This window comes from Salvelinus namaycush, chromosome 29 (genome assembly GCF_016432855.1).
Source record: "Salvelinus namaycush isolate Seneca chromosome 29, SaNama_1.0, whole genome shotgun sequence".
Lineage (NCBI taxonomy): Eukaryota > Metazoa > Chordata > Actinopteri > Salmoniformes > Salmonidae > Salvelinus > Salvelinus namaycush.
Genome location: NC_052335.1, coordinates 24,388,294 through 24,676,651, shown reverse-complemented (window position 1 = coordinate 24,676,651; position 288,358 = coordinate 24,388,294). Strand labels below are relative to the sequence as shown.

Sequence of the window (288,358 nt, the reverse complement as noted above, 5' to 3'; positions counted from 1 at the left end):
ATTTACGGAAACCCTCCAAATTTGTCATCTCCAGGATGTTTTCTTCAATGGCTGGTGTGATGAACATGTAGAATGTTGAGGCAATGTCCTGGGCATGGGCAACTACATGTCTTGTGGGCCCTGGGGTCATCCTTATGACATTTTGTGCTGCCATCCTGCCCTGGTTGTCATACGGTGACAAGGACCATGTTATTTTGCTGTTCTTTGACAAAAATGTCTCTCTTTCAGCTTGGGGTTTTCTTCTTCATCTGAAGATGATGCATAGTGCTCTGGGTTGTATTCTTCCCCATCTTCTTCTTCAGATACATTCTCCTCATCTAAATGATTGTTCTCTTGTTCCTCCTGGACATCTGGAAAAATCTGATCTACGACCTGTTGGGCACTGAAGCACCTTAATAGCCTCTGAATGCATTGTCCATTAGAAAACAATGCTTTCAAGAAATGTTTATTTTGTCTGAAATTTTGTGCATTTTGTCTGTGAACTTGAGTCGTATGGGGTCATGGAGGGGAGATGCTGCACATGCACAAGAAAGTTTTAGTTTTGTCTGAGTTCAATCAGTATCACACATAATCTAAATTTCTCATTGTGTGTGAGTGTGTGTGTGTGTGTGCGTGTGCGTGTGTCTTTGTGGTTTTTGTGGTGTGTCAATTATTTTATAACTGCCAGGTCTAAAATGACCCCAAGACAATCTTTGTACCCTGGTGGTGTACAGCTTTCATGGAAATAAGAACAAAGGCGATGTTTCACTTTTTCTAATGTTAGGGTCACTCTAGGAAAAGTCATAACATTTCAAGTTGAAAGAAAATCATTTAGGGGGTTTTCTCTGCTGTTAAACATAGTCATTTTTGACCCTTAAGTGTCACATCCGTTGTTGGAATAAGACCAAGGTGCAGCGTGGTAGGCGTATATTTTTCCTTTTTAATAAATGACACCGAAAAAATAAAATAAATACAAAACGAACGTAAAGCTACATGCAGTGCAGAAAAGCAACTACACACAAACAAGATCCCACAAACTAAAGGTGGAAAAAAGGCTGCTGTATGATCCCTAATCAGAGACAACGATAGACAGCTGCCTCTGATTGGGAACCATACCCGGCCAACAAAGAAATAGAAAAACTAGAATGCCCACCCAAATCACACCCCGACCTAACCAAATAGAGAAATAAAAAGGTTCTAAGGTCAGGGCGTGACATTAAGACAACACAAGGGTTAAGTAAATAAAAAATATGTTTGATTCTAAACATTATACACTTTTGTTTAATAATTAATTGATTACTAAAACTGATTCTACTTGATTTTGTAAGTTAAGACAATGTTATCGCTTGTAGTTATTATAACTTGCCATTTTTCATAAACACAACTAGGATCTTGTTTTAGTTTATTTGTTATTAGTTCTGATTTGAACGTTGACTGAGCAAATTGTTCTTTGCTAACTGAACTTCATTTTTTATTTTTACAGTTTTTGTTGAGTTGAAGTCAACTTAACTTAACGATTTGTCAAATCAACACATTTTGCACATTTTGTTGACTTGAATAGATTAAATAAGTTATTTTGACTTGATGAAAGTCTGGTTCATCCCTGGGAGCAATTTCCAAACGCCTGAAGGTACCACGCACATCTGTACAAACAATAGTTCGCAAGTATAAACACCCTGGGACCACGCAGCCATCATACCGCTCAGGAAGGAGAAGCGTTCTGTTTCCTAGAGATGTACGTACTTTGGTGCGAAAAGTGCAAATCAATCCCAGAACAACAGCAAAGGACCTTGTGAAGATGCTGGAGGACACAGGAACAAAAGTATCTATATCCACAGTAAAACAAGTCCTATATCAACATAACTTGAAGGGGCGCTCAGCAATGAAGAAGCCACTGGCATAAAAAAGCCAGACTACGGTTTGCAACTGCACATGGGGACAAAGATCGTACTTTTTGGAGAAATGTTCTCTGGTCTGATGAAACAAAAATAGAACTGTTTCTCCATAATGACCATTGTTATGTTAGGAGGAAAAATGGGGAGGCTTGCAAGCCGAAGAACATTTGTGGGCAGAACTGAAAAAGCGTGTGCGATCAAGGAGTCCTACAAACCTGATTCAGTTGCACCAGCTCTGTCAGGAGGAATGGGCCAAAATTCACCCAACTTATTGTGGGAAGCTTGTGGAAGGCTACCCAAAATGTTTGACCCAAGTTAAACAATTTAAAGGCAATGCTACCAAATACTAATTGAGTGTATTTAAACTTCTGACCCACTGGGAATGTGATTAAAGAAATAAAAGCTGAAATAAATCATTCTCTCTACTATTATTCTGACATTTCACATTCATAAAATAGAGTGGTGATCCTAACTGACCTAAGACAGGGAATTTTTACTAGGATTAAATGTCAGGAATTGTGAAAAACTGAGTTTAAATGTATTTGGCTAAGGTGTATGTAAACTTCCAACTTCAACTGTACATGACACTTCTAGGAACCAAGAGAAATCATCCCACTCTCGTCTCAAAGCACAATAAAGCTTACCCTCCTTTAGAGGGAGAGATGTCTCTGACGTGGACAATGGAGCAGAAACTCATTTGCCTTACATACACGGGGCTCTTATTTGTCACTCTGTGGCAGTCTGGTACGGTTTTCACAGTATACCCCCAGGTTTGTGTTGTGCTTTTCTGTCTGAGGGGAGCAAAAACACATTTCTTTGAGAAGCTCTTTGTATTTTCCAGTGTCTTGTACTCCTGATGACGATCTCACAAAGTAACACTGATGCCACTTCATTTAGTAATTTGAAGGTTGCTTTACTGATGCGCGATTGTATTGCGTTAAAATATTTCCTTTTCCTCCTCTTTAGTAGAGAGAACTTTTTTTATTTTTGGTTCACAGCTATATTTTTTCCTGCGTGTTGCCGGGTGTCATACAGAGGCCAGATATTTCAAGTAAAGAGAGATGGTTTCTGAAGGAGTGCTCAAGAGAGATGCCTGTGTAATTCCACCAGGCAGATGAATAGGATCTCTCAGTCTGCAGTGCTGTCAATCCAATAGCTTTGAAGTGTGCATACTTCACAAGAAAAACCCAACAAAAAGGGGGGAAAATGGATGAGGGTGGGGGAGATGGGGATAGGGAGGAGGAGAAAGTTGATGTCTGTATTCTACATGAGAACATGATGCGGCTTTTCCTTAAACTTTTCAACACCACTATACTGTATTTATGTGAAACATGGTCTCAGAGAATTTCGTATTATTATGTACATACATCCGAGCTACCCCCATTTCGTATGATATGTATACATTTGTGGATGTCCATGACCCATTTCGTATGATATGTGATGAATTACAATTCGTATTATATGTTACGAATTTGCAAAACGTATGATATGTTACGAATTCTAGGTGGCTAACGTTAGCTAGGCTAGGGGTTAGGGTTAAGGTGAGGGTTAGAGTTAGGGGAAGTGTTAGCTAAAAGGGTTAAGATTAGGGGGAGGGGAAGGGTTAGCAAACATGCTAAGTAGTTGCAAAGTAGCTAAAAAGTAGTAAGAGGTTGAAAAATGGCTAATTAGTCAAAATGCTAGAGTTGTCCACGATGAGATTCAAACTCGCAACCTTTGTGTTGCTAGACGTTCGTGTTATACGCCTACCTATCCACCCCGACCAACCACCCTACTTTTGTTTTTGCCTTAAGTTACCATCTGTCTTAGGTAACCATACCAAATGTAACATATCAAACTAATTTAAGTGTTCCAGATTTACCTTTAGTATGTTACGTCTAGTCTATGAGAGCAGGCTGTTATTGCTCTAATGAGTGCAACTGCAGTGCTGTGAGAAGAAGAAAAATGGTTCAAATGTTTCCATTGGTCTGTCACTGTGAAATTGCTGCAGAAGCAAAACGTTGTTATTTTAATTTGCATTGGTAGATATTCAGATGGTTGTTTTGGCCAACTCGTTGTAAGAGTGGATGCTGAAAGGAACATGAATTACTTACTGCACTGAAGGATGTGGACTTAAAGATTACACTCCCCTTCACCTCTTATGCACTCATGGTTTATGGCCTGCAGTTTATTAACAATGCCTAGTGGAACTACTGGAAAGTGAAGATGACAGATACTTCTAGCCAACCTCTGTGCATTTGAATATAATGCTTTAAAGCTGCAATGTGTAACTTTTTGGGCGACCGACCAAATTCACATAGAAATGTTAGTTATAGATTTGTCGTTCTCATTGAAAGCAAGTTTAAGAATCGGTAGATCTGCTATATGTGTGCTATTTCTATGCCTCCCATTCTTTAAGATTTTTTTTGCGTCTTTTAGTTTTGGTTTTTTACACCAGCTGAAAATACAATATTTTTTGGTTATGGGAAATACTGTATATTTCACAGCGGTTTAGAGGGTACAATGTTTCTCTACACTATAATTGCTTGTTTTGTCACAAACTGAAATCAGGTAAACTATTCAAATTTTTGCAAACAAGAAATGGCAAAGTGATTTCTGCATAGTGCATCTTTAAGCTTTTACCAAAGGAAGTACACTCTACTCAGTAGAAGACAAATGATGATGCAGAACTGACTCAAATTACCCTCCAAAAAAACAACGCCTTTATGCAACGGATGAATAAATAGACAATTAAAACTACATTTTTTTTTCAAGACAGTTTGCAAGTGATGAAGACCCTGTATAGAGTACAACGTTTGCAGCGCATGCTGGGTCTAATTGTCAAGATTTAAAACATCCTCATAATTTACAAGACATCCAGTTTTTATATGTCCAAACACACAGAGAAGGAATTAGTGATTAAGTACATAACATGCACTACCGTTCAAAGGTTTGGGGTCACTTAGAGATGTCCTTGTTTTTGAAAGAAAAGCAAATGTTTTGTCCATTAAAATAACATCCAATTGGTCAGATATACAGTGTAGACATTGTTAAAGTTGTAAATGACTATTGTAGCTGGAAACGGCACATTTTAAATGGAATATCTACATAGGCGTACAGAGGTCCATTATCAGCAACCATCACTAGGCAGAGTTGCAAAGAAAAAGCCATATCTCAGACTGGCCAATAAAAAGAAAAGATTAAGATGGGCAAAAGAACACAGACACTGGACAGAGGAACTCTGCCTAGAAGGTCAGCATCCCGTAGTCGCCTCTTCACTGTTGACGTTGAGACTGGTGTTGTGCGGGTACTATTTAATGAAGCTGCCAGTTGAGGACTTGAGCCAGTTTGCGCTGTTCTGTGAAGGGAGTAGTACACAGTGTTGTACGAGATCTTCAGTTTCTTGGCAATTTCTCACATGGAATAGCCTTCATTTCTCAGAACAAGAATAGACTGATGAGTTTCAGAAGAAAGGTATTTGTTTCTGGACATTTTGAGCCTGTAATCAAACCCACAAATGCTGATGCTCCAGATCCTCAACTAGTTTAAAGAAGGCCAGTTTTATTGCTTCTTTAATCAAGACAATAGTTTTCAGCTGTGCTAACATAATTGCAAAAGGGTTTTCTAGTGATCAATTAGCCTTTTAAAATTATGAACTTGGATTAACTAACACGACGTGCCATTGGAACACAGGAGTGATGATTGCTGATAATGGGCCTCTGTACTCCTATGTAGATATTCCATTAAAAATCAGCCATTTCCATCTACAATAGTCATTTACAACATTAACCATGTCTACACTGTATTTCTGATCAATTTGATGTTATTTTAATGGATAAAAAATGTGCTTTTCTTTCAAAAACAAGGACATTTCTAAGTGACCCCAAACTTTTGAACGGTAATATACATCAAAAGCTTTTAAAAGCTAGATAGATGAAGGCAGGATGGCTAGTGACTAAGACAAAATAATAATCTGTCTAAAGTAAAGCAGATATCACACCAGACAGCCCTGTCAATGCATTTTTAGCAGGAGAGGCCTGGTTGGCATTTAAAGTCCACGATTGACAGTAAGGTAGAGGGAGCACAATACACAGCTCCACAGCGTGGACATCTATTAATATATTACATTTTCCTTGTTGAAATAAACAATGTTTGTTTTGCTCTATCTTTCCTAGCTATGCTTCTCTGAAAATGATAGGTTACGAAACTATATTCTTGTACTGTAAATGCTAAGGTAAAGCACAAGGAATTGAAGAGTAATGCAAATTACAATATAATAGCATGAATTAATATGATTGACGATAGCCAACATTTTGATGAATAGGTCAATTCTGCAGAGATGGCCATCTTGTTTCTCAATCAACATGCAACCTGTCTGAGATCTGGCAGCAGTTTAGCACACCAGGTAGCTGCTTTCAATTTTCCCTCTAATGATTTTCCCCCAACTCATTAATTTCCCCTTTCCTCAAGCCAATTTTATGTCAATAACAGTAATCACTCTCAGTGATCTTGCCAATTCGTTGAGAAGAGAGCGTACTCCAGCAAGATTTGGGTCTTCTCTATCAAAACCATTGTGTAGCCTATAGCCTATGCTGAAATATAATTAAAATGAGGGTTCAGAATAACAGTACTACAGTAATTAGTTACAGTATTGTGCAGACACCTGAATATACTGAGATCTATACTGAACAAAAATATAAACACAACATCTAAAGTGTTGGTGCCATGTTTCATGAGGAGAAATAAAAGATTGCAGACATTTTCAATAGACACAAAAGCTTATTTCTCTCAAATGTTGTGTACAAATTTAATTAAATCCCTCTTAGTGAGCATTTCTTCTCTGCCAAGATAATGCTTCCACCTGACAGTTGTGGCATATCAAACCATAAGCCACCTCCAACGTCATTTTAGAGAATTTGGCAATAAGTCCAACCGGCCTCACAACTGCAGACCACATGTAATCACTCCAGGACCTCCTCACCCGGCTTCTTCTTCTGCGGGATGACAGATCTTTCATGACTTAAACACAGTCAGTGTAGTCAGCTCAGCTATCCCCATTGAGACCGTGTCTGTGCCTCGATCTAGGTTGGTCAAAACTAAACATGGCGGTGTTCGCCTTAGCAATCTCACTGGAATAAAGACCTCCTCCATTCCTGTCATTATTGAAAGAGATTGTGATATCTCACATCTCAAAATAGGGCTACTTAATGTTAAACCCCTCACTTCCAAGGCAGTTATAGTCAATTAACTAATCACTGATCATAATCTTGATGTGATTGGCCTGACTGAAACATGGCTTAAGCCTGATGAATTTAGAATTTACTGTGTTAAATGAGGCCTCTCCTCCTGGTTACACTAGTGACCATATCCCACGCGGATCCCGCAAAGGCGGAGGTGTTGCTAACATTTACGATAGAACATTTCTATTTCCAAAAACAGAATTACTGCATTTTCGTAAATTTCGGTGTTCCTCAAAATTCCGTTTTAGGACCACTATTGTTTTCACTATATATTTTACCTCTTGGCGATGTCATTCAGGAAACATAATGTTAACTTTCACTGCTATGAGGACGATATAAAGCTGTACATTTTGATGAAACATGGTGAAGCCCCAAAATTTCCCTCGCTGGAAGCCTATGTTTCAGACATAAGGAAGTGGATGGCGGCAAATGTTTCTACTTTTAAACTCGGACAAAACATATATGCTCGTTCTAGGTCCCAAGAAACAAAGAGATCTTCTGTTGGACCTGACAATTAATCTTGATGGTTGTACAGTCGTCTCAAATAAAACTGTGAAGGACCTCAGCGTTACTCTGGACCCTGATCTCTTTTGAAGAACATATCAAGACTGTTTCAAGGACAGCTTTTTTCCATCTACGTAACATTTCAAAAATCAGAAACTTTCTGTCCAAAAGGATGCAGAAAAATGAATCCATCCTCAGGAGTAAACTGACATTTACTTGCTCACCCTACAACCACTGTGATTATTATTATTTGACCCTGCTCGTCATCTATGAACGTTTGAACAGCTTGGCTATGTACTGTTATAATCTCCACCCGGCACAGCCAGATGAGGACTGGCCATCCCTCAGAGCATGGTTAATCTCTAAGTTTCTTCCTAGGTTCCTGCATTTTTAGGGAGTTTTTCCTAGCCACCGTGCTTCTACATCTGCTTGCTTGCTGTTTGGGGTTTTAGGCTGGGTTTCTGTATAGCACTTTGTGACATCGGCTGATGTAAAAAGGGCTTTATAAATACATTTGATTGATTGATTGATTAAACGTGTAGGAAAGTGTAGTAGTATGTACTGGTAATGTGCTGAACTAGATCAGTAATAGGACCTGAGGGGGTTCGGTCCCAGATGACATTGCACTCCACTCCAACTGTAGGAGTGCAAAATACACTGAACCAAAAATGTGTGTAGATTAATGAGGAAAAAAATATTGAATCCATTTTAGAATACGGCTGTAATGTAACAAATGTGGAAAAAAGTTAACTGGTCTGAATACTTTCCGAATGCACTGTAAGTGCTAGAAACCTCATTCTAGCACTGAATTATTGGGTAAACTACTGTATGGCAGCCATTTCATTAATCAGCTCATCATTTTCCATATTAGGTGTCTGTTATTTTAACAGTAATTACCCTTACAAACCAAAAAACTAAAAAGTCATGTGAAAAGAACACGTGAAAAACCACACGTGAACAGCATGTGAAAAATGTCACATAAAATTATGAATAAAAAATGTTCATGTGTTTTTCGGACACGTGACATTTCACATACATTTTTCCCAACTAAGGCACATGTGGTTTACTAACATTCCCACATGTGATATTAAACATTTCATGTGTACTTTTGTAACTGACAGGATTAGAAACCAAGTCTGCCACGGGAGATGCTAACGTCTTGACCATTCGACCAAGAGGGTCAACACTAATTTTGAAGTCGCAGGCGAGGCTACCTCATCACGTGACCATGCGTAACCATGACCGACTCATGTCCGCTACACTTTCACATGTGCATTTTGACAACTTAATGTCAAGTAGGGCTGTCAAAATATTTTTTTTTTTTTATGTAATCGAGGTTATTGCAGGATTTGCTGTGATTAATCAAGATGAATCGCAAATTCATAATTTTCTCATAATAATTTGGATGTTTTCAATGTATTTTGAACACTTTCATACAATGCGCAAAAAAAATGTGCTCTAAATTTAATAAAGTGAACTTGAGTAAACTGATTAACTCTGACATTGCTAATTATAACATGTTAAACAGGATAAATAAGGAGACACGGAACGCTAGCTTCTCTGTTCTTTTCACTGGGCTTCTTCCAACGGTCACTGACTAACATGCTCCTCCAGCAGTAACACTCCGAATGGATGGCTCAGAAATAATACATTATTAATTAGAATTATTATACTCAGGTAGGCTATGTTACCTTAAAAAAATGTAGAATTTGCAATTTCATATTTGGAAACATTGCTACTATAACATGTTAATATCACATGTGAACTTGCAATTCCACATGTGAAAGTGAGATTTTCATATGTGGAGTTTGTTACATGTGAAACTGCAAATAAGATGTTCACATGTGATGGTTTTTTACATGTGAAAATGTAATTCCACATGTGAACGTGAGATTTTCAGAAGAAAGTTTTTCATGTGTGAAACTGCATATCCGATTTTCAAATGTAAAACTTGAATTCACACGTGAGGTGAAAACTAGTTTTTCTTCTCCCAAGTGAAAAGGTGTTGTTAACATGTGAACTCATTGGAATACATGTGAAAATATGGTTTCACGTGAAATTTAAGCTCAACATGTGAAAACAGCGAATTCACACGTGGAACTGCAAATTTGACATGTGTTTTCTTGTAAGGATAGGTCAGTTATGATGACAGAAAGCGAGAACCTCCTTGGCAGCCTTGTGAACCTGTCAGCAGCCGTGTTGCTAGTACCTCGGTTGAGTGACAGTGTGGACTCTGGGTGACTCAGATGGCACCCTATTCATAGTGCACTAGGGCCTTGGTCAAAAGTAGCACACTATATAGGGAAAGGGTGCCTCCAGGGAAAGTTCATGGGTGTGTGATGTATGCGGTCAGCAGGAGGCAATGTGGTGAGGTGTGGGATCAGCCCCGGGGTTCAAATATCCCCCGGGGGTCACCAATCATAGCAAAGAGACCCTAAGTGGTCTGCATGTGAATGGACTGGAAACGTTTGCAAAACATCTTCTAACCCAAATAAAATAACAATAAAAAATATTGGATGGCCGCCATATCAATCGTAACAGGGAAAAATCTGTATTCTCAATATCAACAGCAATAAAATCCGGATTTAGTGTAGACTGTCCTGCAAGCACTCAGACTTCCTTGTTAAAATCTAAGATTGCGGCTTCAAAAAGGACATGTAGATAAGGTTCTCCTATTTCAGATGGTGTGGATATATGAAGTGGTAAGCTAAGATTTATTGGAGAATATGTCAGTTCTCCAGCACCGAGCTGTCAAACCATAAAAGGAACAAATACCTCCTCCTTTATCAGGATAAGGTAAGACCCAGATGCAGACCATGTCGAAGTAACAATGTTTATTACAGCAACAGAGGCAAAGGTACAGGACAGCAGGCAGGCTCAGGGTCAGGTCAGGCAGAGGTCGGAAATCCAGATAGGGGCAAAGGAACAGGACGGCAGGCAGGCTCAGGGTCAGGGGCAGGCAGATTGGTCAGGCGGGCGGGTTCAGGGTCAGGACAGGCAAGGGTCAAAAACCAGGAGGGTGAGAAAAAGATAGGCTGGGAAAAGACAGAAGCCGACAGGAACAAACGCTGGTAAGCTTGACAAACAAGACGAACTGGCAACAGACAAACAGAAAACAGGTATAAGTACACAGGGGATAATGAGGAAGACGGGCGACACCTGGAGGGGGATGGAGACAAGCACAAAGGCAGGTGAAACAGATCAGGGCGTGACATCCTTAATGGAACTGTACAAATCTTAGCCAGTCTGGTGTTGCATAACCTTACACATCACATCAGCCATGTGTGTCGTTGAAAAGCCTGATAAGATTAGCAGCCTCTCTCTGGTAACACCTAGCACAGAGGCTTCAGAAGGACAGGGCAGTGATGTGTTAGCTGTGATCACAGACACCACGTCTAACGTCACTGACAGACTTGTAAACATGTTACAGCCGTGGTCGAATTACTCGGCTGCCCAAGCCACTCTTGCCTGAAGAGGTGAAATGTGTTGATTCTCTACAAATACTGAGAGAGAGACAGTGTGTGTTGAGAATTGAGATTTGATGTGGGTCTGCCATAAAAACAATAGTTTGGCACTGTCAGGTTGGATGGGGAGCGTCGCTGCACAGCTATTTTCAGGTCTCTCCGGAGATGTTCAACCGGGTTCGAGTCCGGGCTCTGGCTGGGCCACTCAAGGACATTCAGAGACTTGTCCCGAAGTCTCTCCAGCATTGTCTTGGCTGTGTGCTTAGGGTCGTTGTCCTGTTGGAAGTTGAACCTTTGTCCCAGTCTGAGGTCCTGAGCACTCTGGAGCAGGTTTTCATCAAGCACCTCTCTGTACTTTGCTCCATTCATCTTTCCCTGAATCCTGACTAGTCTTTCAGTCCCTGCTGCTGAAAAACATCCCCACAGCATGATGCTGCCTCCACCATTTTTCACCGTAGGGATGGTGTCAGGTTTCCTCCAGATGTGATGCTTGGCATTCAGCCCAAAGAGTTCAATCTTGGTTCCATCAGACCAGAGAATCTTGTTTCTCATGGTCTGAGAGTCATTTAGGTGCCTTTTGGCAAACTTCAAGCGGGCTGTCATGTGCCTTTTACTGAGTAGTGGCTTCGTCTGGTCACTCTATCATAAAGGCCTGTTTTGTGGAGTGCTGCAGAGATGGTGGTCCTTCTGGAAGGTTCTCCTATCTCCACAGAGGAACTCTAGAGCTCTGTCAGTGTGACCATCCGGTTCTTTGTCACCTCCGTGATCAAGGCCCTTCTCCCCCGATTACTCAGTTTGGCCGGGTGGCCAGCTCTAGGAAGAGTCTTGGTGGTTCCAAACTTCTTCCACTTAAGAATGATGGTGGCCACTGTGTTCTTGGGGACCTTCAATGCTGCAGAAATGTTTTGGAACCCTTCCCTAGATCTGTGTCTTGACACAATCCTGTTTTGGAGCTCTACGGACATTTCCTTCGACAATTCCTTATGTAAATATTTTTTTTAATTCTTTTTTATACATTTGCAAAAATGGCTAATAACCTATTTTCGCTTTGTTATTATGGGGTATTGTGTGTAGAGTGATTAGAAAAAATGTTTATTTAGTACATTTCAGATTAAGGCTGTAATGTAACAATATGTGGAAAATGTCAAGGGGTCTGAATACTTTCCGAATGCACTGTATGTGGACACCTCTTCAAATTAGTGGATTCGGCTATTTCAGCCACACCCATTGCTGACAGGTGTATAAAACTGAGCACACAGCCATATAATCTCCATAGACAAACACTGGCAGTAGAATGCCCTTACTGAAGAGCTAAGTGACTTTCAAAGGGGCACTATCATAGGATGCTCCCTTTTCAACAAGTCGGTTCGTCAAATTTCTGCCCTGCTAGAGCTGACCCGGTCAACTGTAAGTGCTGTTATTGTGAAGTGGAAACGTCTAGCAGCAACAACGACTCAGCTGCAAAGTGGTAGGCCACACAAATTCACAGAATGGAACCGCCATGTGCTGAAGTTTGTAACTCGTAAAAATTGCCTGTCCTCGGTTGCAACACTCACTGCCAAGTTCCAAACTGCCTCTGGAAGCAACGTCAGCACAATAACTGTTAGTCGGGAGATTCACACACAATCCTAAAATCACCATGCGCAATGCCAAGCATCAGCTGGAGTGGTGTAGAGCTCGCTGCCATTGGACTTTGGAGCAGTAGAAACCCGTTATCTGGAGTGATGAATCACCCTTCCATCTGGCAGTCAAACGGACAAAACTGGGTTTGGTGGATGCCAGGAGAACGCTACCTGCCCCAATGCATAGTACCAATTGTAAAGTTTGGTGGAAGAGGAATCATGGTCTATGGCTGTTTTTCATGGTTTGGACTAGGCCAGTGAAGGGAAATCTAAACTCTACAGCATACAATGACATTCTAGATGATTCTGTGGTTCTAACTTTTGTGGCAACAGTTTGGGGAAGGCCCTTTCCTGTTTCAGCATGACAATGCCCCGTGTACACAAAACGAGGTCCGTACAGAAATGGTTTGTCGAGATCATTGTGGAAGAACTTGACTGGCCTGCACAGAGCCCTGACCTCAACCCCATCGAACACCTTTTGGATGAATTGGAACAATGACTGCGAGCCAGGCCTAATCGCCCAACATCAGTGCCGACCTCACTAATGCTCTTGTGGCTGAATGGAAGCAAGTCACCCAGCAATGTTCCAACATCTAGTGGAAAGCCTTCCCAGAAGAGTGGCGGCTATTTAAAAATATATATATTTAACCTTTATTTAACTAGGCAAGTTAGTTAAGAACAAATTCTTATTTACAATGACGGCCTACCCCGGCCAAACCCAGACGACGCTGGGTCAATTGTGCGCCGCGCTATGGGACTCCCAATCACGGCCAGATGTGATACAGCCTGGATTCGAACCAGGGACTGTAGTGATGCCTCTTGCACTGAGACGCAGCGCCTTAGATCACTTGGGAGCCCCTGTTACAGCAGCAAAGGGGGGACCAACTCACTACTAATGCCCATGATATTGGAATGAGATGTTCAACGAGCAGGTGTCCACATACTTTTGGTCATGTAGCATATCATTAGGGAGAATAATTTTACCTCTTTCTAAAATATTTTCATCTGGATACTTTCTGTTTACCTGAAATTTTTCCTTATTGTAGGCTACTTTACCACTTTTAGTCTTAACCTGTTTGGGCTGCAGGGGCAGTATTGAGTAGTCTGGATAAAAGGTGCCCATTTCAAACGGCCTCGTACTCAATTCTTGCTCGTACAATATGCATATTATTATTACTATTGGATAGAAAACACTCTCTAGTTTCTAAAACCATTTGAATTATATCTGTGAGTAAAACAGAACTCCTTTTGCAGCAAACTTCCTGACAGGAAGTGGAAAATCTGAAATCGATGCTCTCTTCTAGGGCCTGCCTATTAAAGTCCTTGATATTTATTTGTTTAGATGCACTTCATACGTCTTCCACTAGATGTCGACAAGCAGTGAGAGAAGAAATGGAGTGTGTAACTTGATCTGGGCTCGAATAAATGCTCTTTGTATGACGTGTCACCAGTTTCCTGTTTTCTGGAGAGCGCGTCAAGGGACCTGGATTTGCCTTCTGATAAGCTGTCGTTATGGACGACTAATATCTCCGGCTTTGATTTTATTTGATACATGTGACAATATCATCGTAAAGTATGTTTTTTCAATATAGTTTAATCAGATTATTGAAATTTTTCCAGGAGTTTTGCCGTGTTCCGTTCTCTGAGTTTGTTGACGATGGAGAGATTCGCGCCACTTGGCAAGTGTGCTTGCTAAATCGAGAGGGAAAGAGGCCGTTCTAAATCCAAACAACGATTGTTCCCGACAAAGGACCCCTTGTACAACATTCTGATGAAAGATCAGCAAAAGTAGGACCCATTTTATGATGCTATTTCCTATATCTGTCGAACATGTTGTGCTAGTCGTTTGCGCCCAGCTTTTGGGTACTCTCTCGCTATACCTAAGCTGGATGTCGTAATGAAGTTATTTTTAGAATTCTAACAGCGATTGCATTAAGAACTAGTGTATCTATCATTTCCTATACAACATGTATTTTTTAGTTATGTTTATGAATAGTTATTTGGTCAGAATATGTGTGTCAGAAAAAGTGTCAGAAAAATATCCGGACGTTGTGGGAAAAAGATGCTACGTTAGCACAATGTATAACCACTGATTTCAGCTCTAAATATGCACATTTTCGAACAAAACATAAGTGTATGTATAACCTGATGTTATAGGACTGTCATCTGATGAAGCTTATCAAGGTTAGTCAAAAATTATATATCTTTTGCTGGTTTGTTACGATCGCTAACTTTTGCTACTGGGGAATGGATTGTGTTTCTGGCTATTGTGGTAAGCTAATATAACGCTATATTGTGTTTTCGCTGTAAAACACTTAAGAAATCGGAAATATTGGCTGGATTCACAAGATGCTTGTCTTTCATTTGCTGTACACTATGTATTTTTCAGAAATGTTTTATGATGAGTATTTAGGTATTTGACGTTGGTGTCTGTAATTATTCTGGCTGCTTTCGGTGCAATTTCTGATTGTAGCTGCAATGTAAACTATGATTTATACCTGAAATATGCACATTTTTCGAACAAAACATAGATTTATTGAATAACATGTTATAAGACTGTCATCTGATGAAGTTGTTTGTTGGTTAGTTTGGTTGGTTCTTGGTTAGTTAGGTTGGCTTTGTGCATGCTACCTGTGCTGTGAAAAATGTCTGTCCTTTTTTGTATTTGGTGGTGAGCTAACATAAATATATGTGCTGTTTTCGCTGTAAAACATTTTAAAAATCGGACATGTTGGCTGGATTCACAAGATGTGTACCTTTCATTTGCTGTATTGGACTTGTTAATGTGTGAAAGTTAAATATTTCTAAAAAATATATTTTGAATTTCGCGCCCTGCACTTGAAGTGGCTGTTGTCATATTGTGGCCGGCCTCGGGCTTGCAGCCAGAAGAAGTTAATCTTTACTACACTACTTACTGTTTAGCACATGACTTCACATGTGAATCTTTGAAGAGATGGGTGGGGCTGGCTTAAGAGTGTGTGAACAATGCTGAATGGGTGAAGACAAAGGAGAGCTCTCCAGTAGGTACCAAAACATTCAAAGGCCATTTTCTCAAAAGTGAGTTTACACATTTGTCAACTTTCAAAGTAGAATTACTTTCCCATTGTTCCTCAGATGCCATGTATAATATACAGTTTTGTTGCTCTGAGTCTCTACTTTTATCCAATGTAAAAAACACAAATTCAAATGTTGTTACATAAGACCGATTTGAGCCGGTCGGTCACATGTTAAGTGTATCTAATATATACTGAACACAAATATAAATGCAACATGTAATGTTTTGGCCCATGATTCATGAGCTGAAATAAAAGATCCCAGAAATGTTCCATATGCACAAAAAACGTATTTCTCTCAAATGTTGTGTTGGAATGCTGACTGCAGGAATGTCCACCAGAGCTGTTGCCAGATAATTGAATGCTAATTTATCAACCATATTTGGCAGTATGTCCAACCAGCCTCACAACCGCAGACCATGTGTAACCACGCCAGCCCAGGATCTCCGCATTCGGATTCTTCACCTGGGGGATCGTCTGAAAGCAGCCAACCGGACAGCTGATAAAACTGTGGGTTTGCACAACTGAATAATTTCTGCACAAAAAAGTCCCAGACTTTATTGTGTGTTATCCTCCATGATTTTACAAATGTGCATGTATGGATTTTCAAGTTTTATGTGTGCTTTTTAATGGTTGAATTTACTATAACCAAACTAATTTGTGTATGGCGTCGTGTGGGCGAGCGGTTTGCTGATGTCAACGTTATGAACAGATTGCCCCGTGGTGGCGGTGAGGTTATGGTATGGGAAGGCATAAGCTACGGACAATGAACACAATTGCATTTTATCAATGGCAATTTGAATGCACAGAGATACCGTGATGAGATCCATGTTCCAGTTCCCGCCAATATCCAGCAACTTCACACAGCCGTTGAAGAGGAGTTGGACAACATTCCACAGACCACAATCAACAGCCTGATCAACAGCCTATACGAAGGAGATGTGTCTAGCTGCATCAGGCAGATAGTGGTCACACCAGATACTGACTGTTTTCTGATCGCGCCCCTATCTTTTTATTTAAGGTATCTGTGACCAACAGACCCATATCTGTATTCCCAGTCATGTGAAATCCATAGATTAGGGCCTAATGCATTTATTTAAATTGACTGATTTCCTTGCATGAACTGTAACTCAGTAAAATCTTCGAAATTGTTGCATGTTGCTTTTTTATATATTTTTTTGTGTATTACGCCCCTGATCGTTAGCATCGAAGCCAACAGGTGATACAATTTCCAGTCTATTGGCATTATCTAACTGGTCATCTGAACTTGTCAAGCAGTTTTCGAACTGTTTGGGTTAACTTTTATATTTCCTCCACACAGATGGAGTAGCTGAAATAAGAATTTGGGTGTACTCTACTTTTATCACTTCCTGTTCCCAGCAGCCCACTAATAGCACCAGGGTGTCAGGAGCCGGTGTTTGGGGTGCTGCTCTCTCACACAGAGAAATAAATGGACATACACTTCAACAGCTTTTTGGACATACAAAATTGGTAATAAACAACATGTGTTGATATTACAAAACATCCTATTTCTGTTTGTCCATTTTTTTATTCTAGATTCTGACAAACAACGCCATATAGCCACATCTTAGGTCACTATCACCTGTATGTTTAATGTTGTTTGTAAATAGATTAAGAAAAGCTTGGATTCAACAGATCTAATCCACATGCTTTGAATCATGGACTTATTTGCATACACAAAGAGAAAAAACTTCTCTAAGCATTTGTCCTGGTTTACCAACCAATACATATGCTTCTAATAGCTTTTGTTTACACAATCTGTGTTTTTTAGGTGATAATTGATTATATGGAGATGGGGTGGTCTTCCTTTCAGGGGCGGACTGGCTGGATGGGCTGGTCTATTTTTAGCGCTAGTGGGCCTGTCTAACTTGTGTTTTTTGCTCAAAATTATCATTATCTGGCTAATAATGACAACATGGGCTGGAGTGGGTGTCACGATCGTCAATGGGAGAGAGTGAGGACCAAAATGCAGCGTGTGGAAAGTACATCTTCTTTATTTTTAGAAAGAAGACGAAAACGAAACGAACACTATACAAACTAAACAAAACAACAAAACAGACGACCGTGAAGCTATTCAAACATAAGTGCTGACACTAAACACTTAGACATAGACATACCTAGAAACATTCACTCAACACAAACTCATACACTACACCCAACACCCCCTTTACCATATAACCACCCAAAACGACAAAACACAAACATTCCCCATGTCACACCCTGACCTAACTAAAATAATAAAGAAAACAAAGAATACTAAGGCCAGGGCGTGACAGTGGGGACCTCAAGGAAAAAAAATTGGCCAGTGTGGGGGCCTCAAGGAAAAGAAATGGGCCAGTGTGTTAGAAATACCAAAGCCGAATTTTGGTCCCAGTCCACCCATGCTTCCTTTTGCTGCTTTCATGTCCATTAGGGACAACAGGTTGATTAAACCAGTGTTTAGGTGATGCTGAGACAGTTATTATTTCCCTTTACAAGAAAGGTAAACAAACATCCCTTTTAACAACTACAATTGTTAGCCTGTTCCTAATACTAACTGTGGGATAGCGTTATTATCAGCAGAACCATGAATACCTGCTGGCCCAAACCCCATGAGTAGCTACCATCTTATCTGTATGGGTAATAAGGGAATGGGGATTAGGCTATTTCTGTCCCTTTTACCCAAGTGGGTCAGAGGTATGTGAGAATGAACCATTGTCATAGAGAGAGAGAGACAGCATCCCACTGTGGCCTAGATACTGAGCATGGTGGGACATCCGCTAGCCTTTCATCAGATCATTGTAATGATTTATAATGTGCTGGAGGACTAATCCCTTTATCAAATCTCTATATTTTAGTCTCTACCACTTCTAGGGCTCAAAGTTCATATGAATACCCTTACACTGTGCGATTAGATGTGGCATATCTCTTCTTGGGTGCGATGGACGTTTTTCCCGGCGCTGCAGTAGATCCCGCTGATCCTCTTGATTGACTTCTTGTTAGCACTTTAATGCAAGGCAACATGATGGAACTCCATTTCAAAGGGATTCATTATTGTAGCTTGGGATTCCACTCAAAGATGGCAGGCAGCAGACTTACTGGGAGGAGGGGGATATTTCAGGCAGTTTGCATTAAATCCCTTTAGACTGAGCCGTTTTGGGATTGACGTTAATTCAATTTGAAAAACAGATAAAGAGCCAAGATTGATAAACCCTGGATGGAATCCAACTCATTGGCATTAATGGCAGGTTTCGCAGGTATTATGCTGAAGACTGCATTTATACGTCATGTAATGACTCTTTAATAAAATTAAAGGGGAAATCTTTGATGGTTTACTAGAAATGAGTAGATGTTAAATTCAGATACAAAGGGAAAAAGTCTCTGAACAATCTTGAGATCATATCTCTACCTGTTTGGTGAATATCACATGTAAAAAGACCAATCTTTGATATGTTTTGAATAAGGGATTCTGTATTATAGGATCGATTTAAGTCATTTCTGCAAAGTCCCACTCTCCTCATGCAGAGCCACCTTTGTTCACTGTAGGAAAAACTTTTAGGCAATACATTTGGGAAGAAGAAAGCTCCCAAATCTCCCTGTTTCTCTCTCTGTATGGTGAGATTGAAATGTTATTTATTTGATTGTTTTTCCTGAAATAAAAACACTTCATCTGGAAAGCATCGAGCTCTGCAGATAGCCCCACGCTGGAGACAGCCCCCTATTGCGTCGTTGACAGAGGCTTTTGTGCCACACTGGGGATGTGCAACAGATTAATGCCACTGGCTCCGTCACCACACAGGCCATGCATTTCAAATTAAAATCACAACACCGGTCTCCCAAGGGTCAGGTGCATAGCTTCTCAGTTGTTTTGGTTGATTTGGTTTAGGATGGTAGATGAAGAATTTGTTTATATCAACACATATCCTCATTGCTGTGTTTTTGTTTTATTCTGACAGATGGGATAGGCATCAATGTAAACATGTACAATAGGTACTGGTGATCTTTGTATTTATTCTAAACTATATAACATGTACTAGAAAATGGTACAACTAACAAGACATGATCAGAAGAAACGTATTTCAAATCTGGATTCAGTCTGCATGTCTTCATTCAGTTCAGTATAAAAATGTTAATCTAACATGGTGTTTTGTTTTTCCCGTTAATTCAGGTTGTCTAAGCCCCATAAAAGGTTAGTAGCTACAAGCAGTGGGCCATACACTCTAGTTGGACAGAGGGAGACTGTCAAATTAATGAGTCTTTTACCGAGGTGAGTTGGCTAATTTTGCTGGCGTAAAGGTTGGTTGAAAAGAGATGTGTTTGTTAGTGAGCAGCCAGACAACTTGTTCTACTGATTAAGACTATATACCCTACAGTTCCTCTCCAGAGTCCTGAGTCCTGGGTCAGCCTTTCAGTCCTGTAATCCACTGGGAGCGTTTGTTTCTCTATTTAAGCAAGGTTCTGACAAGGGGATTACCCGTGTAGGATTAATCACTTTAAAAATATAACTTTTAATGAGTTTTTCCTCCCTCAGACAATTGGCATAGGATGGAATCTGTGTCACATTCTAAACATCAAAAGTGTTATTGCACATTTACTCCTGAAAAGAACAAGATTAAAATATATAATAATATAATAATTTATAAAACTTCTATAGCGCTTTTCCTAATAGAAATCTCAAAACGCTTCATGAGCAAAAAAACAAACAAGCAATAAATCATGACAGGTCAACCAAGTCTTTGAATGCTGCATCCTCTACAGATGGAGAGGGTCATGGGATAGCTGGGTGGGTGGATGGGTGGGTTTGGGGTTTCATTTTCTTGTGCTATGCATTGATGTCTACAACATATTTAATCTATGCTAGCCTCCCTCTTACTACATGGATAAATTAAACATGGATAAATGGCCTCTTACATGTAGGTCACTTGAAACATTATTGTTCTGATGTATAATATTTCAATGAGAGGATTGCTGATGCTGGATGATAAAAGTTTAATGATGGGAAACATAACTTCTGATCAACTTGAGGTGTTTTTGTATCTTTCGACGTCTTGTCAACCCCATTTGTGTGTCATTGTGTGACACTGTGTCTTTGTTGTTTAACCCTTAGTTGTTATGTATCAACACTGTAATGAAAATGATCACAAATTAATAAAGATATGCCAGTCCAATACTACTGACATAGTAATAGCCATTCAATAGTGGCACATAGTAATTCATTTTTATACCACATTGTTGTATACTCATTTCTGATTGGCTAGAAGGGCATTGTAGAATGGGCATTAAAACCAGATAACAGACAGGTGGAAAAGATATTGGGACACCTTGCAATGATGATGCAATATGCACCTACACATGCAGACCGTACTTGCTACAAAGTTACAGAAAGCTAAACCAACAACCAATGTTCCCTCTAAACTGTGTGTGCCCGTGCAGAATACATATCAGCCCACAGAGAGAAGCACGAGTTTGAACTTCACTCAACTTTCTAGAGCAGTGGTCACCAACCGGTCTTTCACAACCGACTGGTCGATCTCCAAGCCATTCCTAGTCGATCGCCAAACATTTCTGTAGAAAACCCAACGATAAAGCCTTGTGTTCCTATTTTCATTTTTTTTCATCTTGGGCTCTAATTGCCTTGCACAAAGTATCACAATATAAAATACTACACAGGACTCTTAAAGAATTTCATTTAAATGTTAATTGTATTTTTTGATCACAGAAACAATGAGAAAATATGGAAAAATAAATAATGAAATGTTAATTATATAAAGCAGCCCGTGTGATCATCTGGCAGAGAGTAGCCCAAATTGGCCCGAGCCCCAAGTAATACATGGGCCAGATAACTCTCACCGGAATCGGACCAAGACCCAAGTAATACATTTGGGCCAGATAACTCTCACCTAGCCATAAGTAATACTACCGAAGGCGGCTCAGACTCGGGCCACATGACGTCAGCCGGGTCTGACTCACAGACGAGTGCCCCGACTCTCAGCCGGAATCAGCCCAGATCCACTGTGCTAGCTGGGATACACTGCACCAGTAATGAATGAGTAGGAAAGTGTATTGATAGTCTTGCATTGCTGGTATTATTAGCAGATTGGGTCTTTTTTAATATTGAGAAACTTTCACTTTTCATAGGAGTAACACCATAAATTTGTGCATGAGGCAGAAATTATGCGGTGAGATTCGAGTTTCGCAATCAGCTCGAAGACAGTGTCCCTTTTTTGTCAATGTCAGTGGAGGAAAGAGAGAGGAGGGCTGTTGACAGGGACGGACCCTCAGTCTGCTGCTCTCTCCCTCCACTGAGACTGACCATCAGATGCAGGCACCATCACCCCAGTAAAATAAAAAATAAAAAGCGAATTAATTAAATGTATGCTCACTCAGCTGTGCCTCACAAGTAATACAACAACAGATCTATAGCCTACCTCAAAAATGTCCCGAACAACAATGCATTGGCAGGGCAATTCAAGCAAAGCCACTATGTGGTGATAATGTATTGGGCCTATAGCTTACTGGACAAACCTCATTGATACAGTACTGTTTTTAATTGGTTAATGTTGCATAGGCTTATGTTTTTTAGACATGTTAAAAAAAATATAAGCGGGAGATCTCGGCTTGCGTTTTGACTCAGAAAGTCATCTTTACTCAGAAAACGTTAGTGACCACTGTTCTAGAGTTTTCCCTGTTAACACTGTCAATGTTTCCCTTTACTGTGGGAATTGTAATCAAGTCAAAGCAATATTAGCCACGTTCAATACAACATACCGAAACAAAACTAACTATGCAAGAGATTTAGTTGTAGGCAGAATGCATCGGAGTAGGATTATATTGCATTGGCAAGCACGACTCAGCCCGTACTCTACACAGACTGGTGTGGCATCAACAATCAGAGCTGCAGTAGGCCGATATGTAAATAGACCATTGCCATATATGGATCTGTGCCATTGACTTTGAACTGGACTGTGTTTACAGCATGAGCGGTCGTGAGTAGATGTGCTTGTATTGAGATCAAAGTGAGAGCTGCATGTAGCCATGTGTGCAAATTTTGTTCATATCCTTTGCTAGTTAGTGAGTTATTACCCCAGTTATAGATCATTTGTAGTCAGCAATACGGGAGTGATTGCTTCCTACTAGAGCACAAAACGTGTACTTTTCTATCTTTGAAAAGTGAGTCAGGTAAAGAGCTTTTTTATCTTAAAAGGGCAGTGTTGTATTTTGAGACAGGCTGAATAAGCTATGTAACCAATAGGCAGAGGGTTGCATAATTTGTCTGATTCTCTGTAATAATAGTATGGGAATAATAATGCATTTTATTTTGTAAAGTGGTTTCTTGCATCAAACAACACAACAACATATTCAGTCACCTCCTTGCCTGAAGGACATGTGAATAAACAGGTTAACCTGTTAGTGTGTAGGGGGCGCTATTTTCACTTTGGGAAAAAATCGTGCCCAAATGAAACGGCCTTGTACTTTATTCTAGATCGTACAATATGCATATTATTATTACTATTGGATAGAAAACACTCTCAAGTTTCTAAAACTGTTTGAATTATATCTGTGAGTAAAACAGAACTCATTTTGCAGCAAACTTCCAGACAGAAAGTGAAAAATCTGAAATCGAGGCTCTGTTCCAGGGCCTGCCTATTCAACTGGCTTATATCTATCGATATACATTCACTTTATACGCCTTCCACTAGATGTCAACAGGCAGTGGGAGGTGAAATGGGGTGTCTAGCTTGATCTGAGGTCGAACAAGAGCTTTTGGAGTGACAGGTCTGGAAATTTCATTGTCTTCGAAGGCGCGAGAAGGAACCCCAGATTGCCTTCTGAAAAGCGTTCGGTATACACGGCTAATATCTCCGGCTCTGATTTTATTTGATACATGTGATAATATCATCGTAAAGTATGTTTTTTCAACCGAGTTTTATCAGATTATTCAACGTTTATCGGGACTTTTGGAGTTTTTCGTTGTTTGCGTCGAGAGAAGATGGACATGTTCGCGCCACTTGACTAGCTAAGGTTGCTAATTCGACAGGAGAAAAGGACATTCTAAAACCAAACAACGATTTATTCTAGACCAAGGACTCCTTGTACAAAATTCTGATGGAAGCTCAACAAAAGTAAGAACAATTTATGATGTTATTTCGTATTTTTGTGTGAAATGTTTAGTCCTATTCTCCGCCCTTTTAGCGGGCGCTGTCTCGCAATAACGCAAGCTGTATGTCGTACTAAAGTTATTTTTAAAAATCTAACACAGCGGTTGCATTAAGAACCAGTGTATCTTTCATTTGCCATACAACAAGTATTTTTATGTAAAGTTTATGATGAGTTCTTTGGTCAGATTAGGTGAGTGTCAGAAATATATCCGGACATTCTGGGAAAAAGTTGCTACATTTTCACAATGTATAACCACGGTTTTCAGCTCTAAATATGCACATTTTTGAACAAAACATAAATGTTTTGTGTAACATGATGTTATAAGACTGTCATCTGATGAAGTTGTCCAAAGGTTAGTGATTTATTTTATATTTATTGCTGGTTTTTGCTAAAGCTATCTTTGCGGTGAATAAATGCGGTTGTGTGTTTGGCTAATGTGGTAAGCTAATATATTTCTACATTGTGTTTTCGCTGTAAAACACTTAAAAAATCTGAAATATTGGCTGGATTCACAAGATGTTTATCTTTCATTTGCTGTACACCATGTATTTTTCATAAATGTTTTATGATGAGTATTTATCTATTTCACGTTGCTCTCTGTAATTATTCTGGCTGCTTCGGTGCTATTTGTGATTGTAGCTGCAATGTAAAACTATGATTTATACCTCAAATATGCACATTTTTCGAACAAAACATAAATGTATTGTGTAACATGTTATAAGACTGTCATCTGATGAAGTTGTTTCTTGGTTAGTGACTAATTATATCTATATTTTGTCGGTTTTTTGAAAGCTACCTATGCGGTGGATAAATAGCGTTGTGTGTTTGGCTATTGTGGTGAGCTAACATAAATATATATTGTGTTTTCGCTGTAAAACATTTAAAAAATCGGACATGTTGGCTGGATTCACAAGATGTTTATCTTTCATTTGCTGTATTGGACTTGTTAATGTGTGGAAGTTAAATATTAAAAAAAAAAAAAAAATTGAATTTCGCGCTCTGCGAAGGCAGCGGAATGTTGTGGGTGTTCCGCTAGCGGAACCCCGGGGCGAGAAAGGTTAATGTCAAGCCCTGTAAATTTTTTCAAAAGTCTCATGGAATGTAGGCCTGCATTGAACACCACACATTGGCTGCTACTGTAGGCTGAATGATAGAACAGCTATTTCCATGTTAAAATGTTATGGGATGCATTTCCTCCATTGTTTTTGATGATCGGACACTCTGGTAGGCCTACATTATGATCAAATAGCCACAGTGGTCTACTTGGGCGCTGTTAAAACTGTAACTTAAAACGTGTACAGCCTCAGTGTTCACAGTAAACACGCGCTGTAAGTTGCAAGTTCAAGTTTGAAGTCATCAGACCTGAAATTTGCTTATTGCCAAAAGAATTTGAGGGAACATTGCCAACAGCAACAACAAATCGTAATTGGTTACATCGTAAACGAAGGTCCAACAAGGAAACACTTAGCTGGCTAGCTAGCTAGCATTGATTTGCTTTAACAAAGACATCTTTTTTTGGAGCATCTGATGACCTAACGTGGTGAATGATTAACATGGATTTCTCCGGTCCCTAGTGTTGCAGTCATAACTCAAGTGGCACTATGCCCTATGTCAGCGTTCCCCAACTGGCGGCGGTGGTTTTATTTGGCACCCCAAGTCTAGAGAGCGAAAAGCATTACTATAATTGTTGGACATAAAAAAAACTGTAAAAACAATAGGAAGTCAGCTCCAAGTGATTTTAATTTAAGAAATCTGTTCCCAAGTATTCCTATGCATAATAGAGAGACCCATGATCATTTGCAAATGTTAGCAAGATTAGAAATGATTATGTTTTAGTCAAACATTATATATTTTTAGGCTTCTTGCAGTCAATTTGCAGTCTACAAATTATTTGTAACTATGTTACGGCCCACCGACCATCTGCTCAAGAAAAAATTGTCTCGTGGCTGAATCTAGGATCCTGGCCTGTCGAATCCTCCCACATGTGCATGCAGGCTAAGCTGTCCTCTGCAGTTTATCAGGCTCCCACTAGAGGGAACTAACTTGGCAACGCCACTCCACTATGGTAACGCCACTCGAAAGTGGCAACGCCACTCGAAAGGACCAATCTGTGCAGTCAAACGGCTCCTAAATAAGTAATGCGGAAGTCTTTACTCAAGGGGCCTCAGTGACTGCTCTTGTTCATCCTTTTAACTGATAAACAATTAATACTGTAAATACGGGGGACTAGGTGCTTTCTGTATTTTATTCGTCTATAAAGTAGTGCAAGCCATCATTTACCTTCCTACAACTACTGAATGTAAGAGATTAAATGTGCAAGATATGTCTTGCTGAGAAATGTAAAGCTTGATATCAGGATGCTACAATGATAATATGAGAAGGATTTGAGAATACAGTACATCTGTTTGATTATACTAGACAGTCTGAAATAGGGATGTCTGAAAATAATTCTGACAGCCTTATCAGTCGCTAGGTTAGAGCGAGAAAAAAATATAAAAGTTTGGCACACAGAACATCTCTCAGAGGTACCATCATCTCTTTTTCTGCCTTCCAGCCTCTGAAAGAAGATTGAATAAATATGTGATGGGAACTAGAGAAAAAAATCTAACAACTACCCCCTCCCCTGAAAATGTCCCTCCTCTGAAAATTCTACACCTCCAGAGAAAATGAAGTAGTTTAAAGATTTATGTAGGGTCCTACAAAGACTGAAATATGCATGCACATACTGTACATTCAACGCGTCAAAACTAATCTGTGTCTCTTATCTGATTCTGGAGTTATCTAACACATTTCAGAGTCTAGCATAATACAGATCCTGGCTCCTAGAACAGAAACCCATGCAGGAATCTCAAACCTTTCATTTTCCACCCAGATAGAGCCCAAGTAATTTCAGAATCAATTAGAGCTGGTGCCTGCACCATCCCATGTGTTAAGGGGATTAGCCGGTCACTTGCTCAGCTGCACTCCTCTCTGCCTGTTTTCTCAGCTTTACATGGCGAACAGGCTTATTTCATACAGCAAAGAGGCAATTGGAGGCACCGGCGGCAACAGCAGATGGCAAATAATGATGGTTAAAGCAAGCCCACTCCTCATCTCCTCCTCTCCTATTCTAGGCAACACAAACAAGCAGACACAAAGAAAGTCCCCATTAAAGATGCCAAGGACAGGGTTGTCTATCCAAGCTCTCTAAATGCGTACCTTTTTTACATCACGCATTTTATGTGAAGATAAATTCGTTGTGAAAAAGGATTAGGGGATTACAGCGCTGTGACACTCGTCTCCAAGACACAGGGGTCAGAAGTTCAGCGCTGCCCAGGGGTATCAGGCCTGCTCAGCCAGCTTCAAAGCCTGGGCTGTGATGCTGTGCCAGTGTGACTGGGTTGCCCACCAGCCTGCCAGAGTGAAGAGCTATGTGCATGGCAGAAGATAAAGACACCCTGCTGTCTGGCGATAATAGAAGTGGGTCCTGTCCTGGGCCTGACTGGGATGTCCAGACCCCCCAATACAACACCCACACACGTCCACATGGTCAGCTGAGGCCAGCATTAGCCCTCCCCCAAAACCCAAATGAGAACTTTTTGAATCTGTCAGACCTCCCATAGAGGTGAATCAAGGACATCAGTAAATGCCTCTCTCTGTTTGTGGTTTAGCGGCCTCATCAACACAGTCGGTTTACACTGGGCTAGTGACCTGCTGACCAACACAGCCCCCCCCCCCCAAAAAAAAAATATATAAGAAAAAGTAAATAAAGAAAATTAACTTCCTTGCCTTTCTTGCACTAATATTCCCACAAGACAGCTTTGCTGATAGCTACTTTATTGAGGACATTGTTGTTGCTTACTATGACTGTGATACGTGGTTGTCTCACCTAGCTATCTTAAGATGAATTCACTAACTGTAAATCACTCTGGATGAGAGTGCCTGCTAAATGACAAAACTGTTCAAATGTAAAATGTACATAATTTACAGCTCTTCAGACCTGGGCTTTTTCATTGGCAAACAGCAAGCCATTTTGGTAACTTATCATGTAAAGATGAGTCTTTGTATTGATCATATGTGATGTGGTGCTATAATTGGACAATGTAGGCATATTTCTACAGGAATTTGTTGTTGAATTTGTTGAATTTGTTTGTATGTATGCTGAGGGCAAAAATCTAAAATAAATCCACAAACCAAATATATGTTTTCAAAAGTCAGAGGCATCTGCAAGTTTCATGTATGACAAAATGTAGGTCGAGCACTGTGGTTGCCAACATCTGAAACACTTTCTGTTGAGAAAGATTTTAGGCTTTAGCTTTGTCTGCATAATTTTTTTTTTAATTTCAATTGAATTAGGCAAGTCAGTTAAGAAAAAGATCTTATTTACATTGACAGCCTACCAGGGAACAGTGTGTTAACAGCCTTGCTCAGGGGAAGAACAACAGATGTTTACCTTGTCAGCACAGGGATTTGATACAGAAACCTTTTGGTTACTGTCCCAATGCTCTAACCACTAGGCTACCTGCCGCCCCTCATGGTCAAAACTGGCATGGGATGTGTGCTACTTTAACTATGTGAACTCAAATGGCCAGGGGTTCTTTGAGCATGGGGCTATTGATATGGACACCATCACTCCAGATACGGATGGATTTTTCCTTATGCGTTGCTATTGACTGTTTCACATAGTAAATGGGTATTCTGAGGACAGAGGAGTTCACAGAATGGATGTGTCCTGTGAACACAGCATGGGATTGTTCAACACCCCGTCTATGACCCCACGTGGAAGCCCCTTTTAATCATGGATGTAAAACAGAACATCACTGTAGGCTACTGGGGGCTCTATTTTAAGATAATATTACCTGCATATTTGAGCAAACGAGGAAGTTATACATTGCTCTACATGAATATTGCCTGCTCCTTAAAGGCCCAGTGCAGTCAAAAACAAGATTTCCCTGTGTTTTATATATATTTCCACACTATGCCATACAACTCTCCTTCCGTGGCCTCCAACTGCTCTTAAACGCAAGTAAAACTAAATGCATGCTATTCAACCGATCACTGCCCGCACCTGCTCGCCCGTCCAGCATCACTACTCTGGACGGTTCTGACTTAGAATACGTGGACAACTACAAATACCTAGGTGTCTGGTTAGACTGTAAACTCTCCTTCCAGACTCACATTAACCATCTCCAATCCAAAATTAAATCTAGAATCGGCTTCCTATATCGCAACAAAGCATCCTTCACTCATGCTGCCAAACATACCCTCGTAAAACTGACCATCCTACCGATCCTCGACTTTGGTGATGTCATCTATAAAATAGCCTCCAACACTCTACTCAACAAACTGGATGCAGTCTATCACAGTGCCATCCGTTTTGTCACCAAAGCCCCATACACTACCCACCATTGCGACCTGTACGCTCACGTTGGTTGGCCCTCGCTTCATTCTCGTCGCCAAACCCACTGGCTACAGGTTATCTACAAGTCTCTGCTAGGTAAATCCCCGCCTTATCTCAGCTCACTGGTCACCATAGCAGCACCCACTCGTAGCCCGCGCTCCAGCAGGTATATCTCACTGGTCACCCCCAAAGCCAATTCTTCCTTTGGTCATCTTTCCTTCCAGTTCTTTGCTGCCAATGACTGGAACGAACTGCAAAAATCTCTGAAGCTGGAAACACTTATCTCCCTCACTACCTTTAAGCACCAGCTGTCAGAGCAGCTCACAGATTACTGCACATTACCTGTACATAGCCTATCTATAATTTAGCCCAAACAACTACCTCTTCCCCTACTGTATTTATTTATTTCTTTTGCTCCTTTGCACCCCATTATTTCTATTTCTACTTTGCACATTCTTCCACTGCAAATCTACCATTCCAGTGTTTTACTTGCTATATTGTATTTACCTCGCCACCATGACCTTTTTTTTGCCTTTACCTCCCTTATCTCACCTCATTTGCTCACATTGTATATAGACTTATTTTTCTACTGTATTATTGACTGTATGTTTTGTTTATTCCATGTGTAACTCTGTGTTGTTGTATGTGTCGAATTGCTATGCTTTATCTTGGCCAGGTCGCAGTTGCAAATGAGAACTTGTTCTCAACTAGCCTACCTGGTTAAATAAAGGTGAAATAAATAAATAAAAAAGATGTTGGGATGATACTGTGAAATTGTGAAAATTTTGATAATGCCATTTTAGTGTAAGAGCTGTTTGAAAAGACCGCCTGAAATTTCAGCCTGTTTTTTGGTGGGATAGAGTTTTGGCCTGCCTGGTGACATCAACAGGCGGTAAATTTGTTAATTATTTAATAAATTAGTTTATAAGAGAAAGAGTTCCAGACCTCTCTGCCAATAACAGCTAGTTTTCCCCTCCCCACTCAAACCACTCCCAGACAGTGCTAGCAAAGTTCTTGCTTGCGAAATTGCTCTTGCTAAGAAGCTATTTTTGTTTCTTTTTGACCAATTAAATTGAAAAAAAATCACAGTATGTTACTTAATTGTTACCCAGAAATATTGACATTGAGATAAAAACGGCTGTATTGGGCCTTTAATGTCACCACATTGTGTGATTAGGGTGAACTCATTCGTCTCTGGGAGCAGGTTTACTCAGTCTATTGAGTTTTTCTATCCTGATTGCACAAGGCGTGACCAAATTGCAACACCACTCGGAGTAGTCAATTAGCCGGCAGTATTTTGAGTCAGTCACCATGTTGCTGTGAGCTTCGTTACTGCATTGATCACTGCTCTGCCAGCTGTGCTCTGAACTTTCAGCAGGGCGGAGGACTCCCACTCCTCCACAGGCCACTAGTTGTAGAACGAACCACAGCACTGTAAAAGATGTTGCATTCCATTTGTCCATTTCCTCAAGGGAAATGTTCATGAATTCCCATATTGAAATATTATTTGATTTCCTAGCTGGGTTACACACACATGGTTATTTGAAAGAATATGTAAGCCTATATTTTGCTTGCTGTCCTTTCGGGAAAGTTGCGAGGGCCACCCTGTGCTTTAGATCTGAATGAAGCCGTGTGCTAGTATACTGGTAGCCACTCCATCCGTCCATTAAAAAGCAGCAGAAGCTGCTTACTATTCCTCTAGACACACTTAGGTTAAGTAGTTGTTTTGGCTCAAGGTTAAGCTCAAGCCCCAGAAAGCAGCAACCACCTGTAAGCCATTGTTACTCCCAGGCAGCCTGACACTTCAACTACACTACACGCGTTGCGTTGCGTCACCATCAGTATCGTGTCAATGTGACAATCTACCTGCTACACCAGAAACGAACAGAAATCTACTTTATTTCTCATTCTTTCAATTGACAAGATAGAATGAACGCCTGCATCAGCCATTGATAATTGAACCTCTGCGATTCTTGAGGTTGGACGCTACCATTGGACATGACACAACGTAGGCAGAAGAGCAGCTTTCATTAATTTCAAAGAAAGCATTCCCTCAATGGCTGATGGCAACACTGGACGCCCGGTGGCTGTAGTGTAGCAGAGCATTGAGGGAGCCATTTAAAATGCCATGCTGCCAATCAAAACGTGCCTCCACACAGCGAATCCAAACAATGACACAGGGATCAAGCCCATGACATTAAACCCTGCAAAGTAAATGGTAAGTGGTACAGTATCTTATTATCTACCTGCTGCTACTTCACACTGAGTAATACCACTTCCTTAATCTACTTATATCCAAGGGGAAATGTCTTGAGCTGCACAAGGTGAGAAAATTAAAGCTTTCCCATGATTTCCCAGTGTGTGTGTGATGCTCTGCTCCTATCCTTGGAGATCCCCGTGTAGATTAGTATCCAGACCTGTAAACGCCACCTCTCATTGGTGGAGGTCTCTTTCAATCTCACATCCAATTCAGTGTGTGAAGATCTACAGTTGGTGTGTTCCTGACTTTACTAAGTGGGTAGGAAGAAGACTGATCAAATTTGGTGACATATCTATTGTGACACCTGTACCATTCTTGTACTATAAGTCATATACCATACTATTAATGCATGAACATCCCTGCTAGATGTCGAATTACCTTTTCTCTCTGAACAACATTCATTGTCGGTTACAAGTTTGGGTGTCTGTGTGTGTAGGTCTAAAATGAAAGTTAATGGCCTCATGAGTCATTACACTTTACATTTTAGTAATTTATCAGACACTCTAATTCAGAGCGACTTAAATATTTATGCAGCCCATAGGCTTGGTACGGAGGGTGTGACGCAATTGCAGAGCCTCCAGAGATCTGCAGAGCCTCCAGAGATCTGCAGAGGCAAAATCAAGCTCGGATCGGCAATGTTGTGCACCTCCCAAATTTTGTAACAATGCGGAGGGCTCCGTATAGCTCCGCATTGACATGATTGGTTGACGGTAGGTGGGGGCGGTACGTGCAAGAAGTATCAATACTCAGACTTCTGCAGAGGCCACATCGCAGTAAATGCAGTATGGCCAATGCAGACGCCAGATTGACCATGTTGCTAGCTTTACAGCATTGCATACATTTTCTTACTTTTTTCATTAAACCTTTTTTACATTATAAGGCTGGCTGCCCATGTCACTGTCAATGTGAGTGTAATCCGCTGTCACCATGCACTGCAGCTTAGTAAACAGATTTGAGCTTCGACACATCAAGTCCAGGAAATGGTGGTGTCAATTCAATCTGATTGCCCCAACTTCAGTGGCCAACCATCCACTCAAGTTGTTTGTATCAGCTAATGGAATCGAGTAGCTGCCAATGTTTGAGATTATCTTCACATTATAGGGACATGTTGGCTGGGCCCCCTAGATAAGAATCCCTGTACTGGTATACACCATCTCAGTGAGACAGCATGGGAGATCACACTTAAGCCTCTTTCCTTAGATCCTAAAGTGGCAGATGGACGTGAAGTGCAACTTTTGTTAACCATGCATCTTTGAGATTCAACTTCTTCTGTCAGTGCATAGAAACTCAAGATCATCCAATTTTGGGTAATCAAAGCATTTATGATCTAGACCACCATCTAATGTCCCAATCCCTCTATTCCTCTCCAGGTATACAGTATTTAAGATCTAGTTACATTTATACATTTATAGGGTAGATCAAACATGTATAGGAAGGCCTAGGAGTCTATAAGTAAAATCAATACCACTGTTCACTCAGATTGACCAAGTTCAGGCTGGATCCCCAGCACTGTAATGTGAATATTAACTAAACTAATTGGATTTGGCTCTTAAGTCTCTTCTACAAGGGGACTGCCAAAAAGGCAGAGATATGGACCATATCTCTATCTCAGTCTGGCCATGGGAATACAAAGACGGGAAATTACAGTCATTTAATCCAAATTATATGTGTGAATCTTTCTGGGGAGAAAATGCCTGACTGTAACCTTGCATGAAAAACCTTGGTGTATATTTCAACAATAGAAGGCCAGTTAAGCTGTAATTGGACATTTGTGAACTGAAGTATCGATGATCAGAAGAAATTTGTGAAACTATGATTACTCGATGACAGAATGAATGAGGGTCATAACAAAAATGTCAGCTAGTGTGAGTTTTTCTTGTTAAGCGAAGCCAATAAGAAACTAAAGTTAGATCAAGTGTGGGTGTTGTGTTACATGCACTGATGTTATGCTGGCAGGGAATGCTTATCACACTTAATTATGACGGATACAGCGCTAAGGGCTTCAAATGTCAGTGAAAATAACTGGGTTTTTCACATAGCTGCATGGTAAACCCAGATGCTACGGGTTGACTGACACTAGGCTACACTCTCTGTAAGTGCATTGATTTTCATGCTGTATGTCCAACATATTTCCTACCCTGCTGTGAAACTTTAATTTAGAATTTGTACGAACAAAGCTGTTCAGCTCCATATCAATGTTACAGTAAGCTCCAAAAGTATTGGGACAGTGAAATTGTTTTGGTTGTTTTGGTTGTTTTGGCGCTGTACTCCAGAACTTTGGATTTGAAATTATACAATGACTATGAGTGCAGACTGTCAGCTTTAACTTAGAAGTATTTTCATCCAAATTCACTTATATATGTATTATAGTAGTAAAAAGTATTTGGTCCCATATTCATAGCACGCAATGACTGCAGCAAGCTTGTGACTACAAATATGTTGAATTCATTTGCTGTTTGTTTTGGTTGTGTTTGAGACTATTTTGTGCCCAATAGAAATTAATAATGTATTGTGTCACTTTTATTGTTACAGACACTCAAATATCATCCCCTCCACCAAATAAAGCTAACCTCCCCTGTTATTATAATCGTGAGAGGTTAGCCTGTCTTGGTGGTATGATATATGTCCGTCTGTAACTTTCTCACTCATCATTATTTTACGATTCATTAAGGATTATCTGTAATCATGATAGCATCCACATTAATGTAATATAATCACATTCTATTCTAATTTACAATTTTTTTTTAAAAACATACCTAACTTTGACTACTTTAAAACTTCTTCTCAATAGGGGGTGCTATTTGCACTTTGTAATAATTTCGTTCCCAAATTAAACTGCCTCGTACTCAATTCTTGCTCGTACAATATGCATATTATTATTACTATTGGATAGAAAACACTCGGTTTCTAAAACCGTTTGAATTATATCTGTGAGTGAAACAGAACAGGAGTTGGAGCACTTTTCCTATGAGGATGTGAGAATGCTGAAATCTGCAAGCTGTTTCCAGGTCAGTTTATTAATTTGCCTGTCTTCTATTGGTTGAGATGCACTGCATACGTCTTCCCCTGGGTGTCAGCGAATAGTGAGAGTTGAAATGGGGTTGCTAGGCAGAACTGAGAGGTTATAAATGGCCTGGGAAAAAAGTGTCCGGCCTTTGTTCACTTCGCTCTGACGCAGGAAGGACATCTGGCTGTGGCTCTAGAACGCTCCGGTTATAGGCCTTAGATATATCCGGTCATGTTTTTATTCGTTATAGGTGTTAAAGACATCATAAGGTAGTTAATTTAAACTGACTTATAGCAGTTTATATCAGTTTATTGCGATTTTCTGGAATTTCTTTGTCACACGCTATCACGAGTTGGACACCTCTCCGGCACATAGCTAGCGTTAGCTGCTAATTCTACAGGAGAAGAGGACATCTTTCAACCAAAAGACGATTGTTCTGGAGAAAGGACACCTTGCCCAAGATTCTGATGGAAGCTCGTCAAATAGTAAGAAGTCTTTATGCTGTTAATTCATATTTATGTTGAAAAATGTTAAACAATAATTCCGCCATTAATTTCGGTGCGGTCTCGCTTTAGCGCAAGCTGTATGTAGTAGTAACGTTAATTTTAAAAATCTAACACAGCGGTTGCATTAAGAACTAATGTATCTTTCATTTGCTGTCCAACCTGTATTTTTTAGTCAAGTTTATGATTAGTTATCGATTAGATTAGGTGCCTCTCCAAGATGGCGCCGGACAGATTGCTTGAAGTTTGCCTACTAATCACATTGTATAACCACGATTTGTGCCGCTACATATGCACATTTTCGAACAAACCCTATATGCATTGTGTAATATGATGTTACAGGACTGTCATCTGAAGAAGTTTATGAAGGTTAGTCAAAAATTATATATCTTTTGCTTGTTTGTTACGATCGCTAACCTTTGCTGCTGGTAAATGGCTTGTGTTTCTGGCTATTGTGGTAAGCTAATATAATGCTATATTGTGTTTTCGCTGTAAAACACTTACAAAATCTGAAATATTGGCTGGATTCACAAGATCTTGGTCTTTCATTTGCTGTAGGCTGTGTATTTTTAAGAAATGTTTTATGATGAGTATTTAGGTAATTCATGTTGCTCTCTGTAGTTATTCTAGTCGCTTTGGTGAGAGTTGTGATGGTGGCTGCAATGGTAAACTATGATTTATACCTGAAATATGCACATTTTTCTAACAAAACATATGCTATACAATAAATATGTTATCAGACTGTCATCTGATGAAGTTGTTTCTTGGTTAGTGGCTATTTATATCTTTATTTGGTCGAATTTGTGATAGCTACCTATGCAGGAAAAAAATGGTGGAGTAAAAAAAGTGGTGTCTTTTGCTAACGTGGTTAGCTAATAGATTTACATATTGTGTCTTCCCTGTAAAACATTTAAAAAATCAGAAATGATGGCTGGATTCACAAGATGTGTATCTTTCATCTGGTGTCTTACACTTGTGATTTAATGATATTTAGATGCTAGTATTTACTTGTGACGCTATGCTAGGCTATGCTAGTCAGCTTTTTTACTGATGGGGGTGCTCCCGGATCCGGGATTGGGAGGAATTAGAGGTTAATAGACATATAAGTGAATTTCTCACAATACTTTTGGTCCCCTAAAATGGGGAGACTATGTACAAAAAGTTCTGTAATTTCAAAACGGCTCACCCAATGTGGATGAAAATACCTTCAAATTAACAGTCTGCACTTTAACCTCATAGTCATTGTTTCATGTCAAATCCAAAGTGCTGGAGTACAGAGCCAAATACCTTTGGAGCTCGCTGTATATAAATGCTACCTGTGTTATGTTTGATAATAATATGCACTAAAAAGTTTACTTTTAAGCTAGCTAACATTTCTGTTGACTCAAGAGTTCACCTAAGATGAGGGAGTCAGGCAAAGTTGAGCCATCATATCTTTCTCCCACAGCTCAATTCTCAAGTCAATTTCATAGTGCCAGCCCGAGGGGGAAGTCATTCCTAAGAATATATAGCCACATGTTCAGTACAACTCCTCACATCAAAAGAGTCCTTAGAAAACATAAACTGTTTATCCAGAACATCTAGAGAACAACTTTCACCCTTTGACTGGACCTAGCTGTAGTGTCACATAGACAGAGTACAAATTAAAGTGTTATTAAACCTAGGCCTATCCTACCTCCTTGAGTTGGAAATAAGTCAGATCCTTCTCCCCGTAAGTCAGATCCTTCTCCCAGTAAGTCAGATCCTTCTCCCAGTAAGTCAGATCCTTCTCCCAGTAAGTCGGATCCCTCTCCCAGTAAGTCAGATCCTTCTCCCAGTAAGTCCGATCCTTCTCCCAGTAAGTCAGATCCTTCTCGCAGTAAGTCAGATCCTTCTCCCAGTAAGTCAGATCCTTCTCCCAGTGAAAGCCAATTTATGTTTGATCAGAAAAGGTTGTTGGAGGCTCCGTATGGAGGGTATGAAGCAATTAAAGAGTACGGAGGCATGCAGAGGCCAAATCCTAGCTAGTGTTAGGAGAATGAAATTGTAATTCGTGTTGTTTAACTTCTTATGGATAGGGGGCAGCATTTTCAAGTTTGGATGAAAAGCGTGCCCAGAGTAAACGGCCTGCTACTCAGTCCCAGTTGCTAATATATGCATATTATTAGTAGATTTGGATAGAAAACACTCTGACGTTTCTAAAACTGTTTGAATGATGTCTGTGAGTATAACAGAACTCACATGGCAGGCAAAAACCTGAAAAAAAATCCAACCAGGAAGTGAGAAATCTGAGGTTGGTCGTTTTTCAACTCATTCCCTATTGAAGATACAGTGGGAAATGGGTCATGTTGCACTTCCTAAGGCTTCCACTAGAAGTCAACAGTCTTTAGAACTTTGTTTGAGGCTTCTACTGTGAAGTGGGACCGAATGAGAGGGGAATGAGTCAGAGGTCTGCCAGCAGCCACGAGCTGGTCATGCGCATTCACATGAGAGGTAGCTCCTGTTCCATTTGCTTTTCTGAAGACAAAGGAATTCTCCGGTTGGAACATTATTGAAGATTTATGTTAAAAACATCCTAAAGATTGATTCTATACTTAGTTTGACATGTTTCTACGACCTGTAATATAACTTTTTGGACTTTTCGTCCGTACTTTCCGCTGGACTTGCACGCCCGTCGTGAGTTTGGATTTGTTTACCAAACGCGCTAAACAAAAGGAGGAATTTGAACATAAATGATGCACTTTATGGAACAAATCAAACATTTATTGTGGAACTGGGATTCCTGGGAGTGCATTCTGATGAAGATCATCAAAGGTAAGTGAATATTTATAATGCTATTTCTGACTTATGTTGACTCCAACATGGCGGATATCTTCTTGGGTTGTGTTGGTCTCTGAGCGCCGTACTCAGATTATTGCATGGTGTGCTTTTTCCGTAAAGTTTTTTTTAAATCTGACACAGCGGTTGCATTAAGGAGAAGCAAATTCACGGGATGTTTTGGAGGCAAAGCCAAATGTAAACTGAGGTTTTTGGATATAAATATGAACTTGATCGAACAAAACATACATGTATTGTGTAACATGTTGTCCCGGGAGTGTTATCTGATGAAGACTATCAAAGGTTAGTGATTCATTTTATCAATATTTCAGCTTTTTGTGACTCCTCTCTTTGGTTGGAAAATCGCTTTATGCTTTCTGTGACTAGTTGCTGACCTAACATAATGATATGTTCTGCTTTCACCGAAAAGCCTTTTTGAAATCGGACACTGTGGTTGGATTAACGAGAATTATATCGTTAAAATGGTGTCTAATACTTGTATGTTTGAGAAAATGTAATTATGAGATTTCTGTTGATTGAATTTGGCGCCCTGCAATTTCATTGGCTGTTGGCGAGGGGTTCCGCTAGCGGAACGGGGTTAATGTCCTAGACAGGTTAATGTTTTAGGGACTCCTGAGAAAACCAGTGTAACGGCTGTCGTCGGTGGAAGAAGGTGAGGACCAAGGTGCAGCGTGGTAAGTGTTCATGATATTTAATAATAACCAAAACTGAACACTGAATAACAAAACAACAAAGAAACAACCGAAACAGTTCTATCTGGTGCAGACACACAAAGACTGAAAATACCCACCCACAAAACCCAACAGAAAACAGGCTACCTAAATATGGTTCCCAATCAGGGACAACGATTGACAGCTGCCTCTGATTGAGAACCATATCAGGCCAAACACAGAAATAGAAAATCATAGAAAAACTAACATAGACAACCCACCCAACTCACGCCCTGACCATACTAAAACAAAAGACAAAACAAAGGAACTAAGGTCAGAACGTGACAACCAGCAAAACAGGCTTGCGTCTTGTGAAACAGTGGATGTTAAGAATCTAGTTAGCTAAAGCATTTACTGCAAATTGAATGTACAATTGTGTAAGCTTGCATTGAAATGCAGCTGAAGTAGCATAGCTCGCTAACTATTTACTTCAGCAGACACAAATTGCCTCAAAATAATAATACATGTTAAAACACTGCAATGGAATGTAGTTCAATGTTCAGGGTCTATGACAAGTTCATGATTCTACTGAAGTCGAGAAAATACTGGGGTGAGTTTCAGGCCAAGGGTAAATCTGTTGTTTGTCTGTGGGCTCACACTGCACTGTGGTAGCATCATAGCCACGCTACTCTACCACTTTCAAGCTCCATCTTGCTCCCTTGCAGTCCTTTTTCATAACTTAGTCAACATGCATATTTTGACAGCGAAACCTGCTGTGCTCTCCAACTTGGTTACCATGGACACCGTATAATTAGGGAGGGTTGCATGTTGTGCTATCTCCCTGCCATTTATCCTGTCGGAAAAGGATCTGACTTACGGAGAGAAGAATCTGACTTACGGAGAGAAGAATCTGACTTACTGGGAGAAGGATCTGACTTACAGAGAGAAGAATCTGACTTACCGGGAGAAGGATCTGACTTACGGTGAGAAGAATCTGACTTAAAGGATCTGCATGGTCTATCCGATATCTGCATTGGCCGAGCAGTATTTACAGTGATACAGCCTCAAGTCAGGGCATTCATACTTCTTGCACTTCGCGGTGCAGCACAGAGCTGTTGAGCAGAGCTGTTGTGAAGGAATTTGTTAAGGAAGTGAGTTTGTGTTTATACAGGACCTTCTCGCCCCCACCTACGGTCAACCAACCATGTCAATGCAGAGCTATACGGAGCCCACCACATTGTTAAAAGATTTGGGAGGCGCACGGCGATGCGGTACAGAGCTCAATTAGGCCTCTGCATGCCTCCGTAGGCTCTTTAATTGCTTCATACCCTCCATACGGATTCTCCAACGACATTTTCTGATCAAACATAAATTGGCTTTCACTGGGAGAAGGATCTGACTTACGGGGAGAAGGATCTGACTTACTGGGAGAAGGATCTGACTTACTGGGAGAGGGATCTGATTACGGGGAGAAGGATCTGACTTACTGAGAGAAGGATCTGACTTACTGGGAGAAGGATCTGACTTACTGGGAGAAGGATTTGACTTACTGGGAGAAGGATCTGACTTACGGGGAGAAGGATCTGACTTACTGGGAGAAGGATCTGACTTACTGGGAGAAGGATCTGACTTACTGGGAGAGGGATCTGATTACGGGGAGAAGGATCTGACTTACTGAGAGAAGGACTTGACTTACTGGGAGAAGGATTTGACTTACTGGGAGAAGGATTTAACTCACTGGGAGAAGGATCTGACTTACTGGGAGAAGGATTTGACTTACTGGGAGAAGGATCTGACTTACTGGGAGAGGGATCTGATTACGGGGAGAAGGATCTGACTTACTGAGAGAAGGACTTGACTTACTGGGAGAAGGATTTGACTTACTGGGAGAAGGATTTGACTTACTGGGAGAAGGATCTGACTTACTGAGAGAAGGACTTGACTTACTGGGAGAAGGATTTGACTTACTGGGAGAAGGATTTAACTCACTGGGAGAAGGATCTGACTTACTGGGAGAAGGATTTGACTTACTGGGAGACTGATCTGACTTACTGGGAGAGGGATCTGATTACGGGGAGAAGGATCTGACTTACTGAGAGAAGGACTTGACTTACTGGGAGAAGGATTTGACTTACTGGGAGAAGGATTTGACTTACTGGGAGAAGGATCTGACTTACTGGGAGAAGGATTTGACTTACTGGGAGAAGGATCTGAATTACTGGGAGAAGGATCTGATTTACTGGGAGAAGGATCTGACTTACTGGGAGAAGGATCTGATTTACTGGGAGAAGGATCTGACTTACTGGGAGAAGGATCGGACTTACGGGTGAGATGTTTTTGCCCTGCAACCTGTGTGGCTCCGCAGGGGAAGTGCCATATTGACTGAAAAACGCACTCCGAGCAGCACCTGGCTGGGAGACAAAACTGATTTAGAAGCAGCTACACAGCTGAGCCTCGCTTCACAGGTCACACAGAAACAAGCACACAGTATGACAGTTGACATCTTATCACATCACCTTTCCATCTCAACTAGGCACTTTTGATTTTAATGGTCCAATGCAACCATTTGTATCTCAATGTCAAATTATTTCTGGCTAACAATTAAGTACAATACTGTGATTTGTTTTCAATTAAAATAGTCAAAAATAAACAACAATAGCTTCTTAGTAAAGCTGTCTGGGAGTGGTGTGAGTGGGGAGGGGAAAACCAAAAATGTGCTGTTATTGGCAGAGAGGTTTGGAACTCTCTTTCCTATTGGTCTATTAACTAATTTACCAGGCCAAAACTGTGTCCCACCAAAACAGGCTGAAATTTCAGACAGTCTTTTCAAACAGCTCTTACACTAAAGGGGCATTATCATCACTGTCACAATTTCACAGTATTATTCCAACTTCATAGTGTGGAAATATATATAAAGCAAATCAAAATAAAGTATTTGACTGCATTGGGCCTTTAATGGTGCCTGGGGTTGGAAACTGAAAGCATTTTGAGAGTGGAGATTATAGAAATTAAAATATGTACCAGAGGAGGCTGCTGAAGGGAATAGCCTTCATTTCTCAGAACAAGAATAGACTGACAAGTTTCAGAAGAAAGGTCTTTGTTTCTGGCCATTATGAGCCTGTAATCGAACCCACAAATGCTGATGCTCCAGATACTCAACTAGCTTAAAGAAGGCCTGTTTTATTGCTTCTTTAATCAAGACAACAGTTTTCAGCTGTGCTAACATAATTGCAAAAGGGTTTTCTAATGATCAATTAGCCTTTTAAAATTATAAACTTGGATTAGCTAACACAACGTGCCATTGGAACACAGGAGTGATGGTTGCTGATAATGGGCCACTGTACACCTATGTAGATATTCCATAAAACATCTGCTGTTTCCAGCTACAATAGTCATTTACAACATTAACAATGTCTACACTGTATTTCTGATCAATTTTATGTTATTTTAATGGACAACAAAAATTGGTTTTCTTTCAAAAACAAGGACATTTCTAAGTGACCCCAATCTTTTGAATGGTAGTGTATTTGATACCATGCCACTGATTCCGCTCCAGCCATTACCACGAGCCCGTCCTCCCCAATTAAGGTGCCACCTACCTCCGGTGGTATGTACAGTATGAATTCTGCTATGACAACTGATCCTCTTACTCTCCTGTCAATTCACACTTTTATACTGTTGTTGTGACACATCTTTTAAAGGAATTAAAATGGATAGAATTAACTTTCTTTGAATTAGATGATTTTATCCTCATGACAGTCTTTCAACACTTTACGATCTTTATTGCATGCTTGGAGATTAATGCTTTAATCCAATTTTTCCAGAAAAATCCTGGTTCATTAATGTTTACCACCGCCACTTTCCCAAGTAAAAAAATATTTTCTCATTCGACAATGCAACATCATTTTACATGTATTGCTACCTTGCTGAATGCCCTTGCAGTAAACTTAATCCAACAGGAAATGCTGCATATTGTAGCCAATTTCCAAGGATTTTATGTGGAGACCTTTTTTAGGATTGAATCATGACGTATTGAAACGAAGTCATCTGGAATAGGTTGCATGGCATGTAACGAATGCTAATTCACTTCATATGTTGATTGATAGGGTAAAACACTTTAATTAATATCAGAAAGAGAAAGGAAGGGAGACATTAGAATGGACATTGAAATATGGAACAGAACAGCGATGATGATTATAGAGTTAAAGGTTCTGCCATGGCTCTGAATAATCAAAAACTGAAACAATGCTAACAATTTGACTACAGTGCCTTTATGTCCACTTCGTGAATGACAGAACTGTGTGTTGTTTGTAATAGGTTAGATCAGGGTTTCCCAAACTCAGTCCTGCCCCCCTCCTGGGTGTTTTTGCCTTAGCAATACACAACTGATTCAGATAATTAACGCTTGAGGATGAGTTGATTATTTGAATCAGCTGTGTAATGCTAGGACCGAGTTTGGGACACCCTGGGCTAGATGACCTTCGACCTGTAAACAGAAAGCATGCTCACTACTACATGCATAAGTAATGTGAGTATTTTGTATTATCATCTAGGCCTGTTAGTTACACAGACCACATAGAAACGACCTCTTGACTAGCCTACTCTCTACAAGGCGCATCAGAGGATTTAGACATTCTGTATAGGAAATCTACTTTTCAGTGCCTTCTATCCCAGTCTTCTCCTGAATTCTCCTTACATTTTCCTGACCCCGATTTCTTAGTTTGCAGCTAAGATTAGGATCCCCAGAGGAATTGGCTCTGATGCAGTCTGCAGCAGGGCCAACAAGGCTGGGGGTTTTCTGCACTACTTGGAGGCTACGGATCCCTCTGGATGTGGAAATAGATGTCAGTCAGAGACTGGCTCTAATTGTAGCTGCTCAATGTCCTGCCCATGTCGTGGCACATTTCTCTCAAATTGTTCACCAACGACAGAAAAGGACTAGAACAATCCAGAACACTCATAAAGGAATTCCATCCGTTCTGATATCTCAATTCTTGACTTCTACTCTTTTTTTCTACTCTTTGGTGGTTTAGAGTTACAAAACTATAGTCACTGGCTCCTTTTTTTTCAGCCTGAAATTACTATATGATGGCAGGCATTGAGAACTAATTAGCAGTTTTAATATTTAAAGAGAATATTGTCTGCCCAATTTTCCCCCTTTAACTTTTCAAGGAGATTGTTTGTGCTATATTCACCATAATTCACAGCAGGGGTCATTTAAACTATATACCTAGACCTCTAAACTATAAAAAGACTGCATGAAACATCCTTCAGTTGGCCGTGATGAATGACTGTTTCCGATTTCCATTTCCCATTTCCGCTTACCATTTCTTTTTGTAGGTTAATTATTTTTCTAATATTATAGGCATAAATTAAAGCCTTGTTTGTTTTGTTCACATCCCTGGAATAGGGAGAAAAAAAGACCCCATGGATATGGAAATTTGATTTAGATCCAGGTGATTTGAATCTTTAAGTAGTCCCCGAGTCAGGTGAGTAGTGGAAGATATGCTACTGGCTCTTATTCTTGATGAACATGATCAGTTCATGAGGTAGGATCTGAGAGAGAATGGGCACAAGTTATAATTAATCCTTAATTTCTTTCATATTGGAGGGCTTCCATCTAAAACAAGTCTCTCCATCACTTCACTATGCACTGCCATGTGCGGCAGTACATTTTAAAACACAGCCAAATGGCTGTTGAGTTTGTACACCTTAGCAACAAATGACCAGAAGCAGTTGTTTATCATGCAGGTAATAAGGCCATTACAAATGACAGAGCTGTTGATAAACCTGGGCTTCTGTTCCTGACTGTGTACTCACTGGCACACCTGGGGCCACGCAGCTGTAAAAACACTGAAAAAACAGAGGAGAAATCAATACTATATTAACTAAATTAAACTTGCACAACCACTGGTCCCTGAGCCCAAGGTGTTGAGAGAGCGAGTCTGAGAGACACAGAGCAGCCAGCAGGCTACATGTTGGGCTACTGATGACCTAATAATGAGGGTGTAGAGCAGGGGTCTCCAACCCTGTTCTTGGAGAGCTACCCTCCTGTAGGTTTTCACTCCAACCCTGTTCCTGGAGAACTACCCTCCTGTAGGTTTTCACTCCAACCCTGTTCCTGGAGAGCTACCCTCCTGTAGGTTTTCACTCCAACCCTGTTCCTGGAGAGCTACCCTCCTGTAGGTTTTCACTCCAACCCTGTTCTTGGAGAGCTACCCTCCTGTAGGTTTTCACTCCAACCCTGTTCCTGGAGAGCTACCCTCCTGTAGGTTTTCACTCCAACCCTGTTCTTGGAGAGCTACCCTCCTGTAGGTTTTCACTCCAACCCTGTTCTTGGAGAGCTACCCTCCTGTAGGTTTTCACTCCAACCCTGTTCCTGGAGAACTACCCTCCTGTAGGTTTTCACTCCAACCCTGTTCCTGGAGAGCTACCCTCCTGTAGGTTTTCACTCCAACCCTGTTCTTGGAGAACTACCCTCCTGTAGGTTCACTCCAACCACAGTTGTAACTAACCTGATTCACTTAATCAACCACTATATTATTAGAATCAGGTGCGCTAGATTAGGGTTAGAGAGAACAGGGTTGAAGAGCCCTGGTATAGAGCCTCTATAATTTGTCATTATATTGTTACTCAAAATAAAGCAAAAAACATTTACAAGACTATTTGTGAATTATTAGCTATTGTGCCCTTCATGGATAAGATATTTGTGCATGTCAATGTTTCAAGGAATGAATGATAACATACCATGATGTATTTAATGTAATTCATCATGTTTAACTGAATGTTTGGTTTCATGCATATTTAAATTAAGAGGCGGCAGATGGGATAGCTCAAAATAGAAGAAAAACAAAGGATGTTGTTTACTCTCCAGTCTATAGGGAGAAACAGAATGGTGGACGTTGATCATACAATTCTAATGACAGAAGATAATTTTGGCTACTCCGTTTTTGATCAGTATGACATGCCTAAAATATCCCCAAAAATTGTCCATTTCTTTTGTATTTTCATCAAAATATCAGCTTAAAATCATAACATTTTTCAATTACCCCTAATTTTTACCATTGAATATCGTGTTACAATAACCTTGCAGCCTGTTACTACTAACCCTGTGAGAAATACAAGAGGGACCTTTTACTTCCTCCACTTCCGGTTGAATTGTACACAACTTGTACGTCCTAGAAACTCCTTTACAGTCTGTAATGGCAGATAAGATACTGCATGTACTGTATGTTGTTTATAGAAAAAAATGATGAATCTCAAATATTATTTTCATACTAAGCAAAAGCCTAAAACAGTTACTTTGTTCCCCGGTCTCCCCTACTTCTGATTTCTTCTGTACTGAGATTTGAACCCCCAGCCCTCTCCTCACAATCAAACATTCATTACTGAAATAATAAAAGCTAAGCATACACTGTAGATAATGTAAATACAGTCAAGTATATCCCCTTTCTTGCACCACACTTACCCAATGATAATTCATCAATATCAATAAGGAAACGCTAGTTATGTTCGCTTTGATTTTATTCATGAGAAATTTCCAAGGCACAACTATTTTTCAAAATATACATTCATTAGTAATGGGTTCTACCTCATTCTAACTTTTTTCCTGATATTTGTCCATTTGAAAACATTGTCCAACCTACATTGGAACTTGATAAATGACTAATTTAATGTAATGACAAATGGTGCAGAAACTGCTTTGGTTAGGAACACATGGGAGGTATTGCTTTTTAATTTGATTTATTACATTTTTCTCTGAGCATATGTGAGAACCAAAATTATACAAATGTGCGAGCGAGTTCCCACCCCACACACACACCACACGCAGAGGCAACACATACAACACATACGTTCCCACCCCGCACACACACACAGAAAGACAGATTTGTGTTATTCATCCATGTGAAAAGGATGAAATGCTTCAGTCATGATTCCAATCCCTTCAAAAATCTTTACCATATGCAGAGATGACCACCTTCTACCACAATCAAGAAACCAGGAGACTTCAGAGGAGGAGATAAAACAAAGTGAATCACTCTGCCCCTCAGACCTGATGCCTAGGCAGAAACACCACTACAGCACTTTTCCCTCTGTTGTGTAGACCAGCATCCAGGTGTGTGCCTTGGCCTATGAAAACATTTCCCCCAACACACTTGCTCTCATGCCGCACTTTAAGTATAAATACTAGTCAGCTTAATTTTCTCCAGAGAGATAAGGAATTGGTTGGCCAATTGAATAGCTATTTGAAAGACAGTCTCTGTCAAGCCTGAAAGCATGAGGAACTGACAAGCTGACCAATGGAAAAAAGGAGAGAAAATGTGACAGGAGCTGACAGAAAACACTCACATTCAACACACAGGCGTACACATACACAGCCACACAACTCCCTCTTCTCCCTGCTTTCCTGTGCCTTTAATAGGGAGGCACTAGAAAACAGTGAGGGGGCTTGAAACAAGCTGCACAGTAATATTTTTAAAAGAGCACCCGTTAATTTTGATCTGCAGACCTTTATGCAAATGAGCTAGTAGATACAGGTCCCAGCAGAGAATGTGTTGCTTTATTCTTTGTTCTGTTTTTTGTTGTTGTTGCTGTTGATAAATCTAAATGAACTTTTCACACTCCCTCTGCAACCCTGCTGCAGAAAAGGATAGTTAAACCCCTCCGCCTCCAGCAGAGTGTGTGTTTGTGTGTGTGTGTGTGTGTGTGTGTGTGTGTGTGTGTGTGTGTGTGTGTGTGTGTGTGTGTGTGTGTGTGTGTGTGTGTGTGTGTGTATGCGCTTGCAGATAAACAGCTGGCCATAGTGAAAAGCCTGTACCACTGACAAGGGAGTCACTCTACATAATGACCCTGAAAAAGAATTCAACATAATGTGTGAGTCTCAAAAATGTCACAGAATACTGCCTCTCTACCAGTTAGTTGAACACTGACTATACAGTATAGCATGATTTGGCATTACAGTGTGACAGTGAGCTGAATGCAATTATCGGCTACTCTGAACATAGTTAGCCTCCCCCCATTATTACACAATTCATTTCCAAAACCATGCACTTCACCTAGTCGCTAGATTCTAGCTCCCAATGTGAAATAAACTGCTGTATTTCAGGATAAAAGGTGACTCTATCTTCCGCCCCCCGATGTGAGGTAACAGCTATGAAAAATGTAGATATCTGCAGTACGAGTGGACAAAGATAATGGGTTTAATGTGGATCAGGTGTACTTCTCGACATTCATTTAGCTCAACATTCCTTTTAGGTTCACTGCTTCCCCTCAATCCTTCCGGAAAAGACGGCCAAGAATCTATTTAGAGGCATTTCAACCACAAACTTCTTGTACTGTGAAAAAATAAAGATCTTAGCTTTGCTGAGACCTAGCCTTGCATAAACTCTCAAACTGGTGCCACATTTTAACCTATTGTTATTCAGTTTATGAAGAAAAATGTGCATTTCAGAGAGTCAATCCAGTTTATGTTGGTTAATACAGTACATCTGAAATGTCAAACATTTGAAATGTAAATGTGAACAAAAGTCCCAATGTAAATGTGTTCTTTTCATGATTGGTTGAGGGAGTTTAGGCCCTTTAAGAATAATACCCTTCCCACTCATATTGAATTTTAAGACTTATGTATGTATTTATGTAAGTGTACGGTTCATATGTCACCCTATCGAATAATCAGTTGGAGAAACTATGTGGAACATAACAACCATATTAAAGATCACCATGCTGAACAACAGTGATTATGCATTTTTACAGCTTTTTCTAAGTTCACTGAAAACCTGAGCGTGCAATACTTGTGAGCACATGGGTAATTGTGACCCATAACCACTCATAATTTCCCTACGTAATTTGGTAATATTCTGTGGGGTTTAGTAATCCCCATTTCATCTGGTAGAAAATAAGGAAAGTATTTTTTTTCAAACGTGTGTGCGTGTGTGGAGGGGGGATACTGTAATAGATGGACGAAAATGCACGAGGCAAAGGAGGGGCGGTGACTACAGGCTTTAATGCAGTCCCCATCAGAGGGAGAGATTGTGACCCAGACTAAAATGGTTTTCTATTAAGTCTGTGTCAGAGTTCATTTTCTCCTCAGTATGTTTAACACCAGAATGCAAATGATTCACATTCACTATATGCAGTAACCTCTACATTTGTGCGCGTGTGTGTGCGTGCGTGTGTGTGTGTGTGTGTGTGTGTGTGTGTGTGTGTGTGTGTGTGTGTGTGTGTGTGTGTGTGTGTGTGTGTGTGTGTCAGTGGAGGCTCCTCAGAGGAGGATGGGGATGACCATCTTCCTCAGTGAACTTCATAAAAATAAAAATGGTAAAACGTTGAAAAAGTTATCCTTTTTAGATAAAGCTATACAAAATATATTCACGTCACCAAATATTTGATTAAAACACACTGTTTTACAATGAAGGTCTACAGTAGCCTCAACAGCACTCTGTAGGGTAGCACCATATGGTGTAGCTGGAGGACAGCTAACTTCCGTCCTCCTCTTGGTACATTGACTTCAATACAAAACCTAGGAGGCTCTTGGTTCTCACCCCCTTCCATAGACTTACACAGTAATTATGAGGACGTACTCCAACCTATCAGAGCTCTCATGAACTGACATGTTGTCCACCCAATCAAAGGATCAGAGAATTAATCTAGTACTGAAAGCATAAGCTACAGCTAGCTAGCACTGCAGTGCATAACATGTGGTGAGTAGATGACTTAGAGACAAAGACAATAGTTTAACAGTGTTCAACAAATTAAAAGAAGCAAGAGAGAGAGAAATACATTTTTTTATTTTTTATTTTCAGTTTCGTTTACTGAGCTAGCCAATGCAGCTTTCTAGTTTAGCTACTCAAACACACGGCTCAAACAGAGGGATGCTATGTTAGCTAGCTGGCTATGACAATCCAACACAACACTAGAACTATTCCAAGTCAAGGTAAGCTTTTGGTTTTATTCATTTATTGCCACGGGGCCCACCGGTGTAACTGCTTACTGACTATACACTGTAACATTACTGCATGATTGTAGCAGGTTTACTAATGCATTAGTTCTATTAGCTATGTTGACTAGGATGTTACTTTAGCTAATATGGGGACAATGAGGTAGGCTGTGTCTAGCAGTTATGACATGATTTGGCTTGGAAAGGTTTTTTCAGATGTTCACATACACCTGATGTGTTGTTCATTGAAGTCCACAAACGAAGGGAAAAGGTGAGAGGAAGCAAACAAAACGGGGATAAAAATACGTAAATTAATATAAACTCTCATTTGCAACTGTTGGACTAATGATTACACTTTAGATAAGCTAGATGCAGGCAAGAGTGTGCAAGGCATTATTGAATGTGTCACTGTCTGTCCATATGTTACTGCCTGTCATCTCAAATTATTGTCTCGTCCTGTGTGCACCTGCGTTGTAAACTTTCACTCGTTGGCTAGGTTGTAGCAACCTCATGATAGGTATAGGGAACATTTGAGTATCATGTAGTAGCCTAAACCTATTGATGTTACATTGAACTGGGTGAATGGAATATGAATAGTCATCCAACATGCTGTAATAGAAATAAGGCCATGCTCATGAACAAAAAAAATGTCCTCCCTCATCATAAACGGCACTGACCACCACGTGTGTGTGTGTGTGTGTGTGTGTGTAGGTCTAAACTGTATGTACATTGTAGCCACCTAAGTATACATAGCCTAGCTATATCCTAAAGGAGAGCAGAAATGACTGCTAAAATGACTGTTAAAATTAAAGATTACCTCTGGGACTAATACATACAGTATATTTGATTCCACAGTAAAATATGACCCTGTTTATTTTGTGTATTGGGTATAGTGATGATGAAGCCAGGTCACCCGTGACACAAGTCACTATTCGACATCCATCCATGTCTAAGGAATGTTTGGAGATGATGTTGAAACCAGCCACTGGGGGCAGCAGTGAGCGCTGTTACCTTCAAGTCGGTTTCGGTTGTGCTGGGGTGTTGAGGATGGGGAAGGCATTTTCCTCTGGTGCTGACGGTTGAATGTTTGAATCCAGTGATAAAACGTGGTTTTGGAGATTTTGGTTTTAAGCCTATCCAAACCTTAACCCTTACCTTAACTATTCGGAGTTAATGCCTAAACTTAACCCTAACCTTAATTACAGGATCAGTGGGTCCTCAACGAGACGGTTGAGCTAACGTAGGCTAATGCGATTAACATGAGGTTGTAAGTAAGAAGAACATTTTCCAGGACATAGACATATCTGATATTGGCAGAAAGCTTAAATTCTTGTTAATCTAACTGCACTGTCCAATTTACAGTAGCTTTACAGTAGCTACAGTGAAAGAATACCATGCTATTGTTTGAGGAGAGTGCATAGTTATGAACTTGAAAAGTTATTAATAAATTAGTTAGGCACATTTGGGCAGTCTTGATACAAAATGCAATGGTTCATTGGATCAGTCTAAAACTTTGCACATATATTGCTGCCATCTAGTGGCCAAAATCTAAACTGCACCTGGGCTGGAATAATACATTGTGGCCTTTGTCTTGCATTTCAAACATGATGGTACAAAAAAAATACAAAAAGCACATGGTTTTTTCTTTGCATTATCTTTTACCAGATCTAATGTGTTATATTCCTTTCACATTTCCACAAACTTCAAAGTGTTTCCTTCAAAATCGTATCAAGAATATGCATATCCTTGCTTCAGGTCCTGAGCTACAGGCAGTTAGATTTGGGTATGTCATTTTCGGCAAATATTGAAAAAAAGGGGCGGATCCTTAAAAGCATCCTTCAAAAAAAGATCCTTAAAAATGTGGAGTTAATGCCTAAAATCAACCACTTCAAAATGGTATGTTTGGAACAACTTTGAAGTTTGTTGGTTGAGGAACAGATGAACGTCTAATTCTGCCGTGAGATCGTGAGAGCTTGTTGGGTGGTAGTTACGTTAAGGAGCGTGCACAGACACTTCCATATACAGTATAGCGTTCACGCCCCATAGGTGTGGAAGTTCACAGTCATTGCCAGCACCATGAAGTAAATAGCCAAACTTACCTTTCTGCCTCCTCGTTATTGTCTTGTGCTTTCACCATGACACAAACATAATAGTTTAATTCCTCATCTTTTCATCATATTCCTATCTAAATGTTTATCATTGAGTTAGTGACAAAGCTAAACACTAAGTCAGAATGAATCCATCGGGTGCTATTTCAGACTATTCTATTCTAGTGTAGACGTGCCAAACCTCTACCACAACATAAATTCAGATTTTTTTTTACAATCCTTCTCTCCTTTTGGATGTTGATACATTTCAATGACAAAACCAATACTTCAGTTAAACTTTCTGACTGGCAGTCAGCCATTTACAAAGCATCCATTTCATACACCCTTTCACCAAAAAACTATTTTTGTCAGCGACTCCTGTTGTATTTCAATACAAATCTGTTCTCAGTGAAACCAAGGACATGTACAGCTCCATATAACCAGGTTTCGGCTTAGGAAAAATAAGGATATCTGTCAATCTACTGGATGTGGACAGAACATGTTTTTAGGTATCCAGATGGCCAGTCAAGGGGATCTCCCAGCTGAGCCCTCAGGAATGACAATGACATGCTGAGAGACTGACAGCCAATGTTACCAGCACCAGATCCAGGATGCCACAAGAACATGGACAAGGTCCTGTTCCGGCTGAAATTAAAGACACTGACAATAATTACGCAAAAGTTGCACTAACTACAGACCTACACTTTCTTTCAAGTTATGTTTTCTGATATTTATAAATCACAAATACTCACAAAAGATAGTCAATATGAACACATCTTGTGAATGCATGGGTGAGAACAGGACACTGTCATGACATGTATATAAGGACATTTGCATCAGTCAGATCACAGCAGGTAGGTGACCGCCATGCCATCTTCGGGTTATTATGACCCTTTAGTATGACAACCTTTCACAAACGCATTTCCACCCCTGTGACTGGATCAGGGCAGATCTCAGGTGAGCATCACAGTGCTAGGCTATACACTGTCAGGTGAGGCTCCACCTTGCCACTTGCTGAACACCAGCTGTCCCCCAGAGGATGGAGTGTTTGTTGAGGGGTGATACCAGGGTTATATCTGGGACCATGGGGCTTTTTCTCCTGTCAGGTAATGAAAAGATAAGCGCCAAACCAAGGCCTCTGCTGTGGGCAATACAATCCCTTTGTGAATTCACCCAGCACTTCTGCTGCATGATAGATAGGCAGCTCACCCAGGAGAGAAAAAATATATAGAAATAAAAATGTCTACCCACCCTCACTGAACATGTTGGTCTCAATAGAGACCGCTGGTGTAGTTGACTATATACCCCTGAAAGGAGTATTGGCTACTGTGTTCACACCCCCAAGCATCTCCAACTACTACATGAGAGTGGCTGCTGTGTACATGACCCAAACCTCTCCAACTACTGCAGAAGACTTGGACAGCTGAAGATCTCTCCCCCTCCACCCACCCCCTCTGTTCTACCCTTCATGTGGCCAGCTGAACAGCCATCATACACAATGTCCAGTTGGCTTCTGCATAATTAGTAAGACCCGTTTCAATCAAGAGGAATTCACTTTTACAGAGACAAAACTGAAATGTCTGAATTTTAATAGCTTGTTATATCTATCATTAGTGGAGCATTTAAATGCTGGCCAAAGCTGGATTAAGAGGAATACTGGACAAAACACTCCTACACTGTCATGCTTGTTAAGCTAGATGTTAACAAGAAATTCATGTTAATCATTTATTCATAACCATAACATGCAATCACGATCTGCATTCACTCAGACAGCAAAGACCAAATAAAAAACATGTAATGATTTCCAACAGTCAGGCCTGCATGAATGCTACCCATAGGATGATATAGCAGTGTTCAATCTAAGAGAGCATCCCAGAGAGAGAGACATTACTGTGAAGGTACGTATTGTGCTCTCACACCGGCACTACTCTGTTATTTTCCTGTCTTTATCATGTTTCATTTCCTTCTCTGCTTAACACCTAACAGGCTAGGAGATGTGTCTCGTTACAAATGATAGTTTGGACAGGCAGAATTGCTACTTACAAGGCCTTTCAGGATGTTCTATTATACCTGTTAGAGAGCCAAATGTCAAGTAAGCACATCGGCATTGTTCCTTTTTCCTTCCTGATGGGGACAGAAGGGAGACTAGACTACACAAGAGCCCTACTCATGAGACTCTTAAGCTTAGATAAAAGTGCTACAACATTTTCACACACCCAATACTCCAGAAAATAAATAACCCATAATCAATCCAAAAGTGTTGAACTAATAGTTGAACAAATGGGCTCATTGCTTTTTTCAGCATGCTTTACTGTTGCATATCAATTGGATCAATGTCTTTCATGACAATAAGACGACACACATTAGCACTTGTGACCTAACTCTTCAGAGACGGAATAAGAAGAGGGACAAACCGTGTAATGAGGTAATGTAACACAAGCTGTTAAAAGTCTACAGGGCTATTTGAGTACAATTCTGAACAGAGCTGTGAAACATGCCCCATGAACATGTTTCTGCTGTTACACAAGAAAGCAAACAAATGAAGACATCGTACAGCAGCTTTTCCCACAGTAACCAAGTGGCAGCGTTAGTGACCCCAATTTCTTTGCATAATGATTCGAAAGCTCCTTCTCTGTGGGAGGTTTTACTGCAATAAATGGTTGCTTGTCCTGAATAACGTATCTTCCTCCTACATTCCACTACCTACAACAGAGCAGTCATAGGAACACTTTCACTCTCTTCCTTTCAAGGAATCGGAAGAAGATCACCACCAGGGTTGTCAACACTTTTGGAAGGTTGTGTGGATTTGTGGAATCACCTTTCTCTGCAACCCCTGTCTCAGTCCTAGTGGATCTGAATGGGCCCTGGTCATCAGACCATAACACAGGTGACAACCTGATGACACCTCTGATATGTCACGGCAACACCTGGTTAAAACCGTAGGTCACACTTTATTTGGATAGTCTGGATGGTCCATGTGTAGATGCTCTACAGATGGTCATACTATCAACAAACTATCTGATGATAAGCACCTGCTTGCTAAGGTTACGGTTAGGGTTAGGGTTAGGTTTTGAATAAGGGTTAGGCTAAGACTTAAGATTAGGTTTAGGGTTAGGGAAAGATTTAAGATTAGGTCTAGGGTTAGGGTAAGGGTTAGTAGATAGTTAGTTGAAATGTTACTGTAGATAGTCTGTAGAGCATCTACAGATGGACTATCCAAATAAAGTGTTAACAAACCGTATTGCTAAAGAATATAATGTTACTTACCGACTTAGTCTTCTTCGTCCCGGGTGGGACACACGGCTGGAACGATCTAATACCATCAGCTTGCATAAGAGAGGAGAGGATGCCTTTGAAGTATACAGTTAGATTGGAAAACTCTTGTCCCTCCTTTGGTGTGTGTGTGGGGGGGGGCTTATCATTGACAAACCACTTCGCTGGTCTTAACACACTTTTAACAGAAGGTTTACAAAAAATATCAAAGAACATTCTCGACCGCATTTTCAGCTTTCTTCATGTGAAAGTGTGTGCAGCATGTAGTCTAGTCTGTCCTTCAACTGTATCCTGTCATTACAATCAACATAGTACATGTAGAATATGAATTATAACAGGCAACTAACTGCGTTTTGGGAAGTGGTGCAAATTGTTCCCAGTCATCCGGACTGTTGCTATGGTACAATAGTGAAGTGTATGCTACACGGGTGCAGGATGAGCCCAACTTGAATGAGTACACTTCTAATTGTAGTCCAATTCACCACAACCTGTAGGTGCTCAGTGCCACATAAGGTCAAACACATCTATTTTTGGAATTCTATTAAATTCGACTTTTAAGGCAGAGAAAATGTGGTATCTCACATTTGCTGGAATAGAGTCATACTGTGTGAACTAAATAGAGTATTATGCTCTCCTGCTGAAAATGCAAAAAAAGGCATCTCCATACAGATGGCATATCACATTGCAGAAGGTTGTAGCATTCTCCCACAAAATAAACAAAGCAATAATACTATGTGTACTCATTGACATACAAAAGAAAATGTATTACAACGACGGAATGTTTCCCCTGTTTTCCTCTAAGGTCAGTCCTATTTTATTCTAAACATATGAGAGTGGTCTTACACAAAGAGGAAATAGCCACCTGCAGCCCCTATCTAAATCGACCCCTTTAACCTGCACCCTCCACTCGTTGCTACAGTAATGTGCCTTGACGATTTAGATCAAATGCAAAGGAGGTGCACTAGTTGTTTGTGTAATGCAAACAGAGCTCCATTCTGTGGTGGGAGAAAAGACCATGCACTTTGCTTTTGTAAATCCTATATGTAAATTAGATGCACAGTCGAGCATACATATGAGTACTTAAGAGTTATCCGATCTCTCTGTAGGCTCCAATGGAGTCCATTTTGAAGTAGAAAAAAAAATCCCTGTGAAAATAAATTGCTCCGTCTGAGGATGGAACTGGCTGACACTGGGCACAGCAGGGCCCACAGGTTAATCAGGAGAGCAGGGCGAGAGGGCGAGAGGGCGAGAGGGCGAGAGAGAGAGAGAGAGAGAGAGAGAGAGAGAGAGAGAGAGAGAGAGAGAGAGAGAGAGAGAGAGAGAGAGAGAGAGAGAGAGAGAGAGAGATATCTCAGAGTGGCTACAAGGACAGAGGCATTTTCCTGCTGCTGCTTTCCCATTCAACCGAAATCCTCTCAAATGTCAAAGCCATGCTTATCTTCAAGGGGGATTTCGCAGAAATTAAGACTATTAGTTGGTCCATAACCATTACATAAAATAAGACAATAATTGGTTTCCAACACAGTGACACTTAATGTGTAAAAACAGTTTATAAGAATGTCTGTGTGTCTGTTACATACCTGTACTTACTAGCCTAGACAACTGAGACTTGTTATAGTGGCTTCCTATTCAGAGCTTAATCTTGGGCTTCCATGACAGTGCTGTGACTGGTTTAATGCTACCTCACGCCATCTGCAGACATCAATGAAAAGACATTACTTGTATTTTACTGCCCTCCAGAGTCTGTACTTGGAAACTACAAGTTCATCTAAACGGGGTAAAATCTCAACACAGTTCATTAACTTGAACTCTTTATAGAGCTAGACGGGAGAGTCTATAGACCAGGGCCCATATCCACAAAGCCTCTCAGAGTATGAATGCAGATCGCCTTTTAGATCATAACGAATAAGACTATATGGACAGATGGGGACCTGATCCTAGATCAGCACTCTTACTCTGAGACGCTTTGTGGATACAGGCCGAGGGCAGTGTTTCCCAAACCATGGATCTGAACGCATTAGCAAGATGCACTTGCAGCATATTCCTTTTGGGTCATATTCAGACTGGATTGTATCTACAGAAGAAACATAGTTTCATTCATTTTAGTGGGTCAAGAAATGTAAAAAGGTTTTAGGTGGGCCACAGAACAAAAAGCAACCACTAATGGCCCAATACAGCATATTATCCTGTAATATCAATCAATCAATCAATGAAATGTATTTAAAAATACTTTTTTACAATACCAGAAAGTGGCAGCAATGGCCAGTTCTCTCCCACAGTGACAGGTGGGTTGACTCCAAACACCTCTAAAATGTGTTTTGTGCAAGTTTGTCTCTATTCTAAATAGAAAAAATAATGATAATATGTAATGGCAACACATTGTCTAAGGTTATGATATTGGGAGACACGACTATTGGCACGAGTGCATCGTCCATGCATCACCGCTATTCAATATTTTCATCATTGGGTGAGTTGGTACGTGCCACTGGGAATGTTTTTTTAGGACTATACATAGAATTGCATGAAAGGCATTTATAAAATGCCATTTTTTCCCCGGACCCTACAAAAGAATTTGCCTCATATGCCTAAATCCTACAAATACTGTACCTCTAATCTACTCTATTCTACTACGCAAATGCGATGATAGTTCATGTAAAAGAACAAATGCCAGAGTCTGGTAGATTAATCATGTCATTCATTTAGAAGTGTTTGTCTTTTTGTTCAGGGAAGCAAACGCTGGTCGCTGACTTGAAAGGCAAACATCCTACCCATCGCAGCAACAGGGTTAAAACCTCTACAGGATCGGTGTCCCCCCCGTGCGACGGTTGAGCTAACGTAGGCTAATGTGATTAGCATGAGGTTGTAAGCAACAACAAAAAATCGCACAACATAGACATATCTGATATGGGCAGTTAATCTAACTACACTGTCCAATTTACAGTAGCTATTACAGTGAAAGAATACCATGCTATTGTTTGAGGGGAGTGCACAATTATGAACTTCAAAATGTATTAATAAACCAATTAGGAACATTTGGGCAGTCTTGATACAACATTTTGAACAGATATACAATGGTTCATTGGATCAGTCTAAAACTTTGCACATACACTGCTGCCAGCTACTGGCCAAAATCTAAATTGCGCCTGGGCTGGAATAATACATTATGGCCTTTCTCTTGCATTTCAAAGCTGATGGTTACAACAAAATAAAATAAAACATTTTTTTTTTCTTTGTATTTTCTTTTACCAGATCTAATGTGTATTATTCGCCTACATTAATTTCACATTTCCACAAACTTCAAAGTGTGTCCTTTCAAATGGTATCAAGAATATGCATATCCTTGCTTCAGGTCCTGAGCTACAGGCAGTTAGATGTCATTTTAGGTGAAAATGGAAAAAAAGACTCCAATCCTTAAGTTAACCTACTTGGTGGGAATTATAACATGGCTCATATAGCGAGGATTGCTACAATATTGTTTAATGTGTTTACTGTTCGCCAGTGATGTTAAATGAGCCACAGTGTTGCCTTTAAAGTGTAGGCCATAGAGGGGTTCATTGTCATTTTGAAAATATAGCCTACCTGTTTTAGGTTTGTGCCGGTAAGGGCAGGTCGTTGTAGGATGCCCGTTCTGCTCATTGTAGAAGAGCTATTGCATGTAGAGGTAACATGTAGCCTAGTTACGCCTCTGCCAGTTATAGCCTACTCCGATGCATGAGTTCATGGGTGTTTTGACCTGTGTTTGAAGGGCTTTAGCCCTAATTGTCCTAGGCTAGTATTGTTATTGGCCATGTTCATTTTCTTAAGTAAAACTGAACTTCTATGTGTTGGTGCAGCATGAACTACTGACAGTTGAAGGGGCAGGAGAGTGAGCCATGGCACTCATGTGGAGGAGATTCACCTGACCGAGACTGTTATTCATGGGCAGCTAGTACATCCCTTGCAGGCAAACTGTGAGATTTACAGACATGTAGCCACATTATTACGCATAATCTATTGCTTAAGTATCCTAGTTTGATATGAAAAGAGATTGCTTAAGTATCCTAGTTTGATATGAACAGAGACGGTAGAGAAAGCGAGACACCCCTCTCCCTAACCTTTTCTGATCGGGGCGGGGCCATTCTGGTCTACCTACTGCCCCAGGGGGTGTCCCAGTGCAAGACATCTCACTGGCAATTTTTTTCTGGTCGGGCGTGTGGAGCGAGTGGGGCAAGTGGGAGGGGACAATAACTAGACCAGAAACAGCTGTTCCCTCTCTCCCATGAGTGTGACAGATATTATGGAGGAATCAGCTCACACGGGAAATACATGCTCACATGGGAAAAGCAGGCTCGTGTAAGAGAGGAAACGCCCACCTACACAGACAGGAACCTTGACCATTTTTTTGAATGGTAAACGGTTAGAGTAAACTCTCTTATTTATCCACCATCTTTGATATTAAAATAACATGATTTTGTTTGCAAATCGTTATGCTCGATTGGTCAACATCAAACAGGAAGCCTAATTCACAGTGCGCTTTCCTCCTCAAATGTGATTAATAGATGTTGAATGAATGGGATGCGCATGGTTTGTAAATTGCCTTTTTAAACGTAAAAGCAACAGTAGTACTGTATAATGAATCAACAGCCTATACGATTTGATTATCCTCTGAGTTTCTCTGACCAGTAAATCTTCTCATTTGTTAGTAATGTATGAAATTAGTTGGTTTATAGGTTATTATTCAATCATGATCAACCTACAGTATGAGCTTCTTAGGCTATTTGATCATCTTTTCCTATGCATCGATTGTGATCTTGCTATGTAAGCTAAAATAAGTAGACATGTTCCTATGTTAGACATCTGTGATTAGATAGTGTCAGATTTTTGTGATATAAAGGCTATAAGGTAAACAATGCATAATCACCGGAGAAAATATACACACCGAAACAAAACCAATGCATTTACTGCATTGTTACATTATTAAACCACCAAATAACTTGCAAGACCCATTGAATCATCAAAATTACCAATTCAGAAGGAAGAACATCTTGACGATATTACAAAGGAGGTTAATAATAAGACCATAGTTTTAATAAGGCTGTGGCCTTCTGGTCATTCCGATGATTTGGACACATGCAGCTGTTCCCTCTCTCCCATGAGTGTGACAGATATTATGGAGAAATCAGCTTCAATATTGATGGCTGTTTTTTAACAGCTGACTGAGACCTATACAATAAGTCAAATGTGGTCATCATCCATCACAGAGACACAAAAAGTGATTTCTCAAATCTACCACCATTGCAGCAGTGCCCACCTTTCCAAAAATGGGTGTGGAGGAATCTAGAGTCCCCGTCCCACACTTATAAAAAGCCAGGTCTTGGAAATATTTTCAATTTGACTTTGAATTATAGGCAAGATGCAGATATTGAAGTGCCTTATGGGTCAGTTGTATTCAGCCAAGAGGAGGGGGAAGCTTTCGTATTGCCAATTAAAACTAAATTGGTCTGCTGGATTGTGAGCAACTGGAACCCTGACCATGCCAGGGCGAGGTATGAATTGGTAAAACACATCGATAAACACACCTATGGAAAAACCTTTAGAGAACACATCAATGATCAATACTTCCTAAATACAATTTCCAGTTGTAAATTCTATCTGTCTATTCTATTCTATTGAGAACTCAATTCACAAATTACATCACTGAAAAGCTGTACAACCCACTAGCTGCTGGATCTGAGCCAATTGCTCTTAAGCCAATGAGAACTCTGTGCCTAGAGATGCCTTTATACATGTGGATAATTTCCTCTCCCCCAAAGAGCTAGCTAACCAACTCACACTGTTACATTCAGACGAAGAAATGTATCTGCAGTATTTTGACTGGCGCAGACATTTAAATGTAAAGAGGTCCCATTTCTGGGCGAACACACACGTCGTGCCTACGATTACATTAAAAGGAACAAGGAATATAACGTTTGTAATAACCTTGACCCTTGGTTTTAGGGTTGATAGCTCATTTTCTTCTGTAATGTTGTGGTTCAACCAATGTTATGGTAGCTCATGAAACATAGCCTGATCTCTTGTCTGATAACCAGGACACCTAATTTTGGAGTATAATGTATATAAGGAGACTGCCAACATGTTTTGCTGCAGAATTTCCCTCCTTGTAATTTCTGTAGGCTACAGCATTGCATATTAGGATGAAATCATACAATTTCATATTTTTCAATAAGCCAATTTGTTTGTAGGCTGATTTCCAGTGAGTAATTTACAACAATGGATACTCAAACCATTTGTAGCTAGCTTGCATTTCCTGCTCTCAAGCAGTTTTTATGAAATTAGGCTATTATAATAATAACAGGCTAATAAAATGTGTGAATCAGTGAAATTGTACAAACGTGATTTGTGTGTGACTGTATAATAAGGTGTGTTTGTTCGATGTTTTCCCAAAGATGTGACGTGCAGGTGCCAGCTGATGATTAATTTAATTATGTGACGTCACACGCGAGGAAGGAGGAGGGGTTACGGGAAAAATGGGTGGGGGAATTCTGGTGCTTTTTGGACTCTAGGGCTTTCCGTATTACGTTACTGTTATGTTGACGTGTGAATTTGTGAATCACTACTAGCTAACGTTATTGTACTTTGCACAACATGGTTTAGCTAGTAGCAAGAAATATAGCCATAGAGTTGAAGATTAATGCCCATGCAAACCTGTAGTTGAATCGTTTAAGAAACCAACAAATACGATGGCAGCCGCCTGGGAAGAAATCAGACGTCTGGCAGCGGATTTCCAGAGAGCACAGTTTGCTGACACAGTGCAGAGGTAGCGAAAGCCAGCTGGCTATTCCAAAATAGCTAACGATACTCGCGTCGTTAGCTAGCTTCTCTGAACTTTATAGTCAGATGTAACTACTAAGTTAGCTAGCTAGATAACTGACTTGTTGATTGTTTATGTCTGGGCAGTCATAGAACTAACGTTACAGTCCGAGTTGGCTAACTGGAGCGAACGTGTGGTGGGCTGAACCAGCAGGACAGCTATCGTTAGCCAGCTAACTATCTGTGCCTACGTACATTTTTTTGTGTGTAACAAATACAACATACTTAAAAATAAACTGTGCCTACGGGCTTCCTGCAGAAGTTTTTAGCGGGACTAATATTGTATTACCTAGCTGTTAACTAGAGTCTGTTAGGTAATGTTAACAGAACCCCTGGCCTTCTATAGGAAACAGCTGCTAAATCTAGCCATTTCAGATACAATTTGATTTGTAACGTTACATAGTAAACGTTATGTCACATGCACCGAATACAGCTGGTGTAGACTTTACCGTGAAATGCTTGCATACAACTCCTTCCCGACGATAAAGTTACAAATAAAATAGTAACACGATACAAGAATGGAGCTATACAGGGCGTACTAGTACGAGATCAATTTGCAGAGTTACTAGGTATGATGTAGACACTAATGTACTTGTCCTCTTGCTCAGTTGTGCCTCAGGGCCTCCCACTCCTCTTTCTATTTTGGTTAGAGCCAGGTTGCGCTGTTCTGTGAAGGGAGTAGTACACAGCGTTGTACGAGATCTTCAGTTTCTTGGCAATTTTTCGCATGGAATAGCCTTCATTTCTCAGAAAAAGAATAGACTGACAAGTTTCAGAAGAAAGTTTAATGCTGATGCTCCAGATACTCAACTAGTCTAAAGGCCAGTTTTGTTGCATCTTTAATCAAGACAACAGTTTTCAGCTGTGCTAACATAATTGCAAAAGGGTTTTCTAATGATCAGTTAGCTAATCCAAGTTTATCATTTTAAAGGCTAACACAACGTGCCATTGGAACACAGGAGAGATGGTTGCTGATAATGGGCCTATGTAGATATTCCATAAAAAATCTGCTGTTTCCAGCTACGATAGTCATTTACAACATTAACAATGTCTGCACTGTATTTCTGATCAATTTGATGTTATTTTAATGGACAAAATCTTCCAAAAACAAGGACATTTCTAAGTGACCCCAAACTTTTGAATGGTGTGTACATAAGTATTCAGACCTTTTGCTATGAGACTCGAAATTGAGCTCAGGTTTATCCTGTTTTCATTGATCATCCTTGAGATCCACCTGTGGTAAATTCAGTTGATTGGACATGATTTGGAAAGGCACACACCAGTCTATATAAGGTCCAACAGTTGACAGTGCATGTCAGAGCAAAAACCAAGCCATGAGGTCGAAGGAATTGTCCGTAGAGCTCTGAGACAGGATTGTGTCTCAAGGCACAGATCTGGGGAATGGTACCAAAACATTTCTGCAGCATTGAAGGTCCCTAAGAACACAGTGGCCTCCATCATTCTTAATTGGAAGAAGTTTGGAACCACCAAGACTTTTTGTAGAGCTGGCCACCCGGCCGAACTGAGCAATCAGGGGAGAAGGGCCTTGGTCAGGGAGGTGAACAAGAACCCGATGGTCACTCTGACAGAGCTCCAGAGTTCCTCTGTGGAGATGGGAGGACCTCCCAGAAATGGAAAGGTGGGATACCTAGTCAGTTGTACAACTGAATGCCTTCAACTGAAATAGAAGGACAACCATCTCTGCAGCGCGCTACCAATCAGGCTTTTATGGTAGAGTGGCCAGACGGAAGCCACTCCTCAGTAAAATGCATATAATAGCCCGCTTGGAGTTTGCCAAAAGGCACCTAAAAGACTCTCAGATCATGAGAAACAATATTATCTGGTCTGATGAAACCAGATTGAAGTCTTTGGGCTAAATGCCAAGCATCACGTCTGGAGGAAACCAGGCACCATCCCTACGGTGAAGCATGCTGTTGGCAGCATCATGCTGGGGGGATGTTTTTTAGCTTCAGGGCCTGGGAGACTAGTCTTGATCGAGGGAAAAATGAACGGATCAAAGGACAGAGATCCTTGATGAAAACCTACTCCAGAGCGTCCGGAACTCAGACTGGGGCGAAGGTTCACCTTCCAACAGGACAATGACCCTAAGTACACAGCCAAGACAGAGTAGTAGTGGCTTCAGGACAAGTCTCAATCTACTTGAGTGTCCCAGCCAGAGCCCGGACCCGATCGAACATCTCTGGAGACCTGGCAATAGCTGTGCAGCGACTCTCCCCATCCAACCTGACAGAGCTTGAGAAGATTTGCAGAGAAAAATGTGAGAAACTCCCCAAATACAGGTGTGCCAAGCTTGGAGCATCATACCCAAGAAGACTCAAGGTTGTAATTGCTGCCAAAGGTGCTTCAGCAAAGTACTGAGCAAAGGATCTGAATACTTATGTAAATGTATTTTCATTTTATTTTTATTGCAAAAATGTCTAAACCTTTTTTAGCTTTGTAATTATGGGGTATTGTGTGTAGATTGGGGGGGGGGCGACTATGTAATCCATTTTAGAATAAAGCTGTAACATAACAAAATGTGGAAAAAGTCAAGGGGTCTGAATACTTTCCAAATGCACTGTATAGTGAGTGTGCGTAGGGTCAGTGCAAGATGAGGTCATTTGAGCAGATAGTTCGGGTACCATTAATTGACTTTTTTTAGCAGTCTAATGCATTGGGGGTAGAAGCTGTCTCGAAGCCTGTTTGTCCCAGAGCTGACGCTCCGGTGCCGTTTGCCAGATGGTAGCAGAGGGAATAGTCTATGGCTTGGGTGGCTGAAGTTTTTGGCAATTTTTGGGGCCTTTCTCTGACACTAACTGATCTTGAGGTCTTGGATGGCAGGGAGCTTGGCCCCAATGATGTACTGGGATGTCCGCAGCACTATCTCTAGCGCTTTGGTCGAGGGCGGTGCATTTGCCATACCAAGTGGTGATGCAGCCAGTCAAGATGCTCTCTCGATGGTGCAGCAGTAGAACTTTTTGAGATCTGAGGGCCCATGCCAAATCTTTGCAGCTTCCTGAGGGGGAAGAGGCGCTGCCATGCCCTCTTCACGATTGTGTGGGTGTGTGTGGACCATGTGTCCTTAGTGATGTGGATGCCAAGGAACTTGAAGCTATCGAGCCGCTCCATTACAGCCCTCTTGATCCAATCCACTATAGTGAGTACAGGAGGGGACTAAGCACACACCCCTAAGGGGGCCCCGTGTTGCGGTTCAGTGTGGCTGAGGTGTTGTTGCCTACTCTCACCACCTGGGGCCAGCCCATCAGGAAGTCCAGGATCCAGTTGCAGAGGGAGGGGTTCAGTCCCAGGCTCTCTAGCTTGGTGATGAGCATGGAGGGGACTATGGTGTTGAATGCTGAGCTGTAGTCTATGAACTGCATTCTCACATAGTTATTTCTCCTCTTGTCCAGGTGGGAGGGGGCAGTGTGAAGTGCAATTGAGATTGCATCATCTGTGGACCTGTTAGGGCGGTATGCGAATTGGTGTGGGTCTAGGGTGTCATGGATGATGGTGTTGATGTGTGTCATGACCAGCCTTTCAAAGTACTTCATAATTAAAGATGTGAGTCCTACAGGGCAGGGTAGTCATTTAGGCAGGTTACCTTGGTGCTCTTGGGAACAGAGACAATGGTGATCACCTTGAAACATGTTGGGATTACAGACTGGGACAAGGAGAGATTGAAAATATATTTTACACTTGCCAGCTGGTCTGCACATGCAGGTATTCCACTTTGTGATTGTTAACCTGTTTAAACGGTTGCTCACATCGGCCACGGAGAGCGAGATCACAGTCATCCGGAAACACAAGCATAAAAGGCATTTAGCTTGTTTGGGAGTTCTGCATCACTGGGCAACTCATGACTGGGTTTCCCTGTGTAATCCGTTATCGTCTGCAACCCCTGCCAAATAAAACAAGTGTCGGAACCAGTGTAATAGGATTCCACCTTCCTCCTAAATTGTCCTTTTCCATGTTTGGTGTCTCGTCGGAGTTCGTAGTGGGCTTTCTTGTATGCATCCATGTCTGTTACCCGTTCCTTGTAAGAGGTAGTTCTAGCCCAGTAGGGATACTGCTTGTAATCCATGGTTTGTGGTTGGATACATTCTTAAGGTCACTGTGGGGAAAACATCCTCTATGAACTTATTGTTGAAGCCCGTGACTGTAAACTCCTCAATGCTATTGGATGAATCCCAGAACATCCCACGGGAAAGAAAGGCCTTTTTACTAAATGCATAGAATTTCATATAGAACTACATTCTAGGATCTTTGTGTCTAAATACCCCTTCTACTGTAAATCCATCCCAGGTTGTCGGAGAGGAACTGCATTGAAATCGTTGCCAAGCTGGTTGAAGAGAAGAAGTTGGATGTGGTACACACACTTGATGGCAAAGAGTACATAACCCCATCCCAAATCAGTAGAGAGATACGGGATGAGCTCTACGTCCATGGAGGTCAGTTGGCTAGGCAATCTTCTTCTGATTCCAATACCTTTGTCGTCAAGGAAAAAAGTGTTGCACTCATTCATCTCAGATCATGGTTGCGTAGATGTTCAAGGTTTAACATACACCTACTTTTATTGACATGGAAAAAAAGGTTATGTAAAAGACCATCCTCTGTAGTTCAGTTAGTTGGTAGAGCTTGGTGCTTGCAACGCCGGGGTAGTAGTTTCTTTTCCCAGGACAACCCTTATGTAAAATATACGCACGCATGACTAAGTCGCTTTGGATAAAAGCGTCTGCTAAATTGCCTACATAGCTCCCGAGTGGCGCAGCGGTCTAAGGCACTGCATCTCAGTGCTAGAGGCTTCACTACAGACACCCTGGTTCGATTCCAGGCTGTATCACAACCGGCCGTGATTGGGAGCCCCATAGGGCGGAGCACAATTGGCCCAGCATCGTCTGGGTTTGGCCGGTGTAGGCCGTCATTGTAAATAAGAATTTGTTCTTAACTGACTTGCCTAGTTTAAATTTTAAATATATATATATACACACACACACAGTTGAAGTCGGAAGTTTACATACACCTTAGCCAAATACATTTAAACTCAGTTTTTCACAATTCCTGACATTTAATCCTAGTAAAAATTCACTGGTAGGATCACCACTCTATTTTAAGAATGTGAAATGTCAGAATAATAGTAGAGAGAATGATTTATTTCAGCTTTTATTTCTTTCATCACATTCCCAGTGGGTCAGAAGTTTAGATGCACTCAATTAGTATTTGGTAGCATTGCCTTTAAATTTTTTAACTTGGGTCAAACATTTTGGGTAGCCTTCCACAAGCTTCCCGCAATAAGTTGGGTGAATTTTGGCCCATTCCTCCTGACAGAGCTGGTGTAACTGAGTCAGGTTTGTATGCCTCCTTGCTCACACATGTTTTTTCAGTTCTGCCCACAAATTTTCTTTAGGATTGAGGTCAGGGCTTTGTGATGGCCACTCCAATACCTTGACTTTGTTGTCCTTAAGCCATTTTGCCGCAACTTTGGAAGTATGCTTGTGGTCATTGTCGATTTGGAAGACCCATTTGCGACCAAGATTTAACTTCCTGACTGATGTCTTGATGTCCTTTCTATATATCCACATAATTTACCTTCCTCGTGATGCCATCTATTTTGTGAAGTGCACCAGACCCTCCTGCAGCAAAGCACCTCCACAACATGATGCTGCCACCCCGTGCTTCACGATTGGGATGGTGTTCTTCGGCTTGCAAGTCTCCCCCTTTTTCCTCCAAACATAACGATGGTCATTATGGCCAAACAGTTATATTTTTTGTTTCATCAGACCAGAGGACATTTCTCCAAAAAGTATGATCTTTGTCCCCATGTGCAGTTGCAAACCGTAGTCTGCCTTTTTTTATGGTGGCTTTGAAGCAGTGGCTTCTTCCTTGCTGAGCGCCCTTTCAGGTTATGTCGATATAGGACTCAATTTACTGTGGATATAGATACCTTTGTACCTGTTTCCTCCAGCATCTTGACAAGGTCCTTTGCTGCTGTCTGTAAACAATTGTTGGAAAAATTACTTGTCATGCACAAAGTTGATGTCCTAACCGACTTGCCAAAACTATAGTTTGTTGTCAAGAAATTTGTGGAGTGGTTGAAAAACGAGTTTTAATGACTCCAACCTAAGTGTATGTAAACTTCCGACTTCAACTATACATATATAATATTATTATGGTGACGTAGATTATTATTTATTTTTTTAAATCTTGTTTCTGCTTTCCAAAGGTCGGGTCAACATTGTGGACCTACAGAAGGTGTGTGTCATTCTGCAGTACTACTAATTCCTCTTCCTAGTTTGTAGCACTGTTGTTAAATGTTTCTGACAATAATGCTTTTTTATTATTGTTTACAGGTTATCAACGTTGATTGGGTTCATGTTGAGGCCAGAGCAAATGACATTGCAAGATCTGATAAAAGCGTTCAACTGGTGCTGGGGCAGCTTATCGATGAGTGAGTAGGACTTTTCACACAACACATTTTTTCATTGTAGTGCTGTCAGCTACTGGGCTATTAGATTTGTTCTGAATTCCCCCTGTCTTCTAGAAACTACCTGAATCGAGTTTCTGAGGAGGTGAATGATAAACTACAAGAGGCAGGCTTTGTGAACATCCCAGAACTATGTAAAAACTATGACCTTCCAGGGGACTTCCTGACTGAGGTGAGGCAAGGGGAAAAAAGTCTAAACGTGGTCCTTGGGATGTCCCAACTCTGACGTCACCCCATTTAAGTTGAAATTCAAAATGCCTAAGGTAAGGGTTAGTGTTTAGGGTAGGGACGTCCCAAGGATACCGGATAGCACTAACCGTGAGTCACCTCTGTCTCCTTGTCAATACCATCACCTCTTCTATATTTGAGGTGATGCTTACAGAAAATATCTGTTTTTTATCATGTTTATACTTTGATATCAATAGTCTTTTGAAAGTTAAGTATCTGTGTGCTTTGTCGGTAGCTTGAGTTTCAGCTTGAGGTGCATGTATGGACCTGTACACACAGTTATCTGAAATGTTAACCACTTTGTCTGATTGTGTGCTATGCTGTGTCTCGTAGGAGCTGTCGAAGCGCCTTGGGAAAGTCATCCAAGGCCAGATGGATGAGTACAACAGGGGAGTCTTATTTACCCCTGCATTTGTCTCTCGCCATGGAGCTCGCATCCGTGGGCTTTTCAGTGCAGTGACTCGGTATGTTCCATACCAATCCCTACCTGTCTTGCTTTTTTAACCAACACAATCTTAGTTTTTTTCCCCGCCCTGCTCCTAATACTTAATTCCTTTGAGTTCCTTTTGTAGGCCAACACCAGTTGGTAATGTGATTGGCGTCTATGGTTTTCAGGAACATCTTCTCTACTGTAAGTAGCTGTTCCTTCTGTTGTTTTAAAATTCAGACCAAGCTGAATTTTCAGTACTGTACTGTGTTTTGGGTGTATAATGATTTTATCTGTGTGTTCTGTACAAACAATGTTTTGAGTATGCCTAATCAATCAAATACTTGTATGTCATGCTATTGTTGTATGTCATGCTATTGTTCAGCTAACTTTTGGTCCCCAGCTGTTTTGGAGGAGCTGGTGAATACTGGCCGTCTGAAAGGCACTGTGGTGGGGGGCCGGCAGGACAAAGCTGTCTACATCCCTGACATCTACTCCAAAACACAGAATGCCTGGGTGGACTCCTTCCTCAAGCAGAATGGCTATTTAGGTACTCCCACCTTTGATTATTTAGGGGATATACTAAGCTTATTGGTTGCAATATTTCTTTTTCATAATTTCCATACTGGAAATCTGCCTAAAACCTGATTTGTACCCTCATATGTCCTCTGTTCTCTCCACACAGAGTTTGATTCTTTGATCAGACTTGGCATCCCTGACCCAGTGAGCTACATCAAGAAACGTTTCAAGTCCAGCAAGCTGCTGTTTCTCAGGGCAGCCTGTATAGGCCAGGCCCTGGTAGACCAGGTGGAGGCTTCTGTGGAGGAGGCTGTCAACTCTGCCACATGGGCCGATGTGCAGGTCCATACCAACCTGCTTTATCAATCATTCTCTGCCAAATCACAAAAATTATTTATAGCATAATTTGTTGATTTTGCTCAGTAACTAACCTGTCACGTTTAAAATATACAGTGCCTTCGGAAAGTATTCAGACCCCTTGACTTTTTCCACATTGTTACGTTACAGCCTTATTCTAAAATGTATTAAATCGTTTTTTCCCTCATCAATCTACACACACTGCCCCGTAATGACAAAGCAAAAACATTTTTGCCAATTTATATAAAAAAATACAACTGAAATATGTCGAAGGAATTGTCGGTAGAGCTCCGAGACAGGATTGTGTCGAGACAACGATCTGGGGAAGGGTACCAAAACATTTCTGCAGTGTTGAAGGTCCCAAAGAACACAGTGGCCTCCGTCATTCTTAAATGGAAGAAGTTTGGAACCACCAAGACTTCCTAGAGCTGACCGCCCGGCCAAACTGAACAATCGGGGGAGAAGGGCCTTGGTCAGGCAGGTGACCAAGAACCCGATGGTCACTCTGAAAGAGCTCTAGAGTTTCTCTGTGGAGATGGGAGAACATTCCAGAAGGACAACCATCTCTGCAGCACTCCACCAATCAGGCCTTTATGGTAAGGTGGCCAGACGGAAGCCACTGATCAGTAAAAGGTACATAACAGCCTGCTTGGAGTTTGCCAAAAAGCACCTTAAGGACTCTCAGACCATGAGAAACAAAATTCTCTGGTCTGATGAACCCCAGATTGAACTCTTTGGCCTGAATGCCAAGCGTCACGTCTGGAGGAAACCAGGCACCATCCCTACGGTGAAGCATGGTGGTGACAGCATCATGCTGTGGGGACGTTCTTCAGGGGCAGAGACTGGGAGACTACCGGTAGTCAGGATTGAGGGAAAAATGAAAGGAGCAAAGTACAGAGAGATCCTTGATGAAAACCTGCTCCAGAGCAACTGGGGCGAAGGTTCATCTTCGCCCCAGTTGCTTCGGGACAAGTCTCTGAATGTCCTTGAGTTGCCCAGCCAGAGTCCGGACTTGAACCCGATCGAACATCTCTGGAGAGACCTGAAAATAGCTGTGCTGCGACACTACCCATCCAAACTAACCAAGCTTGAGAGGATCTGCAGAGAATGGGAGAAACTTCCAAAATACAGGTGTGCCAAGCTTGTAGCGTCATACCCAAGAAGACTCGAGGCTGTAATCGCTGCCAAAGGTGCTTCAACAAAGTACTGAGTAAAGGGTCTGAATACTTATGTAAATGTGATATTTATGTTTTCTGTTTTTTTATTATTCTAAAACCTTGTTTTTGCTTTGTCGTTATGGGGTAATACATTTTAGAATAAGGCTGTAACATAACAAATTGTGGGAAAAGTCAAAGGGTCTGAATACTTTCTGAATGCACTGTATATAAAATCATCTCATTTTCTTGAGTCACTTACAGTGTCACATGTGCTCCCCCTGCTTTTGACATGTAGCCCATTCTGCCCAGCTGTCTGTCCATGGAGGATGTTGGCATCATAATCAACGAGGCCATGAGAACGACCAATGTGCAGTCGACTGCCAGGGTCCTGGGAGACACCGTGGTGGTCAGCGAGAAGTTCATCAGCAACTGTCTTTGTCTCTTTGAGGAAACCATGCAGCATAAAGCTCAGAAGGTATATCACACCTGTCATGAAGTTACCTGATGGGCAGATTGTCATTGTCTTTTGAGATGGAGATACACTTATTGTACAAAACATTAAGAACACCTGCTTTCTCCATGAGACTGACCAGGTGAATCCATGTAAAAGCTATTATACCTTATATATGTCACCTGTTAAATCCACTTCAATCAGTGTAGATGAAGGGGAGGAGATAGGATAAAGAAGGATTTTTAAGCCTTGAGACATGGATTGTGTGTGTGCCATTCAGAGGGTGAATGGACAAGACAAAATATTGAATTGCCTTTGAACGTGGTATTATAGTATGTGCCAGGCGCACCGGTTTGTTTCAAGACCTGCGACACTGCTGGGTTTTTCACGCTTAACAGTTACCTTTGTGTATCAAGAATGGTACACCACCCAAAGGACATCCAGCCAACTTGACGCAACTGTGGGAAGCATTAGGGTCAACATGGGCCAGCATCCCTGTGGAATGCTTTCGACACCTTATGGAGTCCATGCCCTGACGAATTGAGGCTGTTCTGATGGTAAAGGGGGTGGAGGTGCAAGTTTTTGAATAATAAAAGTTATACATTTGCTCTATGAGTAGTGAGTGATCCTAGGGTGGCAACACATACATTCTAAGTGAGTCTTTCTCCATTCTGACTGTTTTATACTGTTCAATTCAAACTTCAACCAAAACTAATTTCAGTACTTTTATAATTTCTGCATTTCCTGTCCTCAGTTGCAGTGGTGGAAAAAGTACCCAATTGCCATACTTGAGTAAAAGTAAAGATATGTTAATAGAAAATTACTCAAGTTCAAGTCACCCAGTAAAATACTACATGAGTAAAAGTCTAAAAGTATTTGTTTTTAAATATACTTAAGTATCAAAAGTACATGTAATTGATCAAATGTACTTAAGTATCAAAAGTAAAAGTATAAATAATTTCAAATTCCTTATATGAAGCAAACCAAATGTCACCCTTTTCTTGTTATTTTTTACATTTATGGATAGCCAGGGGCACACTCCAACACTCAGACATCATTTACAAACAAAGCATTTGTGTTTAGTGAGTCCTCCAGATCAGAGGTAGTAGATGACCAGGGATGTTCTCTGGACAATTGTGTGAATTGGACCATTTTCCTGTCCTGCTAAGCATTCAAAATGTACTTTTAGGTGTCAGGGAAAATGTATGGAGTAAAAAGTACAGTATTTTCTTTAGGAATATAGTGAAGTAAAAGTTGTCAAAAATAGTCAAGTAAAGCACAGAAACCCCCAAAAATTACTTAAGTAGTACTTTAAAGTATTTTTACTTACCACTGCTCAATTGAGAGAATTTCCACATGTAGGGCTGCACGATATGGGCAAATAATCTAGGACTTATTTTAAACCTAATGTTGCAATTGCGTTTTGACTTGTGAATTAGAGAAACTGTTGGAATCATGGAAATAGAATGACTATTCTAATTCTATAGTTAGAATATAATAGTAGGCACTTTGAATAGAGTGTTTGAGATGACAATGAATTAAAATGCCAGGGAGAAGTTATTGTGACAGGGTAGGAAATAAAGTGTTGATAATTGTTTCCTAGGGGACTCTATAAGCTTCGGCTACATTGCATGTTTTTTTTTTAGCAACTTCATGTAGCTAACATATTCTTGCTTTGCGTATTCCTCTTTGATTTAGAAGATACTGTTGCACAAACAACATGCTGATTTAGGTCTACACAATCACTGGTATTATCAGGCTGTATTAGCTAGCTACGTTTGCTCTTACTCAGTACATTTATTAGCTAGCATTAGCGGCTAACAATTAGCGTCTCACAAGATTTAGGGCAACTTGCTAAGAAAAGACAAACTAGCTGTTTGCTGATTTAAGAAACACAAACTAATAGTGTCATTATAGAACGCTAGTGGATTTATATTAAGAAGCAAAGTGAAAACCGCATTGTTGTCATCAACATTGTTGCATGTGCTGCATTGACCAAGCAGACTGAACGCAAGTGTCTCGTGGTTGAGGAACATCAAATGCGCTCCTTGAGTGACGGGGCGTGGCTAGGTCTGTGGAAAGTGGCACGGAGAGAAAGTGGAGAGAGATGACTCAAGTAGCAAAGTAAACTATACAAATTGATATTACACATGGCATCACATTTAACAAACCAAACATTCAAATACCGGTATAGAAGGTAAAGGTAAAACCCAAACCGGTCCCTGCATCAATACCGGTATACGGTATATCATAAAATACAGTATACCACCAGGCCTACCCCACAGCATGAAAAACAGAACTAGACAATAATTTGTGCCAGGTGTGATATCCCTCATAAATAGCTCGAGCTAATGTTCCTATCGACCCAGTAAGGCCAGCAGGCGAGTCTCTTTTTATTGGTATGTAACTGTTGTGAAAGTTGTTTTGTCAATTTGGTTTGTATTTAAACACGACTTTAAACGTGTACATGACACTGTAACAAAATGTCCCCATGGCGACAGTAAAGTCAGTAAATTAAAGTGTCTCCTTTCCACTTCATCAATTCCATGCTGTTCTCTTTCAGGAAGCCAAGAACAACCCTGTTTTCCTGATAACTGAAGATGATCTCAAGCAAGGCGCTATGATGACAGAAAATACAGCCCCCTCCAAAAAGGAGAAGAGGGAGACGGAGAGGAGGAAAAAGACTACAGGTAGTACAGGACAGGTCTCATTCTAATCCCTCTAGAAAATGATCAACTAGACATGATAAACTCTTCTAAGCCCAGGTATTTTCTGCTGGGTAGTTGGTGAGCTTTGACTCCTGGTCAATTCCCCGTTATTCATTAATTAACCTAACGTAGCAGGTGTAAAAAGACGCCTGAGTGGAGACCCCACATCCGTTTTTCAGGAAAAATGGAAGTTAGGTTAAAAATACTGCAACCCTGAACCTGACACATCTGCTTTCTGCAGACCCTGCAGAGAGTGTTAATTAATTGTTTGACTCTGATATTGTTTTGCTTCCTAGAGGGCAGTGGCAGTAAAGGAGGTGGTGGAGGATGCAATGCCAGAGAGGTCAGGATACGCAAAACCAAGAAGAAGGGCAGGAGGGACGATGACAGTGACGAGGAGACAGCAGTCACCCCACAAAGTATGACTACAGTCATTATGTTGCCTGGGTTCCACAATGAATTCACTATGTAGCACTGGTCCCGTTTGGATCACAGGCTGAAGTTATTGTGGGTGTGCACAATAAAACCCTATGTCAATTAATGTACAGTATTACATTGTTTGTTCAGTGAGGTAGTCCTCTGTAATGAGATCTTAACAGTTGTGTTGGAGGAGATTGCTCCCCTGGGTGATTAAGCCTGTTAGTGTAAGACCAAGGTAACTGTAGTACCCCCATATATTTTGCAGATCGTAACAAGCAGACTGAAGTCCCCTTCATGGCCCTGGAGGAGATCACTGCTGTCCTAGAAGAGAGAGTGTGTGACTGCCCCGAAGAAATCCTCTCTGAGTTGGCGGAGCATTTAGTAAGGTAGGGATTCCTGTCACACTCAACGATCAGTCACAATCACTTTCAAGCACAATGTTTTAACCCCTTTACTCAACACACAAAATAAATACTGTGCATCAATGCGCCAGTTTTAACATGCAAGAGTCTTGCTCTGTCTGCAGGCCTTTGACTAAGACCTACCAGGAGGTGGTTCGGACTGTGTTCATGTCTTCCACTAGCTCCACGACCGGGGTGACAAAGAAGAGAAGCGTGAAAGACTTCCAGGAGGAGCTCTCCAACCTGTACAACAACATCAGGCTCTTTGAGAAAGGGACCAAGCTCTTCTCTGGTAAACCGCTTTATTTAACTCCTACAGAAGTACAGGTAATCCTCATTGAATGAAAAACCTAGTAATGCAGCATAAACATCAACTGATCCATCATTATTTGAGTCCACAGATGAGACCCAGGTCCACATTGCCAAGTACGTCCTGAAGACAGTGTGCACGGACGTCACCAACATCCTGGTGAATTTCATGGCAGCTGAACTCATGATGTCAGCAGAGAATCCCAACTCTATCACCAATGAGGTTAGCTCTCCTCTCAGCTTGTCATTCCAAGCCTGTTCAATCCTGTTGGTCGAGAACTTTAGTGAGGCTTCATCCATGTACTGCACATTCCCAAATGTCACAATGCATGTCAATATATCTCCCTTTAGGTCAGAGTGAAGATATTAGGAATGTTTCCAGTGGAAACCAAAGGGCCTCTTATGAAAGTGCACAACAGTCTGAATGGAAAGGTAAGTTATGTTCATTCAGTTGATGGAGGTTTACTACTTATCATTGCAGATGTTATAAAACAAAGAAAAGTACTTTGAGATTGCTCTCTCATATATGTATCATGTGCATGGAAAGCTTTTCTGACACTATTGATATTTTATTTTTATTTTCAGACAATTGAAGATTTTTTAACCAATATAGAAATGGCAGTTGAGGTGTGTGGATTCATGCTGAAGAAGGGAGACAAGAAAAGAGAAAGGTAAAGGGGGAAAATTTAAGTCCAAGCATATTCCTTGTCTATAATCATGGACCTGGGTCATTGTCTGAGGTGCTACACATTGTTGGCTGACTGGGCAGTGTGTGTTGTTCTGGTTCCTATAGACAGGCCCTGTTCCTGCACCGCCAGGCTCTGATAGAGCAGCTGAAGGAGACTGAGGACCCAGCCCTGATTCTCCACCTGACCAGTGTATTGCTCTTCCAGGCCAGCACCCACTGCATGCTGCACGCCCCCGGACGCTGTGTCCCCCAGATCATAGGGACTCTGGTGGGCCGCGTCTCTGAGGTACTGCTCCTTTTCTCCTTGGTTCTCATTGATTATACATTATACTAAATTGCTAGTGTTATTATACCAGTAATAGTTATAATGGTGTATATTTGCAGCCTTTTATGTTATTGGGATGTTTTTGATTAGCTCTATGGGGGACCTATGGTGATCTGTTTCTGCAACACTTACATTGTAACCTGTTTACAATTGACACCATTTTTAAGATGACGTCATACTGAAGCTTTTGGACGGGTGTGGTTGTTCCAGGAGCAGCACAGGCTGCTGACGGGCTACCAGGGTCTGGTGGTTAAGAGGTTGGTGATCCAGAGCCAGGGGAAAAAGCAGGGGGAGGGAGAGAACCCAGAGGAGGGGGACGAGGCAGAGGCCATCCGGAAGGAACTGGTCTCCCTAACCAGCGAGGTAAAGGATCTGGTCCTCTCTCAGAAGAAGACGTCTGGGACTGAAGAGTGAATGGGCTTGTGCTACATCGACTGCGTTGCAGTTGGAAACTGCCAGCTGACTGATCTGATCTACAAATCACCTAACTACTCATTATTATTTGTAGATCAGCCTGTTAGTACCGATTTACCCACAATCCATTGCGGATGTATTGCTCGCCAAAGCGGCCAATGAATGTCTCGAGATCTAGAAAAAATCATAAATTAAAAATGAAATTCTGTAGATCAGCTGCCCCAAACACAATTGTCTTACAAAGTGATTTCTCAACAGTCATACCCATTTAGACTAAGAAATATCTGATACCCACCTAGTGTAGTAGCGTTGTGAATGGTCCTGTTATTTCAAATGATTTGCAGAAAATTCCTTTGTGGGGTGTCATTTGAATTAACATTCCAATTAAGTCCTCAGTGAGGTAATGTAATAAATAATTCATGGTTTAATTAAAAAACACTTAGCCTCTCTTGGAATGTAACTTAGTTTGTGTCTTTTGGGTTTATATTCAACGTGATAATTCAGAGGTGGTAACTATTTTATTCATGTCACTTCAAATTTCACAGAAGCTAGATATGTATCCATAGTAGTCCTAAATCACTGCCTCATCCAGGCTACTGTATCTTCAGTATCTTCTTCATTCTACTGAAATGAAAGATACACAGACCACTGGCGCCCTCCATTGATAACACACACTGGGAACAACTGCACATGAAACTTGTATTAGGGACCGATCGAAATTTACTGGGGAGGGGGCTAGTCCAACTAAAGGTGTCATAAAATAAATTGAAGACCCTCCCCCTCATACAATGAAAAACAATAACTGTAGCGACCCTGTGTTTATAAACTTGGATATCAACTTTGCCACTTGTGTGGCACATGCCACCACAGACGAGCTCCCTCTCCCTCTACACTGCGATCTGAGTTAGCTGCAGACAATGATCAGCTAGGGGGAAATCAGATGTTCTACATTTTGATGGCATATTTATAATAATATAAAATATATGTAACAAATGTCAATGCACCATACAAACAATAAACAAAGCATACTGACTTTGGGCACTTTAATATTATGGTTTGGGTTTTCAACACCACAATAAATAGACTGTCAAGCTTAACAAACAGAAAATACATCCCTCCCTACCTTGTAGGCTTACCCAGTATTGAAGGCTTGGCTCAACAATCTCAGAATGTCATTCAACTTTTTGGTGTTTTGTAACAGATGTCTCTTTCCATTCATCAATTGGCTGCGGCACAGTTTGGATTGGTTGATTTTTATTTGTCAGTAAAAAAAATACATCCAGTGCATTCGGGAAAGAATTCAGACCCTTGACATTTTCGACACTTTGTTATGTTTACAGCCTTATTCAAAAATGTATTTAAAAAACTATCCCTCATCATTCTACAAACAATACCCCATAAAGACAAAGCAAAAAGACTATCACATTTACATAAGTATTCAGACCCTTTACTCAGTACTTTGGTGAAGCACCTTTGGCAGTGATTGGCAAACTCCAGGTGGGCTGTCATGTGCCTTTTACTGTGGAGTGTCTTCCATCTGGCCACCTTATTGGCCTGATTGGTGGAGTGCTGCAGAGATGGTTGTCCTTCTGGAAGCTTCTCCCATCTCCACAGAGGAACTCTGGAGCTCTGTCAGAGGGACCATCGGGTTCTTGGTCACCTCCCTGACCAAGGCCCTTCTCCCTCGATTGCTCAGTTTGGCTGGACGGCCAGCTCTAGGAAGAGTCTTGGTGGTTCCAAACTTCTTCCATTTAAGAATGATGGAGGCCAATGTGTTCTTGGACCTTCAATGCTGCAGAATTTTTTTGGTACTCTTCCCCAGTTCTGTGCCTCGACACAATCCCATCTCGGAACTCTATGCTCCAAAGCGCTCAGGACTTCAGACTGGGGTCAAGGTTCACCTTCTAACTTATGTAAATGTATATTTTTTTCATTTTTTATTTTAAATAAATGTGCAAAAATATCAGAAAAATATTTTTGCTTTGTCATTATGGAGTATTGTGTGTAGATTGAGGGGAAAAAACAATTTCATTTATTTTAGAATAATGCTGTAACAAAATGTGGAAAAAGTGAAGGGGTCTGAATACTTTCCTAACGCCAGAGAGAGATGTCGGTGGCATGCTACGACACAGATATAGACGTGCAGATGGAGGGTAATTTGTAAATTTTTGGGCTGAATATTTTGTATAAAGAGAAGCATATTCTTAGATTATAGGAGTAACTCTGGTAGGCCTGAACAAGTCTTCCTCACCTCAAGTTCAACTGTCGAAGTCAGTTGTAGCGCCGTGGCACACTGCCTTCATATCATAGGCCTGCAGTAGCTAAAGCCATACCAAACCTTCACAAACGTTTCTAAACTTTTTTAGTGTAATGTCAAGCCATTGTTTAGAGGGAAAATACGAGCAGAAGCATATACAACCCTCCCCAAAGCAAAAAAAAAATGTTTGATAACCCTCCACTATTTTGGACCACCCCTCCCCCAGTAAATTTCGATCTGTCTCTTACGTTTTTGCCTCATGACTTCCTAATGCACAATATTATAATCATCACCACCGTGAGAGGGGAGTATTCCCTAATATTGAACAGCAAAATAGACTGAAATCTGTAAAAGATTTTCTCTTTAGACTATGCCAGAAGTAAATGAAATCATTTTTATCCCCCCATCATGGTACCATGTGAACGGTTGAGTGAGTGGCTTGGATAATATTACATTATCTGGATTGTGTGTGCCAGATGGAACGAGATTTGCTGCTTTCAAAGGGGAATGCCAAAGCGGATATTTAACTGGAAGGTAGTAATCAACGTTCTACACATATAGATTGCTGAATGATACATTTTTAGATGGAACCGAATGTAGACCGCTGTAATAGAAGAAACATGATTATAAAATGCTTTTCTTCATGGGTTTTAGGAAGGTCAGTGTCTAGACCTGCTTCATTTTCTACCATGTGGTAGTTGTCTGTCAGCTGATCTTTAGTAAAGCCCATGGCAGCATACTGTAGAGATGGTGGGTGCAACTCAATATTGTATAGTGTCTTCTTTTCCTTCTACACTGATCTGATGATTAAGGATGGATGCAAGCAATGTAACAGAACCTACAGGTTCTAGCTGCATAGTAATTATTTCTGATCACTGCAGATCATCTGTGATGCAGTCTAACACCTGACTGCTATAGGTCTACTTGACTGACAGTATGCCACCACAGAGATGAGGGAGTCTGTCTTGGGTGGTTTTCACATAGACCCGCCTGAGGAGGGACATATGCCTTACACAAGTCTATCCACAGGCATGTGCCTCCGATTTGCCATGGAAACAATCAAGAGCTCAAGCTGGATGAGCTATGTGCATGAAGTAGAGCCTGGGCCCAAGCACGAAAGTTAACTGTCATTTTTTGTTTTTCCAGTCCAAGGTTTCAGTGGGTTTTGTATCTTTAGCCCCTACTCTAGTAATCAAGTCAGTGGACCGCCCTTCATCTCTGTTCGAAGGCCGTCCATCTCCTTTCTCTTGTTGCTCGCCATCGCTTTTCATCAGCCATCCATCTCCTTTCTCTTGTCGCTTGCCATCTCTTTTCATAGGCCGTCCATCTCCTTTCTCTTGTCGCTCACCATCTAGTTTCAGTTGCAAGAACAAGATATTTGATCAAACAAACGTGACAATTGCTGAATATTTTTGTTTACAACTCTTATATTTTTGTTAGCATTTTGGGGGTTTTGATCTCAACACACATTTCTTCATTTGCTTACAATTATTATTTCCGTTTACGGTTTTTATTAGTTTGAAGTAAAATCATTAAGTCCTCAAATTGACTGCATAGAATACACCTGTACACAAGAAGAGCTTCAGGCTCATTACCTGAGAGCTGACCTGATGACTCAAGGGTGCATGGGCAATGTGTTTCCAGAAGAGAAAAAAAATACGTATCTTGCTAGTAGACAGTCCACAAGAGCAACTGCAACATCATAGAATAATCAGGTCATGGCACACATCACATACCATTTATTGCCCATATAATTGGATATCATTCGTGTTATGTTCAACACATTCTATAATGCATGTTATTTAAACACAAGGCTCCTTAAGAGGAAGAAAACAACACCTTTTACTGAACAATACTAGATCCACCTTCTCTTGAGACACCCCCAAGTAGCTGTTGCTTAGTAATAGTGCTCGGAGCTATGATTCATAGTGAGCTTGAAAGCCCTTAGCACACTCATTAGTCACTGCTGGCAGAATAATGAATTCCAGAGAGGAAGCCGATTTAAGAACACTATCTCTTATATTCTTCAAGCTGAAAAGAATTGCCTTGGTCCAACTCTATGTTCTTTTGAATTTATCTTTATCTAAATTCACCTGGCCCAGCTACAAAGGGTTGCAGAGGCCAACGTCTCTTTGAGGCTAAATGTCCACATTGGAAATCAACCCGTTGACCTTTCAGAGTCTGGCATCCGTTTTAGACTATAATGCCTGGGACCATGACCCAAATGTGTCTGCAGAGATGACCTTTGCTTTTGTCATTTAAGTTCGTATTAACAGAAATGAGCTGTTTACCTATTACTATCTATCCCAGTTGAATGTTAAATACATCAGGAGAATTCCACTAAAACCTGTTAGCAGATCAAACAGAACCTTGTGCATAAACACCTTCAAATAGTCCAGGCATCAGACATGACTGACTGGTAATATACCATTACCATATTCAACATTGTTTTATAAGCGGTGTGACCAATGCAACATTGAAGTGTGTAGCTAATATCAATAGCCAAGACGAAGGCGGATTTATGGAAATAAGTGTATGGTGAGATCATGCGTAAATGCACTGTGGAAACGTTTCACGTGTGTAGCTACTCGGTGGAGGGGCTGACAGGAAAGAGACACCACTGGGTGATGCAGAGATGTGCCGTGGGCCAATTATTTTATTGAGCGGATGATCAGGGAGCCGGAAAATAATTACAAATCATTTGTAGACTGCAAATTGACCACACGCACATATAATATTTGACTAAAACATCATTTCTAACCTTGCACACATTAGTATTCAATCACGCCATGCGTGGGAATACTTACGAACAGATATCCAAAATTAAAATCTCTTGGAGCTGATTTTCTGAGGTTCTTAGTCTTTTTTTGCACAACAATGAAATGATTAAAGAATTTAAGAAGATTTGGGGGGCCAAATAAAACTGCCCGCAGGCCACCAATTGGCAAACCCTGGTGTAATGCGTCTCTAGAGTGCATGGTACATTAAACACAAATAGGATTCAAGGCCATGTTGAGTCAATCTAAACAAATAGACTGCAGCAACAAAAAAAAATGTAATACAAAAATTAGTGGGTTGCTAAGAAACGTTTTTTAAAAAATTGCCTTTTTTTATGGCGTGTGTGAACCATAGTATAATTGCAGAAGTACAGTATAAGTCAAAAATCTAACATGAGATATAAAGAAGTAAACCAAACCAGAAGTAAATGCCAAAGACCGTATTAACATGGTAAGAAATGTAAATGTTTTATTACATTCAAGAGAGGCCTAAGTGCAGTACACTGAAATAGCACATTTTCAGCAGATGTAGCAGCATTCTGACTGGCATAGACTAATTAATAGGCACAAAACAATCAAACAGAAATATCAATGAAAAAAATGTAATAGCCTGGCTGCCTTTCACCATAATCAAAACCACAGAAGCAGTTAATTTACATGCTTTGTAAACAAGTTCAACACAGCTAAAATATACTGTCCTTGTCGAAACAGCAATCCCAACTCCTCATGAATTTGACTGGTGAGAGCAAATTGGATAAATGGTCGAACAAAACCTACATGGCAGTGAAGTCCGTGTCCTCCAAGTCAGACCACAGAGCGATGCTCCCCACACACGTACACAGCGCTGGGTCGAATACGCCGCTTCGTGTGGCCGGGCAGCTGAGGGAGAAACTTGAAGTACTTGGGCATCAGGTCAAGGCATGCATCGCGGAACTTCTTGATCCGCCAGTAGTAAATGAGAGGGTTGAGGGCCGACTTGAGGTAGCACAACCAAAGGAGCCAGGTGCTGACTTCAAAGAAGTTGGCCTTGTGGTAGAAGGGGCTGCTGAAGGTGGAAACCAGGCTGTAGGCGGTGAACGGCGCCCAGCACATGGTGAACACCGAGAAGAGGATGAGGATGGTGGTGAAGGCACGCGTCTTGAAGCTCATGTCTATGTTCATCTGGAAGGGCCTCTGCAGGCTCATGAGGCCCAGCTTGCTGGCCTGACTAAGGCAGATGCTGTCCGGGTGGCTGTGGATGCGCACAGCGTTGTGCCGGATGGTGTTCAGGATCCCCATGAAAGTGTACAACATGACCATGAAGGGGATGAAGAAGGAGGCCATCATGAGGAGCAACACGTAGGCGTGGTACCCCGGCTCGCTGGTGTAGCCAAACACACACTGTGGAGCTCTAGAGGGGATCTGGAGAGAAGGGTGACCTGTGGCTAGTGGGAAAGAGAAACAGAGGGAGAGAGTCCAAGTGATGACTATGAACACTTTGGCTCTATGGGGACTCAACCTGTCCTGTTTCTGGACTATGATCAGGAACCGATCTATGCTTATTATAAGCAGGATAGCCATGCCCTCTATGACAAAGAGCCAGAAGAACATTGCCGACACTCGGCAGAAAACATCCCCGAAAATCCAGCGTGTGGTCACCACAGTAACCAGGGCGAAGGGCATGTTGAGGACAGCCAGCATCATGTCTGCGAAGGCCAGGCTGGCCAATAGGATGTTGATGGCGGATCGCATGGCAGCACGCTGGTAGACCATCAGAACCACCACCACGTTCCCCAGGAAGGCCACCAGCAGGATGGAGACCATGGCCATGCAGAAGAAAACCTGGAGGGGCAGGCTGACGCCCTGCACACTATCCTGGGCCTCAGATGTTGGCGTGACTGTGCCCAGGTCCAGAGGTGACCAGGAGATGCCATTGGAGCTGTTTTGCATGGACATGTCTTCCATGTCAGGCTGGCCCTGGAGGAGGTGGTCAGAGAGGTTCAGCAGCCTCATGACGAGGCAGCAGAGGCTGGCGTTGCTGAACTCCCCTGCCTCCACAGGGGGAACAACAGTGGAGTAAACCATTCTTCCCCAAGGGGTGCAGGCTTGGGTTTAGGCATTGTTACTGGAGCTCTTCTCTCGCCAAACATGATACCTCGGATGCATTTCTTAGTCCTGAAGAAGCCAGCATCTTAGCATGGAGGAGAGATCCTGGGGAGACAGAGAGGGAAATGGAGGCAACACAGAAACATAAATGTCTAAATAGCTTTGTCTGTTTTTACATAATAATAATACATTTAAAATGGGTATTCTTTGTTTTAAAATGTTGCAATCCTCAAAAGACAATATTATGTATAAAATTAAATGACTTCATATACACATTGATCTGCACGTAATTCACTGTCTCCATGATTAGGCACTTTGAAAGGAGATCAACAGAGATTGAGATAACATCCTTTCCCTCCAAATCCCCTCAGTGTTACAGTGAATGAGACACCTAAAGCCTCTAATCCATTCAGTGTTGGACGGGAGGGAAGGCCCTTGTGGGGAAAAGTCAGTCAGCAAAATCCTACCCTGACACTGCACACAGCGCACAGAGAAGACAATAAAACCGCCAAAAGCTACCAACTTCATATGGGACTGGCAAGGATCTTCCCTGCACTTGCCATACTCCTCTCCATCCTCACTTCCCTTCAAACAACATGGCCTTCCCAACACTAACATAACAGTTGTTGTTTCTCATTTTTAGGTTTCCATTTGGAGATAACTCCACTTTAACTCTGCCAATCAGCTGGTGGAACTGGTGTACAGAATGACTTTAAAGATTTAATGAGATATTTTTTGTGTAGTTATGTATCCCCTTAATGCCACAGGTAATTTATCTTCCCAGAAGAAGTGTGTTTTACAGATGTTAGAATGCCTAGCCTACATGGGGGAGAGGGGTAAATTGAGTGTTTTATATTCAGAATCACTCCGTCAAGGGAAATATATTATTCTTTCTAACAAAGAATATATACAGAATATACAAAGAAAAATATCTACATACACTACCGTTCAAAAGCTTGGGGTCACTGAGAAATGTTCTTGTTTTGTAAAGAAGAGCAAATTTAAAATAACATCAAATTGATCAGAAATACAGTGTAGACATTGTTAATGTTGTAAATGACTATTGTAGCTGGAAACGGCAGATTTTTTGTATTTTTATGGAATATCTACATAGGCGTATAGAGGTTCATTATCAGCAACCATCACTCCTGTGTTCTAATGGCACGTTGTGTTAGCTAATCCAAGTTTATCATTTTAAAAGGCTAATTGATCATTAGAAAACCCTTTTGCAATTATGTTAGCACAGCTGAAAACTGTTGTCTTGATTAAAGAAGCAATAAAACTGGCCTTCTTTAGACTAGTTTAGTATCTGGAGCATCAGCAAATAACTTTCTTCTGAAACTCGTCAGTCTATTCTTGTTCTGAGAAATGAAGGCTATTCCATGCGAGAAATTGCCAAGAAACTGAAGATCTCATACAACGCTGTGTACTACTCCCTTCACAGAACAGAGCAAACTGGCGCTAACCAGAATAGAAAGAGGAGTGGGAGGCCCCGGTGCACAACTGAGCAAGAGGACAAGTACATTAGTGTCTAGTTTGAGAAACAGATGCCTCACGTGTCCTCAACTGGCAGCTTCATTAAATAGTACCTGCCTCAACGTCAACAGTGAAGAGGCAACTCCGGGATGCTGGCCTTTCTGATCACCAACAACAATGAGACAGCCTATAGGGAGAAGGTCAGAGACCTGACCGTGTGGTGCAAGGACAACAACCTCTCCCTCAAAGTGATCATGACAAAGTAGATGATTGTGGACTACAGGAAAAGGAGGACCAAGCACGCCCCCATTCTCATCGACGGGACTGTAGTGGATCAGGTTGAGAGCTTCAAGTTCCTTGGCGTCCACATCACCAACAAACTAGCATGGTCCAAGCACACCAAGACAGTCGTGAAGAGGGCACAACAAAACCTATTCCCCCTCAGGAGACTGAAAAGATTTGGCATGGGTCCTCAGATCCTCAAAACGTTTTACAGCTGCACCATCAAGAGCATCCTGCAGAGGGTAGTGCGTACGGCCCATTACATCACCGGGGCCAAGCTTCCTGCCATCCAGGACCTCTACCCCAGGCGGTGTCAGAGGAAGGTCCTGAAAATTGTCAAATACTCCAGCCACCCTATTCATAGACTGTTCTCTCTGCTACCGCACGGCAAGTGGTTCCGGAGCGCCAGGTCTAGGTCCAAGAGGCTTCTAAACAGCTTCTACCCCCAAGCCATAAGACTCTCCTGCACATTGACTCTGTACCGGTACCCCCTGTATATAGCCCCGCTATTGTTATTTAACTGCTGCTCTTTAATAATTTTTTATTATTCCCCTACCTTTTTTTAGGTATTTTCTTAAAACGGCATTGTTGGTTAAGGGCTTGTAAGTAAGCATTTCACTATAAGGTCTACCTACACCTGTTGTATTTGGCGCATGTGACAAATAAAATTTGATTTGACCTCGTATTCCTGCGATTAATGCCTTGCATTACACCTGGGAAGAAAACACTTACATTTGGTCAACTTGCCATATCCTCAACTTACCCCATGGCCATTGGCTCAACTTACCCCAAGGCAAACATTTTGACTATATTAGCCCACACAGCTACAAGGATGCACTTTAGGATCTAGGTTTAGGATCTCATATTTAAGCCTATAGAGACCCCGAATTATGTATAGAACAATATTTAAATGATCTACTTTGGTTTAAATAAAAGCATCATGAAACCTCTAACACAATAAATTCATTTGACTTGGTTAAAATCTGTTTTTTGGACCTAACTTGCTTACCACTTTTTCCATGTGGTTTATTCCTTCAGACTCCATGAAATTATGACCTCTTCCTAAATATTTGGTATACTTTCCTAGAAACATGGGTGGCACATCATACCTATTTGGTTCAACTTACCCCACTCTCCCGTACTTTATTTAGATAAGGCTAAGACTATTTGTTGGTACTTTCTCTGGCATATGGTTTATATCCAGAACTTGTATTGTAAGGGCTAAAAGGACTTCAGTCCTTGGAGTTTAGCTATTTAGATGTAAGCCCGGTTACTACACTATTATAAGCAGGCCAAACAACTAATTTACCACTGCTCTCCATCTCCAAAATGTCATAGCAATTTCATGCATTAATTAAACCGTGCCAGGGAGCGATTTCTCAAACCATGTCACTGACCAAGTCAATGTTTTTATGGGGACAACTCAAGACTGCAATAAAAAAGGCTTATCGCTTATATAAACATTGGATACTGTTATTTTAGACAGGCTGGTATCATTTAGAATGGCTCCACGGCAAACCTCAAACAGAAAATGTTGTAACTGCCAAACTATAAGCAGTTCCATCCATAGAGCTCGCCAGCTTGTAGTACTAAAAAATGTAAATGAAACCTCTGGTTCATTCAGCCATTCATATGAGGGGAGTTATTTGTGAAAGAATGGGGTTTTGGGATAAACGCCGAAAATAAGGTCTGAGGTTAACACAGATTCTGGAGATCTTTACGTGTTTAAAAACAAGAATGTATGAGATATTTCAGGTTGACGTTTATTGTCATGAGTCTTGTCCTGGAGGCAGAACTGCACGGTTTGGCCAGCTGCAAAGTCTAAATTGGCCATATTGTAAAAATGTATGAAAACAAAAATATGCTTTTTGGTCTTCATTTAAGGTTAGGGTTAGGTACTAAGGTTAGCAGTGTGGTTTTGATTATATATATGCTTTAAAATTCATAAAAAGTGTCATTAGCAGATGAATATGATCTCATAGAAGAAAACATAAGATCTCCTAAGCATGTGTTTACCACAGACCATATTTTAGGCGTTTATCCAAAAACCCTAAAAAAAAAAAACATTAATTGTCAACGAGCCATGGCGGAGTAACACCTCGACCACACCAACAGTGTCATTGAATTTTGGTACACCAAAAGTACATTAATTTCCAATGGAACTTTGTGTTTGCCTTGCAGCATTGCATTACAGAGGCAGTTGCAGTGCGTTCTGTGTGGTGTATACGTTGGATTTATTGAACGCATGCATCAAACTGTATGCGTAGACGGCTTGACAGAAATGGTAGCAGAATGTGAATGTTGAACTTTTGTTGCACACATCCAGATGATGCTGTGTACCATTTTGCGCAATAACGCTGTAGGTGTGATCGAGGCATAAGCCTCTGTTAGTGCCTACAACAAGGCGCCATTACTATTTCTCTAAGTGTGATTTTCTAACATTCCTGCAGCACTTTCAAATGTGCTCTCTCTCATTTCTATTTTTAGTCATTCCATGTGGGTTGAACACACAAAGTGATACATTCAAACTGATAAAGCGGATTCAAGGCCTATTAAATATCTTGCAGTAAAATGTAAATTGGCCTGCTTTTTTTCTACATTAACATTAATTTGTACACTGCACGGAGGACATGATTGTGTGATGGCTGTTGCTAGACTGAAACCTTGAGGCAAATTCTATCTATTTACCATTATGCATCAATAGAATTGTCAGTCACCTCACCACACCAAGGGAGAGAGTAAAATGGTTAATTGATGAAATCAACTGGCTAGCCAGAATAGAACAGGAACAAATGTATTATTAGGCGATAATACAATGATTGTTGGGTTGTGTGCTCCTCCTCTTACCTTGACAACAGGGTTAGAATACGCATGGCTATATTCTGTTTAAGACCGAAAGGATGTGTGCAAACAAACCTCAGACTGAAATCCAGGTCTGCCTCCTATCACTGACACTGATTGATCATAATGCTCTGCTCTACTCTCATGAGGATACTATTGCAGGCATTGTTGATAGATACAGTCGCACCAATTCTGCACTGTGTAGCAGACTTGTATTCTAATTCCCACTGGGCACAGACATCAATTCAACATCTATTCCACGTTATTTCATTGAAGTGACGTGGAAACAATGTTGTTTCTACATAATTCCTGATACAAATTATACAAATAGCGAGGGAAATGGAGGATATGGGCCATTCCGTCATTACAGAGGTTTTCAGTAATCCAAAAAACAATTATTTGAGCTAAATGTCAGGGAAAATCATGGCCTACAGTATCTGTCCCCTTTTCATACAGAATGACCCAAAAGCCATTTGGCAGCTATGCACACACGGCTGACCCATAAAAGCAACCTTTTATCTTACCACTTTCAAATAGAATAAACATGAATTGGTGGTTAGGCCAGTATTCTTCCATTTTCAGATATTCAGCAGAATACAGTCATTTAAAGCATGTGATGGTAGAGCTAGAAAGAGATTAGAGTACATGTACTGTATCAGTCAAAAGTTTGGACACACCTATTCATTCAAGGGTTTTTCTTTATTTTTAATATTTTCTACATTGTAGAATAAGACTGTTTCAGGATGCAGCTGATGCAACTGTCAAAACTATGAAATAAAACATATGGAATCATGTAACCAAAAAAGTGTTATACAAATCAAAATAGATTTTAGATTTTAGATTCTTCAAAGTAGCCACTCTTTGCCTTGATGACAGCTTTGCACACTTGTGGCATTTTCTCAGCCAGCTTCATGAGGAATACTTTCCAACAGTCTTGAAGGAGTTCCCACATATGCTGAGCACTTGTTAGCTGCTTTTCCTTCACTCTGCAGTCCAACTCATCTCAAACCATCTCAATTGGGTTGAGGTCAGGTGATTGTGGAGGCCAGGTCATCTGATGCAGCACTCCATCACTCTCCTTCTTGGTCAAATAGTGCTTACGCAGTCTGGAGGTGTATTTTTGGTCATTGTCCTGTTGAAAAACAAATGATAGTCCCACTAAGCGCAAACCAGATCAGATGGCGTATCGCTGCAGAATGCTGTGGTAGCCATGCTGGTTAAGTATGCCTTGTCACCAGCGAAGCACCATCACACCTCCTCCTCCATGCTTTACACGGAGACCATCCGTTCACCTACTCTGCGTCTCACAAAGATACGGTGGTTGGAACCAAAAATGTCACATTTGGACTCATCAGACCAAAGGACATAATTCCCCTGGTCTAATGTCCATTGCTCATGTTTCTTGGCCAAAGCAAGTCTCTTCTTCTTATTGGTGTCCTTTAGTAGTGGTTTCTTTGCAGCAATTCGACCATGAAGGCCTGATTCACGCAGTCTCCTCTGTTATTACTGTTATTTCTCTCTGCTTATTTGAGCGGTTCTTGCCATAATATGGACTTGGTCTTTTACCAAATAGGGCTATCTTTTGTATACCATCCCTACCTTGTCACAACACAACTTATTGTCTCAAATGCATTAAGGAAAGACATTCTACAAATTAACTTTTAACAAGGCACACCTGTTAATTGAAATGCATTCCAGGTGACTACCTCATGAAGCTGGTTGAGAGAATGCCAAGAGTGTGCAAAGCTGTCATCGCGGCAAAGGGTGGCTACTTTGAAGAATCTCAAATATAAAATATATCCTGATTTGTTTAACACTTTTTTGGTTACTACATGATTCCATATGTGTTATTTCATAGTTTTGGTGTCTTCATTATTATTCTACAATGTAGAAAATAGTAAAAATAAAGAAAAATCCTGGAATGGTGTGTCCAAACCTTTGACTGGTACTGTACATATCCACAGAAACCATAGTAACTGGTAAGAAGGAACTGCCTGGTACCTTGCAAGTGAATGATAACACTGCATGTTGAGTAGTTGTGGAACCTAGCAACAGGGACCTGCTGCCAGCCACTAGGCCTACCTATCTGAATGCTTTGGATCTCTTTCAAAACGATGTTGAGCTTTTCATTAACCACTGCAAATGATCATGTTGATGTATCATATGGTCCTTAAAGCCTTAGATGATTCTAAGAGACGCAAAAGTTATGCTGCTAAATTGAAAGGGTTACCATACATTTAATGGAAATTGCGTGTGTGGAGTGTCTTTTGGAGTGTCTAAATAGGAATTTGAATTACACATTTGTTACTGAGCTGGATAATGTTGTTCAGTTATCAAATGGGGAAATAAAACATAATAAAGCCGAGTAATTCGTACAGTTGTAAAGTTACAAATAATAGTAGTCCACTTTAACATGGTAAGAGGTGTAGAAATTAGTGATTAAACGACATGACTACAGTGATCAAAATGTATAAACGTTCCTTTTGATGCATTTTCTGCAATTATAGCCTACAGTCAGCCATTATGTGCCGGCCTATTTAAAGAGTATCTCATCACAGGATATTATTGATTGTGAGGCTATATAATTTCATAGCCTATACATTCTGCGATATACAGACACTGAAACAAACCCATACAAATTCAAATTATAAGCCTATTTGGATATTTTTGATAACAGTGTTATTATTATTATGCTTGTTTGATGATAGCCTAATATTAATTTAATAAAACAGAATTGTTTTTAAATGTTTGCATTGTATTAACTGAAATCACTTTTCAGTAAGTATTTATTTCGATTATATTATCCTCGGTCTAGAAAAGTTAAATTACCTTTTTCCTTCCAAAGTCTCAGGTTGACCAATATCGTTATTGGGTTTCAGTTAAGACAGACCTTTCACGCTGCTTGTTTCATATAGTCTTTCTGTTGATCCATCTCGCTGTCCAGATGCTTTTTGTAATTCCTCGAAGTCAGACGTCACAACTACATATTCGAGGTGTATTCATCTCTCATTGCACGCTAATTAACAAGTCTAATCAAATAATATTGTTTACAGAGCGAGAAACGGCGAATGCCACCTACACAATTCAACAAAAGCAGTGAAGTAAAATATAGCTCCTCCGCGTATCGTTATAGCTTTGTTTAGCAGGGAATTGATTTCGCAGCAACAAAAAAAAACCTGCTGGATTGGCCTAATGGCCTACAAGACAAAATCATGACTCAAAACGGGCTTTAAACAAGTTGATTGTCTGTCATTTGATATTCTTTCCTATAGCTCTACCCTAATCTTTCTGTTATCCTGAGAACGATAATTTTGATTTCCACTGTCAGGGTCCACCGTAGGCTCTAATATTGCGTCACTAAAATCTCTGTCGGTATCCCGGTTAACTGACAGTCCCATCATCCAGTAGTATGGACAGGATTGGGTACGGTCCTCCGTTAAGGCACACCCATTATCTCGAGCTCCAATTGAAATGGATAATGGCCGTAAAGAGGCGTAAATATTTGGTTGCATGACTAGGCCTACAGGGCACGTGCGATAGGCGTTGTATTGTTACATTGTATACAATCATCATCAAACACTCTCAGAAAAACAAAATGTTACAAGATTCCATTCAGTGTATGTTTGGTCATTAGATGTTTGTTCCACTAATAATAGCTACTTACAGCTGTTTACAACTGCTTATTACACATCTCACTACCCCATTTTCAAATCAGGCAACCCCACATGGTGTCTCGACCCCTAATTTGGGAAAATCTGTGCAAGTTACACTATATTTTTTTAAGTCAGCGCTAAATGGATAATAGCAAGGTCAGTGCCTCCGTATTAGCAGTGCTCTATTCTCTGCCATCATCTCAGAAACTACACTTAGTAATGGTGAGAGGAGCGATGAGAGAACTCAGCAGTATCCAAGAAGCTGTTAAGTGTGAATAACTCAATCCAAGCATGTCATTCACACATTCAAGCTTTGGAAAGACTTATATCATAAATACAGTGCACGTAATAGATCGCATACATCCCTTCTAGTTACATCCGGTTGTAAAATGGGAACACACATTGGAACAGGAAGACTGATAACTGCTGAGGAACATTCTGGAATTTCCTTGCCATAAAAAAGGCCTACATTAAAACAACTTTTAAAAACAATGTCCTTTATTTTGCAAAAAATGTGCATTTGCAGCAAGCTGTGAAAACTGAGACCATTAAACCAAAGTAACCTCACAAAATTGCTACTGAATCAACAAAGAACCCACTACTCATATCTCATGAATAAATAAGAGTTTATAACTTAATCACAATGTGGAGTAGGCCACAGAACATGACACTGTTAGCCATGTCAAAGTATGAACACTACAATACTTTTTTTATTACATGGGCACCCCCTTCCACAATAAATCCATTTATTTACACATTAATTACATTTCAAATGTATTAAATGTCTCTCAAACATCCCTTTAATTCACATCTTCATCAACATTAGTGACAAGTAAATAATGGCATCCTGATTATTCACTCTTTCATGAAATGGCCCAGCAATGCATTTATATATAAACTATAGAAGTTCTTGCCAGGATATCCCCACGCCGAACACAGAGATACATTCACTGGTCATTGCAAACTGCAGTCCTCACTTGATACACACTGGAGGTTTACATATCATGACACATTGGGGGCACACATGGAAGACAAAAACAAGTCAAATATATTAAATGATTTCCACTCTTGTAACAGGATTGACAAACATACAGAACATTTGTTTATATAAATGTCAAATTAAAGAGAAGAGTAGCTTGATACTTGCAGAGAGATGCACAACTGCTAAGTGACAACTTACTAGCATCTAGAACCAGTTTTGTAACTGGGATCCATTTACCACGGGGTCAGTTGTATGTGAACATGTAGCCTTATGACTCAACATACAGGGATGAAGCCCTTAAATAAAAGTACTTTGTCAATAATCATTCATTCATTTGCAGGCCAAATATCATAGCTATCAGTCATAACTATATAATATAGGCCTAAATGGTTAAAGCAGGAATCCTTAATGGGGAAACAGCCACGTCCATTTGCGATATTACAACAAAGTTACTGCAAACAACAAACACCGTTTTCTCCCCTCAGACATCATTGCACACGCGATAGAGGAGCACAATATGTCGATTTATTTTTTTACTATGCTGATGCTCCGCAGTTTGGCAAAAACGATAACAATGATGGTGGGGTGGCCAGTGGTGCCATTTCCCCCTTCTGCAGATTTCATCTTTAATGTGATTAGTAAATGTGTATTGAAAGATGTCACAAATTATATGATTGTTTTATTATTACAACCTTGGTGTTTATAACACTGATTACCACCTCCACAAGGGCGCCATATTTTTGGAGCAGTGGTAACATGTCTAGCTCTGGACCCTAGGGTACTGGGTTCAAATTGCAGGTTATCATTTATTGTCATGAATCTTGCCCTGGAGGCAGCTCTGCAGAGTGGTCACTAGCTGGCACAGCCAGAAAATCTGATTTAAACCTAACCTTAACCAAATATCCAATTGTCTTAATTAATATATAGCCAATTTTGACATCTAGCGGAAATCACATCTTGCCTCCAGGACAAGATTCATGACAATAAACGTCAACATGCATTCAAATCATGCCTCAAAACCTCATGCTTCTCCCTCATTTCATTACAGTATGTAGAACTCCAAATATTGCAGTTTCATTTGGACGAGGACAACAAACATAAATAATTAATACACTTGGCTGTTGTGTTTAAAGACCAGGAATAATGCATCTTCGTCCTAGATATCTTTGATCTTCTTTGCATCCTCTGTCTTTGGTGGTATGATCTTAACCTCGAAGGGGATGAAATGCTCCAGAAGTGCTTTAGTATCTTTCAAGTCAAGAGAGTACTCCAGGGCGACCTTGTCCAATGTCCATGTTTGGGGAGCATTCTTATGATTGTTGAGAGCTTGGAGGGCCTCAATAATAGACAGTTTGCCTTTAGGGACATCAATGATCTCAACAATACCATAGGGGTCCCCAGGTAGGCTGAAAATTAGAGGCCTGCGCTCCTCTTTCTCCTCAGTCACCTCCTTTGGAGCCTGTTAGGATCAAACAGAGTAGGGTTATAATCAAGCACATAGATAAAGGTCTAGCTATCAAATAATCCATCACTGAAATTTAAATTGAATAGTCATTATTTAGGCTCACCTCTGTAGGATCCTTTGATTCCACATAAACCGACTTCAGGAACCCCAGTAGAGGGTCGTTTCTCTTGTGGATGGCATCAGAGATCTCGGTAACTGAAGGAAACAGAATCAGCCCGAGCATGGAGGTAGAGGGTGAACCCTAGTGTTGAATGGGTCATTTGCCCACTGCCACACTAGGAATCTTTGCTGCTAACTAGGTAACGTTAAATAGCTAGCTATCTTTGTGCTTGCTACAAAATTGGAAAACTGATAGTCACCACACATTCATCCACACTTAAACCTTGGTTTCAAATTAGTTAACTAAGCTGTACGAAACACCACCCAGTACAGAGTAAGCTTTACTAGCTACCTAACGTTACTTGCTAGCCTGGCAGGCGTACCTGACTTTGATGACCCTCCGATTTGAGTTAGCTAAGTACTGTCTGTAGCTAGTCAACAGTACTTCAATGCAATGACATAAAGTCCTATGTATGTACTCACCCTGTGTACTCTGAACAGGATCAATGTGGGTCTGATGTCGAGGTGCCGCTTCAGGTTTTGCCTTCCCGATCTCACGATGTACCCGGTTTTCTAAGTTAAAGTTCCTAAACAACCGTGCAACGCGTGCCCCCATGTTTGACATAATCAACTCTGGGAACGGTGAAGTTCGTCCAACAATTTTAACGGAGAGCGAGAAAGTTCTATCATGGTAGCTGGAAATTCCACAGCGAGCCCGTGTGGCCCGGAGAACATCAAGCATCTGGTTCCACCAGTCTGGGTTCCACATTCATTATTTCGCTGGGGACACACTTACCAGCAGGTGGTAGCAGATCCTTGGAGTCTATTCAGTACAGTAGCCTACAGTGTAGGTAGGCAGGCAGGCAGGCAGAGAGGGTGGAAACCGTATGATGCCTCTGGAAAAGGCTATAAGGACACGCAGGCGCCTGACGCCCAAACCGATATTTAATTTATAAAGCATTAGGTTAAGGTTAGGGTCAGGATTATGGGTTTGGTTAAGGTTAGGGCCGTTTTAGGTTTTTGCTAGTTGGTTTACGTGCCAGCTGTGTCCTTATAGTCTCCCAGCCTCTTTGGTGTAGGCGGGCTTATAGTTCAGTGTTGTTTGTTCTAATATTAGTGAGTGTGAGTGACACTTCTGGAGGCACTGTAGGCCTATGACCAAAGAGGACTGGTTATTGTAGTAAGGTAATGCTAGAGTCATACAGGTTTCTAGTCTTTTTACTTAGTAGAAAAACATATATTGCAGGTTTTACCTTCATAAATGCAATAAATATAACATCTGTATTTGTTAGTTTATGTATAGGTTAAGTTTGAGTGAGTCTGACTTGGGTTTGAGTTATATGGGAGCCAGGAAGGTGTTGTATATCTCTTGAATAGTTTGACCAACCAAGTCACCTTTACATATGTGAACACTACAGAGCAAATCTGGCAAGGACAAATACCACATTTCAAAATACCATAGCCTACAGTATTAGAAACACAAACATTCTATTGCTGAAATGTCATTGACTTGGGCGCCACTACTCACATTCATAGGAACTGTCAGGTGAAGTAGCATTTGAGCAACGTTGGAAATGTTTCAAAGGTCATGGTTTACCTAAAATATGATTTTGGCCTGGCTGTCACACTACCGAGGTCATGTTTCTGACAGTCTGATCACCTCTGAATGCAGGCATTGAGATTAATGATGGACTCATCGTCCTGTAACTCAAATTATTATCTAAGTAACTCAATTCAAGTTTATTACACATCATCACAACATTTGAGACAGAAGAGACACATTTGAGATCTTGCGTAAAACTCTTTATTGAAAAAATTGGTGAAAATGTGTTATTTAATGAGATGGCAAAACAATGAATTCTGATTGTTGCTTGTTGCGTGCAATCCCTGACCAAAAGCTGCTACTTGATTGTCATAAGTGCTTTCATAATCTCGGCATCCAGAGACAAATCTCTGCGCTGTCACAAAAGGCTAGGGCTTCCATTACTCATAGTTTAGTTAAATTCATTGGCAAGATACAGCACGATTAGGAAATAGTGGTATAGTGTATTGAGCACCACACTCACCTAATCAAACTGAATTCAACTAGTGGCAACACTGTCATGGGTTGTAGCTCCTCCCACTTGCAGGCTGAGGAGTCATGTGTCTAGATTCTAGACCAGGGTTCCGCTACTGGCAGCCCACAGGTGGTTTTATTTGGTCCCCCAAGTCTTCTGAGCAACATTTTCATTGTTGGACATAAAAAACGGTAAAAACACCAGGAAATCAGCTCCAAGTGATTTAAATTTGGGAAATCTATCCACAAGTATTTCCACGTATAATAGAGAGACACGTGATCATATACAAATGTAAGCAAGGTTTGAAATTATACTTTTTTTGTAAAATATTATGTATATTTGGGCTTCTTGCGGTCAATTTACAGTCTACAAATTATTTGTAATTGTGTTCTGGCCCCCCGACCATCCACTCAAGAAACAATCGGCCCGCGGCTGAATCTAGTTGATGATCCCTGCTCTAGGCCATAATATTGACTTGCACATGTTCAGAAGACACGTCTGGGAATGTGTCTATCTTACAGAGAGAGAGAAAGACTCCAACATAGATAGTTGGACAGAGCCCACCCTCACATGTGCAAAACACGTCAAAGGAACTAAAGACTTGTTTGCATGTCTCTCCTTGTTATCTGTGTGACTGAGCAACAGTGAGTAAATATTGATAGCTGCATCATCTTCCTACAACCAACCTCCTGATCTGAGGAAAACTTGATCATACACACACTAAATTGAGGACAGATACGGGTAACTGCCAAAATAAAGGAAACACCAACATAAAGTGTCTTAATAGGGCATTAGGCCAACACGAGACAGAACAGCTTCAATGCACATTGGCATAGATTCTACAAGTGTCTGGAACTATTTTGGAGGGATGTGATGCCATTCTTCCAAAAGAAATTCAATCATTTGGTGTTTTGTTGATGATGGTGGTGGAAAACGCTGTCTCAGACGCCGCTCCACAATCTCCCATAAGTGTTCAATTGGGTTGAGATCTGGTGACTAAGACGGCCATGGCATATGGTTTACATCGTTTCATGCTCATCAAACCATTCAGTGACCACCCGTGCCCTGTGGATGGGAGCACTGTTACCCTACGGGGGTATAGCCATGGTAACCAAAATATTGGCCCGCCAAGCATTTTTATACATGACCCTGAGCATTATGGGATGTTAATTGCTTAATTAACTCAGGAACCACACCTGTGTGGAAGCACCTGCTTTCAATATAATTTGTATCCCTCATTTACTCAAGTGCTTCCATTATTTTGGTAGTTACCTGTATGTCTGTATACATACAGTATGTACAGGTTCAGGACTATTTACATATTTCCCGAAAATCTCCTCCACCAATGCCCACCAAAAATCTACCCCTCTCCTAGCATTTAGTTCTCCCTTCCCTAACAATCCCATAATTATCAGAGTAGCGGTTTCCTCCTTACCAAGGTACATATCCCATCAAAGTAACACAAAAATCCTCATCCCTGTTATGCCGCCTGTAGACCCATTAGAATAGTCAGTAACAACAATAAACATGGGCAGTGATGACAAATGTTTCAAAATAATGCCACATTATAAAATCGGGAGGTGCAAGTGTGTAATTATTTTGGGTGGGTTTTGTGATGGAAAATAAAATGAATCAACGCTAGCATAATGGAATGGCCTTCACCAACATACTGTTGACAAGCAGTTGAGAGCATGAAAGTAAATCTATTACAGAGCAAAATTAATATTCAAAAGTGTATTAATCTAAATGGAATTACATGGACCATGACAGCTATAGAACAATATCACAAGACTTAAATGGGGATAACAATGTTTTCTGTTATGCAGTTAAGCCAATTTGGTTGAATGCAATAGTATCATGCTGCAGTTATAAACATATTTCTACTGTTTTATATCTGCAAAGTCCCCTCATCCATCAGACAAAAGCAAATACACAATGACAATAACATTGCACATCTATGCATATTGTTCCTTTTTCATTACAAAGAGTAGATTAATAACACAAAAATATATCTTGTTTGAACATACAGTACCAGTCAAAAGTTTGGACACACCTACTCATTCCAGGGTTTTTCTTTATTTTTACTATTTTCGACATTGTAGAATAATAGTGAAGACATCAAAACGATGAAATAACACATATGGAATCATGTAGTAACCAAAAAAGTGTTAAACAAATCAAAATACATTTTATATTTGAGATTCTTCAAAGTAGCCAGCCTTTGCCTTGATGACAGCTTTGCACACTCTTGGCATTCTCTCAACCAGCTTCATGAGGTAGTCACCTGGAATGCATTTCAATTAACAGGTGTGCCTTGTTAACTTGTTATGGATAGGGGGCAGCATTTTCACGTTTGGATGAAAAGCGTGCCCAGAGTAAACTGCCTGCTACTCAGTTACAGTTGCTAATACATGCATAGTATTAGTAGATTTGGATAGAAAACACTCTGATGTTTGTAAAACTGTTTGAATGATGTCTGTGAGTATAACAGAACTCATATGGCAAGCAAAAACCTGAGAAAAAATCCAACCAGGAAGTGGGAAATCTGAGGTTGGTTGTTTTTCAACTCATTCCCTATTGAGGATACAGTGGGATATGGGTCATGTTGCACTTCCTAAGGCTTCCACTAGATGTCAACAGTCTTTAGAACCTTGTCTAATGCTTCTACTGTGAAGTGGGGCCGAATGAGAGGGGAATGAGTCAGAGGTCTGGCAGAATGCTTTGAGCTTGTGACGCTCGTTCACGTGAGAGCGAGCTCTGTTCCATTTGCTTTTCTACAGACAAAGGAATTCTCAGGTTGGAACATTATTGAAGATTTATGTTAAAAACATCCTAAAGAATGATTCTATACTTCGTTTGACATGTTTCTACGGACTGTAATATGACTTTTCGTCTGAACTTTTGTCTGGACCTGCCCGCGCGTCGTGAGTTTAGATTGTGTACTGAACGCGCGAACAACAAGGAGGAATTTGAACATAAATGATGGACTTTATGGAACAAATCAAAAATTTATTGTGGAACTGGGATTCCTGGGAGTGCATTCTGACAAAGATCATCAAAGGTAAGTGAATATTTATAATGCTATTTCTGACTTATGTTGACTCCAACATGGCGGATATCTTCTTGGGTTGTGTTGGTCTCTGAGCGCCGTACTCAGATTATTGCATGGTGTGCTTTTTCCGTAACGTTTAAAAAAAAATCTGACACAGCGGTTGCATTAAGGAGAAGTATATCTTTAAATCTGTGAATAACACTTGTATCTTTTATTAATGTTTATTATGAGTATTTCTGTGATTTGATGTGGCTCTGTGCAAATTCACAAGATGTTTTTGAGGCAAAGCCAAATATGAACTTGATCGAACAAAACATACATGTATTGTGTAATATGTTGTCCCGAGAGTGTAATCTGATGAAGAATATCAAAGGTTAGTGATTCATTTTATCAATATTTCAGCTTTTTGTGACTCCTCTCTTTGGTTGGAAAATCGCTGTATGCTTTCTGTGACTAGTTGCTGACCTAACATAATGATATGTTCTGCTTTCGCCGAAAAGCTTTTTTGAAAATCGGACACTGTGGTTGGATTAACGAGAATTTTATCTTTAACATGCTGTCTAATACTTGTATGTTTGAGAAAATGTAATTATGAGATTTCTGTTGATTGAATTTGTCGCCCTGCAATTTCATTGGCTGTTGGCGAGGGGTTCCCCCGTCCTAGACAGGTTAAAAGTTAATTTGTGGAATTTCTTTCCTTCTTAATGCGTTTGAGCCAATCAGTTGTGTTGTGACAAGGTAGGGGTGATATACAGAAGATAGCCCTATTTGGTAAAAGACCAAGTCCATATTATGGCAAGAACAGCTCAAATAAGCAAAGAGAAACGACAGTCCATCATTACTTTAAGACATGAAGGTCAGTCAATACGGAAAATTTCAAGAACTTTAAAAGTTTCTTCAAGTGCAGTCACAAAAACCATCAAGCGCTATCATGAAACTGTCTCTCATGAGGACCGCCACAGGAAAGGAAGACCCAGAGTTACCTCTGCTGCAGAGGATAAGTTCATTAGAGTTAACTGCACGCCAAATTGCAGCCCTAATAAATGCTTCACAGAGTTCAAGTAACAGTCACATCTCAACATCAACTGTTCAGAGGAGACTACGTGAATCAGGCCTTCATGGTCGAATTGCTGCGAAGAAACCACTACTAAAGGACACCAATAAGAAGAAGAGACTTGCTTTGGCCAAGAAACACGAGCAATGGACATTAGACCAGTGGAAATCTGTCTTTTCGTCTGACGAGATCAAATTTGAGATTTTTGGTTCCAACCGCAGTGTCTTTGTGAGACACAGTACATTAGGTGAATGGATGATCTCCGCATGTGTGGTTCCCACCGTGAAGCATGGAGGAGGAGGTTTGATAGTGTGGGGGTGCATTGCTGGTGAAACTGTCTGTGATTTCTTTAGAATTCAAGGCACACTTAACCAGCATGGCTCCCACAGCATTCTGCAGCGATACGCCATCCCATCTTGTTTGCGCTTAGTGGGACTATCAGTTGTTTTTCAACAGGACAATGACCCAAAACACACCTCCAGGCTGTGTAAGGGCTATTTGACCAAGGAGAGTGATGGAGTGCTGCATCAGATGACCTGGCCTCCACAATCACCCGACCTTTCCATATTCTTTATGACTTAGACTGCATGTCAAAACGTACGCAGAGAGAGGCAGAGATATCTGCATTTTAGTGGCTAGCCTTGGAGATCTTTGATATGAGTCAGGGGGTCTAATCTAAAAACTGTACATGACAAAGTTTATATAGACTCCATTCCCAAGCTCCACAGAAGCTTAGGATCTCCGAGGTGGTCGGGCTTAATATCGTTAAGTCTATCAATTCCTATTTGGAATTAATTATTTCCTGGACACCCATCAGGTAGATTTGGCTCAGACTGAGGTGTATGGTGCATTTTATTAACCCATGGCGAACTACAATAGTTCAATAGGTCTGTCTGTACATTGACATTCCCCGTCGTTGCACAGTGATGATGTCAACACTGTGCGCGAGAGCAGGAAGAGTAGAGGCAGAGTAAGATGAAGCTGTCGATGAGGAGAATGCCATAGAAACACCTTTGGGTGTGTAGACTTCTGCCTCTCTGGAAGCGTGTCAATAACACAGCCAGTAGCAGGAAGAAGGTGGCTATGTTTAAGATTAGGAATAGTCTGATATAAGAGGCTGCGTTTGACAGACTGTCACTCTTGGCTGTCGCTGACATGTGGACCTCCTTGAACTTGCGACCCTTCACAAAGCCACCCTTCCTGCCTTTATTTGAGTCTCCATAATCCATAAACGCCCTGGAGTCTCCATCTTCCTCTGAGCTCTCCTCAATAATTCGCTTTGTGCTCTTCGATCTCTCCTTCTTCTCACTCACCTCGATCTGTGCAAAGATGTCAGGCAGGCTCTCTGAGAGCTCTTTCCCAAGGTTCCCCAAGGCTTTCTTGGCCCCCTTCCCTTTGCCCTGTTTCTTAGTCAGAGCAAACATTTTCTCGATGGCCTCCTCTGTCTTCTTCTTGTCTGAGAACTGTAGGAGGCGCTCAGCTGTCTTGCGGAAGCTGGCCGTGTTGAGTACCCTGCCCAGGATGTGTCTCTCCAGCTGCTGGAAAACAGGCTTGGCATGCTGGAGGTTGTCCTCTACTACGTTGACATACTCCTCCACCTCCTCTGGCGTGTCGTTCAGCACTCCTGCTGCTTTCTCAAACACAATCTTCTTCTGGTCCACCAGTACCATGGCGAACAGAGGCTTGTTGGTCACCTCTCCTGTCAGAAGGTAGATGGTGTAGGTGTGCTCGTTGGTGGCCAGGTAAATATCCACCCTATTAGCATCAGCACGCAGGCTAAAGCTCTGCACGTCCACCCCCGGCCCAAAGAAGATATAGGCTACCCTGGTGTGTGGGTACCTCAGTGGCATTGTCACATTCACATAGTTAGAGCCATTATAGGGGTAACCACGTGGATAGTTCCAGTACCCCAAGACCCCTTTCTCACTGAAGCCCCTGTCATCCATCCAGAACATTTTATACGGGTCTTCACCGTGTCTGACAAAGGCTCCGTGCACACCATCTATTTTGGCTTCCTGAAAGGACAGGTCCGTGTTGTGGAAGAAGGCACTCATGGCCCTGGTTGGGCTGTCTGTCTCCAGATGGATATGATCCACTAGGACCAGCAGCTGGGGGTGCAGGAGCAGCAGGTTCCTCTGGAAGCTCCTGATCTTCAGGTCAGGGTTGTAGGCCGACTGGCCCTCCCCACGGATGAACACCATCCCCTGCCTCTCCAGAGCCGCCTCCACCCTGCCCTGGGCGTCCGCCGCCAGCCCCACCTTGTACTTCAGCCACTTAGAGTCACAGGCCTCGGTGACCTGACCTTCCCATGGCTTGAAGCAGCTCCTTGAGACAGCTGGGGAGAACAGCACTGCGTTGTTGAGGAAGGTATACTTGGGCCCGTACAGAGCCTCCGTGATAAAAGGAACACCATTAGGGGCGAACGTAAAGGTGTTCTGGTCAGGGTGCTCATGTCCAGCGTTAAAGTTCCGCCACCCTTTGATCCAGTCTTTGTACTTGTTCCTGTGAACGATGTCAAATATGGCCTGTCCACCCAGCTTCCCCGACTTGAAAGAGAGGAAGGTGTGGTTGGTGTCTGCGGGTAAAGCACTTCCATACGTGACGACCCCCCAGTCCTCAAAGTAGTGGAGTTGGGATGTACCGAAGTCTGCAGGAGCCCTGGGAGTCAGACTTGGATCATACCTGCAGAATTGAAAAACAACATATTAATTTCATACATACAAATTAAGCTGCTCAAAATGCTATTTAACATTCAGAATGGAGTAAATTATTTAATTATCAGTATGATAATAAACTGTAGGTCTAAATCCATACAATACAGCACATTTAACAGTACAACTAAACCAACAGACAAGAGCGAAAGAGAGAGAGTGACTCAGTCTCACCAGATGAACTCTGTGTGCAGTGTGCACCATCTCTGTCCCTTCCCGGCCTGTCCTGGCCCCTCCAACACCCGGTTCTGATGGATCAGTTCAGCCAGCCAGTTCCCGCTGCCGTTCCTCATCACGTATCGGTCCAGGAACACCAACTGGCTCTCAGGCCCGTAGAACCAATTGTAGTTGGAATCTGCTACGGCTACAGTCCTCTGGAACCCTGGTGAGATGGAACAGGCCAGGGCCAAGATCCATATGGATTATTTTACAGTTAAAATATAGGAGGAGGCAACTGCAATAGTGACTTTTCATAGTGGTTTGTTAGAGAAATATTGAATGTTATTATCATAAAACTCTTACAAATTTGAAGTGACCGCTACATACTGATCAGTCCAAGGTCCAGTTTGGTTGTACAAACAATATACCTTCTTATGATTCAATCTTGAGTAGTCTACAAAATGTAAGTAATATGGTACATGTTGTATAGATATATAGTGCATTCAGAAAGTATTCATACCCTTTGACTTTTTCACCAATCACCAATGACAGTGATAACAGCTGAGTCTTTCTGGTTAAGTCTCTAAGAGCTTTCCACACCTGGTTTGTACAATATTTGCACATTATTATTTAAAAAATTCTTCAAACTGTGAAAACAGACATTTTCAAGTCTTGCCATATATTTTCAAGCCGATTTAAGTCAAAACTGGAACTAGGCTACTCAGGAACGTTCAATGTCGTCTTGCTAAGCAACTCCAGTGTATATTTAAGCAATAAGGCCCGAGGTGGTGTGGTATATGGCCAATATACCACGGCTAAGAGCTGTTCTTAGGCACGTAGCAACGTGGAGTTCCTGGACACAGCCCTTAGTCGTGGTATATTGGCCATATATCACAAACCCCTGAGGTGCCTTATTGCTATTATAAACTGGTTACCAATGTAATTAGAGCAGTAAAAATAAATGTTTTATCATACCCATGGTATACCCGTGATATACCACGGCTGTCAGCCAATCAGCATACAGGGCTCGAACCACCCATTTTATAATTGGTCTTGTGTTTTAGGTTATTGTCCTACTAAAAGGTGAATTTCATCTCCAAGTGTCTGGTGTCTGGTGGAAAGCAGACTGAACAATATTTTCCTCTAGGATTTTGCCTGTGCTTAGCTCCATTCTGTTTATTTTTATCTTGGAAAACTCCCCAGTCCTTAACGATTACAAGCATACCCATAACATGATGCAGCCACCACTATGCAAAAAAATGTGGAGAGTGGTACTCAGTAATGTGTTGTATTGGATTTGCTCCAAACATAACACATTGTATTCAGGACAAAAAGTAAATTGCTTTGCCACATTTGTTTCAGTATTACTTTAGTGCCTTGTTGCAAACAGGATGCATGTTTTGGAATATTGTTTATTTTGTACAGTTTTCCTTCTTTTCGCTCTATCAATTAGGTTAGTATTGTGGAGTAACTACAGCATTGTTGATCCATCCTCAGTTTTCTCCTATCACAGTCATTAAACTCTGTAACTGTTTTAAAGTCACCATTGGCCTCATGGTGAAATCACTGAGCGGTTTCCTTCCTCTCCGGCAACTGAGTTAGGAAGGACGCCTGCATCTTTGTATTGACTGGGTGTATTGATACACCATCCAAAGTGTCATTAATTACTTCACCATGCTCAAAGGGATATTCAATGTCTGCTTTTTTACCCATCTACAAACAGGTGCCCTTCTTTACTAGGCACTGGAAAACCTCCCTGGTCTTTGTGGATAAATCTGGGTTTGAAATTCACTGCTCGACTAAGCGACCTTACAGATAATTGTATGTGTGTGGTACAGAGATCAGGTAGTTCTTCAAAAATCATGTTAAACACTATTATTGCTAAACGTTTACTCCTAAACTTATTTAGGCTTGCCATTACAAATTATGTTTTTAGAAATGTTTACAAATTAATAAAAAATGAAGCTGAAATGTCTTGAGTCGATTAGTATTCATACTTATTGTGTAAAGACAGACTACAGGGAGTGAACGTTTAATAAATAATGTACATGAAACAAAACCCGGACAGCGTCTGGACAGGGGAAACATAATGACATTAATGCTGACACTGGGATCAAACTGAGAAACAGACAGATATAGGAGGGGCAATCAACAAAGTAATGGAGTCCAGGTGAGTCCAAATACGCGCTGGTGCGCGTAACGATGGTGACAGGTGTGCGTAAGGATGGGCAGCCTGGCGCCCCTGAGCACCAGGGAGGGGGAGCAGGCATGACATATTGACTGAAGACATTTCAGCTTTGAATTTTTTATTAATTTGTAAACATTTATAAAAACATTATTCCACTTTGACATTATGGGTTATTATGTGTAGGCCAGTGACACAAAATTTCAATTTAATAACATTTTTATTCAGACTGTAACACAACAAAATGTCAAAAAAAGTCAAGGGTTTTGAATACCTTCTGAAGGCATTGTAGAATCTTAATTTAAGACAGTTTGCTACAGCAGGAAAATAATCCTGCAGCAACAGGAAATGTGAATTATTATGTGGATTATAATTAATGGAAATTTTTTATACATTTGTATAAAAACATAGAAGCCTTTGTTAAACCTCAAATACACTATAAATCTTACATATGTAGCTTCAACAGAATTTTTCCATTTTTAACACAAATGTCAAAAATGCATGGCATGCCATGTCCTAAAAGGGAAAGAGAAACTACAGGCCCTGTTGAAATTAGCATCTCCCTAGCTTTATTGCTGAAGCCATTTCCCCAAAACACACGGTTCCCATACATTTAGCTTACTCTCAGGATCTAAGAAGAATGGCAGTTTGGCTTGAAAAGGTATCTTAAAACCTAGCAACCAGTAGTAAATATTTAACCACAATAAATTGTTTATAAGCCAAAAACAACAACAGCAATAACCAAAATCAGACAGTGCACTGTCACACCCTGATCTGTTTCACCTGTCTTGTGCTTGTCTCCACCCCCTACCAGGTGTCTCCCAGTTGTCCCAGTTATCTCCTGTGTATTTATACCTTTGTTTTCTGTTTGTCTGTGCCAGTTTGTATTGTCTTGTCAGGTCTACCAGCGTGTTTCCTGGTTCGCCTGCTCTCAATTTTGTTTTTCTAGTCTTGCCGGATCTGACCTATCTGCCTGTCCTGAGCCTGCCTGCCGTTCTGTCCCTGTTTGACCCTGCCTTGTATTACGAACCTCAACCTGCCCTTTGCCTGCCCCTTTGTAAAATACTTTGGTGTAAAGTACTTAAAGTTGAAGTCGGAAGTTTACATACACTTAGGTTGGAGTCATTAAACTCATTTTTCAACCACTCCACAAATTTATTGTGAACAAACTATAGTTTTGGCAAGTCGGTTAGGACATCTACTTTGTGCATGACACAAGTAATCTTTTCAACAATTGTTTACAGACAAATTATTTCACTTATCTGTATCACAATTCCAGTAGGTCAGAAGTTTACATACACTAAGTTGTCTGTGCCTTTAAACAGCTTGGAAAATTCCAGAAAATGCTTTAGAAACTTCTGATAGGCTAATTGACATCATTTGAGTCAATTGGAGGTTTACCTGTGGATGTATTGCAAGGCCTACCTTCAAACTCGGTGCCTCTTTGCTTGACATCATGGGAAAATTTTAATAAATCAGCCAAGACCTTAGAAATAAATTGTAGACCTCCACAAATCTGGTTCATCCTTGGGAGCAATTTCCAAACGCCTGAAGGTACCACGTTCATCTGTACAAACAATAGTATGCAAGTATTAACACCATGGGACCACGCAGCCGTCAAACCGCACAGGAAGGAGACGCATTCTGTCTCCTAGAGATGAATGTATGTTGCGAAAAGTGCAAATCAATGTGCGAATCAAATCAATGTGCGAAAAGTGCAAATCAATACCAGAACAACAGCAAAGGACCTTGTGAAGATGCTGGAGGAAACAGGTACAAAAGTATCTATATCCACAGTAAAACAAGTCCTATATCAACATAACTTGAAAGGCCGCTCAGCAAGGAAGAATCCACTGCTCCAAAACCACCATAAAAAAGACAGACTACGGTTTGCAACTACACATGGAGACAAAGATCGTACTTTTTGGAGAAATGTCCTCTGGTCTGATGAAACAGAAATAGAACTGTTTGGCCATAATGACCATCGTTATGTTTGGAGGAAAAAGGGGGAGGCTTGCAAACTGAATAACACCATCCCAACCGTGAAGCACGGGGGTGGCAGCATCATGTTGTGGGGGTGCTTTGCTGCAGGAGGGACTGGTGCACTTCACAAAATAGATGGCATCATGAGGTTGGAAAATTTTGTGGATATATTGAAGCAACATCTCAAGACATCAGTCAGGAAGTTAAAGCTTGGTTGTAAATGGGCCTTCCAAATGGACAATGACCCCAAGCATACTTCCAAAGTTGTGGCAAAATGGCTTAAGGACAACAAAGTCAAGGTTTCAGAGTGGCCATCATAAAGCCCTGACCTCAATCCCATAGAAAATTTGTGGGCAGAACTGAAAAAGTGTGTGCGAGCAAGGAGGCCTACAAACCTGATTCAGTTACACCAGCTCTGTCAGGAGGAATGTGCCAAAATTCACCCAACTAATTGTGGGAAGGTTGTGGAAGGCTATTTGAAACATTTGACCCAAGTTAAACAATTTAAAGGCTATGCTACCAAATACTAATTGAGTGTATGTAAACGTCTGACCCATTGGGAATGTGATGAAAGAAATAAAATGTCAAATAAATAATGCTCTCTACTATTATTCTGACATAAGATGGTAGACGGAACTTAGGCGTAACAAACACAAGTCCAACATTTATCGGAAACTGTTAAACTACCTGTTCACTACCCTCCTGCTCTCCGGGGATGTGCAACTCAATTCTGGGCCTAACATCACCGAGCCAGCGATACTCACCGGAGTGGAAAGCAGTGGATGGCCTTTGTCCAAGATGGACAAAGGGGGCGTTGTTGGGGCTGTGTTTCTGGACCTAAGGAAGGCTTTTGATACTGTTAACCATGAGGTTTTCATCACAAAATTGTCCAAGTTCAACTTTTCCCCCGATGCCTTGAGATGGATGAAATCATACCTTGAAGGCAGAACTCAGTGTGTCAGAGTGAGCAATGAGCTGTCGCCCACTCTTAGTTATGATGTGGGCGTGCCCCAAGGGTCAGTACTGGGGTCCCTCCTATTCAGCCTGTACATTGATGATCTGCCTTCTGTCTGTACTGGGTCTGAAGTTCAAATGTATGCAGATGATACAGTGATATCGGCGCATGCAAAGAGCAAACAACAAGCTGCACAAGAACTCACTACTGTAATGGTCCAGGTTACAAAGTGGCTCAGTGACTCGTGTTTGCATCTCAATGTGAAAAAAACTGTCTGCATGTTCTTCACAAAGAGGGCAACCGTTGCTACTGAGCCAGATGTCTATGTGTCAGGGGATAAGCTCCAGGTGGTATCTGATTTTAAGTACCTTGGCATCATACTTGATTCCAACCTCTCTTTTAAAAAGCAGGTGAAAACGGTAATTCAAATAACCAAATTCAACCTAGCTAACAAACAGGCTCTCAAAGTGCTTGATGGAAAGCCCAAAAGCCATCATCACTGTTACATCCTCAGAAAGCATGAGCTCCTGAGTTGGGAAAATCTTGTGCAATACACCGACGCATGTCTTGTATTCAAGATCCTAAATGGCCTGGCTCCCCCTCCACTCAGTATTTTTGTTAAACAGAAAACCCAAACATATGGCAGCAGATCCACAAGGTCTGCCATGAGAGGTGACTGTATATTTCCCTTAAGGAAAAGCACCTTTAGTCAATCTGCTTTCTCTGTGAGAGCTTCCCATGTCTGGAATACACTGCCATCAGACACACATAACTGCACCACCTATCACACTTTCACAAAAAACATGCAGACAGGGCTAAAGGCCAATCCGATTTGTGAACATAATCCCTAGCTGTGTATATGTCTGTAGCTTGTGAGGTGTGGAAACACTTTGTTGCTTTTATGGATTTTGTCTTGTTGCTTTTTGTGCTATGTTGTTCTGTCTGCATGCTATGTCTTGCTTGTCCTATGTTGCTCTGCGTGTGCTCACTGCTCATTGATTGTCTGTATTGTAATTGTTTTAATAACCTGCCCAGAGACTGCGGTTGAAAATTAGCTGGCTGGCTAAAACCGGCTCTTTAACTGAAACATTGATTAATGTGCACTGTCCCTGTAAAAATAAAATCAACTCAAACTCAAACATTTCACATTCTTAAAATAAAGTGGTGATCCTAACTGACCTAAGACAGGGAATTTATAATTACTAGGATTAAATGTCAAGAATTGTGAAAAACTGAGTTTAAATGTATTTGGCTAAGGTGTATGTAAACTTCCGACTTCAACTGTAAGTACAAATACTTTAAAGTATAACTTAAGTCGTTTTTTGAGGTATCTTTACTTTACTTTACTATTTCTATTTTTAACAACTTTTACTTTTACTCCACTACATTCCTAAAGAAAATTATTACTTTTTACTCCTTACATTTTCCCTGACACCCAAAAGTACTCGTTACATTTTGAATGCTTAACAGGACAGAAAAGGTTCAATTCACACACTTATCAAGAGAACATCCCTGGTCATCCCTACTGCCTCTGATTTGGCGGACTCACTTAACACAAATGCTTCATTTGTAAATTATGTCTGATTGTTGGAGTGTGCCCCTGACTATCCGTAATTTAAAAAAACTAGACAATTGTGCTGTCTGGTTTGCCATATACAAGGAATTTTACTTTTGATACTTAAGTATATTTTTGAAGTTCCATTTACTTTTGATACTTAAGTATATTTAAAATCAAATACCTTTAGACTTTTACTCAAGTAGTATTTTACTGGGTGACTTTCACTTTTACTTAAGGTATCTATACTTTTACTCAAGTATGACAATTGGGTATTTTTTCCACCACTGGTAAAATAAATATTCTGAGTATGAAACTATCCGCCTTCTGTGTCTGCATCTGGGTCACATCCTGAGCTGTGATAGTGCACAAGCGGTGTGATACTAGGTGTGTGTGTTTCCCATTCTGAAAGATCGTCTGTTTACAACACTCCTGCCGTGATGCAAAGCTAGATCTTGGACAAACAAATGCCCCATGTCAAATATTGTGGGAGTCCAAAACTAGATCTCCTAGAGCTGCTCAGCCCCAGTCACAATACAAAGTGTTGGGAGGGGGCCCTTCCTCCAGCACTGCCCTCCCCCTGACTTTCAGACAGTCAGCCAGAAAAGGAGAGGAGAGCAGAGGAGAGGGATCAGCACAGCTCTGACAGACCTCCAGGAAGCTATTAAGTGCACGCATGCATATCCCATATCAGGACAAATGAGTAGTTACACTCTCTAACATGGTGGTAATGCACTCAGGGGGTTTCATACATAATCTACTTAGAACTTGGAAAACATTGCCAAGAAGGACGCTGGCTGGATGCAGGGCCAGGACGGGTGCCTCAGCAGTTCACTAAAGCATTTATGAACACTTATTCACAGATTGTTGACTGGCACTGTATTTCCTTTAGAAAATGGTCTTGCTCCTTATACAATATCCATATGACCTTTTAATATATCACGTGATATCTAGACTAAATGCACAGTTAGAGGTAAAAAGTCGATCGAACCAAGCAACTTCTGCAAAGGGAAACATGAATTATGTTCTATGCAATTGAATGGCAGAGCAGAGCAGAGTATACAACATCAATTATTGTATTACCTGGCAGGATGGTCCTGTACATGAATGCAAAGTGTTTGTGGAGCCAGGGGTGGTCGAAGTGGCTGATGGAGAAGTGTCTCTGCACGAGGAACATATACTGGAATAGAGAGCGGGTGGTATAGGTACCGTAGGCCACGCCCTCGTACAGTGAGCCGTCCGTCACGTCCTGGAGGAGCACCATAGACTTCTCCATGATGGCCAGAACCTGCTTAGTCCACAGGTAGGCCTCCTGCAGATAACCTGGAACAGAACAGAGGAGAAACCAGGGTCAGCTTAGTGGGTGTGAGATAGATTGCTGTCAGCCACCTAAAGTGTTTGTTGTCATGACTTTAACTAAGTAACTAGGTGTAATATGTGGTCTCAACTGAGGTACTGTAGTTGTAAATGCAGTTAAAGCTACTCAGTTAGTCAAAATTCAGATTTCTTAATTTCCAGGAACTTCATACAGGAGCCTTAACTCACGTTATATGGAAAGCATGATACTATCATACCAGACTAATGTATAGCGTCTCTCTCTCTCTCTCTCTGGATCACACACAGAGTTTACTATGAGAAGAAGTGACCACATAAACACTCCAGCCACACTTCATTGAGGAATCCCAGTCCTTCACTGGTGCCTGGCAGCTACCTAGTGGACTGGCTCCAGCCACCCACTCACCGGTGCCCACAGCCCAGCCCCTGAGCCGGCGTCCACCCCTGTGTTTAGTTTGGGCTAGCAGATCAGTGGCCTACACAGAGCAGGTATTTACCATTAAACAGGAACTGCTGGCACACAAAGACCACATTTACACAAACAGCATCTCACTACACGAATGCCCACAGTCCGGTTCCATACTCCCAAGTCCACACACTGTTTGGACAGTTCTGCATTTTCCATTATTAGACAAGGGCATCATGTAGGAATTAATGAACCAACATTTTTTATATAATTACAATAGAATATAAAAAAATACATAGAATTAAATCAAGTCAGGGGAATATCCAAACTAATCTGATTAATTTTATAAAGTCAAAAGATCCAATAATCTTAATGACCAGTAAGAAATTCTACCACCCATGGCTCAATCACATCACGTACAGTAACACTGTGCTCTAGCCATGAACTCCACAATCGATCTGGAGCCTAATGATGTGCCTCAGTTTACCTAATGACTGGCTGAGTGGATAATGCTGCTGTCATGCTGGGGCCTTATCTATGGCTTCTCTTCAGCCATGCTGTTAGTGATGTTACTGGCTCTGGAGCCCTCATCAGTACACATTAGTTGCCCACACCATGACGCTGTGGTTCGCAGGAATGTGGGAGGTCAAGGGATTTACTATTTATATGGTGCCATTTGACTTGCCTTCTACTCCTTTGAGTTTTTTTTTATTAATTATGATTTGATGAGCCATTAAAAGAGAAGTTCTCTTTTTTACAACCAAATCTCTATTTTTGATTTCAATGGCATGTTCTAGAAGGGTCCAAACACCTCTTTTGTGATTTGACATGTTTTAGAGAAACTTACCCCAAACAGCAAATCACTTCCTCATCCTCATTGTGTAGTATGGGGGCCCTAAAAAACATGAACAAAATAAAAAATAAAACACCTCAAAACATCCTTTTAGAAACAGAAAAGCTCTCAGTATTGTGATGCAGGTCTTTAGATGTTGTACACATGAAGTTGTGTCATTCTGAACTTTATCCACAACGTTATATGCCCTTTCCCGCAACTCGAGCCGTCTCGAGCGGTTCCATTTTCTGTGTAGCCTGCTGCTATAGGTAACTGCCGAAATAAAGGAAACACCAACATATAGTGTCTTAATAGGGTGTTGGGCCACGACATGCCAGAACAGCTTCAATGCACCTTGGCAAAGATTCTACAAGTGTCTGGAACTTCCTGTGTGGAAGTACCCCATGCTTTCAATATACTTTGTATCACTCGTTTACTCAAGTGTTTCTTTACTTTTGGCAGTTACCTGTAAAATGGACGGAGATGTATCGCTCGAGACACAACAAAATAGAAAATAACGTTGCGGATAAAGTTCAGAATTACACAATTTAATGTGTACAACATCTAAAGACCTACATCACAATAGTGAGAGCTTTGCCGTTTCTAAAAGGATGTATTTGGGTGTTTTCTTGGAGCCTTTGTTCATGTCTTTTGGGGATTTGCTGTTCGGGGAAAGTTTCTCTAAATTTGTGAAATCACAAAAAAGGTGTCTGGACCCAGTTGAGGAAAATTCCTGAAGCCTCTTATTTCATTTCCAAGAATGAACAAAGAATGATTTCTAAGAATGAAATAACCAAATATGACATAGGTTAAATACAATGATAGTGGGCTGACAAGAGTTTCTGCTTCATTTATTGACATGATGCCAATCAAGTGGGTTTAGATTATACAAGGCGGGAGAAGGAACAAGTCTAGACAATTGCTTAAAGCTGAGAGTATTGGCAAAATCATTTTCCATACTGTACCCACCGGGCAAAGACGTCAGATCTACAGTACCAGTCAAAAGTTTGGACACACCTACTAATTCATGGGTTTTTCTTTATTTTTACTATTTTATACATTGTAGAATAATAGTGAAGACATCATAACTATGAAATAACACATATGGAATCATGTAGTAACCAAAAAAGTGTTTAACGAATCAAAATATATTTCAGATTTTAGACACTTCAAAGTAGCCAGCCTTTGTCTTGATGAAAGCCATGCTGGTTAAGTGTACCTTGAATTCTAAATAAATCACAGACAGTGTCACCAGCAAAGCACCCCCACACCATCACATCTCCTCCTCCATGTTTCACGGTGGAAACAACACATCCGGAGATCATCTGTTCACCTACCCTGCATCTCACAAAGACACAGCGGTTTGAACCAAAAATCTGAAATTTGGACTCATCAGACCAAAGGACAGATTTCCACCAGTCTAATGTCCATTGCTTGTGTTTCTTGGCCCAAGCAAGTCTCTTCTTCTTATTGGTGTCCTGGTGTAGTGGTTTCTTTGCAGCAATTCGACCATTAAGACCTGATTCACGCAGTCTCCTCTGAACAGTTGATGTTGAGATGTGGCTGTTACTTGAACTCCATGAAGAATTTATTTGGGCTGCAGTTATTTGAACTATGTGAAGCATTTATTTGTGCTGCAATTTTTGAGGCTGGTAACTCTAATGAACTTATCCTCTGCAGCAGAGGTAACTCTGGGTCTTCCTTTCCTGTGGCTGTCTTCTTGAGAGCCAGTTTCATCATAGCGCTTGATGGTTTTTAAGACTGCAGTTGAAGAAACTTTCAAAGTTCTTGACATTTTCTGGATTGACTGACCTTCATGTCTTAAAGTTTGATGGACTGTCATTTCTCTTCACTTATTTGAGCTGTTCTTGCCATAATATGGACTTGGTATTTTTCCAAATAGGGCTATCTTCTGTATACCAACACTACCTTGTCACAACACAACTGATTGGCTCAAACTCATTGAGAAATTCCACAAATTAACTTTTAACAAGGCACACCTGTTAATTGAAATGCATTCCAGGTGACTACCTCATGAAGCTGGTTGAGAGAATGCCAAGAGTGTGCAAAGCTGTCATCAAGGCAAAGGCTGGCTACTTTGAAGAATCTCAAATATAAAATATATTTTGATTTTGATTTGTTTAACACTTTTTGGTTACTACATGATTCCATATGTGTTATTTCATTGTTTTGATGTATTCACTACTATTCTACAATGTAGAAAATAGTAAAAATAAAGAAAAACCCTTGAATGAGTAGTTGTGTCCAACCTTTTGACTGGTACTTTACATACAATTTTATTTGACATCTGATAAAGTTCTCAACAAACTGTCAAAATGTAAACCAAACGTGTTGTTAATTCGTGTTTGAATATGATGTAAATTACATTGAAATAACGAGGGAACTAGGTCGACTCAACCCATTTTGCCCATAGGTTATACAGTATGTGTAAAATAGACACTTTTTCACAAATCAATCAAGTGTTCATGTATAACAGCTTTTGTTTAAGGAAGCAACACAATGTAGTCTGACTGTGGCTATGACTTTGAATGTCTCCCAGAGTCCCAACATTCGACACTAAATAATACAACTTGAGCACCTAGTGGTCGTAGCAGACAGGTGGATGATTCAGGTCTTAGGGTGAAATCCTGATGGTTAAGGACTGATGAACCCATGGTAAACTACTGCACACATGGCTGTCCAATTAGGATCCCACCACGGCAGACCAGCCGCCAAGCGTCAACATGCGGACACCGGAATGCACTGATCCCATATCAGATGCTGTCCTGCGATCTAGTCATCTGGTCCACTCTCTCCCCGTGACTCACCCTTTGGATAGAGCCCATACAATATCCCTTCTGATGATAAGACCATAATGTACACAGTAGCTATATGCTGAGATTAACTTTCTCATAGAGGTCTTAAGAGGTTTTATGCTTTGGACAGATATGTCTTCCTTTATTTTCAACAGATGGAGCCTATCCCATTCTTATAAATAAATGCTTCAAATGGGCTTTTTATGTCCCCTATAAAATAATACACATATTTTAAAGAGAGGTGCTGTATTCTTCCATAAATCTCAGTACTATAGACATGTGCAATACAATGGCTCTGAATTAAATGTGACATGAAGCCAATGTTTGCTAGGATTGATTTCTGGCAGAACCTTAGTGGCAAAGTTCCATTTCTTCACTGGGTTCTTGATAGAATAATATTTTCCTGTTATGTCATACTTTTGCACAGGGTATGAATGATAAATTCATGACAAAGGAATGCAGGAAGTGAATATGCACACAGTAAAATAATTATGCCAGAGTTCGGCCCCTAAATAAACTGGTCCAAGAATGAGCAAAGTAACGGTTATCTGCCTTTTCTCAATCTGCTATACCCTAAGCAAAAACTGTTAGTTAGTTAATTATGGCTGCAAGCCCGAGGTCGGTACACCTATGACAACATCCCCCACCCCCCCCACACTGATTAGCATCGCTAGCATAGCGTCACAATTAAATAGTAGCATCTAAATATCATTAAATCACAAGTCCAAGACACCAAATGAAAGATACAGATCTTGTGAATAAAGCCACCATTTCAGATTTTTAAAATGTTTTACAGGGAAGACAAAATATGTAAATCTATTAGCTAACCACGTTAGCAAAAGACACCATTTTTCTTTGTCCACCATTTTTTCTCTCCACCAGTAGCTATCACCAATTCGGCCAAATAAAGATATTGATAGCCACTAACCAAGAAAAAACCTCATCAGATGACAGTCTGATAACATATTTATTGTATAGGATAGGTTTTGTTAGAAAAATGTGCATATTTCAGGTATAAATCATAGTTTACAATTGCACCCACCATCACAACTCGACTAGAATAAATACACAGAGCAACGTGTATTACCTAATTACTAATCATAAAACATTTCTTAAAAATACACAGCTCACAGCAATGGAAAGACACAGATCTTGTGAATTCAGACAATATTTCAGATGTTCTAAGTGTTTTACAGCGAAAACACAATAAATCGTTATATTAGCATACCACATGTGCAAACGTTACCAGAGCATTGATTCTAGCCAAAGAGAGCGATAACGTAATCATCGCCAAAATATATTAATTTTTTCACTAACCTTCTCAGAATTCTTCCGATGACACTCCTGTAACATCATATTACAACATACATATAGAGTTTGTTCGAAAATGTGCATATTTAGCCACAAAAAACCGTGGTTATACAATGACAAAACTAGCAAAACTAGCCTGAAAATGTCGGGCGCCATATTTGACAGTGATCTTGTCTCATGATTAACTATTCATAAACTTGACTAAAAAAATATAAGTTGGACAGCTATCGAAAGACAAATTAGTTCTTAATGCAATCGCTGAATTACATTTCTAAAATTATCCTTACTGTGCAATACAGGGTTCGCCAAGCGAAGCTATACCAAAGAAAATGGCGGAATATGCGTTTAAAATTTTTCGACAGAACAACGATTTATCATCTTAAATATTTCTTACTATGAGGTGATCTTCCATCAGAATCTTGGGCAATGTATCCTTTCTTGGGTCTAATCTTCTTTTGGTCGAAAGATGTCCTCTTGTCCGTCGAAATGCCCACTAACGTTCGACCGGTACTGGAAACGTGCCCAAAGCTTCAAAGTGCATCACTAAGAATTGCCTCAAAATCGCACTAAACGGATATAAATTGCTATAAAACGGTTTAAATTAACTACCTTATGATGTCTTTAACACCTATAACGAGTAAAAACATGACCGGCGAAATATTACTGGCTAAACCCAAGCTTGGAAAGAGAGCAGGTCCAACGTCCATCGTGCGTCAGGCGCAGCAGGAAAAGAACGGTACATCCGGTCTTTGGCGTTTTATACAGGCCCTGATTGCGCAATCGACTCCATTCAAATTGTCACCTCTTACTGACATCTAGAGGAAGGCGTGGGCAGTGTTTGTATCCTCATAGGATTTACAGGGACTTTAAAACTGACCTGGGACCAGAGGCCAACATTTCTGAAATCTCACTCCATATCAGGAAAAGTGCTGTAGAATGAGTTCTGTTCCACTCAGAGACATAATTCAAACGGCTATAGAAACTAGAGAGTGTTTTCTATCCAATAATAACAATAATATGCATATTGTACGAGCAAGAATTGAGTACGAGGCCGTTTGAAATGGGCACCTTAAACAGAGCTACTCAATACTGCCCCTGCAGCCATAAAAAGTTAAGCTACCTTTTAACAATTTGCAGCTGTTCAAAAACATACAAGTGCAAAGTCAGCTTTAAACATTTATACAGTCAGTACATAGACCCCAGGCCATGACCAAATTATGTTTATTTCCAAGGTAACAGAAGAGTTAACAACCAAAGCTGCTGGACCAAACTCGGTTTTTCCTGGACTTGAAACAAAAAAGCTGATTCAAAACAAAAGGGGTACTATAATTCTCCAGTCTGCACCCCCCCCTCTCCTGCCCCCCCCCCCCCCCCCCCCCCTTTTCAACCCTCTGCTCAGTATCATAAACCAGACTCCAAGAAAAACCACGATGACCACAGTAATCTCCATAAGCCTGCTGTCATTTAGTTTGCATGACTCTCATTCTTTCTGTACCAGAAACACTTCCCTTGTAAACAAACCAAGATATACCATAGCACTGCTGGGGACAACAAGAACAACTTCACCTTCCTTTGGCCTCTCTGCCTCTCCGACTGAAACATCCAATAAAATACAACCAGGAAATTGAAAGCAAAACAATAGAAGGAACAGTTTTGAAATGAGCAGGAAATAATAAGGCCCTTTTTCAGACTTATGTTCCTTTCTTAAGTCTCTACTAAGAGAAACACTGGGAAAAGGTCAATCCAGAATGTTATGGAATTGTGTGGAGAGTCTCCGCTGGAGAAACAATTATGAGGGATTAAGTGCAGCTATGGAGAATAAACCGGGCTCACTGAATGGAAATTCCAGCCCAGAATGTTTGTCTACTCAGGGGCAGAGGGGGCTGCCTGGGAAGCCTCCACTGGATGAAACAATCTTACTCAAGTCATATGAAGCTGGACTGCAGCCATCCATTTAAGGCAAATGTGATTTCAAGTAACTCAGGAAGGATGTGACACAAGTTAACAAGAAGAGGCCACAGTATTCCAGGAACATGAATAGACTAAGTAGAAACTGACCAATCTACTGGATCTACACTGAGTGTACAACACATGCTCTTTCCATAGACTGACCAGGTGAATCCAGATGAAAGCTATGATCCCTTAATGATGTCACTTGCTATATCCTCTCCAATCAGTTTAGATGAAGGGGAGGAGACAGGTTAATTAAGTATTTTTAAGCCTTGAGACAATTGAGACATGGATTTAAGTGCCTTTGAACGGGGTATTGTAGTAGGTGCCAGAAACATTGGTTTGAATGGGTCAAGAACTGCATTGCTGCTGTTTTTTCACACTCACACCTGTGTGTATCAAGAATGGTCCACCACCAAAATGACATGATCTAGGTTACAGAGTAAAAACTGTAGGAACCCTCTGAAAGCTGATGATGTAATAATAAATGTGTTTGTGTTTAGCTGCACACACACACACACACACACACACACACACACACACACACACACACACACACACACACACACACACACACACACACACACACACACACACACACACACACACACACACACACACACACACACACACACACACACACACACACACACGTTCACAGTGCATGGACCAGATGTATTCACCCTGGGCCATGTAGACCAGGCTGCCAGTGAGGAGAGCCACACAGTTGGTGGGCTGGTGGTTGTGCAGGTACTGGAAGCCCCAGCCGCGGATGTAGGACTTCTCATACATGAAGCGCGTAGCATTACCGATCACCCGCAGGAAGCGCTCCTGCTGCACCTTGCTCAGGTACTCATACAGGAAGTCATAGGCTGTAGCGAAGCCAACCAGAGAGTGGGCTAGAGGAACCTCATCCCAAGGAGCATCTTTAACCAACCTGCAACACACAAAATGATTGATGAGTATAGTCCTCTGTGATAAATACGGATTTATATTGTGCCATTTCCTAACTTTGAAAGACTTAATACAATATGTAGTATCCTTACAAATAGTTTTGAATTAATTGAAATTCCTTTTTCACTCTAGCCCAAGCAAGGCAGGTGGAGCTTTCTCTTTGTCAACGCTTCAATAAGTGGTGAGTGCAGGAGTCAGGCGCAGAGAGCAGGGTAGTTCCAAAAGATGTGGATTTTTAATATTCCAAATACAACCAGAGAGACGGTCACGCCACACACACAAGGGCGCGTAAAGTCCCAGTCCAACAAACAGGACGAAACTGAGCAGGAACAGACACCACAAGAATAAACGAACACCACAAACAGAAAAACAAGCCCGCACAAAAGCCGGCGGGCCAACTGGGTTTAAATAGCCCACAACCAAACCTAAACATGAAACAGGTGCAACAAATCAGACACAACTAAATGAAACAGAAAAGGGGATCGGTGGCAGCTAGTAGGCCGGCGACGACGACCGCCGAGCGCCGCCCGAACAGGAAGAGGCACCATCTTCGGCAGGATTCGTGACACTCTTTTTATAAAACAACTAATTGACCGACATTTGTTCAATTATTTGAATTTCCATTTCGTTCATTTTTTTTCTGTGAGCGCAATGAGCAGTTTCTCTGGAGATAAATCAGATCAAGCTCGAACTGAGCAATGTAGTAGGCTTTCCAAAAGGCCAATATTCTACAAAGTTTAGTGTAGGACACATTAATTAACTAATGTGGAGTTTCTTGTCCCTATTATCCATTGTGCACCTACTTGTCTGAGCTAAGACTGATATTTAGTATTCAGCAGTCATAAAAGTATGCCTTATTTACTTTGAAAAACTGCTAAAATAGTGACTTTGTCAGACAGCAGCTCTATAGAGATGATGACTTGGAATTAAATAATAAAGTCATCAAATAGGCCTGAAATGTTTTTATATACACAAGAACTGAAATATTTTATTAAAGTGTGAATAAAGGATGGTTAATAAGTGATAAGCAGTAATGTGCAGTCACTACCATCATGGGATATTAACTTTTTTATTATCTGTTGTTACAGCATTCAACTCACATAAAGCATAGTGCATTTAATGTCTAAAAACATTATCAAAACCAAAATCGAAAACAGTGATTATTTTTTCATCGAACCAAAACCAAACTGATCTCAAAACAAACGATTCGCTCAGTACTATAAGCTCCAATAAAAACAGAAAAGTTTAACTACATATTCTTGAAAGTTAAATGTCATCAAAAGTGTAGACTTTAACTTATCTTTCTCAGGCCCATTTTCTGATTTGGCAAAGATCTAAATAGCTTTCAGTTCTTTTACCAAAAACATGCAAAACAGCATCTTCACTCATGCTTTAAAGTCCAACAACATATACTGCCTTTTAAAGTGATATATAGTACACTATGTGCAATTTCAAAAGTAGCTGGCACCTCATACATTTTGAATGCTGACTGAATTGTGTTTTTAAGAGCTACTAATTGTGAAATTGGCAAATTAGTCCTTACCCATGCGTTAATGTCATATAACACCTACGAAGTGTTCTTGAAAAGCTCTCTCTGTGTAATTATAGTAAAAATGACAGTAAAATGTGGCAGTAAAATAAAAATCCAAGAAGGAAATTGTATTTTGAGCAGTTACCATTAAAGTGCATGCCATGTAAATACATTTTCATTCCCATCTTGACAATCATTCTTCTCAGAACATATAAAAGAAATAGTAGAAATCTGTTCCACTCATCACATGGACCCATACACTTTACTCCGTGCCAAATATCAAAGAAGCTGCCATACTTTAAAATTTGATTTTTTATTCCAGCTCGGATGTGGCAGGGCTTGCAAACTATTACAGACTACAAAGGGAAACCCAGCCGCGAGATGCCCAGCGAGGCGATCCTACCAGACGGGCTAAAGGCCTTTTGTGCTCGCTTTGAGGCACGCAACACTGAAGCATGCATGAGAGCACCAGCTGTTCTGGACGACTGTGTGATCACTCTCTCCGTAGCCAATGTGAGCAAGACCTTTAAACAGGTCAACATTCACAAGGCCGCGGGGCCAGACATATTAACAGGACGTGTACTCAGAGCATGTGCGGACCAACTGACAAGTGTCTTAAACTGACATTTTCAACCTCTCCCTCACCAAGTCTGTAATACCTACATGTTTCAAACAGACCACCATAGTTCCTGTGCCCAAGAAAGCGAAGTTAACCTGCCTAAATGATTACCGCCCTGTAGCACTCACTTCGGTAGCCATGAAGTGCTTTGAAAGACGGGTCATGGCTCACATCAACACCATCATCCCGGAAACCCTAGACCCACTACAATTCACATCCCACCCCAACAGAACCACAGATGATGCAATCTCAATCGCACTCCACACTACCTTTCCCACCTGGACAAAAGGAGCACCTACGTGAGAATGCCTTTCATTGACTACAGCTCAGCGTTCAACACCATAGTACCCACAAAGCTAAGGACTCTGGGATTAAACACCTCCCTCTTCAACTGGATCCTGGACTTCCTGAGAGGGTAAGCAACAACACATTTGCCACGCTGATCCTCAAAACGGGGGCCTGTCAGAGCTACCCTCCTGTATTCCCTGTTCACCCACGACTGTGTGGCCAAGCCTGATCACCGACAACGATGAGACAGCCCATAGGGAGGAGGTCAGAGACCTGGCAGTGTGGTACCAGTACAACAACCTCTCCCTCAACGTGAGTAAGACAAAGGAGCTGATCGTGGACTACAGGAAAAGGAAGGCCTAACACGCCCCAATTACATCGATGGGGCTGTAGTGGAGCAGGTTGAGAGATTCAAGTTCCTTGGTGTCCACATCACCAACAAACTATCATGGTCCAAACACACCAAGACAGTCGTGAAGAGGGCACGACAATGCCTATTCTCCCTCAGTAGACTGAAAAGATTTGGCATGGGTCCCCAGATCCTCAAAAAGTTATACAGCTTCACCATCGAGACCATCCTGACCGGTTGCATCACTGCCTGGTATGGCAACTGCTCAGCATCCGACCGTAAGGCGCTACAGAGGGTAGTGCGTACGGCCCAGTACATCACAGCCATCCAGGACCTATTTACTAGGCGGGGTCCCAGGAAGGCCCAAAAAATTGTCAAAGACTCCAGTCACCCAAGTCATACACTGTTCTCTCTGCTACCGCATGGCAAGCGGTAGCAGAGAAATTACCTCGACTGACCTGTACCCCCTCACATTACCTCAGTACCGGTACCCCCTGTATTATTTTATTTTATAGTTATTTTATTGTGTCACTTTTTATAATTGTTTAAACTTTATTTAGTAAATATTTTCTTAACTCTATTTCTTGAACTGCATTGTTGGTTAAGGGCTTGTAAGTAAGCATTTTGCGGTAAATTTCAACTGTTGTATTCAGCGCATGTGACAAATACAATTTTATTTTATTTTATTCACACATATCAAAGATATGCAGCTACCCTCTGGCAGCATTTCTTCCATTTTATGTAACTAATACATTATTTCCATCTGTCAACGACTAGTTAAAATGTTTTTTTGATGACAGTCTTTGGTTCACAAACCAAGTTTAATGCACTGTTAAAGTATTTAGAATGAGTACTGCTGTACTGTACTGTATATTACATTACACCAAAGCACACAAGACATCTCTTCTGTGTGTTTACACATGGACTGCCTTAAAACAAACCAGGGACCAGAGTACGTCACAAGCTGGAGTTTACCGGTCGGAATATGGTTCTCCTCGACAAGTTGTCGGAGCCACTTTTATGGATCCCTGTGAGATTCAGAATTCAGAAACTATAGTAAATGTGTGGCTGAGGAGAGAACTCACATTGTATGTTGTTAAACTGGGAAAATGTGCTCAGTGGGTTATCATTTCTTAACTTGTGCCACGGACAAATTTTGTGAGAAGTATTGGCAAATTTGGACTAATCCTTCTGGTCAGTACCCATAAGAAAACCTTGTCTCTCCCTCTGAACGGGGTGGCTAGACGCAGCAGCTAAAGACTAAGTAGAGGATTTAAACAATGAGGCTGAGGTAATGCTTTTTTCTGAAAAAGGATTGAGAGATAAGGAGAAGGTGAAACTGGAAAAGGGAAGCCCTCTGACCATGAAGCTAAAAGCAAAGACGTTCTGAGAACGCAGGCACCATGACTCCAAAATTGGTTGCGACAGTGAAATGACTTGCCTCATATGTCAGAGACCCCTCCTTAACACTGAATTCCTTGGCTTGCGACGTGCAGAGAAAGCTTGTTATGAAGGACTTTATAAACTGTACTGTTAGTGAAAATATTAAAACCACAGAAGTTTCACAATCACAACCCTCACAGGAGGTCGGGGGTCATCTGAAGTACAGTACTGTAAGGGTTGGTTAAAATACAGAAACAACATGCTATCTCATAGGTGCCCTTGTCTTAGCCTATGATTTTTGTGCAACATAATGTGAACAAGTCTGCATGATAGCCTAGTACGGTTAAATAAATATCATATACTTTTGATTCAAATATAACATCATTCAGACTTTAAGCGATTCCCTTCTGATTCTGTAGACTGGGACCGCATTAGCACATCCTTTTGGTTGGGGGTGAACAATGTGAGATGCAGATGAGATTTCCCATGTAACCACTCAGAGTACCCCAGTCAAATGACTATCTCAGTCTCTGACCTCTAATCCAGAGCAGTAGTAGAGGCTGAAACCCTAGTCCTCCCATCCCACTGCACAAGGCCAGGCAGCTCAACATCGGAACATTTAATTTCCTTTCAACGGGGGCATGTTCAGCAATGAATTCGAACAGCTGCTAAACATATTTCCTGGACCACAGGCCCATCGGACCACAATGCATCTCTACTTGCAGGTCTGGCCATAAAGAAGGGGAGTAGGATTTGTCATGTATCCCCAGTGGGCACATGGTGATGTACAGAGGACAAATACATTGATTAAGCTGCATCTGTGCATTCTCCAAATATATCAGTATTGGTCATTGTAATGAGAAAAACATGTGAGAGTTTTTCTTACTGCAAAGGGTAGGCTAAGCATAAAACAATAGAGATCCCAAGGGAAGAACGGCTCAGTTTTCTGCAATTGAGAAGCAAGCAATTCACTCAGGGATTGAATTTGAGAATCTACTGTACACAGTAACTGTTCCCACGGGGGCTGAATTTGAGTAACTACTCAGAAACTGTTTCCACAGATTGTATCTCATATTTATTTTCCCTATAAGTAGGGATGATGTTCACAGACAATTGATTGCATTTAGGTTTGCTTTCTGCAGCAATATCTCGGATAAGAAGATGTACACAAAAATTTGGGAAAAACAAAGATAGAAAATATACCAACTAGGCTGAGCTGCCATCCTCTCCATGTAATCCTTGGCCAGGTCAAGGGCCCCGGCCCTGTGTGGGTAGAGCAGACAGAACATAGACAACACTCCCAGGTTGTTTCCATACACCTCGTTCCAGCGGGCGCTGAACTCTGCCGGGCTCCAGGAGGGCAGGTATTCCTCAGGGTGCTCCAGCATGGCCTCCCCCGCCTCGCGGATCCTTGCAGCCATCTCCTGGTGAGTCCCAGCCGCTGCTGCCTGCAACTCCTCCACCTCACCCTGGCCGAAAAACAGCATGGGGTGTCCATCGTAGTTCCCTCCCATGAAGGGTATCCCTCCAGTGGGGTCCGTCTCCTCTCCCATCCCCACCACTGGGGACACCAGGGGCCACAGTAGACTTATGAAGAACGCTGTGGGGGCCCCTCTGGTGTAGGTCCTCATCCTCACATCAGAGAGGGCACCGTGGCATTTCCAACAGAGCTCAGCTGAGGAGGAAAGGAAAGGGGAGAAGAAAATACTTTGAGAAAGCTAGCCAGCCATATTCTCTCTCTCGACTCCCCAGCCTTTTCATACAAAGGGTGCATTCCTTGAATAATTGGATACAGCTGCATTCCTGATCATTCTGGCTATCCTCTACTGTTTTGAAAGGTTATTAAACACTACAAAACCATAGCACTTGCTGTAGACTGTCACAATTGAAAGGAAAATTGAGCTCTCTGTTGTAAAAATGCAACTCTTATCTTTATGAGTAATCATAACAGACCCCCCCCTCCTCCTCCCCCATGTGTATCTTGAGAAGAGGTAGCAGTAATGTGTAAAGTGTGCTATGACATCTATTGTCGAGATGTGTGTTCATCGCTATGAATCCTGAGGCCTAGTTCATTCTTGTATTGACAGTATCTCAGGCAAGTCTAGCCATGTACACCCACATAGTCAGACACGCTGTCCTCAACACTCTAAAGGTCATAGAGTCCCCGATTGGTATTCTTATTCATCAGTTCTACTGGTTTGACTTAACCGATGACTAAGATGACATAGGTCAATTTGACACTATGGTAGTGCTAGTCATCTCTTCTCAGGAACATGGACGTACATTCCAGGACCTTACTCTTGGCACTTGTCAAACAGAAAACCATTTGGTGGTGATTTGAAGGTTGTCTAGAGAGTCTAGACACTGGCATGAATTGTCTGTTGTGTATTATGCTACACTATTTAGTGTTGCCTAGCAGTGTTCTGTTCGAGACCACCTTAAGTGAGACTGATTCAAGACCAAGACCGGAGCGAATTGAGTCTGAGACCGAGTCAAGACCGAGACCGGGAGGGGGACAAGAGGTTCGAGACTGAGCCAAGACCGAGACCAGAAAAATGTGAGTCCAATTCAAGACCATGACTGTAATTTTGTAAAATCGTCACCATGACAAGAGTTCAAAATGTCCAGTAGAACATATGGATTCTTTAGACAGAGAAAGACTAAGGATTTATAAAATAATACAAATAATAATTGTTATATTATTTTCAATGATGTTCTGATTAAATCTATTCCGTTTTTGTTAGAAAGGAAAGGGTTAACACTGTAGAGAAAAAAAGATCCAATCAGGATTTTTCTATGGTGGTCTCTGGAGAGATAAATCAGCCATTGGCTAGGCCATCAGAAGCTTGATAGAAGGCATCTGACATTCAATTGTATTTGGGCAACTTTTTTGAGTGACAGTGGAATCAACCAATCACATTGACCTGTAATGGGTTGGACCATTTTTACAAAAATGCATGGAATCGTATGCCTTCTCGAAGGCCAACAGGTCGCTGTGCAATAGCGAGCAACGGTTTAACTACCTAGCTTTTGTTGTAGGCTATTGTAGGCTAGTTTGCAGTGGCTGCAGCAGGTGTTATCGAAGAGGATGTTGATGCTAATTTGTTAGCATCTCCCTTTTAAACAATAACTTTCAACAAGAAGTTAAGTTTCAAATGATCATCATCAGGTGAGTGGAACTGTGTTTTTTATTGCAGCTCGCATGCTGTTGTTAGCCATCTCTTTGAAAATAACTTCACCTACATGACCAAAAGTATGTGGACGCTTGCTCATCGAACATCTCATTCCAAAATCATGGGCATCAACATGGAGTTGGTCCCCCCTTTGTTGCTATAACAGCCTCCACTCTTCTGGGAAGGCTTTCCACTAGATGTTGGAACATTGCTGCGGGGACATGCTTCCATTCAGCCACAAGAGCATTAGTTACAGTAGGTCGGGGACTGATGTTTGGCTCGCAGTCGGCGTTCCAATTTATCCCAAAGGTGGGGTTGATGGGGTTGAGGTCTGGGCTCTGTGCAGGACAGTCAAGTTCTTCCACACTGATCTCGACAAACCATTTCTGTATGGACCTCACTTTATGCACCGGGGCATTGTCATGAAATAGGAAAGGGCCTTCCCCTAACTGTTGCCACAAAGTTTAAAACACAGAATCGTCTAGAATATCATTCTAAGCGTTACGATTTCCCTTCACTGGAACTAAGGGGCCTAGCCCGAACCATGAAAAACAGCCCCATACCATTATTCCTATTCAGCCAAACTTTACAGTTGGCACTATGCATTTAGGCAGGTAGCGTTCCATTTCATGAAGCTCCCAATAAACAGTTATTGTGCTGACGTTACTTCCAGAGGCAGTTTGAAACTCTGTAGTGAGTGTTGCAGACTATTTTTAGTGCTACACGCTTCAGCAATCTCGTTCTGTGAGCTTGTGTGGCCTACCACTTAGTGGCTGTGCCGTTGGTGCTCCTAGACGTGTCCACTTCACAATAACAGTCCTTACAGTTGACAGGGGCAGCTCTAGCAGGGCAGAAATTTGATGAACTGACTTGTAATTACTGTAGAATAATGTGTCAATAATGTATTTTGGAAAGTATTCTATACTGCTCCATCACTAGAAAGTAATACAACAAACCCTAAACTCGTGTTTATATTTACAATGGCAATATTTATTAGGCAGCTCCACAGATCTTTCTTTACTTGGCTGTTCTCACCTCCTTACCTTGGATAGCCACTTTCAGGGCGCCAGCGTCTTAACTTGATACTTATATTAAAATACACCTTTGCCAAAGTGTCCCAGCTTTTTCATATTAGTAGTTTTCATAGGACATATAATTATATATTTTTATACCTAAACACACCTCTGAGAACATCCTACACATTTCCATTTGGTAGGCTATCGAATGTCATCAATCGAGTAACGTTACTATCCTTGTACGTGACTTTTGTCATCAGTGTCATATTAAGAAAACTATTGAGTTAATTATTTCGTTTTATATGTACATCTACTTAAATAAATAGTACTTTTCTTAGGTTTAATTAATTATTATTCTCACATTGGAAAAACGTTACACCTACTAGTACCACACCACATAATCTCAAAATAGGATTACGCGCAGATTGCGCACTGAAATGGACATTTTCCGATCAGTGAAGCCTTGGTGTAAAGAATGGTACACTGATTAAGATTAGCCTACCTGTCAAAACCAGTTGTTGTAAAATTGTAGTCCAGATTTGATACTCCTACCAGTCACTTCATAATAGAATCCCCGCGACATTCATCGATGCTTTGAATCTTTCAAGTGGTGAAAAAAAATTACCATTCTGCGTAAGGGGAGAAATTGCTGTTTTGAAGAGAACGTCATAAATTCTGTTGTATGAGGGGCAGTATGGGTAAGTGCCTAGAGAAGTGGGACGTGGGAGGGAGACCGAAAGTAATGATTGTACACACAAACAACCAGGTAGGCAGAACAGATTTATAGAATTGAAGGCAGGCAGCCAATAGTCTCAAATAGGTTTGAAACAGTCTATTCCAATTTGGTAATGATCTCTGACTGACACATTTTCAGAAATGTTTTATTTTTACTGTCAAGAAAACACACAAAGCACGAGAAAAGGCAGTGTAACAAAATTGTAGAACATTTTTTTTATTTCATAGACAGTACATTAAACACTTTCCCTGTATCTTCTCTAGAACACAAGAGCACTAATGAATTGAACATAAGGCAAAGGGGCTTATAAAAGTTTGCAAATCACATGAAAAAAAGTAAATGGATCACTAAAGCTGCATTGTGTTTTACACCAACACACATTTATAACAAATAATAACCCACTTTGGCTTCCCAATTAAAGTCTCCTGTCCTCTCTTATCAACTAATACAGTACTTACTCTTAAAAGCATATTAAGACTTTGTTTCTTATCAATATAATACAACTAGTCTATATGCAGTCCACCAACACATGTAACCATTCAGGAGTCAGTTAAAGCATCTCTTCAGATTGGTACTGCATATGAAGCCTAAGTATAACACATTTTTACACAGTCACCCCAACAGCACTATAGTTTACTGCTGCACCAAGATAATACATAGAGTACACAGAGCATAGTATTAACCACCCAGTATTACAGTTATTATTAATTTTTTTCCACAGAAAGGTAACACCAAGGACAGATTGTGCCATTTCTTCAAGAACAATGCTCTTACACAAAATCAATACAGGGGAAATGTTTTACCTTTAAGGGCATCTAAAGTTACTGTTATTCAAATGCATACAGCGAAACAAAACCAAACTGAATGTTTTATGTATTATACACACACTAATACCATGAATACTTGACATAATGGATTATTCGGAATTTCTCTCGGGAGACAAACACTGCTGGGACTGTTCAACGTTGCATTTCAGATCAGATTTGAGGTAAGGACACACAAAAACAAAATGTAGGACATTATTTGTGGGGCTTGAAAGGTTTGTTACTACTCTAAAGAGTTATTAACTTACATTGAATGATGCACTTACAGTATAGGGGGTTCAACTGGAACACCAATTACCTATCTATCTACATAAAAAAATAGTGGTCTTCACATAAAACAATATGAATGTGCTTTAAATCAGCACTGTATGCTGACAGATACCTACACAATTGGCAAGTCACATTTTCCACACACATGTACAATAATCCACGTACAGAACAACGTTCAAATGTAGCCAAGTTACTTACAGAGAGATACTGTGCTTTTACATTCCCATGGTTTCTATCAATGTGAGCGTGATTTCCTGTGCTCTAGGGATGATTGGCGTGGTTCAGGTGTGGAACTACAGGTAAGATGGAGGCACATTCCTCCCCATTAGGCTGAGGAGGGTGAGGGGCGACTCTGGGAAGAAGGACTCTTTAAGACGACTGACTCTGGCATTTCTTCAGCAGGGAATCTGGAGGTCTGGGGTAGTAGCCGGTGGTGCAGGGTTTGTTGGGAGAGAACCTGGGGAACTTGTAGTCCAGAGGGAGATCTATGGAGGGTTGAAAAAATGTGTGAATAATACGACGTCACATCAACCAGTTTGGCCTGCTTAGCTGAGACAGTAGCTTTGCTAAAACCAACCTTCACAAAAAGGTACAGAAAATATTCCAGAGACACTTCTCAACAAGAATAAGGAATGGGTAGTAGAGGATATCTGGGGTCAAATGCCTCTTCAAACGAACAAAGCACGCCTCTCTCAAGACAAGACGCTACAGTAGTTAGGTAGGCCATTACGCAACACAAGAGTCCCCATAGCTCTCTCCTCCCTGTACCTGCAATAGACTCCACACTGGGGATGGCCATTGTGCTGTATTTGTGGATGCTATGGCAGCACCAGGTGAGTTTCTGGCTCTCCTCATCCCCTCCAGGAGTCTTGTGTGCGTCCACAAAGTAGGACCCCCACTGTTCGGATGGCGCAGAGGGAGCCTTCATGCCCTGGTCCTGAAAGCACATCACACGTGCTAATGAGGGAGTGATTCTCTGACCAGACAGAGGGAATGAATCCTACTAGGAGGGAAATTCATGAGTAATGATGGATCCACTGTTTTTTAACTGGAATTTCAAAATAAAAAGCTGTGTGGAGTTAGTCTAAAGTTTTCATGTCACCTGCACAAGTAGGGAAAATGCCTTTCTTGCAAGCTCTAAACCCAACAATGCAAACAATGTAATGAATAACAATGTAATACTACAAATAACAAGGTAGAACAGAAACACATAAGAAATGAAAATAAGAAGAAAACGATAAAGTAAGAAGTTATATACAGGGCCAGTTCCAATACCATATTTACAATGTGCAGGAATACTGGAGTGATAGAGTTAGATATGCATGTACTGTACCGTATGTATGTACTGTAAGGTGACTAGGCATCAGGAGATATGATAAACAGAGTAGCAGCAGTGTATATTATGATTGTATGTGAGTGGGTGTGCGTGTGTGTACAGTCAGTATAAATGCATGTGTGTGTGAGCAAATGATGAAGTTTTCAGTGTGTGTGTGTGTTGGAATAAAAAATAAAATATAAGGGTCAACTCAGATAGTCCATTTAGCCATTTTGCAAACTATTTAGCAGTCTTATGGCTTGGGGATAGAAGCTGTTCAGGAACCCGCTGGTGTCAAACTTGATGCACCACTTTGGTTTCAGAGAAATCAAATAAAATTGTATTTGTCACATGCGCCGAATACAACAGGTACAGATAGACCTTACCGTGAAATGCTTACATACAAGCCCTTAACCAACAACGCAGTTCAAGAAATGGAGTTAAGAAAATATTTACTAAATAAACTAAAGTTAAAATAAATACAATAAAAAGAAAGTAAAACAAGAAAATGATATAACGAGGCTATATACAGGGGGTACCAGTACCGAGTCAATGTGTGAAGGTACAGGTTAGTCGAGGTAATTTGTACATGTAGGTAGGGGTAAAGTGACTATGCATAGATAATAAACAGCGAGTAGCAACAGTGTGAAAACAAGGTAGGGTCGGGGCGGCAATGTAAATAGTCCGGGTGGCCATTTGATTAATTGTCCACCAGTCTTATGGCTTGGGGGTAAAAGCTGTTAAAGAACCTTTTGGACCTAGACTTGGCGCTCCGGTACCACTTGCCATGCGGCAGCAGAGAGAACAGTCTTTAACTTGGGTGACTGGAGTCTTTGACAATTTTTAGAACCTTCCTCTGACACCGCCTAGTATATAGGTCCTGGATGGCAGGAAGCTTGGCCCCAGCTTGGCTACCCTCTGTAGCGCCTTACGGTCAGATGCCGAGCAGTTGCCACACCAGGCGGTGATGCAACCGGTCAGGATGCGCTTGATGGTGCAGCTGTAGAACTTTTTGAGGATCTGAGGACCCATGCCAAATCTTTTCAGTCTCCTGAGGGGGAAAAGTTGTTGTCGTGCCCTCTTCACTACTGTCATGGTGTGTTTGGACCATGATTGTTTGTGATGTGGACACCAAGGAACTTGAATCTCTCGACCCGCTCCACTACAGCCCCGTTGATGTTAATGGGGGCCTGTTAAGCACTCCTTTTCCAATAGTCCACGATCAGCTCATTTGTCTTGCTCATATTGAGGGAGAGGTTGTTGTTCTGGCACCACACTGCAAGGTCTCTGAGCTCCTCCCTATAGGCCGTCTCATCATTGTGGGTGATCAGGCGACACTGTTGTGTCGTCAGCAAACTTAAGGATGGTGTTGGAGTCGTGTTTGGCCACGCAGTCGTGGGTGAACAGGAAGTACAGGAGGGGACTAAGCACGCACCACTGAGGGGCCCCAGTATTGAGGATCAGAGTGGCAAATGTGTTGTTGCCTACCCTTACCATCAGGAAGTCCAGCATCCAGTTGCAGAGGGAGGTGTTTAGTCCCATAGCTTAGTAATGAGCTTTGTGGGCACTATGGTGTTGAACGCTGAGCTGTTGCCGATGAACAGCCTTCTCACATAGGTGTTCCTTTTGTCCAGGTGGGAAAAGGCAGTGTGGAGTGCGATTGAGATTGTGTCATCTGTTGGGGTGGTATGCGAATTGGAGTTGGTCTAGGGTTTCCGGCATGATGGTGTTGTGAGCCATGACCAGCCTTTCAAAGCACTTCATGGCTACCGACGTGAGTGCTACAGGGGGGGTAATCATATAGGCAGGTTACCTTCGCTTTCTTTGGCACAGGGACTATGGTGGTCTGTTTATAACATGTAGGTATTACATAATTGGTCAGGGAGAGGTTGAAAATGTCAGTGAAGACACTGGCCAGTTGGTCCGCATATGCTTTGAGTCCACGTCCTGATAATCCGTCTGTTGGCCAATAATACGGAGGGTAGTGGTGGTTTATCTACTCGCCGGCAAATTCTCACAAGGCACCCCGCCCTTCTCCCCCTTTATCTCCGTCTTTTCTTCACGTGGATGACAGGGATTTGGGCCTGGTCTCGAGAGAGCAGTATATCCTTCGTGTCTGACTCGTTAAAGAAAAGATCTTCGTCCAGTTTGATGTGTGTAATCACTGCTCTGATGTCCAGAAGGTCTTTTACGTCATAAGAGACTGTAGCAGCAACAGTATGAACAAAATCTGTTACAAACAATGTGAAAAAACTAACAAAATAGCACAGTTGCTTAGGAGCCTGTAAAACGGCAGCCAACCCCTCCGACACCATTATTATTCCCCCCCCCCCCCCTTCTTACTCATCCTTATCAGTGCCATTTGTCGGTCCAACATGTTCATCTCTAAAAAGTGCTGAAAGGCAGAACATGCCTTAAAAACAGGATGTGGTTAACAAGTACAGACTGTTATCAGATCAAACTAGAGGTAGCAGAAGACACGTATGCATCTAAATTACTCAACTCTTACAGATACTTCCTTGAAATGTGATTCAGTTCATCTGGGAGAAAGGGCATTGCGTAAAAAAAAAAAACTGTTGCTACTTTGTCCCTCTCTTGGTGAAAAGTGTGATGGAAGACATTCTTCTGAATAATGACGCTTTTTTACTTCCAACCAGACTTGGAGACAGAGTTGAATGCTGAGAAGATCTGTTTATGTTAGAAGTCATTCATAAGATTAAATGAATCCACGATTTTTTACGTTAAAAGAACGTAGATAAAAGATCAGCTCCGAACTCTGAGCCATGGAAACATTCTGGCTACTTCTGCACTAACTACTTCTCCCTCTTCTCTAGTTTATATCTTCTCTACACTGACCCTCCTAATATATCATTAATAAGAGGCAACGTGATGCACAACATTACATACAATAGCCTACTCATGTGGAAATTTTTACCAGATATTGAGGGACAAATTGTAACCAAAAGGAATCTTGGAGAAACATGTCATTCCAGGCAGTTATCTTAAGAGTGTTACATACACTCTGGCTGCAGCAGAGCAAAAGAGAGATGGAGACCAACTGGAGCTTCCAGGAATATCTATTAAATGAGGCAAATGGGGAAATACGTTTTAGAAAGGAAAGGGAAGTGGAGAGAGAGAGGCTGGGTGGGATATAAAAAAAGGAGAGTGAAGTGAGTGAAGGGGTGAGACCGAGAGAGAGAATAAGAGGGAGAGATGGGGGGGAGAGAGAGAAAATGGGGTGGGGGGGACAAAAAGAGAGGGAGAAGGGACAGAGAGAGAGACAGAGAGAAGAGGGTGGAGGGGGAGACAAAGAGAGAGGGAGAAGGTAAAAAGAGAGAGAGAGGTGGAGGTGTGAGTCTAGGCGGAGACAATTTGTCCATCTACAAGGCCCAGTGCTCCAACGTGGCACAACCTCCTCAGTCAGTCCCTTCAGATGAAGGAGTCATCTATCCTAGTGGTGTTTTAGCCAAACAAGGACATTCCTCTCATTGCTCCTGGCAACAGATATGCTGACTCATCTAACTTCTCTACTGTCTGGAACAAAACATCCTCCATGGCCTGGTCAGTGAGGGAGAGGGCAGCACTGGGTGATATTGCATCCTGGTCGTACGGATTACTTCATAGTTTCCTTCCTAATAGTACGTCAGCTTCCCTAAAATGTTTATTTTCTGACTTTACTGTACTCACACTAGGCTTATTCTGAGAAATACAGACTCACAAACTTGTTTTACAGGTTCCTCCTTTAGATGTGAAACTGTAATAATATGAAACCGCCACGGTATACTTACAACAATGCAATTGCAGAACGTCTTTTGATAATGCTACAAAATGAACACACGTACATTCTCAGACACACATGCTACATTGGGTATATTTTGGCACTGAGCCAATGGATTGGGGGTTGGGAGAATATGTCTTTTAGGTAGCAGGGGCAAGGTGGGCGAGCACATTAAACGGAAACAACTGCTGGTGTGAACTTACCTCAAACTTTCCCTTCTTCTCCTGAGGCTCCACTTGGGCCTCGTTGGTCTCTGCTGCGTCGCTCCTCGGGACGCCCTCTCCCTCCATTTCCTCCACGATCATCACAGTCTCCCACTTCCCAAACGTGCTAGCAGGGAACATGTCCGATCGCATGCTATCCCCAAAGTACACCACCTATAGAGGGTAGGAGACAGGACATAGACAAAGAATGAGGCCATTATCTGAGCAGCTGCTCTGTAAATTAAGTAGACGTTTCATAGAGTAACTACTTCTTTATGTGATTTGTAAAGGTTCAGTTGTAAAGTGCTGATAAAATAGCAATTTGGCTGGATTTGTTTCAAAGGGGGCATTCAGTCATAGTCAAATTCAATAACGCTGACATGTCTTACTGCCCCTAGGGCAAACTAGACCAGACACGATGTGGCTGCAAAACTCATCATGTCTCTTTTGTACTTTTGCTATGGCTGGAAAGAAAAACACGTTAAGACAGGCTTAGCTGAACGGCATACCTAAACTGACTGGCAACCCCTTTCCTGACATTCAAAACCCATTGCAACAAATGTATATAGTTGTATGCTTTGCAACTCCAATGGAACCTAAGGGTTAAGAAGAGTGTCAGAGGGATTAGAGAACCACTAGGAAAAACAAACAAGAATTCTGCCATAATGGAATCAGCTTCAGCACATCATCAAACCCTGACTTCTTGAGGGGTTATTTTAAGGAGAGAATAAAGGTTATTACACCAGGCCAGTGTTCTATAAGGATGATACTATTTTGGTGCTTAAGACACACACTTAAAGAGTCCTTCACACAGCTATCTGTGTGGAATGCAGAGTGGTGTGTATGTGTTTGTTTTGGAGGCAGGCAGACACCCACTAAGAGAAGGTGGTGAGGGAGGAGTGGAGGGTCTCTGTGTTCATGTGGGCTGCTGGACTCACTCCGCAAACCCCCTCCTCTTCTCAGGCCCTTTACAGTGTCTGTGACCAGGTCTTGCAGTTACATGCATAAATAAATAGGACAGCCAGCTGGGGCCTAGGCTGTGGAGCTGTGAGCTGGGCCTGTGGATCTCTGGAGCTGGGCATAGGTATCAAGTTTTCAGAGAAACTGGCCACAGAGAGCGAGAGAGAGAGCGAGAGAGAGAGGGCACTGCTGCGGAGTACACCAATCGTTTTTCATCTCCCCACTGCAGGCAGAGGCATCGGATCAGTACGATAAATATTTACAGGCCAATTCCAACACAGCGGCAAAACATTATAGAGAGACTTTCATGGGGCTCGCTAGATGCAAAACACAGTTTCATAAGGCTGGGACGAAAAACGCAACATAATTCAGGTTTCAGCTACAACAAGACTGCTCTTCTGAGGACTCTTTCCCCTGAAGATATAACTTGCTACAGTCTGCAGCTCCCTCCTTCTCCCTAGGAGAAAATTAATGTCAGCCTGACAGCATGGCCTTTCCCCTGGGGAGGAAACAGGGTGACCAGAGCCCATTGTGCTCCACTGTGTGGTGCCTGGCTGGGACAGACAGAGCCTCCCAAATGCCACCTTGTTCCTTATGTAGTGCACTACTTTTGACCACGGCCCTTAGGGGTGCCATTTGGGACGCAGACAGACAGAGAGGAGGGAAGGGGAGATCACATATCTGACATGAGAGGGCCAGGGATATAAGGACTATATCCATGTTACTTAGTCCCCAATCCGATCATTACAGCAGCTTTGCTCATACAAGAAATTGTAACGACACAACAGAACTTTTAGAATGGTTAAATGTGTCTGGGGGGAGGAAAAGGTCTGAGATTCCAGATAGAGAGAAGTGAGTGGAGTACGCTTACTACAACAAAATGACTCACAGAGGAAAATGAGTGCCATTTGAATCATTGACTCATTGAGTCTGTATGAGCAGGGCAGCTCAGTGTCTAAGCTTTGATCCTCCATGTCGCAGCCAGACCTGTGCTCACTGCTACATGGGACTTTAATCTGCCCTGAATGCCTCCCATTCAGCCGGCCGGCATTAAGTTCTGTCAGGTGAAAGTGAGGAGAATCCAAATCAGACTGCCTCAGATCACGGTTAGTGCTATCCGGGATGTTTGGGACATCCCTACCCTGAACCCTAACCGGAACCGGAACCGTAACCCCTACCCATAAACCCCAACCTAACCCTTACCATAACCATTTTAAATCTCAACTTCAATGGGGGTATGGACATCCCAAGGATCCCGGATAGCAATTACCCTCTGGTTACCCCAGAGGGGCTGCCTTAAAGCTGTCATAAGTGCAGGTTGTGGAGGTTGACACTGCATTCCTCGAGCGCTTTCTCCACGTGGCCCGAGAACAGAGGGGGCATTGAGCACTCCTGGCCGGGTGGGAGGGGTGGAGGAGGGGGAGAGGGAGGGGAGGCTGAGGACGTGGATGATGGGCGTCCCTGGGTGCACAAGTCCGTGAGCCGGAGCCTTTCCTTAAAGCTGAGAGAGGGCTCAAACAGGGTCTCAGAGTGAGAAGAGCTGGCTGCCTGCTTGTTAGAAATCGTATAGGCTGTGTACTCTACAGTAAGGGCCTGTTTATCACAGACCCTCTCAGCAGGACAGGGAGCTCTCTGGGCTGGCACTCTAGCCCTGTTGACACTTATGCCAAGGTGTGCGCGGCCATGTTTCCCTCTCCTTCACACCGGTGTGAATAACCCCGAGCTGATTTATAGAGGACGTCAGATCTCTGTGCGTCTGCCAGGAATGGAAGCTCAAAGCAAACCTACACTGCTTTGTGGATAAACATTTTGACCCAAATCCCAGGATAATATGGAAGTGATGTGGTTACTTGGATATATACTGAACAAAAATACAAACACAACATGTAAAGTGTTGGTCATGTTTCATGAGCTGAAATAAAAGATCCCAGAAATGTTCCATATGCACAAAGTGTATTTCTCTCAAATTGTGTGCACAAATTTGTTTACATCCCTGTTAGTGAGCATTTCTCCTTTACCAAGATAATCCATCCACCTGACAGGTATAGCATATCAATAACTTGATTAAACAGCATGATAATTACACAGATGCACCTTGTGCTGGGGACAATAAAAGGCTCCTTTAAAATGTGCAGTTTTGAAACAACACAATGCAAGAGTCTCAAGTTTTGAGGGAGTGTGCAATTGGTATGCTGACTGCAATAATGTCCACCAGAGCTGTTGCCAGATAATTTAATGTTAATTTCTCTATCATAAGCCGCCTCCAACATAATTTTAGAGAATTTGGCAGTATGTCCAACCGGCCTCACAACTGCAGACCACGTGTAAATGAGCCAGCCCAGGACCTCCACATCCAGCTTCTTCACCTGTGGGATTGTTAGGGACCAGCCACCCGACACAGCTGATAACTGGGTTTGCACAACCAAAGAATTTCTGCACAAACTGTCAGAAACCATCTCTGGGAAGCTCATCTGCATGCTCTTCATCCTCACCAGGGTCTTGACCTGACTGCAGTTCGGCGTCGTAACCGACTTCAGTGGGCAAATGCTCACCTTCGATGGCCACTGTAATGCTGGAGAAGTGTGCACTTCACGGATGAATCCCGGTTTCAACTGTACCGGACAGATTGCGTCGTGTGGGTGAGCGGTTTGCTGATGTCAATGTTGTGAACAGAGTGCCCCATGGTGGCGGTGGGGTTATGGTATGGGCAGGCTTAAGCTAAGGACAACAAACACAATTGCATTATATCGATGGCGAGATACCATGACGAGATCCTGAGGCCCATTGTCGTGCCATTCATCCACCACCATCACCTCATGTTTCAGCATGATAACGCACGGCCCCATGTCACAAGGATATGTACACAATTTCTGGAAGATGAAAATGTCCCAGTTCCTTCACGTCCAGCATACTCACCAGACATGTCACCCATTGAGCATGTTTGGGATGCTCTGGATCGACGTGTATGACAGTGTGTTCCAGTTCCCGCCAGCAACTTCGCACAGCCATTAACTTCTTATGGCTGGGGGCAGTATTGAGTATATTGGATGAATAAGGTGCCCAGAGTAAACTGCCCGCTACTCAGGCCCAGAAGCTAAGATATGCATATTATTATAGTAGATTTGGATAGAAAACACTCTGAAGTTTCTAAAACTGTTTGAATGATGTCTGTGAGTATAACAGAACTCATATGGCAGGCAAAAACCTGAGAAAAAATCCAACCAGGAAGTGGGAAATCTGAGGTTTGTAGGTTTGCCTATCCAATATACAGTGTCTATGGGGTCATATTGCACTTCCTAAGGCTTTCACTAGATGTCAACAGTCTTTAGAACCTTGTTTCAGGCTTCTACTGTGAAGGATGAGGGAATGAGAGCTGTTTCAACCAGGTGTCTGGCAGAGTGACATGAGCTCACTCAAGCGCGCCCCCGTGAGAGGTAGCTGCGTTCCTTTTCGTTTCTAAGGAATTCTCCGGTTGAAACATTATTGAAGATTTATGTTAAAAACATCCTAAAGATTGATTCTATACATCGTTTGACATGTTTCTATGAACTGTAATGGAATTTTTTGACTTTTCGTCTGGCCTGCGCCTCGTGAATTTGGATTTTTGAACTAAACGCGCTAACAAAAAGAAGGTATTTGGACATAAATTATGGACTTTATCGAACAAAACAAGCAGTTATTGTGGAACTGGGATTCCTGGGAGTGCATTCTGACAAAGATCATCAAAGGTAAGTGAATATTTATAATGCTATTTCTGACTTCTGTTGACTCCACAACATGGCGGATACCTGTATGGCTTGTTTTTGTGTCTGAGCGCCGTACTCAGATTATGGCATGGTGTGCTTTTTCCGTAAAGTTTTATTGAAATCTGACACAGCTGTTGCATTAAGGAGAAGTTTATCTAAAGTTCCATGTAAAACACTTTTATCTTTTATCAATGTTTATTATGAGTATTACTGTAAATTGATGTGGCTCTCTGCAAAATCACCGGATGTTTTGGAGGCTGAACATAACGCGCCAATGTAAACTAAGATTTTTGGATATAAATATGAACTTTATCGAACAAAACATACATGTATTGTGTAACATGAAGTCCTATGAGTGTCATCTGATGAAGATCATCAAAGGTTAGTGATTAATTTTATCTCTATTTCTGCTTTTTGTGACTCCTCTCTTTGGCTGGAAAAATGGCTGTGTTTTTCTGTGACTAGGTACTGACCTAACATAATCAGATGCTGTGCTTTCGTCGTAAAAGCCTTTTTGAAATCGGACAATGTGGTGGGATTAACAACAAGTTTATCTATAAAATGGTGTAAAATACTTGTGTGATTGAGGATTTTAATTATGAGATTTCTGTTTTGCATTTGGCACCCTGCACTTTGACTGGCTGTTGTCAAGTCGATCCCGTTAACGGAATCTCAGCCGTAAGAAGTTCAAGAGGAGTTGGACAACATTCCACAGGCCACAATCAGCAGCATGATTAATTCTATGCGAAGGACATGTCTCACGCTGCATGAGGCAAATTATGGTCACACCAAATACTGACTGGTTTTCTGATCCCAGCTCCTACCTTACCTTTTTTTAAAGGTATCTGTGACCAACAGATGCATATCTCTATTCCCAGTCATATGAATCCATAGATTAGGGGCGAATTAATTCATTTCAATTGACTGATTTCCTTATATGAACTGTAATTCAGTAGAATCTTAGAAATTGTTACATGTTGCATTTACACACATCAGTGTATTTATTACACAGCTTGTTAGTTATTTCAAAACATGATCAGTAGAATTTCCTCTTGAAGGATAAGAAAAGATTAAACCAACTAACCAATCTATCAATCTTACCTTGGGCTCAGGATTGCCAGTCATGGTCTTGAGCAGCTGGTGGAGGTGGGGCCAGTTGCCTTGAGAGTACCAGCCAGGCTTGTCCAGGGATGGCAGCCCTTCGCTCTCCTCCACATCATTCACTACAGCCAGGAAAAAGACAACCACAAAGTCACCACACAGATCGACTACACCGTTCAACGACATGAACATACACGACCACACCGCTTAGCACACAACTACAACACCTCTCTACCTCTCCACCACATAACTCAACACTGGGCCCACAAGCAAATGTGACTCACTTCAGGAACTAGGCGTATGTCGCGTGTCCCTACTTCACAGGAGAGGCATTTGTACGTAAACTTTTTTTTAATCAAATGCATTTTTGGGGGGGCAGAAATGCATTCTGGAACATTTCATGCGCCTTAACAACAAACGTGTATGCCATCTGTAAATATGAATAAAATGGTGAAATTACAAGCCTAGTTGGTTTAGCCACGGAAAAAGGCAGGAACCTTTCCACTAGCCATGACTGGCTGAGATATTGGATGGGCTGGACATGCCGAGAGATTAGTTCGGATTTGTCTACCATGTAGCACACTTCTGTCTATAACATGAGCTGGTCAGTATGTGTAGGTAATCTTTTATAACGCAGATTTTTTGAAAGATATAATGTAGAACTGCAAAAGTGTTGTTCTCCACTTTCTGGAGGACCGAGTTTTGAAATCAGTGGAATGCCCGGTGGAATTAGAGTACGATAGCTAAGGAAATTGAGAAAATTCTGTTGTTTGATTGCAAATACGCAGAGGGAGTTGAAAAAAGAACACACAGAAGGCTGTTGTATAAAACACCTGTATCCAGATTACATCTTCAAACTAAGGGGAACCATGGCATCCGTGACAGATAGGGAGAAGCGTCCATCCATGTATATGGGTAAAATAGTCTAGCTAGCTACATTTTCAGATGTTATACGTTTCTAGTTTTGGTAGTTTAGATTTCAAGTTAAAGCGTACTGTTAGCTGGCTGGCTCGCTAGCTAACGTTACGTGTATGATCTGTGTAGTAATATTATAAGTATCTCAGAGCCATTTGCATTGCTAGTTATAGCCTAATGTTAGCTAGCTAGCTAACATTGAACCTGGTTGGTTAGCTACCTGCAGATTCATGCATAGTAGTAACGTTAGGAGTTGGGATTATGGTTCTTTGTTTAGCTAGCTAGCTACATGTCTAAACAAAATACTCTACTATGCAAGTAACCATTTCACTACACCTTCTGTATCCTGTGCATGTGACAAATTAACTTAGATTTTATTTGATATAGTATGTGTTTACCAGAGATGGTAATGAGACCTGCACCAAAGTCAAATTAGGATATAACGTTAGGCCACTGAGACAGTGTCCACATTCTAAGATTTCTTTGGTAGAATGCCTTGCTTATATTTCGACACACTTACAACCATAAGCTATTTTCTGTAATTGGCTCGCCATTACCTTGCAAATAATGATCTTGTTGTGAGTTTATTTTCCTGTAATAATGAAGACCTTGTCAAGCTATATGATATGGTCATTATTTGAACTGGCTAGCCAGCTAACTTAACATTAGATAGCTAGCTAACAAGCTAGAAACGAACCAAAACATTGTTTAGAAAGTAGCTTTTAGGTGCCTAGTTTGCTTGATTGACATATCCTAAATTCATTTTTAAAATGGGTGGATTTATTGACTATTTTGGTCCACGAGGCCGCTGATGTCATGCAGCCTGTACTTTTTGTGTTTAGTACATGGCCTCACATGTGAATCCTTAAAGAGATGGGTGGGGCTAAGGCTTAAGAGAGTGTGTACGGTGCTAAATGGGTGTAGACTAAGATGAGCTCTCCAGTAGGTTTACCAAAACATTCAAGGGCCATTCTCAAAAGTGAGGTTACAAGTTTATCAACTTTCAAAGCAGAATTACTTTCCAATTGTTACTCAACTGTAGTGTATGATATACCATTTTCGAGCTCAGTCTTTACTTTTCCAATGTAAAAAACACAATTTCAAATTTTGCTACATAAGACCGAATTGAGCCAGTCGGTAAAAAATATGGATTCTAATAATATATGGATACTTTCATATACATAATTTGTGAGGGATAAAAGTAACTAATTTAAAATAGATTTTTCACAGGTGCCTAATTGGAGCTACTGTACTTCCATGACTATGTTTACTAAACAGATATAGTGCACTACTTTTGAACAGGGCATATAGGGCTCTGGTTAAAAGAAGTACACTATGTAGGGAATAGGGTGCCATTTGGGACAGACCCATGGAGGCTCGTCTACTTCCTCCTTTTTCAGGCACTCACAGAAGTCACACATTATACAGGAAAGTGTGTCAATGACCTCATGGAAGCATTTACAGTTCATAAATAACACCCAATGATCTTTCCAGACTTCAGGAACAACGTGGTTTATGTCTTATTGCTCAACAACAGCCAAGTACTTTTCACTAAGAGAAAAAGTCTGTATCTATAGTCATTCCTGATTGACTGGAGGGGTTTTTGGCTCCTTGATTGTGCTGCTGCTGGTTAGCAATAACCACAGTCTGTTTCAGTTTGTGCAAGGGGGTAGTGGAGCATAGCCAATATAAGATACAGAGAAGCTGGAATCTAAACTGCACCACACAATTCTCACAGCATTACTCACACAATAGTAACTGCTGGGAGGGAGGCCCCAGAAAGTTCCTTGAAAACAAATGGAATGTTTAGCTGAACTCAGTAAAAGAGCTTAGGCCTACCGGGAATCTCCATTGAGTTAATATAACTGTATAAACTTTGTTATTCATATTGTGTTTCATCTTCAAAGTCTTTGTGCCTGGCTTAACTGATTGGTGCTTAAGACAAGCAGCAGGAAAACCTCTACTTTCATTTGTTAAAACCACAGCCCTTGACAAAGTGGGCTGCAGGTTCAAATCAAATCAGACTTTTTTGTCACATGCGCTGAATTCAACAAGTGTAGACTTTACTGTGAAATGCTTACTTACAAGCCCTTAACCAACAGTGCAGTTCAAGAAGAAGAAAATATTTACCAAGTAGACTAAAATAAATAGTAACACTATATACTGGGGGCACCGGTACCGAGTCAGTGTGCGGGGGTACAGGCTAGTTGAGGTAATCTGTACATCTAGGTGGGGGCGAAGTGACTATGCATTGGCAACAAACAAACAGCGAGTAGCAGCAGTGTACAAAAGGGGGGGGGGGGGTCAATGTAAATTGTCCGGTGGCGATTAAAAAAATTGTTCAGCAGTCTAATGGCTTGGGGGTAAAAGCTGTTGAGGAGCCTTTTGGTCCTAGACTTGGCGCTCCGGTACCGCTTGCCGTGCGGTAGCAGAGAAAATAGTCTATAACCTGGAGTCTCTGACCATTTTATGGTCTTTCCTCTGACACGCCTATTATATTAGGTCCTGGATGGCAGCTTGGCCCCAGTGATGTACTGGGCCGGACGCACCACCCTCTGTAGCGCCTTACGGTCAGATGCCGAGCAGTTTCCATACCAGGTGGTGATGCAACCAGTCAGGATGCTCTCGATGGTGCAGCTGTAGAACTTTTTGAGGATCTGGGGACCCATGCCAAATCTTTTCAGTCTCCTGAGGGGGAAAAGTTGTTATCGTGCCCTCTTCACTACTGTCTTGGTGTGTTTGGACCATGATAGTTTGTTTGTGATGTGGACACCAAGGAACTTGAAACTCTCGACCCGCTCCACTACAGCCCCGTTGATGTTAATGGGGGCCTGTTCGGCTCGCCTTTTCCTGTAGTCCACGATCAGCTCCTTTGTCTTGCTCACATTGAGGGAGAGGCAGTTGTCCTGGCACCACACTGCCAGTTCTCTGACCTCCTCCCTGTAGGCCGTCTCATCGTTGTCGGTGATCAGGCCTACAACTGTTTTGTCGTCAGCAAACTTAATGATGGTGTTGGAATTGGAATCGTGTTTGGCCACACAGTCGTAGGTGAACAGGGAATATACGAGGGGACTAAATACACACACCTGAGGGGCCCCAGTGTTAAGGATCAGCGTAGCAGACGTGTTGTTGCCTACTCTTACCACCTGGGGGCGGCCCGTCAGGAAGTCCAGGATCCAGTTACAGAGGGAGGTGTTAAGTCCCAGAGTCCTTAGCTTATTGATGAGCTTTGAGGGTACTATGGTGTTGTAGTCAATGAACAGCATTCTCACATAGGTGTTCCTTTTGTCCAGGTGAGAAAGGGCAGTGTGGAGTGCGATTGAGATTGCATCATCTGTGGATCTGTTGGGGCGGTATGCGAACTGGAGTGGGTCTAGGGTGTCCGGGAGGATGCTGTTGATGTGAGCCATGACCAGCCTTTTAAAGCACTTCATGTCTACCGACGTGAGTGCCACGGGGCGGTAATCATTTAGGCAGGTTATCTTCGCTTCCTTGGGCACAGGGACTATGGTGGTCTGCTTGAAACATGTAGGTATTACAGACTCGGTCAGGGAGAGGTTGAAAATGTCAGTGAAGACACTTCACAGTTGGTCCACGCATGCTTTGAGTACACGTCCTGGTAATTCATCTGGCCCAGCAGCTTTGTGAATGTTGACCTGTTTAAAAGGTTTTGTTCACATCGACTACCAAGAGCGTTATCACACAGTCATCAGGAACAGCTGGTTCTCTCGTGCATGATTCAGTGTTGCTTGCCTCGAAGCGAGCATAAAAGGCATTAAGCTCGTCTGGTAGGCTCGCGTCACTGGGCAGCTGGTGTCTGGGTTTCCCTTTGTAGTCCGTAATAGTTTTCAAGCCCTGCCACATCTGACGAGCAGCAGAGCCGGTGTAGTAGGATTCAATCTTAATCCTGTATTGACGCTTTGCTTGTTTGATGGTTTGTCTGAGGGCATAGCGGGATTTCCTATAAGCGTCCGGATTAGTCTCCCGCTCCTTGAAAGCGGCAGCTCTAGCCTTTAGCTTTATGCAGATGTTGCCTGTAATCCATGGCTTCTGCTTGGGATATGTACTTACAGTCACTGTGGGGACAACGTCATCGATGCACTTATTGATGAAGCCGATGACTGAGGTGGTGTATTCCTCAATGCCATTGGATGAATCCCGGAACATTTTCCAGTCTGTGCTAGCAAAACAGTTCTGTAGCGTAGCATCCGCGTCATCTGACCACTTCCGTATTGAGAGATTCACTGGTACTTCCTGCTTTAGTTTTTTATTGTAAGCAGGAATCAGGAGGATAGAATTATGGTCAGATTTGCCAAATGGAGGGCGGGGTAGAGCTTTGTATGCATCTCTGTGTGTGAAGTAAAGGTGGTCTATGATATTTTCCCCCTGGCTGCACATGTGATATGCTGGTAACAATTTGGTAACACTGATTTAAATTTGCCTGCATTAAAGTCCCCGGCCACTGGGAGCGTCGCTTCTGGGTGAGCATTTTCTTCTTTGCTTATGGCCTGATAGATTTGGTTGAGAGCGGTCTTAGTGCCAGCTTTGTTTTGTGGTGGTAAATAGACAGCTATGAATAATACAGATGAGAACTCTTGGTAGATAGTGTGGTCTACAGCTTATCATAAGGTACTCTACCTCAAGCGAGCAATACCTCGAGACTTCTTTAATATTAGACATCACGCACCAGCTGTTATTGACAAAAAGACACACACAGCCACACCTCGTCTTACCAGAGGTAGTGTCTCTGTTCTGCCGGTGCATGGAAAATCCCGCTAGCTCCATATTGTCTGTATCTTCGTTCAGCCACGTCTCGTTGAAACATAAGATGTCACAGTTTTTTTAATGTCCCGTTGGTAGGATAATCTTAAGTCATCAATTTTATTTTCCAATGATTGCACATTAGCAAGAAGAATGGAAGGCAGTGGGAGTTTACTCGCTCGCCTCCGGATTCTCAGGATGTCGATCTGCGGCCCCTTTTCCGGCATCTTTTATTCACGCAAAAGGCGTGGATCTTGGCCTGTTCCAGTCAAAGCAGGATATACTTCTCGTCAGATTCGTTAAAGGAAAACGTTTCCTCCAGTCCACGGTAGAGGTCGACCGATTAATCAGGGCCAATTTCAAGTTTTCATAACAATCGGTAATCGGCATTTTTGGACACCGACTGTGGTCGATTACATTGCACTCCACGAGGAGACTGCGTGGCAGGCTGACTACCTGTTATGCGAGTGTAGCAAGAAGCCAAGGTAAGTTGCTAGCTAGCATTAAACTTATCTTATAAAAAACAATCAATCAATCTTAACATAATCACTAGTTAAACTAGTAATATCGTCAACCATGTGTAGTTAACTAGTTTGTCCTGCATTGCATATAATCGATGCAGTGCCTGTTAATTTATCATCGAATCACAGCCTACTTCGCCAAATGAGTGATGATTTAACAAGCGCATTCGCGAAAAAAAAACACTGTCGTTGCACCAATGTGTACCTAACTGTAAACATCAACGCCTTTCTTAAAATCAATACACAAGTATATATTTTTAAACATGCATATTAAGTTAATATTGCCTGCTAACATGAATTTATTTTAACTAGGGAAATTGTGTCACTTCTCTTGCATTCTGTGCAAACAGAGTCAGGGTATATGCAGCAGTTTGGGCCGCCTGGCTCGTTGCTAACTGTGTGAAGACCATTTCTTCCTAACAAAGACCGTAATTAATTTGCCAGAATTGTACATAATTATGACATAACATTGAAGGTTGTGCAATGTAACAGGAATATTTAGACTTAGGGATGCCACCCGTTAGATAAAATACGGAACGGTTCCGTATTTCACTGAAAGAATAAACGTTTTGTTTTCGAAATGATAGTTTCCGGATTTGACCATATTAATGACCTAAGGCTCGTATTTCTGTGTGTTATGTTATAATTAAGTCTATGATTTGATATTTGATAGAGTAGTCTGACTGAACGGTGTAGGCAGCAGCAGGCTCGTAAGCATTCATTCAAACAGCACTTTCGTGCATTTGCCAGCAGCTCTTCAAGCATTGAGCTGCTTATGACTTCAAGCCTATCAACTCCCGAGATGAGACTGGTGTAACCGATGTGAAATGGCTAGCTAGTTAGTGGGGTGCGCGCTATAATAGCGTTTCAATCGGTGACGTCACTCGCACTGAGACCTTGAAGTAGTTGTTCCCCTTGCTCCGCAAGGGCCACGGCTTTTGTGGAGCGATGGGTAATGATGCTTCGAGGGTGGCTGTTGTCGATGTGTCCCTGGTTTGGGGCAAGGAGAGGGACGGAAGCTATTCTGTTACACTGGCAATACTATAGTACCTATAAGAACATCCAATAGTCAAAGGTATATGAAATACAAATGGTATAGAGAGAAATAGTCCTATAATTCCTATAATAACTACAACCTAAAACTTCTTACCTGGGAATATTGAAGACAAGGAACCACCAGCTTTAAAAGGAACCACCAGCTTTCATATGTTCTCATGTTCTGAGCAAGGAACTTAAACGTTAGCTTTTTTACATGGCACATATTGCACTTTTACTTTCTTCTCCAACACTTTGTTTTTGCATTATTTAAACCAAATTGAACATGTTTCATTATTTATTTGAGGCTAAATTGATTTTATTGATGTATTATATTAAGTTAAAATAAAAGTGTTCATTCAGTATTGTTGTAATTGTCATTATTACAAATAAATAAATAGGCCGATTAATCGGTATCAGCTTTTTTTGGTCCTCCAATAACCGGTATCGGTATTGGCGTTGAAAAATCATGACTGGTCGACCTCTAGTCCACGGTGAGTAATAGCTTTTCTGATGTACAGAATTTATTTTCGGTCATAAGAGACGGTAGCAGCAACATTATGTACACAATAAGTTAAAAAATAATTTACACAAAAAGCAAAAGAATTACAAAATAGCACAATTGGTTGGGAGAATGTAAAACGTCAGCCATGTTCTTCGGCACCATCTTTTAGACACTGTTGTTGATACGTTCAATGTGATATAAATAGTGGCAGAAGATAGAAAGAAGAGACTTGGGGGTGCGGACTCTGTCGCTCGCACGCACACACACACAGCTGTGAGGACGTAAGGACCTTGACAGAAGATGGAATGAGAAGTATGTGGTCTCTGGAAGACCACAACTGAGCACAAAAACACACACATTTCTATCTCTGAGCCCCCCTCCCCATATTAGAATGTGAAATCCGGTGGCATTTTCACTGTAACCAAAGTGAGGCTGTATGCACAAGGCAAATATTTAGAGAGACCTGGCCTGGCTGACATCCTTTGGACAAATGACCGCTGAAGGAAGGTCATGCTTAATACGAGACGGGGAGGAGTCTGACACCAGCAGCCAAAGTAAAGGATCGTTCCTGGCAGGAACTGGGCTCTTCTTAACTTCTTATGGCTGCAGGGGCAGTATTGAGTAGCTTGGATGAAAGGTGCACAGAGGAGCCCAGAGTAAACAACCTGCTCCTCAGTAATAGTTGTATATATATGCATATTATTATTAGTATTGGATAGAAAACACTCTGAAGTTTCTAAAACTGTTTGAATTACGTCTGAGTATAACAGAACTCATATGGCAGGCAAAAACCTGAGAAAAAATCCAAACAGGAAGTGGAAATTCTGAGGCTGGAGGATTTTCAACCACGCTCCCATTGAAATCCCAGCGAGATATGGATGAGTTTTCACTTCCTACGGCTTCCACTAGATGTCAACAGTCTGTAGAACTTTGTCTGATGACTCTACTGTGAAGGGGGGCCGGATGAGAGGAGAATTAGTCACCACTGCCATGAGGTGACCATTCTTTGACCATGCGCGTTCACATAAGAGGGAGCTCCGTTCCATCGCTCATCTGAAGTCAATGTAATTCTCCGGTTGGAACGTTATTCAAGATTTATGTTAACAGCATTCTAAAGATTGATTCAATACATCGTTTGACATGTTTCTACTGACTGTTATGGAACTTTTGGACATTTCGTCACGTTTTAGTGAACGCGCTTTGTGACTTTGGAATTGTTTACCAAACGCACTAACCAAAGTAGCTAATTGGACATAAATAACGGACATTATCGAACAAATCAAGCATTTATTGTGGACCTGGGATTCCTGGGAGTGCATTCTGATGAAGATCATCAAAGGGAATATTTATCATGTAATTTCTGGTTTCTGTTGATTCCAACATGGTGGCTAATTTGACTATAGTTCTGAGCACCGTCTCAGATTATTGCATGGTTTGCTTTTTCCGTGAAGTTTTTTTGAAATCTGACACAGCGGTTGCATTAATAACCTTTTCTCAATAGGGGGGCGCTGTTTTCACTTTGTAAAAAATCGTGCCCAAATGAAACTGCCTCGTACTCTATTCTAGCTCGTACAATATGCATATTATTATTACTATTGGATAGAAAACACTCAAGTTTCTAAAACCGTTTGAATTATATCTGTGAGTAAAACAGAACTCATTTTGCAGCAAACTTCCTGACAGGAAGTGAAAAATCTGAAATCGAGGCTCTGTTCCAGGGCCTTCCTATTAATTTGCTTGAAATCTATGGATATACATGCACTTCATACGCCTTCCACTAGATGTCAACAGGCAGTGGGAGGTGGAATGGGGTGTCTAGCTTGATCTGAGGCCGAACAAGAGCTTTTGGAATGACGTGACTGGAAATTTCATTGTCTTCGAAGGCGCGAGAAGGAACCCCAGATTGCCTTCTGAAAAGCTTTCGGTATACACGGTAGATATCTCCGGCTCTGATTTTATTTGATAGATGTGATAAAAACATCATAAAGTAGTTTTTTTCAACCGAGTTGTATCAGTTTATTGAACGTTAATTGCGAGTTTTGGAATTTTCTTTTCTTTGCGTGAGGTGGTTGGGCACGTTTGCGCCACATGGCTAGCCATGGTTGCTAATTCGACAGGCGAAGAGGACATTCTAAAACCAAACAACGATTTATTCTGGACAAAGGACTCCTTGTACAAGATTCTGATGGAAGCTCAGCAAAAGTAGGAACCATTTATGATGTTATTTCGTATTTCTGTGGAAAAGGTTTAGTTCTATTTTCCGCCCTCATTGCAGGCGCTGTCTCGCTATAACGTAAGCTGTATGTCGTACTAAAGTTATTTTAAAAAATCTAACACGGCGATTGCATTAAGAACTAGTGTATCTTTCATTTGCTGTACAACATGTATTTTTTAGTAAAGTTTATGATGAGTTCTTTGATTAGATTAGGTGACTGTCCAAAATATCTCCGGACAATTTTGTGCAGTTTGGCTACGTATTCACATTGTAAAACCAGGATTTGTAGCTCTAAATATGCACATTTTCGAACAAAACATATATGTATTGTGTAACATGATGTTATAGGACTGTCATCTGATGAAGTTTGTCAAGGTTAGTGAATAATTTAATATCTTTTGCTGGTTTTTGCAATCGCTACATTTTGCTGCTGATAAATGCGTTTGTGTGGTTGGCTATTGTGGTAAGCTAATATAATGCTATATTGTGTTTTCGCTGTAAAACACTTAAAAAATCTGAAATATTGGCTGGATTCACAAGATGTTTATCTTTCATTTGTTGTACGCCATGTATTTTTCATAAATGTTTTATGATGAGTATTTAGGTATTTCACGTTGCTCTCTGTAATTATTCCGGCTGCTTTGGTGATATTTTTGTGGTAGCTGCAATGTAAAACTATGATTTATACCTCAAATATGCACATTTTCGAACAAAACATAGATTTATTGTATAACATGTTATAAGACTGTCATCTGATGAAGTTGTTTCTTGGTTAGTGACTAATTATATCTCTATTTGGTCGGTTTTGTGATAGCTACCTATGCGGTAAAAAAATGGTGAAAATATGCGGTTGAGTCTTTTGCTATTGTGTAACATGAAGTCCTATGAGTGTCATCTGATAATGATCATCAAAGGTTAGTGATTAATTGTATCTCTATTTGTGCTTTTTGTGACTGCTATCTTTGGCTGGGAAAACGGCTGTGCCTATTCTGTGGCTTGGTGGTGACCTAACATAATCGTTTGTGGTGCTTCGCTGAAAAGCATATTTGAAATCGGACACTTTGGTGGGATTAACAACAAGATTACCTTTAAAACGGTATAAGACACATGTCTGAGGAATTTTAATTATGAGATTTCTGTTGTTTTGAATTTGGCGCCCTGCACTTTCACTGGCTGTTGTCATATCATCCCGTTACCGGGATTGCAGCCATAAGAAGTTTGTAATGAGTAGATAATGTTATTATGTCCTGTATAAGACTAGAGCCCATTGACTTACAGTATGTGACCCAGTCCATCAACTTGAAGCTCATGTTGAAAAAAATCTAAAATGGGGTTTTACATTTTTTCGGTAAGTACAGAATTAGTGAGATTTGAATTATCGATAACTTGTTGAATATTGATGGACATAAAACTGCACACACAAAACTGTTGTGCTGACATGATAGCAACCTGCTGATAGTCAACTAGCTTAGCTTTGAGCTGAACTTGTCAGTTCTTTATCTGATCAACTTGACAGGCAAATACAGCAACATCATTAGAACATAATAACTGAGGTGAAATAAGTGACAGTGATGCTGTATCCAAAAAAGCCCCAAGGCATACAGTATCTCTGCTACATTATGGAATAAGATCTCCCAATATCTCTGCTATAGTATGGAATAGCAGCAGTCACTGACTGTGGCTATATCTGCCAACGTGGCGAGGGCTGGAGGAGGTATGAATATTTGAGTGACTGGGTCATTGTTTCATACATACCGCATCCATTCCTGGCAGGAACGCAGTCCAGATGGGGGAGCATTCCAGAGTTTGTGCACACCTTTAGGAACCGACCGTGATTAAATATCAGCTGCCTGAGCAGGAAAACTACGATCACGTGTGGATAACAGATCAAATTAGAAATACTGACAGCTAATATGAACCTAGTTTAAACCCTACTATGTCTGCAAGTAGAGGTGGTGTGATGGTCACCACCTGTCTTGATGCTAGTTTATCTTACTGGTTTCAGAAGAGATTTGATTTGACGCTTGGGTTTTATCTTCTGGAAGACAACTCCACTAGTAGTGCTTTTCTCATCCTAAAAAAGGAAATAATTTGCAGTAATCACCATCATGAGATTCCACTAGGCTATAAAGTCCACAGCCCTGTAATGTTCTTTTTGATGTTGGCAGAAAGCTGATCTACAGTGCTTACTGTTGGTGGAGTGTACTGTACGTAGGGTACTGATGGTTTTCTGGGAAGTGGGATCCTGTATGGACAGGCAGACATACAGACAGGCAGGGAAGCAGGTACTCACCCAGGGTCCTGAAGGGCCTCTGTTGGGGCACCAGTGAGAAGAACCCAGGCTTCAAGGCGTTGGTTATGATGATGTCAAACAGCTCCTCCCAGTCCTTCCTGCAACAGCCAGTGAGAAACAAACCCCTGATTATGAAAATACATCAGCAAATACTGTGAGATCAAAACCTGGCCGCCATCCAACTGGATTTGTGTTGCACACAAAAACACTTACTTGAACTAAACATTGGTGAGTTGATGAAAAACATGAACCATAAACAGTGTATTTATGAAAAGAGCATGAGGAAAATGTTAAGGAACCTCTTAAGGATCGGACCCTTTTTTTCCAATTTTCGCCTAAAATGACATACCCAAATCTAACTGCCTGTAGCTCAGGACCTGAAGCAAGAATATGCATATTTTTGATACCATTTGAAAGGAAACACTTTGAAGTTTGTGGAAATGTGAAATGCATGTAGGACAATACAAAGAAAAAAACGTGTTTTTTTGTACCATCATCTTTGAAATGCAAGAGAAAAGCCATAATGTATTATTCCAGCCCAGGCACAATTTAGATTTTGGTCACTAGATGGCAGCAGTGTATGTGCAATGTTTTAGACTGATCCAATGAACCATTGTATTTCTGTTCAAAATATTGTATCAAGACTGCCCAAATGTGCCTAATTGGTTAAATAACTATTAATAAAATTAATAACTGTGCACTCTCCTCAAACAATAGCATGGTATTCTTTCACTGTAATAGCTACTGTAAATTGGACAGTGCAGTTAGATTAACAAGAATTTAAGCTTTCTGCCAATATCAGATATGTCTATGTCCTGGAAATGTTCTTGTTACTTACAACCTCATGCTAATTGCATGAGCCTACGTTAGCTCAACTGTCCTGAGTGGGACCCATCAATCTTGTAGCGGTTAAGGAACAATAAACATTTTTTGAGAGAAACAAACTCAGGCCAAAAAAGACATACAACAGCCAAAAAAGACATATACACATACACCCATGGTAATTATTAACACTGGCTTAGTGTTAGCATCATGCTCCAAGCACTAGCAGACATTCAGACCAGGGTTGCATCCTGTCTCCAGGAGTTTACCTGGACCTCCTCTCCAGAGCAGAGCCATGTGGGTGGGTGGACTGGTGTTTGCTGTTCTCTGACCTGGCTAGAGCTGACTGGGATTACACTATGAGAGAGACCTCTAACTGCAGCCCTACGTGGGCAGATACAGTACCAACCCTGAGTGGAGGCCCAGGATCATTCAGAGCACTGCCTTTTGATATAAAACTCACAATTCTAAAGCTAGGTCATGGGCATGTAGGACCTCATCCGTCTCAGAGTCATACACCCTGGCAGCTTCATTAAATAGTACCCGCAAAACACCAGTCTCAATGTCAATAGTGAAGAGGCGACTCCATGATGCTGGGCTTATAGGCAGAGTTGCAAAGAAAAAGCCATACCTCAAACTGGCCAATAAAAATAAAATATTAAGATGGGCAAAAGAACACAGACACTGGACAGAGGAACTCTGCCTTGAAGGCCAGCATCCAGGAGTCGCCTCTTCACTGTTGACGTTGAGACTGGTGTTTTGCGGGTACTATTTAATGAAGCTGCCAGTTGAGGACTTGTGAGGTGTCTGTGTTGTACAAGATCTTCAGTTTCTTGGCAATTTCTCGCATGGAATAGCCTTTATTTCTCAGAACAAGAACAGACTGACGATTTTCAGAAGAAAGTACTTTGTTTCTGGCCATTTTGAGCCTGTAATCGAACCCACAAATGCTGATGCTCCAGATACTCAACTCGTCTAAAGAAGACCAGTTGTATTGCTTCTTTAAATCAGGACAACAGTTTTCAGCTGTGTTAACATAATTGCAAAATGGTTTACTAATACTCAATTAGCCTTTTAAAATGATAAACTTAGATTAGCTAACACAACCTGCCATTGGAACACAGGAGTGATGGTTGTTGATAATGGGCCTATGTACGTCTATGTAGATATTCCATTAAAAATCTGCCGTTTCCAGCTATAATAGTACTTTACAACATTAACAATGTCTACACTGTATTTCTGATCAATTTGATGGTATTTTAAAATGGACAAATAATGTGCTTTTCTTTCAAAAACAAGGACATTTCTAAGTGACCCCAAACTTTTGAACAGCAGTGTACATGCATACATATACACACTTTCTTTAGAATATACAGTGGCTCGTGAAAGTATTCAACCCACTTGACATTTTTCCTGTTTTGTTGCCTTACAACCTGGAATTAAAATGATTTTTTGGGGGGATTGTATCATTTGATTTACACAACATTGCACTTTGAAGATGCAAAATATTTTTTATTGTGAAACAAACAAGAAATAAGACAAAAAAACTGAAAACTTGACCGTGCATAATTATTCACCCCCCCAAAGTCAATACTTTGTAGAGCCACCTTCTGCAGCAATTACAGCTGCAAGTCTCTATAAGCTTGGCACATCTCGCCACTGGGATTTTGCCCTTTCTTCAAGGCAAAACAGCTCCAGCTCCTTCAAGTTGGATGGGTTCCGCTGGTGTACAGCAATCTTTAAGTCATACCACAGATTCTCAATAAGATTGAGGTCTGGGCTTTGACTAGGCTATTCCAAGACATTTAAATGTTTCCCTTTAAACCACTCGATTGTTGCTTTAGCAGTATGCTTAGGGTCATTGTACTGCTGGAAGGTGAACCTCCGTCCCAGTCTCAAATCTCTGGAAGACAAACAGGTTTCCCTCAATTATTTCTCTGTATTCAGCGCCATCCAGCATTCCTTCAATTCTGACCAGTTTCCCAGTCCCTGCCGATTAAAAACATCACCATGCTTCACTGTGGGGATGGTGTTCTTGGGGTGATGAGAGGTGTTGGGTTTGCGCCAGACATAGCGTTTTCCTTGATGGCCAAAAAGCTACATTTTAGTCTCATCTGACCAGAGTACCTTCTTCCATATGTTTGGTGACTATCCCACATGACTTTTGGTGAACACTTTAAGCAATGGCATTTTTCTGGCCACTTCTGTGAAGCCCAGATCTGTGGAGTGTATGGCTTAAAGTGGTCCTATGGACAGATACTCCAATCTCTGCTGTGGAGTTTTGCAGCTCCTTCAGGCTTATCTTTGGTCTCTTTGTTGCCTCTCTGATTAATGCCCTCCTGGCCTGGTCCGTGAGTTTTGGTGTGCGGCCCTCTCGTCAGGTTTGTTGTGGTGCCATATTCTTTCCATTTTTTAATAATGGATTTAAATGGTGCTCCGTGGGATGTTCAAAGTTTCTGATATTTTTTTTATAACCCAACCCTGATCTGTACTTCTCCACAACTTTGTCCCTGACCTGTTTGGAGAGCTCCTTTGTCTTCATGGTGCCGCTTGCTTAGTGGTGTTACAGACTCTGGGGCCTTTCAGAACAGGTGTATATATACTGAGATCATGTGACAGATCATGTGACACTTAGATTGCACACAGGTGGACTTTAATAAACTAAATATGTGATTTCTGAAGGTAATTGGTTGCACCAGATCTTATTTAGGGGCTTCATAGCAAAGAGGGTGAATACATATCAAATCAAAGTTTATTTGTCACGTGCGCCGAATACAACATGTGTAGACCTTACAGTGAAATGCTTACTTACAGGCTCTAACCAATAGTGCAAAAAAAGGTATTAGGTGAACAATAGGTAAGTAAAGAAATAAAACAACAGTAAAAAGACAGTGAAAAATAACAGTAGCGAGGCTATATACAGCAGCGAGGCTATATACAGACACCGGTTAGTCAGGCTGATTGAGGTAGTATGTACATGTAGATATGGTTCAAGTGTTTATGCATTTATGATGAACAGAGAGTAGCAGTAGCGTAAAAGAGGGGTTGGCGGGTGGTGGGTGGCGGGACACAATGCAGATAGCCCGGTTAGACAATGTGCGGGAGCACTGGTTGGTCGGCCCAATTGAGGTAGTATGTACATGAATGTATAGTTAAAGTGACTATGCATATATGATAAACAGAGAGTAGCAGCAGCGTAAAAGAGGGGTTGGACACACAATGCAAATAGTCCGGGTAGCCATTTGATTACCTGTTCAGGAGTCTTATGGCTTGGGGGTAAAAACTGTTGAGAAGCCTTTTTGTCCTAGACTTGGCACTCCGGTACCGCTTGCCATGTGGTAGTAGAGATAACAGTCTATGACTGGGGTGGCTGGGGTCTTTGGCCATTTTTAGGGCCTTCCTCTGACACCGCCTGGTGTAGAGGTCCTGGATGGCAGGCAGCTTAGCCCCAGTGATATACTGGGCCGTACGCACTACCCTCTGTAGTGCCTTGCGGTCGGAGGCCGAGCAATTGCCGTACCAGGCAGTGATGCAAAGGGTCAGGATGCTCTCGATGTTGCAGCTGTAGAACCTTTTGAGGATCTCAGGACCCATGCCAAATCTTTTTAGTTTCCTGGGGGGGGAATAGGCTTTGTCGTGCCCTCTTCACGACTGTCTTGGTGTGTTTGGACCATTCTAGTTTGTTGTTGATGTGGACACCAAGGAACTTGAAGCTCTCAACCTGCTCCATTACAGCCCCGTCAATGAGAATGGGGGCGTGCTCGGTCCTCCTTTTCCTGTAGTCCACAATCATCTCCTTAGTCTTGGTTACGTTGAGGGATAGGTTGTTATTATGGCACCACCTGGCCAGGTCTCTGACCTCCTCCCTATAGGAAGTCTCGTCGTTGTCGGTGATCAGGCCTACCACTGTGTGTCGTCTACAAACTTAATGATGGTGTTGGAGTCGTGCCTGGCCATGCAGTCGTGGGTGAACAGCGAGTACAGGAGGGGACTGAGCACGCACCCCTGGAAGCTCCAGTGTTGAGGATCAGCATGGCAGATGTGTTGCTACCTACCCTCACCACCTGGGTGCGGCCCATCAGGAAGTCCAGGATCCAGTTGCAGAGGGAGGTGTTAAGTCCCAGGTTCCTTAGCTTAGTGATGAGCTTTGAGGGTACTATGGTGTTGAACGCTGAGCTGTAGTCAATGAATAGCATTCTCACATAGGTGTTCCTTTTGTTCAGACAGGAAAGGGCAGTGTGGAGTGCAATAGAGATTGGATCATCTGTGGATCTGTTTGGGGGGTATGCAAATTGGAGTGGTCTAGGGTTTCTGGGATAATGGTGTTGATGTGAGCCATTAACAGCCTTTCAAAGCACTTCATGGCTACGGACGTGAGTGCTACAGGTCTGTAGTCATTTAGGCAGGTTGCCTTTGTGTTCTTGGACATAGGGACTATGGTGGTCTGCTTGAAACATGTTGGTATAACAGACTCAATCAGGGACATGTTGATAATGTCAGTGAAGACACCTGCCAGTTGGTCAGCACATGCCCGGAGCACACGTCCTGGTAATCCGTCTGGCCCCGCAGCCTTGTGTATGTTGACCTGTTTAAAGGTCTTACTCACGTCGGCTACGGAGAGCGTGATCACACAGTCGTCCGGAACAGCTGATGCTCTCATGTATGACTCAGTGTTGCTTGCCTCGAAGCGAGCAGAGAAGTGATTTAGCTGGTCTGGTAGGCTCGTGTCACTGGGCAGCTCGCGGCTGTGCTTCCCTTTGTAGTCTGTAATAGTTTGCAAGCCCTGCCACATAAGACGAGCGTCAGAGCCGGTGTAGTATGATTCAATCTTAGCCCTGTATTGATGCTTTGCCTGTTTGATAGTTTGTCGCAGAGCATAGCAGGATTTCTTGTAATCTTCCGGGTTAGAGTCCCGCACCTTGAAAGCGGCAGCTCTACCCTTTAGCTCAGTGCGAATGTTGCCTGTAATCCATGGCTTCTGGTTGGGGTATGTACGTACAGTCACTGTGGGGACGACATCCTTGATGCACTTATATGCACGCACCACTTTTCTGTTTTTAATATATATATATTTTTAAACAAGTTATTTTTTTCCATTTCACTTCACCAATTTGGACTATTTTGTGTATGTCCATTACATGAAATCCAAATAAAAATCAATTTAAATTACAGGTAGTAATGCAACAAAATAGAAAAAACGCCAAGGGGGATGAATACTTTTGCAAGGCACTGTACCTTTATTATTCCCCGCAAACCCTACCACCCCTCCCCCAATTGGAGTAAACTAATAAACCATAACACTTAGGCTTCTACCTTCAGTTTATACATACTATACACATTTTAAAGACAATCTATTTTACAATAGTTAGATTTCGTTTATTTATTATTTTTTTTATTTTTTTGGGGGGGTGGATCAGCTTAATATTGAGGAAAGAATGTTGCTTCCAATGTAATTGTCTGCATCATTTCCAATCCCCCATATTTTTTTGGGTAAATATATATATCCATTCACGTATGCATACATATACACATATATACATACACATACCTACATAGACATACATACTTTTTTTAAAGAGTATACCTTTATTATTATTCCCCGCAAACCCTACCACCGATCCCCCAATTGGAGTAAACTGATAAACATTTCTGTTTTTACCTTCAATTTATACATCTTATACACATTTTACAGACACAGTCTACTTTATAATAGTTCTCTCTTGTTTGTTCTTAGTCCTTCCTCTATTTCTGTTGTCCATCCAGTTTGATTTCCACTTGTAACTGTGCTATTTCACAATAGCTCCGCACCTATACACATTTCACAGATCCCGTATGCCCTACATTATCTTGTTATTAGTCCCACCCTTCAGCTCCACTCAACCTTTCCCATCTATCTTCCAACATCATCCATTTCGGATTTTTATTTGCCATATATTTTTCAACTGTGCTGTGATGCTTCACAAAAGATTTGAATCTTCCTATTCTCATAGCTTCCACGGATTGTAAATTAAAAATAAACATTTTTGCTAAAATAATTATTATATTATTGATTGATTGACTATGGCTTTTCAAATCCCCCAGTATTGCTATCTGTAGCGTTAGTTCTACGCAAATGTTGCAATTCTTCAACCATTCCTGGACCTGTGACCAAAAACAAGCTACATGCGGACAATACCAAAATAAATGGTCTAATGACTCTGCCTCCTCACAGCAGAATCTACAGAGCTGGGAAGATTGTATCCCCCATATATATAACATTCTATTAGTTGCAAGAATTTTGTACAATAATTTAAATTGAAAAATTCGAAGTTTTGAATCCGGCGTTGTTTTGCGTATCAATTCATAAACCATGTGCCATGGAATGGGTACATCGAAAATCTCTTCCCAACTATTTTGCAATTTATATGGCACAGCTGTAAGTTTTTTGGTCCTTAAATGAAATTGGTATATGTTTTTATTTATCACACTTTTCTTTAACCATTTATGTTCTTTAATATAAGGCCGACATACAAGTTCCTTACTTTTATCCCCTTCCACCTGCCTCTTCCATTTTTGTGGTAATGCTGCAATTAATTGGTTGTAATTTTTGGTAGAGCAGACATTTCCTAATGTCTGTGTTAGCTGCATGTGTGACATAACTCCATCGGTCCTATTTATGATATCACTTACAAAAATGAAACCTTTTTTTAAAATGTTAATCAAAAAATCAGTTTTTTTAATCAATTAGTATATTTGAGTTTAACCACAATATTTGTTGTATTATTTGTTCTGTCTTTTCAGGTGGATTAAACTGAAATTGCAACCAACTTTCTTAGGCTTGTTTAACTTCTCTAGGATAGGGGGCAGCAATTTCACGTTTGGATGAAAAGCATACCAAAATTCAACTGCCAGCTACTCATCCCCAGAAGATAAGATATGCATATTATTAGTAGATTTGGATAGAAAACACTCTGAAGTTTCTAAAAAACTGTTTGAATCATGTCTGTGAGTATAACAGAACTTATTTAGCAGGCGAAACCCCGAGGACAAACCATTCAGATTTTTTTATTTTTTAGACGTCACTCTTTTCAATGGGTTTTCATTGGGAATCCAGATTTCTAAGGGACCTTCTTGCAGTTCCTACCGCTTCCACTGGATGTCAGTCTTTAGAAATTGGTTGAGGTTTTTTCCTTTGTGTAATGAAGAAGTACGGCCATATTGAACGAGGGTCACTTGAAGTGTACTGTTTGTTAGAGGCGCGTGACCAGAAAGCTAGCTACAGTTTGTTTTAATCCTGTATTGAACACAGATCATCCAGTCTTCAATTTTATCGATTATTTACATAAAAAAATACCTAAAGTTGTATTACAAAAGTAGTTTGAAATGTTTTGGCAAAGTTTACAGGTAACTTTTGAGATAATTTGTAGTCACATTGCACAAGTTGGAACCGGTGTTTTTCTGGATCAAACGCGCCAAATAAATGGACATTTTGGATATATATCGACGGAATTAATCGAACAAAAGGACCATTTGTGATGTTTATGGGACATATTGGAGTGCCAACAACAGAAGCTCGTCAAAGGTAAGGCATGAATTATATTTTTATTTCTGCGTTTTGTGTCGCGCCTGCAGGGTTGAAATATGCTTGTTTACTCTGTTGCTATCCTCAGATAATAGATTCGTTTGCTTTCGCCGAAAAGCCTATTTTGACATGTTGGCTGGATTCACAACAAGTGTAGCTTTAATTTGGTATCTTTCATGTGTGATTTCATGAAAGTTAGATTTTTATAGTAATTTATTTGAATTTGGCGCTCTGCATTTTCTCTGGCTTTTGGCCAAGTGAGACAGTAGCGTCCCGCCTAAACTCAGATTTTTCGATCTAAATATGAACTTTACTGAACAAAACATACATGTATTGTGTAACATGAAGTTCTATGAGTGTCATCTGTTAAAGATCATCAAAGGTTAGTGATTCATTTTATCTCTATTTCTGCTTTTTGTTACTGCTCTCTTTGGCCGGAAAAATTGCTGTCTTTTTCTGTGACTTACTGGCTTTTGGCCAAGTGGGACGTTAGCGTCTGCTGTTTCCTGAAGTCCACGATCATCTCCTTTGTTTTGTTGACGTTGAGTAAGAGGTTATTTTCCTGACACCACACTCCGAGGGCTATCACCTCCTCCCTGTAGACCGTCTCGTCGTTGTTGGTAATTAAGCCTACCACTGTAGTGTCGTCTGCAAACTTGATGATTAACTTGGAAGCGTGCATGGCCACACAGTCATGGGTGAACAGGGAGTACAGGAGAGGGCTGAGAACGCACCCTTGTGGGGCCCCAGTGCTGAGGATCAGCGGGGTGGAGATGTTGTTTCCTACCTTCCCCACCTGGGAGCGTCCTGTCAGAAAGTTCAGGACTCAGTTGCACAGGGCGGGGTCGAGACTAGAGGTCGACCGATTATGATTTTTCCGATACCGATTATTGAAGGACCCAAAAAATCTGATACCGATTAATCGCCTGATTTTTATATATATATATTTGTAATAATGACAATTACAACAATACTGAATGATCACTTTTATTTTAACTTAATATAATACATCAACATAATCAATTTAGTCTCAAATAAATAATGAAACATGTTCAATTTGGTTTAAATAATGCAAAAACAAAGTGTTGGAGAAGAAAGTAAAAGTGCAATATGTGCCATGTAAGAGAGCTAACGTTTAAGTTCCTTGCTCAGAACATGAGAACATATGAAAGCTGGTGGTTCCTTTTAACATGAGTCTTTAATTTTCCCAGGTAAGAAGTTTTAGGTTGTAGTTATTATAGGAATTATAGGACTATTTCTCTCTATACCATTTGTATTTCATTTACCTTTGACTATTGGATGTTCTTATAGGCACTATAGTATTGCCAGCCTAATCTCGGGAGTTGATAGGCTTGAAGTCATAAACAGCACAATGCTTGAAGCACAGCGAAGAGCTGCTGGCAAACGCATGAAAGTGCTGTTTGAATGAATGCTACGAGCCTGCTGCTGCCTACCACCGCTCAGTCAGACTGCTCTATCAAATATCAAATCATAGACTTAATTATAATAGCACACAGAAATACGAGCCTTAGATCGTTAATACGGTCAAATCCGGAAACTATCATTTCGAAAACAAAACGTTTATTCTTTCAGTGAAATACGGAACCGTTCTGTATTTTATCTAATGGGTGGCATCCCTAAGACTAAATACTGCTGTTACATTGCACAACCTTCAATGTTATGTCATAATTATGTACAATTCTGGCAAATTAATTACGGTCTTTGTTAGGAAGAAATGGTCTTCACACAGTTCGCTACGAGCCAGGCGGCCCAAACTGCTGCATATACCCTGACTCTGCTTGCACAGAATGCAAGAGAAGTGACAATTTCCCAAGTTAAAATAAATTCATGTTAGCAGGCAATATTAACTTAATATGCAGGTTTAAAAATATATACACATGTGTATTGATTTTAATTAAGAAAGGCATTGATGTTTATGGTTAGGTACACATTGGTGCAACGACAGTGCTTTTTTCATGAACTTGCTTGTTAAATCATCACCCGTTAAGTAGGCTGTGATTCGATGATAAATGAACAGGCACCGCATCGATTATATGCATCGCAGGACAAGCTAGATAAACTAGTAATATCATCAACCATGTGTAGTTAACTAGTGATTGTTAAGATTGATTGTTTTTTCTAAGATAAGTTTAATGTGTCCAAAAATGCCGATTATCGATTGTTATGAAAACTTGAAATTGGCCCTAATTAAAATCGGCCATTCCGATTAATCGGTCGACCTCTAGTCGAGACCCAGGGTCTCGAGCTTAATGACGAGTTTGGAGGGTACTATGGTGTTAAATGCTGAGCTCTAGTCAATGAACAGCATTCTTACATAGGTATTCCTCTTGTCCAGATGGGATAGGGCAGTGTGCAGGCGATTGCATCGCCAGTGACCTATTGGGAAGGTAAGCAAATTGAAGTGGGTCTAGGGTATCAGGTAGGTGGAGGTGATATGATCTTTGACTAGTCTCTCAAAGCACTTCATGATGACAGAAGTGAGTGCTACGGGGCGATAGTCATTTAGTTCAGTTACCTTAGCTTTCTTGGGAACAGGAACAATGGTGGCCATCTTGAAGCATGTGGGGACAGCAGACTGGGATTGATTGAATATGTCTGTAAACACACCAGCCAGCTGGTCTGCGCATGCTCTGAGGACGCGGCTATTAATGCCGTCTGGGCCGGCAGCCTTGCGAGGGTTAACACGTTTGAATGTTTTACTCACGTTGGCCACGGAGAAGGAGAGCCCACAGGCTTTGGTAGCGGGCTGTGTCAGTGGCACTGTATTATCCTCAAAGTGAGCAAAGAAGTTGTTTAATTTGTCTGGGAGCAGGACGTCGATGTCCACGACGGGGCTGGTTTTCTTTTTGTAATCCGTGATTGACTGTAGACCCTGCCACATGCGTCTTGTGTTTGAGCAGTTGAATTGTGACTCTACTTTGTCTCTATACTGACGCTTTGCTTGTTTGATTGCCTTGCGAAAGGAATAGCTGCACTGTTTGTATTCGGTTATGTTTCCAGTTGCCTTGCCATAATTAAAGGCGGTGGTTCGCACTTTCAGTTTTGCGTAAATGCTGCCATCAATCCACAGTTTCTGGTTAGGAAAGGTTTTAATAGTCACAGTGGGTACTACATCTCCGATGAACTTGCTAATAAACTCGCTCACCGAGTCAGCGTATACATCAATGTTATTGTCTGAGGCTATCCGGAACATATCCCAGTCCACGTGATCGAAGCAATCTTGAAGCGTGGTCAGCCCATCGTTGGATAGACCTGAGCACTGGCATTTCCTGTTTTAGTTTCTGTCTATAAGCTGGGAGCAACAAAATGGAGTCATGGTCAGATTTGCCGAAGGCAGGGCATGAGGGGGGCTTGGGGGGGCTTTGTATGCATTGCAGAAGTTAGAGTAGCAATGATCCAGAATGCTACCTGCTCGTGTCATGCATTCGATATGCTGATAGAATTTAGGAAGTCTTGTTCTCAGGTTAGCTTTGATAAAATCCCCAGCTACAATAAATGCAGCCTCAGGATGTATGTTTCCAGTTAGTCCAGTGAAGTTCTTTCAGGGCCGACGAGGTATCTGCTTGTGGGGCGGGGTATACATGGCTGTGATTATAATCAAAGAGAATTCTCTTGGAAGATAATGCAGTCGGCATTTGATTGTAAGGTTTTGTAGGTCAGGTGAACAAAATGACTTGAGTTCCTCTATGTTGTTGTGATTACACCATGAGTCGTTAATCATAAAGGCATACACCCCCACCCTTCTTCTTACCAGAGATGTTTGTTTCAGTCGGCGCGATGCATGAAGAAACCGGGTGGCTGTACCGACTCTGACAACATATCCCGAGTGAGCCATGTTTCCGTGAAACAGAGACTGTTACAATCTCTGATGTCTCTCTGGAAGGCAACTCGTGCCCTAACTTCGTCCACCTTGTTATCTAGAGATTGGATATTGGCGAGTAATATGCTCGGAAGCGGTGGATGGTGAGCTAGCCTTCTGAGTCTGACCAGTAGGCCGCTCCGTCTGCCTCTCCTGCGGCGACCGCGTTGTTTTGGGTTGGCCTCTGGCATAAGATCCCATGTCCAGGGTGGAGGTCTGAACAAAGAATCCACTTCGGGAAAGACGTATTCCTGTTCGTAATGATGGTAAGTTGACATCGCTTTTATATCCAATAGTTCTTCCCTGCTGTATGTAATAACACTTGAGATATGCTGGGGTGACAATTTAAAAATAATACTTAAAAACAAATAACTGCAGTTATTTAAAACTTTCTGAGATGTAACCATTATTTAGTATTTTACACCTAGGGTTACTGTACATAACTTTAACCCATTTTATAAGAGATTCTCCAAAATGGAAATATTCTAGGCATTTATATGTAAACTCCAGTCGTACTTTATCAAAAGCCTTTTCAAAATCAGCCATGAAAACCAGGCCTGGTTTCCACGATATTTCATAGTATTCTATTGTTTCCAGTACTTGTCTTATATTATCGCCAATGTAAAAAACCTGTCTGATTAGGATGAATAATATCTGACAATACCTTTTCAATTCTATGCGCCAAACATTTAGCTAGAAATTTGCATCACAACACTGAAGTGTAAGAGGCCTCCAGTTTTTTTTAAATGGACTGGATCTTTATATATACCACTTTGGATCCTGTTTCAGTAATAATGAAATCAGACCTTGTTGCGTTTCCGATAATCTACTGTTTATAAAGGAGTGTTTAAAACATGCTAATAATGGTCCTCTGAGTATATAAAAAAAGTTTGGTATACTTTCACTGGTATGACATCCAGCCCTGGAGTTCCCCCAGACTTAAAGGCTTTAATTGCATCAAGTTCCTCCTCTGTAATTTGGCCTTCACATGAGTCTTTCTGTAGATGTAAATGTTTCATTATTAATAGGGAAAAAATCCATACAATTAGCTTCAGTTAGTGGAGATGGAGGAGACTGAAATGAAAACATATTCTTAAAGAACTTTACTTCCTCTTTCAAAATATTGTCCGGTGAATCATGCGTGACTCCATCATTTGTAACAAGTTTCAAAACATTTTTATGTTGAAGATTGAAAAATAATTTTCAACAATGTAGAAAATAGTAAAAATACAGAAAAACCCTTGAATGAGTAGGTGTGTACAAACTTTTGACATGTACTGTACACAAAAGTTTTAGAACACCTAATCATTCAAAGGTTTTTCTTTATTTTTACTATTTTCTACGTTGAAGAATAATAGTAAAGACATTAAAACTATGAAATAACACCTATGGAATCATGTAGTAACCACAAAAGTGTTAAATCAAAATATATTTCATATTTGAGATTCTTCAAACAGCCACCCTTTGCCTTGATGACAGCTTTGCACACTCTTGTCATTCTCTCAACCAGCTTAATGAGGTAGTCACCTGGAATGCATTTCAATTAACAGGTGTGCCTTCAAAGTTAATTTGTGGAATTTCTTTCCTCAATGCGTTTGAGCCAATCAGTTGTGTTGTGACAGACAGCCCTATTTGGTAAAAGACCAAGTCCATATTATGGCAAGAACAGCTCAAATAAGCAAATAGAAATGACAGCCAATCATTAATTTAAGACATGTAGGTCAGTCAATAAGGAACATTTCAAGAACCTTGAAAGTTTAAGTGCAGTCGCAAAAACCATCAAGTGCTGTGATGAAACTGGCTCTCATGAGGACTACCACAGGAATGGAAGACCCAGAGTTACCTCTGCTACAGAGGATAAGTTCATTAGAGTTACCAGCCTCAGAAATTGCATCACAAATAATGATGTGATCTGTGATTTATTTAGAATTCAAGGCACACTAAACCAGCATGGTTACCGCAGCATTATGCAGCGATACGCCATCCCATCTGGTTTTGGCTTAGTGGGACTATCATTTGTTTTTCAACAGGAAAATAACCTAACACACCTACAGGCTATGTAAGGGCGATTTTACGAAGGAGAGTGATTGAATGCTGCATCAGATGACCTGGCCTCCACAATCCCCCGACCTCAACCAAATTGAGATGGTTTGGGATGAGTCGGGCGGGGAGTGAAGGAAAAGCAGCTGACAAGTGCTCAGCATATGTGGGACAAGCATTCCAGGTGACGCTGGTTGAGAGAATGCCAAGTGTGTGCAAAGCTGTCAAGGCAAAGGGTGGCTATTTGAAGAATCTCAAATATATTTTGATTTGTTTAACAGTTTTTTGGTTACTACATGTTTCCATGTGTGTTATTTCATAGTTTTGATGTCTTCACTATTATTCTACAATGTGGAAAATAGTAAAAATTAAGAAAAACTCTTGAATGAGTAGGTGTCCAAACTTTTGACTGGTACTGTGTACACACACACACTATGAAATATAGCTCTCTTTCACTGCTCCTTAATTTTGGAAGAAATTAATTTGTTCTACTATTGTCTTTCTCTTTGAGTCAACTACTCACCACATGTTATGCACTGCAGTGCTTTCAGTACTAGAATCATTCTCTGATAGGTTGGAGGACGTCCTCCGGAAGTTGTCATAATTACTGTGTAAGTCTATGGAGGGGGGTAAGAACCATGAGCCTCCTAGGTTTTGTATTTAAGACAATGTACCCAGTGGATGACACAAGCTAGCTGTCCTCTGGCTACACCACTGTGCTACCATACAGTGCTGCTGGGCCTTCATTGCAAAACAGTATGTTTTAATTATTTGGTAAAGTGAATATATTTAGTTTTATCTAAAAAGGATAACTTTTAAAATGTTTCAATATTAAACATTTTCTGAAATTCACTGAGGAGGATGGTCCTCCATATCCTCCTCTGAGGAGCATCCACTGGTGAAAATCCACATTCTACAGACTTAGGAACTAGTCAAATATATTCCTGACATAACATTATAGATACATCCATTTCTAGCCAGCAAAAAGTATTACAGGGAGGTCTAAAAATACTAGTCGGAGCAAACATACTCACTGTCCAGTTTATTGGGTACACCCATCTAGTACGGGGTAAGACCCCCCTTTGCCTCCAGAACAGCCATAATTATTCGGGGTATTGATTTTACAAGGTGTCGGAAACCTTTGTTGCTCAATTGGTATCAAGGGATCTAACGTGTGACAGGAAAACATTCCCCACACCATTACACCACCGCCACTAGCCTGTACCATTGACACCAGGCAGGATGGTGCCATGGACTGCTAACGCCAAATCCTGACTCTGCCATCAGCATGATGCAACAGCATTTGTCGGACAAGGCAACGTTTTTTCCGCTCCTCAATTGTCCAGTGTTGGTGATTGAGTGCCCAATGGAGCGGCATCTTCAATTTAGTGTATGGGGTGTTGTAACTAATAAACTCCCCGGTGAGTGTATAAATGAAGCTGTAATGTAGACTGCTATGGTTTCATCTTGCTGTGTCCAACAGCAGGAGAGGCCAGGAGACACCTAGCTACACTTGGCACGTAGGGGCCTGTCTGGCATCCCTGGTCTTGTTGTGCGACTTCTGACAGCTGTCTGTCCCTGGTCCACAGCCTGCACGCCTCTGTGGTGTTCCTGAGAGAAGCATGGGCTTTAAAAAGAGGTGACATTATTTCTTCCCAACAGAAACCAAAGTCAGATCACGAGGGGGCATTCTTCACTGGGGAGTGTCTATGCATTAGAGAGGTGTTGAAATGCATATTGTTTATAGACTCCAGACTGGAACTAATCTGAGTTTCTTGTGGAGCCAAATGTTGCCTCACACAGGAGGTTCACATGCAGGCCAACCCGTACAGCAGAACAAAGCAAAGCTTATCCCTGAGCCACCACACGGACAAGACACAGCCTGCATAATTTCCTGGCTTCAGTTATCTGTGGGGAAAGCCTGGGCCACAGAGGTCCCTGAAGACCTAGCAGGCATCCAGAACAAACGGTTCACTTTCAGCCGCTCTCCCCTAAGTCTGACTGTCCATCATAACGGCCAGCTACACTAGCAGAGTGGGACAGAAGAATAGATTATCTGGATGTGTGGTTGGTTACTTACCAGATGAGCATCAAACGTTACTGTAGCTAGGCTATGGCATTGGTTGGATTAAATCTCACGACCAAGTTCTCCACTGTGAAGTAATACTGGTGATGTGTGATTGTGTCTGTTTAGATAATGTGCAGAGACACTTCACGAAGGCATTCTATTAAACACACTTTGCCACCAGCAAGACCAGCCACAGCACCAGTCCGCAAGACTTCCCCTTGTTGCCTGACCGAATGTGTAAGAGGTTTTAGGCTAGAATAATAACCCTAGACCACATAGTGTACACTGGAGAGAGAGAGAGAACAGTGATACTGACACAGTCCAGTCCCCTGGTCTAGGTCAGTCCACAGCTGCAGCTGGCTAGTAATAATGAGTCTATGGAGAGTCTGCTAGCACGAACAGCACCACTACATAATGGTCAGGCTCAGCCTTCTGTTATATTTCTGCTGGGCTGAGTGGGAATGAGAGCTGACAGTGCACGGTGTTGAGAGGGGGTGATGAGCTTGGAGGGCACTATGGTGTTGAATGCTGAAATATAGTCAAAAGAAAAGCATTCTCACATAGGTGTTTCTCTAGTCCAGGTGGGAGAGGGCAGTGTGGAGTGCAATAGACATTGCCTCATCTGTGGATCTGTTTGGTTGGTATGCGAATTGGAGTGGGTCCAGGGTGTCTGGGATGACGGCATTGATGAGAGCCATGACCAGCCTTTCAAGCATTTCATGGCTACATATGTGAGTGCTACGGGGCGGTAATCATTTAGACAGGTTACCTTGGCATTCTTGGGCACAGGGACGATGGTGGTCTGCTTGAAACATGTAGGTATTACAGACTGGGTCAGGGAGAGTTTGAAAATATCAGTGAAGACACTTGCTAGCTGGTCAGCAGATGCTCTGGTGACTGAAGGAATGAGGTGTAATGGCATGTGAGAGCTGTACGCAATGTGGGTTGGGAGAGATGAGCCAGTAGGGCAGGGCTATTCAACTCTGGTCCTGTGTTTATACCTGGTAGTTAATTGCACTCACCTGGTGTCCCAGGTCTAAAACGGTCCCTTATTTGAAGGAGAGGAAGAAAACCAGAAGTGTTAGACCCTCCTGGACTGGAGTTAAGTAGCCCTGCATTAGTGGCTCATCATAAAACCATAAAATAAATATTGACTTTAGCCCGACTGGTTCTGCTCTCCCATCTCACATACTGGGGCTAAACCAATATGGTTAGTGCCTGGCCCCTATCAGGTGTGTTTTATGGTCTGCGTCCCAAATGACATATTGTGCACTACTAACTCACCCCAGGATTTGGTCACAGATGAGCCTGCAGTAGTCGCTGTGGGAGCTGGTGATGAGCAGGAGGACCTTCCCTGCACTCTTCATGCTCCTCAGCCAGGTCTTGACAGACTCAGAGCAGGGCTGCAGGTAACGACCAGGGTCCCTCTTCACACTGGGAAAGTACCACCCAGCATCCTCTGAGGGGCAGACAAACAAAACACCCATTACTAAACTTAGGAGACCCATAACTTGCATAGTAGCTAATATTTGAGATGTAGAATACAGAAGTAGGATCTTCATTTGATCATGCTGTTGCATGAAATGCAAACGTGTAGCCTATTCAAGGTTTAAAAAAGGTTACCACTTTAAAATATCAGACTTGATTTGCCCTAACTAAAAATGTATCAACCCCTGGAAAAATGTCCATTAATTATAGTCCACAGAATAACTAACATTTCCTGTTGCTACAGGATTATTTTCCTCCTGTGAGAAATTGATAAAATTATGATCCTAGCTGCACCTGTAGATACACAAAAGTATGTGGACACCCCATCAAATCTGTGGATTAGGCTATTTCAGCCCCAGCCGTTGCTGACAGGTGTATACAATCAAGCACACAGCCACGTAATCTCGATAGACAAACATTGGCAGTAGAATGGCCTTAATGAAGAGCTCAGTGACTTTCAAAGTGGCACAGTCATAGGATAACACCTTTCCAAAAAGTCAGTTCATCAAATTTCTGCCCTCCTAGGAGGTCCCCTGGTCAATTGTAAATACTTTTATCGTGAAGTGGAAAGGTCTAGGAGCAACAACGGCTCAGCCGCAAAGTGGTAGGCCACACAAGCTCACAGAACGGGACCGCCGAGCGCTGAAGCGTGTAAAAATCATCTGTCATCGATTGCAGCACTCACTGCCGAGTTCCAAACTGCCTCTGGAAGCAACGTCAGCACAATAACTTTATTTAACTAGGCAAAGCTAGTTAAACTAGGTAAAGCTCGAACAAACTCCATATTAAATGCCCATGATTTTGGAATGTTCGACGAGCAGTTGTCCACATACTTCTGGTCATGTAGTGTACTTTATTTTCCATTTGCAAAACAAATATGTCTTCAGCCCAACTCAACCCCCCCAAATATAAATAAATATATATATATACACACATACACACACAGGGTAACTATCCCTGGATGGAGAACAAAGCAATTTCATTACAAGAATTCCATGATGACCACACTCCTCTCTCTTTCCAAAAACCTGTTCCTGTCAAAGAAGTATAGCCTTGTCCTATACACGAAGAGTTGTAATGGATTTGAGAGACAATCATGGGACACAGAACATCTATTTTCTCATTAACGTGTGAGTCAGTAAGCTTAGCCAAGGATGATCTTCTGGTCGTTCTATTTTCCATGTACAGTTGGCGTATTACAAATGTCATCTGGCAGACAGCCCTAACCAAGTGGATGAATACTATTCAATACGGCTGTGTGCCATCCTGGCAGGCCAGGTCAGAAGACAGGCACAACTCCCCTTCTAAACCAGTGGACTGTCTGTTTGAAGTTAGAAGGCTCTCAACCAGTATATGGTTTTCATTAGAGGATAATGAGGGAATAGAGTGGCATTTGGGATGCATCCTCAGTCTGGCCAGGATGATGAGATGGTGCCCTGTGACACTGACTGGACTGGAGGACAAGACTGACTTATGTAGAATTAACCACAGAGTGGACAGCTCACTCCCTGAGCTATATCACAGGAAAAAGCAGGAGGTTAGAGGGATGAATGGGTCACGTCCCACCCCCACTCAGACAGCAGTACGGGCAGCCTGTTCTTCAAAGACCCACTGGCTGCTCCAAGGCACCTCCAGCCGGGCTAAATTTGGTACAATCCTCTGATCTCTGTTATAAAAACAGGCAGTCAAAATATCCCACTTAACCTGCTGTACTGAAAACAGCCTGCTAAAATGCAGCATCAAAAGCAATATGAATGCATTATAATGGGAGGGAGTCATTTGCAGCAGCAACACATGCTTTTCTACTACTTGTTTTTTTTAAAGAGGAAACCAGGGAAAATATTGCATAGTACCATACCCTCACTGGAATGCAATTGATATGCTTGTCATATAAACAGGAGACAAAGGCCAAATTTAAAATGAACAATAACACATTAGCAAGCTTATTAAAACAGGACTTATTAAAAACAGGACTTGTAGAGTTGTATTTGCACTGGAGCAAAAGAACGTGACCAATATGTGAAAAAAAGCAGCGCCACTTCTGACGAGTAAGAGAAAAGAAGGCATAGGGAAACATCCCGGGTGCAAATGAGTGGAGTGTATTCATCAGGCCAGGTGTTTATCCTGGCACAGAGAGAGGGGAGGAGAGGAGCTCTCAGGGAGGGAGCATCACAGTGCACACACTACAGATAGCAGGGAGAGGAGAAGACACTCACCCTTCTATTCTACTTTTCCACTCCTTCTCTCAAGGCAACAACCCAGAGTCCTTACCTCAACAAAGGTAATAAGCTACAGACACCAGAAGTTGCATGGGTAAATGATAAATAGCTAGCTAGCTGCATAGCATGGGAGTAGGGCGAAGTCGCCCCATGACATTTCCCCCACTAATGGTTGAGGTTAGGATTGGGGGAGAGAAAGCTGATCCTAGATCTGATCCTAGGCAGTTCACAAGCTCCAGACACCAGAGGCCCATGTGCAAATGATAAATAGCTATATAGCGTTCCGTGTATGCAATGGGAATGTCTTCTGTAGCTAGCAAAGGGCTAAACACAAACATTGACTCACATCTACGTAGCCTACTATGTAGGAGTTGCAAGTGCTTCCATATGCAACATGTATATAAGGGTGACATGATAAAGGACATCTGTTACAGCTCCAACATACTGTAAAGAAAATAAACCTTATTTCAACCGCCACTAAGGACCCTCTACTTTCAAACTAAACAGGACTTTCTAGAGGCTGTAAAAGATTTGAGCATACTGCCATCATGTGGTACAAAAGCAACATTGCATTTACCAAGAACAAGTCCAACCCTATTCATACACCTCAGCAGAAGAGGGGAGACTGATACCAGATGAGAATCTCTTGAATATTTCAGCAATGACAAGCTATGCATTGCAAAGAAAATAATCTATTTAGTAAAGCAAAAGTCATTTTTGTTATTTTAATTTGAAATACAGATTTGTACTGGAAGTTTTATTCATCATGTTATCCATCATGCTAACATTCTTAAACAGATTGAACGGGATCTTAACCACCTACAAATTCAAAACATATTGTATGAATTGGAATTCAGGACCAGTTTTGGATCATAAGCGCTATTTTCAAAACTAGCATCACTTTAACAGCAGAGGTCAGCATTGGACGACAAACAAACTGATTCAGAAAAGCACCCATCAGTCTCACAACCAACTCCCCAGTGTGACATGATAATGTGTCCTAATGAAAGGTTACATAACCTAAACATTAGGCAAAAACTGATTAACTTTGTTTCTCTTTTTGAAATATCAGTAGTTTTAGGAAAAAAACAAATATCTGGCTGTGATCTCCAGCCCTGCTGTCGCCTCCACTGTTGTTCTAACACTTCATTTCATCTCTAGATAAACAGAACAGCCTGGCCAGAGTAACAGAGTGGCTGCCTGGCCTGCCTGACAACCTATGGGTGGACCGAGGGCCAAGGACCCGGTTGTCCCTCTGGATGTCACCCTGCTATAGTAAGACACCCAGCCTGCATCCTAAATGAGACCATATTACCTATGTAGTGCACTACTTTTGACCAGGGCCCTTAGGGCTCTCAGTGTTTCCCCTACATTAATAATGGTCACTAAACCCAACACCACTAATAGAAGAATATGGGAGGGCACGCATGTCATGAAAGGAAGATGTGTATTTCACAAATAAAGCAGATTGCATAGAAAATTCAACTAGTGAAAAAAATCTAACCAAAGACTCAATGTTCCTGACGTAAATGCTTGAAAATCTATGGAAAGACCTGAAAATGGTTGTCTCGCAATGATCAAGAACCAATTTGACAGAGCTTGAAGTATTCTGAAAATAATAAAAGGGCAAATGTTTCACAATCCAGGTGTGCAAAGCTCTTAGAGACTTACCTAGAAAGACTCACAGCTGTAATCGCTGCCAAAGGTGATTCTAACATGTATTGACTCAGGGGGTTGAATACTTATCTAATCAAGATGTTTTTTTAATATACATTTATCTTCCACTTTGACAGAGTATTTTGTGTAGATGGTTTACAAAAACAAATTAAATCCATTTGAATCCCACTTTGTAACACAACAAAATGTGGAAGAAGTCAAGGGGTATGAATACTTTCTGAGCGCACTGTATATCATCAGGGAAACTAGGCGTTCAAACATTTCCTATTCACCAAACATTTTCTCCAACCAACATGCACTCAAAATGCCCCCCCCCCCCTTACATCCTGACACACACACGTCCTATATCACCTTAAACCAGGAAGTGACAATGGGTGTCAAGCCTATACACATATCAAGAACCGTGTGGGTTACATATACTGTACACCCCCTTCAAACGAGGCTCAGAGGGGCGGAAATACAGTTAAGTTTTGAACATGATACACATCACTGAATCTTGGCTGGGCCTTTCCACTTAGGAGCTAGTTTGGCCATGAAACCAGCATCAGCTTTGGACAGTGGGTGGGCTCTGATCCACACCAGATCAGTGTTGTGCTGGTCCTTAGCAAAGGATGTGATTATGGTCTTCAGCGTGCAATTGATATGTTCTGTCAGAATTGTTTGTGGATGGCATGCTGTAGTGAGCTTTTGTACACCACTCCATTGCTGGCAAATCTGATTGAGAAGGGAGGTGAACTGAGCTCCTCTGTACGAGACAGGCTGTTGTTCCCTTTCTGGTGAATACGATCTTTGGGGTCTTCGCCTCTCTCATGAGGAACAATTCAACCCACTTGCTTCAGTAGTCAACGACCACTAGGAGGTACTGATGTTGCCTTCTGCTCCTAGATTGTAGTAGACTGTAGATGACCCGACAGCTTAGTCAGTTGAGGCTTGTTCTTCTGAAAAGTAATGCACCTCTTGGTGTATTCCTAATACATCCTTCCTCACATCTGGCCAGTAGGTAACTTCCAGCACCTTCAGTAGGGTTTTTAGCTGTCCACCAAGTGGACTGTCGTGGAAGTGTCTCAAGAACTGCTCTCTCATCCCCTGTGGCACAAACAGTTGAAACTTCTATACATCCCTTGTCCAACAGGGACGACCCGGAACAGATACCTATTTTCAATGGCCTAATTGATGCTTCCATGTCTTGGTATCTCGCCCTGGACTTCCGTCATTATGGTCTGCACCTCGGGGTCGTACTGTTGGGATGAAGGTATTTCAGACTACTCCACGGGAGTGGACATTTGTGACTGCTGGAAGCTTGGCTGACGCAGACCGTGGATTGCTTCTGTATCTCAACCGGGGCACAGGAGAGAGCATCCGGGACAATGTTGCACTGTAATTTTCTGTAGGTGATATTGAAGGAAAACTCCTGTAGTCTGATCATCCATTTTACCAGTCTTGAATTGGGCTTTGGATGGTTGAACACCTAGACCAGGGCTGAGTGGTCAGTAATGACCTCGAACTTCCTACCTTCAAGGAAAGGCTGACACTTTTTCACTGCCTAAATGCCTGCTAGGCACTCTTGCTCAGAGACACCGTAGTTCTTCTCAGCAGAGTTCAGCAGTCTTGATCCATAGGTGATAACTCACTCACCGCCAATCTCGTGTCAAAACAGCAACAAGACCGATGTCACAGGCATCTGCTTTTATTTTGAAGGATAGTTAGATGTCAGGGGAGAGGAGCACTGGTGCTTTGGTTAGGGCTTACTTCAAGTCCTAGAAAGCCCTCTGGCATTCTGATGTTCAAGCCCAAGACACATCCTACCTCTTCAGAGCATTGAGAGGAGCAGAGCGGTCTGCATAGTGAGGGATAAAGCGATGATACCATCCTGCCATACTGAGAAATCTCTCCACATTCTTGACTGACTGAAGCGTTGGAAAAAAACTTGACAGCCTCAACCTTCTTTGCCTGTGTCACGATGCCCACAGTCGACACCACATGCCCAGAGACAGAAATGCTCCTCTGGAACAGGCTACACTTCTTCAGGTTCACCATGAGCCCGGCTTTGTGCAACCTGCTGAACACAGCTCTCAGGTCTCCCAGGTGTTGCTCTGAGCGGGAGAACACTGCATGTCGTCAATGTTTACAAAGAAACACTTCCCCTTCACATCTTCAAGGGCTATTTCGATGAGCATGGAATGATGCTCCAGCATTTTTCAAACAAAAGGGAAGAACGAAAACCTCAAATAAGCCCACCGGAGTAACAAATGCCGTATTCTGGATGCTGTCAGGGTCCATGCCCACCTGCTCAAAATTCTGAATACTGTAAGGACTCCAGTATTTCCTGAATTTGAGGCATGGAGATGGCGTCAAGAGGGGTCTTCACATTGATGCCTCTACAATTAACACAGGGCCTTGTTCCTTCATCCCTTTTCTTCACATGCACTAGAGGTGAGGCCGAGGGGGATGTTGATCGTCTGATCTTGCCGTCGCTCAAAATGTCCTTGACGTGTCTGTCGATAAACTCCTGCTTCTGCAAAGACACTCGGTAGGCCTTCTTATTTATTGGGACCTCATCAGTTGTTATGTTGCGGTGAGAGACAACAGTAGTGCGTCCAACAGAATTTGTGCAAACAGTGGGCCACTCATGCAAAAGACTGTCAAGCTGCGGGCTGGTGTCCATCCCACTAACTAGCTGCTGTATTAGGGCTTCAGATTACTCACTGGTTGACGTGGAGACATTGGCCTCCTTCTCTCGATCTCTTGAGAGCCTTAGCTACGCTACCCAGTGGTGTTGGGATGGCTAGACACTGTGGTCTGTGGGTTGCCGGCTGTTGACCCCTGCTGGTAAAAAGGGAAGTAGGAAAGTCCTGGGACTACTGGTAGACCATAACATGAGTTCTTGATGTCAAGACTGAGGCCAGTCATGGACAGAAAATCTAGCCCAACAATAACAGGAAAGGCCAGGTGATCATCCCTCATGACATACAGTTGAAGTCGGAAGTTTACATACACTTAGGTTGGAGTCATTAAAACTCGTTTTTCAACCACTCTACAAATTTCTTGTTAACAAACTATAGTTTTGGCAAGTCGGTTAGGACATGTACATTGTGCATGACACAAGTAATTTTTCCAACAATTGTTTACAGACAGATTATTTCACTGTATCACAATTCAGAAGATTACATACACTAAGTTGACTGTGCCTTTAAACAGCTTGGAGACTCTGAGACTATCGATACTGACAGAATAAGAACAAATCTTTGATACTAATTACTAGTCTGCAGCTAGGAATTATGTACCCGTAAACGCGAAGTCCGACAACTGCCGAAACATCTATCTATAACAAAAAAAATAAAAAATCCAACCACGGCAGAGAGAGAGAGGGCGGACAAACTCTCCAACAGAAACAAACTTTCCAACAGAGATCACGATGACACACTGAGCGTAAATAAATATATTGATTGCAATTATTCCCGAATGAGTGAGTCGACAAGTGCAAAGGATTAGCATTTCAATTGTTATAATTATCAACTTTGTAGTGTCTTATCTTTCGCGCCCTTCTCAGTGCCTTTGTCTAACAAGCCGGCATGCCGGTTTAGCCCACTAGGGCACATTCCCCTATAATTTCCTTGTAACCATATCTACTTGTTTGTTTGTGTGTGCATTTCTGTGATGATTTGGTTAGTTAATAAATAAATGATTGAGACAATTGATGTATGGTTGACTCATAATGAAGACTGGGTTCGTGCAGATAACCAACAATTTATGACGTTTGGAATGAGACTAATGTGAGGTAAAGAATAATTCATTAATTAGAAGACTAATTGATCAGATATTAAAATATCTGAAAGTTATATTAGGAAAATTATAACTTTGAAATCTGAATATTTTCCTTGGTGCCCCGACTTCCTAGTTAATTACATCTACCTGATTAGTTAACTTCTCTAGGGTATGTGGGACGGTAGCGTCCCACCTCGTCAACAGCCAGTGAAACTGCAGGGCGCCAAATTCAAAACAACAGAAATCCCATAATTTAAATTCCTCAAACATACAAGTATTTTACACCATTTTAAAGCTACACTTGTTGTAAATCCAGCCAAAAGTGTCCGATTTCAAAAACGACGAAAGCACACCAAACGATTATGTTAGGTATGAGCCAAGTCACAGAAAAAGACAGCCATTTTTCCAGCCAAAGAGAGCAGTAACAAAAAGCAGAGATAGAGATAAAATTAATCACTAACCTTTGATGATCTTCATCAGATGACACTCATAGGACTTCATGTTACACAATACATGTATGTTTTGTTCAGTAAAGTTCATATTTATATCCAAAAATCTGAGTTTAGGCAGGACGCTACTGTCTCACTTGGCAAAAAGCCTGAGAAAATGCAGAGCGCCATATTCAAATTAATTACTATGAAAATTACTATAAAATCAAACTTTCACTTTCATTAAATCTTTCATTAAACTTTCATTAAATCACACATGAAATATACATGAAAGATACCAAATTAAAGCTACACTGGTTGTGAATCCAGCCAACATGTCAGAATTCAAATAGGCTTTTCGGCGAAAGCATACGATGCTATTATCTGAGTATAGCAGAAATAAAAATATTATTCATGCCTTACCTTTGACGAGCTTCTGTTGTTGGCACTCCAATATGTCCCATAAACATCACAAATGGTCCTTTTGTTCGATTAATTCTGTCGATATATATCCAAAATGTCCATTTATTTGGCGCGTTTGATCCAGAAAAACACAGGTTCCAACTTGCTCAAAAGTGACGACAAAATATCTCAAAGGTTACCTGTAAACTTTGCCCAAAAATTTCAAACTACTATTGTAATACAACTTTAGGTATATTTTAACGTTAATAATCGCTAAAATTGAAGACGGGATTATCTGTGTTCAATACAGGATTAAAACCAAATGTAGCATGCCTTCTGGTCATGTGCTTCAATCAAACAGGACACCTAGAGTAACTCGACTTCAATATGGCCGTATTCTTCATTACACAAAGGAATAACCTCAACCAATTTCTCAGGACTGTTGACATCCAGTGGAAGCCGTAGGAACAGCAAGCAATTCGCTTAGAAATCTGGTTTCCCAATGAAACCTCATTGAAAAGAGAGTGACCTCAAAAACAAAAAAATCTGAATGGTTTGTCCTCGGTTTCGCATGCTAAATAAGTTCTGTTATACTCACAGACATGATTCAAACAGTTTTAGAAACGTCAGAGTGTTTTCTATCCATATCTTATCTTCTGGGGATGAGTAGCTGGCAGTTGAATTTGGGTATGCTTTTCATCCAAACGTGAAAATGCTGCCCCCTACCCTAGAGAAGTTAATCACGTAATAATAATTACAGAGAATTGATTTGATAAACTAAACAGTCTTCAGTTTAATGATGCCAAAGACACGACAATACCGTTTGCAACTGCACATGGGGACAAAGATCATACTTTTTGGAGAAATGTCCTCTGGTCTGATGAAACAAAAATAGAACTGTTTTGCCATAATGACCATTGTTATGTTTGGAGGAAAAAGGGGGAGGCTTGCAAGCCGAAGAACACCATCCCAACCGTGAAGCACTGGGGTGGCAGCATCATGTTGTGGGGCTGCTTTGCTGCAGGAGGGACTGGTGCACTTCACAAAATAGATGGCATCATGAGGTGGGAAAATTATGTGGATATATTGAAGCAACATCTCAAGACATCAGTCAGGAAGTTAAAGCTTGGTCGCAAATGGGTCTTCCAAATGGACAATGATCCCAAGCATACTTCCAAAGTTGTGGCAACATGGCTTAAGGACAACAAAGCCCTGACGTCAATCCTATAGAAAATGTGTGGGCAGAACTGAAAAGCGTGTGCGAGCAAGGAGGCCTACAAACCTGACTCAGTTACACCAGCTCTATCAGGAAGAAGGGGCCAAAATTCACCCAACTTATTGTGGGAAGCTCGTGGAAGGCTACCTGAAACGTTTGACCCAAGTTAAACACTTTGAAGGCAATGCTACCATATACAAATTGAGTGTATGTAAACTTCTGACCCACTGGGAATGTGATGAAAGAAATAAAAGCTGAAATAAAATCAGTCTCTCTTCAATTGTTCTGACATTTCACATTCTTAAAATAAAGTGGTGATCCTAACTGACGTAAGACAGGGAACATTTACTAGGATTAAATGTGAGGAATTGTGAAAAACTGAGCTTAAAATGTATTTGGCTAAGGTGTATGTAAACTTCTGACTTCAACTGTAGACACATGGCTTGGTTGGCTTGGCCATTCGCTAAGACAAAAGAACAGTCATGGCATGGTTTCAACTCCTCTTTGGGCTCTCTCACCCACCACCCCAATGATTCCTGTACAAGGGTGTATGTGCATCCAGTATCAAGAAGAGCATGGCATGGAATGACCTCAACAGTAACAGCATGTTATGAATTTTATGAATAATGACTAAACAATGTATACATTTAACTATAACTATATGAATTCTACCCTGTTTTTACTTTAGTGATTAATAATGTTAGTTCATGAGAAATAGGTTATGTAGCATGGACAAGGGGTAATTAAAAATGATAACCATTGTGGAAGAAAGGAATGTATGTGTGTGCCGAAAGAAAGCAAAGAGACTCGTTAACCTATGTTTGAACCGACCCAGCTATAACTCTGTGGAGATAAAATAAGACAGCGAGAGCCCCTCCAGGTTTTACGTATCTGGGGGGGACTGGAACTGTCAGCTAAGTGGTAATAAACTGTGGTGAGACTTCAGGAGATAATCCAAATATAGTGTGTAATGTACGTGCGTTAGTTTAAGAGAAGGGATAAAAAGAACTGTTGTGTATATGCACGGGAGCTCTCGAGAATAAACGCTATTGATTAATTTGGTGGCTGGTCTTTGTCTATTTTATGCAAATAAGAACCTTACAAATTCTTAGAAACGGACAGAGTGTTTGCTTTGTTATAATTGAATTGGTTAACGAACACATAGGAAACTAATTCCTCTAACACAGCAGCATGATTTGATTGGAGAGTGCAGTCCCTTCATTGGCAGGCTGAAAGATGCTAATGTTCCCTGGAGGTTTCCTTCCTCCAAAATGAGGGAAAGAGGGAGGTTTGGAGTTCTTCTGCTGCTCACTGTCGTATTGACTTGGGACCCGTATGTATTGGAGGCCTGCAAGTCCCTTTCTATGAGAGTTCCCACTCTGACCAGCTCCTCTGCTGAATGTAACCATTCCCCTAAGATGGCATGCCAGCCTTGGGTTGCAAATTCACTGCCTTCTAACCCTATATACACACTGAGTGTACAAACCATTATGGACACCTGCTCTTTCCATGACACAGACTTACCAGGTGAATACAGGTGAAAGCTATGATCCGTCATTGATGTCACTTGTTAAATCCACTTCAAAATCAGTGTAGATGAAGGGAAGGAGACAGGCTAAATACGTATTTTTAAGCCTTAATACATTTTAGGCATGGATTGTGTATGTGTGCAATTTAGAGGGTGAATGGGCAAGACAAAAAAAGTAAGTGCCTTCGAGCAGGATATGGTAGTAGATGCCAGGTGTCAAGAACTGCAATGATGCTGGGATTTTCATGCTCAACAGTTTCCCGTGTGTACCAAGAATGGTCCACCACCCAAAGAACATCCAGACAACTTGACACAACTGTGGGAAGCATTGGAGTTAACATGGGCCAGCATTCCTGTGGAACACTTGACACCTTGTAGAGTCCATGCCCTGACGAATTGAGGCTGTTCTGGGGGCAAACGGGGTGGGGGGGTGCAACTAAATATTAGGAAGGTGTTCTTAAATTGTTTTGTACACTCATTCTATATACCACTATCCCTGGCAGGCTGGAAATTCTCTCAAAACCCCTTGTAGTTCTTCTGCACTAAAATCTCTGATAACCAAAAATGTCTCTGCTGCTGCTACTACCAATTCAATCTCCTGAGATTTCCTTTCCATCTGTGGGTTTCAAATGAATGATCCTTGCAATAAACAGCAAGAAGCCAACCTTACTAAAGCAAACAGTTGGGGTCACTCTGTACTGGCCTGATCCTCTCAGGCTCCCTCACTCTTTGTCCACCATCCTCTACTTTCCTCACTGCCTCAGCATATGACCCTTTCTGCCCTGCTCTCATCCTGGAAACTTCAACCTGTATCACTCGCATAGGACATGTCTTATCCCCAGCAACAATGCCAACCTCCACAATTAAAACCCTCCACTTTTTCCACCGAAACTACACACTTTTTTCTCCCATGCCCTCCTGCACACTTTTCACACCTTGGAATCTCCCTCCTACATACTGCTGCAACATGACCAAACTACTTGGCACCTGAAACACCATAATGGGTTCGGAACAAAAGCTCTCACAGGATAATTAACTAGCATGACTTTATTCTGCAAACACGCTGCACCAAAACTCAAAAGAACAGACAGTGTCTCCTCAGTCTCGCACTCAACACCGGGTCTGCTTCGCATCAAACGGCATGCATCACAGACACCGGGGATCCCCAACTTCAGTTGATCCACCTTAACACTCAACCCCACCCCAGTTATCACTCTTTCAGTGGCGCTCTGCTCCGGAGAGCAAAGCCGCTTTCGCCCCGAGTCTCAAAACGTGCAGCGCCCTCTCCCTCTGAGCAGCACACACAAAAAAAAAATCAACACAAGTCCCCCTCTGGATACTTTGATCGAAATGACTGAACCCAACCTGATACCACAAGGCATGGATCCACTTTCTCCATGAATCGTACTCACACTGGGCCAGTGTCATCGAGCATTTCTGATCATTGGGGTGAGGCTTGGAAAGCCTTCATATCACCTGACGACACAGGTTCTTTCTCCTTACTTTTATCAGGATGAAAAGTTCACTATCTGTCGACTATTCAAGGCCTTCAGGGCCGTAACGTGCATTTCTCTCTCCTGTATTTGACCCCAACAAGAAAGTACTCAGCTTGTATTTTGCAGTCGGTTCGGGTTTGCACCTCGTGCCCTTCTTTCTGCCTCGCTTCTTCTCACAATCCGCCCTTTTCCTCGCCCGGTCCTCCGACATGACGACTCAATATTGAGCCGCCCGGTGCTGCCATGCTCCCTCAAGGTTCATCAGCCATTCCCTTCTAAAAACCACATCGGCCCCCTATATCCTGACACGCCACTTCCTATATCACCGTAAACCTGGAAGTGACAATGGGTGTGTAGGGAGTGACCAGGGGCGGAGCCCACAGCCTATACACATATCAAGAAACTATGGAACCGTGTGAGTTACAAATTTAGCAGCAGAGGTGCACAGAAAAGAGGACACTTTGGACTATCTGTGTGTGTATGTGTGGCATACATATGTGTGTCTGTATGTGTGCGTGTGTACGTGGCTTTAAAGTGAATATGTGGGGTGCTACTACAGCTCCTACACGTTGGCACAGTAACAGGAGGGGGCAGGGCCTGACTGGAGCACTGCCCAGCATCTGTTGTGAGGCGAGAACCACGTCCGACAGGCCAACTCTCTCCTCACATCAAAGAGTGGCGACAGGATGCACAAATCAACAGAATGAAAATTAGGGCAGAGCACAGCACAAGTTCACAAACAGCTGCATCATAAGTGAAGGGAAAGGAGCTTAAGTCAAACAAACATTTTCCTTATCATCTACAGAATCAACAGGGAGGGAAGATATAGGTTATGGAAATGAAAATAAACTGTGCATTTATGTAGTCCTAATTGAAGTTGATAGATAACTACATGGCCAAGTATAAATAAATAATATGGAGCGCTATCTATTTTGAGGAAAGCTATAATCTAGGAAAACATGTTGTTTTCTTTTCTCTGCAGATACAAAACAGAGTAACCTTACATAGCATGGGGATATTTTTGCCTGCACCTGCGTGAACCCTGGGAAAATATTTGCACAGCCACCAGCGGCCGAGCATGGGCCATTTTTAGACGAATGACCACAAATTGCTGCATTGGATCACCTATGATGATTTTTTCTATCTTTTTGAGGTCAGTGAAAAGACAAGGGGCGTCTTAATTTGTGACCCATGGTAACAATAGTGGCATGGTTCAACAAAGCCAAAGCCACAGACTCTTATGTTATCTGTTTGTCCTACTGAATGGACACAAATATTTGTAAGATGGTTCAACACATATTTGCGTCTTCAGGATTGGGTGCAGTCTGTCATCAGCAGAGAGTATCCTTTAGTGTCTGGGTTAAGAAAGATGCTGCGAAACGGTCCTCTACATGTGATTAAGACCCCAAGAGAGCATGGGAAAACTGAAGACCTCGGGCTGATGTCTGCCACCTGTTACCACTAGCATCATGATGGCTACAGAGATAAAATCCCCAGCGAAAAACTATTTTCAAAAGGACACTGACCAGCTCACCAAGTCTCTCCTGATGATATATTGACATGTTTCAAAAAAAGAAAGAGACAGACAGTGATACACAAAGAACAATGGATGGCAATTCAGATGAATGGGATGGTGGTTTTGGGACACCAATGTGCAGTTAACTCTGGGGACACTGACGCCAGTTACATAGTCACTCTCCCCTAAAAGGAAAAGTGTGGACATTGAAATCTGTCATTATATAAAACCAAAGTTATATTTAGCATGGACATCTTAGGAAAATAAAAGTTGGGTGGAATTGTATTTCAGGATCTGATCTTCAGTCAAGTGAAGCCTCATCTTAAATTCCCCATCATCAGGGAGAAAAATCTCCATTATTGTGTCATTACATAGCCCAACATTGCAAAAGATAACCCTAATTGTCTAATATTAGGCTATTGAGTGGGAATACAGGGGGAAAGGAGAAAAAACAGACAGACAGAAAGTGAAAAATCCCAGCAAGCAGCAAGTCTAGCCCGGTTCTGTTTTAACGATAGAGGATTATTACACTAATGGAGATGAATGATCCCCTCCTGTCTAAAGGTACAATCCCCATAAACAATGCATTCAGACCTGCTGCTGGGCACGTTATAGCCCCAAAACAGACAGTTATTTATAGCTACAGTAGTGCTAGACACTATAAGTGGGATTTATGAGATTCATCTTCATTTCATCATCTGATTTATGGCAACATCAAGGTGCTACAGTACACCACAACAGGGGAAGGGTTGGTAACATTCACATTGAATACTTCTGAATGATGCTTCAATGGGTTAAGATACACCTGAAGATGTGAGATTCAACATTAGGTTACATATGTTCAATAGACAGTTTGAAAACTGTGCTCTAGTGTGTTGTATTCTAATGGAAAACTGACCATTGTACGCATATATGTAGACCTAGAGGGCAACCAACTCATGTCATTCAAATCTAAGCATAGTTCTGAACACACCCACATTTGCCACTACTGGGGAAGGTCTATTCAAATCTCATAATGAAGCTAAGAACCCCAACCACAGTTCGAGACACGAAACTCTGCAGTGAAAATATTAACACATTATCTAATTTCTGCCATCAATCTTTCATCCCACTCCAAATGTCACAAATATTACACATCAGTAACGCATAGTTCATTATCAGTTTTAATGTGGTTCAGAGACGCGATATCTGCTCATAAACTACAGGGAGAGACGATTGTTTTTCTAATTAAGGAATAGTACAAAATGTTGACCAAAACAAGTCAAATCTAATATGATATATGCCATTTAGCAGATGCTTATATCCAAAGTGACTCTATATTAGTGTGGTAAAATACATATAGTTTATGCCAATAGGCTATCTCATTCTATGAGAGGGGGTCACTTGTTGAAAAGCGTGTTTGACTATCTGGTGTTTTCTGTGGCTGACATATATCACTTTGACATTTCACACCCCTAAAAAGGCCACATAATGGTTGCATGTCAGTGTAACATTGAGTCTTGATGACTAAAATACACTTTCTGATCAAAGAAACGTGGCGTCCCTCACACCCTCTGCAAACAAACCTGTCAACATTTTAGAAGTACACTATATATATATATATATGTGGACAGCCCTTCAAATTAAAGGATTTGGCTATTTCAGCCACACCCGTTGCTGAGAGTAGGGCTGGAGATATGGCCAAAATCTCATATCCCGATATAGGTAATTTCATATCCTAATAACGATACATATCAAGACATAGCAAGTTTTCTGTAAATTAAATGTATAAATAGTTTATATACAGTTGAAGTCAGAAGATTACATACACCTTAGTCAAACACATTTAAACTCAGTTTTTCACAATTCCTGACATTTAATCCTACTAAAAAAATCCCTGTCTTATGTCAGTTGGGATCAGCACTTTATTTTAAGAATGTGAAATGTCAGAACAATTGAAAAGTGAATGATTGATTTCAGCTTTTATTTCTTTCATCACATTCCCAGTAGGTCAGAAGTTTACATACACTCAGTTAGTATTTGGTAGCATTTACTTTAAATTGTTTACCTTGGGTCAAACATTTTGGGTAGCCTTCCACAAGCTTCCCACAATAAGTTGGGTGAATTTTGGCCCATTCCTCCTGACAGAGCTGGTGTAACTGAGTCAGGTTTGTAGGCCTCCTTGCTTGCACAGGCCTCCTTGCCCACACATTTTCTATAGGATTGAGGTCAGAGCTTTGTGATGGCCACTCCAATATCTTGCCTTTGTTGTTCTTAAGCCATTTTGCCACAACTTTGGAAGTATGCTTGGGGTCATTGTCCATTTGGAAGACCCATTTGCGACCAAGCTTTAACTTCCTGACTGATGTCTTAAGATGTTGCTTCAATATATCCACATAATTTCCCCACCTCATGATGCCATCTATTTTGTGAAGTGCACCAGTCCTTCCTGCAGCAAAGCACCCCCAAAACATGATGCTGCCACCCCCGTGTTTCACGGTTGGGATGGTGTTCTTCGGCTTGCAAGCCTCCCCCTTTTTCCTCCAAACATAACGATGGTCATTATGGCAAAACAGTTCTATTTTTGTTTCATCAGACCAGAGGACATTTCTCCAAAAAGTATGATCTTTGTCCCCATGTGCAGTTGCAAACCGTAGATTGGCTTTATTATGGCGGTTTTGGAGCAATGGCTTCTTCCTTTGCGGAGCGGCCTTTCAGGTTATGTCGATATAGGACTTGATTTACTGTAGATATAGATACTTTTGTACCGGTTTCCTCCAGCATCTTCACAAGGTCCTTTGCTGTTGTTCTGGGATTGATTTGCACTTTTCGCACCAAAGTACGTTAATCTCTAGGAGACAGAACGCGTCTCCTTCCTGAGCGGTATGACGGCTGCGAGGTCCCATGGTGTTTATACTTGCGTACTATTGTTTGTACAGATGAAAGTGGTATCTTAAGGCATTTGGAAATTGCTCCCAAGGATGAACCAGATTTGTGGAGATCTACAATTTTTTCTGAGGTCTTGGCTGATTTCTTTTGATTTTCGCATGATGTCAAGCAAAGAGGCACTGAGTTTGAAGGTAGGCCTTGAAACACATCCACAGGTGCACCTTCAATTGATGTCAATTAGCCTATCAGAAGCTTCTAAAGCCATGACATCGTTTTCTGGAATTTTCCAAGCTGTTTAAAGGCACAGTCAACTTAGTGTATGTAAACTTCTGACCCACTGGAATTATGATACAGTGAATTATAAGTGAAATAATCTGTATAAACAATTGTTGGAAAAAGTACTTGTGTCACGCACGAAGTAGATGTCCTAACCGACTTGCCAAAACTATAGTTTCTTCACAATAAATTTATGGAGTGGTTGAAAAACGAGTTTTAATGACTCCAACCTAAGCGTATGTAAACTTCCGATTTCAACTATAAAATGACCAGATGTAAAGGCCTATTTCTTATTACATTTTGAATGATACTCTACAAATAAAAAGGTACTTACTCATATTTGATTATTTATTTTATTTAGAACCTGTGAACATTTTCAATTAAGCATGTAACAAAATATAAAATATGAATGTATAAAATCTAAAAAGGAAAATAGAAAACACTTCAACTATAGTTGCAAACAAAATAAATATAGGGTTAAAATATATACATCTTTATGGGGGCTTGCCTGTTTTGCATGCTGCTTTGGCATTAATACGTGTCACATATCAATTTGCATTTGGTATCTTGGGTCGAGTGTTAGCACCAATTCACGAAATCCCCATTTCTAGACCGTGTAAATTGGAGCCATGTCTTTGCAGATGTAAGTTGTAACGGCAGCTGTTATCTCCTTCCATCTTAGTGATTCTTCGCCATATGGTGTGCCGCCGGCAAAAGCCTCTTGCAACGTCTGAGTCGAGGGTTTGTTTTGAGCACCCAACTGTACTTTTTGGTGACGTGACGTTAATCTACCAGATGAGCTAAATGCCTTTTATGCTCGCTTCGAGGGAAGCAACACTGAAGCATGCACGAGAGAACCAGCTGTTCTGGATGACTGTGTGATAACGCTCTCCGTAGGCGATGTGAACAAAACCTTTAAACAGGTCAACATTCATAAAAGCTGCTGGGCCAGACGGATTACCAGGATGTGTACTCATCGCATGCGCGGACCAACTGTGAAGTATCATCACTGACATTTTCAACCTCTCCCTGACCGAGTCTGTAATACCTACATGTTTCAAGCAGACCACCATAGTCCCTGTGCCCAAGGAAGCGAAGGTAACCTGCCTAAATGATTACCGCCCCGTGGCACTCACGTCGGTAGCCATGAAGTGCTTTGAAAGGCTGGTCATGACTCACATCAACAGCATCCTCCCGGAGACCCACTCCAATTCGCATACCCCAACAGATCCACAGATGATTCAATCTCAATCGCACTCCACACCGCCCTCTCTCATCTGGACAAAAGGAACACCTATGTGAGAAAGCTGTTCATTGACTACAACGCCATAGTGCCCACAAAGCTCATCACAAAGCTAAGGACTCTGGGACTAAAGAACTCCCTCTGCAACTGGATCCTGGACTTCCTGACGGGCTGCCCCCAGGTGGTAAGTGTAGGCAACAACACATCTGCCACGCTGATCCACAACACTGGGGCCCCTCAGGGGTGTGTGCTTAGTCCCGTCCTGTATTCCCTGCTCACCCACGACTGCGTGTCCAAACACGACTCCAACGCCATCATTAAGTTTGCTGATGACACAACAGTGGTAGGCCTGATCACCGACAACGATGATACGTCCTATAGGGAGGAGATCAGAGAACTGGCAGTGTGGTGCCTGGACAACAACCTCTCCCTCCACGTGAGCAAGACAAAGGAGCTGATCGTGGACTACAGGAAAAGGCGGGCCGAACAGGGCCCCATTAACATCGACGGGGCTGTAGTGGAGCGGGTCGAGAGTTTCAGTGCTGAGGATGCGGTGTCCACATCACCAACAAACTATCATGGTCCAAACATACCAAGACAGCCGAGAAGAGGGCACGACAAAACCTTTTCCCCCTCAGGAGACTGAAAAGATTTGGCATGGATCCTCAGATCCTCAAAAGGTTCTACAGCTGCACCATCGAGAGCATCCTGACCGGTTGCATCACCGCCTGGTATGGCAACTGCTCGACATCCGACCGTTAGGCGCTACAGAGGGTAGTGTGAATGGCCCAGTACATCATTGGGGCCAAGCTTCCTGCCATCCAGGACCTGTATAATAGGCGGTATCAGAGGAAAGCCCATAAAATTGTCAGACTCCAGTCACCCAGGTTATAGACTGTTTTCTCTGCTACCGCACGGCAAGCGGTACCGGAGCGCCAAGTCTTGGACCAAAAGGCTCCTCAACAGCTTCTACCCCCAAGCCATTAGACTGCTGAACAATTCAATAAAACTGGCACCGGACAACTTACATTGACACCCCCCTCCCCCTCTTGTACACTGCTGCTACTTGCTGTTTGTTTGTTACCTATGCATAGTCACTTCACCCCCACCTACATGTACAGATTACCTCAACTAGCCTGTACCCCTGCACACTGACCCGGTACCGGTGCCCCCTGTATATAGCCTCGTTATTGTGTTAATTTTTATTATAACTTTTTATTTTAGCCTACTTGGTAAATATGTTCTTCTTATTGAACTGCGCTGTTGGTTAAGGGCTTGTAAGTAAGCATTTCACAGTAAAGTCTACACTTGTTGTATTCGGCGCATGTGGCAAATAAAGTTTGATAATGACATTCTAGATGATTCTGTGCTTCCAAATTTGTGGCAACAGTTTGGGGAAGGCCCTTTCCTGTTTCAGCATGACAGCACAAAGCAAGCTCCATACAGAAATGGTTTGTCGAGATCGGTGTGGAAGAACTTGACTGGCCTTAACAGAGCCCTAACTTCAACCCCATTGAACACCTTTGGGATAAATTGGAACGCCGACTGCGAGCCAGGCCTAATCAGTGCCCGACCTCACTAATGCTCGTGGCTGAATGGAAGCAAGTCCCCGTAGCAATGTTCCAACATCTAGTGGAAAGCCTTCCCTGAAGAGTGGTCATGTAGTGTATGTCATGTAGTGTACAGTATGTCTATAATGACTTTCTGGTATATTTGGTTTTGTACAGTAGGTACTTCTGTTATCGTTAACAGAGCAAATTAAATGTAACCACACATTTATCACTCATACTGTACATATCCTTTAAATGTTGATATTGAGTTGTCAACTAAACACAATTCAATATTACTTTGTATGACAGTAAATAGCCTAAAGTTAAGGCCATCTTACAAACTAATGTAACATTCAACCTTAAAATGAGTAACACATCCATGGCCACATTGAGGTTATGGTAACTATAAATGTCTTATCACATAATCATATAAAGCGTGCATGTTCAAGATATCATGCATAGGTTGTTGCAGGTCTGTGGAGATCTTCACAATTGCTCTAATAATCTCCTGAGAATCTCGAACGGCATTGATCTCTTGCACCATGTACTTTTAATGTAAGTTCAACTACAATCCAGGTCATTTAGTTCTGCTGTTAGATGAAGCACAGTGATAACACAATCTGTTGTATAAATCATCAAAATATCTAACGTTGTATTCCCATTTAAACTTTGCTGTACTATTAAAAGGTTGAAAGCGCAGTGATAGACGTTTGGGTGACAACTAAACCAAAAATCAGACATTGTTTTTCCATTGGAATTTGGTTATGCTTTTAAAATGGTTGAAAGCATAGTGATAACACATTCGAAATGTAACTAACTTTTGTCTATCTTTTTGAGTGGGTGAATATACTGTAGGTTGTAATCTCATTGATGTTTCAACCAACTATTACCTAATTATCCACATTGAAATGACCTGGTGTGCCCAGTGCGTTGTTGTATCTCACTAATCTAGCACAGACCAGAGAACAAACAAAACTAGGGCACAATTTAGAGTGTCAGACGTAACAGTGGACATTCCCACCCTTCGAAGAGTTATGCCTTACCAGAAGTTGTATAGAAACAGACGTACATTTCTTATGCTACACAGGCCACCCTACTTGCACCCTACTATAAACTGAATCATACAATAGATACACCTTTTCAAGAACCAAAACAAGTTTGAACAATATGGAGTTCTCGTGTTAATTGATAAAATAAGAAGCTGTATCTCATGTGAAAATGTTGACACTCAAATAGAGATATCCTCTCCTCAGAGACAAGCTAAGGTAAATTGTGCCCTTCCTGTATGTGGACACAACCTGAAGAGCCCATCCACATTTCAAATGCAACTTACGTCACCACTGCAACCTTATAACTTAAAAGCAAAACATTGTGTTAACTTCTGCCATGCCATTGAAACAAACTATGAGTTATGGATACAAAACTGAAAAGCAGTCAGAACACAATGACTGCTATAAATAAAGACCAAAGCCTGAGATCTTCTACTATAATGCCTCAATGATTCACTCCTTACATGTTTCTGCAAATTAGTTTGGCAAACTCATTACAGTGGTTGTGGGTACACTGTAAATGTAAACAGACAGCCAAATTGCCTTTCCTGCCCAGTTTTCGACTAGCTGTCGTATCATTTATGACATAAAGTTAGTGTGCGACGACATGGATAACATCATGGTACCAAGTTTAACATGTAGCATTACAAAGCTGCAAAAACATGGATACAGTTGCTATGTCAACACACAAGCTGCATGTACATGCTCAATTCATGACAAGCAGCTTGCAAGATTAAACCATTGCCCATGCATGCTTAAACGATTCATTAAAACCAAAGACCACAGAAGATTTAAAAAAAGTTCTGCTCATTTAAATTTCACAATACATCAAAGTCTAATTTTACAGGAGTACAGTACACCAGTTTGGCGACTGTCTTGAACAAGAGCAGTACAGACAAGATCCATGGACACATTTTTGCCAAGAGTCCCAATGGATAGAGAAGGATGACCACCAAGCTGTTCAAAAATACACTTCAATGACAGTGATAGTGATGACTTGGAGCCAAGCAGATGGCTTTAGATAAGCTGGGCTGAGAAAAATAAAACCTTCTGTAACAAGTGTCCTTCCAATCAGTTGGGTCTTTTGTTTTAGACAAATGTTGGTTACTCAGAAAATAAATACAATTTCAGGCAGGAGATAATGGTTAGTAAACCACGTAGCTCACTTATCATGGCTGCGGTGTACTGTAGTGAGCGAAAATATAATTAGATTGATTTTGAAGGCATATGCCAAGTCTATGCTATAAACTTTATTTTCTCTACCCTGCAGGCCAGAGGAGTTAGAATCTTGGCTACATGTATTTGTAAGACTATTTGTGAATTATAACAGTTTGGTTGAATAAAGATAAAAAAGGCTTTAGATATTTTTGAGCAACTGCTCTGGTGTTTATTCACTTTGAAAGGCACTAATAAGCAATGGAAACATTTGAAGTGGTTGGTTTGATGAGAGCAGTTTGATATTCAAATACTACATTAGCATTAACTGACAAAGTACTTGTCACGATCGACGTCAGGGTGGAAATGACCGGACCAAGGTGCAGCGTGATGAGTGTACATTTCCTTTTATTTTGAATGTCGCCAACAAAAACGAACGTGAAGCTGACTAGGGCTATACAGGCCACAGACAACTACCCACAACTAAGGTGGCAAAACAGGCTGCCTAAGTATGATTCCCAATCAGAGACAACAATAGACAGCTGTCCCTGATTGAGAACCATACCCGGCCAAAACATAGAAACAGAAAACATAGAAATAAAGAAACTAGAATGCCCACCTTAGTCACGTGACAGTACTTCTTATTTAGATCTGCAGGATTGCCCGGGCAACAAAGCACATTTCAGTGTTGCCATATATGTGTTTACTGGCACAATTAAGCATGAATTTTCTCCTGTGTGCTCCTCCCTCTCTCAGCAAAACTCAGGCAAAGTGCAGTACATATGCTTTTGTCCCAAATGTGCAGTAAAATATAAGTATAGTGGCTATCTATGCAGCTTTAGCTTTAATCCACTTTCAACAACATGTGAAATAGGCTAACACAAGTACATATCTTTGATGACAATTTTCATTCACATTGTGATACTCCATTGTAAACACCAGTATCTTGAAAGGCTAATGTAAGCTTACTGGCTTTTACCAAATCAGCAATTTACCACTCAGTCACTTTTTCCTTGGCACCAAAATACTTCAAAATAAGCAGTCTTAGTACAACTATTCTTGCTGATGATGGTATGCTGTTTGGTTAATTCTGACTTAATTGCTGGAAAAAAACAAGAAAATTGAGGGTTCTATTAAATCACTTTTCTTTCCTTTGCAAAGTAAAAAATATGGCCACTGCGCAAACCTGACATTGATGTTTCATAGTGATTAAGTTGGGGGCATGGTTAACGAGCCCTCACCAGTGGTCATTATAGGACAGTTACAGAGCCCAAAGCAGTTAAACCTGACTCATATCTCACATGCACCCTTGGCCTCACCAGCTATTGGCTTATTATTTGTGGAGGAACAACTTGAGTCTTTTGAAGTGGGGGAAATTGACTTCACCTCAGCCGAGTGAAAGTTGTTAAACACTGCCAATTACAGTAGCTCATCTAAACAATCTGGTACTCCATGTCATTGTTTTTGTCTGACTCCCACATCACTAGCAGCGTCTTCTGCTAGATGCCATATTAAACCAAATGATCACAGAGACAAAACTCTCAAATGAACGCATTTCAAATAGGCGATATGTTATGATTTTTTTCCTGGTAAGACAGTGCTTCAAAAGTCAGTGTTGTACAGACCTATTTTATTCATCTCCTGTGACTGCAGGAGGCCAAGGACGTGGAGAAGAAAAAAAATTGGGAAAAGCTTGATTCTACAAATAGCTTGCTCCTTACCTTTGTTTACAAATATAACTCCACACATTTCTAAAACTGTCTTGTTCTAGCTGTTGGACACACAAGCACCCATTTTGAGAAGAGAGGAGAACCCGACACTATCTTTAAATGTTCTGTACTTTCTGCTCCAACTAAGAATCCTGTCATGCCAGAAAGAATCTGTAATTCTCCTCCCACTCTTTCTTTTCTCAAACACACCTAAACAACACGTGTCAACAGCCTTTAATATATGGATTTCACAGAGCTCAGCTGATGATAGCTACACGCATACAGCACCCTAAGCCTACACATGGCCAACAATAATTGCATAAAATGAGGGAACACATGTGGTGGTGAACTACAAAGATCCAAACATTGACATTTTGTAACATAAGGACCAAAAAAATATAAGAGGAAAACTAAACATTTATCCAGACAATTTAGCACCATCAAGAATAATTGGTTGAGCAGATATAGTAATGGAATCCTTTTTTAGCCAGTCTAATCATAGTAATGTAAATTAACTTCCAACAAAATAAACATTTAGCTCCCCCCCCCCTTCTACTCCGCCACAGTATTCACAAGAAAAGATTTATTCAGAAGTTCTACCTCATTCATTGGACCTGGGTTTCTATTCAAAGAGGAAGTAGCTAGCCTACAGTACCTCTTAAACTCTACCAAACATTCTTCCCACCGTACTGAGAGTGGTGTTCAGAGATTCTTAACCCACACACCTAAAATAAAGATCCAACCAAGAAAAACAAAAACAGTCCTGACCTATAACAAACTCTAAAATGGGAAATCCAGAAGTTTGACAGTACTGTATGAAGACATACTACAGGCCACTAAGAATGATAGGTCGCAGCTTCAGAAACACTATAAACAAACAATGTGTGCAGAGATTAGGATTCAAGGCCACTGTGAACAACATATTAGGGATATTCAACCAAAATGTGGATCTACTGTTTCAGACAAAGCTGCTCACTCTTGAATGCTGTTTGCAAGCTTTGGCACTTCTAAGTTCAGGTCAAGGCTTTTAACCAAATCCTGGTCAAAAGACCAAAGTGAAAACACAGTATACAAAGATAGCTCTAAAATATGGCTATGGGATGTTTACCAACATGCAATGGCTTGGATTCTCAATAGTACTTGCATGTCTTATTCTTTTTTTTATTATCTGACCATAATTATTTTGAGAATAGCAAAAACAAAAAATGGTGCATCCTACTAGGCACATATGTCAATTCGGAGTAGTGGGCGTGTCCAATGACATGGTTTTAGAGGCCATCCTTTTGACCGCAGAGAATGTATTGTGCTATTTTCTGCTATTCAAAACATTTTGCCATGGCTTATGCCATGTTCTTATGCTATCTGAGTGACTCAAACGTTATATCAAAATCGATGGGGCCCCATGCCATGACATTTATTGCAATTTAGTTTCTCCCAATCTGTCTAGTTTTTATTTTGGTGATTGTTCGTTCTCAAAGATGATCTTATTTAAAAATATATATATATAGCTCTATCATCTTTTCTACATAGTTTATATCTGGTTTTAGTCTTTTAAGTTCACTTTGAAAACATTTTACAATCCCCCCCCCCAAAAAAATAAATGTTAAAAAAATAAAATTATCTTTAGTTTTGTCTTTGTGGCGGCCACGATTTAGCAGCAGCGGTAGGGGAAAACACTGCTATCTCACCACTAACTCCTACACCAGCTCCAGAGGCGGAAACCTGAAGGCCGACAGCCAGCCCAGGCCAGAGCCCTCTACACCCCCAGCGTCCCCTGGTCATGAGTTGCTGGACTCTGGGTCTGGGTTGGGGACGCCAAACTAGACAGCAACTGTCTGATTGACAACACAGAAGTGAATGGGAAGCAGAGAGTGGGATAATGGGAAAAAAACATGGAAAACATCCCATAGTCTTTCAATGGACTCAAATTATATGCTTTTGGTGAATATAACCATAAAAGGCATATAAGCACTCGCTGTGCTTTATTGTGATCATTAATCAAAAGTTTAAAGTAATGTGAATTAGACATGCAGTCAGTGCATACATGGCGTCTTCAGGAACTCAAGCCAACCAAACAGGATACCAGCTTTCCCCGGTAACAGCTTATAATTACATGTCACATCTCTCTATAAAATGTCTAAAACAATCCTAACAAAAACAGCCAACTTAGATAATATGGCAATAGACGTCAATCTACATTAAATGCATGTTATACGGTACAATACAGGTTTAGGCTTAAATCAGAGTCAGTCAAACATACAGTACCAGTCAAAAGTTTGGACACACCCACTCATTCAAGTGTTATTTATTTTTTTACATTGTAGAATAATAGTGAAGACATCCAAACTATGAAATAACACATATGGAATCATGTAGTAACCCCCCCCCAAAAAAGTGTTAAACAAATCAAAATATATTTTATATTTGAGATTCTTCAAAGTAGCCACCATTTGCCTTGATGACAGCGTTGCACACTCTTGGCATTCTCTCAACCAGCTTCATGAGGTAGTCACCTGAAATGCATTTCAATTAACAGGTGTGCCTTGTTAAATTAATTTGTGGAATTTCTTTCCTTCTTAATGCATTTGAGACAATCAGTTGTGTTGTGACAAGGTAGGGGTGGTATACAGAAGATAGCCCTATTTGGTAAAAGACCATATTATGGCAAGAACAACTCAAATAAGCAAAGAGAAACGACAGTCCATCATTACTTTAAGACATGGTCAGTCAATGCGGAACATTTAAAGAACTTTGAAAGATTCTTCAAGTGCAGTCGCAAAAACCATCAAGCACTATGATGAAATTGTCTCTCATGAGGACTGCCACAGAAAAGGAAGACACAGAGTTACCTCTGCTGCAGAGGATAAGTTCATTAGAGTTAACTGCACCTCAGATTGCAGCCCAAATAAATGCTTCACAGAGTTCAAGTAACAGACACATCTCAACATCAACTGCTCAGAGGAGCTAGCGTGAATCAGGCCTTCATGGTCGAACTACTGCAAAGAAACCACTACTAAAGGACACCAATAAGAAGACACTAGCTTGGGTCAAGAAACAAGAGCAATGGACATAAAGACCGGTGGAAATCAGTCCTTTGGCTTGATGAGTCCAAATTTGAGATTTTTGGTTCCAACCGCCGTGTCTTTGTGAGACGCAGAGTAGGTGAACGGATGATCTCCGCATGTGTGGTTCCCACCGTGAAGCATGGAGGAGGTGGTGTGATGGTGTGGGGATGCGTCGCTGGTGACACTGTCAGTGATTTATTTAGAATTCAAGACACAGTTAACCAGCATGGCTACCACAGCATTCTGCAGCGATACACCATCCCATCTGGTTTGCGCTTAGTGGGACTATCATTTGTTTTTCAACCGCACAATGACCCAAAACACACCTCCAGGCTGATTAAGCGATATTTGACCAATAAAGAGAGTGATGGAGTGCATCATCAGATGACCTGGCCTCCACAATCACCCGAACTCTACCCAATTGATATGGTTTGGGATGAGTTGGACCGCAGAGTGAAGGAAAAGCAGCCAACAATTGCTCAGCATATGTGGGAACTCCTTCAAGACTTTTGGAAAAGCCTACCTCATGAATGCTTTTAAGATAATGAGAATGCCAAGAATGTGCAAAGCTGTCATCAAGGCAAAGGATGGCTACTTTGAAGAATCTCAAATGTAAAATCTATTTTTATTTAACACTTTCTTGGTTACTACATGATTCTGTATGTGTTCTGTATGTGTATCTGTATGTATATGTCATAGTTTTGATGTCTTCAATATTATTCTACAATGTAGAAAATAGTAAAAATAAAGAAGTAGGTTTTTCTAAACTTTTGACTGGTACTGTATATAGTTTGCAGATTTCAATCCAGAGGCAGACTTCTTGTACAGCATACTCTTAGATCCATACCTAGTAGAAAATATGCTGCAAATTACAATATTATTTCAGACTCAAAAATAATGCACTTGGACAACATGTTCCATCTTATTTTGTCCTGGTCAGAATTCAAACACATATTTTAAAGAAGATTGAGCAACAGTGCTGGTGTCTCAATACCAGAAAAAAGCCATGGGATTGGCTCAGGCACCCATGTGAGCCGTTTGTTCCACTTAAAGAGCTGTGGAAGGCATAGTTAGACTGAAAGGCACTAGTCATTAAGGCTCTCCTTTGTGTTTTGTACTGCCTCAATGAACATAATTGACTTCCAACAATCCCCTCCCATTACCTGGTCCTCAAGGAGAGCCTAAAATTGGAACCAAATCTGATTTGGAACATTCTCAAGACTTTAGCGTGAAAAATAAAACATTCAGCGCTTTTGGCCTTAATCCCCCCCTTTCTCTGATTACCAGCTCGTCAGTAATTTTTTAATGTAAGTATTTTCATCTTAAAATGACAACAACAAAGTCAGGAGGGGTGCATTTTGGATTTCTGGTTCCTATTTGAAACACAACCTCAGGCTCCTCAGGTTGGTCAGTTCTGCTTTTGACTGTGATTTCTAGATGTTTTTCTTTTGGGTCCCTGTAATTGCACCCTTACTCAGCTTGGAGGGCCAACATCAATCCTTCCATTCATAAAGCTGCAACTGCCTCTTAGTGGCATATTGGGTTTATTAAAATGTTATATCTGTATCCCAGTCACTTCCCAGCTAAAACAAGCTATCTTTAGACTCCCACTTTCTACTCCTTTAACTGGCATAGTTACATCATCAACCTGCAATTATTTTCTCCTTTCTCTCAGGCAGTGTGGCATCCTCAAATCACTGGGACCAAACAGAGGAGAGAGATTCTAAACACAGACAAACGTGTCTGTCTCACCCAGCCTATGCCTTCCCAGCAATCTAAAACAGAAGCAACCACCACCACAATGATTCAAATAACCCAGGCAGCAAAGACAAGCCCAGGGATGATCATTTTATGACAGTTATGATGGCAAGGTCTGTACTGCAATTATGATGGAAAAAATTATTGGGCAAAATAATACATTTCATAAATCTAACACAGAGTGCTGTAAATCATTGGGCTTTGTAAGAATAAAATATATATTTATCTGTATCTGTCAATTATAGGATTTAAACATCCAAAATTACTTATTTGTAGTCCTAGTCACCAGTCCAACTTTACCCATGAGAATAAATAAGACTACAAAAAGCAGTTGCTGTTTTGACAGGGTATTTTGCACACCAGACGCATGAAACCATGGCGAATGCAAAAGGCTTATTTTAATTGTGTATATATATATATATATATACACTCAGCTTTCAATTAGATTCAAGACATCTGCCTAGTGCTTACTAATTTGAGAAACATAGGAGTGTACATTTGATCTCTACAGTGTGCCTGTATCTTGTACTAAGATAAATGGGATAAACGACTGCCCCAGAATTCCAGTCATCAGCATACTAATTAAACCCAATGAAAGTGAATTAGTCACATCTGGAGAGAAGCATTACTGTTCAACAGTAGCATTACAAAGGTTACGTCAGAACCTTTCATAGACTCTCCTACCATTCTAATAGAGTAGCAAGAATGCCACCACATCATAAAGTGGTTCAGGAGTGATGTGACAAAGGCTTACTGTAAAAACGCCAACGTTTGAGCATTTCTTAACAGGCCCCATTGTCATGATGCAACACTCTGATGACTAACACAATAGAGTGGTCTTGAAGGTGTTTAACTTCTATCCTGCACAAAAACTAACTGTAAGACAATCCGGACACACCAAAAAAAATCATAGACGCAAATCAAAAATAAACATGTTGCCATTGTGGGGTCCACGTAGCTTTCATGGTGAAAGTGTGATGAGGGACTGGGACATGTGAAGTTAAGTGTTGACTCCACCCCCTGTGACTCTGTCATTTAAATAAAGGGGGTTTACCAAGGATGCCCGGTGGCTCGACTGGCTTTCTTCTGCGGGCTGTAAACTAAGAGTTGAAAATATGTCGAAAAAGCACAGTTTAGGTTTTCTGAAACCTAAACACATCCTAGAGTCCATTTCAGTCGTAACTACAGTAAAACTTGAGCTGGCATGGATTAACAGGTGCAAAACAGCTCAAAGAAGAACAAAGATAAATACTGCAGAAAGGAGACAACCACAGTCAGCTAACCTTGTGGGGACACACACTTCAGTCCCATTCAAAATCCTATTTTCCCTAACCCCTGACCCTAAACCGTACTCTTACCCTAACCCAAAAACATAACCTTAACCCTAAAACTAACCCTAGCTCCTAACCATAAATTTGATTCTAACCCTAATTCCAACCTTAAACCTAAACCCCCTAGAAATAGCATTTGACCTTGTGGGGACCAACAAATTGTCCCCAGTTGGTCAAATTTTAGTTTGTTTACTATTCTTGTGGGGACTTCTGGTCCACACAAGAATAGTTAAACACGTCCACACACACACACACACACACTAGTAGCAATGTGAGGCAGAGCTTCTTTATCCAAAATGTAAAGCTGCTACTCGACCAAATTCACATAGAAGTGTGAGTTATAGATCTGCCATTCTCATTGAAAGCAAGTCTAAGAAACTGTTCTATGTGCTCTATTTCTATGTTTCCAGTTCTTAAGTTTTGTTTTTGTTTAATTTACTTCCAGTTTTGTACACCTGCTTCAAACAGCTGAAAATACAATGTTTTTGGTTTCATGAAAATATATTTCACAGCGGTTTAGATGGTACAATGATTCTGCTTGTTTTGTCATATAAACTGAAATTAGGCGAACAATTAGAATTTTAGAAATCAGGAAATGGCTGATCGATTTCTGCATATTGCACCTTTAAGTATATTTGTCCACTGCATATGACTGTCCCACATGACATTGTGTGTAATACGAATGTTACTATTTAGCCCGTGGTGACATCACAAAACACAGTTGAGACTCTTGGGAAAACCAAAGGTAGGTACTGCACATAAGAGTACTGCACATAATCAAATCAGTTAACAAGATAGGAAAAAGAAGTAGAAGTAAAGAAAATTACACAAATAAGACCATGGTGGACCTTCGATGACACCCGACCACAAGAGGTCTGAAGACAGAAACTCAACTCTGCCCTCTGATGTACCCATCTTGCACTGCGGCTCAGTGGAGGCATAGTACCGCTGTATGCACTCTACACTACACACAGTTAAAACAATCTAGCTCTCCAGTGAATAAAATAGCATGGCTATAAATGTAACTAATGTTTACCAGAGTTCACTAAGCTGACATAATGTATTGATTTTGTTACCACAATTCATACACTATCTGACATTAAAATCCTGCAAGGGAGCAATATATTCATATTTGTTTGCGTGCACAAGGCAGAAACTACACTGTTGCCTGGAAATTCCTGCCATAAGGACTCAATGGTCTGGGCCATTCACGTTGTTATTTACCCTGACAGAGGGACTGCATGGGGTGACCGGGAAAAAGCTCAAGTATAGACGTTTTTCCTGGTTAAAATGCTCACTCACTTTGTCAATAAAATTATTTTGTAAACATGTAATGTACTAAAGCCATTCCCCAGCACCTGTTTCTGAGCAGTCGAAAATACGCATCAATGGGTAAAAGAGGGGAACACTTATGTAATTATTAGAATTCATCAAAAACACAGCAATTAAGATGTCAAAGACATCCCAGAAAAAAGTTATACCCATATAGCTCTGTATATGACTTGAACTTACAACCACATATACCCTCAAAAATATCAAAATGTCTCCTACACCGAGCTAAATCTCTTTCCGTTCCGCTCCATTGAGAATGGGGTAAGGGAGGGGAGGGAGGGAGGGAGGGAGCTGTGGGGTTTTTAAATGCTATGAGAGGACTATCATCCTGAAGTGACATGCCTTCTCTCTCTGAAGACATGGCACCCTTCATTAAAGCTGACATCACAACGGGGTGGGACGCCTATACTAGGTCGATTGTGGGTGATGTTAGAGACAGATTTGGTATAAATACCCCGAGCCCAGTGGCCTGGGTAGCAGCAGCCAGCTCAGACTTAACCTCCAGACTTAAGGACTATACAGCAACTTGCCGGGACAGCAGCCTCCCGACCCCCACTGATCTTTTGGAGCCTAAGTCTTCTCTGCTGGTAGGTGTACCCTGCCTGCTCTCTCTGGTCTGCTCTCTGGGTGTATGTGTGTGTGACTCTTGTGTGGCCCTCTGTTTCTGGTGCTGTGAGGTGTACATTGTGCATGGGGCCATGGAGGAGGATGTTGGGGTCTTGGGGGAGTCTGTTGGGTGCATGGTTGAGGATCAGGTGTAAGTAGAGGGTACTGGGGGTGTCTAGCGTCAAGTGTTCCTCGTAGCTCGGGTCTTAATCATCATTGTGATGAGATGGTTCACTTGACGGTGGGGAAGGGACGACCCATACATGACAGACTGAATCTGAGGTAGCTCTGGAAATCTGACTGAAGATTGAGGGTCCGCAATGTTCCCTACTGTGCTAGTTTCTTGTAATTCTGACTCAGAAATGTTAGTTTGCTGTTGTGCAGGCCCTGCTATAGAATGGTACTGTGTGTCTCGCCACTGTCTCTATGTTGAAGACCATTGACATTTCAACAAACTGATAGAATGTCTGAAAAGATTCTGATGTTCTACATTTCTTTCATGCAGGTTTAACGTCACAAGATGGACCTCAGGGTGACAAGCGTTCTCCTCCTCCTGGTGGCCTTGGCCGTGGCAACACCAGAGAGATATTACCATGTACAGAAAGTAGCCAAGCAGCAGTATCCTACCAAGAGCCATGTCCAAAGTAAGTCTCAACATCTTCATGTCTATCAGCATGTTATTGTTGTAAAAAAGATTTTGTACATCAGCTTTGCAGTACATTCTCTTGGTGGAAGGCTTATGGAAGGTTTCATTCCAATTCTAGAATGTACTAGAGGTTTGTCAGTAGGACCAGGAGTTTTTCTTCACCACCTGACTAGGAAAAACTCTTGGCCAGAGAATAAAAATGCCAACCTGGAAGATGCATGACTGTTTTGAATTCCTTATAGTTTTAACAAATGGGACTTGAAGTACAGAATAGTGAGAGGTATATGTAATATGGACAAATAAGCATGGTTTGTTAAAATATGTTTTAAAAAGTTACTAATTAGCCAACTTGATTAATGTTATTTAGCCAATTAATTAATTTAAAATTGCAGAATATCCAGCATTACTTTAATTTACATAAAACAATACATCACTGTGGAATTCAACAGTTTCTAGTAAAACATTCTACATAGAACATGTAATCTTATGAAACAGATTTGATAGCACATTATCCTTAACAAGGGAACCAGTAACAGATGTATTGATGGGACCTGAGGCAATGTCTCAGTCAAAATTGTTGAGGGTTTTCACCTGACCATAGTTGTGGTGGCAATAGGAAACCATGGGCCCATGCATCCTTCCACGCTCCCAAGACATGACACACTCGTTCATCAACAGAAAGTGGATAATAAACAGTAGTTAGGATAACAACTATTCTCCTGGCTGCAACGGTACTGACAGTCAGACCACAGAGGTTCTGTAGAAGTGAGAGCCAGGGGCAATTATCACTTCTGTATGCCTCGTTAAAACACCAACATGCACCAGCTGCCACATAACACTGCTTCCAAGATATCTCACTCTTGACAAATATTGAAATATCCTGCTAAATATCCTACTATCTTCTCTTCAGGAGAAAGCTCAGAAGACAGCGGGGAAAGTAGAGAGGGTAAGACAGTGGGGCTTGACAAAATGGAAGAGATCAGACCATTCTGTCAAGAATATGGTCCGGAGTCAAGTGTTGCCGCTCAACCAGACTCCGGCACTCAGTAGCTTTGTTGAAGATGTTTTGATGCAGTTTTTATGGCCGGTGGCCTCTGACATATAAATAGAATACTTTTCCACAAGTCAACAATGAAAACAGATGTTACCACATTGCACTCCCAAACAAACCACTTTGTAGTGTGCTTAAATTGTCTCAAGACTTCTCAAAACAAACACCCTAAAGTAGAGTAGACAAAATTGCATATAATCTCAAATATGCATCCTCAGATTGTATAACGTTACAATGTGAGAGCCATGGCATAGCCTACATATAGAAATATATAGGGTTTGACGCTGACAATAGACACATGATCTAGGCCTAAACCATTCAGACTAGACAAGTCAAGGTTCAACAGCTGGCTATGCCACTGTGCTGACCGTGGTCAGTACCATCACCTCCCAGTTTCTGAGGTATGACTTGGCTGCCAAAGTGTCCAGTTCTGAAACATTCTGCTCTTCTGGGGTTTCAAACCTACTCCTCAGTGGCTTTCAAATTACAGCCCTGTCTCGCCATTTTGTTCTCAAAGTGCTATTCCAAAGCAGGAAAAGGCAAACACATTTTTCAACAAATCGTGCATCCAATCCACTTTGTTCACTGTAGCCAAATGTTCCCCACTGATTTTGTATCAGTACTTTACACCATGGCAATACAACACCACACATTACTTGAGGACAGTGTTGGGGAATAGTGAACTACATGTAATTTAATTAAATTTAGCAGTAGCTTGGAGGTAGTTTAACTACATTCAAATCTTGGTAGTGTTTTCGGTAGTTAATTACTTTTGGGCATACAAACAACATGGATTCAGGAAATTGTTGAGGTATTGTGGGCTAACCTCTCAAAGACGGGGAAAAAAGTATCCTGTCAGCATTTCAGGACTTAGACCAGATGCCACACATTTAAACAACCATTATATCCCAATATGGCCTGCATTGTACCCTAATATGACCTACCCTGTACTGCCTCACAAATTCCACACTAACAAAGAGGAGGAAAGGGTTCAAGGTGAAGCACATTCATCAACAACTGGAGGACCACTAACCATACCATGCACTACAGACAACTTGGGAAATTAAAGGGTTCAACATAGTATGGGAAAATTAAACTAAAATAACTGGTTACAGTAGTCTAATATAGTCTCAACATGCTGTGCATTGTACACCAGTGTTTATGTGACCATCTCCTCAGACCACTGGTGCTGTCAAGATGACCCTAGGAAAAGCAGTCAGTTCCCACAACCTCCCTCCATAAATCACAGAGCCTACTCTGTTGTTTAAATCGCATTGTGGTGTTTCAGAGGGGAATACCAAAGCAAAGAACTCAAGGACAAAGGAACCAATTGACCTGCAAGTGGTCAAAGAGGGAGAAATGGACTCGACTTAACAATGATACATTACATGATCAAAGGTATGTGGACACCTGCTAGTCGAACATCTCATTCCAAAATCATGGGCATTAATATGGAATTGGTCCCACCTTTGCTGCCTACCAGCCTCCACTCTTCTGGGAAGGCTTTCCACTAGATGTTGGAACATTGCTGCGGGGACTTGCTTTCATTCAGCCACAAGAGCATTAGTGAGGTTGGGCGATTAGGCCTGGCTCGCAGTCGGCGTTCCAATTCATGCCAAAGGTGTTCGATGGGTTGGAGGTCAAGGCTTTGTGCAGGCCAGTCAAGTTTTTCCACACCGATCTCGACAAACCATTTCTGTATGGACCTCTCTTTGTGCACGGGGGCATTGTCATGCTGAAACAGGAAAGGGCCTTCCCCAAACTGTTGCCACAAAGTTAGAAACACAGAATCGTCTAGAATGTCATTGTATGCTGTAGCGTTAAGATTTCCTAAGGGGCCTAGCCCGAACCATGAAAAACAACCCCAGACCATTATTCCTCCTCCACCAAACCTTACAGTTGGCACAATGCAATGGGGCAGGTAGTGTTCACCTGGCATCCGCCAAACCCAGATTCGTCCGTCGGACTGTCAGATGATGAAGTGTGATTTATCACTAGAAAGAACGTGTTTCCATTGCTCCATAGTCCAATGGCGGCAAGCTTTACACCACTCCAGCCATCACTTGTTATTGCGCATGGTGATCATAGGCTTGTGTGAGGCTGCTTGGCCATGGAAACCCATTTCATGAAGCTCCCGACAAATAGTTATTGTGCTGACCTTGCTTCCAGAGGAAGTTTGCAACCGAGGACAGACGATTTTTACCCGCTACGTACTTCAGCACTCTGCGGTCCCATTCTGTGAGCTCGTGTGGCCTACCACTTCGCAGCTGAGACGTTGTTGCTCCTAGATGTTTCCACGTCACAATAACAGCACTTACAGTTGACGAGGGAAGCTTAAGCAGGGCAGAAATTTGACTAAATTTGTTGGAAAGGTGGCATTCTACAGTATGACGGTGCCATGTTGAAAGTCACTGAGCTCTTCAGTACGGGCCATTCTACTACCAATGTTTGTCTATGGAGATCGCATGGCTGTGTGCTTGATTTTATGCACCTGTCAGCAACAGGTGTGGCTGAAATAGCCAAATCCACTAATTTTAAGAGATGTCCACATACTTTTGACCATGTACTGTATATAAAGCAATGATAAGCAGAGGCAAAATGTTACATTTTCAAGCCTAAATTGAAGAGATTATAATTTCATACTTTGCTTTATGACTTCTATTTTGCACAGGATGGACATCTGAGAGATGGTAGTTTAATCCGATCAGGGAAACCCCTCTGCCACTACATGTTTGCAACAGGACTCAATAGCAAAAAACAAACATGACTGGTGCATGACGTTCCTCAAAACCAATACAATTAGGGCACAGATATCAGTCATCAGCTTTCTAAAACATCTAAGCTCCATTTGGGGCCTCACTGAGAATACATCAACATATAAAATGAAACAGACAAATAATTCAGATGCATTAAGAATAAAAAAGTGGACTCAACTCTTCAATTGAGAATACTCTGATAGCAGACAATGGACTAAGTGTCTAAGTTCACTTTGACTGAAATCTAATGAACTCTGGCAAACTTATTGAGATGAAGAAAAAAAAAGAGATCCTGAATCTAAACCAATTACAGTTGACTGTAGTTGTTACCTGCATCTTAAAGCCACAATATGTAACTTTTTTGGGCGACCTGACCAAATTCACATAAACATTTGAGTTATAGATCATTCTCATTTATGTCAAGTCTAAGAAGCGGTAGATGTGTGTGTGTGTGTGTGCGGTAGATGTGTGTGTGTGTGCTATTTCTATGCTTCTCTTTCGGTTTTGTACATCAGCTTCAAACAGCTGAAAACACAGTATTTTTGGATATTGAAAATATATTTCACAGAGGTTTAGATGGTACAACTGAAATTAGGCGAACTATTAGAATTGAAGAGCGATTTCTGATTATTGCACCTTTAAGTAATTATACTTATCCATTTACCCAGCTGTTGCAGGGGAGCCAGGTATTCCAGGATCCCCTGGTGAGCCAGGACCTATGGGCCCCCCTGGGCCTCCCGGCAAGAGTGGCATGGGACATCCCGGACCAAAGGGCCCAGCCGGGACCCCCGGACCTGCTGGCTACTCTGCAGCTGGCAAGGCTGGCAAGCCAGGTGGTCCAGGGAAACCAGGTAGTAATGGCATGCCTGGTGAGAAGGGCCATACTGGCGCAACTGGCGCCATGGGTCCAAGAGGATCTCCCGGTTCCCCTGGAAGCCCAGGACCTGCTGGACAATCTTCTGTTGGCAAACCAGGCCCACACGGTCTGCCCGGCGGCATGGGGCCAAGGGGTGAGTCCGGACTTAAAGGACATCCAGGTATCCCTGGTCTGCCAGGACAAAGGGGAGAGAAGGGAGTTGGTATTCATGGGGCACCAGGTGCAAATGGTGCAGTGGGACCAATGGGACCATCTGGTATGCCAGGTCAACCTGGAGTTGGTAAGTCTGGTGCCACTGGATACCCCGGGGAGCCTGGAAAGTCAGGTACTCCAGGTAGGGATGGAGCTCCAGGAGCCATGGGTATGCCAGGGCCAAAGGGCCACAATGGAAACCCTGGGGCAGGATCACCAGGAAAGCCAGGTGAGAATGGCAGTCCAGGTATGTCTGGAAATATGGGACCTAAAGGTCCCCAGGGACATGCTGGACAACCAGGTGAACCTGGCATGCCAGGAGTTGGTAAACCAGGAGCTAATGGCATGCCAGGAGACAGAGGATCACCAGGTACATCAGGAACCACTGGTCAAAAAGGAGAGCCAGGGCCAACAGGTTACACTGGGGCAACAGGTGCTACTGGGCTTACGGGTCCAGCTGGTCCCCAGGGTGCTAGAGGATTCCAGGGAGAGACAGGTATTCAGGGACTTAAAGGTGATGTCGGCATGGTGGGAGCTCCTGGGGCAAAGGGAACCAAGGGAGATCAGGGACATCAAGGTTATGCAGGGAAGTCAGGTATCCCCGGGGCAGCAGGACCTCCTGGTGCAACAGGTGCTACAGGACATCAGGGTAATAAGGGAGGTCAGGGCCATACTGGCGCTCCAGGTACTCCAGGTGCAAATGGGCTTCCAGGAGCAAAGGGACACACAGGCACACCTGGAGGACCTGGGAAACCAGGCGAGAACGGTATCTCAGGGGGAAGAGGACCAGTGGGGCCTTCAGGTCCAGCAGGTCAACCAGGTCTTAAGGGTCACCCAGGTCTTCCCGGTACACCCGGCCCAGCTGGCCAGATGGCGAAGGGAGTTTCTGGTCCCATGGGTCCACCTGGAGCTCCTGGTTCCAGAGGTCACGATGGTAACCCAGGTGCTATGGGACCTCCTGGCCAACCTGGTCCCCCTGGTGAGATGGTCTACCATCATGAGAAGAGCATGCCCATAAAGTCCCATGAGATTATGATGCCTCATGAGATGATGAAGGCCCCTATGTCTGCCTTCAGCGCTGTTCTGACTAGGGCTTACCCTTCAGCAGGATCACCTATTCAGTTCAACCAGATTATTTACAATGGTGAGCAGCACTACGATTCCCAGACTGGCATCTTCTCCTGCCAGGTACCAGGTCTCTATTATTTCTCCTACCATATGCATGTTAATGGTGCTAATGCATTGGTGGCACTGTACAAAAATGGTGAGCCAATCATGTTCTCATACGATGAGTACAATAAGGGCTTCTTGGATCAGTTGTCTGGCAGCACTGTCCTTATGCTGAATGCCCATGACCAAGTCTACATTCAGGTCCCTGATGAGGAGACCAATGGTGTCTTCGCTGCCGACAATGTTCACTGCTCTTTCTCTGGGTTCCTGATTGCTTCAACGTGATACAGACACTAATAAAACCTTGAAACCTTAAAGAACCGATCAGTTTACAACTTCCATTGAAATTTGGTTGTCATTGTAGAATAAAAAATGTATGTAATATTCTACAAGTTAATTTGTCTTTCAAAAGGCTAAAAAAGCAAGAGCAGCAATTTTCTGAAGTATTCCATTGAGACGGGCATTCAGTTCATGGAGGCATTAAAATAAATTCAGGGGAAGAATATAATTTAGGAATTAAATGGTTTTTTAATCACTATTCCCTTTCCCAGGATTTGCACAAGTATTCAGCAAACAACGATTAAAAAGTTTGAAAATACACAAAATGGTGCTCTTTGACTGCCTGTAACATTTACAGCAGATTTTTTGTTTTCAAAGTGTTTAATAAATGTCTTGTAATATACATGCAAAGGAAATCATGTTGTTTTTTTTGCAATGCTGTAACAAACCTTTGACAAACCAGCAGTGTATTATTGTTACACGCATTATGAAAAAAAGTCATTCAAATATGTACTATGTCAACAACAACTTTATGCCTGAGGATGCATTATGCTATGTTTAACTTACTGACCAAAGTAAAGAATAAAGTCGAAGTTCTCAAACTGATGCTTTTCTCTTGTTTTTTTGTGACAGTACGGTAGGAAATGTAAAATATTGTTTGATTTTGAGCCCACTGATATGGCCAATTAAATGAGTGATTCTAATATGGTGCACTGGTTCAACAACGGAAAGTGATTGATTCTAAAATAAGTGATCAACCTACCTTTAAATGCTGATGTGTTGTAATTGTGATCGATAGCAGCGACCATGTCTTTCCAAAAGTCTGAATTCACCTCATTCCCACGCTGTTGACCAAAACAAAATAATGTTATTGAAATTAAGTGCTTTAAATGTTGTTTTTATGTTTTATTTAAACAAATGTGTAAACATTAACTATCATAATGAAGATTGATTTTAATAGATTTTACCTTGCGCAACATATCCACAACTCTTCCACAGAGAAGAGCCCCAGGTAGATCGAAATAGTTGTCATAAAAATAGTACTTTGCTGCGGAGAATAAAACAGAATATATTTATTATGAGAAACAATCCAATCATTCACCACTCTGTACATTGGAAATAAAGTGAGAAGAAAAAAGTCCATGTTTTCAGGAGATTGCATTATCATGAAAATTCAACTGCACAACAACAAAAAAAGCACTAACAAAAAGCGAGGGGAGGGGTCACACAGATTCAAGATATAAGACTTACTAGATCTGGTAAATGTGGTATTGAGGCTATTGAAGTGCTTCCATTCCCTTTTTGGACCGTAATGTTTAATGATCTCTTCTGTTCTGAGGTTATTGGTCCCATGGGTTGCTCTGATGAAAACAAACAGGTTTAAAGTCAGGCATTTTATTTATTTTGGGTGGAAAGAGGAGTAACAAAAAGACATGCGTGCCCAAATACTGTACATTTATACTGTACCAACACTTCAAAACAGGCATTTTTCCTATCAATATAAACAGAAACCAATATCAAGGCATGCATTTAACTGTATCATTAACTGTAATCCTACCGTAAGACAGTTCCATCTTCCGCCAATTTAACCAAGTTTCCATCCTCAAGGTCTACGACTAAGCCCTTGAAACTGGACATACAGAATACACATTTCATAGTGGTCATTGGCAAAGAAAACACATGTTGATCCATGTCCTATGCTAGGCAATAACAATAAGAAGCTGTGAGCATTATTCAGCATCTTCCTTTTTGCTTAAAAAGTGCCCTTTATCCAACCTGAAAATGGGGTAGTCTGAATTTACAAGGGCACACCACGGTCATTACTCATTACAGCATAGAGAGGAAGGGATGATTGTATTCAGTCATTCTGCTGCTGCTAGTGACTCACCAGAAATCCCAGGTAGCAGGGGTCAGTGTGAGCAGGTCCTTGTCATAGTCTTTATGCTCCACCAAATACCTGGTAAAGCTCTCATAGATCAGCTGCAAAGGCACAAAAGGGTCACTGTTATAATGTGGGGTGAACATTCAGTGACACTGAACATGTATTACTGTACAATATATATACACTGTACTGACAGCTACCACGATGGAGCTGCCTCGTATGCATTAAACCTATTTGTAAAATCATGGCTTCAATGTCATTTACGTTCCACACAGAGGATACCATTGGTTTTCTGCAGCTGGCAGTCAGATGTCACACAGACACAGCTGTGACTCATACCAGACACCTTAAGGGCCTGCTGGCTAATCTATTGTTGCTAACATATTGCTTATACATGTCATGTTAGCTATTTCATGTTGCAAAAGAGAAAGAATCCCCTGCACTACAACAATATCGTTTTAGGTTTTGGCGCGTGCAATACGACTGCAACGTTTAGCATATGAACACCATGTAGGAAGTATTTTATATTCCATTCGTTTAGTAATACATTACGAGTAGTAGCTATTGATGACATGCAGCGAACCGTGAATGTCTGACTTGACACTGCGAGTTGGAAAGGATGGTGATGTTGCATGCAATCGCTAGGCTACTTGGTAGCAATAGCCGGCTACATTGTTACTGTATCGTACTGTTAGAAATGCGAAAAACAGCACGCAACGTTAACGTTAGCTTTAGCTCGTGAACTACAAATAAACTCACCCTGGAGGTCTCTTTCAAATGGTACCGACAGAGAGTGTGGTCCAAATCAAAACCAATGACATCACAATCTGAAAGGGAAAAATATTCGCTCATTTTAACGAAAATGCTGGAAAACAAGGATGTTTCCCTGTACACACAAACGTGCACTCCTGCACACTACTGTCAATCAATGGGCTCGTTTGCGTGGTTAGGCGGAAGCAACCGACTGCAGAGGAAAGCCGATGAGTAACGCTTCAAACACACCGACAGTATTTTTTGCGTTTTGGACACCAGAAGTGCTTTAATTTCCAATGGAACGCTTTGTTTGCCTTGCAGCGTTGCGTTGCAGTGTGTTCTGTGTGGTGCATACGTTCGATAAATCGAATGTATGTATCAAATTGTATGCGTAGACTTGACAGAAAGTAGCAAAATGTGAATGTTGAATTTTTGTTGCACACATATCCAGTAAATAAATGTAGGATTACATAATAAAAACAGTTTGATTGCGTAATTTCTTTACATATTTTATTCATTTATTTGCTAAGCAGCATACATATTACTTATTCGAAGACATCCAAAAATGTATTGTGAGAGCCTATAATATAATTTCCCTCCAAAATGCATAGTTTCGGAGCGAAATGCAATAATAAATAGTCAAGATAGCGGAGAGTAGGCTCTTTCAACAATGAGACCAACGTTGAGGAAGATGGTTTTGATCGCCCTGTTGGGCTGGGACCAGCCCCGCTGAAAGCGCAGGTCTGTGTGGGGAGTTCCACCGTCTCATTCAAGAGCTTCGACTATTTCGAGGTTACTTTCGTCTGGACCAAAGCGAGTTCGATCACCTGCTCCAGATGGTTGGAGCTGTTATAATAGAGGTAGAACCCTTTGGGGAAAAGGTTATACATGGAACCGAATAGGGTTCTACTTGGAACCAAAAAGGGTACTACCTGGAACCAAAAGGGTTCTTCAAAGGGTTCTCCTATGGATACAGCCGGAGAACCCTTTTAGGTTCTAGATAGCACCTTTTTTTCTAAAAGTAGAGTTGGCCTGGGCTACAGTTTATTGATACAGTCATAGACTGAATTGTACTGTTTCAAGGCATTGTTAATAATGATGGTTGATGAGTATTACAATATAATTAGTAGAGCATAATAAACTGTAATGAGGTAGGTATATGAGTAGATGGAATATCAAGTTACACACAATATTGATAATTGTTTTGAATTATATTTCAGATTCTTGGCGACAGGGGACTCCTACAGGACCATCAGATTCAGCTTCGGAGTTGGATGGTCCACGGTGGCAGGCATTGTCCCCCCTGTGGCACAAGCCATTTGGGACTGTCTTGTGAATACATGCCTGTCCCCAAGGAGGAAGACTGGAGGGCCATTGTTGCCGAGTTCCCGGAGAGGTGGAATTTCCACAACTGTCTTGGCTCCATTGCTGGGAAACATGTAGTAATCCAGGCTCCACCGTGATCGGTTTCGCATTGGTACATATTGCGGGCTGCAGGTAGCCTAGTGGTTAGAGCTTTGGGCCAGTAACCAAAAGGTTGCTAGATTGAATCCCCGAGCTGATAAGGTAAACATCTGTCTTCTGCCCCTGAACAAGGCAGTTAACCCACTGTTCCTAGGCCGTCATTGTAAATAAGAATTTGTTCTTAACTGACTTGCCTAGTTAAATTACAAAAAAATAAATATTCAGTTGTGCTGTTGTAGATTTATTTTTTATATTATTTGACCTTTTTTTAACCAGGTAAGCCAGTTGAGAACAAGTTCTCATTTACAACTGCGACCTGGTCAAGATAAAGCAAAATCAGTGCGACAAAAACAACAACACAGAGTTACACATAAACAAACGTACAGTCAATAACACAATAGAAAAATATATGTACAGTGTGTGCAAATGTAGAAGAGTAGGGAGGTAAGGAAATAGATAGGCCATAGAGTCGAAATAATTACAATTTAGCATTAACACTGGAGGAATAGATGTGCAGATGATGATGTGCAAGTAGAGATACTGGGGTGAAAAAGAGCAAGAGGGTAAGTAATAATATAGGGATGAGGTAGTTGGGTGTGCTATTTACAGATTGGCTGTGTACAGGTACAGTGATCGGTAAGCTGCTCTGACAGCTCATTCCAGTCATTGACAGCAGAGAACTGGAAGGAAAGGCGGCCAAAGGAAGTGTTGGCTTTGGAGATGACCAGTGAAATATACCTGCTTGTGCACATGCTGCGAGTGGGTGTTGCTATGGTGACCAGTGAGCTGAGATAAGGCGGGGCTTTACCTAGCAAAGATTTATAGATGACCTGGAGCCAGTGGGTTTGGCGACGAATATGTAGTGAGGGCCAGCCAACGAGAGCATACAGGTCGCAGTGGTATATGGGGCTTTGGTGACAAAATGGATGGCACTGTGATAGACTACATCCAGTTTGCTGAGTAGAGTGTTGGAGGCTATTTTGTAAATGACATCGCCGAAGTTAAGGATCGGTAGGATAGTCAGTTTTACGAGGATATGTTTGGGAGCATGAGTGAAGGAGGCTTTGTTGCAAAATAGGAAACCAATTCTAGATTTAACTTTGGATTGGAGATGCTTAATGCGAGTCTGGAAGGAGAGTTTACAGTCTAACCAGACACCTAGGTATTTGTAGTTGTCCATGTACTCTAAGTCAGAACCGTCCAGAGTAGTGATGCTAGTCGGGCGGGAGGATGCAGGCAGCCATCGGTTGAAGAGCATGCACTTAGTTTTACTTGCATTTAAAAGCAGTTGGAGGCCACGGAAGGAGTGTTGTATGGCGTTGAAGCTCGTTTGGAGGTTTGTTAGCACAGTGTCCAAAGAAGGGCCAGATGTATACAGAATGGTGTCGTCTGCGTAGAGGTGGATCAGAGAATCAACAGCAGCAAGAGCAACATCATTGATATATACAGAGAAAAGAGTCGGCCCGAGAATTGAACCCTGTGGCACCCCCATAGAGACTGCCAGAGGTCCGGACAACACGCCCACGATTTGACACACTGAACTGTATCTGAGAAGTAGTTGGTGAACTAGGCGAGGCAGTCATTTGAGACGCCAAGGCTATTGAGTCTGCCGATAAGAATGCGGTGATTGACAGAGTCGAAAGCCTTGGCCAGGTCGATGAAGACGGCTGCACAGTACTGTCTTTTATCGATGGCGGTTATGATATTGTTTAGGACCTTGAGTTTGGCTGAGGTGCACCCTTGACTAGCTCGGAAACCAGATTGCATAGTGGAGAAGGTACGATAGGATTCGAAATGGACGGTGATCTGTTTGTTAACTTGGCTTTCAAAGATTTTATAAAGGCAGTGCAGGATGGATATAGGTCTATAACAGTGGGTCCAGAGTGTCTCCCCCTTTGAAATAAGACAATAATCAATAACCAAAACAGCAGTAGACAAGGCACATTGACATTAGGGAGAGGCATGTGTAGCCGAGTGATCATAGGATCCAGTGAGTAGCTAGGCGTGCTGGAGACACGGCGATTCAGACAGCTAGCAGGCCGGGGCTAGCAGGCTAGCAGATGGGCCTCTGGGGGACGTCGCAACGGAAGAGCCTGTAGAAACCCCCTCGGACCGTTACGTCAGCAGACCAGTCGTGATGGATCGGCGGGGCTCCGTGTCGGCAGTAAAGGAGTCCAGGCCAATTGGCAAAAGAGGTATTGTAGCCCAGGAATTGGCCGATGTATCTCTGCGGCTAGCCGGGAGATGGTTCTAGCTTGAGGCTAGCTCCAGGCTAACTGGTGCTTGCTTCGGGACAGAGATGTTATCCAGGAGTAGCCACTCGGATAGCAGCTAGCTAGCTGCGATGATCCGGTATAAAGGTTCAGAGCTTGCGGTAGGAATCCGGAGATGTGGTAGAGAAAAAGCCGTCCGATATGCTCTTGGTTGATATCGCGCTGTGCAGACTGGCAGGAATTGACCGGGCTGAGGCTGGCTGATGTCCGAGTTAACGGTGATGACCACTAGCAGTGGTTAACTGACTACTAGCTAGTAGCTAGTTAGCTGGCTAGTTTCTGATGGGGGTTCCGGTTCTAAAGTATGCCACTAACCTGGGGCGGCAGGTAGCCTAGTGGTTAGAATGTTGGACTAGTAACCGAAAGGTTGCAAGATCGAATCCCCGAGCTGACAAGGTACACATCTGTTGTTCTGCCCCTGAACAAGGCAGTTAACCCATTGTTACTAGGCTGTCATTGAAAATAAGAATTTGTTCTTAACTGGATTGCCTAGTTAAAATAAGGAACAGTAAAAAATTCATTATAACATAATAGCAGATCTGTACCACATTGAGTGAGGCGAGGGAAAGTATGTTCAGTCTGTAGATGAAAATTAAAATTAAAAATAAACATGAAATATATATGAAGAAAACAATGTATACACGGGACAAGACAAAAACAGATGTCTGACTGCTACGCCATGTTGGAATTAGGTAGCTGCCTTCTACTGTTTCTGTGTCATTGATGTTGGTGCTTACGGCAAGGGAAGTGATGGTGGGACTCTGCCTTTGGCCAGGCACTTCAGGATGGCACATTGGAGATTCCACCACCTGCATCACTCCTTCCCTTCCCTTGAGACCCAACCTCTTGAGACTGGACGCCAGCTGCCATTGCCAAAGCCTGTAAGGATCTTTAACAAACCAGGGCAAGGTTAGTTGTTAAATGCGCCTTTGGGACTCTGGCAGCTCGGTGGAGAATGTATCAGAGAGTGCTTGGTCTCAGCCCCTCAAATATCGATGCCTGCATGAAGGCCACATGTGTTCTCCACAACTACCTGCGGAGGTCATTCCAGGAGCCGTTCCAGATGGAGACGGGCACGCCAAATGGTCACCTACCTGATGTCACCAGGGCAGGTGCCAACATGCCCCCAGACAGGCACTCCAGGTGAGGGAGAAGCTGACCACCTACTTGTCATCGCCAGCAGGTGAAGTCCCATGGCAGTATGCCGTGGAGTGAAACAGCTCTTTTTAGAGCCCCCTAACACTAAGGTTATTTTAAGAACCATCCACCGTTGTCCATAAAATAGCATTTTCCCCAAAATTATTTTATGTCTCCTTGTCTCTCTTCATTTGGAAGTTATATTTAAGTGAAATTTGGGAGTAAAGGTGTGTGCATGAATTTGCATGTAAAAATACAAAAAATAATGTGAACCCTTTAATCTGTAAGAGAACAACAAGAGCATGTATTTTTGGCACAACTGCAGACAGATACAGGGACTACGCATAAAGCCTAGACATAGTAGGGGAACTTCAGACATGGCCATAAAGAGAGAGAGGGCAGGGCACTGGAGATCTGAGGTTCAGAGAGGAGTGGAGGAGAGGTGTGTGTATGAAAGAACTAAAAGTGAATGTGTAGCCACAATACAGGTAAACACACATTTCACCTTTAGTCTTGTAAAAGAAAAACAAGAGCATCTGAATTCTCCGGTGTGTCAGTTTCAATTCAATCAATTTTCCTGCAATCTATGTACAACTAATAATGAATGCTATCCTAAGTATTGAGAAACTACTAACAAGGACATAGTAAGTGGAAAAAGGACAGTTGGAAAATCTCAATTGAGGACAGTTGAAAAATCCCATTGGAGGAGAAGGTCAAAACAAAAAGTAGACAACTCCTCTTCCTGTCCTTCCTGTGAGCTTGTCGGCTAAATTGACTCCATCTCCGGAGGGGAAGAGAAAAACAACACATACAAGCATTACATAATATAACACCATAAAACGTGAGATTTATGTTAACTAAATACTGCTTGTATAGTGTAGTTAGTGGCATAAATATTGGAACAGTGTGGTAAAGTTGGTCATTCTTGCTGTTTACTCATGGAATTTGTATTTCAGATCAGAAGATGAATATGACAGGCAAGTATTTAGACAGCAAACTGTTTTAGGATATTTTCTAACCCAGAAACAACAGCTATATATTTGCCTCATATTAATCCTTTGATCTGAAATACCAATTAGCCTACATGAGTATACTGTAAAATTACCTACTTCACTGTCGCAATACTTATGACACTACCTGTGTTGTGGAGAAAAAAAACGTACCATTGAACTTAGCATCGAAAAGCAGCTGATGAATTTTAACCTTGACTGCTGCTTTTCTTCGCTGAGGCAGCCTCTTCAGTGTTGGCACCAGGCTCATGGCAAAGAGGGTCTCTTCATCCTCCTTCCTGTGAGCATCAGGTTGGGCTGCATCCCTCTCGACGGCTTGGAGGAGCCTCTGCTGAAATGAATTGAGTGGATCTGGGGGCAGGGGGCTGGTACCGCCGATGGCGCCTGGTGTGACGTTGTTCCTCTTCGTTTCTCTCCATGTTTCTATCCTCATTGCTCTCCTCGTTTGTCTCCATGGCCACATCCTGTTCAACAAGGTCCTCAGTGGTCACTTCCGTGAGGGTCATAATAATCTCAGGTGGTCATAGATCCAGAGGTGCTTCCTCCATTTCATCATCTTCCATGGCTGCACCGGTGGTGGTCATACTTGTGGATGATGTAGACATTATATAGGGTCTCGCTGCACCGGTGATCGTTGCACTAGTAGATGACATAGAGGGTCTCGCTGCACCGGTGGAGGCAGTGGTCTCACTTGTAAATGACGTAGAGGGTCTTGATGCACCGGTGGCGCCCACACTTGTGGATGACGTAAGGGGCCTGGCTTTAAAATTGCCACTCGATGCCCTAGGCACAATAAATGGATCCAGAAAAGAAAGAATGTGGCAGAAGCGCCAAGGCTGCTGGCCTGAAGCTGCTGACCCAGACCTCTTCTTCTCTTTCTCTGCCCTTCTCTCTCTCTGATACCTGTCCCTGAGTCCTCTCCACTTCCTCCTACAGTCTTCTTCTACATAGACATGAACATGATAAGCCAAACCATTACCTAACACAACTATAGTTTTTAGATAGCTATCATGGACATGTCACCTACTGTACACACACACACACACACACGGTTATCTGACCAAATTATCAGTGGTACAGTAGTATCTACCATTTCTATTACTATTTAATATAAATAAATTACTATTTATACACACACACTCTTTCAAACATGATTATTTGGGCAAGTTAACAGGGGTAGTAACTAGCATAATTTATATTAGTATTTATTTCACACACACACACACACACACACACACACACACACACACACACACACACACACACACACACACACACACACACACACACACACACACACACACACACACACACCTCATTGGCTAGGTTAGCTAGCTAACTAGCCACATCTAGCACAAGCCCACTACTAAACTGACCTGGCAATCCTACTATCGTGGACACTTGTCTCCAAGCAGCATTTTTTGTGTTTATGTTCCTGTAGCTGTCAGCAGTTGTGTCAAAAAGACACATTTTTGAGGATACTGAGAACATGATTCTCTCCTCCATGTGTCCAACCGCATGCGACCATCTGCAAAAGATACCTGCATCAGTATAGCTGCCTAGCTGCGCAAAATGTTATGCAGCATTGATGCCAGGACGCAGTTGGTGTGTTTGAAGCGTAACGTTGGGGAGGTGCATCTGCAACAGTCAGACGCAGATGTGGTTTTCCAACAGCAAGGCTCAATGCAACATGGCAGTGTTGACGTTGTTTATAAAGTTTTTCTTTGTAATGTCGAAATAAACCTGTCTCCAACTACCATATCACACATTCACAAACTGTTAATATACAGTATGTGTGTACATTGTACAATCAATTGGTGATAGAACCTCAAGTATCACATACATTTGTACATTGAAGTCTATACATGAATCACAGAAAAGTTGTTTCCTGTTTCAGTCACATCTTTACTCACATTTGGGTGGTAATTATTATTTTTAAATAGCACAATAATGATTGGTTGACAATAGAGCCCACGATTGCGCTGGCTGCAGGATGAATTTGATGAAGAGCAACTGCAGAAATTTGCAGTCAACTGCAGTCAAAACTTTATGACCTTTGAACACATAGTTTTTGTAAGATTCACACAGTCGTCATGTAGGCGCAAGTTGGACAATTTTTATCCCATAATGCAACACACTTTGGAAGATGGCGACTAACGACAGTCACCGACTTGACAAAAGTGATCTGCTTGAACACGCCCAAAATCAATGACGAGTCTGCAGCCTCCAATGGCAATGGCCGTGTTCGAGAGGCTCAACATTGCAATGTATAATGGTAAATTATGACTGACTGACTGAAAAAACAATAATGAGTTGTTACTTATGATGCACGGTGATTTGTTGATCAGTCAGTCGGCAGTCGACTGCAGTCGTGTTGACGCTCTGGAACATAGCCGTTTATCTCTACGGAAACATGTGGGCTGTTACAAAAGGCAAGGGGATGCATTAGAGGATTCCTCCAACAACCGGACACTATCGTACAATTTTAGTTAATCAAGTCTATGAATTATGTATCTATAGTTTGATATTGTTTATCAACCGCATCAGTGATATATCTGGTGGGGGTGCGCAGGTTGCAGAATGTGCACAAATGGTTTGTGCCGGAGGCTTCCCGGTGTGCCGTAGTACATGTAATAAATGTACATGCTTTATCCGAAGAGTGGAGAATTTCAAATGGGGGTCACACGTGCACAACCAGAGCATACTGACAACATGCATACGGAAGGCTACCCAAAGATGCAAGTTGCCTAAAAGTGTTATTTATAATATTAAATAATTAATCACATTTTTAATAAAAGGTATTCATCCTATTCAATTTAGTCATTGCCTACAGGTAAAGCAGTTCTTAAAAAGTTGTAGCCTTAATTAGTTAGGCTTGATAATTAAAACCCCCTTGCAGTCTTTTAATTTTTTTAATCATCAATGTATGTCTAGTAAATCACTGTGTGTGTTTATTTAATGAAAATAACTCGAAAATATATTGTCATGATTTATTTCACTGGGCCTCTTTTGGCCATTGAAATCCTGAGGCTGGACGTGTGGGTTAGGATAACTAACTTGGCAGGTTAGGATAATTAACATGGCAGGTTAGATGAAATAGCGTGGCAGGTTAGGAAAATTAGGTTAAGGTTAGGAAAAAGGTTAGGGTTAGGCTTAGCTACAATGCTATGGTTGTCAATAACTTGTCCCTGACGTGAAACCATCAACCGATACTGTGAACCATCAGATCCTCCTCTCCACCCTCTCCGAGCTGGGCATCTCCGGCGCGGCCCACGCTTGGATTGCGTCCTACCTGACAGGTCGCTCCTACCAGGTGGCGTGGCGAGAATCTGTCTCCGCACCACGCGCTCTCACCACTGGTGTCCCCCAGGGCTCTGTTCTAGGCCCTCTCCTATTCTCGCTATACACCAAGTCACTTGGCTCTGTCATATCCTCACATGGTCTCTCCTATCATTGCTATGCAGACGACACGCAATTAATCTTCTCCTTTCCCCCCTCTGATAACCAGGTGGCGAATCGCATCTCTGCATGTCTGGCAGACATATCAGTGTGGATGACGGATCACCACCTCAAGCTGAACCTCGGCAAGACGGAGCTGCTCTTCCTCCCGGGGAAGGACTGCCCGTTCCATGATCTCGCCATCACGGTTGACAACTCCATTGTGTCCTCCTCCCAGAGTGCTAAGAACCTTGGCGTGATCCTGGACAACACCCTGTCGTTCTCAACTCACATCAAGGCGGTGACCCGTTCCTGTAGGTTCATGCTCTACAACATTCGCAGAGTACGACCCTGCCTCACACAGGAAGCGGCGCAGGTCCTAATCCAGGCACTTGTCATCTCCCGTCTGGATTACTGCAACTCGCTGTTGGCTGGGCTCCCTGCCTGTGCTATTAAACCCCTACAACTCATCCAGAACGCCGCAGCCCGTCTGGTGTTCAACCTTCCCAAGTTCTCTCACGTCACCCCGCTCCTCCGCTCTCTCCACTGGCTTCCAGTTGAAGCTCGCATCCGCTACAAGACCATGGTGCTTGCCTACGGAGCTGTGAGGGGAACGGCACCTCCGTACCTTCAGGCTCTGATCAGGCCCTACACCCAAACAAGGGCACTGCGTTCATCCACCTCTGGCCTGCTCGCCTCCCTACCTCTGAGGAAGTACAGCTCCCGCTCAGCCCAGTCAAAACTGTTCGCTGCTCTGGCACCCCAATGGTGGAACAAACTCCCTCACGACGCCAGGTCAGCGGAGTCAATCACCACCTTCCGGAGACACCTGAAACCCCACCTCTTTAAGGAATACCTAGGATAGGATAAAGTAATCCTTCTACCCCCCCCTCCCCCTTAAAAGAGTTAGATGCACTATTGTAAAGTGGTTGTTCCACTGGATATCATAAGGTGAATGCACCAATTTGTAAGTCGCTCTGGATAAGAGCGTCTGCTAAATGACTTAAATGTAAATGTAATGTGAAAGAAACAGCCACGGACCAATGGTGAGCATCAATGGGTGATGTCAAGAAACGCTGTTATCAGAAAACGCACCTAATTGTGGTCTGCAATTATACCCTTCTCAAAACAGGTAGGCTATTATTGCCTGTAGGTGGTGAAATATGAGTTAACGCCCTGGACGAGTATCACTCAAAGTGCACACAGGCAGAGAGGAAGAGGCGAAGCGAGAGGTTTTACTCAGCCCAAAACCTGTCCACGAAAATACTCCCAAGAAGTGAGGAATTGTATGGAGGTCTAATAACATTTTTTATTGCTACTTTATTTAACCAGGTAAGCCAGTTGTGTTCAAGTTCTCATTTACTTTGCTACGTAAGGCTTATTTTATCGAATATAAGTTTCGTAATGGTTAGGTTGTTATGAATGCAATGATATAAAAGGCCACACATGGCATTTCGGCAACAAAAAAACATTTATTTATTTTTTATATCAGAGATGTGCCTGTTGTCATAAGGACTACTCATGGATATAACCCTTTTAAGCATGAACATTACCATTGAAGGCTTCTACCCTTTTAAAGTAGTTGGGATTCATATGAGTTGGGAGCAATCAGCCAATGAAGACGAAGAATATTGACTACTTTAAAATAGAGATAGCCTCAATGGCGATGCCCATGCTGTCGCAAACGCTATAGTAGCACAGATGCATAATGAGTCCTCTCTCTATCTGCCTCTTTCATTGGCTAGACTCATTTACATTTCAGACATTTAGCAGACACTGTTATCCAGAGCCACTTACAGTAGTGACTGCATACATTTTCTGAGTTACTTGATGTCAAGTTACACTCATTGATGCTCGGCATTAGTCCATGGCCGTGCCGTTTCCTTCGAGTCGGGGGCAACAGTTGTTGACAACGGTACACAGGGGGATGGGGGCACCTTAATTGGTGAGAACGGGCTCGTGGTGATGGCTGGAGCCATCAATTGGTTTCCATGTGTTTGATGCCATTCCAGCCATTACTATGAGCCGTCCTCCTCTCAGCAGCCTCCACTGCAAATGTAGCATTGTAGGGTCAATTGATCAATAATATAATAATAATCTTAGCAAAGGTGTTTATCTTTAATTTACAGTCTGTAGAAACTATGAGAATAGAAAGGTTCAGAACTTTTGTGGAACATCACAGCACAGTAGGAAAATATATGGCAATATATGGCAGAAATCAAAACTGGATGGTCTTCAGAGATAGATGGGAGGGGTTGAGGGTAGGCTGGGACTAAAAACATAACTAATGTAAAATATACTGTTCATGAAATGTATATAGTATGTATATGCTGGAAGTGGAAGCCTAAGTATTGTTTTCCATTAGTTTACTCCAATTAGGGGAGGGGTGGTAGGTTTAGGGGAAAAAATAAAGAAGGAAAATATATTTAATTTGTTTACTCCAATTAGAGGAGGGATGGTAGGGTTATGGGAAAATAATACATGAGCAAAATATATTTTAAAAAATATGTATATTTAAAATAATATATTTACAAATGAAAAATATTTTGGGGATTGGAAATGATGCAGACAATGACATTGATAGAAGCTACAATCTATTAAGCAATATTAAATAAATAGTAATATATTTATTTAACCCTAACCCTTTTCCTAACCTTAACCTCAGTCTCCTAACCTGCCACACTATTTTACTTAACCTGCCATGTTAGTTATCCTAACCTGAGACGTTAGTAATTCTAACCTGCCAGGCTAATTATCTTAACATGCTATGTAAACAAATCAAGGCTGCGTTCAGTACGTTTTTACGTTCTGGAACACACAGGTACAGACACATGCATAAGCACACACATATACATTGTAATATTGTTGTATAATGGTATTAGACATGTTGTATTGTAGATATGTAGTGGTGTAATAATATTATATGATGTACTGTTTTATCTTTTGTTTTATGTGTGATGTAAGTGCCTTAATGTGATTGGACCCCAGGAAGAGTAGCTGCTGTAGTGGGGATACCGAATAAATACAAATACAATTAAACAGAAATGGTGCTGTACTGAACGACCAGTTGAAAAACTGAGTTGAGTATCGGGTTGAGTATCGCGGTCAGCATGGCCACTGCCCATTAAATACGTTACTCGTTACTTCAAGCCACACCCACCAAACCAGAACAAACGTATCTCAGTCTGTTCAAGAACGTACAATAACGTTTTGTGGAACCGTGTAGTCCAGTACAAACCGTTCCGCAACGCAGCAAAAGTTCAAGCGAACTGAATGCACCTCATCTATGTCGAGAAACCGTCAGTCACCATAACACTGGAATTGACCAACTGCAGGTATCAATGGGCGTTTACTGGTATGAGGGAACACCCATGCCAAGAAACGCCTGGAATTTCGGTCTGCAATTACACCATATTCACCAGGTGAATGAGACATAAAGGTAACAAGGAAACACTGGTACGCGGTGAGTTGGCCTCCGGCAATAAATCATTTTATTTTACTGCTAGTCAGTGTGTGTTTCTGTGCACTAAATTGTATTCCACTCCAAAGACCAGGTTTGACAAGTGTTTGGGGAATGAGTCAAACTTTCTAGGATCCACTTCATGGTGTGAAAAATTCATTCGAACCGCATTGGAATATGAGCGCAAAAATATAACTTTTACATTTTATTTGATCACAAAATGATTTAGTGCGATTAACCCGGGAGTCTTCACAATGGAAATTCGAGAGAAGTGTTTTTTGTGTTGTCAGACTGTTTTCCCGTGTTTTAATAAACCACGGTCAGATTCAGAGTCGGCGACTGAAAAGAGAGAAATCGTGGTGATTAAAAATGATCACGCCCAGGGTCCCAAAAACAGGGCTTTGCCACCTATACCCCTTGAGAAACCGGGATACGTTTATATCGCTCTCTATGATTATACCGCCCGAACGGAGGAGGACTTGAGCTTCAATGCTGGGGACAAGTTAGAAGCTTTGGAAAAAAGTGCTGGCGATTGGTGGTACGCAAAAGCGCTCAGTGGAATTTCAGCTGCCAAGAAGGGTTACATTCCAGCCAATTATGTGGCACCTGTGGAGAGTCTGGACGCTGAGCCGTAAGTAGCCTACATTCACAAAATTATGCACTGGATGAATTGTTCTGTTGAAATGCTTGACATACTGTAGTAGGCTATACTAGACTAGAACAGCAACCGGTAAAGTTTGAAGAATGATGGTGTTTCTATAGCTTCATTCAAAGATGTGAAGAGAACTGAATATGCTACAGAAAAGTACATTGTATCATTCTTCAGTTGTACAGTAGGGTAGCCTATTCAAATTCAGTTGACATCACTAAATCATCTTTACTGATTATGGATATTGGGTTACTTGTTGCCAGAATAAAAGCAGTATTGGCATAGACTCCCACACAGACTTGATGCATGCTCCAAAGGGGCTTATTTACCCTTGATCCCACTGATCACTTTACCATATCTTTTTTGAAGGGGACACTATCCTACACACTTCTGTTGTGGTTATTTGATTAACCACCAAAACTGACCTGTTATCCCTTAAACAACTGGACCATTCCCAGATGGATTTGGCAAATATTTGCATACATTCACAGTTTATGAGAATGAGCATGTTCTAGAATCTAGATAGCCTTGGTACATTCTGGTGTGTGTTTATTATTCCAATTGAAAGAATTGCTAAGGCCCGAGTTGTGGAATATGATGAGTCACAATGTTGGTGGTTTATGGATTAATGTCTGTGCTTTATGGATTCATATAATCTAGTTTTAGGCGAGGCCTCAGATTTGGGTGACTACTCCTTAACAAACACATGATACACGACTAACCAGCTGTTGACAGGCTACAGTAATGTAATTGTTTTGAAAATGGTAAAGCACAAGTTTGGTTTAATGCAGGCCTACTTTGGATATTGTGAACAGATTTGGTCAATAGGCAAATGCCACGCTATTGGTGCCGTTGCATGTGTGTAGACCTAAGTGGGAGGTCAAACTGGGTAATGATTGTCAATGACCAGGAAGTACAATGGATTAGTTAATAATTCCCCAGATCACAGAGGAAAATGCATATGTAAAATGCAGAGGTCCAACCCTAAAAATATGAATTGTACATGTAGCTGTTTCATACTGTGTTTACAACCGTGTGTAGCATCAAAACACCATACAAGTGTACTGGCTAAATATAGAAAGAAACTGGTTTAGCAAGGCAATTGCACTTGGCATGACCGAGAGTGAAACGTCACTTTGTCGAAACCAAACACTCTGGGTTTCTTGGTCAAGGTGAATGTTTTGGTGACACTTTGGAATCATGGAGCAGGTACCATTCATAACTAAATTAGCTTTTCAAGAGGAAAATAATTTGGCTTACCATACCCCATTTATCAATGCCTTTTTGAGACTAAATGTTTCTTATGGAAATTAGGTGTCCATCTTCTGAACGACGTCAGTACTCTTGGCTGTGACTCACCAATGTTGTCGTCTTATCCTGTTGATCTTCCCCATGAAACTGCTTTCCGTTCAGCTGCAGTCACGTTTTTCCCCCAATTCTTTTCACACTGACTGGAAAAATCTTGAGGGTTTTGTCTTGGTAATTAGGAGTAGTTTCCCTGAAGTATCACAGAGTGGCTCATATACACTGTACGTAACCTGATTAACTTGATTAGTGGATGTGTAGAGTACGGTACCAATGCAGCTTTAAAAAAATCTCAATATCAAATAATTTCAGGGTAACAATTAAGTGCCTTACTGTGATGTGTTTTCTATTAATTGTAAAAAAAAATAACAGTGCAATTTCTCAAGGAAGATTTTTGCTAGGACTGTCTGGTATTGGTCAGAGTGGGGAGGGGAAAACTAGATGTTATTGGCAGAGGATTGGAGCTTTTTCTTATTGATTTATTAACTCATTTACCGCCTGGTGATTTTTAAAGTGTATTTTTTTTAATTGATCCTTTATTTAACTAGGCAAGTCAGTTAAGAACAAATTCTTATTTACAATGACAACCCACTGTTCCTAGGCTAACTGCCTTGTTCAGGGGCAGAATGACAGATTTATTTTACCTTGTCAGCTCGGGGATTCGATCTTGCAACCTTTTGGTTACTGGCCCAACGCTCTAACCACTAGGCTACCTGCCACCCCAGGGCTACCTGCCACCCCCAGTGTTGGCTGAAACAGGCTGACATTTCAAGCTGCCTCTTCAAACAGCTCTTACACCAGAAATAGCATAATCATCAATTTCGCAGTAATATTCCAACCTCCATAGTGTAGAGATGTATATGAAAACCAGAGTTTTGACAGGACTGGGCCTTTTAAGCTTATTGATTACATCCACATTGGCCATTTAATTTTTATAGGATTCATATAATATTCAATAAATGTAGTATGTTACATCCCATTTTGACCAAACCATTGTCTAACAATGATTTAGACATGAGGAATCCAAAGAAATGGTCAAAAGCCTCCCACAGACCCTCCACATCCAAGGCAATGGCACCTAATATTAGCATGTTCATGAATCACACTACCTGTTCAAATCATCCTAAAGTATCTAAAACTTGATTGTGTAACTCAATGATGTTACTTATAGATGATCTGGATATGAAGCGTGTCAATGCTAATATATACAGTGGGGCAAAAAAGTATTTAGTCAGCCACCAATTGTGCAAGTTCTCCCACTTAAAAAGATGAGAGGCCTGTAATTTTCATCATTGGTACACTTCAACTATGACAGACAAAATGAGGAAAGAAATTATTTTGCAAATTATGGTGGAAAATAAGTATTTGGTCACCTACAAACAAGCAAGATTTCTGGCTCTCACAGACCTGTAACTTCTTCTTTAAGAGGCTCCTCTGTCCTCCACTCGTTACCTGTATTAATGGCACCTGTTTGAACTTGTTATCAGTACACTCCAAACTCCATTATGGCCAAGACCAAAGAGCTGTCAAAGGACACCAGAAACAAAATTGTAGACCTGCACCAGGCTGGGAAGACTGAATCTGCAATAGGTAAGCAGCTTGGTTTGAAGAAATCAACTGTGGGAGCAATTATTAGGAAATGGAAAACATACAAGACCACTGATAATCTCCCTCGATCTGGGGCTCCACGCAAGATCTCACCCCGTGGGGTCAAAATGATCACAAGAACGGTGAGCAAAAATCCCAGAACCACAAGGGGGGACCTAGTGAATGACCTGCAGAGAGCTGGGACCAAAGTAACAAAGCCTACCATCAGTAACACACTACGCCACCAGGGACTCAAATCCTGCAGTGCCAGACGTGTCCAGGCCCGTCTGAAGTTTGCTAGAGAGCATTTGGATGATCCAGAAGAAGATTGGGAGAATGTCATATGGTCAGATGAAACCAAAATATAACTTTTTGGTAAACTGATCTCGTCGTGTTTGGAGGACAAAGAATGCTGAGTTGCATCCAAAGAACACCATACCTACTGTGAAGCATGGGGGTGGAAACATCATGCTTTGGGGCTGTTTTTCTGCAAAGGGACCAGGACGACTGATCCGTGTAAAGGAAAGAATGAATGGGGCCATGTATCGTGAGATTACAAAAAAATTTGGGGAGAAAATTTTATCCCCTTTTCTCCCCAATTTTCGTGGTATCCAATTGCTAGTAATTACTATCTTGTCTCATCGCTACAACTCCCGTACGGGCTCGGGAGAGACGAAGGTCGAAAGCCATGCGTCTTCCGAAGCACAACCCAACCAAGCCGCACTGCTTCTTAACACAGCGCGCCTCCAACCCGGAAGCCAGCCGCACCAATATGTCGGAGGAAACACTGTGCACCTGGCCCCCTTGGTTAGCGCGCACTGCGCCCGGCCCGCCACACGAGTCGCTGGAGCGCGATGAGACAAGGATATCCCTACCGGCCAAACCCTCCCTAACCCGGACGATGCTAGGCCAATTGTGCGTCGCCCCACGGACCTCCCGGTCGCGGCCGGCTGCGACAGAGCCTGGGCGCGAACCCAGAGACTCTGGTGGCGCAGCTAGCACTGCGATGCAGTGCCCTAGACCACTGCGCCACCCGGGAGGCCCCTGTATCGTGAGATTTTGAGTGAAAACCTCCTTCCATCAGCAAGGGCATTGAAGATGAAACGTGGCTGGGTCTTTCAGCATGACAATGATCCCAAACACACCGCCCGGGCAACGAAGGAGTGGCTTCGTAAGAAGCATTTCAAGGTCCTGGAGTGGCCTAGCCAGTCTCCAGATCTCAACCCCATAGAAAATCTTTGGAGGGAGTTGAAAGTCCGTGTTGCCCAGCAACAGCCCCAAAACATCACTGCTCTAGAGGAGATCTGCATGGAGGAATGGGTCAAAATACCAGCAACAGTGTGTGAAAATCTTGTGAAGACTTACAGAAAACGTTTGACCTCTGTCATTGCCAACAAAGGGTATATAACAAAGTATTGAGATACACTTTTGTTATTGACCAAATACTTATTTTCCACCATAATTTGCAAATAAATTCATAAAAAATCCTACAATGTGATTTTCTGGATTTTTTTTCCTCATTTTGTCTGTCATAGTTGAAGTGTAACTATGATGAAAATTACAGGCCTCTCTCATATTTTTACGTGGGAGAACTTGCACAATTGGTGGCTGACTAAATACTTTTTTGCCCCACTGTAGGTGTCAGGTAAACAACCACGGCATGGGTTGCTGTCATACTTTGATGCTGCTGTTGAGTTGTTTCTTCCTGTTCTGGTATACAGATGGTACTTTGCAGACACCAAGAGACTGGATGCTGAGAAGCTGCTTCTGTCAGAGGGGAACCAGCATGGAGCCTTCCTCATCAGACACTGTGAGACTCAGAAAGGAGAGCTCTCACTCTCAGGTAAATCTCAGCCTCATGTTCTTGAACATTTCGCATCTGCAAGAGACTACAGGTGAAACCTGTATACTACCATAGATGTACATAGATCAGTATACTCACAATGCTGGTATTGGGTTTACAATGACTTTGTAATGTCTGTCTATTTTTTCTGACTTAGCTTTATTGTTCAGGAATGCATTTTATGGTTTTATTGTGATCAATCTATTTCTGTTACTGGTATGAGAACGGAACTCGATGCACAAAAAACACAAGTCGTTTCCTCATTCCTGAACAACCCCCAATTTGTTCTGTGTAAATCACAGTTTCTCGTAGTCCACTGAAGTGATTGAAGGTTCAAGGTCTTAAAGTAAACAAACATATACCTCTGCTCTCAAAGAGACTGATAACATCACCTAGGACCACATGAGTCTGGCTGGCCATTCCCTGTCAGTCTGACAGAAAAAGTCCCTTGATTATACATTAACAGTTGGCTGTAAACTTAGTCTCTGCAGAAGCAATAATGGCATAGCAACCCGATTACAGGAAAGTACAATTCTGTTGCTATCAACCTCTACTGTACATGTTTATAATTTGCCATTTGATGTTCCAACATTTCTCACTACAGTGCCTTCAGAAAGTATTCATACCCCTTATTCCACATTTAATTGTTACAGCCTGAATTCAACATTTATTAAATCGTTTTTTTTCTTCTCATACAATAAACCTTAATGACAAAGTGAAAACATGTTTTTAGGATTTTTATTTATTTGATTTTATTTTTTTAACATTTATTGAAAATGAAATACAGATATCAAATTTTACATGAGTATTCACACTCCTGAGTCAATACTTTGTAGAAGCACCTTTGGCAGCGATTACATTTGCCCATTAATCTTTTAAAAACTCTTCAAGTTGGCGGTGGTTGTTGATCATTGCTTGACAACCATTTTCAGGTCTTGCCATAGATTTTCAAGTAGATGTAAGTCAAAACTGTAACTCGGCCACTCAGAAACATTCACTGTCTTCTTGGTGAGCAGCTCGTGTAGATTTGGCCTTGTGTTTTAGGTTATTGTCCTGCTGAAAGGTGAGATCATCTATCCAGTGTCTGGTGGAAAGCTAGGTTGTCCTCTAGGATTTTGTCTGTGTTTAGCTCCTTTCTGTTTATTTTTTTTATATGGAAAAATTACCCAGCCCTTAACGTGTACAAGCACACTCATAACATGATGCAGTCACCACTATGCTTGAAAATAAGGAGAGATACTCAGTAATGTGTTGTATTGGATTTGCTGCAAACATAACACTTTGTATTCAGGACCAAAAGTTAATTGCTGTGCCACATTTGTTGCAGTATTACTTTAGTACCTTGTTGCAAACAGGATGCATGTTTTAGAATATTTTTATTCTGTACAGGCTTCCTTTTCACTCTGTCAATTATGTTACTATTGTGAAGTAACTACAATGTTGTTGATCCATCCTCAGTTTTCTGCTATCACAGCCTTTCATTTCTAACTGTTTTAAAGTCACCATTTACCCCATTGTGAAATCACTGAGTGGTTTCCTTCCTCTCCGGCAACCTGAGTTGGGAAGGATGTGTGGATCTGTATATATTTTTTTCTACCAATGGGTGCCGTTCTTTGAGGCATTGGAAAACCTCCTTGGTCTTCGTGGTTGAATCTGTGTTTGAAATTCAGTGCTGGACTGAGGGACATTACAGATAATTTTATGTGTGGAGTACAGAGATGAGGTAGTCAATCGACACTTATTGCACACAGTGAGCACATGCAACTTATGTGACTTGTTAAGCAAATTTTTACTCCTGAACTTACTTAGGTTTACTATATCAAAGGGGTTGAATACTTGGACTAAACATTTCAGCTTTTAATTTGTATTTTTTTATTTTTTTATAAGTATAATTCCACTTTGACATTATGGGGTATTGTTTGACCCCCAAAAATCTAAACTTAATCCATTTTAAATTCAGGCTGTAACACAACAATGTGAAAAAAGTGAATGTGTGTGAATGATGTGTATGATAAATGCCTGAGTTTTGGCGCAGGTACAGCAGACTAACGATACGTATATACACTGCTCAAAAAAATAAAGGGAACACTTAAACAACACAATGTAACTCCAAGTCAATCACACTTCTGTGAAATCAAACTGTCCACTTAGGAAGCAACACTGATTGACAATAAATTTCACATGCTGTTGTGCAAATGGAATAGACAAAAGGTGGAAATTATAGGCAATTAGCAAGACACCCCCAAAAAAGGAGTGATTCTGCAGGTGGTGATCACAGACCACTTCTCAGTTCCTATGCTTCCTGGCTGATGTTTTGGTCACTTTTCAATGCTGGCGGTGCTCTCACTCTAGTGGTAGCATGAGACGGAGTCTACAACCCACACAAGTGGCTCAGGTAGTGCAGTTCATCCAGGATGGCACATCAATGCGAGCTGTGGCAAAAAGGTTTGCTGTGTCTGTCAGCGTAGTGTCTAGAGCATGGAGGCGCTACCAGGAGACAGGCCAGTACATCAGGAGACGTGGAGGAGGCCGTAGGAGGGCAACAACCCAGCAGCAGGACCGCTACCTCCGCCTTTGTGCAAGGAGGTGCACTGCCAGCGCCCTGCAAAATGACCTCCAGCAGGCCACAAATGTGCATGTGTCTGCTCAAACGGTCAGAAACAGACTCCATGAGGGTGGTATGAGGGCCCGACGTCCACAGGTGGGGGTTGTGCTTACAGCCCAACACCGTGCAGGACGTTTGGCATTTGCCAGAGAACACCAAGATTGGCAAATTCGCCACTGGCGCCCTGTGCTCTTCACAGATGAAAGCAGGTTCACACTGAGCACATGAGCACATGTGACAGACGTGACAGAGTCTGGAGACGCAGTGGAGAACGTTCTGCTGCCTGCAACATCCTCCAGCATGACCGGTTTGGCGATGGGTCAGTCATGGTGTGGGGTGGCATTTCTTTGTGGGGCCGCACAGCCCTCCATGTGCTCGCCAGAGGTAGCCTGACTGCCAATAGGTACCGAGATGAGATCCTCAGACCCCTTGTGAGACCATATGCTGACACATGCACATTTGTGGCCTGCTGGAGGTCATTTTGCAGGGCTCTGGCAGTGCACCTCCTTGCACAAAGGCGGAGGTAGCGGTCCTGCTGCTGGGTTGTTGCCCTCCTACGGCCTCCTCCACGTCTCCTGATGTACTGGCCTGTCTCCTGGTAGCGCCTCCATGCTCTAGACACTACGCTGACAGACACAGCAAACCTTTTTGCCACAGCTCGCATTGATGTGCCATCCTGGATGAGCTGCACTACCTGAGCCACTTGTGTGGGTTGTAGACTCCGTCTCATGCTACCACTAGAGTGAGAGCACCGCCAGCATTCAAAAGTGACCAAAACATCAGCCAGGAAGCATAGGAACTGAGAAGTGGTCTGTGGTCACCACCTGCAGAATCACTCCTTTTTTGGGGGTGTCTTGCTAATTGCCTATAATTTCCACCTTCTGTCTATTCCATTTGCACAACAGCATGTGAAATTTATTGTCAATCAGTGTTGCTTCCTAAGTGGACAGTTTGATTTCACAGAAGTGTGATTGACTTGGAGTTACATTGTGTTGTTTAAGTGTTCCCTTTATTTTTTTGAGCAGTGTATTTTATACAGATTGATGCTTGGAGTCAAAGTATCTATGTAATATTGTCCAAAAATATTGCAATATTTTTCCCACCTCACTATTTATAATGGTACATTAATCATGTAATGTTTGAATGTCTAAACAAAATGCATAAGTTCAGTCAAATCACCCAAAATAGGGTTTTTAATGTGGTCAGCCCAGGGTTGTCATTTATGTCATAACGGCCATGTACTGTACACAGATTTCAATATGATAGTTTCCCTATTCATTTACAATTCTGCACAGATTAGCATGACCATAGTTGATTTTACTGTCATCGTTCTCTCGTTTCAGTATTGTGCACTTATGCTTTTGGATGTATCTTTCAGTATTGGACAGGGGCAAAGTGAAGCACTACAAATTAAGGAAGTTGGACACTGGAGGCTACTATGTGTCAAGATCTAGGAGCTTTCTGACCCTGAGGGAGTTAGTGGAACACTATTCCAAACTGGAGGATGGTCTCTGTGTGTGTTTGCTTGAACCATGTAAAAAGGTATTTACTTTCTTTTAACTATCATGTGACTGTGATTTAAGCACATTTGTTTAGCAACCGTTTTGATCTGAATTCATGAACCAAAAGCCTGTAAGCCTGGCAAATTTGCTAAAGATATCTAGTTGACAGAAACACCCTTCAAGTATTGGGGCTAATGCATTACCCTGATCATTTTCAGTGTCAACCATGTACACTCACTTGCCAGTTTATTAGGTACACCAATCTAGTACTGGGTCAGACCCCCCTTTGCCTCCAGAACAGCCTGAATTCTCCAGGCATTCTACAAGGTGTCAGAAACATTCCACAGGAATGTTGGTTCATGCTGAACTGACGGCATCACACCGTTGCTGTAGATTAGTGGTACATTCATGCTGCGAACGCCACGTTCCTTTTCATCCCAAAGATGCTTTATTGCACAGGTGTCAAACTCATTCCACAGGGGGCCGAGTGTCTGCGGGTTTTCGCTCCTCCCTTGTACTTGATTGATGAATTAACATCACTAATTAGTTAGGAACTCCCCACACCTGGTTGTCTAGGGCTTTATTGAAAGGAAAAACCAAAAACCTGCAGACACTAGGCCCTCCGTGGAATGAGTTTGACACCCCTGCTTTATTGGGTTGAGGTCTGTGGGCTGCACAGGCCACTCAAGTAAACTGAACTCGCTCTCATGTTCCATGCAATATTTTTCCACTCAATTGTCCAGTGTTGGTGTTCACGTGCCCACTGGAGCCGGTTTTCTTGTTTTTAGCTGATAGTAGTAAAGCCCCGTGTGGTCGTCTGTTGCAATAGCCCATCTGTGACAAGGATCGATGAGTTGTGCATTCCAAGATGTCGTTCTGCACATCACTGTTGTACTGCTGCTTTATTTGTCTGTTTGTGGATGTTTTTTGTTTGTCGCACCATTCTCGGTAAACCCCTGAACACTGGGGTGCGGAAATCCCAGGAGGGCAGCCATCTTTGAGATACTGGATCCGGCCCGCCTGGCACCGACGATCATATCACACTCAGTCGCTTAGGTCATTCGTTTAGCCTATTTCTAACGTCCAATCGAACAGTAACTGAATGCCTGTCAGACTGCTTTATATAGCAGGCCACGTGACTCAGTCAGGAGCGATCCATTTTCGTGAATGGGATGGCATACCGAATAAACTGGCCGATGAGTGGTTAGCGCCATCAACCGTTCACGAAGGACAATAGAACAACAGTGATGTGGTTTTACTGAAATATAGAGAGGACAGTTTGTCAGGTCTGTTCTGACTCTTCTTATGGTATTAATGTTGCATCTCTCTCCTGTCAGACGGAGGCTCCTCAAACCCACGGTCTGTCCTACAACACAGCCGACCACTGGGAGATTGACCGGTCGTCTGTCAAACTGCTGAATAAACTGGGCGCTGGACAATTTGGAGAAGTCTATGAAGGCATCTGGAACGACACCACTTCAGTAGCAGTGAAGACCCTGAAACATGGTAAATGGCCTGTTTTGCACGAACACTGGATTCAAACCCAGAAAATCACTTTATTTCAAATCCATGATTATCTTCTATTTTATTTATACACTGCTCCAAAAAATAAAGGGAACATTAAATTAACACATCCTAGATCTGAATGAATGAAATATTCTTATTAAATACTTTTTTCCTTACATAGTTGAATGTGCTGACAACAAAATCACACAAAAATTATCAATGGAAATCAAATTTATCAACCCATGGATGTCTGGATTTGGAGTCACACTCAAAATTAAAGTGGAAAACCACACTACAGGCTGATCCAACTTCATTGTAATGTCCTTAAAACAAGTGAAAATGAGGCTCAGTAGTGTGTGTGTGGCCTCCACGTGCCTGTATGACCTCCCTACAACGCCTGGGCATGCTCCTGATGAGGTGGCGGATGGTCTCCTGAGGGATCTCCTCCCAGACCTTGACTAAAGCATCCGCCAACTCCTGGACAGTCTCTGGTGCAACGTGGCTTTGGTGGATTGAGCGAGACATGATGTCCCAGATGTGCTCAATTGGATTCAGGTCTGGGGAACGGGCGGGCCAGTCCATAGCATCAATGCCTTCCTCTTGCAGGAACTGCTGACACACTCCAGCCACATGAGGTCTAGCATTGTCTTGCATTAGGAGGAACCCAGGGCCAACCGCACCAGCATATGGTCTCACAAGGGGTCTGAGGATCTCATCTCAGTACCTAATGGCAGTCAGGCTACCTCTGGCGAGCACATGGACGGCTGTGCGGCCCCACAAAGAAATGCCACCCCACACCATGACTGACCCACCGCCAAACCGGTCATGCTGGAGGATGTTGCAGGCAGCAGAACGTTCTCCACGGCGTCTCCAGGCTCTGTCACGTCTGTCACATATGCTCAGTGTGAACCTGCTTTCATCTGTGAAGAGCACAGGGCGCCAGTGGCGAATTTGCCAATCTTGGTGTTCTCTGGCAAATGCCAAACGTCCTGCATGGTGTTGGGCTGTAAGCACAACCCCCACCTGTGAACGTCGGGCCCTCATACCACCCTCATGGAGTCTGTTTCTGACCGTTTGAGCAGACACATGCACATTTGTGGCCTGCTGGAGGTCATTTTGCAGGGCTCTGGCAGTGCTCCTCCTGATCCTCCTTGCACAAAAGCGGAGGTAGCGGTCCTGCTGCTGGGTTGTTGCCCTCCTATGGCCTCCTCCACGTCTCCTGATGTACTGGCCTGTCTCCTAGTAGCGCCTCCATGCTCTGGACACTACGCTGACACACAGCAAACCTTCTTGCCACAGCTCGCATTGATGTGCCATCCTGGATGAGCTGCACTACCTGAGCAACTTGTGTGGGTTGTAGACTCCGTCTCATGCTACCACTAGAGTGAAAGCACCGCCAGCATTCAAAAGTGACCAAAACATCAGCCAGGAAGCATAGGAACTGAGAAGTGGTCTGTGGTCACCACCTGCAGAACCACTCCTTTATTGGGGGTGTCTTGCTAATTGCCTATAATTTCCACCTGTTGTCTATTCCATTTGCACAACAGCATGTGAAATTTATTGTCAATCAGTGTTGCTTCCTAAGTGGACAGTTTGATTTCACAGAAGTGTGATTGACTTGGAGTTACATTGTGTTGTTTAAGTGTTCCCTTTATTTTTTTGAGCAGTGTGTATATGTGTATATATATATATATATATCTCTACCATTCAAAAGTGTGGGGTCACTTAGAACTGTCCTTGTTTATGAAAGAAAAGCAATTTTTTTGTCCATTAAAATACCATCAAATTGATCAGAAATACAGTGTAGACATTGTTAATTTTGTAAATGACTATTGTAGCTGCAAACTGCAGTTTTTTTAATGGAATATCTACATAGGCGTACAGAGGCCCATCAGCAACCATCACTCCTGTGTTCCAATGGCACGTTGTGTTAGCTAATCCAAGTTGATCATTTTAAAATGCTAATTGATCATTAGAAGAAAAAAAATATTCTAATGATCAATTAGCCTTTTAAAATTATTAGCTTGGATTAGCTAACACAACGTGCCATTGGAACACAGGAGTGATGGTTGCTGATGATGGGCCTCTGTACGCCTATGTAGATATTCCATTAAAAAATCTGCAGTTTGCAGCTACAATAGTCATTTACATCATTAACTATGTCTACACTGTATTTCTGATCAATTTGATGGTATTTTAATGGACAAAAAATTTGCTTTTCTTTCAAAAACAAGGACATTTCTAAGTGACCCCAAACTTTTGAACGGTAGTGTGTGTTTGTGTATAGATAGATCTATCTATCTCATTCATACATGCATACATACAGTGCCTTCAGAAAAGATTCAGACCCCTTTACTTTTTCCACATTTTGTTAGGGTATAGCATTGTTCTAAAATGATGAAAAAAACCAACTATTTAATCAAATCTAAGGTAAGATAAAATTGCAGCCGGTGTTACTGTGCAGTACAACTCATGTACATGTTTTTCTCCTAGGCTCCATGGACGCTAAGGACTTCCTACAGGAGGCCCAGATCATGAAGAAACTGCGGCACCCCAAACTGATCCAGCTCTACGCTGTGTGTACTGTGGAGGAACCCATCTACATCATCACAGAGCTCATGAAGAATGGCAGTCTGCTGGACTACCTTCAGAGTAAGAACACTGTTGTATTGCATTATAACCTACCCACGTACAAGCCCACCGCACCTTCCTTTTTAACGGGATGTGCCTACTGTAGCAAGAGTTTAAATAAGGTGCAGAAGTTGAACTTGTATGATGTGTGTTATGGGGAAGTGAAGTGATACTTCAGGATTTTGGCAATGTTTTTTAATAAAACTTTTTTTAAATTTCAATGTGGCCCTTTATCTACTTCTCCAGAGTCAGATGAACTTGTGGATACATAAAAATGGTATCTGCGTTTTGAAGGAAGTTTCTAACTAGCATTAGTGCAATGACTGGAAGTCTATGGGTATCTGCTAGCATACTAGTAAATAGCGCAATAACTGGAAGTCTATGGGTATCTGTAGTTAGCATTGGCTCACAAAACTACCTCTAACGTCCTTCATAATTGACACCAGAGACGTACAAATCCTGAATTATCCCTTTAAGCTCCATGACCCTCATGACATGTGTCCGTGACCACAGCACCATGTCTGGCTGACGTGTGCCATGCTATGGACTAGCAACACGTGTAAAATGTGAGGGAGATAATCCAAGCAACCTGCTTTGTGCCATCTCCTCTCCTTTAGCTATGCTACACCACAAAATGCTGATCTTTGTGGTTTAGCATGATTGTGATTGTAATGGTGTTTAACACTTGCTACTGGGGCGGCAGGTAGCCTAGTGGTTAGTGTTGGACTAGTAACCGAAAGGTTGCAAGATCGAATCCCCGAGCTGACAAGGTAAATATCTGTCATTCTGCCCCTGAGCAAGGCAGCTAACCCACTGTTCCCCGGGCGCCGATGATGTGGATGTCGATTATGGCAGCCCCCCCCGCATCGCTGATTCAGAGGCGTTGTGTTAAATGCGGAGGCACATTTCAGTTGAATGCATTCAGTTGTACAACTGACTAGGTATCCTCCTTTCCCTTACATAATCACGTGCATTTCATCATTGCTCTAAATGAGTGCATTGAATTCCATCTATATTTACCAGTTGCATTGCTAGATTATCTGATGTTGTCCGCTCGCATGACAGATGCTGTGCCATTGCGTGAAAGATGCAGTAACATTGCCTGTCAGAGTGATGGTCCCCCTTTTGAGGCGGTCATGTGAAATTGATGTTGGTGGCCCTGAGACCGTCTGCATTGCATCCCCCATATTTCACCAGAGTCTTGCGCACACACATTCAACCATTTACTAACTAATTTTTTGGGAACTAAACTTCGTAAATGTTTACAAGGAATCGCATGGTCATACTTTTGCATACACACTCCGTTACGTTGAATATTTGTTTGTTATTCAAGTGAAAAACATCTAGACATAGTACTATACAAATTTACGATAGTACTCATCTTAATGAGATGCCTGTTTTTCTCCTCCTGGTCCTTTCCTTCCCTCTGTTAAAAAGAAAAATGCTATTGCAACCTCTTTGCAATAAGGAATTGAGACCAAAAGCTCAAGAGAAGATTCAAGTGTTTAATACCAAGGGTACAGTCAGCTGAGTGCATACATTTAGAAAGTTCACAACACATTTTATACTCTCCCTTGTAGGCATCACCTCTCCAGCTATACATTTTATGACCCCTGTGAGTTTCCCTCTGGCTCCCCTGTGGAATTTCCATGGTCCTCTCTTTGTTTAGCCAGAATCACACCCTGTCCATCTTCTGTTCTGGGCATGACCCTGCCCTCTGATCATGGGCAATTTCCTCTTATCTGATTAGGTCTTTTTTTATTTTATTCTAAATTCGCATACACACAGTTCCATGGCCTAAACTCCATTCATACTCACAGTAATCATTCATTACACAGGATACAAACTAACTACAGTTTAACTTGAAACATGTTACATTTTGACAGAATCCAACACCTCTTCCTCCAAGGACATGGGTATGATGCTTGGTGTCTCGGAACAAATAGAGATGGCTGCTCAGGTGGCTTCTGGCATGGCCTACCTGGAGCAGCAGAACTACATCCACAGAGACCTGGCGGCACGCAACGTTTTGGTGGGAGAGAACAACGTCTGCAAGGTGGCTGACTTCGGACTCGCCAGAGTCTTCATGGTGGGTATCTCTTTATTTTTCTAAGAAAAACAAGGAGGGACTTGACTGTTTGGTCTTGAGTAACACCTTAGTGCTGAAAGGTTGACAGTCTCAATTTCTTTCTTTTGAAGACATGACACCAAACTGTAGAAAGTCCACGACAATGATTAATTCTACTCTTTAAAGCCCATTGAAGATTTTTTTTGTTTTGTTGCCACTTTAGATGGAGAGTGAGAATGTGTATGAAGCCAAAGAGGGCACTAAGTTTCCTGTGAAATGGACTGCCCCTGAAGCCATCCATGGCAACAAGTTCACCATCAAGTCTGACGTGTGGTCCTTCGGCATTCTGCTGTATGAGATCATGACCTTCGGTCAGATGCCCTATGCAAGTAAGACCTATTCATAATAACATGTTCATCTCTTTGGTAGGAAAGCTTATCAAATCAGTCAGTGTTAATCCTGTAATTTACTACCATGGAATGTTGTGAGTGAGGAGCATGCCCTCTGGTTAACAGTTAAAAATGTATCTGGCACCTGTTCATCACCTGGTACAACTTGCATGCAACCTGCCATTGCAGTTGATTGTCCAGAGAGTGTTTCCAGCCTAGACTGATCCAACATGTACTGTAGCAGTACTAGTGTATGTTTTTGCATATCCTAGGTTTCATTGTGTTACTATGTGACATCAGTATCATAATAATTATCCCTTCTATTACTGTTCCAGCCATGACCAACTACCAGGTGGTCCAACGTGTGCCCACGGGTTACAGGATGCCCTGCCCACCAAACTGTCCCAAGGTGATGTATGAGATCATGTCTGACTGCTGGAAGGACAATGAGAACGACAGACCCACCTTCGAAACCCTGCAGTGGAAGCTGGAGGACTTCTTTGACCTGGATGTGACCTCTTACGATGACGCCAACCGTTACTAGTACTGTACGGTGTTGTATTGAGTGTTCAATGATGCTCTCCTCATACTCGCAGCAAGAGTCAGCAGAGGAAAGTACAGTATGTCCACTGTCACAGGTAATATAATCATATGCCTAAGATAAATGGCATTTCATTCTCCCAACAGTTAATATCTAGAATGCAGGTGCTATTGATTTTAGCATAGTTGAACCGTCCACTTCCTGATCACATTATGGTTGGATATGTATTTGTTAGGATTATATTATGAGGTCGAACACGTGTGACCACAAACGGTTTGATGAGAAAATATTGTATGTGGATGTTTTATTTGGCTGCTTGTGTATAGTTGTCGTGACTACGATGGGGAATCCTCTATTGTAACTGTTTGACACTCCCGCTAGTTTTGATTTGTTTGCCAATTTAATGCACTTTTTAAGTGGGTTTTACTGAGAGTGACTTCTCATATCCAGGTAAACTCACTAGACACACTTGACAAAGTCAAAACCCTGCCCATGGCCCGGTCGGGCTTCCATAACAGCCGCTGTTCTCAGGTGAGCCTGATGGAACTATCAAGCCGGGCGAACCGGTTCTGTGTTCACTGCATAGCAGTCATTCTTCCACTACACTGGTTGGCTGCCAAGGATTTATCAGGAGTCTCCTGTAAGAAAGTGCTTGAGTCACGTTCACTAAGAAGCATTTGTTTTATCTATGTCTCTGAAGCATAGTGAGTGATCTGTTATCTCTGAGCACTTATCAATACACACACCATAGGAATGAGAGGATAATGTAGTTTGAATATGTTCACATAAATTGTAGATTTGATTCTGACTGGACAGAATTGGATTTGAATTGGATTAAACCTTACTGTGCAGTCACCAATGTCTATTGATGTCATAGTGGGGATACTGTTATTCTGCAATAGGACCTGGAATTTAATAACCGGAAAGTCTGCTTGCTCACCACACCTCAGTGACCATGTTGATTTGAGTTATGAATTGGTATTTTATGGCTCACTGACTGAAAGTAAGTTTTTACACTGGACTTGTTTGTTGAGACTGGAATTGTACAAGTGCTTGTTGATTATGGCTTGTTCTGATCATTTTGTGCAATGTTTTTAAAACATTTGAACAATGTATAATAATTGGTCGTAACCTGTCAGTGTACACTTGATCAGAAAAATGAAATTGTTTCTTTAATTTTGTTCATTGTAAGATTAATTGAATGTTTGATGCATAAGAATCATTTAAATTGAGCTATTTCATTTTTTCATATGACATTGATAATTAAAACTAATCTGGGGTGAGTCTACGTAATACTATTACTAAACGGTAGCATCATTGTGTGCCATCCCTTCTTCTGAATAGCTTTATTTTGTTAATAATCATTTAGAATTATTTGTTAACATATGTTGCCAAATGATTTGGTCAAGGTGTCTGGACACCGAATCCTCTGTGATATTTTCTGTTGTCTAATAAATTGTTTTGAAGTTATAATCCAAAGCGATGGTCATTTCTATCTGATTCCTGAAGTGTAATTTACCATACTGGCCACATGATGGTGCTAACATTCTCCTAGTGCTTAGAATAACTCTGCCTTGCTGTGATGTGAAATAAGTTTTAAATATGGCACATCTAGTTATTTGATAACCTATCTATAACTAAACCAAGCCATTTAAAGGATACTAAATAGCTCTCCATAATATAACAGGGTTCCAGTAGTCCTAAATATTGAATAGGTTTCCCCATTGTTCATGCTGAAATCACAGTTTGTATTAATTTGATCAAAACGGTCACTTGTGTGTGTGTGTTCCCTGCATAAAAAATGAGGGCTGCTGGAAGCCTCATAAATGCTCTGTGCATTCCAAATGGCACCTTATACCCTATATAGTGTACAGGCTCTGGTCAAAAGTAGTGCACTATATAGGGGATATGGTGCCATTTGGGACTCAGATGCTGTCATTGCCACATTGACCCCAGTAGCCTCTGACTCCTCATGAATATCCTATTCCATAGATTGCATTTGTAAATCTAAGAATGTATGATATCCATGTTATGATATCATATAGTTACAGCAGGTGGGGGATATATACAGTTGAAGTCAGAAGTTTACATACACTTTAGCCAAATACATTTAAACTCAGTTTTTCACAATTCCTGACATTTAATCCTAGTAAAAATTCCCTGTCTTAGTTCAGTTAGGATCACCACTTTCTTTTAAGAATGTGAATTGTCAGAATAATAGAGATTTATTTCAGCTTTTATTTCTTTCATCACATTCCCAGTGGGTCAGAAGTTTTTATACACTCACTTAGTATTTGGTAGCATTGCCTTTAAATTGTGTAACTTGGGTCAAACGTCTCGGGTAGCCATCCACAAGCTTCCCACAATAAGTTGGGTGGATTTTGGCCCCTTCCTCCTGACAGAGCTGGTGTAACTGAGTCAGGTTTGTAGGCCTCCTTGCTCGCACACGCTTTTTCAGTTCTGCCCACCCATTTTCATGGGATTGATGTCAGGGCTTTGTGATGGCCACTCCAATACCTTGACTTTGTTGTTCTTAAGCCATTTTGCCACAACTTTGGAAGTATGCTTGGGGTCATTGTCCGTTTGGAAGACCCATTTGCGACGGTGTTCTTCGGCTTGGAAGCATCCCCCTTTTTCCTCCAAACATAACGATGGTCATTATGGCCAAACAGTCCTATTTTTGTTTCATCAGAGGACATTTCTCCAATAAGTAGGATCGTTGACCCCATGTGCAGTTGCAAACCATAGTCTGGCTTTTTTTATGGTGGTTTTGGAGCAGTGGCTTCTTCATTGCTGAGGGGCCTTTCAGGTTATGTCGATATAGGACTTGTTTTACTGTGGAAATAGATAATTTTGTACCTGTTTCCTCCAGCATCTTCACAAGGTCCTTTGCTGTTGTTCTGGGATTGATTTGCACTTTTCACATCAAAGTACGTTCATCTCTAGGATACAGAACGTGTCTCCTTCCTGAGCGGTATGATGGCTGTGTGGTCCCATGGTGTTTATACTTGCGTACTATTGTTTGTACAGATGAACATGGTACCTTCAGGCGTTTGAAAATTGCTCCCAAGGATGAACCAGACTTGTGGAGGTCTACAATTTTTTTTTCTGAAGTCTTGGCTGATTTCTTTTGATTTTCCCATGTCAAGCAAAGAGGCACTGAGTTTGAAGGTAGGCCTTGAAATACATCCACAGGTACACCTCCAATTGACTCAAATTATGTCAATTAGCCTATCAGAAGCTTCTAAAGCCATGACATCATTTTCTGGAACTTTCCAAGCTGTTTAAAGGCACAGTCAACTTAGTGTATGTAAACTTCTGACCCACTGGAATTGTGATACCGTGAATTAGAAGCGAAATAATCTATCTGTAAACAATTGTTGGAAAATTACTTGTGTCATGCATGAAGTAGATGTCCTAACCGACTTGCCAAAACTATAGTTTGTTAACAAGAAATTAGTGGAGTTGTTGAAAAACTAGTTTTAATGTCTTTAATGACTTTCAACTTCAATTGTGTGTGTGTATATATATATATAGAAAGGTCCGGCCTGCCAGACACCTAGGTCAGGCCTGCCAGACAGACAAACGGCCGGTTTTAGCTAACCAACCAGTTATCCGCTATCCTAGGTGTCCAGCTGGTCAGATTGGTATGCCGGACCTAGCTATCTTGCTGGTCGTCCGGACCTAGCGATATGGTCTGTGTGCCGGCCCGACCTAGCTGTCTGGCCGGCCTGGACGTACGTATCTGGCAGGCTGGACCTAGCTATCTGGTCGTCCTACCGGTCCTGGCTATCCGGCCAGACAGGATCAGTCGGCTGGCCAGATAGGTCCTGTTGGCAGGCCGGATGGGACCGCTAGATGGGCCCTGTCGGCCAGATAGGACCAGTCTGTCTTCCAGATTGGTCCAGTCGGGTGGCCAGATGCTACCAGTCGGGTGGCCAGATGCTACCAGTCGGCTGGCCAGATGCTACCAGTCGGCTGGCCAGATGCCACCAGTCGGCTGGCCAGATGCCACCAGTCGGCTGGCCAGATGCCACCAGTCGGCTGGCCAGATGCCACCAGTCGGCTGGCCAGATGCCACCAGTCGGCCGGCCAGATGCCACCAGTCGGCCGGTCAGATGGTACCAGTCGGCCGGTCAGATGGTACCAGTCGGCCGGTCAGATGGTACCAGTCGGTTGGCCAGATGGTACCAGTCGGTTGGCCAGATGGTACCAGTCGGCCAGTCAGATGCTACTAGTCGACTGGCCAGATAAGGACCAGTCAGCCGCCCAGATAGTAACAGTCGGCCTGACAGATTGGTCCAGTCGGCCTGCCAAATAGGTAGGTCTGGCTGGGCTTCCGGCTAGATAGGTCCACCCAGACCTAGCTGTCTGACCAACTGGCCGAACATAACTATCTGGCCAGCCCGTTATCTGCTATTCTAGGTGTCCGGCTGGCCAGGTAGCTATGCCTGACCTAGCTATCTTCCCGGTTGTTTGGACCTAGTGATATGGTCAGTGTGCCGGCCTGACCTACCTGTCTGGCCGGCCTGCCGGACCTACCTATCTGGCAGGCCGGACCTAGCTGTCTGGCCGGCCGACCGGTCCTGGCTAAATTCCCAATCTGGCCCTCATACCATCATGGCACACCTAATCATCCCCAGCTTCCAATTGGCTCATTCATCTCCCCTCCTCTCTCCTTTAACTATTCCCCAAGTCGGCCCGGCCGGCCAGATAGGACCAGCTACCAACCGGCCAGATAGCTAGGTCACATCGCACATCGTCCACCGCTCCCGAGTATACTACTTGCCAATGTCCAGTCTCTTGACAACAAGGTAGACGAAATCCGAGCAAGGGTTGCCTTACAGAGAGACATCAGAGATTGCAACATTCTCTGCTTCACGGAAACATGGCTCACTCGGGATACGTTATCAGAGTCGGTACAGCCACCTGGTTTCTTCACGCATCGTGCCGACAGAAACAAACATCTCTCTGGTAAGAAGAAGGGCGGGGGTGTATGCCTTATGATTAACGAGTCCTGGTGTGATCATAACAACATACAGGAACTCAAGTCCTTTTGTTCACCTGACCTAGAATTCCTTGCAATCAAATGCCAGCCGCATTATCTACCAAAATAATTTTCTTCGACGGCGCTGAAAGACCTTCATTGGACTCTATGTAAACTGGAAATCACATATCCCAAGGCTGCATTTATTGTAGCTGGGGATTTTAACAAGGCTAGTCTGAAAACAAGGCTCCCTAAATTTTATCAGCATATCGAATGTGCGACCAGGGCTGGCAATATTCTGGATCATCGTTACTCTAACTTCTGCAACGCATACAAAGCCCTCCCTCGCCCTCATTTCGGCAAATCTGACCACGACTTCATTTTGTTGCTCCCAGCCTATAGACAGAAACTAAAACAGGAAATGCCCGTGCTCAGGTCTGTACAACGCTGGTCCGACCAATCTGATTCCACACTTCGAGATTGCTTCGATCACGTGGACTGGGATATGTTCCGGATAGCGTTGAACAACAACATTGATGTATACGCTGATTCGGTGAGCGAGTTTATTAGCAAGTGCATCGGTGATGTTGTACCCACGGCGACTATTAAAACCTTCCCCAACCAGAAACCATGGACTGATGGCAGCATTCGCGCAAAACTGAAAGCGCGAACCATTGCTTTTAATCAGGGCAATGCGACTGGAAACATAACCGACTACAAACAGTGTAGCTATTCCCTCCGCAAGGCAATCAAACAAGCTAAGTGTCAGTATAGAGACAAAGTAGAGTCGCAATTCAACGGCTCAGACACGAGAGGTATGTGGCAGGGTCTACAGTCAATCACGAACTACAAAAATAAAACCTGCCCCATCGCGGACCCCGATGTCTTGCTCCCAGACAAACTAAACAGCTTCTTTGCTTGCTTTGAGGACAATACATTGCCACCGACACGGCCCGCTACCAAAACCTGCGGGTTCTCCTTCACCGCAGCCAACGTGAGTAAAACATTTAAATGTGTTAACCCTTGCAAGGCTGCCGGCCCAGACGGCATCCCAAGCCGCGTCCTCAGAGCATGCGCAGACCAGCTGGCTGGTGTGTTTACGGACATATTCAATCAATCCCTATCCCAGTCTGCTGTTCCCACATGCTTCAAGAGGGTCACCATTGTTGCTGTTCCCAAGTAAGCTAAGGTAACTGAGCAAAATGACTATCGCCCCGTAGCACTCACTTATGTCATCATGAAGTGCTTTGAGAGACTAGTCAAGGATCATATTACCTCCATCCTACCTGACACCCTAGACCCACTCCAATTTCCTTACCGCCCCAATAGGTCCACTGATGACGCAATCACACTGCACACTGCCCTAACCCATCTGGACAAGAGGAATACCTATGTAAGAATGCTGTTCATCGACTACAGCTCAGCATTTAACACCATAGTATCTTCCAAACTTGTCATTAAGCTCGAGACCCGTGGTCTCGACCTCGCCCTGTGCAACTGGGTCCTGGACTTTCTGACTGGACGCCCCCAGGTGGTGAGGGTAGGAAACAACATCTCCACCCCGCTGATCCTCAACACTGGGGCCCCACAAAGGTGCGTTCTTAGTTAGCCCTCTCCTGTACTCCCTGTTCACCCATGTCTGCATGGCCATGCACGCCTCCAACTCAATCATCAAGTTTGCAGACGACACTACAGTGGTAGGCTTGATTACCAACAACGACGAGACGGCCTACAGGGAAGAGGTGAGGGCCCTCGGAGTGTGGTGTCAGGAAAATAACCTCACACTCAACGTCAACAAAACAAAGGAGATGATCTTGGAAACAGCAGAGGGAGCACCCCCTATCCACATCGACGGGACAGTAGTGGAGAAGGTGGAAAGTTTTAAGTTCCTCGACGTACACATCACTGACAAACTGAAATGGTCCACCCACACAGACAGCGTGGTGATGAAGGCGCAACAGCGCCTCCTCAACCTCAGGAGGCTGAAGAGGCGCAACAGTGCCTCTTCAACCTCAGGAGGCTGAAGAAATTTGGCTTGTCACCAAAAACACTCACACACTTTTACAGATGCACAATCAAGAGCATCCTGTCGGGCTGTATCACCGCCTGGTACGGCAACTGCTCCGCCCACAACCGTAAGGCTCTCCAGAGGGTAGTGAGGTCTGCACAACGCATCACCGGGGGCAAACTACCTGCCCTCCAGGACACCTACACTACCCAATGTCACAGGAAGGCCATAAAGATCATCAAAGACAACAACCACCCGAGCCACTGCCTGTTCACCCTGCTATCATTCAGAAGGTGAGGTCAGTACAGGTGCATCAAAGCTGGGACCGAGAGACTGACAAACAGCTTCTATCTCAAGGCCATCAGACTGTTAAACAGCCATCACTAACATTGAGTGGCTGCTGCCAACATACTGACTCAAATCTCTAGCCACTTAATAATTACAAATTGGATGTAATAAATGTATCACTAGTCACTTTAAACAATGCCACTTTATGTATTGTTTACATACCCTACATTACTCATCTCATATGTATATACTGTACTGTGTACCATCTACTGCATCTTGCCTATGCCGTTCGGCCATCGCTCATCCATATATTTATATGTACATATTCCTATTCATTCCTTTACACTTGTAAAGGTTAGATTGTTAGATATTACTGCATGGTCGGAACTAGAAGCACAAGCATTTCGCTACACTCACATTAACATCTGCTAACCATGTGTATGTGACCAATAACATTTGCTTTGATTTGACTGGTCTGCTTGCCAGATAGGTCCAAAATGGGTCCAGTCATCCAGCCAGATAGTACCAGTCGGCCAGCCAGTCGGTCCAGTCGGCCAGATAGGACCAGTCAACCAGATGGAACATTTCACCCTTGTATATGGGGTTCTAAAACTAAGGCGATGCATACACTAGTCATGGCTTTCATCTAATGGAAAGATATACCCAGAAGTAGGTGGTAGCCTAGAGGTTAAGAGCTTTGGGCCAGTAACCGAAAGGTCGCTGGTTTGAATCCCCAAGCCGACTAGGTGAAAATTCTGTTCATGTGTCCTTGAGCAAGGCACTTCACCCTAGTTGCTCTGGATAAGAGTGTCATGGAAGTATTTGAAACTTTGTTTCCACTTGGTTAAAATAACATTATGAAAGGTTCGGATGAGACAGTGCACTTTACTGAGTTATAATGTACGTGTCGTGTACATAGCCTGACCATAGCAAGTAAGTGTAGGCTGAGTTTGTCATCTGAAATCCAGAAAAAAGCTCAATTTAAGATATAGTCATAATTATTATAATATTTATAATTCATTTCATTTTTAAAGTGCTTTTCTCACAGCCAAGACGTTGAAGAAAATAAAAAATGTAATAATAAAAACAATCCAAAACACAAAACATTGTAAGCAGACAACAATCAAAGCTATATACAGGAGTTGTCAGATCTGGTGAACAGGAAAACATAATTATTAGTTGTTTTAGCTGTTTCTTAAATGAGGCCAGAGCCCTGACAGTGACTGGAAGTGTGTTCCACAGCTGAGGAGGTGCGCAACTGAAAGCCCTGTCACCCATAATTTTTTGTTTGCTGTGGAGCTGCTGAAGGGAGACGGACCTGGAGGAGTGGTTGGATGGTCTGCTGTGGGGCTGCTGAAGAGAGGGACCTGGAGGGGTGAAGGGTGTGTGTGGAGCTGGTGGAAGGGAACCTAGAGGAGTGAAGGGTGCGTGTGGAGCTGGTGAAGGGGGACCTAGGAGAGTGAAGGGTGCGTGTGGAACTGGTGAAGGGGAACCTGGAGGAGTGAAGGGTAGTCTGCTGTGGGGCTGCTGAAGGGAGATGGACCTGGAGGAGTTAAGGGGGGTCTGCTGTGGGGCAGCTGAATGGAGATGGACCTGGAGGAGTGAAGGGCGCGTGTGGAGCTGGTGAAAGGGGACCTAGAGGAGTGAAGGGTGCGTGTGGAGCTGGTGAAGGGGAACCTGGAGGAGTTAAGGGGGGTCTGCTGTGGGGCTGCTGAAGGGAGATGGACCTGGAGGAGTTAAGGGGGGTCTGCTGTGGGGCAGCTGAATGGAGATGGACCTGGAGGAGTGAAGGGTGCGTGTGGGACAGGAGGGTAGGATGAGTCCAGACAGGTACTTGGGTCCAGAGTTGTGAGTAGCTTGGTAGGTGTGAACCAGGATTTTTCTATGTAATATTTGTATTATTTAGTGGTTTTAGACAGATTCACAACAACAGATAAATACATTTACCACCCCCCCAAAACTGATAATATATGCAGTATCAAGTCAAATTTATTTATAAAGCCCTTCGTACATCAGCTGATATCTCAAAGTGCTGTACAGAAACCCAGCCTAAAACCCCAAACAGCAAGCAATGTAGGTAAGGAAGCACGGTGGCTAGGAAAAACTCCCTAGAATGGTCAGAACCTAGGAAGAAACCTAGAGAGGAACCAGGCTATGAGGGTTGGCCAGTCCTCTTCTGGCTGTGCCGGGTGGAGATTATAACAGAACATGGCCAAGATGTTCAAATGTTCATAGCTGTGCTTTCAGAGTACCGCTCCTGTTGTCTCTAGAGAGTTGAAAACAGCAGGTCTCGGACAGGTAGCACGTCTGGTGAACAGGTCAGGGTTCCATAGCCGCAGGCAGAACAGTTGAAACTGGAGCAGCAGCACAGCCAGGTGGACTGGGGACAGCAAGGAGTCATCAGGTCAGAGAGAGAGAGAGAGAGATTAAATTCACACAGGACACCGGATAAGACAGGAGAAATACTCCAGATATAACAGACTGACCCTAGCCCCCCGACACATAAACTACTGCAGCATAAATACTGAAGGCTGAGACAGGAGGGGTCGGGAGACACTGTGGCCCCATCCGACGATACCCCCGGACAGGGCCAAAAAGTTTGATGTTACAGTACCAGTCAAAAGTTTGAACACACCTACTCATTCAAGGGTTTTTATTATTTGAACTATTTTCTACATTGTAGAATAATAGTGAAGACATCCAAACTATGAAATAACACATATGGAATCATGACGTAACCAAAAAAGTGTTAAACAAATCAAAATATATTTTATATTTGAGATTCTTCAAAGTAGCCACCCTTTGCCTTGATGACAGCTTTGCACACTCTTGGCATGGTTCCCACCATTTAATGACTTTTGGAGTTGCCTGAGGGGCAGCCTGCGGAACTGAACAGTGTCCTTTATCATCCAACTCCGGGTGTGCGTGTTTTACTGCACTCATTTGGAATGCACACAATAGACTTTAGTTTGTTAAATAGTCTCGTACCGCCTCGTCGTCTGCATTCTTTTTGTAGGATCCCGTATTGAACGTTGCTTTTCTTGAGCTCCGTAAAAGGGTTAATCTGTGAAACGGCTGAAGAATCCTTCTGAATAATAAATGAAGGTTGCTGCCATTTCTGAATCTTTTGGTCCAGCCTTTGGTCCAATAGATGAGATGAGGATCTAGGAAGATCTTCTGTAGCTAGGCTGGTATATTTTAATCCAAACAATTAGCTAGTGTATTGGAGAAATGGAGAAGTAGCCAAATATGATAGCTAATTTAACGATGATGATTTAAATAACTAGATTCCTGTGTTCTATACTTGATAAACTATCAAAAAAACTAAAGGTTGTTAAAAACAATGCACATTACAAACACTTAAAACAAATAATGAAGTATAATTTTGCAGGAGTGAACTACCAAGACTGTCACTAGGCGCCACGGCAACCATGGAACTATGCACAGTCTTCTACAACTGTTCAGAATGATAAACTATTTGCATATTTGGGATATGATTTATCGAAGATGCACAAGTGAGCAACGCACAATAATCAATCTTCTTTTCAGTGTCTGAAAAAAGGCAATGGGATTGAGATCCACCATGGAAACGACCTGTCTGTTCCAATTAAAAGTGTACTTTTCCCCATTTACCATAACACTAAACAATAACACAAAGTGGGTCTTCCTAGGCATCACCGTAGAACCATGGTGGATTTGACTGTGGTCATAAATTACGAGCAGACAAGGGGTGATTGCTCCTCAAAGGGAGAACAAGTGGATGAGACAGGTTTAGAGAGAATTATTAAAATGAATTGCTCTTGTTTGCAGAGAGAAAGAGGATTGTGAGATGACGGGCTCCATAGAATGGGATGGGTAATTCTTCTTCCCCCAACATATTTATGTGTCCAGAGTTAATTCCCTTATTCACAGAGACAAACTCAGAGTTACTCTGTGTGCTTTCCCCTCATCCTCACCTCTTCTATCCTCTCCCCTCCTCTCTGTCTGCAGGCATCTATGATTGACTTTGACAGAGTAACAGTATTGAGAAGTGATATAGAAGGCATTTGGAACGCCATTCAATACAGAGTCTAATTAAGCTCTATGACTTACAGTACATGGCTTTGATATGAGGCCCCCATATCAAAAAATCTACTTGAGAGACAACAAAACAGTATCCCCTTTCATGGTGCAATATATATATTTTTTTATCACCGTTGGAAATCTTTTGTTTGTTGTTTGCTTTTAAAAGGAACATGAATATAAACAATTGGGATTCAAATTAGGCCAGAGTTGCAATGGTTGCTGGTAGGATTTTAATACATAGTAGATTTAGCTATGCAAAATAATCTCTTTGATCGTTTAAACTAAAAAATATTTCTGCCAGTTATCAAATGAAACTCTTGCAACTAACATATTCAAAAGATGCAGTGTAACCCCCAGGAGGAGTCAACAGCCACCTCCTCAGCATCAAGAGCCAAACCTTGCTTGTTTGTCTGCTCCATGTAGTTAACTCCCTGATTAATTCTCTCAGAAATCACACTCTGCAAATTTTTCTGCAGATCAACCAATCACTTAAAGTCTTATCTGCAAATGTCACTGTGCGTCTGAGGAAAGTGCCCAGGGAGGAAAGACAATCAGACTCTCTCTGTCACCATCCAAATGCTGGCCTTTCCTTATCACAGGAAAAAAGGCACGGGAAGGCTATTTTTCAGAGCCCCTAATGTGCCGGCCAAAATGAAGGAGTGTTTCCAGGAGTGATTCACCATAGAAATGGACTAGTCTTTAGAAAAGAATAAGCAGATAGTACACAGGAGGTATAGCATTTTCTTGTGTTTTACTGCCGACCTGGAAAAAGGATGTTTTTGAAGGGATAAAAAAAGAACACCCTGTCAATTAAATTAGCTTGCATTAGTCAAGGTTGTGTCGTGTCGAAATTGGATTCGGACATGAATGTCCATCTTGCATCCTTTTTTAACAAAATCATTTCCAATCTCAGGTAGCAATCTAGATGAGATCAGAGGTGCGGTTGACATAAATGTGTGTGTGTGTGGGGGGGGGGGGGGGGGCTTATTAACCAATCATGTTTCACAATCATATCAGTCCTACTTTGATCCTTTGTGTACTCTGAAAGTGATTGTGGTGGTCCATATCTAATCTGATATAGTCTTGCAGATACACCTTATTTGATCAAGTCAGGCATGAATTTAAACCAGAACACCACTGATTCTCACAAGGCACTACAGGAAGTTGAGAAACTCCAATCTCTGTCATCCTTGTAAGTGTATGCTATTTCATGTTACCTTATAGATCAAAGTCAGACAACATAGATATAGTATGAGCTGTGCTTAATGAGGAAGAACAGAACTAGATTATGACAGACAACCACCAATTCTCAAGCATGCACATAATTATAATTCCCTCTCATCAGACAGACAATTCACCTAAATCAGTTACATTTACTTTATTTACCAGATGGACAATCAACAACTCACAACAACAATAGCGACCTCTGTTGTCTTCAAAATAGAAATGTCATGTGAGTGGAGGAGGTGGAGTCCAAGAGAGACTGAGTATAATTACATGTGTGGTGGGTCAGGCCAGGTTCACAGTCAGGGCCAGCTCCAAAAGGGACATCATGAGTGTGTGGGTGGCTGACCTGATGGATGGACTTCTCCCTGGCTGGCCCTGCCTGGTCATATTGATCCTGCCAGGCATAATTGCCCATAGGGCTCTGGTCAGAAGTAGTGCACTAAATAGGGAAAAGGCCCTGGTCAAAAGTAGTGAACTAAAAAGGGAATAGGTTGCCACTTGGAATGTAGTCTGGGACTCCAGGGGATCGAGCTAGGAGGGCCATCCATCATTCCTATCCCGGGGCCCCACCACCATATTTTAATCACTCCTCGATTGGTGGCCGATGATAAATACCTGGTGGCGGTGGCCGGCAGACAGCCGTGGGAAGGGAAGAGGACACTGCCTGGCCATGCGGTAGCCTTCATTAGCAGTTTTAGCCAGGCCACTGTGGTTCTGACCTGCCATTAGGGATCTCTTTTTTTCTCTCTCTCTCTCTGGTTGTGAGTGGCTGGGTCCTGAGAGGACCCGGGCAGGTGCTGCTTTTGCAGGATCAAGGTCATCACACAGGACAGGACAGGACAGAGCAGGACTGGACAGAGCAGGACAGGACAGAGCAGCCAGGCGTGTGAGTCCCAAATGGCACCCTATTCCCTATATAGTGCATTACTTTTGACCAGAGCCCTATTGACCACGATCAGATTAAGATGCCATTTGGGACGTAACCTGCCTGGGACAGTGACAGCTTTCTTTAGCTCCCATCACGCTGGCATGGCTGGAATATGAACATCTGGAACCACATCAAATGTGCACTCAGGAGAACAGGCAATATTATCAAAGGGTGCAAATGAAGATTGAGTGTCCGCCGAGCATCTGTGTTCTGCAGGTGGGAAACAGGGATCTGTCTAGAAACCTCATCTACTGGGTTATCTATTTAACATGTAGAGCTTCTTCATTCTTTGATTGACATAACATAACACAGACCCCCCCTGTACTGTAGGCCCACATTGAGGCACCAGAGCTAAACTACTAAACTAATCAGCTATGCTAATTACAGTCACTGATTTCCTTTTTTAAATATTTAACAGTAGGCTATTTGGCTTTCCTTTACAGTCATGAACTTGTCCAGCCCTTATTTATTTTAAGTGACTGTCTTTAGCTTTCCTGCTGTAGTTATCATTTGTAATATGAACTATAATTTTTATTATAGTTATAGATGTATGCTTTTTGAACAATTGTTTAAGATTCAAATTAAGATATCGATAGATATGGTATAGAATACTCCTCTTTATAAAACCAGTGTTTAATCTGAGTATTAGTCCTGACATCTCACAGGATTCCCCGTTCTCGCTCTCGCTCTCGCTCTCTCTCGCTCTCTCTCTCTCTCTGTTAAAACATTCAGAACATCCGCTCCAATAACTAATTTCCTCAATTAAATAATATATATGCATGTTAATTGGAATTATATAAACCCATTTAACAGTTTGTGTCATACATTTTTTTATTCAGGATTTTTTTTTTGTTGTCTCATCCTAAAGAGAAAAAAAATGTCTCATGGTGACATTAGTTAAATTTTTTAAAACATTTTATTTCACCTTTATTTAACCAGGTAGGCTAGTTGAGAACAAGTTCTCATTTGCAACTGCGACCTGGCCAAGATAAAGCATAGCAATTCGACACATACAACAACACAGAGTTACAAATGGAATAAACAAAACATACAGTCAATAATACAGTAGAAAAAAAGAAAACAAAAAGTATATATACAGTGAGTGCAAATGAGGTAAGATAAGGGAGTTAAGGCAATAAATAGGCCATGGTGGCAAAGTAATTACAATATAACAATTAAACACTGGAATGGTGGATGTGCAGGAGATGAATGTGCAAGTAGATATACTGGGGTGCAAAGGAGCAAGATAAATAAATGAATACAGTATGGGGATGAGGTAGATAGATGGGCTGTTTACAGATGGGTTATGTACAGGTGCAGTGATCTGTGAGCTGCTCTGAGTGAGGGAGTGAGGGAGATATGAGTCTCCAGCTTCAGTGGTTTTTGCAGTTCGTTCCAGTCATTGGCAGCAGAGAACTGGAAGGAAAGGCGACCAAAGGAGGAATTGGCTTTGGGGGTGACCAGTGAGATATACCTGCTGGAGCGCGTGCTACGAGTGGGTGCTGCTATGGTGACCAGTGAGCTGAGATAAGGCGGGGCTTTACCTAGCAGAGACTTGTAGATAACCTGTAGCCAGTGGGTTTGGCGACGAGTATGAAGCGAGGGCCAACCAACGAGAAAATACAGGTCGCAGTGGTGGGTAGTGTATGCGGCTTTGGTGACAAAACAGATGGCACTGTGATAAACTGCATCCGATTTGTTGAGTAGAGTGTTGGAGGCTATTTTATAGATGACATCGCCAAAGTCGAGGATTGGTAGGATGGTCAGTTTTACGAGGGTATGTTTGGCAGCGTGAGTGAAGGATGCTTTGTTGCGATATAGGAAGCCAATTCTAGATTTAATTTTGGATTGGACATGCTTAATGTGAGTCTGGAAGGAGAGTTTACAGTCTAACCAGACACCTAGGTATTTGTAGTTGTCCACGTATTCTAAGTCAGAGCCGTCCAGAGTAGTGATGCTGGACAGGCAGGCAGGTGCGGGCAGTGATCGATTGAATAGCATGCATTTAGTTTTACTTGCATATAAGAGCAGTTTGAGGCCACGGAAGGAGAGTTGTATGGCATTGAAGCTCGTCTGGAGGTTTGTTAGCACAGTGTCTAAAGAGGGGCCAGAAGTATACAGAATGGTATCGTCTGCGTAGAGGTGGATCAGAGAATCACCAGCAGCAAGAGCGACATCATTGATGTACACAGAGAATAGAGTCGGCCCGAGAGTTGAACCCTGTGGCACCCCCATAGAGACTGCCAGAGGTCCGGACAACCGGCCCTCCGATTTGACACACTGAACTCTATCAGAGAAGTAGTTGGTAAACCAGGCGAGGCAATCATTTGAGAAACCAAGGCTGTCGAGTCTGCCAATAAGAATGTGGTGATTGACAGAGTCGAAAGCCTTGGCCAGGTTGATGAATACGGCTGCACAGTAATGTCTCTTATCGATAGTGGTTATGATGTCGTTTCGGACCTTGAGCGTGGCTGAGGTGCACCCATGAACAGCTCTGAAACCGGATTGCATAGTGGAGAAGGTACGGTGGGATTCAAAATGGTCAGTAATCTGTTTGTTAACTTGGCTTTCGAAGACCTTAGAAAGGCAGGGTAGGATAGATATAGGTCTGTAGCAGTTTGGGTCTAGAGTGTCACCCCCTTTGAAGAGGGGGATGACCGCGGCAGCTTTCCAATCTTTGGGAATCTCAGATGGTACGAAAGAGAGGTTGAACAGGCTAGTGATAGGGGTTGCAACAATTTTGGCAGATAATTTTAGAAAGAGAGGGTCCAGATTGTCTAGCCCGGCTGATTTGTAGGGGTCCAGATTTTGCAGCTCTTTCAGAACATCAACTATCTGGATTTGGGTGAAGGAGAAATGGTGGGGGCTTTGGCGGGTTGCTGTGGAGGGTGCCGGGCAGTTGACCAGGGTAGGGGTAGCCAGGTGGAAAGCATGGCCAGCCGTAGAGAAATGCTTATTGAAATTCTCAATTATTGTGGATTTATCGGTGGTAACAGTGTTTCCTAACCTCAGAGCAGTGAGCAGCTGGGAGGAGGTGCTCTTATTCTCCATGGACTTTACAGTGTCCCAGAACTTTTTTGAGTTTGTACTACAGGATGCAAATTTCTGTTTGAATAAGCTAGCCTTAGCTTTCCTAACTGCCTGTGTATATTTGTTCCTAACTTCCCTAAAAAGTTGCATATCACGGGGGCTATTCGATGCTATTGCAGAACGCCACAGGATGTTTTTGTGCTGGTCAAGGGCAGACAGGTCTGGAGTGAACCAAGGACTATATCTATTCCTAGGCCATTTTTTTTAATGGGCCATGCTTATTTAAGATGGTGAGGAAGGCACTTTTAAAGAATAACCAGGCATCATCTACTGACGGGATGAGGTCAATGTCATTCCAGGATACCCCGGCCAGGTCGATTAGAAAGGCCTGCTCGCAGAAGTGTTTTAGGGAGCGTTTGACAGTGATGAGGGGTAGGGTTGGTCGTTTGGTCGACCCATTACGGATGCAGGCAATGAGGCAGTGGTCGCTGAGATCTTTATTGAAAACAGCAGAGGTGTATTTGGAGGGCGAGTTACTTAGGATGATATCTATGAGGGTGCCCGTGTTTACGGATTTGGGGTTGTACCTGGTAGGTTCATTGATAATTTGTGTGAGATTGAGGGCATCAAGCTTAGATTGTAGGATGGCCGGGGTGTTAAGCATGTCCTAGTTAAGGTCACCTAGTAGCATTAGCTCAGAAGAGAGATGGGGGGCAATCAATTCACAGATGATGTCGAGGGCACAGCTGGGGGCAGAGGGTGGTCTTTAGCAACAGTGAGAGACTTTTTTCTGGAAAGGTGAATTTTTAGAAGTAGAAGCTCGAATTGTTTGGGTACAGACTTGGATAGTATTACAGAACTCTGCAGGCTATCTTTGCAGTAGATTGCAACACCGCCCCCTTTGGCAGTTCTATTTTGGCGGAACATTTTATAGTTAGGGATGGAGATTTCAGGGCTTTTGTTGGTTTTCCTAAGCCAGGATTCAGACACGGCGAAGACATCCGGGTTGGCAGAGTGTGCTAAAGCAGTGAGTAAAACAAGCTTAGGGAGAAGGCTTCTAATGTTGACATGCACGAAACCAAGGCTTTTACGGTTACAGAAGTCAACAAATGAGAGCACCTGGGGAGTGGGAGTGGAGATTGGCACGGCAGGACCTGGATTAACCTCTACATCATCAGAGGAACAGAGGAGAAGTAGGATACGGGTATGGCTAAAGGCTACACGAACTGGCCGTCTAGCACGTTCGGAACAGAGAGTAAAAGGAGCAGGTTTCTGGGCACGATAGCATAGATTCAAGGCATAGTGTACAGACAAAGGTAAGGTAGAATGTGAGTACATTGGAGGTAAACCTAGGCATTGAGTAATGATGAGAGAGATATAGTCTCTAGAGATGTTTAAACCAGGTGATGTCATCGCATATGTAGGAGGTGGAACAACATGGTTGGTTAAGGCATATTGAGCAGGGCTAGAGGCTCTACAGTGAAATAAGACAGTAATCACTAACCAGGACAGTAGCTGCGTGCGTAGCCAAATGAACATATGGGTCCAGTGAGTGGTTGGGCTGGCTGGGGACACTGCGATTCAGACAGTTAGCAGGCCGGTGCAAACAAGTTAGCAGTTAGTAGGCCGGGGCTAAACAAGCTAGCAGTTAGTAGGCCAGGGCTAAACAAGCTAGCAGTTAGCAGACTGGGGCTAAACAAGCTAGCAGTTAGCAGACCGGGTTAGCAAGCAAGCAGTTAGCAGACCGGGGCAAGCAAGCAGTTAGCAGACCAGGGCAAGCAAGCTAGCAGTTAGCAGACCGGGGCAAGCAAGCTAGCAGTTAGCATACCAGGGCTAGCAAGTTAGCAGAAGGGCCTTTGGGGGATGTCGCGATGGAAGTATGTCTGTTTTGCCTCTTCGTGCGGTGACGTCAATAGACCAGTCGTGGATTAGTAGGGTTCCAAGTAGCTCTAGGTAGCTAGCAGGCCGCGGTTAGCAGAATGGGCCTTCAGCGGACGTCGCGCCTGAGGTACCTGTTGGAATCCTCGGGCAGATTATGTCGGTATTCCAGTCGTAGAGGATCAGCGGGGTTCCGTGCCCCGTACCGGCAGTAGAAGGGGTCCGGATATTGTAGCCCAGGAGTGGGCTTCGGTGGTAGCACAGGGGGAAAAAAAGATGTAAAAAGATATATACAAGGGACACGACAGGACAAAGACAAAGACGTCTGACTGTTACGCCATCTTGGAAATGAGGCAGATGACATTGGGGTTCTGCTGTAAAGTGTTATTTGTCCAGAGTCCCAGTAACACCTACCCAGGTGCTGCTCTCACCGTGTCAAGCTATTAACTCTGTGTTTTACCATGGCCACCTGCTCCAACCATCAGCCAGCAGACCACAGCAGACCCCTAACAGAGAGCCATGGCTATAGAGATGACCCTTCACTGCTGAGGCTGCCCTGAGCACTGAGGAGACAGTAGCATCTCTGATTACACAACACATTATCAGGCTACTTGTCCTGAACCATCAGACAAAGGGGGAAATGACCACCGAGTCCAACATTACAGGTACTGTTTGAATATTCATCTTCATAAGATATGATGATGTGCTACTGTAGGCTACACACTGAAAAGGCCTGGGAAAAAAGCCCTTCCAATAAAGTATTTGCAGCCTATTCTTATGAAGTAACTAATTTTTATAAATGTACACTGAGTGTACAAAACATTAGGAACACCTTCCTATTGAGTTGCACCCCCTTTTGCCCTCAGAACACCCTCAATTCGTCAGGGCATGGACTCTACAAGGTGTTGAAAGCATTCCACATGGATGCTGGCCCATGTTGACTCCACTGCTTCTCACAGTTGTGTCAAGTTGGCTGGATGTCCTTTGGGTGGTGGACCATTCCCGATACACATGGGAAACTGTTGAGCGTGAAAAACACAGCAGTGTTCAAACCGGTGCACCTGGCACCTACTACCATAACTACCGTTATGTTAGGTTACATTATACTACCATACCTCGTTCAAAGGCACTTCAATATTTTGTCTTTGAATGGCACACACACAATCCATGTCTCATTTATCTCAAGGCTTAAAAATCGTTATTTAACTTGTCTCCTCCCCTTCATCGAAAATGATTGAAGTGGATTAAACAAGTGAAATCAATAAGGGATCATAGCTTTCACCTGGATTCACCTGGTCAGTCTGTCATGGAAAGAGTTCCTAATGTTTTGTCCACTCAGTCTATAAGTTGAAGTTACTATACAGTAGTACTTTAGCTGTTATTAGAGTGGTGTGAGGGGCATAGTGTTAAGTCATTAAGTGGTGTGTTATAGGACAATAATGTGAACTTTCTACTCCTCGTAGCAAGGCTTCATTCTCATTCCGAGTGATGACAGCAAAGGGGGTGAAATCACCCAGAATCCTGCTGTGTGACCATATGGTTGATACATTTTGTCAGAGGCTCACATTAAGGAGCAGTCTGCTGCTAGCTGGATGAGACCAGCGGAGGAAGAGTCCCACAGATAGAGGTCCATTAGCAGGGAGAGAGAGACTAACAGACTGAAACAAAGGTTTACATGGTGAAAACCTCACTCTGTCTACTCCCCTACTGTACTGACGGTCTTGGACCAATTCAATATTTTCGTGACATACTGTCTAGTTTAAAGTACTGTGTTATATCTATTTTCTGGTGGAGTAAGGAAAAACAGTACAAGCATGCAACCAGTGAATGGAATTTTCAACCCCCTTGAATCTTCTAGAATGATCCTCTGAATGTCCATGGACCTGTAATCAACTTCTCTTCCATTTGGCAAATGAACTTGATAACGGATGTTGGTCAACAGTACGTGTTTCTTACAGATATAAGAGACCTAAACAAAAGCCAGAAATGTCCCTCTCCACCCCTGGACAATAAAGCATCAGCCTTGCCAAGTACTCTCTGACAATGACACAGATGTCCAAGTCTATCAAATGGTGTTCAAGGACTGCCATGATCATTGACAAACCTGGCCAAGAAAGCACTCGGATATTCTAATCTGACCATGAGAAACTCTTCTCACTTTGAATAAAAGGATAACGCCCCTCGACTTGGACGTCCTCTTGCTTTTTATTTGCTAGATTGGTGCTGGACATGGCACAGGAACATGGTCTCAGGGCAATTTCTATTATTCTGTACGTAAATCTGTGCCACTCCATTTAGTATGATACTGCATGTTAAGTTATGTTAGGTTACATTATGAATATAATAGACGTCGTACAATATCATACAAGTTATAGCATTTACTCTATAGTATCATACGTCTTACCTGTTTGTACAAATGCATACAAATTGGATGACGTAACATATCACAACGTCTTGCAGAAGATTAAACGACTGCTAGTATTTTTGCAGTCGTTCCATCTTCTCGGTGTAACAGTTGGCACAATGGGACAAAGGAGTACAAACAAATTTCTCATCCCTGGATTGAGGTATGTTTTCAGACCCGTCCCGCGCCGGCTCTGTGGTGTCTTAAGCTAAACAGGAAGTCTGTCCGACCCCAGTGCAGCTGTAAGCAAGCATAGGGTCGGAATGTGTTCTGGCTACCTGTCAAGCTATCCTCAGGTATGTATACGGACCTGAACAGTATTGTTGAGTTTTTTCGGAGAAAGTAAGATGAAAGCATTTTGATGAAAGCAATCTCTCTTGGATATTTACAATCATCCTGTAAACGGGTTGGACAAGCAAGGTTAATGAAAGACTGATTCACATTTTGGGAGAATTAATCAAGTAATTTTACTCTCCTTTTGTGTGACCCTCAAGTTTCTGAAACCTCTAGCCTTAATTTGAAGAGAGCGAGAGAGAGACTAGAAGCCTACCTTGCAGTGCTGCTGTTTGTAACACAGTGAAAGAAAGATGGACAATCATTCAGCAGATGAAAGAATTCAATCATTCCATAAGCACTGAATATGGAATAAAACATTTTTTTACTCCACTTCTCTGCATAGTTCTTATTCAGCGGTGTTGCCTAAAGTGTGTATTTCTCCACACAGCTGTAGCACATGAGACTCTTCATAACCTTGTCCTCAGGCTCAATTGCTACCACATATAGAGCCTGAAAACACTGTGAAGCAAAGTGGGTCTTGAGGGGCGTGGATTAAAAGTGAGGCGGTAGAGAGAGAGAACCTGCTACAGCTGTATTAGATGGGACATAAAACAATTCAGAAAATAGCCAATCAAAATAAATGTTATATCACAGTGAACATGTTATTTTTTGTAAGCCCAACTGATTCTGAGTTCGGGCATATAAAGTTAATATGTGAAACTATTTCCATGAGACATACTTTCAGATTTCCCAAACTCATTTCCTTGTTTAGCAAGCGCTGCTTGCACTTGGAAATCCAGCGGGGAGGTTCCAAGGGTTATGCTAGATGGTGATGGACTGAGTGATCAGCCAATTAAAACCGGCGGTTGTTTCGTCCGCTCTTGCCATAGACTTCCAGTCAAGTCCCGTTCTTATGCACTCGGAAACCAAACGTCTCGACAGAGAGAGAGCCGGCTGGTGGGTGAGATTAGATTCTTCGCAACCTGTCACAAATCCCTCTCATGCTATCAATCCTGCTTTTCCTCATTCCACTTCATTGTCTCTTTATTTCGGCACTTTCCTGCATGGGGAAGCTTGATTGATTCGGCCTTATAGGCCAGGAGACAGGGGTTGGGGGGCTAGGCAAATTGTTTGGGAGCATCGAATAAACTCTGACACAGACAAATGGCATGATTGCCTGAGATGAATCATTTGACTTTCTCAAAATTGCATTGGTTCCCGCTCAGACAAGTGGCCTCCTCATGCGTTTTCAACCAGCAAGGTAATGTGACGGCACGCACATCTGTTTTCCTTTGGCCCACATTATTTAGTACAGACACATGAGGATATCCTAACTTCCTGGGCCTTCTGTGCTAGGCAATAGGGAGTCATTTCACAGTGAACATGAAATTGTGGGGAAATGGCACCCAAAGGGGTAGTGCAAAGCAGAACTAACTAGAAATCACCTACTTCTATTGATACATCACTGTGTAGAAAAACAGTTATTTGATCAAATTCAGGTTGTGTGTAGACGTGCATTTGTGAGAGAGTGAGCGAAAGAGACCACAGCAATATCATTAAAATGGGAAAACAATATTTCTGTGTGCTTGCACGATTAGCCTTTTTGACAAAAGTCCATATTGCCTCATGTGGCCCACACACTTTCCCTTTTCTATGCGCAACTGTTTTATCTCCAAGAGGAAGGATTTCCAAGTCTAAAGTGCAAAGTACAAAATGACATATGCATCATGTATCACCAGACTTTATACTTATATATTTATATTTATATTAATACAACGTATTAATCGACACCACTGTGAATTTTAAATATTTTTCTCATAGAGTAGTTTGCCTCGTTGTAGAAACCATAGCATTAACACTGTGTTAACACTGTATGCAGATTAGTCCATGGGAGCAGAGAGGCTACAGAGAGCCACAGTGTTGGACAGGGACTTGGCGGCAATTAACAGCACTGACACCATTTTGTGTGTTCTGCCTGAGCTCGCATCGCACAGAGAAGCCCTCCACCCAACCCTCCCCAACTAATCCTCTGCTAGATTTCCATTTTTAATTAACTTCATTTATTTTGGTTAAAGGCGTTTAAACATTTCAACAGTCCCCCCCCCCCCCCCCCCCCCCCGATGCAGGGACATTGCTTGGGCTGATGCTTTTCTAAGTACATAAAGGGTAGAGCTGGGGCCTAGCCAAAAAGATGCATAACACATATGGCAGAATGCTAAGGCTTTGGTTCACACTCCCAGCATTTATGAGCATTTATAACTGTAAGGAAAATATCAGTCACCTTTGTCCTGAAATTACATTTTAGAGTTTACATTACAACCATCTTTATTTGTATCTTTGATGATACAAACATACCCCTCCACATCGACTTGGAACTGGTTCTCCCACTGTGTATTTATTCCTTGTGTCACTATTTCATTTTTTTTAATTAAATGTTTTATCGTTATCTTTTAATCTGCATTGTTGGAAAAGGACCCTTAAGTAAACATTTAACTGTTACACCTGTTGTTTACTAAGCATGTGACAAATACAATTTGATTTGATTTGATATGATAGAGTATATGTCTGCATTGTATTGCTCTATGACTGATTAAGTCCTCTTCAAAATAGAATGCTAATATTTCTATTGCCACACATTGCAGTCTCAATGTGGACAGAGAGGAAGCCATTCTGCAACTGTGAATGTGTTAGGCCTGGTATTTAACTGGGCTATTTAATAGTCCCCACTGCATGTATAAATCATCATCCCCATGCAGCGTGGGCCTAATCTTCTGGCTGGCTGATAGGGACCTGAGGCTTCTGTCTGCTATCAGTGTTTGACAGCCAACACACCAATTAGGAGGGTCACTGGAAGCAAATGAAGCTCTAGTCCAAATGGAGTGAGGGAGGAGAGTAGCCTCCCCCTCCATTCTGAATGAGTGGTTTGGTCGTGGGTGGGTGCGCTGAGGCTGGGGGAGAGGGCGAGGCTGTGCAGAACTTGTCCCCAGTAGCAGAGCATGGCATGGCAGGGCTGCCCAGGGCAGACGGACGATGAGGGCTAACAGGGGGCACCATCTGTGGAGGGCCAGGCTGTTTCCCATCCATCCATCCCCTGGGCTCAGAGAATAATCAAAACATTTAGTGTCTCATCCTCCCTCTGTTCCTCCCGCTCCGCTCGGTGCCTCAGCCTCTTTAGAGGGGCAATTGGCTGAATGGAAAAACAAAGCATTATGAAAACTGGATATTTTGGGCAGGAGGCCGAAACAACACTCTCGACACTGGGCTGCATAATGTTTCCTTCTGAAAACACAGATTTGTTCATGTCCTATCATGTTTATGAGAACCTCAATCATATTTTCTCACTTACTGTAATGAATTGGCTTTGGACTAATACATGGATTTGTGTAGAACCATTCACATGATGGGGTGATAATAATTTGCTTACCGCCCCAATAGATCTACAGACGATCCAATCGCCATCGCACTGCACACTGCCCTATCTGGACAAGGAATACCTATGTAAGAATGCTGTTCATTGACTATAGCTTAGCATTCAACAACATACAGTAGTACCCTCCAAGCTCATCATTAAGCTCGGGGCCCTGGGTCTGAACCCTACCCTTTGTAACTGGGTCCTGGACTTCCTGACGGGCCGCCCCCAGGTGGTGAAGGTTGGAAACAACACCTCCACTTCGCTGATCCTCAACACAGGGGCCCCACAAGGGTGCGTGCTCAGTCCACTCCTGTACTCCCTGTTCACCCATGACTGTGTGGCCACGCACGCCTCCAACTCAATCATCAAGCTGGGACCGAAAGACTGAAAAACAGCTTCTATCTCAATGCCATCAGACTGTTAAATAGCCATCACTAGCACATTAGAGGCTGCTGCCCTATATACATAGACTTTAAATGACTGGCCACTTTAATAATTGGAACACTAGTCACTTTAATAATGTTTACATATTTTGCATTACTCATCTCATATTTATATACTGTATTCTATTCTATTCTATTATCGTAGTCTATGCTGCTCCAACACTGATTGTCCAAATATTAATATATTTCTATATATATAGATTTGTGTGTATTGTGTGTATTGTTGTGAAATTGTTAGATATTACTTGTTAGATGTTACTGCACTGTTGGAGCTAGAAACACAAGCATTTTGCTACACCTGCAAAAATATCTGCTAAACACGTGTATGTGACCAATACGATTTGATTTGATTTGAACAGTTCTGCGCTTGCTAAGATGAATGCACACAATGGAGTAAAAGTAACTCAAGCTTATTCATGATCATGTTGACAATAATGCTTTACTTTTGATTGTTTAGGGCTGAAGTTTGGAAAATAACCAACAATTCTGCTGTAGCTGATATCCTTTGAATTATAAACATGGCAACAGTAAACATGTCGTACTCCAAGAAAGATGCAGTGCCCCACCCTTGGGCCAAATGAGATATTGCGTGTGACTGGCACATTTCAGTTAATTACTATAGCTCTCGCCTTGGGCCAATCAGTGTCATTTTGTAAATGCCGGGTTTCTATGGTAAGACGCATCATTCTTTCCAGGTTTTGTTAAATCAGGCCAGTGCTGTCTGAGATATCGCATGTGACTAACGGACGGACAGAGATAGAGCCCCAGTCCCCTCCCGATAGCATTGTGGGGGACAATTATTTAAAAAACAATGTTTCTACCAAGTTACACTGTTGCCTGTCATGTGACACTCAACCTTGTCCAATAGTAGCTCTAGTAGCTGAGACATCGCTGTAATGTTTTCAGTCATTAATGAGATGAGATGTAATTGAGCTTGATTGGACTGGCCCTCTGCCACATCATTAGAGTGATAGATGGAATTGGCAGATCAGACGAGGCAAGGCGGGAAGCGCCTCATTTGCAATGTTTGTTTCCAGTTGCCTTGGCGCAGTGCGCGAAATGTAAATTAGGAACACCTGCTATTTCCATAACATAGACTGACTGACCAGATCAATCCAGGTGAAAGCTAAAGTATGGTCCCTTATTGATGTCACTTGTTAAATCCCCTTCAATCAGTGTAGATGAAGGGGAGGAGACAAGTTAAATAAGTATTTTTAAGCCTTGAGACAATTGAGACATGGATTGTTTATCTGTACCATTCAGAGGGAGAATGGGCAAGACAAAATATTGAAGTGCCTTTGAACGGGGCATCGTAGTAGTTGCCAGGAGCTGGGTTTTTCATGCGCAACAGTTGACACAACTGTGGGAAGCACATGCCCCAATAAATGTAGGCTGTTCTGAGGGGAGAAAAGGGGGGGGGGGGGGTTGTACACTCAAACATATATTCATACTGTATTACATGGTCTATTCATACTGTATTACATGGTATATTCATACTGTATGGCATGGTATATTCATACTGTATTACATGGTTTATTCCTACTGTATTACATGGTATATTACTGTATGACATTGTATATTCATACTGCATTACATGGTATATTCCTCCTGTATTACATGGTTTATTCATACTGTGTTACATGGTATATTCCTGTATGACATGGTATATTCATAATGTATTACATGGTTTATTCATACTCTATTAGACGGTTTATTCGTACTGTATTAAATGCTATGTTACTGTATGACATGGTATATTCCTACTGTATTACATGGTATATTCATACTGTATGACATGGTTTATTCATACTGTATTACATGGTATATTACTGTATGACATGATATATTCTTACTGTATTACATGGTTTATTCCTACTGTATTACATGGTTTATTCCTACTGTATTACATGTGTCACGAACCGGCTCAACGTTCGTAACAAAAAGGGAGACAACGTGGAGATAAGGAATAACAAAATACATTTATTAACTAAAGTAAACTAAATATAATTAACAATGGTGTGTGTAGTCAGTAGTGTAAGTGAGTGGTTGTGTGCATAAATGTGATAATGAGGGGTGTTGAAAGGTGCCAACGCAAACAAATGCAAACAACCAAAAACATCCACAAAAATGCCACAACCAAAATCTGTGTCTGCATGGAGAGAGTCTCCTCAATGAATGGGGAAGAGGTGCATTTATCCTGGGACACACCCGAACCCAGGTGTGTCCCATTTCGCTGACGACCCTCCCGGCTCTGCCCACCGACATCCTATTAACAGGTCAAACTTGAACAAACTTAGCTGCTCCTACTTGATCAACACATTCCTCCATCCGAGGAAGCGGGAAATGAATCTGGCTTAGTGACACTGTTTACTTTACTGTAGTCTGTACAAAATCTGTTTCTCCCATCCGGTTTACTGACCAAGATACAGGGAGAAGCCCAACTGGAGAAAGAAGGCTCTGCTATCTCACTCTCCAGAATGTACCTGACCTCAGCATCCAGACAACGCAGTTTCTCTGAAGAAACTCTATAGAACCGCTGACGAATGGGGTCAGCATCTCCAACGTCAATATATCGTGTTCTATTAAGTTTGTACGTGTAGGTGTACCCGAAAACAAACCTGGAAATCTTCGAATCAGACCTACCATCTCTTCCCGCACATCAACAGGTAGATGAGCGAGAAGGCTGTCTAAAATATCCAGTGTCTCTGATTTTTTTAATCTACCCTGCAGTATGCAATTGTCGGGACCAGGAACATCTTCCTCCTCATGCACGGACCTAGTATGACAAGAACCCAGCGAAATAACGGTACTGGCCAAAATAACAGGTTTACCGTCCTCTGTAGACTCCCACTGTTCAGCCGCAGAGGAACGTGCATAATAGGGTTTTAACAAATTTACATGGCATAGTTGGTGTGCTTTTCTCCGTTCTGGAGTGGCAACTAGATAGTTTTGCTCAGTGCACTGGCTCACAACGGTATATGGACCATGAAACTTGGCTTGAAAAGTAGAACCAACAATTGGCAGCAGAGCAAGAACCTGGTCACCTGGACTAAAGTGACGAGGCTCAGTTCGCCGATCAAATATGCCCTTCATCCTCTCCTGTGAAGATGATAGCTTGTCTTTAGCCATTTCACCAGCGGCGTACAGGCGTCGCCGGAAATCACACACATAAGATAACAGGGACTGAGGGGGCTCGGAAGACTTCCAGTCATCCTGGTGAACAGATAGAAGTACACAAGGTCCAAACACAAGGTAATTTGGACTGAAACCCGTACTCTCCTGTGAAACCTCCCTAGCGGCTAACAATAACCAAGGCAACCCCTCCTCCCAATCCTTATCCATCTCAGTACAATAAGCTCTCAACAAAGACTTAAGTGTTTGATGGAAACGTTCCAGCGCTCCTTGACTTTGCACGTGATAGGCGCTAGACAAATTGTGTTGAATATGGAGCTGTTGGAGAACCTGACCAAACAGAGTAGAGGTGAAATTAGATCCTTGATCACTCTGAATGACCTTAGTTTATCTCACTGTTTAGAATCCCTGAGTCAAAGCTTTTAGCACAGACTTAGTCGTGATAGAGCGGAGTGAATAGGCAGCAGGAAACCTAGTGGTCTGACACATCACAGTGAACATGTAACTATTACCCTTTAGAGAACGAGGCAGAGGACCAACACAGTCAATAATCAGATACTCAAAAGGTTGGCTGAGTACAGGAATAGGAAACAGTGGTACCGGCTTAATAGCTTGATTAGGTTTACCAGTTAATTGACAGGTGTGACAAGTTTTGATGAACTCAGAAACATCCCTCTTTAACCTAGGCCAAAAGAAATGTCTTAATATGCGATTGTAGGTTTTCCTCACACCCATACTGTATGTCCAGCAACATCGTTGTGGGAAGTTGTCAACACCAACTCACAAAGCTTAACTGGTACAACAACCTGACTAATCGCCTCCCCCAGAAAACAACTACCATGAGACACCCACCTTCTCATCAGGACATCCTCTTGTAGAAAATAGCCATGCGCGACATCTCCCAACTGTTCCACAGGCACAATTTGGTCACGCAACTCTTCTAATGTGGGGTCAGCCCATTGTGCCTTGATTAGATCGGAGCGGGATACAGATAACGGGATAACAGGGAAAGTATTGCCAGACATTTTTGTGGTATTCTCGTAAGCCGGCGCAGTGACCTGGTCGCCACGGCTCATAGAACGCTTCACTGCACACACAGAGAACACCTCTGGGAAACTCTGCGCAATCTCATCAGGAATCCCTACAAATGACGGCTTAGTGGAAACCACTAGAGATGGAAACACGACAGACCATACCCGCTCACCAGCCAAGTTATTCCCAAGGATAACGTCAATACCCTCAATAGGCAATGAAGGACGCACCCCCACAACAACCTCACCTTTCACCAGTCCTAAATCCCACATCAGTTTATGCCATGGAACTGACAGTGTTCAAACCTATTCCCCTAATTAGAACACTATTCCCCGAATCAGTCTCAGCGGAGAAGGGTACCACAGACTCCAACACAAACAATTCAGAGGCACCTGTGTCTCTCAGGATCTTCACTGGCACTAGGTCCTTACTTCCTAACATAGACACAACACCCTCTGTAATGAAAGGTAAATAGTCTGGGTCAATATGGACTTTCACATGTCCCTGGGCATGAGACAATGTGTCAGGAGTGAACTGATGTGGAACAGGCGCAGCTAACGCCGTAGACTTAGATTTAACGTAAGCACAAGCACTGAATTTACCCCTAGCCCTGAGAACCGGACATTCGTTTTTCCAATGACCCGAACCTTGACAGTAGTGACACTCTTGACCAAAGTCAGCTTTACCATGGGAGTCAGGCTCAACCTAAGTTGAATGAAACTCTGCCTGTTAACCAAAGTGTCTCGGTGAGCGAGGCCCAAATCTATCCGAACGCCCCCACTCACTCTGAATACGGGGCTCTGCAAAGACACTTTTGTGAGTCAAAACATACTGGTCCGCCAAAACCGCAGCTTCAGCGACATTCTTTACTTTTTGTTCGTTAATGTACGTGGCAATACGATCAGGGATTGTGTCCTTAAATTGCTCTAGCATAATCAGATCACACAGCCCTTGGAAAGTCACAACTGTAGAAAGAATATATCCATTCATAAGACTTATTTTTTTTTAAATAGAGTATTGTTCATAAGAAGGACCTGAGATCAAAGTCAATAGTCAGACCACTAGGGGTCAATGTTTTTAGATAGGATATCCAGTAAGCCTCCCTTTCTAATAGTAGGATCTCAATGTTACCTCCTCTCCTTGGTAGAACAACATGCTCAATGCCGATGAATTTGAGGGAGGAGATGGTTAGCTTCAACAAAGTGAGCTGCTACTGGATAGTCAATGTTCTGACACCTGATTGAGCTGCTACTGGATAGTCAATGTTCTTACACCTGATTGGATAGTCAATGTTCTGTCACCTGATTGGATAGTCAATGTTCTTACACCTGATTGGATAGTCAATGTTCTGTCACCTGATTGAGCTGCTACTGGATAGTCAGTGTTCTTACACCTGATTGAGCTGCTACTGGATAGTCAATGTTCTGACACCTGATTGAGCTGCTACTGGATAGTCAATGTTCTGACACCTGATTGAGCTGCTACTGGATAGTCAATGTTCTTACACCTGATTGAGCTGCTACTGGATAGTCAATGTTCTTACACCTGATTGAGCTGCTACTGGATAGTCAATGTTCTTACACCTGATTGAGCTGCTACTGGATAGTCAATGTTCTTACACCTGATTGAGCTGCTACTGGATAGTCAATGTTCTTACACCTGATTGAGCTGCTACTGGATAGTCAATGTTCTGTCACCTGATTGAGCTGCTACTGGATAGTCAATGTTCTTACACCTGATTGAGCTGCTACTGGATAGTCAATGTTCTTACACCTGATTGGATAGTCAATGTTCTGTCACCTGATTGAGCTGCTACTGGATAGTCAATGTTCTTACACCTGATTGGATAGTCAATGTTCTGTCACCTGATTGAGCTGCTACTGGATAGTCAATGTTCTTACACCTGATTGGATAGTCAATGTTCTTACACCTGATTGGATAGTCAATGTTCTTACACCTGATTGAGCTGTGGTGTTCAGCTATGTGTTGTTTTAATTGTCTTTTCGTTTGTCCTACGTAGGCTTTCCCACATGAACAGGTGATGAGATCGATTACTCCCTTTGTCTTGTATGAGATGTTACCCCTAACAGGGATTTTTCAACCTGTATGTGGGTGTCTGAAGAAGGATGTTTTTATAGTGCTATTGCACTGTGCGCATGAGCCATATTTGTAGTTCCCATTTGGAATGGGTGTCAAGAGTGTCTGAGTGGGCTCAGGGGGCATGTCAGATCTCACCAAGCTATCTCCAATATTGTGACCACGCTTATAGACCACCAGTAGAGGTTCCTTGAAGAGGTGTGCAATTATTTTTGACTGATTGCAGAATATGCCAGTGCTTTTTCAGGATTGCTTTCATTTTCTCCAAACACTTGGTGTTCTTGGTGCAAAAGACTGTTGCGTTGTTTTTCTTTGGTTGAGTTTCTAGCAATTCCTCTATTGGTTTTTGAGATATTTTCATCATTGCAGCTTCAAGAGTTTTGTCCTTGTAGCCTCTCATTTTGAATGTATCATTGTTTTTGCATTGTCAAAATCTGTCTGGTGGCCACAGATTGTTTTAACCCTGCATAACTGGCTATATGGTAGACCATTCTTGAGTGGAAGGGGATGCATACTATCCGCACATAGCAGTGTACTGCGGTCTGTGGTTTTGTGTATAAGTCTGTGTGTAATGCATCATTCACTTTGATGATCCATAAGTCCAGGTAGTTTATTTTTCTCTCATCAGTCTGCATGGTGAATTTGAGGTATTCAGAGCTCTAGTTTAGTAGAGTTTGGAATTAATTTAGTTCCTGCTGACTTCCTTCCCAGAGCACAAAGATATCATCTATGTATCTCTTCCATAGGAGGATTTTAGAAAGTAGGGGGGTGTATCTGTTTTGTAAATGAGTGCTTCCTCAAATTGTCCCACATACAGGTTTGCGTAGTTGGGGGCAAAGGCGGAACCCAGTGGGTCAGAAGTTTACATACACTCAATTAGTATTTGGTAGCATTGCCTTTAAATTGTTTAACTTGGGTCAAACGTTTCGGGTAGCCATCCACAAGCTTCCCACTATAAGTTGGGTGACTTTTGGCCCATTCCTCCTGACAGAGCTGGTGTAACTGAGTCAGGATTGTAGGCCTCCTTGCTCGCACATACTTTTTTCAGTTCTGCCCACACATTTTCTATGGGATTGAGGTCAGGGCTTTGTGATGGCCACTCCAATACCTTGATTTTGTTGTCCTTAAGCCATTTCGCCACAACTTTGGAAGTATGCTTGGGGTCGTTGTCCATTTGGAAGACCCATTTGCGACCAAGCTTTAACTTCCTGACGGATATCTTAAGATGTTGCTTCAATATATCCACATAATTTTCCCATCTCATGATGCCATCTATTTTGTGAAGTGCACCAGTCCCTCCCGCAGCAAAGCACCCCCACAACATGATGCTGCCACCCCGTGCTTCACGGTTGGGATGGTGTTCTTCAGCTTGCAAGCCTCCCCCTTTTTCCTCCAAACATAACGATTGTCATTATGGCCAAATAGTTCTATTTGTGTTTATCAGACTAGAGGACATTTCTCCAAAAAGTACGATCTTTGTCCCCATGTGTAGTTGCAAACCATAGTCTGGCTTTTATATGGAGGTTTTGGAGCACTGGCTTCTTCCTTGCTGAGCGGCCTTTCAGGTTATGTCAATATAGGACTCGTTTTACTGTGGATATAGATACTTTTGTACCTGTTTCCTCCAACATCTTCACTAGGTCCTTTGAAGGTTGTGCTGGTATGGATTTGCCCTTTTCGCACCAAAGTACGTTCATCTCTAGGATACAGAACGCGTCTCCTTCCTGAGCAGTATGACGGCTGTGTGGTCTCATGGTGTTTATACTTGCGTACTATTGTTTGACCAGATGAACGTGGTACATTCAGGCATTTGGAAATTGCTCCCAAGGATGAACCAGACTTGTGGAGGTCTACAATTTTTTTTCTGAGGTCTTGGCTGGTTTGTTTTGATTTTCCCATGATGTCAAGCAAAGAGACACTGAGTTTGAAGGTAGGCCTTGAAATACATCCACAGGTACACCTCCAATTGACTCAAATTATGTCAATTAGCTTATCAGAAGCTTCTAAAGCCATGACATTGTTTTCTGGAATTTTCCAAGCGTTTAAAGGCACAGTCAACTTAGTGTATGTAAACTTCTGACCCTCTGGATATGTGATACAGTGAATTATAAGTGAAATAATCTGTCTGTAAACAATTGTTGGAAAAATTACTTGTGTCATGCACAAAGTAGATGTCCTAACCGACTTGCCAAACTATAGTTTGTTAACAAGAAATGAGTGGAGTGGTTGAAAAACGAGTTTTAATGACTCCAACCTAAGTGTATGTAAACTTCCGACTTCAACTGTATCTTCAAACTGTATGCGTACCCTTATGTGAGCTTGTATCACTAAGCATGAGGAGGCCTCCATTGCTAATGGATAAGGGCAATTCAAGGCAATTGGACAAACTGTAATGCTGTTATCAAATTTTGCATCTGCACTGTTCTTCAAGTAAATGTGTTTTGTAAAATGTTCACTGGAAATTGTTAAACGTAGTCCTTGTGCATAGTGTTATATGGTTTGTTTAAGTTTGCAATCGTTGGTTTTTGTTTGACGTACGTTAGCGTGGAATTGCCCATAACATGTTCTATGTAAACCCATTAAAGGTCACCAATGATATCCTCTCCCAGCTCTGGAAGCTTTAAGAGTCTATAAAGAACTCTGAGCTCTACAGTATATAGAACTCTTAGATTTCAAGGATAGGGCAGCTTGAAAAGACACTCGCATAGTATGATAAGTAAGATCCCTCGCTCAGGTAATGGAACACCTGCTGTAAACATCCAACATATCTAAGTCTTTAAATCGCTTCTCGGTACTAAAGGAAAGGATGGTTAAACTAAACTTTTATAATCATATTGGACATTAAGTATGCCAGTCCACTCTCAATACTTAGTAAATCGGCATTCATGCCCACGTGTCTTTCTCCTTCATTTAGGGTAAAGGCATTAGCCAGGACTCGCTGGGAGAGAGTACACCATTACTGGCGTTTATGGTGCACTGAAGGGGTAACCAACGGCACTGCTCGGTGTTTATGCAGTTCATGTGGGGGAGTAGAGGATTACACTGATCTCATTAATTACCATCATAAAAACAGCGAACATCGTTAAAGTGTAATTCCATTAGAGTTCATCATTCCACTGCTGTTCATTAGCAGACACGAGTGGGAGATGGGGAGAACGCTGAGGGATTGAACACACGCTGTTGAAGTTATGCTGTTAAAGATTGAGAGACAGGAAGGAAGAGGAAGATACTGTATGAACTCAGTGGTCATTTTAAAAATAAATGTAGACTAAAACACAGTTTGAAAGCATTCAATCCATAAGGGATTATTTCCAGTCATGCATTTATTCAGTATGGATGTGGCATACAAACACGCTTCAAATGTAAAGTATTCAGCCATAAAGCCCCCTTAGACACCATGCAGACACCTTTCTCAGCATGCACAACTCTAAAGCCCCATCTCCACCATTTTTAGGAAATCCATGTGCAACACTGGATTGAAGTTAAAGTTGTGCATATATGTTTTTTGGAAATCCATAATAATGAATAACTGTGTTATTTACAACAGCTGAAGCTGGGCCTTATCCTGGCACACCATCGGCATCAGATTAAGCGGTGTCATTAATCAATCTGTGTCATCTGTAGCTCAAAGATGCCAAACAGTGATAATAAAGAGGATCTAGAAATCATATGAATATTCCAGACAGACAGAAATATTAATCAGAACACAGACAATGCCCACATTCTGAATAGATGCTGTGATGCATAGAGTTACATATAGAACACACATGTACGTATACAGATGTAGGATCTTAGCCAGTTTGCTACAGCTGGAAAATAATGCTGCAGCAACAGAAAATGAATTATTATATGCATTAGAATGAATGGAATTTTTTTGTAAGGGTTGATACATTTTTCATCAGGGCAAATTCAAGTCTGACATTTTAAAGTGGAAATGACACACTTTTTCAGCAACAAAAAACTGATCAAACCTACACCTGTTGCATCTCTGTTGTGATCTTCCATCCCGATCCTCACATATTATATGTCTGGTGTTACGTTCCCCAGTTTCTGTGTTGTTGTGGGTTTGTATGTGTGTGTATTTCAGGAAATGGCTTCCTGGAATCCTAAAGCAGCTGATTGGTCAGCCCCATCAGTGATTGGAGCTCTGACCTCTCCCTCTCGTCAGGGGAAACGGCTGTCTCTTCAATTACCAACTCTTTCTCCAGCTTGATAAAAGCCAGTGTTCCCTCCTCAGAGAGGAGAGCTTCTTTTTATGTCCTGTGTTGGTTGTTGGTCAGTGAAGGTTTTGTTGATATTATTTTGTAGTCGCTCCTTCAGAGGTATGTGTATGCCAATAGGACTTAGTGTTTTTGGTTATTGAAATTGTTCACTTAAATTATTGGTAAATTATTGGTTTCATTTGTTCCCAGGGGGCAGGGGAACGCACCTTGGGAGTGTTTTAGGCAAGAGGCCTGCGGACATACATAACTTGTAGTATTTAATCTGTCTATGCACACTAGGTAAGACCTGGGCGGACCACCCCCTGCATTTTGCTTAGCGCGCCAGGTGGTGCTTAAGGTTAGGTGGGAAGGCAGGTAAGGTAGGAGAGGGGACTCTTTTACTTTCTTTGCTTTGGTTCCGTCCAGCCCCTTTTCCCCACATTACCGTGTTTAGGAATAATAAATTCCATGTAAACAGTATTTTTCTCTGCCTCTGTCGTCCTTCCCTGCACCTACGATCACATACTTTTTTCACTCAAAGGGGTTAGAAGAATACATGCAGCCATGATGAACTAAAATGAATGTAACATTTAGCATTGGTTCCATACCAGACCTCGCAATAGTCATGCCTCAGTCTTTCTAGTTTAGCATTGATTCTCCTCATATGGCAAAGCTCTCAATGAGCAAAGTGTATTTCTGATCGATTTGATGTTTTTTTTTTTAAATGGACCAAAAAAGGGTGCTTTTCTTTCAGAGACAAGGACATTTCTAAGTGACAACTTTTTGAATGGTAGTCATATATATATATATAGTTGAAGTCGGAAGTTTAAGTACACCTTAGCCAAAAACATTTAAACTCAGTTTTTCACAATTCCTGACATTTAATCCTAATAAAAATCCCATGTTTTAGGTTAGTTAGGATCACCACTTTATTTTAAGAATGTGAAATGTCAGAATAGAGATTTATTTCAGTTTTTATTTCTTTCATTGCATTCCCAGTGGGTCAGAAGTTTACATACACTCAATTAATATTTGGTAGCATTGACTTTAAATTGTTTAACTTGTGTCAAACGTATCGGGTAGCCTTCCACAAGCTTCTCACAATAAGTTGATCCATCTGCTTGAACTTTGGTAAGAAGCTCCAAAACAATTTAATTGAGAGATTTTGCATTGAGTCTTGTAGGATCCCGAAGAGAGCCCAGGCACTTTCTGAATGATTAACGCGCGTCTTTGTTCTGCTTCAAGAAGCTTTTCTTACAAGCACCATTCAACCTGAGATCAGGGAAGGGGGAAAAACACTGACAATACTGCAGGAATAAGAGTCCCAGACCTCGTAGTCATATCTCAGAGGGTATTGACAATAAAGAGATTCTCCCATTGCATGGTTCATTACAAATGTAAAAATGTGAACGGTGGCCCGCAAGGTGTTTTTATTTCTCCAATTCTAGAGCAACACAGCGTGTTAAGAGGGATCAGCCTCTCAGCCTTGTGTCTTTCGCCAGTAAGACAAACTGCTACAACCGCCACACAAGCTGTTGCCTCGCAATTCAATACACCAATAGTCTCTATAGTTCAGAACACATTCAATTCACACTGTAATCTAGCAAAGTGTATCAACATTGAATTGACAATATCATATTACATTTGGTAATACATATGGCAAACACAAATAAATAATTAAGTTAAAATGTCACTTCAAGGTGACAACCAACATATCGCTCGATGAAACTTTGCTGCTGTGGATGATTATGCTGTAACGATCGTCCTGGGAAGAAGGTGACCAAAACGCAGCGTGGTAAGTGTTCATGGTATAAATTTTATCAAAACTGAACACTAAACAAAATAACAACGAGGAAGAACGAAAACGAAACAGTTCTGTCAGGTAATACACTGAAAACAACTACCCACAAACACAGGTGGGAAAAGGCTACCTATGTATGGTTCTCAATCAGAGACAACGATAGACAGCTGCCTCTGATTGAGAACCACACCCGACTAGACAACATAGAACACAACATAGAATGCCCACCCCAACTCACGCCCTGACCAACCAAAATAGAAACATAAAAAGGATCTCTAAGGTCAGGGCGTGACATATGCATCCAATTTAAGTGATGGAACAAAGTGGCCATTATTCCAATCCATCTGGTCAAGTGTTGATGAGGTGCCTGAGAAATGAGATTGGCTGAGTGGCACCAGGCAGGCACCATCCTGAAGTGCCACTGGCCTGAGGGGTCTGGCACATTGACACTGACCCTGAATCTGACTGGAACCAGAGAGATAGGAGGGCTCAACACAACACAACCCCAGCTTGGAAGTTGTGGTTTGTGATGTGTGGTGTATCCTTGTGGAACATCAGGAGGTCAGGCAGCGAGGCCTGTCAGGCAGACATTTGGCCTCGCAGGCAGAGTGTTGGCTGCAGGATCACAGTGCACAGAGGGATCTGGAAACTGCCTTTGGCTAGAGAGGTTAACATGAAGCCTTTAACGAAGAGCTCTCCCTACCCTCGCAAGGCCCGGCACGCCAGGCACACCTCTATGGATCCAGCCGTGTTAGTTAGAGTGCTCTGCTTTGCTCTCTCATCAGCCAGCCAGCTGAGGTGTGCAATATTTATGACAGGAAACTTGCTTGGACACCAGAGGGCAGGGTGTTTAAAAGCCCAGCACAGCTGCTGATGGTCCATTTGGCACACCCTAACGGAGTCTATAAGGTGTGCTGACTTCACTTATTCAAAATCGAATAGAAAATATATATATATAAATGCTGAGGGAACTTTTTATATGCTCCAAAAATGCCAGCATAAGCGCTGGTGTTCATTTCATTTCCCCTGACATCATAAAACTCCACTTGACTGATATTATTTTAGAAATATATAATTTTGAGAAAGAATAGCAGGTGTGTCTATCTATATCATAAACCAAACTGGAATGGTGAAGTAAAGTTGGTACGATTAAATTTGTTTATCGTGTAGCATTGATAACATATTCTAGAGGACACAATTGAATTCCTTAATGCAATGCTAATCTGAATGTGTACATTTGAATGCCCTAAAGTTGCTCGCTGTAGCAGAATTTTGTCACCTATCAAGTGGTCGTAGATATTAGGTCAAACTTTTACACTCAGTTTCACATCAACACCTGTTGTTAGTCAAAATACCACGGAGAGGAATATAGTGAATTCAAAAAAATATTCACCCCTTTAACTATTTACACATTTTGTTGTGTTACACCCTGAATTGAATGTCAACATGGAATCATGTTTTTATAATGTCAAAGTGGAATTATGTTTTAGACATTTTTACAAATTAATTAAAAATAAAAGTTGAAATGTCTTGAATCAATAAGAATTCAACCCCTTTGTTATGGCAAGCCTAAATAAGTTCAGGATTAAAAATGTGCTTAACAAGTCACATAATAAGTTGCATGGACTCTGTGTGCAATAATAGTGTTTAGCATGATTTTTGAATGACTACCTCATCTCTGTACCCCAAGCGTACAATTATGTGTAAGGTCCCTCAGTCGAGCAGTGAATTTCAAACACAGAATCAACCACGAAAACCAGGGAGGGTTTCCAATGCCTCGCAAAGAAGGGAACCTTTTGGTAAAAAACAGATATTGAATATCCCTTTGAGCATGGTGAAGTTATTAATTACACTTTGGATGGTGTATTAATACACCCAGTCACTACAAAGATACAGACGTCCTTCCTAACGCAGTTGCCGGAGAGGAAGGAAACCACTCAGTGATTTCACCATTAGGACAATGGTGACTTTAAAACAGTTACAGAGTTTAATGACTGTGATAGGAGAACACTGAGGATGGATCAACAACATTGTAATTACTCTAATACTAACCTAAATTACAGAGTAAAAAGAAGGAAGCCTGTACAGAATAAAATATTCCAAAACATGGACCCTGTTTGCAATAAGGCATAAAAGTGCAAAAAAAAGAAATGTACTTGTTTTTGGTCACGTACACATGGTTAGCAGATGTTATTGTGAGTGTAGCGAAATGCTTATAAATGCTTACGTTATGTCCTGAACACAAAGCGTTATGTGATGGGCAAATCCATCACAACACATTGCTGAGTACCACTCTTCATATTTTCAAGCAAAGGTGATGCTGCATCATGTTATGGCTATGCTTGTCATCGGCATTTTAGAGAATAAAAAGAAACCGAATAGAGTTAACCACAGGCAAAATCCTAGAGGAAAACCTGGTTCAGTTTAATCTCCAACAGACACTGGGAGACAAATTCACCTTTCAGCAGGACAATGACCTAAAACACAAGGCCAAATATACACTGGAGTTGCTTACCAAGATGGCATTGAATGTTCCTGAGTGGCCTAGTTACAGTTTTTAATTAAATCGGTGTGAAAATATATGGCAAGACTTGAAAATGGCTATCTAGCCATGATCAACAACCAACTTGGCAGAGCTTGAATCATTTTTTAAAGAAGAATGTGCAAATATTGTACAATCCAGGTGTGCAAATCTCTTAGAGACTTACCCATGAAGACTCAGACCTGTAATCGCTGCCAAAGGTGATTCTAACATGTATTGACTCAGGGTTGTGAATAATTATTTAAATTAGATATTTCTAAAAACGAATACTGCACTTTGTCATTATGGAGTATTTTTTGTAGGTGGGTGAATATTTTTTTTTTATTTAAACCATTTTGAATTCAGGCTGTAACACAACAAAATGTGGATTAAGTCAAGGGGTATTGTCACGTTTGTTGTATTGAGGAGACCAAGGCGCAGCGTGATATGAATACATTCTTCCTTTAACCTGTTTGGGCTGCAGGGGCAGTATTGAGTAGCTGGATAAAAGGTGCCCATTTCAAACGGCCTCGTACTCAATTCTTGCTCGTACAATATGCATATTATTATTACTATTGGATAGAAAACACTCTCTAGTTTCTAAAACCGTTTGAATTATATCTGTGAGTAAAACAGAACTCATTTTGCAGCAAACTTCCTGACAGGAAGTGGAAAATCTGAAATCGCTGCTCTGTTCTACGGCCTGCCTATTAATGTCCTTGATATTTATTAGTATAGATGCACTTCATACGTCTTCCACTAGATGTCGACAGGCAGTGAGAGAAGAAATGGAGTGTGTAACTTGATCTGGGGTCGAATAATAGCTCTCGGCATGACGTGTCACCAGTTTCCTGTTTTCTGGAGAGCGCGTGAAGGGACCTGGATTTGCCTTCTGATAAGCTGTCGTTATGGATGACTAATATCTCCGGCTTTGATTTTATTTGATACATGTGACAATATCATCGTAAAGTATGTTTTTTCAATATAGTTTTATTAGATTATTGAAATTTATTCGGGACGTTAGGCGTGTTGCATTGTGTGCCTTTGTTCAGGAAGGAGAGCTTAGCGCCACTTTGCTAGCTTTCCGTGCTAATTGACTGGAGAAGAGGACATTCTAAATCCAAACAACGATTGTTCCCGACAAAGGACCCCTTGTACAACATTCTGATGAAAGATCATCAAAAGTAGGACCCATTTTATGATGCTATTTCATATATCTGTCGAACATGTGAAATAGTCGTTTGCGCCCAGATTTTGGGTACTCTCTCGCTATACCTAAGCTGGATGTCGTAATGAAGTTATTTTTAGAATTCTAACACGGCGATTGCATTAAGAACTAGTGTATCTATCATTTCCTATACAACATGTATTTTTTAGTAACGTTTATGTATAGTTATTTGGTCAGAATAGTTGAGTGCCATAAAAATATTACATTACATTTACATTTAAGTCATTTAGCAGACGCTCTTATCCAGAGCGACTTACAAATTGGTGCATTCACCTTATGATATCCAGTGGAACAACCACTTTACAATAGTGCATCTAAATCTTTTAAGGGGGGGGGGTTAGAAGGATTACTTTATCCTATCCTAGGTATTCCTTAAAGAGGTGGGGTTTCAGGTGTCTCCGGAAGGTGGTGATTGACTCCGCTGACCTGGCGTCGTGAGGGAGTTTGTTCCACCATTGGGGTGCCAGAGCAGCGAACAGTTTTGACTGGGCTGAGCGGGAACTGTACTTCCTCAGAGGTAGCGAGGCGAGCAGGCCAGAGGTGGATGAACGCAGTGCCCTTGTTTGGGTGTAGGGCCTGACCAGAGCCTGAAGGTACGGAGGTGCCGTTCCCCTCACAGCTCCGTAGGCAAGCACCATGGTCTTGTAGCGGATGCGAGCTTCAACTGGAAGCCAGTGGAGAGAGCGGAGGAGCGGGGTGACGTGAGAGAACTTGGGAAGGTTGAACACCAGACGGGCTGCGGCGTTCTGGATGAGTTGTAGGGGTTTAATGGCACAGGCAGGGAGCCCAGCCAACAGCGAGTTGCAGTAATCCAGACGGGAGATGACAAGTGCCTGGATTAGGAATATCCGCACATTCTGGGAAAAAGATGCTACGTTAGCACAATGTATAACCACTGATTTCAGCTCTAAATATGCACATTTTCGAACAAAACATAAGTGTATGTATAACCTGATGTTATAGGACTGTCATCTGATGAAGCTTATCAAGGTTAGTCAAAAATTATATATCTTTTGCTGGTTTATTCGCTATCGCTAACGTGCCTATTGCTATCGCTAACGTGCCTTGATGAATGAATGCGGTAGTGTGGTAGGCTATTGTAGTAAGCTAATATAATGCTATATTGTGTTTTCGCTGTAAAACACTTAAAAAATCGGAAATATTGGCTGGATTCACAAGATGTTTGTCTTTAATTTGCTATACACCATCGATTTTTCAGAAATGTTTTATGATGAGTATTTAGGTATTTGACGTTGGTGTCTGTAATTACTCTGGCTGCTTCGGTCCTATTTGTGACGGTAGCTGTGATGGTAGCTGCAATGTAAAACTGATTTATACCTCAAATATGCACATTTTTCGAACAAAACATAGATTTATTGTATAACATGTTATAAGACTGTCATCTGATGAAGTTGTTTCTTGGTTAGTTTGGTTGGTTCTTAGTTAGTTAGGTTGGCTTTGTGCATGCTACCTGTGCTGTGAAAAATGTCTGTCCTTTTTTGTATTTGGTGGTGAGCTAACATAAAAATATGTGGTGTTTTCGCTGTAAAACATTTTAAAAATCGGACATGTTGGCTGGATTCACAAGATGTTTATCTTTCATATGCTGTATTGGACTTGTTAATGTGTGAAAGTTAAATATTTCTAAAAAATATATTTTGAATTTCGCGCCCTGCACTTGAAGTGGCTGTTGTCATATTGTGCCCGGCTTCGGGCTTGCAGCCAGAAGAAGTTAATGAAGAAAAACCACTGAACAAACTAACAAAGAAACAAAACGAACGTGAAGCTATACAAACCGAGTGCTGACAGGCAACTACACATAGACAAGAACCCACAAAACCAAAAGGGAAAATGGCAACCTAAATAGGATCCCCAATCAGAGACAACGAAAAACAGCTGCCTCTGATTGGGAACCAATTCAGGCCACCATAGACCTACAATTACCTAGACTTACAAAAACCCCATAGATCTACAAAAACCCTAGACAAGCCAAAACATGCATACCCACCCTCGTCACACACTGACCTGACCAAAATAATACAGAAAACATAGATAACTAAGGTCAGGGCGTGACAGTACCCCACCCAAAGGTGCGGACTCCCGACCTCCAACTTGAACTTATAGGGGAGGGTCCGGGTGGGCATCTACACTCGGTGGCGGCTCTGGTTCTGGACGCCGCCCCCCATCTTTACACTGATCCCTCCGCCTTTGTAGAGCTGAACCGTGGCTCATCTCTGGAGGCTCTGGACTGTGGATCGTCGCCGGAGACCCCGGGCTGGGGACCGTCGCTGGAGACCCCGGGCTGGGGATCGTCGCTTGAGGCTCCGGACTGTGGCCCGTCGTTGGAGGTTCCGGACTGTGGCCCGTCATTGGAGGATCCGGACTGTGAAATGTCACCGGAAGCTCTGGACTGGGTACTGTCGCCGGAAGCTCTGGACTGGGTACTGTCGCCGGAAGCTCTGGACTGGGTACTGTCGCCGGAAGCTCTGGACTGGGTACTGTCGCTGGAAGCTCTGGACTTTAGAAGCGCACTGGAAGCCTGATGCGTGGTGCCGGAACTGGTGGTACCGGGCTGGGGACACGCACCTCAGGACTAGTGCGGAGAGGAGGCACAGGACGTACTGGACTGTGGAGGCGCACTGGAGATCTGCAGTGTAGAGCTGACACAATGCGTCCTGGCTGGATGCTCACTTGAGCCCGGCAAGTGTGGGGCGCTAACACAGGACGCACTGGGCTATGCAGACGCACCTTAGACACAGTACGTAGAGCCGGCGCAGGATATCCTGGTCCAAGGAGGTATACTGGAGACCAGGAGCGCTGAGCCGGCACCTTCCGTCCTGGTTGGAGTCCCATTCTAGCCCGGCAACTGCGAGGAGCTGGAATAGAGTGCACCGGGCTAAGAATGCGAACTGGAGACACCGTGCGCATCTCTGCATAACATGGTGCCTGACCAGTCACACGCTCCCCACAGTAAGCACGAGGAGTTGGCTCAGGTCTCCAACCTGACTCAGCCAATCTCCTCATGTGCCCCCCCAAAAATATTTCTTGGGGCTGCCTCTCGGGCCTTCGTGCTAGCCGTGTCCCCTCATATCTTCGCCGTTCCTCCTGCGCTGTGACAGGTATGAATACTTTCTGAAGACACTGTATGTGAGTTCATTTCTAACCTAAGCTTTAAAGAGAAATTTGATCAAAGGCCATTCTCCTGTTGCTAAAAAATCCATCAGTTATTTTTTTATCCACTGAGCGTGAAGGTGAAATCGGGTAGTCCTATAGTTTTTCCAAGTTGTATTTTTTAGAATACACTAATTCAAGTTTTTTTTTTGTATTGTTTGAGATTACTGGATACTACCCAGAGCCCAAATACACTTTACATCTCATTGGTCCAACAGAGCTGTTGCTACATCAATATCAACAAGTGACAGAAGGTACTGTATGTGATGCGACAAGATATTCTTGCTGTTACCAAGCTTGCTCTTACCGAGTCTTAATCTCCTCCCAAAGGCACAACAAGGAACAAACAGAATCAGAGCTGATCCCATATGTACAGTATGGCCAGAACTGGGGGACAACAAGACAACCAGTTGTGAACAACTAGGAAATCAGCCCACTCCTCCTCTGCCTGTACTCTGAGCTCTCAGACACCGCTGAAATGATAAGCTTGAGATTCACTCACCCAGATTCTGAGGCAGCCTAAACAAGATGGTGTTTCTCGCCTGTGGCAGAAACGACTCTTGGGGCTCAGAAAAGATGATAAAATTAGGTTAGTTGGGGCTGGACAAATCACAATTAATGAATACCAATGGAATAAGATGTGGGAGAATCCTCCTGGAAGTGCCATATGTTAATGGATTCATGGAGACTAAACAAGGTACCACGCAAGATTTCTTAAAAATGTCTATTGGATCAACTCATGGGATCGTGTCAGTGGGGGTAGTGTTGCGTGCCTACAGGAAAATTATCCAGATGTGAAGAGAGTGGATCACTGAGTTGGGAGGATGACTGTCTGTCTCCACCTGTTTACTGTAGACTGATTATGAAACATGACAAACAGACAGAGCAGTCGGATAACTTCCCCGATGACACGGGTTTCTCCTTTATGTCCTCCATCCTGACTTTAGCAGCAGTCTAATCAGCCGTGCTTTCATAATGATGGGGATTCTGCATGCACAGTTAAACCCACTTAAAGCAGCTCAATTTGGTCTACATGTACACCTGACTTTAATGTCAGGAAGGGAAGAACACAGAGAGGTGGAGTTCATCTGTGTTACCCAGCTCGAATGGATATCTATGGACGCCATTATACAGATGCTACAGCCTAGTCACATAGTCCCCCTTATAGGGAGAGAAAGAGACGCTTCCCTTCCATGAAGGAATGACAGACAGTTTAGCTCTTTGCATTTTCCAGGCATGTCATGTATATGGAATTTGAATAATCGCCTGTACTCCAGAAGAGTGGCTTTGACCTCCTCTGACATTGTGCTCCCTCCACTTTGGAGAGTGTATGCGGAAGGTCATCCGTCTGTCCATCTTTCAACGTGACGCATCCGCCTATGTCTGGCACAGGGAGACGCATGCCACTGCCTCCTGGACTGCCGAGCTGGCTGCCGCTCTTCATCATGAGTACTGGCAGGAGCAATGTGTGTCAGCAACATTTCCCGGCCATCTAGGAATTCTCCAGGCCCCCGGATGGGAGATGCCTTGCCCCCAGAGCCTCCTAGTAGAAGGGCATCTCTGTCAGAGCTCCTCCATCTCCTCAGTCTCCTCCATCCTCCCAGGTCTTATGTCTGTCTGTCCCAACCTTGTAGGGTCCCACACCTGCCCTCCCAGCAGATGGACAGACAGATAGGCCGCGTCTGTGTGACAGATCCACAGCGGAACCTGCTGCTATGCTAATGAAGTCGCGGCTATCAGGCGACTATGGTGACATCCTCCTATGCAGCTCGACTCACTCAGGAGAGGGCCAGATGATCTTTATCACTTCTACTAACTGCCTTCATTTTTCACACTACAGCTTCATCGGTTATT

The 288,358-nt window shown here is 42.0% G+C and overlaps 7 protein-coding genes and 1 pseudogene across 7 annotated transcripts; 4 read left to right on the top strand and 4 right to left on the bottom strand.

Annotated features, from left to right (window-relative positions):
- The first annotated feature begins 59,918 nt into the window (after positions 1 to 59,918).
- On the top strand, positions 59,919 to 61,265 carry LOC120024217 (annotated as a pseudogene).
- A 93-nt stretch (positions 61,266 to 61,358) lies between these two features.
- LOC120024073 (E3 UFM1-protein ligase 1-like) lies at positions 61,359 to 77,590 on the top strand. The gene is made up of 19 exons (XM_038968185.1): positions 61,359 to 61,605; positions 65,961 to 66,106; positions 67,879 to 67,907; positions 68,006 to 68,103; positions 68,197 to 68,311; positions 68,701 to 68,831; positions 68,940 to 68,998; positions 69,198 to 69,344; positions 69,480 to 69,655; positions 71,123 to 71,302; positions 73,842 to 73,968; positions 74,283 to 74,405; positions 74,672 to 74,792; positions 74,933 to 75,099; positions 75,209 to 75,339; positions 75,468 to 75,548; positions 75,702 to 75,787; positions 75,910 to 76,090; positions 76,340 to 77,590. Exons 1-19 carry the CDS (start codon positions 61,529 to 61,531, stop codon positions 76,541 to 76,543), a joined length of 2,379 nt encoding a protein of 792 aa, XP_038824113.1. The 5' UTR covers positions 61,359 to 61,528; the 3' UTR covers positions 76,544 to 77,590.
- Positions 77,591 to 81,898: 4,308 nt separating this feature from the next.
- Positions 81,899 to 91,589, bottom strand: LOC120024349 (probable G-protein coupled receptor 63). The gene is made up of 2 exons (XM_038968571.1): positions 91,091 to 91,589; positions 81,899 to 83,767 (listed from the first exon to the last, which is right to left on the bottom strand). Exon 2 carries the CDS (start codon positions 83,639 to 83,641, stop codon positions 82,382 to 82,384), a length of 1,260 nt encoding a protein of 419 aa, XP_038824499.1. The 5' UTR covers positions 83,642 to 83,767; positions 91,091 to 91,589; the 3' UTR covers positions 81,899 to 82,381.
- An 802-nt stretch (positions 91,590 to 92,391) lies between these two features.
- Positions 92,392 to 95,122, bottom strand: LOC120024297 (NADH dehydrogenase [ubiquinone] 1 alpha subcomplex assembly factor 4-like). The gene is made up of 3 exons (XM_038968504.1): positions 94,944 to 95,122; positions 94,465 to 94,556; positions 92,392 to 94,355 (listed from the first exon to the last, which is right to left on the bottom strand). The coding sequence occupies exons 1-3, from the start codon at positions 95,083 to 95,085 to the stop codon at positions 94,053 to 94,055; spliced, it is 537 nt and encodes a 178-aa protein (XP_038824432.1). The 5' UTR covers positions 95,086 to 95,122; the 3' UTR covers positions 92,392 to 94,052.
- Positions 95,123 to 101,122: 6,000 nt separating this feature from the next.
- Positions 101,123 to 128,836, bottom strand: LOC120023871 (dermatan-sulfate epimerase-like). The gene is made up of 6 exons (XM_038967971.1): positions 128,637 to 128,836; positions 125,149 to 125,620; positions 119,505 to 119,758; positions 111,255 to 111,494; positions 103,509 to 103,716; positions 101,123 to 103,305 (listed from the first exon to the last, which is right to left on the bottom strand). The coding sequence occupies exons 2-6, from the start codon at positions 125,574 to 125,576 to the stop codon at positions 101,556 to 101,558; spliced, it is 2,880 nt and encodes a 959-aa protein (XP_038823899.1). The 5' UTR covers positions 125,577 to 125,620; positions 128,637 to 128,836; the 3' UTR covers positions 101,123 to 101,555.
- Positions 128,837 to 129,070: 234 nt separating this feature from the next.
- On the bottom strand, positions 129,071 to 213,119 carry LOC120024333 (5'-nucleotidase domain-containing protein 1-like). The gene is made up of 12 exons (XM_038968553.1): positions 212,973 to 213,119; positions 212,220 to 212,311; positions 211,890 to 211,961; positions 211,583 to 211,692; positions 211,300 to 211,379; positions 211,095 to 211,176; positions 170,968 to 171,142; positions 153,313 to 153,410; positions 141,068 to 141,189; positions 135,261 to 135,434; positions 130,733 to 130,901; positions 129,071 to 130,449 (listed from the first exon to the last, which is right to left on the bottom strand). The coding sequence occupies exons 1-12, from the start codon at positions 213,063 to 213,065 to the stop codon at positions 130,334 to 130,336; spliced, it is 1,383 nt and encodes a 460-aa protein (XP_038824481.1). The 5' UTR covers positions 213,066 to 213,119; the 3' UTR covers positions 129,071 to 130,333.
- Positions 203,881 to 210,337, top strand: LOC120024332 (collagen alpha-1(X) chain-like). The gene is made up of 2 exons (XM_038968552.1): positions 203,881 to 204,004; positions 208,482 to 210,337. Exons 1-2 carry the CDS (start codon positions 203,881 to 203,883, stop codon positions 210,335 to 210,337), a joined length of 1,980 nt encoding a protein of 659 aa, XP_038824480.1.
- Positions 213,120 to 225,514: 12,395 nt separating the features above from the next.
- LOC120024214 (tyrosine-protein kinase SRK2-like) lies at positions 225,515 to 243,847 on the top strand. Its single transcript, XM_038968407.1, has 8 exons — positions 225,515 to 226,379; positions 231,011 to 231,132; positions 235,116 to 235,279; positions 236,577 to 236,745; positions 239,239 to 239,397; positions 241,263 to 241,465; positions 241,668 to 241,833; positions 242,169 to 243,847. Exons 1-8 carry the CDS (start codon positions 226,003 to 226,005, stop codon positions 242,375 to 242,377), a joined length of 1,569 nt encoding a protein of 522 aa, XP_038824335.1. The 5' UTR covers positions 225,515 to 226,002; the 3' UTR covers positions 242,378 to 243,847.
- The last annotated feature ends 44,511 nt before the right edge of the window (positions 243,848 to 288,358 follow it).

Bases quoted from the DNA above. Each gene is read 5' to 3' on its own strand.
- LOC120024214 (XM_038968407.1), top strand. From the start codon at position 226,003: ATGGAAATTCGAGAGAAGTGTTTTTTGTGTTGTCAGACTGTTTTCCCG. The intron at 226,380-231,010 runs GTAAGTAGCCTA...TCTGGTATACAG, and splicing joins GAGAGTCTGGACGCTGAGCC to ATGGTACTTTGCAGACACCA. The intron at 239,398-241,262 runs GTAAGAACACTG...ACATTTTGACAG, and splicing joins TCTGCTGGACTACCTTCAGA to AATCCAACACCTCTTCCTCC.
- LOC120024349 (XM_038968571.1), bottom strand. From the start codon at position 83,641: ATGGTTTACTCCACTGTTGTTCCCCCTGTGGAGGCAGGGGAGTTCAGC.
- LOC120024332 (XM_038968552.1), top strand. From the start codon at position 203,881: ATGGACCTCAGGGTGACAAGCGTTCTCCTCCTCCTGGTGGCCTTGGCC. The intron at 204,005-208,481 runs GTAAGTCTCAAC...CCATTTACCCAG, and splicing joins TACCAAGAGCCATGTCCAAA to CTGTTGCAGGGGAGCCAGGT.
- LOC120024073 (XM_038968185.1), top strand. From the start codon at position 61,529: ATGGCAGCCGCCTGGGAAGAAATCAGACGTCTGGCAGCGGATTTCCAG. The intron at 75,100-75,208 runs GTAAACCGCTTT...TTGAGTCCACAG, and splicing joins AGGGACCAAGCTCTTCTCTG to ATGAGACCCAGGTCCACATT. The intron at 76,091-76,339 runs GTACTGCTCCTT...TGGTTGTTCCAG, and splicing joins TGGTGGGCCGCGTCTCTGAG to GAGCAGCACAGGCTGCTGAC.
- LOC120024297 (XM_038968504.1), bottom strand. From the start codon at position 95,085: ATGTCAAACATGGGGGCACGCGTTGCACGGTTGTTTAGGAACTTTAAC. The intron at 94,557-94,943 runs GTGAGTACATAC...TGTTTCCTTCAG, and splicing joins TCCTGTTCAGAGTACACAGG to TTACCGAGATCTCTGATGCC. The intron at 94,356-94,464 runs GTGAGCCTAAAT...TGATCCTAACAG, and splicing joins AATCAAAGGATCCTACAGAG to GCTCCAAAGGAGGTGACTGA.
- LOC120023871 (XM_038967971.1), bottom strand. From the start codon at position 125,576: ATGAGGACCTACACCAGAGGGGCCCCCACAGCGTTCTTCATAAGTCTA. The intron at 103,717-111,254 runs GTAATACAATAA...CCATCTCACCAG, and splicing joins GTACAGGACCATCCTGCCAG to GGTTCCAGAGGACTGTAGCC. The intron at 103,306-103,508 runs GTGAGACTGAGT...TCAATTCTGCAG, and splicing joins CTGCACACAGAGTTCATCTG to GTATGATCCAAGTCTGACTC.
- LOC120024333 (XM_038968553.1), bottom strand. From the start codon at position 213,065: ATGAGCGAATATTTTTCCCTTTCAGATTGTGATGTCATTGGTTTTGAT. The intron at 212,312-212,972 runs GTGAGTTTATTT...GTGCCTTTGCAG, and splicing joins ATTTGAAAGAGACCTCCAGG to CTGATCTATGAGAGCTTTAC. The intron at 135,435-141,067 runs GTAAGATTGATA...TACCCTCTATAG, and splicing joins CTGGCAATCCTGAGCCCAAG to GTGGTGTACTTTGGGGATAG.